General features: G+C 44.0%; 1 protein-coding gene across 1 annotated transcript; it reads right to left on the reverse strand.

Annotated features, from left to right (window-relative positions):
- Positions 1-80,436: 80,436 nt before the first annotated feature.
- On the reverse strand, positions 80,437-211,136 carry KCNK10 (potassium two pore domain channel subfamily K member 10). Its single transcript, XM_044230936.1, has 7 exons — positions 210,971-211,136; positions 155,043-155,377; positions 134,366-134,483; positions 122,379-122,539; positions 92,863-93,049; positions 88,360-88,502; positions 80,437-86,212 (listed from the first exon to the last, which is right to left on the reverse strand). Exons 1-7 carry the CDS (start codon positions 211,020-211,022, stop codon positions 85,592-85,594), a joined length of 1,617 nt encoding a protein of 538 aa, XP_044086871.1. The 5' UTR covers positions 211,023-211,136; the 3' UTR covers positions 80,437-85,591.
- Positions 211,137-254,683: the final 43,547 nt, after the last annotated feature.

A 254,683-nucleotide genomic window follows, 5' to 3' on the forward strand; every position in this document is an offset into this window, starting at 1 on the left:
ACCTTAAGGAATTGTCTTTAGTTTCCTTTCTGAGGACAGCATCTTCTTATTTAACCTAAATGAAAGTGTGTTCTATTAGATTGCGATCAACCTGTAAATCCAACAACAGATTTATTCTGAGCAAAAGAAGTCTAGGGTAGTGTGCAAGAAAGTCTACTGCCTTCCCATGCATACCAACCTTGATGTCACAGCCTTCACATCAGGGATCATGAAGGGGTACGCCAATTCATACTAGAAAAAAGATAACAAGCACCCTGAGGGAGACCAGGACAACCCACTCCAAAGAAAGGAAAAGCATGTCTAATGCTTGGGGCAATCTGCTGTGTGTGGTGGTGTCCTCTCTTCCAACTTGCCTATCAATTCTTCAATAATCTCTACAGTGCACGCAGAAGCAGTTTAATGAATGAGTTCAGGGAGGATACCAGTTTTATTTTCTTCCTTCCACTGCTTCCAGCATGTTCTGATGGGTCTCCTTTCTCCACCTTTTGATGACATCCCAGGCAGAAACTGTAATCTTCCAATCTCTCTAGTTTCATGAATAATCTCTCAGCTGTAAAGGCTCATTTTCAGATACTATAAAGTTCCATCCAGCAAAACAGAACCTCGTATCTCATTCTAAGCTCTGTCTCTCTCCGTTTTCCTGTCTCCCCTAACCAGCCTTTCCTAATCAGGTCTGACCTTGACTAGAGGACTTGCAGTAGAGATTGAACAAAACGTTTTCCTCTACTTCTCCCATCTTTTCTCACTCCCTAAGAGTCAGTGCATGGAAAAGGCCAATTGGAGGAAGGGGCAAATTTTGGGTTTGCTTTTTTTTCCCCCTAGATGGTCACCAATTTGTTTCTCCCTTGCCTGACACCGGGTGGCCACTTCTACATTGCCCCCATTCACATATTGGTTTTTTGTGGGACATGTATAGTGGGTTCTTCAGAATTACTGGGGAGGGGCACCTGGGTGGCTCGGTGGGTTAAGGCCTCTGCCTTTGGCTCAGGTCATGATCCCAGGGTCCTGGGATTGAGCCTTGCATCAGGCTCCCTGCTCATCAGGGAGCCTGCTACCTCCTCTCTCTCTGCCTGCCTCTGTGGCTACTTGTGATCTCTGTCTGTCAAATAAATAAATAAAATCTAAAAAAAAAAATTACTGGGGAAACACTGTACTGCTCAGTTTTTAGAAAGGATAATGTGCTCTCTGGTTCTCTTTGGACAATCCTTAACTCCTGCTTCCTACGAAACTTCCCACAACTGAGTCCCCTTTTCATCACCTGACCTCTTGGGAGGATTTTTTCTAGATGATTGTCATCAACTACATGTTTGTATGTAATATGTATTACATATGTTGAAACCCTAGCCATCCCACTCCATAGTAGGAATAGTGCCCTTATAAGAAGAGACAGGAGGGGCGCCTGGGTGGCTCAGTGGTTTAAAGCCTCTGCCTTATCATATGGTTTCACTTATTTGTGGAGCATAACAAATAGCATGGAGGACATGGGGAGTTAGGGAGGAGAAGGGATTTGGGGGAAATTGGAAGGGGAGGTGAATCATGAGAGACTATGGACTCTGAAAAACAATCTGAGGGGTTTGAAGTGGCGGGAGGGTGGAAGGTTGGGGTACCAGGTGGTGGGTATTATAGAGGGCACGGATTGCATGGAGCACTGGGTGTGGTGCAAAAATAATGATACTGTTATGCTGAAAATAAATAAATGAAAATAAAATAAAGCCTCTGCCTTCAGCTCAGGTCATGATCTCAGGGTCCTGGGATCGAGGCCCACATCAGGCTTTCTGCTCAGTAGGGAGCCTGCTTCCCCCTCTCTCTCTATCTGCCTCTCTGCCTACTTGTGATTTCTGTCTGTCAAATAAATAAATAAATAATCTTTAAAAAAAAAAAAAAAAAAAGAAGAGACAGGAGGTGCAATTCCGCCTCAGTTAAAGACATTTGAGAATCAATGCAACAGGCCCCTCCCCCAAAAGATCAACAAGAACATCCAGCCAAGACCAAGTTCACTGATCAATGAGAACTGCAAAGCTTCAGAACTACAGGAATACAGCACATAAAATTCATGTTTTTTTTCCCCATGATTCTTTAGTCTTCCAAAGTTCTGTACCCCAATGTTTATAGCAGCAATGGCCATGGTTGGCAAACTATGGAAAGAACCAAGATGCCCTTCAACAGACAAATGGATAAAGAAAATGTGGTCCATATACACTATGGAGTATTATGCTTCCATCAGAAAGGATGAATATCCAACTTTTGTAGCAACATGGACGGGACTGGAAGAGATTATGCTGAGTGAAATAAGTCAAGCAGAGAGAGTCAATAATCATATGGTTTCCCTTATTTGTGGAGCATAACAAATAGCATGGAGGACATTGGGAGTTAGAGAGGAGAAGGGAGTTGGGGGAAATTGGAAGGGGAGGTGAATCATGAGAGACTATGGACTCTGAAAAACAATCTGAGGGGTTTGAAGTGGTGGGGGGATGGGAGGTTGGGGTACCAGGTGGTGTGTATTATAGAGGGCACAGATTGCATGGAGCACTGGGTGTGGTGCAAAAATAATGAATACTGTTATGCTGAAAATAAATAAATTAATTAAAAATTTTTTTTAATTTTATTTTTTCTTATCTTATTTTTTCAAATCTTTCCTCTTTCCTATTTTAATACTTTTTAATTATTTTATCTTATCAATACCTCTTTTAAAAAATTATTTTTGTTAACATGTAATGTATTATTTACCCCAGGGGTACAGGTCTGTGGTTATCAATACCTTTTTTAAAAATCTTTTTTAATTTTCATTGTTATAGTCACATTCTATCCCTTCATTGGATTTAGCCTTATTCTTTGTATACATATAGGTTTTTCTTTCTTCAAAATTTTGGGATACAGTTTCTTCAGCTCAAAATATACCCTAAATCTAGTGGATGGCTTTGTTCTAGTCTCCAGCCTGATCACATTCTTTCCTTTCTTTTTTTCTTTTTTCAACCAACTTCTTACCTTACCAATTCCTTTTTAGAATCTCTTTTAATTTTCACCTTTACAGTCATATTCCATCCCTTCATTGTGTTTACCCTTATTTGTGTGTGTGTATATGTATGTGTATATATATATGTTTCTTATCATATTTACCCTTGTTTGTGTGTGTGTGTGTGTGTGTGTAATATATATATATATATATATATATATATATATATATATATTCTTTCTTTCTTTAAAATTTTGGGAGGCAGTTTCTTCCAACAGACCAAAATACATCCAAAGTCAAGTGTGTTGTTCTGTCCTATTGACCAGTTTAATATATATATATATATAGATAGATAGATATAGATATCTAACAAGAAAATCTAACAATTTTAAATATCTATGCCTCTAACATGGGAGAAGCCAATTATATAAACCAATTAATCACAAAATCAAAGAAACACATTGACAATAATAGTAGGGGACTTTACACTCCCCTCTCTGAAATGGACAGATCATCTAAGCAAAAGGTCAACATGGAAATAAAGTCTATAAATGACACACTGAACCAGATGGACATCACAGATATATTCAGAACATTCCATCCCAAAGCAACAGAATACACATTCTTCTCTGGTGCACATGGAACATTCTCCAGAATAGATCACATCCTGGGTCACAAATCAGGTCTCAATGGGTACCAAGAGATTGGGAGCATTCCCTGCATATTTTCAGACCACAATGCTTTGAAACTAGAACTCAACCACAAGAGAAAAGGTGGAAAGAACTCAAATACATGGAGGCTAAAGAGCATCCTACTAAAGAATGAATGGGTCAACCAGAAAACTAAAGAACAATTAAAAATATCCATGGAAACAAATGAAAATGAAAACACGACTATTCAAAATCTTTGGGACACAGCAAAGCAGTCCTCAGAAGAAAGTATATAGCAATACAAGCCTTTCTCAAGAAACAAGAGCAGTCTCAAGTACACAACCTAACCCTACACCTAGAGGAGCTGGAGAAAGAACAGCAAAGAAAGCCTAACCCCAGCAGTAGAAGAGAAATAATAAAGATGAGAGCAGAAATCAATGAAATAGAAACCAAAGAATGGTAAAACAAATCAAAAAACTAAGAGCTGGTTCTTTGAAAGAATTTATAAGGTTGATAAACCCCTGGCAAGAATTATCAAAAAGAAAAGAGAAAGGAATTAATAAAATCATGAATGGAAGAGGAGACATCAAAACCAACACCAAAGAAATGCGAACAATTATAAGAACATATTATGAGCAGCTATACACCACAAATTTGACAATCTGGAAGAAATGGATGCATTCCTGGAGACATATAAACTACCAAAACTGAACCAGGAAGAAATAGAAAACCTGAACAGACCCATAACCAGTAAGGAGATCGAAGCAGTCATCAAAAATCACCCAACATACAAGAGCCCAAGGCCAGATGGCTTCCCAGGGCAATTCTAACAAACATTTAAAGAAGAATTAATACCTACTCTCCTGAAACTGTTTCATAAAGTAGAAATGGAAGGAAAACTTCCAAACTCATTTTATGAGGCCAGCATTACCTTGATCCCAAAACTAGACAAAGACCCCATCAAAAAGGAGAATTACAGACTGATGAACACGGATGCAAAAATTTTCACCAAAATACTAGCCAATAGGATCCAACAGTACATTAAAAGGATTATTCACCATGACCAAGTGGGATTTATTACTGGGATGCAAATTTGGTTCAACATCCACAAATCAATCAAATCAATACTCTCAACAGATGCTGAAAAAGCATTTGACAAAGTACAGCATGTTTTCTTGATCAAGACTCTTCACTGTTTGGGAATAGAGGTACATACCTCAATATCATAAAAGCCATATCTGAAAAACACACAGCAAATATCATCCTCAATGGGGGAAAACTGAGAGGTTCCCCCTAAGGTCAGGAACATGGCAGGGCTGTCCATTATCGCCACTACTATTCAACATAGTAGTAGAAATCCTTACCTCAGCAATCAGACAACAAAAAGAAACAAAAGGCATCTGAATTGGCAAAGAAGAAGTCAAACTCTCACTCTTTGCAGATGATATGATACTTTATGTGGAAAACCCAAAAGACTCTAAAACTGCTAGAACTCACACAGGAATTCAGTAAAGTGTCAGGGTATAAAATCAATGCACAGAAATCAGTTGCATTTCTATAAACCAACAGCAAGACAGAAGAAAGAGAAATTAAGGAGTTGATCCCATTTACAACTGCACCCAAAACCATAAGATACTTAACAGTAAACCTAACCAAAGAGACAAAGAATCTGTACTCCAAAAACTATAAAGTACTCATGAAAGAAATTGAGGGAGACACAAAGAAATGGAAAAAAACATTCATGTTCATGGATTGGAAGAACAAATATTGTGAAAATGTCTATGCTACCTAAAGCAGTTACAGATGCAATCCCTATCAAAATGCCATCAATGTTTTTTCCAAAAAAATGGAACAAATAACCCTAAAATTTATATGGAACCAAAAAAGACCCCGAGTAGCCAGAGGAATGTTGAAAAAAAAAGAAAAAAAAAACCAGTAGCATCACAATTCCAGCTCTATTCAATTCAAGCTCTATTACAAAGCTATAATCATCAAGACAGTATGGTACTGGCACAAAAACAGACACATAGATCAATGGAACGGAATAGAGAGCCCAGAAATGGAGCCTCAACTCTATGGTCAACTAATCTTCAAGAAAGAAGGAAGGAATGTTCAATGGGAAAAAGACAGTCTCTCCAACAAATGGTTTTGGGGAAATTAGACAGCCACAAGCAGAAGAATGAAACTGGACCATTTCCTTACACCACACACAAAAATAGACTCTAAATAAATGAAATACCTCAATGTGAGACAGGAATCCATCAAAATCCTTGAGGAGAACACAGGCAGCAACCTCTTCAACCTCAGCTACAGCAACTTCTTTCTGGAAATATCACCAAGGCAATGGAGGCAAAGGAAAAAATGAACTATTGGGACTTCATCAAGATCAAAATCTTTTGCACAGCAAAGGAAACAGTCAACAAAACCAAAAGACAACCAACAGAATGGAAGAAGATATTGGCAAGTGACATATCAGATAAAGAGCTAGTATCTAAAATCTATAAAGAACTTGTCAAATTCAACACCCAAAGAACAAATAATCCAATCAAGAAATGAACAGAAGACATGAACAGACATTTCTCCAAAGAAGATACCCAAATGGCCAACAGACACGTGAAAAAGTGCTCAACATCACTTGGCATTAGGGAAATACAAATCAAAATGACAGTAAGATACCACCTTATACCAGTCAGAATGGCTAAAATTAACAAATCAGGAAACAACAGATGTTGGTGAGGATGAGGAGAAAGGGGAACCCTCTTACACAGTTGGTGGGAATGCAAGCTGGTGTAGCCACTCTGGAAAACAGTATGGAGGTTCCTCAAAAAGTTGAAAATAGAGCTACCCTATGACCCAGCAATCACACAATTGGTTATTTACCCTAAAGATACGAATGTAGTGATCCAAAGGGACACATGCACCTGAATGTTTATAGTAGCAATGTCCACAATAGCCAAACTATGGAAAGAATCTAGATGTCCATCAACAGATGAATGAATAAAGATGTGGGGGGTGTGTGCGCGCACATGCACGCGCGCACGCGCGCACGCACACACGCGTGCACGCACACACACAGGAATACTATGCAGCCACCAAAAATGAAATTTTACCATTTGCAATGACATGGATGGAACTAGAGGGTATTATGCTAAGCAAAATAAGTCAATCAGAGAAAGACAATTATCATATTACCTCTCTTATATGAGGAATTTGAGAGGCAGGGTTGGGGGTTATGGGGGTAGGGAGAGAAAAAATTAAATAAGATGGGACCTGGGAGGGAGACAAACAATCCATAAGAGACTCTTAATCTCAGGAAACAAACTGAGTGTTGCTGGGGGGGTGAGGGGAGGGATAGGGTGGCTGAGTTATGGACATTGGGGAGGGTATGTACTATGGTGAGTGCTGTGAATTGTGTAAGACTGATGATTCACAGACCTGTACCCCTGAAGCAAATAGTACATTATACACTAATTTAAGAAAAATTACACTGGGGATGCTAGGGTGGCTCTGTCAGTTAAGCATCCAATTTTTATCTCAGCTCAGGTCTTGGTCTCAAATTCCTCAATTCAAGCCCTGTGTTGGATCCTACTTAAAATGAATAAATAAATAAATGAATTTTTTTTAAAAAAGGAAACTTTGGAGTGTTGGGTATGGTATCAAGTACTGGAGGTATGTAAGTGAACAGAACCCAAAGGTTGTAGGAGGAGGATAGGTTTCAGTGGCAAAATATCATCCAGGCACCTAAAGGGTAAAGGAAATCCCTATTGCCCTCTTTCCTAAATGGATTCATAATTGCATTCATTGGGAGCAGATCACAATATCAATAAACTAGTGTATATAATTAACTGACTTGCTATTTAATTTTCATGGGCAACTTTGTAGTTTTTCCACTAAATCATGAATAATACCTGTTTGAAGACTAATTGCCCCCCTACCTGCTATTCACAGGAAGATGTGCACTCATGGAGAAGGTTCAATTACTCCCTCTTGCTTCCCAGAACCAGTCAGGAAAAGGCGCTGAGTATCATACATTATGGCCTTTGCACTGTGACTAATTTATCAGAGTGTCTTAAGAACTCGTGTAAATGGTTATCTCTGAAGATGCATCAAATTGAAGGGGAATAATGAATAACATCCTGGAATTAAAACTCCATTGATTAATCAGTGAGCATTCCCTTTTGCCCATCTTCAATCACTGTGACTCATACTACCCATTTCCTACACACAATGACTACTTTCCATTTGCTTATGCAAGAAAAATTTTTAATTTAAATTCAATTAGCCAACATATAGTACATCATTAGTTTCAGATGTAGAGGTCAATACTTCATCAGTTGATATAACACCCAGTTCTCATCACATCATATGGCCTCCTTAATGTCCTTCACCCAGTTATCCCATCCCCCTATCCCTCTCCCCTCCAGCAACCCTCAGTTTGTCTCCTAGAGTAAGGATCTCTTATGGTTTGCCTCCCTTTCTGATGACTTCCCATTCAGTTTTCCCTCTATTACCCTATGATCCTCTGCACTGTTTCTTATATTCCTCACATGAGTGAGACCACTTGATAATCATCTTTCTCTGATTGACTTATTTCACTCAGCACAATACCCTCCAGTTCCACCCACATCGACGTAAATGGTATGTATTCATCTTTTCTGGTGGCTGAGTAATATTCCATATATATATATACATCATATATACATCTTCTTTATCCATTTATCTGTTGAAGGACTTCTCCGCTCCTTCAATAGTTTGGCTATTGTGGACATTGCTGCTATAAATATTGGGATGCATGTGCCTCTTCAGTATGGAGATTCCTCAAGAAGTTGAAAATATTTTGTTTTTTGTTTGTGGGTTTGTTTTTGTTGTTGTTGTTGCTGTTTCCCTTTTCTTTTTTTCTTTTCTTTTTTTTTTTTTTTTTTTTTTGGCTTGGTATGTTCCTATTAAAATCCTACTAGATGCTAGGAACTTTGTTCAGACGATGTCTTATAATAACTGTAGAAAATAGATAGTGTTATCTCCATTTGAAAGGTGAATAAATGAGGCTCAGAGACTTTAAATTATTTGCCTACACTCATGCAATTAGCAAGCTGATTCAGACAGAATTTCGAGTTTTGTCTCCCAAAACCAGAGTCTAGACTCTTCCCCTACATCATCTCCTTAAAAAGATTAAAGAAAAAAATGAAAATTTTCTAAAAAGCCCCAAGATAGAGAATATATTCATGAATTTTCTCTTAGTGGTGTTATGCCAAAATGAGAATATCCACAGCTTTCAATCCTGCTACATTTATGAGTTTCCAAAACCAGTGAATCTCAGAGCGAGTCTGTGTATCATCTGGTCTGACAAATCCTTCCTAGACGCTCTTCTCCTCATTCAGGTCCTCCAGTCCCTGCTCATCCAGGGCCAGAGATGAGAACTCATAGACTCAAAACCCTCCAATCATGTAACACTGAGAACAAAATCCATTCTGCCCTTGGGACGCCTGGGTGGCTCAGTTGGTTGGACGACTGCCTTCGGCTCAGGGCGTGATCCTGGAGTTCCGGGATCGAGTCCCACATCAGGCTCCCAGCTCCATGGGGAGTCTGCTTCTCCCTCTGACCTTCTCCTCGCTCATGCTCTCTCTCACTGTCTCTCTCTCTCAAATAAATAAATAAAATCTTTAAAAAAAAAAAAAATCCATTCTGCCCTAACCCACCATGTTAGAAGTTTACTGCTGATCTGGAAGTGTGCTGGGAGCTGAGCTGACACAATAAAACTTCAGCATGCTGGGCAATTTTGCAACTGCTCTGTATTTTACTCACGTTTAGATAAATACTTGTGAATGAAGAACAGAGCAGATTCAAAGGCTTGCATCACCTGAAATGCAAGCAGGTCCAAAAGAGGAAAACCTAACCTCTAACTCTGATGTTGGGAGCATGTTATGAAATTTTCAACTCCTTGTAGAGCCCAGCTCGTCTGACATGAACTCTAGCTTTGCATTATTATGAACATCTAAAATGTAGCAAGTTTATTTTTAATTTTCTTATCAAAGAGGATATTCTCCAGCCATTCTAAATAAACCCAAAATAGTACTGTTGCAAATATAAATGCAGTATGTTTTAGGGCACATAGGCGGTTCAGTCAGTTGAGGGTCTGGCTCTTGATTTCAGCTCAGGTCATGGTCTCAGGATTGGCAGATCAATCCCTGCGTCAGGCTCCAAGCTCATTGGGAAATCTGCCTGAGATTCTTTTCCTTTCCCTCTCCCTCTGCCCCTCTCCCAACTCATGTACGCTCTCTCTCTCTCTCTCTCTCTCTCTCAAATAAATAAATTTTATAAAAACATAAATAAATAAAGTATGTTTCATGCTACTGCATCTAAACTAGGAGTAACCAATGGACCCTGTAATAATATATGAAATTCTGTGTGTGTTTGTGTGTGTGAGAGAGAGAACACAACACACACAACGAACACTACCCACCCCTATTCCACCACTTTCTCTAGGATTGTAGTAGTATGTTTATTTGTCTGCCACCCTGCATAGACGGTAGACTCTGTGAGGGCAAAGTTCACTTCTGCCTTATTGACCTGGGTTTACCCCCATGGTCCAGTGTGGTATCTAGCACCCACATGATACTTAGTAAATATTGGCTTTAAAACATCGCAAATTAATGAAAGGGCTCTCTGACTCCTTTTTATGGAAACTGCATGAATCACTGGAGCCAAATGGGAAGACCAGACATGTTCACCAGATATTTTCACCATGAGTCCATTCATTCATCCACTGCAATTATTTCCTGAGCTTTTACTGAGAGCTAGCACCATGCGAAGCCCAGCGACTCAATGCAAGCAGGACTGCCCAGTCTCATGGGGTCTTCAGTCCAGTGTCAGAGACATACATTAAATCAATAATCAATATCACAGCTATTAGAAACTGTGATCAATGAAATGCAGGAAACATGCAGGAGACCTAACTTAATGACGGGGCCTTAGAAAGGCATCTTGGGAAGAATGGTGTTTAGCTAAGAGCTGAGGGATGAATGGTAGTTAATTAGGAAGGACTCTGTCAAGCTCTGCACTTAAAGTTTCTGTGTTACCTGAAGGGTAGGGCTCCTGGGAGACTTCCCAAAGTGTATGTACCTTCTGTGGTACCTTGTCTCCAAAGATGGCGCCATCAAATCCTTCTTTCTTTGTAACCACACACCACTCCATTCTATTGAATTTGAGTTGGCCTTTAACTGCTTTGACTAGTAAAATGTGGCAGAAGTGATGCTATGCCAGGGATGTCTCCTTTTTTTTTTTTTTTTTTGGAGCCCTGAGTGGCCACGGAGAAAATCCAAGCTGCTCAGTTGGGGAGGGAGGCACCAGACCGGTGAGTGAGGTAGCCATCCTGGACATCCAGCCCATTTGAGACTTCAGATGACGGCAGCCCCAGCAGCATTTTAACTGGACTGCATGAGAGATGCCAAGCAAGAATTGCCAGGCTGAGCCCTGTCAACTTACAGAACCAGAGCAGATAATAATAAGTTACTTTAAACCAATTAGTTTTGGAGTAGTTGATTACACAGTGATAGGTAATCAGAATGCCTTCCAATGACATATTAAGACTCAACTGGGGGCTTGGTCTAAGAGGCCTCGTTTCCATCAGCTGACTGCGTCTCCCAAAAACATGCATTCAGATGTTTTTATCTGGGAAAGCAGGGAAGAAGTTTGTTCCTCCCATGGATCCAACGCTGACCTGCCCACATGTCAAGTTTCCTTTGCTCTGGGCTGGAAAGGAGTTGCCTAGAATCCCTTCAAGACTTGGCAATACCCCAGATCTTGGTCCTGAGTCTCAATGAGAAACTCTACCAGTTTCTCCCTGTTAGCACGCTTCTATTGTTTCCAAATCCTTCATAAGAGTCCAGCTCCAAGGGAAACAAGCATGGCGTTTCTCTTTTCACAATGGGTGATTTCCTTGTCAATGTCATCTCTTGCTTTTCAGGATCCGGGGTCTGCTGAAGGAGACCCACTTTCTCTTGTTATCACGTCCTTCAGATGATTGGAGGGTGGGAGTGAGGAAAAGGAGAAGAGGAATCATGCCTTGAAATCGGTACGAGTGTTTTTGTTTGCGCATCTTGCATTATTAATATTCCTGCTTTGCATAATTAGCTACCTTCTCCAGCTTACAACCTGCAGTGTTTATGCCTCCTTTTGAAAGCTCACCCATTAGCAAAGCAGTCTGGTTCCCCGAAGGCTGAGTGCAGGTGGTTCTGAACGATGCTGGATGCCAGTTGCTCAGAAAAGCAGGCGACATGAGCTTTAATTGATGCTAAAAATACATTCGCTAGAAGAATCAGACTCCTTCAGTCTGTCTGCAGTGGATAAAAGCATCTATGGATCCAGCAGTCTTAGGAAGGCTCAGCAGAACAAAGGAGAGGTGAACAAATGTGAACAAAAGAATTTTATTCATGGGGAAAGAAAGACAGCTAACATAGGACAATATTACTTCTCTTTATTCAAATAATTGGCAGTTCATTTTACTTACACAATGACTACTGCTCCAGAATATGATTTCAAACTCAACAAAGCAGTACAATTTAAGTTCCGTCATGCCTTGTCGTCCAGCTTCGGGCAGCCTAGAAAAAAGGCATTCAATATTCTTTATGGAATCATGCGCTGTTAAAGCTGGAGGAGAGCTCAGAGCTCATATATCAAAATATGTGATATACTATTATATGTCATTTATATTACATTGTTATATGTATATTTCAGTGGTCTGAGTTAATATTTTTCCATCAGCTACTAATTCACTACTCAAGAAACAGTTATCCATGAAGGAAAAAAATAATTCACTTTGACTTGTCAGAAATGAGTCAAGATTGAAAGAGTACACACATGTGGGGGGGGAGGTGTCAAAGTAATTCTCTCTAGTCTGCTAAGCAGAGCACTGCCCTAGCATCCAGCAGAACCTGGAAATCCAGGTCAAATAATGCTCTCAGCAAATATTAATTTAGTGCTTATAGTGCTTATAGGATATTAATCTCAGTATTAGCTATACTTAATTTATGTAATCCTTAAAAATCCCTACCAGGTCAACATTATGATCATTCCCAGTTGATACCTAGAAAAAACGAGATACAGAAGTTACAAAAGTCAGGATGCCTGGGTAGCTCACTCAGTGAAGCATCCAACCCTCGATTTCGGTTCAGGTCACAATCTCAGGGTCATGAAATCAAGCCCCATATCAGGCTCTGTGCTGAACATGGAGCCAGCTTAAGATTCTCTCTCTCTCTCCCTTTCCCTTTGCTCCTCCACCTCCTTTCTCTGGCTGAAAGAAGGAGAGGGAGAGGGGTAGGAGGAGAGGGAGGGAGAAGAAGTAGTTACAGAAGTCACCTATGGTCACACTGTAGCAACCAGAGTCAATGTTTGGACCCCGAGAATCTGGTGCAAAAGTCCGCGTGCTTCATCAGTATACTATACCGCCTCTCGGTTCAAATTTGAATGTTTTCATATTTACCCGTGATCGGGCCTATATCACCCTAGAACAAGTTATTACCTCATTTTTAGTGTGCAGAGAACTTTCACGTGCATTCTTCCATGTGATCTTTGGGTCAGATTTGCAAAGTAAGGGTAGCATAAGTTATTACCTCACAGATGAAGGAACTCAAAAGCCATTTTCTCTAACTCCCTTATATGTCTGGTAAGAAAAGTAAGCTGAATATATATAAAAAATGTTTACAAATAAATATTGAAGTAATGCAAACAATATGATAGAAAAACAAATAAAGACATGAAGAGTGTTGACAGAGGAGTGAACACACAGCTAGTGGCCATGTGAAGGACACTGAACGTTATTAGGTAGAGGGAAATGCATATGAAGGCCAGGATGGGTCACCAATTTCCATGCCTTTCATGGGCAAAAATGTAAAAAAATCCATCTATGACAACTACTGGGAATGAATAGAGCCATAAGAGTGATCAAATGTTGCTGATGGAAATGTGAGTTTGGAAAAGCTGACATTATCTACTAAAGTTGAACAGCCACATCTCATGACCCAGATATTCCGCTGCTACATATATCTATAAAAAACATTCTGTGAAAAACATTCTCATCAATGTTGTTCACAGTAGCAAAGAATCTAAAAACAACCAAATGCCCATTAACAAGAGAGCAAATGAATATATTATGGGGAAAAAAAAAAATCATTTCATGGAGTATTATATAGCAGTTAAAAGTAAAAGGATTATAAAAACACATTCGGACACATACCAATGAATCTTAGCTTTATAATAATAAGTGACAAATAAAGCAAGTCTCAAAAGGTAAATAAACCTACAGAAAAAGGAAAGCAAGGACGGACAGATTTTAGAGAGAGAGAGAGCCAGCTGCATGGGATATTGGAAGGATTCTGTATAGATAGTATGGTAGGCAGAATCCTAAAATGACTCCCAATGACCCATACCCTTAGATAATCCACTCCCTTTAAGTGGGAGTGGGACCTGTAACTTGCTTCTAATCAACACAACAGGGCAAAGGTGATGGCCTCTCACAGCTGTGATCAAGTTTTGTTATAGGGCAAAAGTGAAGAGGTTTCGGAGATATAATTAAAATCCCTAACAGTTGACTTTAAGTAAGCAAAAGAGGTAGCATCCTGGGTGGGTACCTAATCACGTGAGTCCATTAAGAGGACATCGGGGTCAGAGGCTCAAAGCAGCAAAGAATCTTTCTCTCCATGGTCAGCTTTGAAGAAGCAAGTTTCCATGAATTCTAGAGACTCAAGGAAACTGATTCAGCCAACAATCTTGACAACCGCTTGACAGGCTTCCAGATGAGATACCAATTTGTCTATGGTCTAAGACCCGAACAGAAGAATGAGATAAGTTAGACCCAGATTCCTGCCCCACACCATCTGTGACACAATATATGGATGTTGTTTTAAGCTGCTAAGTTTATGGTAATTATTTATGCAGCAATCGAAAACAAAGGTAGATAAAGATGCCAAAATCTTAGCTTTTGTTTTAAAATATTGTCCACTGGTAGTGATGAAATTACTAGTAAGTAATTAAAGTTCATTCAGTCTTCTTTTGATGAGATGTAGGCAAAAAGAGCAAAAGTTAAACATTCCATTTATGTGTTTGGCTTCCATAAGCTAAAGACTAACAAAGCTAACAAGGATAGGATGTCCAGATTCCCTGCTGGGCGTGTCTCCTGTTCAAAGAAGCTGAATGCAGAACTTTATGGCAAAAGGTCCTTGAAGGAGTGGCATAGCCTGCAGCACTCTAGGTGATCTGGGGAAGGGGACCTGGACAGACCACCCAAAGACAGTGACAGACGTAAATACCTTGCCTAAGTGGGCATTCAGTATTGGAGGGTAACTGGCTGATCCCATGAATCCTTTTTATGGAGAAGGCAGTACTGTTACTGGATTACAGGGTAGGCAGAAATATGTGCACATAAAGAAGGCAAAAGGCAGAAGCCACAGGTAGTAGAGGACTTGTATAAGAAGATGTCATGTGGCACAAAGAAGGTGAGTAGATACAGCTAGTAGTTGAGTGTCGTGGTCAGGCAGAAACAAGAGAAATAGTGATGGAGAGTAACTGAGGCACCATAACATTAGGACAATAGTCTAAGAGGGATGGTCCTATCCTGCCGAAGGGATAACCAGACAGGACATCTCAGGGGACCACTAAGACATTCTTTATTTTTCTGACCTCCCCGTCTATCCTAAGAACAAACATCCCTTACTTGAGATAACATAAGAGTGTCTCTGCTCCCGTCCCTCAGAAGAAACCACCTAATTAGTGTAATGGTGCCTGAGCTCTAGAGTTAAGACTGCCTGGGTCAGCTTCCAAGCTCCATCGCTTCCAAACAATGTGACCTGGAGCAAGTTAGCTAACTTCTCTGTGCCTCTATTTCCTCATCTGTGAAGTGGGGATATTATTTATATCTAAGATTGTTATGAAGATTAAATAAATTAATAGTTGTAAAGTGGTTAGAGTACTTGGCACGTGGCAAGAGGTTGTTGAATATAGTTGTCTGTTGAATGAATAAACTTGTCAGGGCGGGGGGCACTCTTCTTCCCAACTCCCTAACACTCCCTCCCATGTGGAGGGACATCAATTGGTGTAACACTCTGAGCTGCTCCTCACCTCTCAATCACCCTTTCCTGACCTAGCACCCAAGGAGATGGGAGTGACTTATCTGATTGAAGAGTGCATCAGTTCATTAAATCACAAGAATTTCAAAATAAGAGTGGTTTAAACAAGATAAAGGTCCTCTCTCCTCCATACATAAAGTATGAGTTAAGTAGACCAGGGCTACTATAATGTGTCTCCAGAGCCCCCAGCTCCATCTAGTTTGTATGCTGTCCTCAAAATTGTTTCCATTTCATGGTCCAAATGGACACTCCAGTTTCTTAGTCTTGGAAGAAGGGATGAGGAAAACTGGGGAGAGAAGCTCAGATAATCACTCCCTAGAAATTGAGCACACTTCCTCTTACCCCACCCTGCATCCCCTTGAACTAGGTCACACCTAGTCACACCTAGCTGTATGGAAGATTGGGGAAGATAGTCTTTATTCTGAGGAGCCACTATACCCACCTAAAAAGTGGGGGTTATATTACTGTAGAGGAAGGGAAGATATTTAGCTGATAATTAGCAGTCTCTGCCATAGTCAGTTTGTAAGGAACAACTGAGAATGCTTTATTTATACCCTTGCTGGGAAAAGGCTCATCCTAATCTAGCAGGGCTGGGTCCCTATATGCTGATTTCAAGCATCAGTATTAGATAGTTGCCTTGGCCACCAGTAGAAGCCATTTTCCCCAATATCATCTTGGACACCACAAAAGTGATATATTTATTTCCACCTGCTAAACAAGTTTGTCTTTCTTTCATTGTTTCAGAACCCAAGCAGGGAAGTGGGGAGATAATATTACAGACCTTTCAAGATTCCTGATATAACACAAGAAAAGACATATACGGAATTTGTCAACACACACAGGAGTTGTGTAGAATTCCCTACACTGTGGGCTCATGTCACAGAGAGAATCCGGGGTATATTTGTAGCTACATTTCAATTGCAATACTCCCAGATCCAAATTTATTTGGTGGTTAAATATATCCGGATGTACTCTTTTAAACAGCTCCAGTAAAAGCAATGCCAAGTCACATCCTCCATTCTGAGGAGACTTGATAACTGAGTGGGATCTAGGGCTTTACTTTAATGTTAATCCTTTGGCAGAGTCGGCTTTTTTGGATCTAAACTATTCTCTACCATGGACTGTTTTAACATTTAGAAAGTGTCCATTTTTAGCAAAATCACAGCTGTGTGAATGTAGCATATTGGTGTGGAGGAGGGTTACATTTCAACTTGTTATATTAGAAAAGTAAGAAAATCACTGACTTTTAGATCTGGAAAGAAACTTGGGGATCAGTGAGACAACCCCTCTTATTATGGATGAGAAAACCGAAGCCAAGAGAGGGAAAGGGGAATATCCCTTGTCACTCACATTAATCAATTATGGAATTAGAGAGGAGTCCAGTAGCTGCCAGACCAACATAATTTCCAGCATACTATAACACGCAAAATCCTATCTACTTTCTTCCCTCCAGCCAAGAAAATTAAAAAGGAAATGAAGTGGGTTACTTAAATTCTCTATGCCTTTCCCATCTGTAAAATGAACATAACAATGCCTACCTCATAGGACTTTTATAAAGATTAAATTAGATAACTATGCTGATCCTCTAACACAAAGTAGGTGTATCTCAGAGTAATGACTTGATAGTAGCTTCTATTAAAAGAAGACCTCATATAGAAGGTTAAAAGAGCTATGCAAGGATTAATGTAATGTAATCATTCTGTCACTTGTTCATTCATTCAATCAAGAGTAAACATGCAGTTATTGAACTGCTCTGTGGCAAGCATTGTGCTGAGTTCTAAGGATATAAGGCGAATCTGATAATTCTAAAAGGGTAGAAGAGGTAATAGAGGACTACATAAGATAGTAAGGGCAAAAACTTAACAGTACAGTATGAGATGTAAGAAGTGACCAACTAATTGTCTTTGTTAAGGGTGTAAGAGGGAAGGTTAATAAAGGCTCCCTGAAAGAAGTGACCTCCAAGAATGGTTTTCAAAGTCAACTAGAAATTTGTCAGATGGAAGAACATCCCTAAAAGAAATTGCATGTGCAAAGGCCCCGAGGCATGAAATGTCATGTTAATCATGGAAAAATAACAGTATTCAGAGTTGTTAGAGAATAAGGTACTTATTAGAGGATAAGTTGTTAGAGAATAAGGAAATAGAAGATAAGGTAGACAGGAACCAGCATGTGAAGACTATTCAGTCCGTGTTGGGAGCTAAGAGTTCGGCTATAGGCAGTAAGGAACTTGTTGAATATTTTTTGAAGAGAGAAATGGATGTCCAGATTGCCTTTGGTTTGAGTAGAGGAAAAGGAGCAAGCTGGTGAGGCAGAAGGCAGGGAAGCCAGTTAAGAGATGAGGACAAAACTGCAAGCTGTCCACCAATATCCTCTCCCTTCTTACATAAAGATTAAATTTTTACCTGGAGGTAGGCTGCCCAGAATGAAGATGACATGTCCCATCTTTTTATTTCAGTGAAGGAAGGCCATGTGGCTAATCTTGTCCAACGGGATGTGAGTATAATTTACAGGTGGAGCCTCTGTGTCCTGCCTCAAAGGAGATATGCCCTCTCATTTCCCATCTCTCTTTCTTCTTGCTGAATTCAGTCTCGAGGATGAGCCATCTTGAGCTGTGTAGATGACAATGGTATTTAAAGACGGTAGAGCAGTGAAATGGAAGGCATTAGAGTCCCTGCAGAGGAAGAGGCCCCGCCCAGCCTGGATTGTTATATGACAGAGAAAAACACTTCTGTCTTATGTGTTAAGCCACTGTGACTTCGGTCTAGATGGAAGGAAATGACCAAAGGCAGGAGCAGAGGAATGGAACAGAAATAACAGATGTGAGAAAAGTTGCGGGACTCATTCCCAGGATGTAGGAGACCAGAGAGGAAGTGTCAACTGTGCCCCTACGTGCTTCTGCTTGAAAGCTAGGTGGATGATGAAGTCATCAAAGAAAGAGAACAGAGGAGAAATTTAATTATTTCTAAAGATGTGGAAGTTTGCTGGAAAAGATCTCAATTTTCAGTTCATATGTTCATCTATTCTAACATCTTTTACTAAACTTGTATAAGAAATTGTATATGGAACAAAGGATTTTTCTTAAGTTGTCGATTGGCAGTAAAGTTGGGTTTTTTTTTTTAAGATGAACATGTCATCAACAGATGAATCAATAAAGAAGATGTGATATACATATATATACTTATACATATGTAGATATGTATGTATATAATGGAATATTATTCAGCCTTAAAAAAGAATGAAATCTTGCAGATGTAGAGTGGATAATGTGAAACAAAATAAGCCAGTCAGAGAAAGACAAATACTATGATTTCACGCATATGTGGAATTTAAGAAACAAAACAAAGGAAAAAAGAGAGAGAGGAGAAAAACCAAGAAACAGACCCCTAACTCTGGAGAACCAACTGGTCACCAGAGGGAAGGTGGGTGGGGGCGTGGGTGAAACAGGCGATGGGGACGAAGAGTGCACTTAGCACACCGAGCACTGAGTCATGTGTAGAATTGTTGAATCACTCTAGTGTGACCCAAAACTAATGTAACACTGTATGTTAACTATGCTGGAATTAAAATATTTTTAATGTAAGAAGATAGACATCTTAGCTGTAAAGACTATAGAAGAACTCTCCAGACTATGCACAGGAGTGGTGGACCCTTCATGACTTGAGCTGTTCACGGATTACCTGGAAGGGCAGCTGGGTGGGGCAGTCACTTAAGCATCTGACTCTTGGTTGCCGCTCGGGTCCTGATCTCAAAGTCACGAGATTGAGTCCAAGTCCCGCTCCACAGTCAACACAGAGTCTGCTTAACCTCCACTCTCCCTCTCTCTCTGCCCCTCTGCCTGCACCTGCTCTCTCTCTCTCTCTCAAATAAATAAATCTTAAAAAAGGAAAAAAAAAAAAAAAGGTTATCTATGCCCTGGCTTGGTGCAGCTTCAGCTTTGCACAGACAGTTGCCTGAAAAAGGAAGGTGTGTGAGAGGCACACTTTTTGCTTTAAGATTTCATAAAAGCTCGTGTGTTTGTAATGAGGTGGTGGGCGTAAGAGAACATCCCTGAAGTGAGGATAATTCCACAGAGCCGTTCATTTGGTTCAGAATCCTGAGGAAGTCCATTTTAAATTAAATTGTCAGGACAAAAAGGTGTGTGTATGTGTGTGTGTGTGCGTGCGTGCACGTGCGCACACACATTCTATACATTTAAAAACAGGGCCCTGTTTAAATAATCTCTGCACATTTTCACAGCAGACTTTCTTTTTTTGCACTGTTTATCCCTCCTACACAGGCAGTTTAAATAATCACTCCACATGATAGTCCAGACTTCCTGGGTAGAACAGTTTTTCTCATATTGATTAAAAATTCAAAGTCTATCTATAAATCAGGAAAGTCACTTAACATTCATGTTAACATCCATAAACGTTAGGCTGTCTCAAACATATCCGAGAAAAGGTTTCTTTAACATGAAATATACAGGAAGGAAGATCAATAAACGTATTAATTCTGTGTGTCTTAATGGGTCATTGAGACTGTGCTCATTGCTCTGGTCTGTGCCCCCTCAGAGTGCTCTATTACTGGTCAAATGAAGGTACTGCTCAGCTTAGTCAGAAGGGAGAGCATCAGTTTAACCACATTCGGTGTAGCTCATCAGGTTATTTCCTGAACACTTACTATGTGCCAGATCCTGTCTTAGGCCAATGGGGATCTAGATGTTTATAAGGGCCAGTGGGACTCTGACACAGATGCAAGCAAAGAACTCAGAGGGCCTGGAGGGAGAGATGAATTCCTTAAGGTTGGGATCCAAACATACTTCTTAAAGATTCCTACATTTGAGCTGGGCTGTAGAAAGGAGGAAAGGCTGGACACTAGAACTGCCAAAAAGGCAGAACTGACATTCCAGACAGAAGGAACTAGTTTCTGCAGGTGTTGAAAGAAGAATGCAAGAGCCCCATGAAAGTGGCTGTGGGCTGTGCTGGAGGTGTGTTTATGGACTGAGTTGTGCCCCCCTCCAACATTCCTATGCTGAAGTTCTAACCCACAATACCTTGGAATGTGACAGTACCTGGGGATAGGGCCTTTATAGAGCTAATGAGGTTAAAGGAGGTCATTAAGGAGGCCCCCTAATCCTATATGACTGGTCTCCTTATAAAAAGAGGAGGTTAGAGGGGGGCCTGGGTGGCTCAGTGGGTTAAAGGCTCAGCAGAGAGCCTGCTTCCTCCTCTCTCTCTGACTACTTGTGATCTCTCTGTCTCTGTCAAATAAATAAATAAAATCTTTAAAAAAAAAAAAAAAAGAGGAGGTTAGGAGCGCCTGAATGAGCATCCAACTCTTGGTTTCGACTCACGTTGTAATCTCAAGATTGTAAATTCAAGCTGAACATGAAGCCTGTTTAAGATTCTCTCTCTCCGTGGGCCCCTGAGGAGGGCATTTTCATCTTCCTGGACCCCAGGAACTGCAGTGGACTGAACCCGGCGGTTCGATCCCTGCCTACACCTGAGCCTGACAGAGCAAAGGGAATGGAGCTGAATGGTCTGATAAAGAAGGTAGGATTCTTAAATGGCTCAAGGCAACATTTGGGAAGTACTGGCAATGGTTTTTATGATTTGGAAGATAAAAACTAGGAGTTCTAGTCTTGATTTTTATGTAGAGCTTATCCGATTCGTTCTTTATAACCATTTTCAGAATGGCCTGGGTGATCATTTCAAGACGTAAGTCGACATCCAGTGAAACCATTCGAGAACCAGTATCCTGCAAGGAGGAAGAAAACATTCATCGCCTTCTAGAAGCTTACTATCTGGTTGGGGATAACGCGACAAAATATTTTTTAAAAATTGAAAAGGGGGACACCTGGGTGGCTCAGTCGGTTAAGCATCTGCCTTCAGCTTGAGTCATGATATCAGGGTCCTAAGATTGAGCCCCACGTTGAGCTCCCTGTTCAGTGGGGGGTCTGCTTCTCTCCCTCCCCCCGCTCTTGCTGCACTCCCTCTCATTCACTGTCAACTTCTCTCAAATAAATAAAATCTTTAAAAAAAATAGAAAGGAAAAATACAGGAATATACTTAAAGTAGGCTTCAGGTTATTTTTTTAAACAACCTAGTAAGAGCTAGAGTGAAAATCCTTTGTAAATTCTGATGCACTCTAACAGGTTAAGGAGTTTTCATTACTGTTCACCAAAGAATAAATACTGAACTTCTTCTGTGGGTCAGGCACCGTTTTGTGGTTATTCATAACAAAAGGATGCAAATGAGCCTGGAGGAGTTCAAACTGAGTCAGTGGTCCCCTGGGAGACCCATAATAGAGGAGCTATCCCAAAGCCTTGGTGCTCTCCCAACACTGCAGCAGACATTTTTGTCTGAGCACTCTCTCCTGCCTCCGGAGCTTCAGGCCTGGGGCTGGAACCCCAACGCCACCATCTATGGTTATTTGACTCACTAAAATCACAAAAAGGTCATTGATAATAGTATACCTCCAAGAGTTCCTTAAAAACTCCATGGTAGTATGGGTAGAGTATCTGGACCACAGTCAGGGCACTATAAATGGAAACTTTTATTATTCTTATCTCTGTTGGTTTCCTAGGGCTGCCATAACAACATACTAAAAATCAGGTAGCTTAAAACAGTAATTTATTGGTCATGGTTCTGGAGGCTTCCAAGTCCAAGCAGGGCTGGTTCCTTCGGCGGGCTATGACAGAATCTGTTCCCGGCTGGTCCCAGCTTCCATTGATGTCCAGCCCCTCCTCGACACTCCCTGCCTGGCTTGTATCTGCATCACTCTGTCACTCTGGTCTCTGCCACCTGGACGTCTCCCCGTGTCTCTGTGTCCTACATGGACACGCGCCCTCTGTGTCTCTCTCCTCTTCTTATCAAGACACCAGTCCTATTGCATTAAGGGTCCACCCTACTCCACTATGATCTCAAATCTTAACTAATTAAATCTGCAATAACCCTATTTCCAAATAAAGTCACATTCTGAGGTGCTGGGAGTTAGGACTTGAGCATATCTTTGGGGGGGGGGGGGAGTGAGGGAGTTTGAATTCAGCTTCTCATCCTGCTCTATCACAAAGCAGCCAAGTGACCTTGAACGAGGCACTGCCTCTGATCCTTAGTATCTCCATTTATAAATAGAGGTGATAATAATAATACTGACCTTATAGATTGCCCTGAGAATCAGGACAATGAGTGAGATTGCTTCATGAACTATCGAGCATTATATAATTTAAGTTAATCATAAGCATTCCTCTGGTATTACAGTCTTTGGACGCCTGTTCTACCCTGAGCTGTCTGCTTCTGCAGTGCCTGTGAGCCATTGAAGCACCATAGTTCCTTGCTTGCCTTCCCCAGTCCCAAATAGGACATGTTATTAATCATTAACTCTAAGTGAACTAAATTATGCCTGTGAGTGATTGGACTATGAATCGAGTTACCTGACAATTTCCATGCAAGTCACAGGGCTAGCCTAATGCAACGTGACAGCTCTTTCCTGTAGCACATTCTCAAAATTCAATTATTCTGAGTAAGAAAACATTGACTGGGAGGCCTCGCTCAGATTGCACAAGGCCTGTTCAGCATCCATATGGAGAGATTAGGCTTTGGGAGTGAGGACCCGGAGAGCAGCCAGCCCTCCTGTCAATCACCTTTCTCGGGCTCCAAATGGAATAGAACTGATGGGGTGCCTGGTCCTGTCACCTTCTGCAGAATTAGGGACTGTACTAGCCCAGGAATCATGAAATCCACTATTAGTCATAAACTGGAGGAGATAGTCTGTATTTTGACTCCATAAAAACAATTTAAAAGGAAATTGGCCTTTGATACTTACAGACCAGCCCCTCAAAATAGCCTTCACTCAGGTTCCTCATTCTACTGGTATTTATTTATCGCACATTGCCAGTGCCCTTTCAGTGAAACAAAAGAAACAAAGCAGAGAGCCTGGGCGTTTGGTTTATTCTCATTTGGTTCTGGCACCGGAAAATGTGACTTTCCTTTTCTCTATATCCATGTGACGCTTCTTACTATAAACTATTACGCCCCCACCAGTGCCCCCAAATGACCCCACTGCACCACAGTGAACATTTAGTGCCGTAAGGGGTAAGTCTGGAGTTCTGGAATGGCAGTGATCCCAATGAGGAAAACAGGGGAAGGTGATTTCACAGGCACTAGCAAGACACCAGGTCAAGTCCGCATTGACAAGGCTGGACAATACACCCCAGCTCGCCCTTCCCCAGAGAAGAAAGCCCAGGACAGCTGCAGTCACCACAGGTGGTGCAGCTGAAGAGCCACCACCACAGGCATTTCAACTCACATAAGGTATTGACTCAAGGTTGGAGCAAAACATCACCAGATGTTCACATGAACTAATGGAATATGACTCAGCCACCAGAAAGGATGAAATCTTACCATTTACTACGATGCAGGTAGAGCTCGAGGGTATTATGTTGAGCGAAGTAAGTCAATCAGAGAAAGACAATTATCATATGGTTTCGTTCATATGTAGAATATAAGAAACAGTACAGAAGATCATAGGCGGGGGGGACCTGAATGGGAAGTCATCAGAGAAGGAGACAAACTCTGAGAGACTCTTAAGCATGGAGGAAAAAGCTGAGGATTGCTGAAGGTAGTTGGGTGATGGGCATTAAGGAGGGCGCAGGATATGATGAACACTGGGTGTTATATGCAACTGAATTATTGAACACTACATCTGAAACTAATGAAGTATGTTGGCTACTTGAATGTAAGTCAAGTATATAGGTTGGCTAATTGAAATTAAACTTAAAAAAAATGTTCGAGTGAACTATTCCTTACAGATGGTCCTGAAGCCAGTGGGGAAGAGCACAGTGCTAGATGGAATCTCAACAACATGGACACTTGAGATGAATGAAGGTCATGATTGCCACCCACCCCTAGCAGAATAACCATAGATATGGGCTGTGGTAGGCAGAATCCTAAAGAGAACACACACACACACACACACACACACACACTAGCATCTCTTGATTACTCATTCAAACACTAATATAGATCCTACCTTGAAGGCATTTTACAGGCGTAATGAAAACCTTGAGTACCAAGTCAGTGGACCTTAAGAGAGAAACTCATCGAGTCCTGTGAACCCTTGACAAGCAGAGTTTCTCCCCAGCTGGTAACATAAGAAGTATTCCATCAAGCATCACTGCTGGCCTGAAAATGCAGGGTCCACACAACAAGGGAAGCAGGAGCTTCCAGAAGTGGCAAGCAGCACTCTGCTGGAAGCCGCAAAACGAAGAGGGACCTCAGTTCTGCAACCGGAAGACACTGGATTCTGCTAATGACTGGAATGAACTTGAGAGAGCATCTGCACTCCAGGTGAGACCACAGCCAACCACCACCGGCCTTTCGGCTACAGCCCAGCCATCCATGCTAGAATTCTGACCAACGGGACTATGAGCTGATAAATGAATGGCTGCTTGTCCTATCAGCTCTAATGACACCTGTCGCACTATAGAGATCACCACTTTAAAGGGTACAATTCAGTTTTCAGTATCCACTGAGATGGACAACCATAAGGCTATCTCATTCCAGAATATTTTTATCACCCCAAAAAGAAATTCTGTACCCATGAGCAGGTCCTCACCATGCTTTCAGTCCCTGGAAACCACTAATGTACTTTGTTTCCATGAATTTGCCGATTCTGGATATTTTGTTAATGGAATCATACAGTATGTGAGCTTTTGTATTTGGTTGCATTTGGTTGCTAAAAAACATTTAGCATGGTTTTTCCTAGGCTTTATCCGTGGTAGCCTATACCAGGATTTTACTCCTTTAGTGGCTGAGTAATATTCCATTGTATGAGTGTATCACATTCTGTTTATCCATTCATCAATTAATGGACATTTGAATTTTTCCCACTTTTCACTTGTTAATAATTTTGCTATTCTTATTTGTGCACAAGTTTTCTATGGGCATGGGTTTTCATTTCTCTTAGGGTATATACCTAGACGGGAATTGCTGGATCAAAGAGAACTCTATGTGTAACATTTTGAGGCACTACCAAAATTTCTGAAGTGGCTGCAACATTTTACTGTCCTGTCAGCAATGTGGGAGGGTTCCAGATCACCTACGTCCTTGTCGACACTTATTACTGTCTTTTTCATTATAGCTATCCTCGTGGGTGTAACGTAGAATCTCCTTTGGTTTTGATGTGCATTTCACTAATGACTAAAGATGCATCTCTTCCTGGGCTTTTGGCCACTGCTGTAGCTTCTTTAAAGGAATGTTTTATTCAAATACTTTGGGGTGTGTGTGTGTGTGTATGTGTGTGTGTGTGTGTGTGTGTGTGTTTTCAGGAAGGTGCTGTACAGGTCACATAGCGACAGTTCTCTGGCGAGGAAACGCTCTTGGAAACCTCTAAACTTTCTCAGCCCCCTCAAGCGGAGGAGAGGCTGCTGGTATTCCCAGTTACAACAGGTGCAAGACTGTTGGGTTTTAAAGCTTCCGTGGAACTTGGGAATGGAGAGAGGTAAGGCACATTAAAACGCCTGAAGTTCACTGCTCATGCCGAGATTCAGCTGGTATTCTTGAATTAATTCTCCTCAGATCATTGCAATCTTTTGGTTAATTTTACAGAGTTCTGAAAAAGTTAATTCTGGCAGGTTTTTTTTGCCAATGCCCCCATTGTTTATATGGAGGACAAGATTTTCAGAGGCGCTTATTCTGCCATTTCCAAAATACCTCCCTGCTGGGTCTCACTTTAAAGATCTAAGTTTGTGGTAGTTTGTGTAGTGATAGAAAACTTATCCATGAGACAAGGGTGAGGACGTGACTGGACTACAGAGCTAAGGTCCGAGCTCCCACTATGGCAAGAATATTGTGACTCTCTGGGGTGGCCTCTGATTTACCTCCTTTGTGGTTTCTCCTTTAGATCTTTTTTCTTGCCCCTCCAGCAGATCCTTCACTCCGATCCAGGAAGAGAAAACCCTAGGCAAACATCTTTTTCATGTTCTAGGAATATCCTTCCAGATGCTTGCTTTCAAATTGGCAAGCCGTGGCTTTGTTTATTCATTCAGCAAACATGTATTGTGCAACGGCCAGGCTACCAGCTGTCCCACTTTGCCTAGGACGTTCCATTTTCTAGCACTGACAATGCTTCAATCCAGAAAATAACTCAGTACCTGGAAAACCGAAATGGTTTTAAACCCTACAATTCCCCAGGCCTATGGTCTCGGGCAGGCAGGGGTCAGGAAGCTTTTTCCCTAAAGGGGTATATAGAAAGACTTGAGGCTCTGCCGTCCAGATGGCCTCTCCTGCAACTATTCAACTTGGTGTTTGTAACACAGAAACGGCCGTGGACAGTGTGTGAACAAAAAGACATGGTTATATTTTGATAAACTTTATTTTAAAAATAGACAGCCATACAAGAAAATACACATATGGTCAATACACACACTAAAAAAAAAAAAAAAAAAAAAAAAAAAAACTTGCTCAACATCATCACCCATCAGGGAAATTTTAAAAAATCAAATACATCAAAGCCACAATGAAGTATCACTTCCCACTCACCAGGATGGCTACCATCCAAAAGACAGACAGTCCCAAGTGCTGACAAGGGTGCGGGCGAAATCGGGACTTCCCCTATTTTAACTGGTAGATTAAAGGAACCAGTTGGGGAAATAGTTTGATAGGTTCCTCAAGATGTTAAGCTTAAAGTTACCATTTGACTCCGCAATGCCACTCCAGGGGTCTAGTCAAGAGAAATGAAAACCTACATCCGCAGAAAGCTTGTGCCCCAGTGTTAACAACAGCCCAGGAGTGGAACGGCCAAGCCAGACACTGGGTCTCCTTCTCACTCCTGTGCAGATGAGTGCTCAGCCAAAAACACAAATGTCTTCTCCGCAGCTCTCTGGAGCTTTGTTTCCTTCCCTCCTGCCCCGGTTCCTGCCATACTGGCACTCCCAAATTCCCGTCCCTGTCTCCGTCTCTCGGAGAGCCTGTCCGGCCGTGTCTGGGCTCCTCCTTCCTGCGCCGCCATCCGGAAACTGAATCCAGGCAGTCAGCTGTGATGGTTGGGCTCACTGCTTTCCCTTCCGTCAGAGACCACAGGCCGGTGCGGCCCACCACCCAGGGTCAGGCATCATTAAATCATAGACTTTAGCTACTATTTCTTAGCTGCTTGAGGTGGGAGGGTAAATTCAATCTGTTCTCCCAACCCGACTGGAAGTGGGACTTCAGTCTTGCCTGCTTTTGAACTTTCTAGAAATGGATCCAGACTGATTGCGTTCCTTTGTCTCTGGCTTCTTTTGTTCAGCATTGGGTCTGTAAGAACCGGCTGTGTTGTTTCAAGCAGCTTTCGTTCCTTCATTTTCATTGCTGGTTTGTATTTACATATATTTATTGATCTCTTGCCATGTGTGCCAGGAACTGTGCCAGGCTCTAAGGAGACAAGTTTGATCAAGATAAATATAGTTCCCACTCCCAGGAAGTGTAAAAGCGAGTGCAGGATTCAACAAACTACAGCTCATGGGCAAACCCAGCCTGCTGCTTGTTTTTTAAATTAAATTTTATTGGGCACAATCATATCCACTCATTTATGCATTATCTGTGGCTGCTTTCATGCTACCATGGCAGAGTGGAGTAGTGACAGAAACCACACGCTAGTCCACAAAGCCAAAGATGATTACGACTGGTTCTTTCTAGAAAAAGAAAATTGCTAATCCTTTGTCTAGTGGAGAAAGCTAGTAACTTCTTACTGTAACACAGTACAAACGTGGATGCCAATATCACAGAGAATAAATGACCTACTTGAACGTAACCAGACTTGTCCAGTGGCATGCTGGTAAGCATTTAACAACTGGGAACTCAAAAAAAAAAAAAAAGAGAGAGGGACATATATGATACATTGTACCTTTATTATAAATTATAAAGAGTACATATACCACATTTTACAAATAATAAAATGTATAATTTTTTTTCAGCATTACATGGCTCTGTGACTACACTAAAAACATACTGGTTGTCTGCGGCTAGGTTGGAGGGAGTGGAAAATAACTGTTAATACATATGGGATTGCTTCTGGAAGCATTAAAAATGTTCTAAAATTAAATCCTGGTGATGGTTGCACAGCTCAGTCCTAAAAACACACCAGAACGGAAGAGCTTTATTCAGGCCATCTACTTAGTGTCTCTGGGGGCTCAGTCTAGTCTGGATGTTTCACGTAAATGAAGTCCAACAACGTATGGTCTTTGGGGACCAACAGTAGTCTCTCTTGTCAATTACCTATGAGCAACTGGTTCTCACAGAGTGCTTTCCTTGGTTTGGATGAACTTTTATACTCAAGAGACAGCCAATGGTTGCAGTCAATGATGGACTGTCATTCCATCATGGTCATGGTATTTCCATTTCTATTCAAGAGTAGAGAGAGAAACAACAAGGACATATGTCAGAACTTCCTTCATCAATGATCGTATCAATGATACGAGCTCGTATCAATGATACGAGCAACTCAGGTGCAGAACGGTGTGATGTACTACATTATTCAATCATACAGTTTTTGAATAGTGAAGTCACGTCGCCTCAGTATTCTATGCCTTGCACTATGTAAGAACCAAAATCTTTTTGATTATTAGCATTTTCCTCATTACTTTTTAAGTCTAGACCCAAGATCGGCAAACTTCTCCTTAAAAGGACACACAGCAAACATTTTAAGCTTATGGGCTATGGCCACTTTCTCTTGCCTCTGCTCAATTCCCGCCCTCATCACCCGAAAGGGGCCACAGACAATAGGTAAATAAAATGGGTGGATCTGTATTCCACTAAGACCCAATTTACATAAACAGATTGAAGGCCCGCAGGCCATGTCTGGGTCTAGACAACCAAGAGTATAAATAAAAGACCTGATTTATGCCGTGTGCCAATCCCACCAGAATTTCAAGCTGCCAATAAGACATCAGCAAATGCGAAGTTAGGAGGACAAACACAGTGGAAGGGTTGCGTGGTGTTCTATAACAAAAAGAGAAAGATTAACAAAATACTGACCGCATAGTACTTAAGACAGGAGCTTTGAGGACTATATAAAGCATTCTAATATTCCATCTTCCTGATCACTAATGCTCTTTGCTCTGGCCATTTTCTCTAAAGATAAGTTATAAGGGAGAGGATAATTTCATATTTCTTCCTCACACTGATAAATGTTTTGGTTGTAGGATACCAATTAACATTCTAAGTGACTGACGATATTGTGTTTTCTTACAAAATGAGGACTCTTGAATAGAATAGCCTACATAGATTTCAAAGATGCAAGGAAAGTAGCTTCTAGGAAACATGTGAACAAACCTCCCTCCAGCAACTGATCCCTTTTTCCCATCTAAAGGGAATGATGACTTCATGACAACCAAGCACAGGTATTTCTCTAATTAACTTACCTCAGGTCACACTGAAATTCAGCAACAACCAAAAATAATAAGACCGAGTATCCTCAATAATTCAACAACATGGTTGATTTAAAAATTTTTAATCTAACATACTGAGATACAACATAGGATGATAATGTGGATATACCATTACTTGTCTAGAATTCCTTAGTTATTAGCCAGAATTTGGTGAGTACTCACAAGATGTTGGACACTCCACTAAATAACGTGAAGGATACAGACACTCCCTCCTTCCCCTCCATTCCCGCTTCTAACACTCTCATCCAAGCCCATGGCCATATCAGGATGACTGCATTTAATACCACCTCTTACGCCCTTCAGCTCACCCAGCACCCTATCAGGTCGATATCCCTAAAATATAGCTTCTGTGATACCACTTTCATGTTAAAAAAGCATAAACTCCTTAGCCTGGCATTCAAATTCCTCAACGACGGAGCATCTTTTCCACCTTGTCTCCCCCTACACACATTTTTCCTCCAACCCTTCTTAGCCCCATAAATATATCTTTGCAATTGGGACCACCACACTTTTGCACTTGCTGTTCTCCCTGCGTGGAATATTCTGTAACAGAGAACCCCTGTCCTCCTAATTCAAAGCTTGAGTCAGGGCTTCTCATCTTATCCACCGCCCCCCCCCCCCCAATCCATAAGGATCTTTCTAGCTTTTGACTTCCTTACACTTGATCTTAACTCCAATCTGTTCTCCACGTGGTGGAATTAGTGTGAACTATCAATGCGACCAACTCTATTAGAAAGGGCTCTATGAGAAAGCCAATTTAAGCAAGATTTGACCTCCTCCCCCCAAAAAAATATCTTTATTGAAAGAATAGTAAGGTAACTTACATTACTAAAGGACTGAACAATCAAATGACCAAGGACAAAGGTGCAGCTGAAATTTGAGAGGAATTGGAGCAAAGCACTTCTTGGACTCCCACAGTCTCTTGCCTCTGTTTCTCATGGGTAGACTTCGTTTCTTCTCAAAGTGGATGACTTCTTGCACATGTCAGTAAGTAGGGCACCCTACAGTTGCTGAATATCCCGTTTAGTAATGTCTTTTTCCCTCAGACTACAAAGCTTATTTTTTAGACTCCTGTTAGAAGGATACTAGGGAAGGATTCAAACTGGCTTGGCAGAGGCCAAGTACCCATTCCTGAATCACTCAGTCGTAGTTAAGGGGCAGTGTTATTTAGTATATTTGTGGCTCCTGACTCTCATACATCCAGGGCTATTCCTAGAGTAAGAGGAATATTTATGAATAAGACAATAATCCTGAAAGTTGTCTTATTCACTCCACACCTTGATCTCCCAGTGTTAAGTGCTATGGGTAGGCTCGTACATCCGCACACATGTGGACCTGAGTGCCATAGTTTTAAATGAGGACAGAATTCTCACTGAAGTAACCACAGACATGTGGTCTGGAAGTGAGGTAGTTAGCAGGATGCCCCCTCTGTGCCCCAGGACCATTACTTGTGATGTCCTTTGTCAGCACCTTCAGGCCTAGCACTCTGCAGTAAGGGTTTTAGATCCCTAAAAGCATAGCCACTACTGCAGCCCCTGTTCCCTGGGTTTCTGAAACCCAGTAGTGAGCCAAACTGGGGTTATGGCTATCTGTAGCTCCATACTATTCAGAGCGACTGGATATGCTCTGCTTTAACTCCAGATCCACTCTCTAAGCTGCTCTGTGCCTTGCAAAGCCACTGTGGGTAGACCACGTGAAAGGGTTGACTTTCCCTCTAGCTTCTAGTTGAGTAGAGCTACTAGGGAGCCCCAGCAGACCACCAGATAGAGGAAGAAGAGTAGTCAGAGCATTTATCCCCCCAGCTTCCTCCCTGTGGGTTGCCATGGACTGACTGTGTCTATTGACTGAAGATCATTGTTGTTCTCTGTCCGCATAACCTCTCTTGTCTCCAGGTTCCCTTAACCTCTCATAATTCTGTTCTCTACTTCCCAATTCTTGTCTTGGGTCATGACATGTAATAAAGCTAGAATACTCTAAGTAGTTTTGGCAATTCAGCTCAAGCCAGTAGGAGAATCAAAGACTCTGAGAATAATTTGTTGGAATTATGAAAGGGGGAGTTTCACATTGTCAATATCCAAGGGCTGCTTGCCCCACTTCTCCACCCAAAGGATCTGAAGATTTTACCCCTTGCTCCTTACCCATTCACTTTCACACCATTTCATTCTCTTCCAGAGGAGAATCTGGCAGAACTGAGTGACTTAGGACTACCTTCTGGGATCCTGAGATAGGATCCTGGGACCATGGGAATAAACAGAGGACTGTTGGCTAGGACAGAAGCAGGGGTCCAGGACAAGGGATAGTTTCCCATTATACTGCAAAAGGATTGAAGATAAGAGCCTGCTCACCAGACCCAGGACATAGGACATGGAACAATGGAGGAGCCTGGAATGCACTGGGTAAAATAGGAACCGCTCAAAAATCCTCCCTCCCACCATGGACCAAGAATGGACTCAAGAATGAGACTCAAACCTGCAGTAAAAAATTCCTGATTATTCCTCTGGAATCTGTGATATGTGTAGCCTGCTTGGAGCTAATGTTTTTGAATACTGTAATGTCTCACTCCTCCCTTTCCTTTTGAAGAAACTAGTCCTCTGTTAAATTACACAGAGTCTAGGGTCAAGGGAGTCATTTCCCAGAGCCATAGCCACTGATCTTCTAGACAGGCAGCCTCTCCACGACCACCCTGCCCAGTCACCTGAATCACTAAAATAAATAAATAGACAAATGGATAGATGGATAGATAGATAGACAGACAGACAGACAAAAGGGTTTTCAAAAACTAATCCAAAATAAATGCCATTAGAGTACAAAAATAAGATAGTGAGATTGAAACGCAATCACATTTTTCTGTGAAAGAATAACTTCCCCAGAGAGAATACAATAGAAAATTAATAAGCAAACAGGCCAGCTGTTGGCATGGCACTCTCTTGAAAGCTAGGAAGATATATATTCATTTGCTTTTGCTGCAGTGACAAATGACCACCAGTTTAGCGTTCTAAAGCAACAGAAATCTGTGATGTCCCAGTTCTATAGGTAGGATTGGCTCACCTGGTTCCTCTCTCCCTGGGTCTCAAGGCCAAAGCCAAAGTGCTGGCCAGCTTCAGAAATTCTGTGGAGGCTCTCAGAAAAAATGTGCTTCCAGACTCAATCAGGTTTTTGGCAGAATTCAGTTATTTTTGGTTGCAGGACTGAGGTCCCTGTATTATTGGTGGCTGTCAGCCAGACATTGGTTCTCAGTTCCTAGAGCCCTTATTATGGTTCTTTTCATCTTTAAAGCCAACAACAGTAGCATGCTTCTCTTGCTTCAAATCCCTCTGCCTTCTTTGGTCACATTCTTTTGCTCCAGCTGGAGAAAGTGGACTGCTTTTAAAGGCTTGTGTGATTAAATCAGCCCCACCTGAATAATCCAGAGTAATCTCCCCATTGTAAGGTCTGTAACCTTAAATCTGCAAAGTCCCTTTTGCCATGTAATGTAACATATTCACAGTGTCTAGGGATTAGAGTGTGGACATCTTTGGGGTTCTTTCTCCCTACTAAAGAGACCCTGAAGGTGGGTCATGACTAAGTGGAGGGAAGGAAGCAGTGTAGACCAAGACTGATGCCACTTTCACATGGGAATTTTTTTTTTTTAGCTCTCTTATTTATAGTCCAACATACTGGGAAATTGCTATGAAAATAAATGTTAATTTCAGTATATTTTTCTGATTATATCTATTAATATGTGTTGTACATAGAATATCTATACATTTAAAACCTTGGAGTTGCGTATTTACCTCATTCAATTTATGAAAACTCTCTGCCACATAACCTAGTTAGCAAAGCCAGTCCTCCTTATCAAGTTACTCAATCAAATCACACTTGCTATTAGGGAAAAAAAAAAAACCTCTCTGACTCAATTTTTTATCCAAATAAATGCATTAATTGTATAATTAATCTGCTGAAAATAATTGTATAAATAATCTGCTGAAAAAGACACAAATCACAATGGTAAGTTTACACGACTGTAAGATAAACTACTAAAAGTTGTCAGGATTAAAATTACTTGGATCTACTATCATTAATTTATGGATTTTTATAAGTTATAAAATCAAGCATAAATCTCTTTGCTGCTTTTCATTATTTAACTTGTAACAGTCCAAAATTTAATGTATAGTTAAAAATAAGTTGTTTTTCTTTTTTCTGAAGGGAGCCTAGAAGAAAAAGGAAGTGGGTAGGCATGCGTATCCTAAATACAGATGTTAGGCATTCTGGAGAATGTCATGAAGGGAATTCCCTTGACAAATTTCCACCTATGTTCTCAGGCAAGCTATCTTGAAGACCACAGACCAGAAAGGTTCACCAACCAAATTAAAATACTTGAATCAACACAATTAAAAAAAAAAAACTTGAATTACAGAGGTTATTTCATCCACTTGGTACAGAAGCAGAAGAAAGTGATGGGGTAAGCTAACACACTTAGCAAAGGGTAAAAACAGATGAACTTCTCATCAGGCATCTTAGCCGTAGACACAACACATTGGGGGCCCACAAAACTGTTTTAATTTCTTATAAAATCAGAAGAAGAAAAAAAGATAATCCAGCCTGGATTATTTAGTCTTTCTTTCAATGCAGTAGTAAAATACAAGTTTTTCTATTTCTTGTTAGAGAAAAGGGCCCAGGAAGAAAGACTCAAGTTCCCAGGGCCCAGGACAGACATCCTGCAGCCCAGGATGGGAAGACAACACTACCTAAATCTTGGGTCACACAATATTCATATCTTGTCTTTCCTACATCGATATTACCCACTGATGGTGGGCTGATGAGACAAGAGTTGAGTTTGAACAGAGGGCTTAGACAGAAAGCACCTGAAGCCAATATAAATACCAGCTTCACCCAAGAGACTCATGCCTGGCCATAGCCACAGCCTGGCAGTTATCCAGCTCCATATCTCTGGGTTTTGATGAGTTTCTTAGGCAGAGCCCATGTGGGGCCAGAATAGGACCATACTGGAGCGTCCAGTGGCTGACCAATTTCAAGATGCCCAGAAATGGCCTCTTCAATTTGTAACTTGGGTCTTTCCCTATCTTTGTATCTGTAAGTAACATTCATTTGTTCAATTACACATTCCATCTACCCCATTTTCAACACGTCTTACAGATTATGTACTAGTGTATTTAACACACTAATTCTGCCTGTGCCTCACAAATTATTTGTTTGCCCATTATCGATCCCAAACATGTCCAATCAATTTTGCCCAAATCCTGCAAGCTACTAAGATTCCTTATTATGCTTTACACTCCTTTTTTGAGTTTTATCCACCCCATTTGTTGTCTAGTCTTTAATAGAAAGACTGAATAATCTCAAATAATATAGAAAGTATATTATAGGAAAGATTAAATAAGAATAATGTATGAGATTAAGAAATGACACCATTAATTCATTAGACACTGTGATCAAGCATGATTCATGTAAAGAGAGAGAAAGTTCTATTCCACAAAAGACCACGGGACTCATCAACTTCTCACCATGCTTCCATCATCACGTTTCTACTTTATACCAGGAGGTGGACAAAATGAAACATTTTATAAGGTGAGAGAAGACAAGCATGTTAAGATTGCAATGCAAGTTTTAAAAAGTAAATACAAAAAATTTATCCAAGGTAACCTGAAAAATTTGATAGCTCCTGAAAATAGTTCAGTTACATTTTTAAAATTAACCATCCCTAATCTCATCTACTTGGGCCACTCGTAGGTGCTTTTCTTTCCAGCTAATGACTTATCTCGGGGATAAGCACTGAAAACAGCTGAAAAGGATCACTTGTGTTCAATCTGTTGGGGGAAGGGCACCAAGGGAGAGCGCCATTTTTAGCTTTTATTATTTCTTATCCGTATTCTTTTTGCTTTATCTTCAACAAATTCTCAAGAGCTATGCATTTCTTGGTAACAGGGATGAAAGAGTAAGTAATTAAATGAAAGTCAGGTTCATTACCTACAGTTAATATATTACTTCCAATTTCAGAGTACAACCGTAGGGGACCAAATATCCCCATTTCCAAACCCACACCCCATCTTGAACAGAAACTTGCACAAGACATAAGAGGAGAGGAAGTTTGGCGGGTGATCCTTGATTTCATCAATTAAAAGACTCTTCCTCCAAGTCAGTATTTCAAATTGCTCTGGACAAAATTGGGGGCAGGGGCTATAACCCAAAGCGATGGGTCACACTAAGAATTGGAAAAGGTAAAGTGTTTATCCGTCTTAAATGAAGCGGAAGATGGGCTGTGGAAAGGAGAAAATGGAATAGAACAGCTCTCTAATGTCAGGAAAGAGATGCCCAGGGGTCTGAGTCCTCCAATTTGAAGGCACTGGTGTGTACCATACAATGCAATTGGTAATTGTCTATGACTACTATCATTATAAAATACCTTAATCTTATGCTCTTTTCTTTTCTTTTCTTTTTAGATTTCACCCATTTATTTGAGAGAAGGAGAGAGAGAGAAAGAGCACAGAGGGTGAGAGGGAGAAGCAGATTCCAGGCTGAGCAGAGAGCCCAATGCAGAACTCCATCCCAGGACCCTGGATTCATGACCTAGGCTGAAGGCAGAGACGCTTAACCGACTGAGCTATGCAGGCACCCTAATATGATGCCATTTTAAGAATTCTAAGAATCCCTTTCTATATTTAGTCCAGCCCCCACCATGCTTCCCATGTTGTAGGGGCTCAGTGATACGTATTTATCCAATGCAGGCAGCATTTGCCAACAACCTGTTATATGTCAAATGCTGGGGTGACAAGTCGATGAGTATTCACTATCACTCTGTGACAGGCACTGTACTAGACACTGGAGATAAACAATGAACAAAACAGTCTTTGAGAAGTTCATTAGCATTGGCTGCATGCCTTTCTAGACAAACTTCCCTGGTCCTCTTCATCTAAAAAGCCCTGATTCTGGTCTCACTTTTATCCTGTATGTCTATGAATCGAGGAGAGGTAAATGTGAAGCCACTCCGAGCTCATGGGCCACCCAAAAAGAGGGGCTGGGCCACCTTTGGCCCTTGGACCATTACTGGTTGACCGCTGACTTAATAAAAGTAGGAAGAGAAAGAAAACTGGGGGATAAACTTTCCACGGCAGAGATCCTTTGTAGGTGCTGATACGCTATGACTAGTTTGGCCGCATTGTTTGAAGACCAAGGAGAGAATAACAGTCCTGACATTATTTCTGAAAGGGTTGTTTTGAATCCATTCCTTCCGTATGAAAACACACATATCTCTGAATAACGCACTGTTACGGCTGCATCTTTATTTGGGGAGGGGGGTTAGGCTTTATCTACTGGCTTCCCGATATGAAAAATAAGTCTCCTCCTTCCTTTCCCTTCGCTCACCAATAGCCTACACATTGTCCATCCCCATCCCCTTTTGTTCAATGCAGTCATGTCACTGCCTATAAAATCATGCCTCTATGTGCTACTTTATAAGTGATGCCTGTAACGAAACTTAACTTCTTTTTTTCTCTTCGGAAACACAAATTTTGCCTTTTCTTGCAGTGAATTATTGTTCCCACCTCTTTAGTTTCTGTGTTCTCACGAGTGATGCAAACTCCAGTTGTCCTCAGAGTCCTAAGTCCCCTGGATAACACTCACGCCACATAATCCAGCAGTTCCATCTGACGGGGAAGCTGCTCTTGTAGCCTCGGTACCTGCTGCAGCTAGATGGGCAGCCTGTCAGGGTTGGTGCGCGCCAAGCACCCTGCCTTTCTCACAGGCTTTGCTGCCCTGTTGTGGCTCCTGGGGCCAGGGCTACAATGTCTCAGAGGAACAGGTGCTGACAAACGCAAACCTGGAGCTCTCAGAGCTTTTCCCAATGTGCGCCTATTCCTGTGTTTGCTCCGTGGGCTCCCATAGCCCCAGGGTTGTGGCTGTGGCCACGTGCACTTGCACCCACATTCTTCAACTGTGCGTCTAAAACACATGCCTCCCAAGTCGCCCACGAAGGGAAATAGGGAGCTGGGGGAATGTATATGGTATATTGTTTAGGGCCGGACCTGGAAAAGGTTTACACTAGCTGTGCTCGCCTCCCAGTGGCCAGAACTCCAGCCACAGGACCCCGACTCCCCACCCCATTTCCCCCTCCCCACTTCCCTTCCTCCCACCTATGACCATGAGGGGCATTAAGGGCAGGTCGTCTGTCTGTGTTCCAGGAAGAAGAAACACGGTGGGAAATATCCAGACTTACTACTTCAGCCCCGTCTGCCCATCTGATCACGAAACCATTTTATTGTTCTTCTAATATGTAGACGAAAGACAACAAAGCAATGATCATCGGTTCTGACCCTCTTGGTCTGGCAATTATGAAATAAAAACAAAAATCACTGGTTGCATAAACACCAAAGTAAAAGGGTCGTTTGGAGACAAAAAGTACCCCAAAAGTTGAAGAACAGCAGACCGCAGACTATCACTACTCTGAAACAATTCGGAAATCCCTCTGGGCACCGGAGGGCACAACCCTTGGGAGTAGGGCCACTTCCTGGATTTGGGCCCTGATTCTGCCTCTGGAAGAAACTCCTTTGGCTATTCTCTGAGGCACTTTTCTCTGCTTTCTGAAAGACTCTCATTTTTATTTTCCTTGGTCCCATCAGACCAGAGTGCTGGCAAGCATGTCCCTTCCAGAGGAAAGTATACAGAGTCTCTGAAGCCTCTTTTCCAGGTGTGGAGGTTGGGCTGCTGGGATTGTTTCAGTTTTCAACCTTTTTGAGATTTAGCAGGGGTGGGGGCAGGGTTTGTTTTTTTTTTTTTTTTAAAGATTTTATTTATTAGGGGGCAGGGTTATTAATCAATTTCACGGTTTCTTTGGCAATACAGTTCCCTCAGAAGCCTAAGTTTCTGAGGTATTTGTTTTTTATCAGATTCACAGGCAACAGGTGTGCCCAAAGTTCTTCCCTAAGCATAGGTGTGCCTTCTAGATAAAGACCCCACGCATTGACTCCTCCTCCCTCCCTATTCTTCTCCCAACTCAATGACCACTACACTAAGGTGATCAGGTGTGAATGGGACCCTAACACCCAAGTCACTTTATCTGAGAAGTTTTACTGTAAATCTGTATCTCTTACCTTTTGTGCTTTATAAACAAGGCGGTGGCTTTGGGGGGCCCAAATTTCTGTATCCCCTTGTATTTCCTTTGATGTCTCCTTGCACACCAGCCATTACTTCCAAAGCTGCCTAACACCTTGCAACACCTTGCCAGATGGATCTGAGTGGCGGACTCCCACCAACACTTTGGATTCTTTGTAACCAGTTCTCCTTGAGCCTCTAGTTCCCACATGGCTACAAGTGATGGTTTTATCAAATGTTTGCCACTGCCTAACTTAGAGTCCCCATTTCTTAATTTCTAATCTTAGTTCCTTTGCTAATCACCACTGAGCCACTAAACAAATGTAAGTTCCTGTTCCATCAACACCTGCTTTCTAGGAGTATGAAGGAGAGCTCAACACTTGCTGCTACGAAGACAAACCCCAAATCTCACATTCCATTGGCCAGTATTCCATTATATGGCTTCAATATAACTGCAAGGGATGCTGGGATATGTGCTTCCTATGTGCTGGGAAGAGGAAACAGGTAGCATGATCTCTGACACAGCATGTCTTCTGATTTCCTGGGGCTTCACCCCCAGCCCCACCTTGAAAAGGGCTATACAGAGACGTAAAATTTTGAGGACCTCACACATCTGAAAATTTATTTATTCTAGCCTCGTATTCATTAATAGCATATCTGGGTGCAATATTTTTTATTGGAAATTTTGTTTTTCTTCAGAATTTCAGTAGATATCACTATATTTGTTACAGTCTTTTCTGAATGCCTATATTCAGATATTAGACCATCTGGGCTAGTTTTGTTATTTTATTTTCTCTCCTTTTTAATATTTTTGCCATTTTGCTCTACTCTCTGAAACGACTTTTCAGTGTTCTCTTCCAGACCTTTGTTTGATTTTCTTTAACATCAAGTTTTTAATTTTCAAAAACCTTTTTATATTCTTACAATACTATTTGATGGTAGCCTGGTCTTCATGCATGGGTGCTAGATCTTTCTAAAAACTTGGAAGTTCTTTTTCATGCACAACTGGCTTCCTCCAGAGTGTTTTTTTCCTATTGCTTGTATCATTACAAGTCTTCAGACTTCTGCTTGTGGTTGTTTGCCTGTTCCCATGGTCTAGGAGCTCTGAGCAGATGAGGGGGTCAAGTTGACTGTGAAGATCCAACCGTATTTTCCAGAGAAAGATCTTCCCATTTTCTGCCTGGATACCAGTGTTCCTGGACAGAATGGAGAAAGATGGCTGAAGGTAGAGGTGGAGTCTCTCGTTTCCATAGACGTGTTTTGCTTAAACCTTCATATTTTCAGTTTGTCACTGAAATATAACTGTCACAGTCATGCCTGGCTGCTCCTGGTTCACAGACCCTCAGCTTAGTTTCTTTCCTGAGTGAGGGAAGAGTGGCTACCCCACACGTCTGGAGTAAGAGAGAGAATCTAGGGGGTCTCATCACTTCTTAAACTGGCATTCAATCCTTCTTATGGGAAATACACACTTTCAGAAGTCCCTGAACTACCACCCTCCTCCAATTTCAGAACTTTTTGAGGATTTTGTAGTTAAACCAGTTCCCTTTCCCCACGGTGTCTGGTAAATCAGTTACTGCTTATCCATTTCATTTTCCAGTCTCAGAAATTTTGTTACTCTGGGTGAGTTAACTGAGCAGAGCTGCTTCCATCCCAAGGAGGCAAAGATTCTTTGAAGCAAGAGGTATGCCTGCCCAGGGTCTTTCCCACTCCCCTTTGAGATCCCACTCTTGGTATAGTGGAACCCCCCACCCCGCCCAATTCTCTTTCCAAGTAGTTCACAGGACATGCCTAAGGCCTGCCAGGGTTTCTTCCTCAGTCAGTCCAGCAGGCTGAATCCCCAGTGTACACACCGTAGACCTAAGGGGTGGTCAGGAAAGGGCTCTATGCAAGGGAGAGAATGGAGCTGGCCACGTGCCAGCATGCTTATGTCCATGCTCATGTGTGCACGTCACTGCCTCGTCCCAAAGCCAATCACGGCTTCGACAAAAGTCAAATGAATTGTTAAATGGCACCGTCTGCAGTTATCTGATGGAAATATACACATATATGTTTAATGCTGCGATATGAGGGTGTATTTGTCAAGGCAAGAAGATAAACTATAATAGTTTGTTAGCTTGATTTATAAATTTTAAATATTTAAACATACGGCATCGCCCACCCCATTCTTGCTCAGGAGATTTGCAAACAGTAGGGGTAACATGCTCCCCATATTTATAGATTTATGTCCTTAAAAGTCACATTACTGGAAGTTTCTGAAGGTGTTTCTGCAGGGAACAACATTAGACATGTGTGTCCAATCCGCCATCTTAAACAGAAAGGGTACCTGTTTCCCTCCCTACTTGAGGTGTTTCCCTGGTGCCTGATGCTCCTCCTCTCATTGGTTTTAGTTCCTCCTCTCCTTTTGGTTCTTTCTTTTTTGTGTCTTTATCAATATCACTGCTGCTCACTGAGATATGACCAAAGAAGGAGGTTCATAAGGAATATTTATTCCTGTGCTTCTGTATAAGAATTCTGCATTTTTCCCCTTATACATATTTTCCCCTCAGGTCAATTCAATTTCTTATGAAGTTTTTGAGGTCTTCTCATTTATTTTCACTGTATCTTATCATCTCACCTCATTCATCCTTGAGTCCCATACAGTGTTTAGCATAATTCCTAGCTCAGAGTAGAAACCTAATGAATATTTGTTTGGCACAGCCCTGAGTTGTAAGCTCTGAAAATCTATGTCAAAGGATGTTATTTTGAGATGTCAATGAATGCCTCCTCTTTGCTGACAGTAAATAGGTGACTCTATAACCAGACTATTTAAGGCATGATTATATTTATGTGCTTCCTGCAAAGGAGTGGTTAATTGTACTGAATGGTTGTTTCAGAACTGTGTAGGATAGTCTCAAATTATACAACAAAAAAAGCTAAAATTCTGCCTCTGCATGGATTTATGATTCCCAGCAATAAGGACCATCCAAACAAAAATTTCTGAAGTTCTCCAAACATTCACCTCCGTACGCATCCCTGCCTACCACTGCTCTGACGGAAGGGACATCGAGGCAAACTGCATACCTCAGCCGCCGGCTAGTGGGAGCAGAGAAGCTACACAGTAAAAATGAAAGGGACTGAGTTGGTTGTAGGAGCCAAAGGACCTCTAACAAGAGAAGAGAAGTCACAATCAGCAGCTAAGACTGTCCCCAAAGGGACATAACGAATCCAGGGAAGATTTCAATGAGCTTCAAATCCTCTTCGGGAAGGAGCTCCCAGAAGGCAGGACAATTGGCATTTGGAAAGTCAAAGGTGCAGTGAATCCGGGTGGTCTACTGTTTGGACTATACCAGTGAGTATCTGAGTATGTGCGAATCAGTGTCTGACCTACCAGAAGAATAAAAATATCTAAGAAAATTGTCAGCTGGCCAGGCAAGCTTCCGAGTCAGGGCAAGATTTTGATCCCAGCAAGGAGACATGGGAAGCTCATCATCAATCCATCATGAATCCAAGGTGGCATCTGTCTTCAATGGACTTGCCCTGGTTTCTTGGCCATTTGAGAGATCTCTGTTTAAAAGACCTCACTAAGGCCATGTGTTTTGACTTCCCCCTCATTCTCAGTTGCTTACAACAAAAATAACAGTCCTAACTCCCCACTTTGGAAAACAAGGGAGATGTATTAAATTGGGCCAAACAGGGGACATTTGCTATAGGAACTTTCATCATCAATTGAAGTCAAATCTAGAGACGAATTGGCCAGCTGGGCCCCTTAGAGCCAAAGCTGAGTTTTCTGCAGAATAAGAAAAAAACACATTGCTGGGGTTCCACACATTGCTGTGGTTCCTCCAAAAGCTAACTTTTTCTGCTTTGGGGATCCAGGAGCATATTTCCCAAGCTTTTCCCATGCCATCAAAAAAGTTTAACTCTACCTAAAAGCAATTTAAAATATTGTGCTAATAATGAGAAATCTGACAAGTTCCAGAAGAAAAGAATGAAATGAACAAAAGTCAGATTTTAGGGATTGGGTTTGAAATTAAGGAGAAGACCTTTTAAATTACAAGTTGGGTATTAGGAGCTGGCCTCTTCCAAAACAAAAAGGAAACAGGCACGGCTTCCAGAAAGTCTCTAACGTCCTCTGTGTAATAGCGCCCTCTGGCTTTAAATTACTTGGCAGTGTATCTGGCTTGGAGCCTCAGGTTTTGTTCAAAGTCCATGGCTGCACTGGAAAGAGAACCCAGGATCCCTCATATCTGAAACCCTGCTCATTTGTTTCTCCTGCATTTGCCTCTGTAAATAAGAAGTATGAGTCAAGCAATGCTTCGTCATCTGTGGAAGAAAGAACTGTCAAAGAATAAGTCCAGTAAGGACTTAATCAAATTATTCAATTTCAGGCTTGGGGACCTTTGCGGTGCTTTACCAGTCTCCGGAAAATACTCTCTTGAGACTGCCAGCATACACCAAAGGAAATGGTCTTCAGGTTGAGACATGGTCAACTAGAACAAGTTGTGGGAAAGGAAGAGACCCATCCAAGACCATTAGCATAAACGATTATTGATCAGTCATTCATGAAGGAAGCTGTTGAGGCTTCCTCATTTCTTGTCTGTGCTTAATTTTAAGACTCCCAACATGACTTCCAAGAAGAAAGAAAATGCTCTTGAACAAATGAAACAAACTCTTGCCTATGTTTGGGTCTTTGTGAATACAAAGTCTTTGTGCTCTGTGTGAATAGAGATAATGAAAGAGCTTCTGGATTCTTCTTGGGAGTTTTAAGTAGAAGGTGACAGAAAAATTCTGAACAACATCTTTGGCTTTTGGTTCTCCATTAGAGCTCAGTTTGATCTTTTTGATCCTTCAAAGTGAGTCCTTCCTGGAGAGAAATGAGGCTCAGCAAGAATTAAATTATTCATCGTAGTAGAAAGGAAGGAAACAATATAGGTCCATGGAGAAGAGCTAAAAACTATGTAGGGAAAAAAAATCCTACCAGAGCCCCAAGGCTCTTCTCGTGGCTTTTGAGAAGACGGGATTGTCTGAGCTGGATCTTCCCTATGATACTCTCCTTGGAAAGCATTACACTCTTGTTGCCCTCAGGTAAAATCTTGCCTACCCTTAAATAGTCAGTGCAGAGATAAACATTTTGTGCCTGAAACTACCACTATCTTGTTAGATCTTTAGAATAAAGCCAGTGTAGCTAAGAAAACTAACCAAGCTGCGTTGGTATATTGGAAATGCAGATTTTTATCAGGCTCGTACCCAGTTTGCCCAGGCATGATATCATCAGGAAAGGGTTTTGTTTTCTACCACCCATGCTTGGGGCAGATTCCATCCTTTTCAAGTCAATTTCAAGCATTAAAAAAACAGCCCTGTCTTCAGGAATTAATACATCCAGTCCAGACCATTCTAAATCAAAGCATTAACTTTGATCCAATTAAAACTTCTTTCTCCAGCTTGACTTCAGGTTTGGGAATCAGCACCTTGAATGGGGGTCATTGTCTGGCTTTCTCTCTTTTCAGTATCTCCTATTCCACCTCACTCTATCCAATGCCTGCTTCTGGTTCTCCAGGTACATGATGAATGAGAGGGAAAAGATCAAAGGAGTTTTTACTTAATTGGTTCTGTTTTCTGTACTCTCTTGGCTCTTGAAGTGCCTCTATCACATAAATACAGGCTATATTTTATGGACAACAGACAACAGTTATGGGCATGTTGGAGACCCCCTGGAGGACCAGCTTGTGATACCATCCCCTTCCCCTGGCCTAGCTCCCATGACCGCTGCCCCATCAGCTCCTGCCCTGACAGTATGCCTCTGAGGTCTCCTAACTACCACAGATAGCCTTCTTAGACAGCATTCTTTCAAGACAACTTGAGCCTGGATCCTTTTACACATTTGCCTGAACCCTTGGGGATTCATTCTTGTCCCTTAAAAACTGCAAGCATGGCCTGCTCAGCCACTGAACTTGCCCTTCTCACCGTACTACTGTGAACTGCCCAACCAACCTCTCACTTTTAGACTTCCTCAAGGGACACCTATCAACCTTTCTAGAGGACTCTGTGCTCTTGTAGGAAAGCTAATGACTTGCTGAACCCCAGCTGTCATTCAGCCAGGGAATGTGACATAGTCACCCCCCTTCTAGTAGATAACACCAAACTCTGAAATGTTCTGCTGGTTTTATGGGGCACTCTTTTGTTTGGCTAATGAATGAGAGCAATACCCTCTCCTCTCCTCTTTTCCCTTCTCTGAGGAGGAGACCCATAGCAGCTTTATTCCTACAAATTCCCTTTAAAATAGTTCACCAAGCAAATACCAATCTTCCAATTTATAAGAAAGAATTTGGATGATGGGTGCAGGTGTTGAAAGGACACATCTGGATTCTCTTTGGTAAATTCTGAATGAATTTTTTTCACCCATTGCCCCCAACATTAAGCCTGTAGCTGAAATTCCAGTACAGAGAGAAGAATCTCTTTTAATGGGCCATTGACATAGACTGTGCCTCTTGGTGAGTGAAGTCCACCCCAACCAGGCTAATCAAGTCACAAGATGAGGTGACAGGGTGAGCGGTCTGCTTCAAACCTTCACCTGCCCGTCTCTACTGGACATCTCTTTGACTTAATGCCAAGGAGTCCTTAGCACCGACCCTCTGCTCAGAGTCACATGTCAGCCCCAGCCCTATGTACTTTGACCCCTCTACAGGAAGGTAACTACCCTCTCCCCCAAGGAACACCAACCAAATTCTCAAGGGGCTTTCAGACAACTGAATCGGCCTTCAAGCCTTTACTTCCGTAAAGCACTCAAGTAACAATATTAATGAAAACTGGCTACACACATACAAAAAAATGAAAATCCTTAACCAGTAGCATATATTAGCTCATAAGCATGAAATTTCTCTTCTAACCTCAAAGAACATCATCAGAAGTAGTCAACCTAAGGCATACCAAAAACGGACCTTGATGAGTAACACCCACTTTGTTACCCCATTGTGATTTATTGAAAGGAAAACATTCATTTCATGCAAGCTCATTTTAGGGGTGGTTCCCCCTACCCCTTGTGTTGGTGTGACATCAAGGAATCGAATCTAACTAAATGTCACTCCCCGAAAGAGAAGTAGACGGTTAATCTGCTCCAGGAAAAAACAACATAGCGTATCTTAAAGCCAAACACAGATTGTTCCTAGAAATTCTATTGCATTGTCCATGAATAAACGTGATGAATCTGATAGGAAAAACCCAAACTTGCCCGTGCTTGAATTTTCTCACCCATCAGAGCTATTGAAAGTAGACTGACAGTGTAAAGCGAGTCCGACCTCTCTTTCCACGTTCCCAGCATGAACAAAAGAAGTGCACATATGAATTGTGGACGGGGGTCCATTTTAAACACTGAGACAAGTAACGGGGGCCATGAGAAGGATGTGGTGAGCAGGAGGAGGGAGGCGGCTGGGCGTGTGTCAGGGCACGCCCCTAGGTGTGATACATTCCAGTCTGAGAGATCTCTCTGGGATTGGTGCCAGAAAGGACAACGACCAGATGAGATAGCAGGACATTCAGACTGTGCCTGCTCTCCCCCGGCTCTTTTCATTGGCTCACCTGGGTATTTGCAGGCCTCACTGTTCCCAGGAGCTCTGGGACCTTGCCCTGGTCTCCCTTTCCCTGACACCCCAGCTCCCTGTGTTTCATGCATCAATGTGTTTTACACATATGAACCTTTTAAGAAAGGCTTTTAAGACACAGATTTATGTGCCCAGTTTAGGTCCAATCAATTCCCCCCTCACTATCCTATCCTCCTCCCATTGAGTGCTGTCAGAATGAGACTGTTTCCATCTGAGGGTGTCACCTCAGACCCATCCACCTCGTTTAAGATGCTATTCCTTTCCCACTTGTATCCTAAACTAAGTGGATCTGATGTTCAAAAATATTTAACAACTGGTATTTGGTACGGGCACCAACCAATCAGAACGGATTCCAACGGTAAACAATCAGCCATGAAGGGCTGGGGACACCTGCCAGAGAAGGACCCTAAAGTAAGGACAAAGAGACCTACACCTGTTTGCGGTCTAATGGCTTTTCTTCTGCTGCTAGCCCTGGTGTTCTTCAAGAGCCCCACAACTATCTACCACTAGACCTTAGCTTGACCCATCACATCATTTACGGAGGTGAAAGCCCTGTCCATGTGGGAACCAGAGGAGTCATGCCTATATTTTCTGTTTTCTGAGTTTTAGGGTTGTTGGATTTTTTGATATTTAGGTAACATCTCCCCACAAATAAACATCTCCACACCTTAAAAATGTCAACAAGTGTATTTTTCTGAAACAACGTCCCAAGAATAAGCCCTTTCCTGAACTGCTAGGAGGTTCCAAGGAAACCCATAACTCTGAGCTGAGGCTTCCTCTACATTTAGGGGGTCAGGAAGAATGACATCAGCCCTCACAAAGTGTCCTCGACCGGCCCCAGGGAGACTGTGCCAGCTGTTTTATTCCTCTCCAAATAAGACAGACTGACTGGCATCCAAGAGAGAAACCACATTAAATAAAGATTCCCAAATATAAATTCTATTTTAGCAGGCAAAGTAAGAAGTCATGATTAAGACACCAGCCATTTCCTGGAAATAAAAGCCCACCCGGAGGTGTTTGGGAGCCCAGAGTATCATCAACACCAGCTGGCAATTAATCTCCAGGGAAAGCTCTTCTTCAAGTGTCTCTGTTACAGGCTAAATATACTGTAAATATAATTATAAATATAGACGTTCCATCTATTCCTCACATTCCCTGGCGCTGCCAACATAAGACAGGGATCAGCCCAGTGGTACTTGGCATTGCAGGGTATCCGTCGAGAGAGCATACTGACCCTATTAGCTCATCGGTATCCCGCATCTGCTAAACTGGTCTGAACTCTGCATATTTAAGAAACACTCATTTCTCTTCCCTCAAAAAGAAAAAAAAAGTTCATGAATTTCTTAAATAATTTTGCTTTACTATGGAATTGAGATAGTGAACTATGTTTTAAATCCAAGCATATTTGTTGCAACTGTGGTTATAAATCTCTTTGGTTTTCACTATAATGTTTTACCACTTTTCAAGATATGGACTGAAATATTTATATATATATATATATATATATATATATATATATTCAGCAGATGTAAGCAAATAACCCGAAAGACCAAGGTCTGGCAATGGAGAGAAATTTATCCCTAGAGCTACACAGTGAAATGGCCCTTATCAGAGCCCAGGAATCTTTCTCCTTTAATTCTGCATTTTGTGGGCATCTCAGCCATGTAAGGCCAATATGGTCTGAAAGGAAAGATTTAGGGTCAATTAAAGAATAGGAGTGAAAGAACAATCATAGGACAGGAGTATTGGGTACGGTTTTGGTTTCTTTCAAAATGCCCAAGGGCATAAGTGCAGCTGGCAGGGAAACAACCATGCTGGGCAGGAAACAAGAATAAAGGCAGCCGTCGCTGGAGTCTCCAAACATGGAGAGAAATACCATTTCCTATCACTTTTGTTTGAACCAACAGGCCAAATGTTGTGAACCTGAAAATGCTCCCAACAATTGTTTGTGCCTCTGTGCTTAGAAAACATATCCATGATTTTAAAAGAAGTGCTCTGGTCTGAGTTTTAAATCTCACCCAAAAGGCAGTTATTCTGCTTAAAAGTCTCTTTCCTGGAAGTTCCTCATGTAGGCCAGGTGTACAGTATCTCCTCCTCTGGGAGAGATTTCCCTCTGGCTCGGAGACATACCACTGAGGAAGCTATCACCAGGAACACGATGTGGATCGGAGACAGATTTGGCCAAGCTGGGGTCCAGGACCCATGTCCCTGAGAGGGACATCAGTATAGAGGCAGAGCAAAGAGCGCTTAGGATTGGACACTGGGATTCAAAGGCTTAGTTCTCTTAAGGCATGGCTCTGGATCCAGGTCTCAGGCCACTGCCAGGCCATCACATGCATAAGGTACAGATAGAAAAGGACTCCCTGAATGAGGTGGGTCTGTGGGAATCTAGGTGAAAAGGCACACAGCTGTGGATCCAAAGATAGCCTCCTGGCTTCCTTCATCTCCAGGAGGCATCCTGAGCTTACATGTGCAGCTAGGGTCAGGAACATCCTGGGTTCCAATGGACAGAGGGTTTGCCCCTGGTGCAAGGTTGATTGAATGAACCCTGATGAGTCTTCCTTTTGTCGCTGCCCAACTTTGTTCTCGAGCTCTGCAACGGCAGTAAGTGTGCATCTGCACATGACTGTTTTCAGATGGCCCAACTCCCAACCAGAAAAGCTCACAGCATCATGGAACATTAGAGTAACTAATCTCTCGGCGCATCTGGGCCCGTGCCACAGCTCCCCATTTTCCCCACCACCGGCAGCTCTATCCCAGGCCAGTTACCTCGCCCTAGTCTAGCTGCAGACCAAGGCTGGCCTGAGGAAAGACATGGTTGAGTTGCTTCAGTCCTCCACTCTTGCCCTTCCAACTCCACCACCCGTCTGGCAGATCTTAGCTTTAGATTTCGTGTCCATTGAATGACAGGAGAGTGGTGCCCTTCCATGGTGGCAAGGATATAGCCCTATACCTGGGATCATTCTGGTTGCCATCTCGACCTCCAAGTGCCAGGGCTGATCCCTGAGCACCCAAACATCCCCTCTTAGGGCATCTTGTGTGTCCATTCTAATACCAGGACAATCAGTGTTCTTGCAGCCAGGGGTTCCCAAAACCAGATTTTTGTGTGCCCCACGTCATAAAATTAGGTATCTGTCTTCTACCCCGTGTTCCAAGGCTGCGTTCTGATTCCTAGATCAGCTGCTCTGATTATCCAATACCCCAACCTCCAGAACCCCAGGTCCTAACCACAGCCTAGTCAGGACTGGATGAACCAGCAGTGGGCGCCCTCTGCTGAAAGGGGGTCTTCAGTCACTTCTCCCAGCACACCCTGTTGGGCCAGATCCAGATCTAGACCCGAGACCCTCTCCTGTGGACACCTTTTCTGATTCTCCTCACCCTAGCAAGGTGAGGGCCCAAGGTTGGAGAGCCTCCACGTAGTTTGTCTCTAGGATGGTACATTCATATTCCATTATAATTCTGCTTCAACTTGAGTGCTATCTAGTAGACCTTGTAGGCAGAAAAAAATTTTTAACCACTTCTATACAATCTTAGTGCAACTACAGTGCCTGGCACAGAGAAGGAACAAAATACATGTCAAATGAAAGAACTTTGGATGGATGAATGAGAAAAATGAATGAGCTTTCTTATCAATAATAGCCAACCTGCCTGGACTTCTCAGTACACCCTGAATTTCTGTAACCTAGGTCCACCTTCATGATGAGACTTTGCTGGGCCTCCCAGGAAAGTTTGCCCACCTAGCTGGACCTCAGCTATGGGGATCTGTTGCTGGGCTTACTACACCAGAATCTATTCCATCCTACTGGTGATGTTGGTGATAAGATGTCCAGCACAACCTTAGCCCTCTGACTACTCCCTACTTCGATCATGTCTCACAGAAAGCCAATTGTCTGATGGCACTAATTCTGACATGAGACGTAGCACCCTTTGAAGTGATGGTACTGTTTTTGGAGTGGCATTGACATGTGTTTCCTTAGGTACTATTCTAATATTAATGACTCATGTTTCACAAACAATGGCATTCACAGGGTATGGAAGAGAAGAGAGGAAGAGCAAGGAAGAGCATTTTATAATTTATCCAAACAACAAGTGCCAAAAATCTTTTAAAGTTTTTAATCATTGAACACCAACAGCATAGAGAGAACTTGCATTTAACTGTGAGTGTAGACAGGCTCTGGAGTATTGTGTGTACCTTGTCCCAGTGCCTCATGAGAGTGAATAGATAAATAATCAGGGAACTGAGTTCAGGAGAACCTGTTTCACTGGGAGGAGATTTGGAAGAGTACCAGGGCCAGGGCATGGGACCCCACAATGGTGGACTTTCCAGAGCAGTCCTGATTTCAAATATTCAGTCCTGTTGTACAACCAAATAGTATTTTAACATTTTCTCACCCAAACGACATCTCCTAGACCATCTCTTACACAAAGGAGTCCCTCAGTCCTGATTCGAAGATTGAGAAAAAATGGCACCCACTGATAGCTCCCGGTAGAGATAAAGTGTTCAACTTGGACCTTTTATAAATAGATCTGCACTTTCCGGGTAAAACCCTTCACTAGATAAATCAGAGGGGAGTTTCCCGAGCTTCTCTGAGGATCCTCAAGGAGTCTAGAGACAACACTCACTCCCTGGCAGGGTTGAGAAGAGTATTAAAGCAGAAGGTTCTAGAGAGCCTCCTCACCTGCAGAAGGTGGGCAGAATATGTATGCAATGGCACAAGACTTGTCTGATGCAACAAGAAACTGGAAGAGATTCTGGGCATTGGAAAATTGCAGTCACTGACATCTCAAATGCAGCTGCCTTCTAGGGTCACAAAAAAGCCTCTTCTGATAAATTGGGATCAAATCATGTCTTTTTAGGGGGGAGAAGATCAAATTATTTCAATTATGAAGTACTAAACTCTCCAATTGGAGGTATCCACAGATTTCCTCTGTTGGTTCCCCCAGGCACCCAGGACTGTGTAGGAGGGTAAGACTCTTCCTGGTGCTACTCTTACGCACCACTCACCAAAGTTCTTGCTCTTGGCATTCTCTGGTTATCATACTGCATCTTTCCTAGTCATGAACTTGGTACATTTATCATCCTGGGTCTAAGTGTAGTATCCTTTATTTTTGGAGGTTCTCCTCTCAACTTTGTCTTAAGAGGCTGTACTCCTTCTATCCATTTTCTCAGAGTTTATCCTACAGGTAAGCTCATACCAGCCATTACTACTTAGAAATTCTCCAATCCCCTTCACCAGACAACCAGTACATCTCTAACTATAGCATCCAATAGGTATCACAGATTTGAGTAGCGGTTAAAGACATCTATCCAGCCATTATTCTCCAGCCACAGTGCAGTAGGCAGATGGCTTACATTCTGGGGGGAAAAAGAGGCTCTAGCTACATGACCCACAAAGAACAAAACCAGTTTTCCATAATGAAAAGCTCACACAGCGCACAGCATTCCTCCACCCAGAACATCCCTTCTGACATAAGCTCAGTAACATCATCATTCTTATCATTACTTTGGCATCTAGCCAATACCTTAAAGCATTTCAAAACAACCCCTGGTGTGCAAAAAAATAAAATAAAATAAAAAATTAAAGGTAAAAGACAGTGACTCTCAAGTCAGTATCCATGGGTTGGCATCAAGGGGACTATAAAAACACTGAAACTGCATGCAATGTTTTTCCTTCTTTCTGCAAAAAAACTACTTTCATCCATGCTTGTAGAGATCCATAACCCATGTGATGTTAAATTCCACTCCTGTGAGGTATATTTCAGAGTTACCCATTGGCTTTCTGTGGAAAATGGAAAATACACCATTTTCCCGTGCTCAAACTGGAAAACCACTGGCAAGTATCACTTGAAGTAACCAAGGACATAACCCCATAACCTTCCAGTTCTGTCAACTTCTTTTACAGTGGCATATGCCCCATCTATCCCTGGTAGGTACTGCTGTGCCTGACTTACCCAGTTCCTGCTCACTGCCCACACATTTTGGTGACCCTGCTTGGGGTCCCAGAGTTCATCACTGGGGAACCATCTGTCCCCATAGACATCATGGCCAGTTTGGGAACCTACTTCCACCAGGAAGGGCACAGACCAGAGGAGTTATTTCTTGGTTTCTCCCTTTTCCACATCCAGCACAAGTTTTCATCAGGGAATCCAGGAGATTTCTGTCATGATCTGCCACCAGGAGGGCACCCAAAGTGTGGGAAAGTGGTACCTACCTTGTCCCACTGGTACAACTAAATGCATGCCCTCAGCAGATGCATGTAGACCACCATTCAAACAAGGGTATCCCACTAGTGATTCATTCAGGACCACTCTTTTGCTGAGTCCTGTTAAGATCTAACTGACTATGTATTTTCCCCTTCTTCCTTTGGCTCTTGATTTCAGCCAAATCCCAGGTGAATCACCTTCTCTGACTTAATGACATACTCAGTTCTTCCTTCACAGTGCCATCTCAGCTCTGGCCCTTGTTAAGAACACTCTAACACTTGGGCCATGGAGAACATCCCCCACATTCTGGCTAAACTCTCTCACTTCCCACTTCTTACGTCCTCAGGTCTGCCCATAAAGATTTCTGGAAGAGTTATCATATTTATAAGTTTTTCAGATGCTTAAACTATTTCAGGGCAACAAAGGACATTTCAACTATCACTCCAGGTAATAAATTTGCCCATTTTGCTATTTGAAATTTCTAAATCCAAAGAAACTGAGTATTGTCTTGTAACATTATGTTGCCTTTTCCCTGATAGAAGATGAAGGACCGGCCCTCATAGAGCAGATGCTTCCTTACCATCTTGAGTAAAGCAATAACCAAGGAGGCCTTCCCCTTCCCTGTGTTCCGCACACCCAGCAAGCTGGACCTCACCCTGACAATTTCTTCTTTTTCACAAGATCTTAGTGGCTCAGGGTGGTCTGCAGGACACCTACTATGAGATATTTTCTGGACCTGCTGTTTTACTTTACAGAACAAGTTCCACCTATAGAGCAGAGGATGGGGCATCCCCTGGAGTACTGTCCCTGGTCCTGAACTGTATATTCCCTTGAGGAGCTCACAGTCTTTCCTAGCCATCCAAGAGCAGATCCATCTGGATGGGAGTTCTCTGATTAACTGGAGACTATTTTTGGTACTTGGACAGGAAAAATTACCCTTTGGTTGGGGTCCATCTCAGGGCTCACCCAATCCAGATTTCACAGACTGATGAGTTTGATCCCTACCCTGTTTCCCCAGGAAGGCAGATATCAGAAGGGGAAGGCAGCATGGGTCATGGGATCAGCTCCTTGCAGCACCCCCAACTCTGTCTGGATATGACCCTGCCACCCACCTTCCCTTCGCTTTCTAGCTCAACTCTCTTCTGTCCCCCACCGCCACTATCTCTTCAGTCGAAACCCAACTATGGATCCAGAAAGACTGGGAAGGAAAGGGGGTAATGCTTGGTAGGGAGAGGGGGGAATAGAAGAGATGACACATCCTAACTATTCCACCACTGAAAACCCTGGTCCTCTTGAGATTTTATAGAATGAAGGTGACAAGGATCTAAGTGAAACAAAACCTCAGACCTCATTATTTCTTTGCCTTGGGATCACGACAGGGCTCACCTTTCACTCAACAACAGATTCATGAACCATCTGCTTTCTTGTTTTGTCAAGGAGGCACAAAGGGAGAGAGGAATGAGTCTCTAGAATCACAGGACCTGAGGATGATGTCTAGCTGTGCAAACTGAGTCGATGAATCATAGATCTTCAGTTTGTGCTGGCGTACATGGAGGACAGCAACAACCACAGTCCCCTCCGGAACTTTTGCAAACCCCGTGGGCCTCCTGATGTATTGAAACAAATTCTAAGCAATTTATTTGAATCCAAACTTACACAAATACGAATTGATGCAGCACTCTCCAGCAGTCTGGCCTGTGCCTAAGGGCTCTAATCTTTTATGGGGGGGCGGGAAATGGAGTCCCAAAGCCAAGAGCTCCCTCAAAGACATGGAGCCCTTCCTCACCTAGAGACCACTTGAAATCCAAGCAGCCTTTGCCAGGCCCTGCTGTAAGGGCCTGTTTAGCCCGAGCAGCTCTATCCGGTTAAACAGTGATTTTGTTGTTTATGCAGTAAAACTTAAACTGACCCTGCCCGCCCCCCCCCCCCCCCGCCTTGGGAACTTACTTAAAAGTAAGTCCAGGAAACCAGTCCCAGGTAACAAAGCCCAAATACAAGTGTGGGTCAGGCCAGGTGGAGTCAGTGGGGTGCACATACTGTCTCCCTAGCTACCAAGGAGTGTGGGCCTTGCCTTTTGGGCGCCAATTCTGACCAAGGTGATAGGCTAGTTCAAATAGCTACTATGGAGTAAACTGTAATTCAATTGGCCACCCGTGTGTGACCTAGCATGACTGTGCAGATTTCTCTGTGTGTTACAATCTCATTGGCCACCTGTGTGTGGCCAGGCCCAACCACATGGCCTTTGCTCTATAAAAGTTAGTCTGTAAGGCAGGGAGGGGTCGCCCTCTCTGTAAGAAGTGGCCCCAAACAATCGGTTTGATTCTCGATGCTTGGCGTGAAATAAAGCTTTGCTTGACCTTCGTTTTGTATCCGTCTCACTCCTTTAATCATGGACCCATTATTGGGGGACCTTTCACTGCTAGTGAATGATTTTCTTTACTCTTTATAAAACTAAATACTCTTACTAAATACTAAATCTCTTTATCCCTGCAAAGCTTAGCAAACAATTAGTGAGCCCTTCTTGAATGAGAAGACTGCAAGAGAGTCTATGCACAGTGATTGACGTAGGAGTATTGTATAAGAATTGGGGCCCTTAAGGAGGCTTGGGAAAGAATAAAGAGGCGGGATGCCAATATCCTTAAAACAGTCTGTGAGCCCACCAGCAATTCATCTCTTGTATTTGTTTCTCAAGAAAGGAAACTATGTGTATGGTCCAATGAACTGATAATCAACATATGTGGGACGTTTGCCACAGAGCGGGTGGAATCTCTAACTCAGCCTTGGATTTGATTTTTGTTCTGTAGGTGGAGTTAGGTAGACAGAAACTCTGTCAGATCTGCATCACAAAAGGACAGTCGGGCTGGTTCTTGATGTTGGCCCCTCCAAGTCAATCCATGGTTGTTTTCAGGCAGGAGTTATCGCTAAGAACTGGATATTTTACTAAACAAAACCGCATCCCATTTGGACGGCAAAGTAAGTGCATCGTTTACCCTGGGGGGTTGGGGAGGGAGGTAGGAGGCCCAGACTTTCGTGTGGTAGGTTATGAAATAGTGGGAAAAGCAAAGCTAATGCAGAGGAAAGCCGGCCACAGATGCACAAGTGGGCAAGGCCACAAAGAAGAAAAGCAAAGCCCAGTCTCCACGGGCCTTCTCTTCGCTCTCCTCTGCTTAGGTAGAGTTAGTTACCACTGCTGAGGCACTGCCCACAGGGAGCACAGAGTCTCCGTCAGAAGGCATTTCAATCCACCCCAGTGGAGCGGGACTAGTGATTCAGGATCATGCAATCTGAGGCCTGAAGAAGAAAGGAAGCCTCTTGTGGGAAGGGTCTCGTAGAAAGGGAGCACTGCTACGTCTGGAAGCCCAGTTTCCTATTTGTCAAGGACCCGCCCAAGGTCATGTTGAACTGCAGTCTTGAATCTTCCCAAGTCTTCTATTGAGTAAGTAGCACACTAACCACACAGGCCCTGGTCTCCCCCGGGGCAAAGGTACTAACTTCAGCAGAAAACCTAACACGGAATTTGCAGGCTCCTCAGATATGAATGGACCTGGGAGCTGGGTGCACCCTCTTCTAGCCTTGATACCCCTCTCCCTCTCTCTATCACACCCACACTTCACATAGGGGATGGGGGGAGGAAATTTTTCTGTCTAAAACAATCAGAAGTTCTGACTGCCTCTGCCTTCTGAGGAAGTGGCTGGAGCCAACTCCCAGTAGGTGGGTTTTCTGCTGAGATATCAGCTGAATGGGCCTTTGGGATGTGAGACATGGGGCCACAGACCCCATGGATCTGTGCAGACCCCATCTAGATGGGTGCAGATTAAGTCAAACAGAGCTTACATGCTTTGTTCAATAAAGCAACCAGGACCTTGGAGTAGTCTACAGATGCCGTAGTGAGGGACCTGGGATCTTGGAAAAAATGGGGAGGTAGTGAGATTGGTAGTGAGGAAGGTAGTGAAGGGGCAAAGGGGGTCTCCTAGGGGAGAGAGATGGCTTATGAACATGTCCCCACAGCCCGGGATGGCTAATGAGTTCTGTCTCATCCTAGTGCCTGTGGTGTTAAAATCTCTCACGCTAACCCCAAGCCTTCAAGTACACAGAGAAGTAGCAGTGTTTCATTTCAGGCTGACAGTGGCAAAAAAAAAGTTAAGAAATAATGAATACTGTTTTTTCTGAAAATAAATAAATTGAAAAATAAATAAATAAATAAAATCTTAAAAAAAAAAAAAGTTAAGAGAGGCTAAGGAAAGGGAAAGAAAGACTTAGGCCAGATCAGGGAAAAGGAGAAAGGAAAGAACAAAAGAAACTCCAAGCTCACAGAAAACCTTGGGATTGCTCGGGAGGGTGCTAGACCCCGGAATGGGGGCTGCAGCCTGGCGATTTAGTCCGCCAAGGAGAGAGCCCCTGACCTGGGAATGAGTCAGGCCTGCGTTGGGAATGAGCGGACTCAGAGTCTATGGGGCCCTTCTCACCTCCACCTCACCTTGTCTGCCTGAGGGCGGCCAGGTACAGGCATGTTTACCCAGGGGCCTGCTCCAGTCCCTCCAACCCTCCAGCCCCAAGCTGACTTCCAGAACGGGCACTAACAACCCCTCACAACTCTGCTATCCCGGGGCGCCCCCTTCGGGCTCCTGGGCCTGACTCCCCAGTTCACATGGAGAATAGTCCCTCTTCCCCCTTCCTTCTGTCCTTCCACCACCCCAATAACCGATCAGAACCAGAGCAGGGAGCCCCAGGTGCCCTCTCTGTGCAGCAATCCTATTGGGTGCCAGTTGGTTATACAGACTTCGATTGATACAAACGCTCTGTCTTCCCCCAGACTTAGCAAATGGCAAAAACACAAAAGGAGACCAATTGTAAAATGTCTAACAACAATTTTTAGAGTTTGTGGGGGAAATGCAGAAACAATCAGCCATTTTTGTCGCGCTAAAGTTCCGCCCAGTATATATAACAGGCTGCCCAGTGACCACACAGACTGACTGAGGCTGAAAGTCACCTACTAAAGACAACTTTTATTACTTTTTCACAGGAAATATTATATACTGCTTGTATTTATGAAGTCTTGATACTTTTTTTGTTGTTGTTGCTGTTTACCAACCTACCCCAGCTACTATGTTCTGAATTCGTGCCCTAAGGCTGTTGTCATTTCTAAATATTCTGATCCATTTACGAACAGGATAAATCCCACGGGATTCAGGGCAGAAATAGGATCGTGTCCGGAAAGACTGAAAGCCCCATGTTGCTCTGGGTAAGACCCGGTTCTTTCTCCAGAATGCCCATTTGCTTCCCCTTCCCCCACCCCCACAATCCAGCATGCCATTTTTATTTCCTTAGGACACAGAAGAAACATGACAGTATGCAAAAAAAAAAAAAAAAAAACAAAACCAAAACCAAAACCATACTTTCTGGGGTCAGGTAGCTGGGATTTCACCACTTATCACCCGGTTTACCTAGGGCAAACCCATCTATTTTCTCCAAGCATCAGCTTCTGCATCTGTAAAATGGAAATAATTTTTCTGCCCGACAAAGTCCTTACAAGAATTAGAGCATATAGTGCATGTCTGGGGTCATGGCTGAGTGACCAACAGAGAGTGGGTGCTCAGGGAAGACAACTGCCCCTTCCCCTCTCTCCTTCCTTCCAGCTATCTAGACTGCTTCCCTTTATCCTTTGACATGAGGACCGTTTCCTAATTTGGGTGAGACAGTGGTTAGGAATCAGCTTCCCTTTTCCGTTTTCATCTCCAAAACATCACATTCAACTCCAGCCTTGGATGTCAATGTAAGTAGAGGACTCCAAGCATCCTTCTAGCAAATGGAAGGTGTGGGTATCCACCTTTCATCAGCAAAAATCTCTATAGTCCTTGGGTCCTCTGTGAGCTCTGACAGCCTCAGAACTCCCTGGGTTCAAGCCACCATAAGGCTTTTTGTCCATCTCAGCTGAGCGGGATCAGTACCTCCCTTCTCTTGGAAGGAATGTAAGTTAACCAAAATACCAAATCGTTTCTTTAATCCTTTGGCAGTAGGCAGGGTGGGGGTATAGTTGTAGACCTTTGTGCAGCCCCGGGAAATGTAAGAGGTCATGGAAATCGAGAGAGTGAAACTGCTCATGTCATCAACCAAGGAATCCTGGACTGGGTTTTTCTTAGGTGAATAGGTCACAGGCTGCCCTCAGAAAGGAAATACTCTGCACAGAGAGCTTATATAAGTCAATTCCACAAGCAACCGGCTTTTTCTTGGGCCCAGGTGGGTATAAAAATGAAACAAGCCTCCTGTCCTTGTAGGGCTCCTAGGCTTTTAGGGGAGACAAACACATAAACAGATCGTGGTAACAACAAAACTATAAGCATCGAGTAGCAGAAAACAGAGTAAGGAAAGACTTCCCAGTAGAAGAAATGTCTAAGTTCATCCTTAAAGGGGGAAAAGGAGTTTTCTAGAATCAGAAAGTTGGGCGGGTCCTTTCAGGCCCAAGGAAAACAAGTACAAAGTCCCAGCAGGTGAAAAACAGCAGTACTCATCTGGAAGGTGAAAGAAACATCTTTCCTAAGGCTGCAGCCCAGGAACCCAGAAGAGCAGCCAGAATCTGGGGGCTTGGGGCTCTAGGCAGGGGCAAGGCCACAAGCAGACTGGCAGCTGTGCCCGGGAGCTAAGGGCCTACCAGGTAGGTGACGGAGAACCACAAGGGAAAGAAGCAGCTGGAAGCATCGTTTGCCCTTTGGGCCACCGCGTGAAGAACGGGAACCCCAATGCTCACTGTGACATTCACACTTTAGGAAAGGGAAGCCCAAGAACAAATGTCCACAGTTGCTCTACCCTGTGATATGCACCCTGTGACCTTCGGAAAATAAGAAGGGCTGATTTTGCTGAATCCTCTTAACCAGAAAGAGTTTCTGGCAGGAGTGGAAGGGCAGGTCTGTGAGGGTGGGTGTCTTCCCTCTAACACCTTGAGTGAAGGGCATTCCAAATAATGTGGGTAAACTAACATCGAAACAATTCAGATGGTACCCGTATTGTCAAAGGCAGCAGGTTAACCATCTGCCTATCCTTGGGTCCAACGTGAGTCTAAAGAGTACCCCTGGGATAGCTGTCACTGTAGCTATGTGTTCAGGCAGTAGAGAGGGAGGCCTGGCGCGGCTCACCCGGAAGTGCCGGTATCAGGTGTAGCCTCGAGGGAGTCTCTGAACATCGCTAAGATCAGAAGAGTACACCAGGGAAATAGGGAGCTCTCTTCTGTTTCCAAAGTTCCATGATTCATCTGCATTTGCATGCGGGGAAAAGTAGATCTAGGGAGTGGTTCAGATTCACAGAACTAGTTATTGGGAAGCACTGTCCACTACGAAAGGGGGTGACAAAGAAGCTGGAAAGAGAGGAATCCAAGTACTCTGCCAGAGGGGAAGGTCTCCAGCAGAGGCCTGGACAGGGGGGTAGGGAGCATTTCTTAAAACGCAAACAGCCGTTTCTTGCATCTGTTGAACATGGTGCTAACAAGTTTGAGCTTGTCAACACTTGGAAGACAGAAAAGAATTTCCCTGTCCCTAAACCCAAAGGACCTCTAGGTTTCTTGCCTGGGCCTCTGGATTCTCCTCCTCCACTATCTCTAGTGAGTGCCTCTACTCTCAGCATTAATTCCTTTCTCCCTCACTCCCTTAGAGGAAGGAGGCCCTGGGATTCCATTCATCTGTAATGATCCATCCATCTTGTCCAGGCCTCTTCCCCCTGGGCCACCCTGGGAACACAAGCACAGACACAACTTGACAGGGTTGCCAAGGGGCCTTGGCCCTATGTTCCTGCTTTTGTAATGGAGCCTCTGCTAGCCAGGGTCTCCCAGTGAACTGCCCCGCCTCCCCCAAAGAAGGCAGAAATTCCTTAGGGAAGTGTGTGGTCTTATGTAGGTTTGTGTCTGGCACGACATGTAGGTATATATACTTATACCGCTGTCACTTGAAGGAAACAGAGACCTTCATGACCTATTGTTTCAGGCACTTCAATCCATTACATGGGGCAGCTACTAGGCCTAATGTCTTAGCACCAGGCACTGTTGGGAACACCAGGAAATAAATAGCATGGCCCTGTTTATTAGGTTCTTACAATTTAGCTCTGCATATTTTCCCCAGCTTATGGAAGACCCGTGGGCAAATTAGCCCTTATACAAATGGTTCCCAAAGGCACTGGCTAAAATTTAAGATGCGTGTAAAGTTATGTATTGCTCAAAGTAGCCACAAAGTCGTCTTGAGCATAGATGAAAGAGGACGGAGGGCAGGATAGGAGAAGGGGAGACGTTAGCTTTCAGCCCCGTGTTTCTGGATTATTCCTTCACTGGTTCATTATTTCAGTGTCTTGTGTATTATTCCCTCTACAGCTACCCAGATGCATCCTATGACTGCATTTTCTTTGTGATTGGAGACCACAGTTGAAGCGAAGGGTCCAAGTTTTTCTGAGGACATAAGAGAGAAGATGCAGAGATCCTAATTCATCTCATGGTCAGTCACAGCTGGTTCAGAAGGTTGAGAATCCATTCCTGTCCTTATGATGGCAATGCCATTTGTGAGGTTTTTAGGTGGCTTCTATGAAATAAAAGCTAAAGAAATACATCCTAAAGCTTTTTTGTCTTTTTTATTTAAATTAACGGGAAATCTGACTTGTATGTGGAAAAGGGTTACTGCTTTTCTTAAGTGTAGAACCAAGTATGCACAGATAAACAAATCATCAAGCAACTTATGCTAATGAAGAATGCCAGAGCGAGGGGGGAGCGAGGCAGTAAGCTTCAGGAGCCGGGAAGGCTGCATGGCTACATGGGGAAGCTGAGTCTAGGGTAAGGATGGGTGGGATTTACAAGGGGAAGAAAAAAAAGGAAGGTCCTATTGGACGAGGAAGCCTGCCAAAGATTTCTGCAGAGCCAAGGGAGCTAGGCTCCCAGACATGAACGGACCTGGGGGTTCCAAGATTATTGTAAGCAAGTACCATGAAATAGGAGCAGACAGCTCCTCCAATGGGAGGTTCCTCCAATGAGAAATGGGCAGCCACGTTCGTGTTCAGCTGGGGAGATTCATCATGTCAGCTGTGCTTCTGGAAGGGTATCTGGCACATCTTAACAGCCATAAAGGCCCAAACTTTCAGAACCACCTATAGACCGTTATCTAAAAGAAATGCAGGCAACGAGAAAGGGCAACTCATTTTTACAAACCCAGATAAGGAAGAACTAATTCTTTTTCTCCCTGGTTAGTTTGTCTTCCTACTCTGTTATCAACTGACGTAATTTAAGCTTTTGCTTATGCATCCATCAGGTACTTCAAGAAGCAGATGGAGAGCAGATGGAGGTTAGACATCTGAGAATCTTGGGAATAAGAAAACGTCTGGAGCCCCAAGTCATTTCCAAAAATGAGAGATGGAGTCAAGTGTGTGCAACTTTACATATGTAGTCATAACAAGATATAAAAACAAGAAACCAAATTGCCATTCAGGCATATGATCTCACAGTAGAAATGAATTTAGTAAAATTCAATGCTTCTAGAACTAAGAACCTTTTCTTGTTCCCTCTTTCAACTAGACCCACACTTATCGTTACCCCCGCTTCATGGAGAATCTAACTACGTAAGACGCAGCCATTAAAGTTCATAGAGAAAAGGGTATTTATTAATGTGAGAAAAGGAAATGCATTGCCAAATGCAAAAGCAGGTAAAAGGGCAGTATGGTAACATTTTTATAGAAATAAGTCAAGCAGAGAGAGTCAATTATCATATGGTTTCACTTATTTGTGGAGCATAACAAATAGCATAGAGGACAAGGGGAGATGGAGAGGAGAAGGGAGTTGAGGAAAATTGGAAGGGGAGGTGAACCATGAGAGACTATGGACTCTAAAAAACAATCTGAGGGTTTTGAAGGGGCGGGGTGTGGGAGATTGGGGGAACCAGGTGGTGGGTATTGGAGAGGGCACGGATTGCATGGAGCACTGGGTGTGGTGCAAAAACAATGAATACTGTTACGCTGAAAAGAAATTTTTAAAAAATGTTTTAAAAATGATATAGATATTAACATGCATTTATATATACTTATAGATAAATCTGGGAGGAGGAGAGGCCAAATATAAGCCAAAGATATATTAAGTTACTTTTGCATAGATGTGAATGCAAGTGGATTTTTCTTGCTTTTCTTCCCTTTAATACCACTCAAATTTTATATTGAGCATGTGTTTTTAAACAAATTAAAAAACTGTTGTTGTTTTGAAACTACGTTAAGTATGTGGGATGAGACAAGACCCACAGATTATAGTTTTGATTAGTGGAGATTCCTCCATCTTTTTCCCTTTCCTTTGTAAGCCATTTGACAACAGAAAGCGATTAAAGAAGTCCATGGCTGATTTAAACCTGTGACCAGCCTTCCGCTACTGCCAATGGGAGCAGTATCCACATCTTAATCCAGGTATATCTGCAATAATTAAACTCATCAAGCTAGAGTGGGAAGGGGAGTAATGGCCACCCAAGAAATGAACATGGATGTGTTAAAAAGAAGACAAATGATTATTCCAAATAGTCAATCCAAGGTGTTTGCATGCTTTCACATGCCCCCAGACACTTAGTCACTGACAAGGACTATCTGAGTTTATGGCCGCCAAAGTGATGTGGGTTTCATTTAGAAGATGGACCGCTTGTGTGCTCAGCTCCCGAATCATAAGTAGTTATAATCAATGCATCTCATTACACTACAGCGCAACACGGAAGAGAAAGGCTTCTTGCTGAAAGGCAGAGTGGGATTCATCCCAGATCCTTGCTTCCCCAGACCCTCAGTGGGAGACCACAGACAGATAACGTCCTGCCTGCAGCCAGAATGCCACAAAACACATTAACGGTATTTCTCTGAATAGCTTCTCTACACTGCTGTCCACAAGAATCTGCTAATGTGTAATTAATAGGAGTTATCAAAACAGGTTCCTCCTTATCCTGAAAATCCACTGGCAACTACCATTATTGGGCTGCATTTGGCATCTGTAAATCTTACAATAGAAATTAGAGCTATCATCGGCATTTTCTACTGACATGTTTTTCTTAGAATGGAGTGCCGTCCAAGTTCACAAGAGATTGGCAGCAAGATGGCAGATGGTGACACAAATTCCCATAATGCCAGTTCCTCCAAGAGGGTTTTCCTTTGTCATTCAACAGATTCCCAGTGGTCTCCATTTCTCTCCTTTCTGAGCTAAAAAAAAAAAAAAAAAATCAAAAAACAGACCAACAGGCTCTGAGGTGTTCTTACCCCGGCAGTCATAAATCAGGTAAGGTGAAAGAAGAAAACACTATTTGTACCAATGGGCTTCTCCTAACGTGCCATCTTAGGGCTTTCTAAACTAACATATATATAAACCATCTGAGGATATTTGTAAAATGCAGATCCTTAGGTCTGCGCTGGGGCCCAGGATTTGGGATTTCTAAGAAGTCCCTCCATGATGTTCACGATGTGACCAGACCATGGTCCATACTTCGGGTAGCAAGAACCTTGACTTTTCTGACCTTATCTTCTGGATCCCATTGGTTGAAAAAACACTAAAATCACTTTTGCCTGATGGGTGTTCCAAGGTCAGTGAAATTTAATGTGGTGGTAAAGAGCTCACTCCTAGTCAGGGCATATTAGGAAGGAATTCCAGGACTTTTGTGCCCTGAACATTCAGCAAAATGTGGAAGGAAAAGGAAGAAGGAGAGCACAAAGAGACAGGAAATGACATATACTGGAAGACATACCCAAGGTCCTTCCAGAAGCTGAAAGGGTGAAGATAGCTCATTACTGTATTCTTACCCTCTTGAAACCAAAAGAAAACCAAGCACCACAACAACTCCAGAAATAGAAACAGTACAAAACTGAAACAGAGCTATTGATTTTTATCTCAGATCAATTATTTTATCTCAGAATTTAAAATGTTGGGAAACAGAGGAAGGATTTTCGGTAGGAGAAAAGGAGATCATATTGCCAGTGCCTCTGTAGGTGATTGATGTTGGCTGAAGGCATTAGGGAACGAGGAACCAGGCTCTTTCTGCATTCAACACTAGAAATGACACTGTACAAAGAAGACATGAACCACAAGGTAGATTCTTCATTCCATAGGTCACAGCATTAGACTCCTTCATTCCTAATTTCCAATGTTTTATGATTACAGGACATATGCGAATTAAAGATGTCTGGGGAGGATACATTTACTATCTTCCTAGTGAAGCATCTGTACCTGCTCTTGAGTCTATCAAAGATGCTCACTCCTTTGTGATTTCCAGTTACATAAGATGGATAAAAGTGTATGTGTGTGCTCAGATATCCCTATACCGTAGCTCATCATGGATACAAGGGATCATACACCCACACTCTCAGATCACAGAGGACTCTGAGGTCCACATGACTTGTCCAATTCCCAGTAAGGGAATATTCTACCATGCCAGGAAAGGGAAGTTATTTATGGAAGAATCACAGAAGCTCCATGGTGTCTGGATTTGGATTCCGCTTGCCCCAAATTCAGAACTCATTTACAATTCCTCTGCCTTCCCAGTTTGCAGGCTTCAGGGAAAGACCAAAAGGCCAAAAGGGGAAATTTGAGCAAAAACGTTTATGTCCTTTGCAGGGACTGCTTGCAGGAAACAGCAGATCCCATGAAAGATGTGCTGAACCTGAGAATCCAGCTATGAATCACAGTCCCCATGGCAGGATGAGGGAACAAACCACACAGCAACTCTCTCTGGCAGGTAAGAAGCCAATCTCCAAAGACTGTGCTTGCAAGTGAAAGATATTCGTTGTATTGTCCCAGACAGCCATAGACAGAAGCCAAAACTTGGACTTGCCCAGCTGGGCAAGAATCTAAGAATTAAGACAAAGGAAAGTATTCTCAAATATGCAAGGTCTATAACCTCTTATGATTGTCAGGGAGACCTTTTTTGAAAAGTTAATCAGAGTTCTAAGAGGAAGAGAAGAGAGAAAGACAAAGGGACTCATCCTCAGAATCCCTAAATGCAAGGAAGGGGGGAAAGTGTTTTGGACACCCTTACCCCTCTCCCCACTATTAAAGACTTCTTGGGCAAGTGGATTTCTCCATCAAGATTCAGATGAGTGTGGTTAGGGTACTGGCTTGAACAATAAAATAAGCAAGCTCACGAAAGGTCTCCTGGAAAAGTCTGAACTCTACCCCTCCAACAGCCAGACCCTCTGTGTGGACCTTGCCAACCCTTCAAATAGCACTATCTTGGACATGTTAATATCCCAAGTTCTGGCCACCGTCTCCCACTATCCACCCAACTCTTAATTCCTCCCTGGCTTTATACCAGTTCTTCAGTCTCATTGTTCCTGTACTCCCCCCAACCTTCTTCCCTTCCAGTCAAACCCCTCTTTGGAGCTTCCCATCCTGTTCTAGAAAGACTCACAGTGACGTTCATAGTGAATCCTTCCCCACCACTCCCAGCATCCTCAGAGTCCTAGACCCTTTTCTTCCAGCCCCACCTGCCCTATTGCCAACCTTGGATCAGTCCAAACATTCTCCCCTCCTATGCTTCTACCACTGTGCTGCTGAGCACTGCTTGAAAAAGTCACCATGCAGATCTAGAGCTTCTCCTGGGACCTCAGTGTCCCATAACAACCTTTTCATATCCTACTGGAGCTATCCCAAACCTTCACCACTCTTACCAAAACCCCATCACATTCCCTAACTTCCTGCCTTCAGCAGAAGGCCTTACCTCCTACTCCACAGAAGAAAATAAGGCCCTCAAAAGGGTCAGGCAAGTTCCCTGGTGTCTATGAATGTATCCAAATATGTGTCCACCTTCACTCCATTTCCTTCAGAGAACGTAATCTATCCTTATGTTTGAGAGGCCATCCCACCACCAATGCTCTACATCCGGCCTCTCTGCCCTCTCCCTGGCCTGAGACCCTGTCTCTCCCCAGTGCTTCCTCTCTCCCTCTGTGTGCTCAACCCCTCTCATCAGGTTCCCTTTGTACAGCTTTAAAATGTGCTGCAAGGCTGCCATCCCCAGTTGTGGAAAATGCAACGTTTCTCCTGATCTTCCATCTTCTCCAACAATTGCTTTACCTTCCCTGCCAAGTTTGCCGAAGAAATGAGCTCTACTTGCCCCTTTCACTGCCTCCTTTAGCTCACTCCAACCAAGCTCCTCACTCCTCCAGCCCTGAAAAAGTTCTGGCAGAGGTTATAGGCCACCTCCTAAATGACCAGCCCAGGCTCAGAGGATACTTTTCAAACCTCACCTTACATGAATGCTTCACTTCTTCTTTCTCAAAAGTCCCTCACCCTGTTCCAGCCCCTCTCTGGCTTCTGCGATCCCACTCTTTTGTTCTCTACTCCCACCCCTGCTTTACGAACTTCTGCTTGTTTTGCCTCTTCCTTTGACATGCTGCCTTAAGGTTCTGCTCCTCTTGCTCCACGTGTTGCAGTAAAAGGCTCTTGCCAACATTCGTGGCCTTATCTCATGGATGGGTAAATGGAGCCAGAGCAACCGAGTCCTTTCCTAACCATCTCTGGGTCCAAGCTTCCTAAAGAATGCACAAGCACTTCAATTGCCTGACTGATCCTTCCTTTCCCACAACTTGCAAGTCACAAGGAGGGTATGACTAAGTCTGGGTACCTTCATATAGAAAAGGGTCTCAAGAAAGTAGAAAGGTTGAAGATGTAAGATAGGGGAGGAAAGAACGGGAAAATCAGGAAACAACAAGATTATTGAGGGCACAGATAGAAAGAAGCCCTGGCTTTGGAAATAAGCTGTGCTTCTGAGGAAGAAAACAGTATTTATTGAATGTCTTCAGGTGCCAGCAAGTATGAAGAAGTTGCATATAATAGCTCAGTTTAAGTTCACAATAGTCGTGTGAGACAGAGATTACTACCATTCCTGTTTTAAAGAAGAGGAAATACATGCCAAACAAGGTTAATTTGCCCAAGATCATAAAGCTAGTAAGTGCCAAAGTCAAGACTCAAACCTAAACCAGCTTTCTCCAAAGTCATTGTCCCTAAGGCATGAGAGAAATAGAAAAAGGATCCTGGAGAGAAGAGAAATGGCAAGGTAGAGAGAAGGGAAGATGAGGTCTGACAAGCTTCTGAATATGAAAATGAATAGGAAAAAAAATTGCAAAATCTAATAAGCTCAAAAGCTTGCTGGAATATTGCCCAATGTCTTCCCATTACCCAATGCCCCTTTCTCCATACAACCCAATAGTCACCTGGATTCATAGTATTTCCCTTCCCACTGCTGTTTTTTGTTTTTTGTTCTTTAATGAACGTGTTAAATCTCATTTGTGGCCTTTTGTTATTTTATTAAATCTTGAAGGAAATCTAAATAGGGAATGGAGATTCTTTCTGCCTCCATCTAGTGACTTTTGACTGTCTGTTTTCTTCCTACCCCTTCCCTCCCCAATCACTTACAGTGATGCGGGAATTTTGTATACCACACTGTTGCTTAAGGTCTTGGCACTCTGGGCATTCAACACTCACAACAGATACTTCCTAGGATCTTGAATTTATTTTCCTGAAGCTTAATCTTGGTCACTACCTTTCACCTTCCTCATTGACTTTTAAAAATCTTAACCATTTCTATAATTTGATTGGGCTCTTGTAGGAGAAGGTGGGAGAAGATGAAGCAAGAAATCCATATATTTATTTCCTTTGCTTTTTTTCTAAACTTACTACAATTTCCTGTCAGCCAAGAGAGCAATCTCTTTCTCTTTTGCTTAGCTTTGGAAATGGATTGTGAAAACCAGCAAGAACGACATTGGACAGCTCACGGATGGCTTGAGGGTGTGTGTGGTAGGTGTGTGTGGTAGGTGTGTGTGCACAGATTATGTGCACAGATTATGAAAGGGCATCATCTCTGAGGGAATGACCATTGAAAACCACTTCTCCTGCAAGGTTATCTTCTCCTCGGGGGATGGAAAAGTAAGGATCCAGGTACTATCTTCAAATAATATAGTGAGAAGGGAAAAGGATTCTGATGAATTAACATCCAAATCACAATGTTAGTCCAATTCCTTAAAGCCAACTTCTAAATTTAGATTCAGTTTGCTGTTCAGTAAACACCTTTGCAGTACTAAAGTAGATCAAAAAATATTAAAGAACACTAGGGTTGGTCTTCTTGTTTTTCTTTTTGCCTGATAGATGCATGCAACTAGACCTCAAGAGTTTGATGATATACCATGATCCTTGTATCCCTCCAGTCCCTGTTCAGCCACAAACTGGCTAGGAAGTCCACACTTGTGCTGGTCCTCAAAGTAGCGTTTTCCTCAAGCTTGTATTAGAGAAAGGTTTCCCTATTCCTCTTGGAAAACCTCTGGCCCCAAGTCTATGTGAAATTCATACTGAAGAATGGAGCAAACCCCATAAAAACCGTATGTAGACAGAGGTGAAATAATAGACAGTGGAAACATTGATCTTAACCTTGAGATTTAAGGTGGCTTCAGACTCACAGGGAGAGAAACCAGTGCTGCATCTCTGAAGGGAGGCAAGTGTTAAGAGGAACAGGCCAAAAGACAGTTTAACTGAATGGAACCTTCATGAAGGCAAGGTACCACCACAGTCCTCAAATCTGGGGGGAGGAGACTTTGGGCCTCAGACTTTGATTGCTTTCACATTCCAATGAACGCATGACTCTTCTTTCATAATCAGTTTTCATTTCTGTCCATCTCCCAGTTGATTATAAGTCCCTTCATTTATCTCAGTGCCCAAGCCAAGACTGGTACATAGTAAGCAGCCAGTGAATATAGGGGGAAGGGAAGGGAAGGGAAGGGAAGGGAAGGGAAGGGAAGGGAAGGAAGGGAAGGGTAGAAGGAGGGAGGGAGGAGAGGAGAGGGATAGAGGAAGGGAGGAAAGGAGAGAGAGGGAGAGAGGGAGACGGAGTGGGGGAGAGAGGGAAAAACAACTAGTAAAACCTACTTACAGTCACAAATGAAACCATTTTAAAGGAGCAGAAGACTTATCTCACATAGGCACCTGAAAGATCCAGAAAATTTGGTGGGATTTCTGTAAAATTCAGTCGACTCAACTCAATGGAGAAGAGGTTCAAAATGTCCCTAGTGGCCAAGACAAAAAGGGAAATGCTGAGGATGTGCTCTATTCTTTATTCCCTTAAGCACCAGAGCCAGAAATTAGCATAAAGCTTGGCAAACAGGTGTTCCCTAAAAACATCTTGAATGAAAGTGAAGCTCATCTCTAAGGCCCTTTCCACCTCTGACAGTATGGGACTCTGCCTTTTAGGATGTGCTGTGGCTGGCAAATCCCTACCACCCCTCATTCTTGGGCCTGGCAACATAGACAAAGATAAAATGGTAAGTTGGAGGATAGAAATAGAAAGTGAAAACTTGACCTTGAGAGGGAACCTCACTGTTCAGCCCCCCAGCTTCCTGTATTGCTAGCTTGGTTTTCTCCAAGAGAGACCATTCTGCTGATTGATAAAAGCAGACATTGTGTTGAGAGAACACTTACCTATTTGATTGATGGTCTCCACCACAAAACTCTGATCCACATTTCCCCATACTGGAGCCCTCCATAACCTCACTCTATGAAGAGGAGGGCTAGTTCCCAACTTGAGACCTATTTGTACTCTGCACTGCTTCTCTTCTCTTGTTACCAACAAAGAAGCTCAGCCTGGTTGACTTCATCCAGGGATGCTCTGTGCCTTAACTAGAAGGCACGTAGACCATAGTAGGAAGAGTTACTGATGAGTTTTTGCCTGCATTTATTAGTAATCAGTTAATAAAGAAGGAAAGGAGACGGGGGGGAGAGGGAGGGAAGGGGGACGTGGAAAGGGAAATGGGAGAATGGAGAAAGGGAGGCAGGGAGAGTGGACGGTGAGCAGGCAATGTGGAAGGGGAAGAAGGAGTGGAGGGAGGAAGGAAGGGCACGAATGCAGATACAAATGAAAAGAACCAAAAAGGATAAAAGCCTCTGTCTCAAGTCCACAGTTTAAAAAAAAAAAAAAATGTGTTGAATTCACTACTGAGAAAGAAGAAAACAGTGAATCAAAGTTCTAAAATGATTTGGTTCAAGTCTCACAGCTGCTGTTTCCTAGCTGGGTGAAGTCCCTTCAACCAGATGCTCAGATGTGTGAGTGCTTGCTTTTCCTGCCTGAAAGGACTGGAAGCACCTTCTACACCCATGGTGCTCTTCCTTCTCGTGGGTTTGTGTTCCTAGACAGAGTTGTAACCGAACATGCCTCTTGGGCCTCGCCCTTCCTCACAAACCCTCAGTGCTCCCCCACAGCCTGGAGAATAAAGTCCAAGGTCCTCAACATGGTATTTGAGGCCATCCTGGGCCTGGCTCCTCCACACCCCTATTTTGGCCTTTCTATTCTAACAGCACCCCCATGGCTCATCCCAACTCCTGCATCTCTGCGCTTTTGCTCGCCGTCCTGCTCCGCTTGGAACCGTCACCTACACCCCTCCCAAGGCCAACTGCCACACAGGCCTCTTCCTGAAGCCTTCCATGACCCCTGCCTGCTCATCCTCATGGCTAGGTGGCAGCTGGGAGACCCCTACCCTGGGCATACCTCTGTCATTACACTGGCCACATTCTGTGACATTTGTCAGTTTCGTGGAGTTCCCATGATAGTGGGGTCCTCTGGGCAGATCCACCATTGGATTCCCCACCTTTGAGCACCACGCCCAACACAAGGTAGGCCTTCGATAGATGTCTCTTGGGTGAAGGAGATGACAGAATGATCATCTTCTCTACACTTGAAACCCAGATGTCCTTTAGAAGATGGAAAATGAAATTTGAAGACACTCTTGTTTGTTAATCCCTCCCTCTGGCCCCTTGGTAGGGGCATATTTTGTGCCTTTTTCTCCTTGTGCCTTCTGTTTCTGTCTTATTCTCCTTTGTCACTTTAGTCGTCCTCCAGCTCCTGTATGCTGGAAGCCTGGCCATACCAGAAAGTGTCAACTACCAGAGATGGGCCCAAGTCAGTTGAGGGCCTCGGGAGGCAGGGTGATAACCCAGAAATCTGTTCTTAAGGACTCAGAATGTTGGGAGACAATGCTTCTGTTTCAAGAAAACCAAGGAAAGCCTGACGTACAAGTGTGGGCTCCACATCAGGAATGTTGTATTGCCTTCAGGACCCATCCCCACTTAGGTGGAGATGGGCAAGGAGCAGCTAGACGGCCATCTCTCAGGATTAATGTAGAGAGAATGTAGGCTCTGCATGGAAGGTTGGAATAAGTGATTTCAACATTCTCTAGCTCCCTATTGGTAGCTCTCCATCTTTGCATACGGTTTGCAGAAGCTGCAGTGAGTCTGACTGGGGCTGTGATTCACACCCACCGTCTCATCCCCTCCCCTTCCTTCCCAGTAGAGGTTACTGGGAAGGCTCTAGGTCCACACATGCCTTCTCCCTGTCCTTGGGAAGAGTGGGCATCCTCCTCCTCTGGGTTCTTGCAAGGTCCAGCCTATGAAAAGGAAATGAAAATTGGAGTTGCCAAGAAAGACAGTTGCCATAATGTTAATATATGTTAACTATGTTTAAGAATAAACATACCCACCCTGGGCCCAGCCAATATATATACATGTATGTGTACATACATATATACGAACATAGGTGAGCCCCCCCCCACCCCGTTACTCAAGGCAGTGTGGACAGCGGCAGGCTTGATGGCAATGTTTTTAGTGCCTTTGGTCCCAGCACCTCCCAGGACATTCTCTTGGACACACATAATTAAGCGCCAGCCCCAGGACTTTCTGGCAACTTCCACGGCCTGCCTGCCCATTCGAATATTGGCAGCAGTCCAGAGCGCTCACACAGCGCAGCAGCTGAGGAGAAATGAGGAGTACTGTGTGAAAGTGGTTTGGGGGTGGGGGGGAGGGCCAGTGCGGGGGCTCTCAGGATGATGTGAGAAACTCCAGGGGCAGGGGCTTCCCAGGCCAGTGCAGGCAGCACCCGAGAAATAGTGCTTTGGGGCGCTAACTGCAATTCTCACCCTCTGAGTGGCTGGGATTTCCCTGCAGAGTTTTGTCGCATTCAGAACAACCGGCCTAAGAGGACTCTGATAAAGAGTTTGGGAGTAAAGAGAAATGAAAATCTGGGCGCACGAAAGCGTCCGCCTAAGTGGGGCTGGCAGCGGAAGCCTGCACCCATGATGCAGGGCTCTGGGTGGGTTGTCCCATTGGCGGCAGTGTAGAGAGGAGCCTGCTGCAGTGACTGACCAGGAAGGTTTTCCTGGCCCACGTGGGCCCAGGAAATGAGGCCCTCAAGTCTGCTCTGCAGCCGGGGTAGGGGGGAAGGGGGTGTGGGGTAGGTGCCATGTGCCGCAGGGCGCTGGGATTCAAGGTCACTGCCTGTCACAGCCCGGCCTGAAGAAGGGAAGAGGCTCTGCTTGCGTCGGGAATCCCGTCCCATATCTTGCCCATTTCTGTACTACCTCCACCACCCATCTTCTCAGACCCCAGAAAGCTTATGGGATGGACCTTTTTAAAAAAAAAACAAAAACAAACAAACAAAACTGTAGACTTGTGCAGAGCAGAGAAACTGACCTTCGAAGCGCACCGATACTATTAATGTCACCCACTCCCGAATGTTCCCCACACCGGCCTTCCTGGCCTCCTAAAGCCTGAAGGAAGCGAGCTCTTTCACTTGGTTTCGAAGTGTCAAGAGGTATTTTTGAATAGAATATCCTGTAAGTTTTGAAAGGGTCCATAGGAAACACAGGAAGTGGGTAGATATCACAGCGAGGCCTACAGCCCACCCCCACCCCCCAAAAAATTCAGGAGAATCGTCTCTCAGAAGACAAGTCGCCTGGCACCTGGGAGACTAATCACCCACGTTTAAACTAACAGACTCGGCAGGCTGGAGAACCGGAAGGAGGGGGACGTGGGAGAACGACCCATCCCCCCCCCATTCTCTCTCTCCAGGAGCCACATCCGGTGAAGAGATACTATCCAGAATGAGGAGAGCAGGTGTGGCTTAGGGGAAGTTTTCCAAACATCCCTGTAAGGATGAAGCCCACCCACGATCCTCCAACCGACCCCTGTTCTTAGCTGCTTCCAAGAGGATGGGACTCAGGAAACAAGAGAGGGAGACAGAAAAAGAGGAAGGTGAAGACACTACCTTGTCTTTTCCATTGGGCCCTGGTACCTCACCTAGCTGGCCTAAAAGGTTTCCTAATAGGTAGGGAACTTTCTGACTTGCTCTAGTGATATTACTGACGTCCGTAACCTGAACTCTGACTCACCTTCTCACCTGAGCTAGATGGGGCCGTTGATACTCAGGTACAGTCGTTAAAAGGCATCACTGTTGCTTGAGCTGGCTCCTAGTGCTTGAGCTGAGACATGGGGGACAGGCGAGCTTTGGAGGAGGGTCACCACAGCAGTTGACTCCTTGTCCCCTAGCCGAGGGGGAGGAAGAGTCCCTGATCCCCGGGAGTCAGTACCCTGTCTTAAGAAACTCCTCCAAGTGACCCTGGAGAGAGATGAGGTACCCTCGCCCATCTGGAGCCCCGGTTTCCTCCTCTGTGACGTGGTCTTCATGTTCGGCTTAAGACGTTTCTAGACAGGGAAGCGCCAATGAGAAGAATGCGGGATCTGTGGCTGAGCACGTGTTTATTTCCCTTCCCGGCCCCCGTCACCCCCTGGCGCCTGGGGTATGACCTTGGGCGCGACCTTGGGTGCCTCTCTAAAGTTGTCTGTCACCTTGGGAGCCCACCCTAGCAAACAGGACTTGAGCTTTAGTCATGGTAAACAAGGGAGGCGGGCAAGCTGAAATTTTTATGGGTCTGACAGGCCAGGAACTATTGAAAGGCTCTTCGGTTTCTTTGAGAATTAGAACCCAAATAAAAGGAAAACAAATCTGAAAGGGGGAGACATACACTCTGAAGAAAAGGACTTGTCAAATTCTGAGTTGTGTATTTTTTTCCACTGAATCAATGATATTCTTCCCTATAAACAACAGCGTAGAAGAGGATAGGAATATTTAATATTAAATATTGAGTACATAATTATTTAGCTAATTAATAATAAAATCATTAACTCTGTGTGTGTGTACCCAGCACATAGCTAAGAGCTTAATATGTGGTAGCCCTGGAGTATTCTAGCCTTTTTTTTTTTTAATCTTCTTTCGTAAAAAGTCACCTCTTACTTTGTTCTAACAGCCTTTGAGACAACTTCTGGGTCTCTTGTCAGAGAAAAGTCCCAGAATCCTGAGCTGAAAGATACAGAAAATTGGGGGGGGGGGGCACCACTGCCAAGCACTGAACGTTGCTTTTGTTTAATGAGGATTCCCATCGTACACCTTCATGCTCCCTTCATCTGCGGATTTTCTACGATAAACTTCCCCCCCAGGAAGGAACATGGGACAGAACACCTGCTTGGCAAGTTCATTAGAGTGCCCAGTGTTTCTAGATGTTTCCCTCCCCTTTGACAGGTGGGAGCTGTTTGGGCCGAGGTCCGGCACCTGGCTTGTTGCTGGGGCTTGGCAACTAGTTTAGGACTGTGAAACCCTCTGCCCTGATGCTGTCTTGAGATGTTACTGAGTTGAAGCCCCATGGTCGGAGTCCAGTGCGCCCTGCACACCTTTACGGCTGCCGAGGGATGCCATGAGGCATCCTGAGCATTTGGCGGGGGCTCAGGAAACCCCGTCCTCTGTCCCAGCAACCCTTTTCTTCCTCTAGGAGAGCACAGCACAGGGGCAGCCAAAGAGATCCGGGGAGAAAACAGTCTCCCAGAGCCAGCCCATCTCTCTCCATGCACCTCTGCCCCCTTCCTCCTAGAAGGCCCTCCCGAGTCCCTTCAGCTCGGGTCCCTTCAGGGTCTTCTATGACCTCAGGCCACCTCTTCTTGCTTTAGAATGTTGCTGAGATCATTTTTCCAAAAGCTCACTCCTGCTCAGGGCTGGCCCTCCCCAAATCTAAAGGCTACCTGTAGCCTCCTGACAAGCCTCTGTGCCTCAGACAAGGTGGGGTAATCTAGGTGGGGACCCCCTTATCTCCTATACTCATCGTCCAGTAGTTTGGGCTTACCTGTCCCGACCCTGCACCAGAGACATTGAATATTGTCCCTGTGGGATCCTCGCCCGGGCAGGGAGGGAGGACTCTGCCCCCACCTGCCCATGGACGCTCGGCCGCCCTAGGCTCTGGGGAGATCATCTTGCCTTTTAGCTTCTGGAAGACATTTTTGCCTGGAACCCCTATCTTTTCTCCTCTGCCAGTTCTCATTATTCTGTCTCCATCTCCCAAGGATTCAGACTTTTGAGGAAATAAAAAAGCCGGGGAAATGCTTGGCTATTTCTGCTTCTTCCCAGTCACATCCTTGTCTTGCTTGAATTGGGGCAGGGTGGAGAGCCAGGCGTGGGCGGGTCTGGAGTCCGGTCCTGTCAGCGGCTTTGGCCATGAGTCTGATTGGATCTCTCACTTTCCCCATGAGGTTCCCCCTCTTCTGCCCCCATCCCTCCCTCTCTCCCTCAGGCAAGTAAATTCTGCTGGGCCCCACCTTCCCACGGCTGAGGGGGGAAGGGTATAAAAAGTAGTTCAGCCGAGGGGTGTTCCTAGTTTCTAGTTTTAGGAAACTACCTCCCCTCCCTTCCTCAAAAAAAAAGATTGTCCAGTCTAAGGCCTGCTCAGATAGGAATCTTCCACAAATCAGGGAGAAAACAGTCTCCTCTTCCTGCCTAAGCAACCAGATGATATAGGTCCAGACCAAGAAGAATTCTTTAGGACAGAAACAAAGTTTAGGTAGGCAAGACATGGTGAAGCTCTTTAATTTTCTGTCAGTCAACCTAATTTCCCATTCAAGGAGTGCGGGAAGGACCCTGGGGCCCCGTACCTCTCCCCCGACCCAACCCACCCATGCCCCTGGCCTTTCTGGCGGGGCTGGCCCAGAGCTTCTCTGTTGAGGCTTATCCTGCTGTCTGTCCTTTCTCTTCAGGGGACTGCCCAAAGGTCTTCCTTTTCGGGGGACCCAGACTCTGTCCTCCACCTAGGGCAATCTCCTCTGACTCAGGGAGGACGCTGTCCCACCAGGTGCTCCAAGCTGCTGTGCTTTCTGTCCACTGAAATCCTCCTGTGGGCCTTGCTGTTGAATCAAATAGGCAGGAATAGTCTTGCGATTGTATTCCTCCCTTGGGGAAAGGGAGCCAGATACCCAGGTCCTGCTTGACGGGAGACGGGAAGGAGGGAGGGAAAACAGAAAAGGCAGAGAAGCAACTGCAGAGCTCGTGTGCTTGAGTCCCGTGGCTATCAGAAGGAGTTACGATTCCTGTTGTAACGGGGGCCTGACAGAGCTTATCTTCTGTTCATCTTTTAAGTTTGGCTTAGAGTTTGTGAATGATTTGTCATCGTAACGCTTTCCCACCCTAAGAGAACATGTCCTGTAACAGAGTAATCCCAAGCGAGGATTGGTTTGTGGTATCCTCAGACTAATGGGTCTGTCTGAAATGTTAGCACAAAGAACTATGCTTGGGAGCCAGCCACGCACCTCTGCTCCTCCTCTACCTCCTTGGAGGTGCCGCCTCTTCCAGAAAACCTGCTTTGACCGCTGCGGTGCGTGCTGACACGCGCGCTCTCTGGATTCCTAGCCGCCTTGTGCTTTTGAACCAAATCACGTGCCATCCTATTATTTCTCTTCCCCTAACCCTGGGGGCCAGATTTTGAAACCCAGAACACATGGCAGCAGGCCGCCTGAGCACACGGGAGATCCGTGAGGGCTGGGACTATGGCTTTGCCAGCCCCTGACATTCTCCTAGGACCTCACACCGCGTAAGCTCCAGAAATGTTTGTAAATGGATGGATGGATAGATGGACGCAACCTGCAATCTTCACCAATTACCGTCCCGATGAGCTATTTCTCCCCTTTTTTCTCCTCAACCATAATTCAATGGAAAAAAATTGTTTTGGATTCATATTCATTCATGGAACAAGGGGACACCGTATTACTTTTCTTCCTTCTATGGAATCAGACAGCTAAAGAACAATGTTCTTTAAAGGCATAAATTAATGCTCTACATAAAATAATGAAATGTACACCTGCAAATTATGTTAGCATTGTGTGTATTTGTTTCTTAATATTTGTAATGAATGTTGATTCCAGAACAGTGACTTTCTCGAAGGCTCTTTATTACAAAACAAATTTATATCTTATGAGGTCTTACCATTGTTCTTTGCCTCAGGTATTTACAAATCACTCAAAAGAGCCATTGAAGTGCAGGCAGTTTATAGATAGCACAAATTACTCTACTGGAATATATTTTAGGGTTGTTACGTTCCAAGGGAGGAAAAAATCCTTATCTATCTTAAATGATTCCACATAATAATTAATGACCTTTAAAATTCATTTAATAAACACAACTCTTCCAAAGAGGTTATGTGAAACATATATATATATATATATATATATATATATATATATTAGCTTTATATTCTTATAACATTTTAAAATTTATTTCTAAGAACCAGCCATTTAAAAATTTGAAATATTGCCTACAGAGGTAATGGATGGATGTCGACTCATAAGTCACCACCTCAAATTCACACAGCCAGGTTTTACCCTAGCATTTCAACCCTGGAATAGTTTTGTGTTAAGGGTGTTTACACCGCTCTGGTTCCTGTGATTGATGTGAGGCCAAAGAAGTGACCAGATAAAAGTTGTCTTTGAAGTCAGTGTTGTATATCCAGAACTCTTCCAAGATACTTTCCATTTGTTTGGACTGCTACCCTGTGCCGTAGGCTCCCCTCTCACACTGAATCCATCTAACCTCCCCTCAAGTTTATCACAGCTTTGGGCTCTCTTCTTCTGTTCCTACAGTCCACAGAAGCCCTTTATTCAAACCATGGTTTTGGACTTGCTCTTTACCCAACGAATGTCTCCTGAGCGCCTACCAAGTTCTGTGCACTGTGCCAGACCCATGAAAATAACAAGGGAATGAGATGTCCCTCTAGGAGCTCTGGATATGGGGAAAATGGGACAGTTATGACAATGGAGTGAACTTTCTCACCAAGGGATCATTAGAAGGCCATCAGTTCCAGTCCTGGAGGGGCAGAGAGGCATCTAGAAAATTGATTCCCATAGCATGACAGCCTCATGAAACTGAGTGCCTGTGAGAGGCCTCTGGGATTCTTATGGCTAATTGGAGAGGAATTTGAAGGGGCTGGATCCTCACAAAGCAGGTGGGTAGGACCAGAGAAATACTGTATCTGGGTACTTTGGGCTTCTCTAAGAAACACACGTCTATTTACAAGAATTTTGGAGAATTCTTTTAAGGTTCGACAAAATGTATCATATTACCTTGCCTCCATCCTCTGAGTAACTAATACTATTCCCTTCTAAATGCTATGCCTTCGTGAAGGAATGAGAGTTTAAAAGGCGAACAATGTCTTAGTATTGTTCTGGAAATAGTTCCAACCTCACGATCCCAGGAAAGAATCATAATGACCTGCAAGGGTCACTGGACCCTATTTTGAAAACTATTAACCTTGAGTATAGTCTTAAAGTAGAGTCTAGAATGCACCTGGGTTAATAGGGAAGAAGCTCTGTGATAAAGAGAGCTGCTTTGGGCACAGGAGCCAAGAATGTCAGCACATTTGTCATATATTCGCCATATATTTGCCATCCCCACGAAGCATAATCCTTTACTTCCTAGATTCACAGTCAAACTGCATCTGTAGTAATAAGAAGGGTTTTAAAGCAAAAATTCCATCACCAAACATAAATAGAGCTCTCCTTCAGAGTAGTCACCTTTAGAGTCTAGTTATGTTCAAGAACTATCACTGCAAAATTTGGAGTTCTTCATACAAAACAGCTCAAACTTACTTTGTAAGTAAACTGGGTTTCGACCAAGATGATATCTCAGGAGTGGGATAAATGGCTTATTGTTGGCTCCAAATGACTTCTAAGTCTTGAAAAGATTAAATCTGCCTTAAAGGATGAAAATGGGCTATCAATACGTCTATTAAAATTACTCTACCAATAATTTGAGTGTCTCTGCTGTACGGAGCACAGGGCTCATGGAAATGAAAGGCCAAATTCCTGCCCTTAGGAGCTTATAATCTGTATCAAACACACAGCGGGCTCCTCCACCTGCAAGACAACGGGTTTCCACGGGCTCTGGCCTCTTGCTGATGCACTTGTATACAAGTGGGTTCTCAGCCAGGCAAGAAGCCTGTCCCCAAAAGCGAGAGTAGCTCCCCACCCGGCCACTGTGAACCATGCTTGGCCCCACAAAAGAAAGGAAAACAGGAGAGACATTGGGTCAGATCTTCCAGAAGGTCTTTGTTGCAATTTTCTGCATCATTGAAAAAAAAAAAGTTACATCGTCATCAAATAAAGACAATAGCAGCAGAGCTCACTGAAACGTTACAAGCAAATTTGCTCTTGTACTTTTCCTAAGAACATTACGAAATTCCCTCCTCCCCCCACCCCGCATTATTTTCTGTAAAATGCCTTTTTTTTTTTTTAAAGCACCATGAAATCCTACAGAGAGAAAAACAGGTAAAACACCTCCACACGTGGGTTTATCGTCGTCACTGGGGCCCCTGCCTGGGAGTCTGGGAAGGGGAAGAGGCTGGAGGCTGGCATGTGGGTTGGTTTGCATAACGCTTCTAGGCACCACTGTACCTTCTTCCTTCAACCTTGGTGCCCTGATGGCAAAGGAGAGGTTTTTCCAATCACCCTCTATAACACTAGTCTGCCGTATCAATGGAGCGGAGTCCTCTCAAGGATGGTTTTGTTTTGTTCTGTTTTTAATGCACAAGGAACTATTGGAGATTTTTCACTTAAAAAACGATAACAAGGTAGATTTCAAATCTCTTAGGCACCTGTGAAAATGATAATCGCTTTCTGTAAAATCAAAGACACTTGTTAGTTCTCCTCAGTGCCACCGTGCCAATGTCATGTGACCTAGGGACCGCCATGGGAGGAGTGAGGTTTGCATGAATGGCTGCTGGTTCATCACGCCAGGACAGCCAGGGCTTTGTTTCTAGCCACATAATCAACATGCTATTCCAAAGCTTCCATAAGTAGAAGTAACAGGATCTGCAATGCCAAAGTCACCTTTGTTTCGGAGAGTTTCCCATTTTTTTATTTTTTAAGGCCATTGCTCTCAAGCTCTTACGCTCTACCCATGAAAGCTCCCTCTGCTGACACAGCCACGGTCTTTGCACACAGTTGCATCGTAACAGAAATAATAAACCTCCACTTGAAACCTGAGCAGGATGCAGAAAGCAGAGGATGGGAAAAGCCAAGCCAGTTTTTCCTCATTTCTTTAGAGAGTCTCTGCACATTTGTGTGTTTTCCTGTGCCTTTCCCATGGTTCGGAAACCACGGTATACATTGGATGGTCTACAATCTTACCCAATCCGATGAGAATAAATCTGCCCCACCTAAATTCTGGTCACATTCTCACTAATCCCCCAAACCCAAGCACACAAATAAATAAGCAGCATGGACTCAGCCAGGAAATAACATCCTCTCAGGAGGAGGTAAGGGAGTGGTTTGCTAACGTCTAGCTCAACTAGGACTTTCAACATCGAATGGTCCCGTTAGACCCCAAAGCAGCCATTTCCAGCGTGTGTGTGTGTGTGTGTGTGTGTGTGGCAGGTATCTGTCTATATCATATGAATTCATGAAGTAATCAAAGGGAACTTTTATCACAATTGACTGCAAATAGCAACAGCTTTGAAGTTCTTTAAACAATCTTAACACCATGCAAAAAATGCCCGCGTAGCCTGAGTCCTCCAGGGGACAGGACGCTATAAGGGAGTATGGAGTGAGCCTACACAGGGCACGATTCTAATTCAGACACCAGGCTCCCAAATACATCTGGTCTCCATCAATTACCCAGAAAACAAGTCCCAAAGGGCAGGAGGCTCTTAGCCTAAAATAAGGGGGCCCATGTGTCAGTATACACAAACACGGCTAATACCGTTCTTAATGAATTTAACAAACTCGTAGACCAGGGGAGGTTTGGTCAGAGAACTGCAGAATTAAAGGGGCCTTGATGATTATCTGTGTTGAATTCCCTTGATGTCCTGACGAGGTAACAGAGAAGCACGAGGACAGAGGTGTCCACGCTCACAGGCTGGGACAGGGAAACACAGACAAAGAGTCCCAGTGGCCTCACCTATAGGCCAGGGACATCCCTACCCGCACACACATTAGGGCCCTCCCCTGACGGTGGTAAGTTTCTAGAATTCACTATTGAGTTAGGACTGGGTATGGAGCTACCATCTCCAAATGATCCCCCCACTGTCCCCAGCAAACCTCCAGATCTGTTAGGGAAGAAAAAATCAGGACCCAATTACCAGGTGAAGCAAAAGACACCACCCGCTGAAGACACGAAAGATACTGAACACATGCTCTTCCTATGTGCAAAATCAAGGCGCTGATGCCAGCTTTAGGGAGGGTGGGTTGGAGGGGCAGGGAGGCGCTGATGAGTGTTTAGAACCTGCAGCAGCTTCAGTACGTGCTATTTGCTATGTGCTGTTCGGTCCCATCTTCAAAGGGTACCACTCACACCACTTCATCACGACTCATCTCCCCCAAATCTTAGCCTGTACACACTAAGAGGAGTCCAAGCTCTTACTCCCTCTCAGCTTCTCAGACTTTGGAGGGTATGTTCTAGTTTGCCCAATACTGCCCATATTTAATGGCTCACTCTCCATAGAGGGAGGGCTCTTCTTGGATTTCATTCCCCAGGGCTTTGGGCCCCACTGTATTCAGGGAACAGGTTGTACTGGGTTTTTTCCCACTCTCAGCCGAGGGCTGTTTTTGAGCCCTCTGTACTACTGTGATTTGACCCCTTTGGGGAAGTGTCTACGCACACACCAACACCTGTTCCATTTGGTAGAATGTGCAGCTTCGTGCTTTGAATTGTTTTATTCCTGCTATAAGCGGAGTTCCTGCAAGGTAAGCAAGTAAAGTGCAAAAGAGTGCTTTCAAAGGGCATTTTTTTAACAATACAGAAAGGGCACCACAGACAGCATTCCCAAAACCCAAACCAAAATAATGTATAAGTATCTATAAGGGTAACGCTTTAGGTCATGATTACACAAAGACCTTGTACGCTCTTAGTAACAGAGATCTCCCCACCTCCGTACACCCTGCCCATGAAACTAGAAAGACACACAAACACACACATACACATACACACACATACACACAAGAGCGCATGACGTGGACATTACAGCAAAGTCAAAAGCAGACTTTGGTCCGACAGCCTTTGAAGACGTGCTCTACCACTTCTTGCTGTGTGCCGTTGGGTAAGTTACTCAGCTTCCCTGAGCCTCCGTGCCCTCACCTGTGTAATGGGTTTGCAAACACTTCCCTTGGAGTGTTGCTATGAGGTTTCAGTCAGCTAACGCCCATAAAGTGCCTAATCTAGTGCCTGGCCCATGGAAACCACTGGATAAATGACAAGGAAGCCTCTTGGCCAGATCTGTCTGTAGTGTCTAGAGTTTTTAACACACTGCTACAGAGAAGTACAGGGCGGAAACGCAAAGGCATGAGATGGATGGATAGTTTAATCAGGAAGCTTTTAACTTATCAGAGGAATAGAGAAAGTCCCAGAGATCTACCAATCAAAACACATTTTGTCAGGCTGGAAGGGCTCTCACAGTGAGAGCCAGTGCCCACACCTGTGCAAAGGTCGTTTCCGTGTCTATTAACATATGGACACAGGATGTCACCAGTAAGCCACAGCTCCAGCCCGGTGGAGGCATTAACCCAAGTCTATCTTGGACAGGAAGGGCCTCGTGAAAGCTGATTCTTATTTGGCTCCTTGCCAAAAGCAATGCCAGAACTTTAACTAGAGCCTAGAAGGTGGGGGAGGGGCCGGCGGGGCTACGTGTGCTCCAGGCGAGGGAGAGCTGTGCAGTTTTGGGAAGTGGGCGGGAAGAGGTCTGCCCTGGTACCAGTGGTCAAGGATGTGGTGGGTATCATTTTCCCCAGAAGTCCGAAGTCTCCACTAATCCTGTGGTTTTTTGCTCAATCCCCTCCGTGTGTTAGTCATGTGAACTCCCCAAGAGGTGGCGCTGAGATCGGGGAGCCCATCACCAGCAACTTTCTGGGGCTTGCCAGGTCCAAATGCTTAAGAACATGGGCCAAACTGCTAAGTCTGAACCACCAATGGTCAGCCAATTACACGAGGGGCTGAGGCACACACAAGATGGTGAGGCCTAGCACAATTTGCCCTCTCTGATTTCAAAAAATCCATTTAAAATTTTTTTAAAACCTATGACTGGCCCCTCCCCCACTCTCCTGCCCAGGGCCATTGTAACCTCACGGAACAATCGCGTTGCTATTGTTTGCGTTGAAACCATTAATCACCCTGGTGTTCCAACTTTAGTGAAGCAGCAGGTGCAAGACAAACACGTAAGGAAAAGAAGTGATGCCTTCAAAATAAGGAACACCCAAACATAAACGTGGAATGTTGTAAATACTTCTTTTAAGCATTAGTTTTAAAATGGCATTAATGGCACTTAAGCTGCAAGCAATTAAAACAATTCAATTTTCTTGTACAAGAGTTGGTTGGGGGATTCTTTCTTTTGTTTGGAGATAGCAAGATTGGACCTCGTCACTATGTCTACCTTAAGACACCCAAAGGGACAAAAAGCCCTGAGATGGAATGATGCCGTGGTCCTCCTTGGTATGTCTCAGACATGCAGGATGTCTATTTTTATAAAAATTTAGGATCAGCTAGACAGAACAGCAAGCCACTGGCATCATGCAAGGCAATTGTTTTGGTTTTTTTTCCCCCCCTCTTATCAAAACAAGTTACAACCAAAGTTCCACTAGAAAAGTGAAATGGACATTTCAAAACCAGTTTATTTTCACCACTGCACCCACTGAGGAAAATGCATGATTTTTGCCCATAACCATGCAGCGAATGAGGTTGAGTTTTCGCCAAAGCTTGCAAGTTCATTCTTCATTTGTCGAGAGACAAAATTCAATAGGCTTCTGTCCTTGGTTAAGGTGATATCCACAGTGTGATGCATTTGTGATTTTTTTTTTTCTTTTGTAATGAGGAAAGCAATTGCACCTTTTAATACGTGTGCTCTGATCTGTTTCTCACAAATTCCACATGCTCCCGGGTCCCACGGACATTCACTTGGAGCTCGGAAAGACTAGCTGTGCGCTGAGGCTGTGTATCAAAACTCAAGCTCAGAGCAACATGCCACAATGTCACCTCGAACCCTCATTACAGGTACTAGTTCAGCCCCCATCTGGTCCCCTGCTCTGTGTGTGCATATCTCTAACGGTAGGTTCAGGAAACGAGGCTCCGTGTAAAAGCCACACGTGTTCCTTTCAGAAGGCTGGTCTGAGGAATAGCTGCCCTTTCTCCACGCCAGGCCCGGGCAGCGCCGCTCAGGGGAGCACAGCACCGTCCCATACCCGCCCTTAACTTCCGTGGCCACGACCTCCTGCGTGTGCAAACACTCCCGGCGTGTCCTGCGGCCCCTGACGGAAGTGTGGTTCTGTGTTCTTTGATTCCTTTTGGCAGAGCGATCTTTCTCCGTCATTTATGGCACAGTGAAATATATTCTTCAATGCTATGTAATTTCGGACTACCGAGAAGTCTGTTTTAAGGCACGTGTCTCAGGGTGAATATAAAAAAAAACAACAAAAACAAAAACGAAAAACCACAACGCTTGGTCAAGTCCAAGGTCCTCAGCATTTAGTTTCTGTCTTCAAGTAATGCGTTGTTCTCGAGTTCCCTGTCTTTGGTGTCCGTGGGGACCATTCCGTTCTCCACGCCCGCCTGCTGCTGGATGCACTCGGTCAGCATGGCCGTGCTGGAATGGTCCGAGTTGCACATCTTCTCCGTCTCCTCCTCCTTCTTCTCTTCGTCCAGGGAGTAATTCCGGAAGGTCTTGTAGATTTTGTGAACGTCCTCAGGCAAGGTCTTTTTGAGGTCCTTGTTTTTCCTCTTGGTGAGCCTGGAGGTGGATCCGAACTTGTTGATGATGTTGTCCTCAGAGGCTCCCTGCCCGTGTTTGTTCAGCTGCTCGGAGCCCTTGAGACGCAGGTTATTGGGCCGGTTATTGATGCTCTCCTGGGATGAGGCCTTGAAGCGGCCCGTGTCCAGGGCGGCGAAGACGGAGCGCTTCTCCGGGGACAGCATGTCCAGCGAGTGGGCCCTCTGGTCCAGGCCCAGGCGCCGGCGCTCCATGCTGCGGATGGTGGCTGCCCGCTGCAGCTTGTCGTGGATCTCCACGCTGAGCCGCCGCCGCGTCTCCCGGAACTCGGCCGTCACATTGGCCTTCCACTCGGCCGCGTGGGCCTTGATTTCACCCACCTGGCCAGGAGACAGAAGAGCAACTAAGGAAGCCGTCCCCACCTTGGTCCCCCACCACTCCCAGCACCCACCGCCCTTGGAGGAGGCCGGGAGATGGGGGAGCCCAGGCCCAGATAGGGATGCTGCCTCGGCCCTAAAGACCCAACTCAAATTGGCTCCCGGCTCCTGTGGCTCGGGGAGCACACCTGCTAGAGGACCTGGCAGGAGCCTGGGATGTGGAGGTGGCGACGGATCTGGAGGATGGCATTCTGCGGGAGAGACCGCTATCTGGATGGAGTTGGCCGGGCTTGGGTTCCCGTTATGCGTCCACCCTTTTTTTTAGCTGTACGGCCTCCTTCCTCCAACAGAACTGGGGTAATCATGTCTAGCTCACAGAGTTCTTAGTGTTACATGAGACAGGGTCACGCACCCGGGCACAAAACACAGGTGCAGCCGGTCCTTGGCCCGTCTCTGTTGCTGCAATGCTTCTGTCTGGGTAGGGTGACCAACCGGTCCCAGGTAGACTGGGACTGTCCTGATTGTCGAACAGGAGCTCCTTGTCCTAGGTACCCCTGCAGTCCTGGGCAAACTGGGAGTGTTACTCACCCTGAATCTGGGCCACACTATGGCTGAGTGCTACCTGGTTTACGCTGCCTTAAGAAGACCCTCCAGGGCACCTGGGAACAAACTTCTCTAGTCCTGTTCTGCAGAAGCCCACAGACCATGCTTCCTCAGAACACAGGAGGACTGATACCTGATTTCTCGGCTCTCCTTCAGCACTTCCAACAGCACTAGTGCCATGCTTTTCTCTGCAGACGAGGAATTCACAAGTCTGCGTTTTTGCATTTAGGAAAGTCCATATTTGCACGGTTACTTTCTCTTTCACTACAGCTGACTTTCAGCCGGTCAGTTAGCCATCTGGGGAATCAGACTGAGGATGGCATTGATGGGATTGCATTGCCAGTGTTTCCGGGAGCCAGGAAAATTAACACTGGGGCCCGGCAATGAGATGGGAACATTTCCCATTCAGCAGTTTTGTCCTGGGGCTGTCTGTACAGAATGTCTGTCTGCCGAGAAGTGAGTAGGAGGCTTCACTCCTTTCAGGATCCTCCCCCTCTTTTTGTTTCTTTTTTCTTTTTAATCTCCCTTCCACTCATTAGCTCTTTTTTTTCTTCTCTTGCCCTCCTTTCCAGTTCTTTTCCTCTCTTCCTAGAAGAACTACATGGACTTTTTTTTTTTTTTTTTAAATCACAAAATCTACCTTCCCCTCTTCTCCCTTTTCTTGCCTTTGTGTAGGTTTTCACGCATATTTACCCAGGGGAGTAAAGGTTGCATGTCCTTGGACATGGGGGAAATGTGTTTCTGTAGATCTGACAACCAGGAGGGGGTGATGGTGGAAAGGGACCCCTTGTGTTGGGTTCCCCACAGCTGGTCACTGTTGGGAGGACTTCAGTCTCAGAGAATCAGGAAGGAGTCCTAGTATTCTACTGAATTTCCATATAGACCCCAAGACCTGAAGGACAGGCGCATCCTTCTCAAGCTTTTTATAGACGTTCTAAGCCTCTCCCACATGTCTGCACACCTCCCTCAACTATGATCCACCCCTGCTGACCACTGCTATTTTTTTCTTTTTCCCTTTTTCATTTTCCTAAAAAATAAGTCATTCTGGGGCACCTGGGGGTGGGAAGGGGGTGGCTCAGTTCAATGTCCCACTCTTGGTTTTGGCTCAGGTCACAGTCTCAGGGTCCTGGGATCCAGCCCTGCGTTGGGCTCCATACTCTGTGGGGAGTCTGCTTGAGATGTTCTCTCTTTCTGCCCCTCCCCCTCATGCTCACACTCTCTCTCTCTCTCTCTCTCTCTCTCCCTCTAAAAAAAAAACTTTTTTTTAAATTTAAATAATAATAAAAAAAAAAAAAAAGTCGTTGTGTACTAGTCCTTCCAGGATCCATGGGCTGGTGAGTCATCAGATGTTCTCACCTGCCAGAAAAGGATCCAGAAATAACTGCCATCCCACTGAACTTGGCTTTCAGGAAATGATTCAAAAAGAGGAAGCCATAGGGGCCCTCCATGTATTAAGAAACCCTCCAGCCCATAAAATAGAGACAGGTATTCTTGACATGAGCTCATCTGCTCTCAGAAACATTTATAGAATTTGGAAGCGGTCCTACCTCTTCTTTTGTCTTTTTGGATAGAACCCGTAGCCAATCTCCGATCATACTGAGGACAGCTGCAAAGTAGGCAAGGCCAACCAGGATCCAAAACCACACCAGGGGCTTGTACCACTCCCGGTAATTGATGCCAGCATTTCCCCCTGAAAACAAAACGTCACTTTAACCAGGGTCTAGCATTTGGTCTTTGCAGAACAAACATATTCTGGCCCACGTAGCGGAGCCGTCATCCCATCCCCAGCTGAGACTCAGCTGTTAGAGGCATTAGAAGGAAGGGAGGGCAAGGAAAAAATGCATCCCTTCCTAAAGGAGTCTGACTTTGGCTCGACTTCTCTGATTTTTGACCACTAACCGTTACACCCACAACAATGACCACTAACCAAATACCCATAATGTCTGTGGCCAACTTGGTCCAGCTCTTCTCAACCCGGGCTTGACCGTGAATGACGTCAGCTAGAGGACAAATACAGCAGGCCTAGCTGTCCAGAGTCTTTCCAAACTTCTTTAAATGCAACAAAAATAAAAGATCAGTAATCCCCAACGCCTTGGACTTCTTGGCACCACTTCCTTCCTAATACATGCATTTCCTAAGAGCGGAGTGGATGTGTGGAAGTAAAATTGGACTTAATGGCATTCTCGAGACTTTGATCCAGTGGTAGTGATTTAACGCTAACTAAGGGATGGTGTTTACATGATGCTAATCCGAAAGGTCAATTAGGCTCAATAATTAGAATCACCATGCTAGAACTAAAAGGCCAGCTAGTCCAACCCCCTCTATTTTATACATAGGGATTACAGTAGAAATCCATCAAATCAAATTGGCCAGCTGCCCGATTGCATTGACCGGCTGTCCCGCTGAAAGGTCCAGTCATTTATTGCAAATAATTAGCCTATTTATTCTAGCCCTCCTACAGGCGCTGCCAAAGGTACCCATGCAAAGCAGCCTCCAAGCCCAGCCCCCTCTCCTAAGGAAGGGAGGACGTAACCGATGTCAGCCTGGCTTTCACCGTGTGTGACACTATTGCTCACTGAGGCAGGCCCACGGTCATTTCCAAGACAACCGACAGTGGCAATGTGTGGGTAATTAGGGGGTTCGGTAATGAGTGATTACTAGTCTTTCCCACTGGGTAGTGGTTATAACCTCTTCTAGAACCACTGAATCCACACTGAGCTTTTACGGTATCAGTAATACCTCCCAAAGGCAGCTGGGCAAGCTCTGCGGCCTGTGGCTCCTCTCCGTGCAGCCCACAATGTCTCGAGGCCATTGCCATTTCTTTAAAATTGGAATTCCAAACATTACCAACGGGCTGTGTGGCCAGACCTCTTTGGTCTAGTTTAGCTGCCTTTTTTTTTTTTTTCCCCTCTTAGGTAACTCTCCCCCGCAGCTTTCTCAAGGATTCTACTGGAGTTCCTGCCGCAATAAGTGGTTTTTGTGGTTCATTCCGTCCCTGTGCTAGGACTTGGGGCGAAGAGGAAATATTTACTTAGCAAGTCACCACCACCCAACAAGGCTTGTCACTAGGGGGCGCTAGCGAACAACACAACAAACACCCTTTGGCGTCTTGAAAGACTCGTCTGGAATTCAGAGCTCTGTGTGGGCTCTCAGGGTTTCAAAAATCCTGTGATGTTAGGCTGTCCTAACGTGAGCCGGCTACAAAATAAACCATCACTTTATCCTGCATGGTGATCAATGTTCCAGTTACATTTCTAGAAGGGTTGATGCCATGTCCAATCACAGCAATCATCGGCTCTCGTTAACGTACCTTTTTAAAGGATCAGGTATCCTTCCCCATTGCCCTTAGAGTATAGCCCAAAAGGTTGTGACAAACTTCCAGCCTTTTAAGGCATGCATTCTTCAGACCAATCTACGTAAGCTCCGGAAACCCGAGCTTCCAAGGGCCTGGTCTAATTGCAGTCAGCAATGTGGAATATAAGAGATACCTGTCCATGGAGACCTCAGGACAAAAAAAAATCCGGCTCTGTAATAAGGGAATTAAAATGGGGCCAGGCCTGTGACTATGGAGGTCACGCCCTTGCTAGGTAAGTCAAGATAAGGTCAAGTACCAGTGACTACTAAGTGCTCTCAATCTATGGTGGAGAATAAGAAGAAACAATCAATTAAAATCATTGGCAGTACCCCATGAAGTACCAGAATCCTTTCTCATTTTGTCCTTGCTTCTCCCCCCAGCCCCCCCACCCAGGGAGGAGCAGCACACCAGTTGAGCAATGCTCCCTAACATGTGTGGTCTCCCTGAGTGAAGAGGTAGGGAACGTGGATGTCCTTGCTTCTCTCCCATCCATGATGAAGAGCAGGGACCCACTTCCTATGAATTCATGTGTCACAATGTTAAATAAACCACACCTGTTCTTCCCTGGGTTATCTTCAACTTTTTTTTACTTAGAACCAATGTTGCAAAATCATTTAGGTTGGCCAACTCGATTCCTCTAAGATCCAAATAAATCAATGCTAGCTTTTCTGACATTTTTAATAAAGCTGTAAATTAAGTCCCATCACATAGGCCAACCGAGAATATCCATGTGCATTAAATCTGGGGCTCATTTTATTTTTTATTTTTTCGTCCTTCAATCGATGCTGTTTTATAAAATGTAATTCGTATTATTATTTTACAGATTCATCATCACTTTTCAATTAATGTGAAGGCCTGGATTCAATCATGTTAACCAAAGCAGGTGGTAGATATTTTATATATTGACTTTAATTTGAATAGGCTATAATACTTTTTGTTTTATAATATCACAATGTATAACATTAAAATTTTAAATATTCAATTATGTTATTGTCAAATGGCACTTTCTTAGTAAAAAGCTTCCCTGCCCTTACACTGTATAATTAGATGTAAACAAATAACCTGAATTCAAATTAAAAATTTAAACTCTTTGCCAATTACTAAATAAATGCATTTTTAAAATTTTGTATCCCAAGGCTCTATTTGTGCCCCAGATTAAAAGATTAACAGGCCAAGTCAAGCAGGTGTTTAGAGAGAAGGGCTCATCACTAGCGTCCCCTAACAGTGCAGCAGATGGCCTAGGGCTGGCACAGGGCACTTTGAAGCACAACCCAGTGCAAATTATGCTGTGGGAGAACTTGAACAAGTTTGTGAAATAGTCCCAACAGTTCTCTGTGGTTCCCCTCCAGAGCCGCAGGCCTCCGCTCAAGACGGCCCCTGGGGGCTCCACATCCAAGGGGAAGGACAGCACAGGGGCTGAGCACTGGGGTGGAGTCCCAGAACCCCGGCTTTTTTAATCACTTTGACTTTGAAGTGCTCAGCCCTTAGGCAGTGAAAAGGACAGAAAAAAAAAATAAAAACTGCTATTTTTACAAACTGGACTTTAGTTTCTTTGGCCCATTTAGAACAGCTAGGAGGCCACCCTGCTGGTTATCACCATCAGGGTAAATGTGGAGACACCCATGTGCCTTTCCAAGAGCCCTGAATATCCCCTCCAGAATGTCCTGTTTTCCAGATTTCCAGATCCCTGTCCTCCTCATGAGCACCGCAGTCCAGGAAGACCCCAAGGCAGAGGTCAGGATCATGTACCAAATAAAGTCTGCGAGCTCAGCCTGCAATGTCCGGGCTGCTGCTTCACCAGGAACTAGTCAAGAACACACACACACACACACACAATGCACTTGCATCACCCAAACATTTTGAGTTTAGGACAGAGTTGCTTAATTAAAGTGTTCACGTCTCAGACTAGAAAACAATCAATTGTCTCAACCCCTAGAAATATCCCTTAGGATAGAGAAGGATGCCTCCTCCTCTTCCTGCCTTCCTACCACATTCTGGGAAAGCCATACAGGTAAGAAGCCAGATCACATTTCATTTTCAAACTCCCCGTCCCTAGCCGAAGTTGATGGTGGTTTCCTTTTGCTTCCATAAACATAGTTCGTTGTCATCTATGTTCATAATGAAGGCTCTTGTTTCTATATACACTCATGCAGAATTCGTTATAGTATTGTACTCCCTTGGGACAGTTCTCAGCTCCTGGTAGTCAACTGAGCCCTAAGTCTTATGCCAGGGCAAGATCCAGGATAATGTCTGCAGGGAACACAGCCCTCCCCTGGGCAGCCTCAGGAACCCTAACGCACAGGTCGCTGCAGGCCAAGCTTTATGCTAATGGCTTCAGAGTTTCATATTTGCCATTTGCTAATACAGCCTTTATCAATAGATTCAAGGAGCCTTAATGCAAATCAGAAGTCCAACATTCAATGAGAAATTCATTTCACTCATGCATGATTCATAGGATAAGGGCAATGAGCACTCTGGGGAGGAAGACGCTGCCTTTCATTTCTCAGCAGAATCTGCTGCTTTTTACATTACATGGAGCCATGGGCTTGAAATGAGTGCGTGCACTGCAGTAGGGACACTGAGCCGTTTTCATTTGCTTCTCCTACAACACAGTTTCTCTTGGTTTTGAAAAGCATTATCAACAGAACCTTTTCCCCACCAGAGCCCTGGTGGCCGGGATGCCCAGGGTGCTTACCTGCCACAAAATCACCAAAGCCCACCGTGGTGAGGGTGACCACGACAAAGTAAATGGACTCCAAGGCGGTCCATCCCTCAATATACTTGAAAATGACAGCAGGGATCGTCACAAATACAATGCAGCCGGCCAAGATGAACAGGATGGTGGAGATGACCCGGATCTTGGTCTGGCTCACTTGCTTTTTCTGGGAGAGCAAAGGAGAAAGACAGGCAAGTCAGCTTTATCACCCTGGGTTCAGAAGATGGAGGCACAAGAAGAATGTTTTATGTCGGTGGCTTTTCACCTTTCATCCGTCATGGGCAGTTTTGGGAGAATGTGATGAAGGCTGGGGACCCTCTCCTAGAAAAATGCACATACAGAAGTTTTCAGAGGCTCTAGGTGGTTCGCAGACCCAGCGAAGTCTGTTCGTGGGCCCCGGGTCAAGAAACCCATCATGCCTTGGATGTCATGTGTGTGGTTCCATGACTGCAGCCCAAATGCGGATTCTAACTTCTTCACTAGTACAAATGCAATGATTTCCCAAGAAGGGCTTGCTGCCAATTTTCACGTGGTGTTACTGACCCTTCTCCAGGAGGGTACAGGTTTGGAGCTCTTTCCACAGTGGTAGGGATGGACTCAGCACCTCGTTTCTCTTGTATCAAAGGGAATGTGTTGGAAAAAAAAACAAAAACACAGCTGACCTGAAACACACTAAACAGACTAATGTTCAGATGATAAGAAAACAGCCACCCCCATACGCATTTGAGACAGACTCTAGCTTCTTCACCATCCTTCCCTGCTGAAGCTGTACACTCGTGACATACTTTTCTTTTGAAACACACACATGAGCCAGCACTGCGGTGCGTTCATGCTCTGTTATCCACCAGGGACAGACAAGAGTCTGAGTCAGACCGACAGGTTACTGCTTAAATTAATAGGAGCTTCTGCAGGAGCCAGTCAAGAGGGGAAAGCCTTTAGATTGGGAATTAGACAGATGTTACCCAAAGGAATGGGGCCTGTGAAGTCCAGATGTGGACGAGGAGCATCACTGGCATTCCCCTCGAATGCACTCAGGACAACACTGGTATGGCCTCTGAGCTGAATAACCCTTATAGTCCTCTCAAAGCTCCCAGGACCAGCATGTAGATTGTCCTCAAGGAGCCGTAGCACCATAACCCGATCAAAACCATACACATCAGAGTGCATGGGTCTTTCTCCGTCACCTAGATTGATTTTCTGCAAAAATACACCACAGGTAGGGCACTGGATATAGGAAACTTTTATCATGAGCTCTGTTTTCTATTCATTGCCTTCTGGTAAATTAGAAGGCAGAGAACCTCAGAGCACAGAGAGAACTTCACATTCATATACTCAACAGAAGCCAAGAGGGGTTGAGAGACTAGCATAAAATGATTTTGCTAATTAGAGACAAAACCAAGATTATAATTCTGATGTGATTAACTCCCAGTCCAGTGCTTACTGATGGAACCAGACTTCAAGTTACTCAACAATTTCCCAGCTCACACAAAGTCGCAGAGTCCCGCTCCCACCTGCCCCCCTCCAACAAAATCAACCAGACTAACCCCCATGAAGAACAACACACCATGCTGCTTCCCTCCTGGAAAGGAAGACTGGGAATAAAAAGTTGTTTACTCTGTGATCAGTCCAGGAATTCCTAAACTTCAGTCATAAGCAGTAACACCTCTGGCTGTCTTCCCAGGACAGAGCTGGTCAAGAGAGAGCCACTTAGATCAACTGTGGAAATGCTGGTCAAGAAGATGACTAGGGTTTCCATCCTCTCCCCCTTGACTGTGGGAGAAAAGTCAGTGCAGTCTCTTTATTGGAAAGTTCTAGACATGCGGGAGGGCTGTCCGCTCTACTCCTGGCTCAGAAACCTTCAACCCCACCTGCCTGGGGTCCCAGTCCCAGGTATGTTCAACACGACAAAATGGAGGACTTAGTTCAACAAATAAGAGCAAGTACAGTGGACAGCAAGGAGCCTGCTTCCCCCGTCCCCCTGCCTGCCTCTCTGCATACTTGTGATCTCTGTCTGTCAAATAAATAAAAATTTAAAAAAAAAATGAAGAACAAGTATAGTGGAGAACATTTATTTGCAAGAATCTTAAATCAGCACTATGTATACTCCCATTCTGAGATCAATATATTCCCTAAAAATGCACAGGAAAACCTAAGGAAATACAATCCTTCTTTATGAAAAGCAGTCATGTGCTCCAACTCCCAAAAGGGCACTGAGTGTATAAAGTGGGAACAGGGAAAAATTATTTGATCCATATTTTTTCAGTCCCCTTCTCATCTCCTCGGAAAAGCCATCTGCAATATATATATATATATATATATATATATATATATATATAATTTACTGATATTGCTGAAACTGCAAATGAAAATTCCAGTTATTTTTTTTTTCATGAAAGTATCATGACAAGATGAGTCACTTGAGAGCGATGGGAATGTCTTACCCATCCCATGAATTTCCAGGCTGAATATTAGAGCAGGACCTGGTAAGGGCAGTGGAGCCCCTCTGAGAATCCAGGAACTTATCTATTACTAGCCTAGTTTTGTTTATAGACATGTATAAAAATCCAAAGCCCAAAAGGAGATTTCACCATAGATCACATTAAATGAATCTAATTGCTGGCAGGGGGAACATCATTCTCCCCCTCCTCTCTAAACTGTCCTCCTCAAATGCATAATGAAATTAAATGTTTGTGAGACACTTGTTAAGTCATAAATTAGGATGTGAACACAACTGTAATCCAAATGAGGCTGAGGTTGGCAAAGGAGGGCTTGCAAGTACATAGAGTTGGAGACATTCCTGGGCTCCCTGAGGTGGGCGGAAAGGATGGCAGCACAGGACAGGATCTGTCTGGTGGCAGGGAGGGAGCTATGTAACAAAGGAGAAATAATGGTATCTAAAATGGGTTATCTGTTGGAGAGTTTATTGGCAAGGTAAACATTTCACCACCACTCTCCTCACCGCCCGAGGCAAACCTCGGCTTCTTCTTTCAGACATCCTAGGGTGATGTTCAGTGCATGCTTGGAGAATTCAATCATGGGGGTATTTTCGGGACTTAAGAAGTCAAGTTTCGTGTGTGTGTCTGTGTGCGTGCACACGTGTGTGCACGTATGTGTATGGAAACGTGTATGCCCATACTTTGCTATAAAAGGAAGAGATGAGGACATAAAGTTTTAGCAATATATAGTATTCTGGATACCCATGTTTTTGCTGCCCTCTAGATATTAAAACAGAACAAAAACAGTTACCTTAATTGAACACATTTTCCAGATGGAACCACAAACCATCTTACACGTCATCCAGTGATCTTTGGGCTTCTTATCCCCATTAGCCCCCACAACTGTGCACTACCACTTGCAAAAGGGTGTTTAGGAATGTGGAGTCCAAGGTTAGACAGCCTGAGACACAACCCATCCCCACTGCTATATGGCTGTGTGACCTCGGGCAAGTTTCTCCACCTCTCTGTGCATCAGTTTCTTCCTTTATGATATGGACATCAAGAATCCACCTCACAGGATTGTTTGGAAGATTAAATATGTCTGTAAAAGTGTTGCACACTGCTAAGTGCTCAGGGACTGTTAATGATTATCTTTGATGTAGAACTTCAAATGTTTTCTCAGATGTGGACAGTCCCAGATTTAATATCACCCTTAGCTACTGAGGAATGCTCCCTCATGTCTGGCTTAAGATAATCTTCGTGTAGCTTCAGAAAGTTGCTGTTAGTTGTCGCTTCCTGGATACATTATCTCATATAATTACTTCACTGTTAATGAGAAAAAGGTCCTCATTCTCTCTTGGTTCTTCTGTGTTGCCTCTAGGTTGAGCTCTCAGAGTCTCAGCCCACAATCTTGAAAACTCTGCCTTTCCATTAATTTCCCCCTAGTTCTTCGTCATCCTTCCGAGATTGCCAAGAATTGTAGATAATGTTTGCAATGTCAGGAACCAGCTGGAGAGAGGCACATACCTCACTTTCCTTGCCCTCCCCTCACCTCCCCCTTCTCCCACCACGCCACCACGTACAGAAGTGTGCCGTCTTTCCAGAGAGGGGTTGCTAAGCAAAATCACACTGCTTATTTACCAGTAAGCAGAGCAGCTAGCAAAAAGCTTTGTGAGAGCCCAGATCTGAGCTAATGTGTCCTTGGGCTAACAAAACTGTTATCTAGGAAGAGATGGTTCAATACAATATTTAGGCAGGAGGGACAGGATGGTTGCGCACATCTGTCCAAATCTTGTTTTCACACTTTGTTGATTAGAATAAACGATGTGTTCTTTCCTTCTTATGCAAATAGCATTATGCAAAATGATTTCCTGCCTCCGGATTGGCACTAACTGCAGGAATTTTCTAAGAACTCAAAACCCACCTCCTGTAGAGTTCATTCTGTTGTCACGACTCTATGTGCAATTATTCCAAAGAGCAAAACAAACTTCACAAACAGAGAGCGGGAGAGCCAGCTCGAAGAGGTCTCCTCTGAGAGAGGGATATACGTGCTCACACTCCTAGAAGTGTTTACTTGTTTCAGACCTCAGAGGACTAAACCACACAGCCAAATCTCATTAAGCAAAACGCCCTCCCTGAGTTTGCTTGCTTCCAGAATCTTATTTTAGAGAATGAGTATATTTCTATTCATTTGTGGGCTGGTTCTTTATTTCGTTTTTGCTCCTCTAATGTCCCTTCTCCTTTTCACCTCTTTGTGATTTCTTAGAATTCTGAGATTAGCCATCCAGATTGTTGTGTCTGTCTAAGGAAACTGCTTCTCTGATGTGATTTTTAGTTGGGACCTTGGAGAGGTTATTTAATGATAAGGACACTGCATAAAAACCCTAGGACAGGAGCTACATGTGCAGAGCTCTGCTTTTGGTCTGGTTCGGTTTGGTTTTTGTTGAAATGCAAACACATCACCATGGTAATACAATTGAACTGAGAATAATTTCTCAAAGTGGAAAGATAATAGGAACTGCCTCACAGAAGAACTGACTTTATTTTCTGATATTAGGATGTGTGCCATACAGATTTCTTTTTAAAAGGTCCAGTTCCAACAGATAGTTTCAACGTCACAGTGAACAGCTACGTAATACTAGCAATTCTATATACCATGAGGATAGTTTGTAAACACCGTTTGCCTATAATCTCCACGGCAGAGACACTGTAAACACACATTAGTAAGAATCATGCAGCAAAATCTCCATGGAGCCTTTGGAAAACGTCCTCCTCAAAAGCTGAAGACACAACTGTATTTTGTTTCTATTCAGCTGGATAGCTGAGTTCACACACACACCAAGTTTTGTCTGAGCCACACTGCAGCATCTCACAGATTATTGGCCCATTTGGGGTTTGGTTAGTATCACCATGCAAAGTTTTGGAAAAAGCTTTTGGGTAGATACAATTAAGCCATTGACTGAGATGTCAATGTAGGTTCACCTGGGATAGAAAAAAATTTAAATCCACAAGTAATAAAAATTCTCAGCGGTTCTACTCCAGGAACACTTTCATTAAAATCTTTAAAAGTTTTCTGTTCTAGAATTCAGTGGCTTTTAGTATTCAGAGATAATACTCCATCAGAACACCAGAGTTTGTGCTCAAAATACAACCTGTTAATTCACTCAGCCCATAATTTTTAAGGGCCTTTTACGTATCAGGGGCTGTGCTGGTTACAAGGGACACAGCAGTTTTTAAAAAGAGAGCGAAGCTCCTTCCTCACATACTGGAAGGCTAGTGGGCGAGGCAGCGTGGGAACCTGTGAGTCTTTGGCTGAAAGCAGGCTTTGTGGCGCTGTCCATGGTGTCCACCCTGGTCTAACTATTGAAGGCAACCTAATGACATCCCACTGATTCAAAATATCACCTGCGAGAGAAGAAAGAAATATTCTCGTAGTTCTGGTATGTGGAATACAGAAGCATGCCAACCATCATGGATGATCTTTGGGTCTCTGGTAGCTAGGCATTCCGAAACTGGGTCCCAGGGCCTGGAACAACTCAGAGGCAATCACACCAATGCAGGAAACACCCACATGTAACCTGGGCTGAAGAATGGTCCTTCTCTTCAGCTGAGGTTTGGAAAGCAAGCCCATGGAAAGGAGAGGAGGTTGGGCACACCTCCTTATGAACCACTTCAACAGACTAACTCCTAGCAACCCCAACAGATACCCCACCTAGAGGCTCACCTATCCAAATTGTAAACTTACCTTACCTGGATTTTAGCAGCATAGGGAACAATGCGTCCACCCCAAAATGCCCTCCCACTGTCATATATAAGAGCATACAAGAGTAATACTGCAGTAACAATGCTACACACACCTGAAGTTGCCTCCCTCTTCTCTCCCCATGGCTCCCCTCCCTGCTAACAGGGTTCGAGGTCATAGTTCATTGGCCAAGCAATCTACAATAGCCAGGGAAACAAGATTCCACCCCAATGTTCTTTCTCTTGCAGGGGACTCCCCCTACTTTAACACACATGGCCTCTCTCCAGCCTTACTCTGACCCAGGAACTGAACACTCTGCCTCTTCCTCTCCCTTTCTTTTGGGAACAAGCTGACCTCTAGAAGTGGCCTCATGATTTTCTAATTCTGGGCCTGTTATTAAGAAACCTATTTTTCAAAAAAAAAAAAAAAAGAAGAAGAAGAAGAAGAAGAAGAAAGAAAGAAACCCATTTTTCCACAGATATAAACCATATTCTCCAGTGTTGAGAAAATGTAGTAATGCTAGGCTTCAGTACATCATCTCCTTTGTCTTACTTGTCAATCAGCTCATATCTTAGGTGGAAAAAAAGAGATGCTATTTATTTGGCTCCTTCAAAGACCCCCACCATCTCAATTCTCTTCTCCATAGTCCTCCTGGTACCATGGTTTTTTTTTAATGTTAGTGACAGCTCAATAATTACTTCGCCATGAAGAAGAAAAAGGTCAGACTGTGTTCAGTGGGGTAAGTTCTCCTCAATGAAAGGTGAGTTCCCTTCCTGACACTGTAGCCCCCTCCCCCCACCAAGGAGGAACACATATAATGAAAGCAAAAAGGAAGGAAATTACAATGGACCTCCTACTGAATGGCCTGTCCTAGAAGGAGATGAGGAATTGGGGAAGTCATTATGGTAGGCCAGGCCCCAGTTGAGACTCCCTGAAGGGACAGGACCTTCCACAAAGACAAGACAGGCTGAGGGAGGACCTTGGGAAGCAAGAGTCCTAATGCAGCCATGTAACACACTGAGTAAAATAAGTGGTTCACTGGGGATTATCAAGGAGACTCTGACTCCTCCTTGTCCTTCCAGACCATCTCCAAGCCATGTCCTTGTTCACAGGAACCAGCATCCAAGGGTACCCAGGAAGTGTGGGAGAAAAGACAGCCCCATACCTCCATCCTCAGCAATGAGCAGCCCAGAGAAAAGGTCCTGGTGAGCTTCTGGTGGGCTGCCCAGGATACCTGTCTACATGCCCAGGAATCAAGGTTAGTGACAAAGAAGCATGCCTTTTCTGTGACCTACTATTTATTTTGCCTGTTAGGAGATTTGGAGAAAGCCCCCAAGATCAGCCAGATTTAGATCAATACCTTAAAAACCCACATGGGTATCACTGAGTCAATACCTGGGCAAATCCCTGGGTTTTACTGGGGATGTGGCTAGCAATGCTCTCCAAGGGTCACACCACGCCTTTCCTTCTTTCTAGACAAATACTTTTTAATGAAAGCACACAGGGCTTCTCACCTTCATAAAACTATAGACAATAATGAAATAGGCATTAAGAAATTATATGGGCAAAAGACGTGGCAACTAGAAGAGAAAGAGACAATGAGAAGCAAGAAAAAAAAAGTCCACGAGAAGGATGAGCACATATGAGAAAAAGAATTTGAGTATACAAAGCAGAAATGAAGTCACAGTTTGACGGTGTAGAAGTTTCCTTGAGGTACAAGAGGGCTGCCCAGACAGGCCTGCGCTGAATTGTTTGCAAGACAGAAAGCAAACAGCGAGAAGATAGAAAGAGATACACCTGTGCTTTCTAGTTAGACTGGGACAGAGAAGTTTAAAGAAGAATGAAACACAGCTTCACAGAAAAATCACTCAGAAATTAATCCTAAACTAGGAAGACTGGCATTTGAGGCAGCTTGATAGAAACATCCAGATCAGACAAGATTCTTTAGCAGAAAATTTTCCAAGCCTGTGAATGGAGTAGAATTCTGTAACTTTTCTGTTCTTAAATTCAATAAATATTTATTGTGTACCTACTGAGCTAAAGTCACTGATGAGAAAACAGAACGGCCCTCCTCCCCGCACAGAGGCTGAGGCATACCAGCGACGCATTCTCTCAGCCTCCCCAGTGCAGACTCAAGCACGCATTCCAGGCTCCCCAACCACAGAGACCTAAGTCATACTCGGACTCAGACGCTAGTGAAACAGGGGACAGGTTTCTTCTTGGAGTATCCCCTCTATGGTTTTCTCTGTGTTTTCCTCTTTTCTCTCTCTGGTATCCTAAGGCTATCCCTAGGGAGGAGCAAAGATTCCCAGAGACATCCTTGCAGAACCACTTTCTTCTCTGCCACAGACTCATTAAGACTGGGCTAAGGTTAGGGACAGAGAGAAGGCAGGATGGCCATACAGCTTGGAGAGGAAAGAAGGGTGGAAGGGGCTGCCTCTTCTTAGGGTCTTCCAAGTGGCATCAGCAGAACCTGCTGCCTGGAGGGCCAGGGGCGGGGAGGAAGGGGTGAGAGGCACAACCCTTCTCTCACGTGGACACAACTCCCTCAAGCACCTGTGCGCAGCCCAACTCAAAGGGATCCTGGCTCCCCCTAAGTCTCCTGAACTGAGATGGAGGGACATGGACCCTAAGCAGGAGGGAGGCATGGAGTGAGAACTTTGCCCCCAATCCAGTTGGAACTGGACGGCACTAGATGAAAGCTTCCATGGGGCAGTGGCGTGACAGGCAGCAATGGACACACCATCCATAAGGAAGCAGAGACCATGTGGGTTCCATCCTGGGGCTGGTGGCCACCGTGAAGCGATCAGATCGCATTTCCAAGGGCAGTCACAAGGGTGGTTCTAGAAGCAGCATCTAGGGCCCAGAATCACGGGCTGAGATGGGGGGAGCAACAGGGCCAGCTTCTATCTGTGCCAGTGAGAGAAGGCAGTGGCTTCCTCTGGAACCAGTTCTGTGGCATGATTTGGGTCATTGTTCTTGGCTGGGTACCTCCCAAGTCTGGGTCTCCATCCAGCCCAGGGATTCAGTAGCTATCTAACACCCTTAAAAAAATTTTTTTTTCTGCTTAAATTATCCATTAGTTGGTTTCTCTTCAATCAGCTAAGCTGCCTGCCTGCAGGTGCCTCTCCTGGAGGTCAGGGTAAGCCGGTCTCCGCCTCCGGCAGGCAAATCAGGGACATGGCCTTAAGGGGTCCTCGTGACAGGCAGAAAACTCTGAACTCCAAGACCAGCCCGAACTTGAATGTGACATGATATATAAATGCTTGGGCAATCTCCCAAGATTTCTAAGTCTTCAGAGAAGTCCTGTCAGAAATGACAGTTAGTTTCAGCTGTGGTGTGGAAGGGGCTGAAAGCATTCCTGGGAAGGAGAGTTGGAGAGAGCAGGATCAGACCCTGGGCCAGCTGAGGCAGAGGGTCCAGCCCCTGCAGGAAGGGACCCGTGGCACCGCCCAGAGAGGCTGCTGGTCAGCGCGGAGACTGACAACCCAGACAAGTGAACAGGGAAGACACGGGCTGCAGCCAGGATGGGGCACACGTCAGGGACAGCCCCCGCAGGCTCCAGAGGGAAGAGAACCCTGGGAAGGGGGGCTGTGGTGGGGCCCGCTGGTTGCCAGTGCAGCTGCATTTGGGGCTAAAGATGCAAAGAGAAAAGATTCCTAAGCACAATTATCGACATGTGAACAGTAGATCTCTGGACGATGGGTCTTTACGTGATTTTATTCTCTTCTTTGTACTCTGTTTTCCAAAGTCTGTACGATGGCCATGTTGTGTTTGTCATCTTTGCAATGAAGGAAAAAGGAAAGGCTGGAAGGGAGAGGGATAAGGAGAAGAAAAGGGAGAGAGGCAACAGGGGGGACCGTGCTCCTGAATGTTGCGTGGCTCTCTTGAGAAATCACACCAAAGTCTTTGACAAGGCAGCCTGTCTTTTGCTTTGGGAAAGAGATGATGGCCATGCCCTTGAGGGAACACTGGAAGAGAGAAGGAGCCTATACTCCCCACAGGAAAGTGAAAAGAGAAGGCCTTATCTAAGCCTTCAGGATCCCAGGGACAATTTGCCAACAGTGGCGGTGGCCGCCGTGAGGACATGGCCTTGTTCCAAGGCGGTAATTGCATCCTGCCTGCTGTCCTGCCACCTCCTCATCTCACAGGACGTGGCCACCCCCTTCCTGAGCAGAAGTGCTGGGGAGCCCCACTGTTGGCAAGCAGCCACTGGCCTTCTCCGTCTTGCCTACAATTCCAGATCTTTTCGCAGCTTACTCGCTAAAGAGAATGAATCGGTTACTGGGGCTCACAGTCTCGTCTCATGCTTCTGTTCTGTCTGCTGGGATGTTCTTCCCCTTTCTACACATGTCAAACTCCTGTTGGCTCCTCAGAACACAATTTCACTTTTGCCTCTCGCAGGAAGCCCTCTCCCTTCTGGGGGGAGTGTCCCATCTCCTCCGGCTGTCTCTGGTCCCGGTGCGTTCCCCAGTCAACCGACCCGCGCGTCCCCCATTTGCTGTCCAACTACATGCTGTCTGCATGTTCAATACAATGACAGGGAGTCGTTGTATTGAACATGCAGTGTGTCTTTCTACACTTGCTGCCTCTTTGTTAGCACTCGGGGAAAGCAGGACAGCAGCTGCTGAAGGGAAGCTAACGTACGAAGGACATAAAATAAAACTGTTGAGCCACCAAGAGATATACTGTCCGGGTTTTGTCACGTCGGACGCTAGAAGGGGAACATATTACACAGAGACCCAGACGATGGACATACACACACGTCACACAGTACACATTTGCAGGATGAAACTGAATATTAATAGCACAAAACTGTCTCAGTAGGAGAGTCCAGGCTATTTGAACATGGCTATTTACACAAGGATAGAAATTATATGCATGTACTCCTGAAGTTACATAGGAGCTCCCTGGACGGCCTTTTCCCCCCCTTACAACCCCATTTAGAGTATGACACTGTAGGAGGTGACTGGAAAATCTGTGAGGTGTTTTTGGTCATCACACCGATCAGAGGGGCCCTCCTGGCCTGCGGCGGGAGGGGGTGAGAAGGTTCAGACATCCTGTCTGTGAGAGCCGGTGCCAGACCAGACAACAATCCCAAATTCTGTGTGAGTTTTGACTATCCCTCTGAGGAAACTTCATGTTTATACTTACCTGACCTGAGAACTTAATTCCCTTTCATGTATAAATATACATTCATGCACGCGTGTGCACACAATTTTTTTCCAGCATGATTTCAATATAGACTTTTATAATTTATAATTTTTTATTATTTTTTATAATTTTTATAATTTTATAAGACTATGACTCCAACCTACATTGCAAAAAGGCTGAACTTTGACTAATTGGAACCCTGCTGTGAATTGTTCTTCCTTTTGGAAAAGGACATCATGGGGGGGGACATCCCCTGTGGCATCTTCGTCACTGGGAGGACACACCTGAGCTGAGCGGTCTGGAGCGGAGGAACTCACCGCTCTGGTGGCTCCCAGAGGGTTTCATGACCAAGTGTCTGTGACTAAAGCATATTATTTTATTCTAAATGGCCTACCTTTTATCTCTCCTTCATATTGGAGCTGGAAAGTAATATTGAAACTGGCAGAATGAGAGGCGTACATCAGTTGCATTCTCCTTGAGGTTCATTTCAGTGTTGTAAATGGGCACCAAGGAACACTTGCTATAAAAGAGGGTGTTGGGTATGACAGGGTTGAGAAGCACCGGATGAAACTCAACTGTACATCGTATTCGAGGTCGACTTGAAGAGTCTGTAGAATGTCACTTATGGATATTGCCTGATGAGGCAAAAGTCCCTGGTACATAAATACCATATGCCATGCGCAATAAGCAGTGTCAGGGGACAGCTCCCCTACTGGACCACCCTGTCGTCAAAATAATGGCAATTCAGAGGTTAAGCCCAGGACATTTTTTTTTTTCCATTGACACTTATTGGCACATGATGCGACCTTTGGTTTCCAGGTCATCTTCCCTACCAAAATGTGTGACGATGCTCATTCACTCACTCATCGGGTATGGACTACGGGCTCTCCGGGTACCAGGCGCTGGGCTGGAGACTGTGCTGAGGAGCAGAGAGGACAGGGCTCCCCAGAAGCTCTCAGGCTGACGGGGACGGCAGGCATCAAACATGTAACTCCAATTCGGGAAGATGAATGTTATTCTAGGGGTGTATGAAGTGCTATGGGAATGCCAGGTGCTGACCTCATTCAAAAGTCAGAAAAAAGGGACGTCTGCATGGCTCAGTCGGATAAGCATCTGCCTTCAGCTCAGGTCATGATCCTGGGGTCCTGGGATCGTGTCCCACATCGGGCTCCTTGCCCAGCAGAAAGCCTGCCTCCTCCCTCTGCCTGCTGCTCTCCCTGTTTGTGCGCTCGCTGTCTCTCTCTCTCTTTCTCTGACAAATAAATAGTCAGAAAAACCTCCCTGAAGAGCTGACATTTACCCTCAAAGCTGGAGGGTGATGGGGACTGTCCAAAGCACCATAAATACCCCATCCCAAGATGAGATCACGGCACATTCAGTGTAGACACGGGCCTTTTGGCTTTCCCCTTCGGGAGCAGAGATATCACCCCCAAATACAGCCCTCAAGGACCTCACTCCAAGAAATCACGCTGACCGTAGCTTTTTTTTTTTTAATTTTGATACAAGCTTTTCACAAAATACGGTTAGTCAGATCACCTTTTTGTTGCTTCCCTAGTAATAAGAGAAGAATTTGAATTCAAGACATTTCTAGAAATATTATTAACACTAAAGGCATGTGATCATTTTTTTATTTTTTTTTTAATTTTTTTAAAAGGATCTTTTTTTTTAAAAGATTTTTATTTATTTATTTGACAGAGAGAGAGAGATCACAAGGAGGCAGAGAGAGAGGCAGAGAGAGAGGAAGGGAAGCAGGCTCCCTGCCTAGCAGAGAGCTCGATGTGGGGCTCGATCCCAGGACCCTGGGATCATGCCCTGAGCTGAAGGCAGAGGCTTTAACCAACTGAGCCACCCAGGTGCCCCTGGTCATTTTTTTAAAAATAGAAAAGGGATAGGAAGCCGTGTGCCCACTCTTCAGGCAGGGCGACAATCTTATCAGTCCTCAAACTGCCCCCCACAGTGGCTCCCAGAAGCAGGTGTCCATGGTTACGGGGCCATCTGGACAGGTCCTTTTCCTCCTCTTCCCTGGAGAAAAGGTTCACGAGCCTCCAAAGGAAGGTAAAAGAGAAATGTGCCTCATAGAAATACAGAACCCGAAGCAGCAGAGGCAAGAAGCAAACGGCGATGTCAGAAAAAGGACGAAAGCCAAAGAAAGTGGCCAGACCCCTGCGAGAACGCCATATGGCCTTGATAGGTCTGCGTTTTATTTTAAATGTTGATACTTGCTTTCTTGTTAGTGTTGCTGCCAACTCTGTTTCAGTACTCAGTAAAATTCATTTTTTAAAAAATCACACAGAAGCTCTCTGTACTCTATTCTTAAAATCATACATAAATTCCTATCCTTTTTTTAACTGCATGCTATATGGCCCCGTTCCTTGTTCAGACTACACGGCAAAGCGGTGTTAAATTGGAAGGGAAAGTCCTGTTGACTGATCGGAGATGCCCAACACATTTGTTTGTACCTACTCAGCAGGAAGAGGTAACCAGGCTGTTGGGGGGGGGCGGGGGTGCAGATAGGTAGGCAGCCAAATAAATAGGCTCATGTAGAAGGACTATTGATGTTTCTGTTAAATTCACTACTGCTGGGGCACCTGGGGGGCTCAGTTGGTTAAGGTTACAACTCTTGATCTCAGCTCAGGTCTTAATCTCAAGGTTGTGAGTTCAAGCCTCACACTGGGCTCCATGCTGGGTGTGGAGCCTACTTTAAAAAATAAACAAAACAAAACAAAATAATTCACTTGTGCCAAGGAACAGAAACAACTAACAGAGAGGATCTCACTCCATCTAAACAAAGCCATAGAGGCAAGCACATAGGATCTGAACAGGAGAGACAGGGTGTGGCACAGCAAGCCCCTTTTGATATTTGGGGGCCAGGTGTAAAAGAAAGTCTGGGAACATTTTGATGCTTTATTAAAAATATGAACTGGCCCTTGTGTTCAGGGTCTAGGGAAAGTACACACAAGCTGAGAAGCAATCAGCATGTAGCTAAAATAAATTCTTTTTCATTCTTTGACTTTCCTTTTACTGGAATCTACATACATGATGGGGTGTCACAGGTACGTCAGCATATACATTTACAGCCTATTAAGTGCACCCAAAGATGCAGAGCTCAGAGAGAACAGCAGGGGCACGCTCAGACCTTCTGTATTCTTTCTCTGAGTCCTGGCCGAGGCATCTTTTCTTTGTAGGACAATGTCTGATAAGGAGCTTTGTCCCAGACCCAAGCCCTCCTGCCTATCAGATTCCCTCTGTTACTGCTGCTCCCTAAACTCCTCCAGCCCATGCACCTCCAAGCCCATTCCCAAGAAGGGCAGGACTGAGGGCAGCATCAGCAAGCATCTCTTCTGCATTCAGATTTGTGGGGGTGCTGCAACGGCCTGTGCACCCTGGGTGCATGGAAAGGAGTCTGGTTCATCTCCCCTTCTCCAACCAGTTCACAATCCCAGTAAGTATTTACTGAAGTACGGATGCCTCCAAAGTGCTTAGTGTTGAGCAGGTATGGCAAGGGTACGGGAAAAGGAAAGAAAAGGCATAGAAGTTCTACATTCAAGGCCTGTATGTTTTCTTTAAAAGAGCAACCCATCATTATGCAACATAAGACAGGTGCTGCCCTGAAGGTGTGTGTGATGTCAAACACAAGCTAGAATTCACAAGTCCCTCCTCTGGGCCCCCATCACTAAATGGCACACTTGTCCTGACAGTAGCAGCATTTACTGAGCACTGACCAGGTATCAGGCAGGCTCTCAGGCATCAACTAAGTAAGAAAAGAGGGAGCTACTACCTTAACCTCATTTTTCAAATAAAGAAATGGGCGCAAAAATAGGCACATAGATCAATGGAACAGAATAAAAGACTCCGAAATAAACCCACAGTTATATGGTCAATCAATCTTCAACAAAGGAGGCAAGAATGTCCAATGGGCAAAGACAGACACTTCAGCAAATGGTGTTGAGAAAACTGCTACCTGCAAAAGAGCGATCCTGGACCACTTTCTGACACCACGCACAAAAATAAATTCAAAATGCATTAAAGACCTAAACGTGAGACCTGAAACCATAAAAGTCATAGAGGAGAACACAGGCAGTAATTTCTCTGACATCAGCTGCAGCAATATTTTTCTAGACAGGTCTCCTGAGGCACAGGAAATAAAAGCAAAATTAAACTATTGGGGCTTTATCAAAATAAAAAGCTTCTGCAGAGTGAAGACAAATAATCAACAAAGCTGACAGGAAAAAAATTGAAAATAAAAAACAAAACAAAAACCAGAAAGACAACCTATAGAATGGGAGAAGGCATTTGCAAATGACATATCTGATAAAGGGTTAGTATCCAAAATATATAAAGAACTTATAAAAATCAACACCCCAAAAAGAAATAATCTAATTTAAAAATGGGTAGAAGACACAAAGAGACATTTCTCCAAAGAAGACATCCAGAGGGCCAACAGACAGATGAAAAGATGTTCAACATCACTCATCATCAGGGAAATGCAAATCAAAACCACAGATATCACCTCACACCTGTCAGAACGGCTAAAATTAACAACATAAGAAACAATAGCTGTGGCGAGGATATGGAGAAATAGGAACCCTCATGCACTGTTGCTTGGAACGCAAACTGGTAACAGACATTATGGAAAACAGTATGGAGGGTCCTTAAAAAATTAAAAAATAGAACTACGATCAAGTAATCACATGATTGGTCGTTTACCCAAAAAATACAAAAACACTAACTAAGGGGAACATGAATCTCTATGTTTATAGCAGCATTATTTACAATAGTCAAATTATGGAAGCAGCCCAAGTGTCCATTGATGAATGGATAATGAAGATGTAATGTGTACATACACACACACACACAGATACACACACACATACACATTGGAATATTATTCAGCCATAAAAGGGAATGAAATCTTGCCAGTTGCAACAATATGGATGGAGCTAGAAGGTACAATGTTAAGCAAAATAAGTCAGAGAAAAACAAATATCATATGATTTTACTCATATGTGAAATTTAAGAAATAAAGCAAATGAGCAAAGAGAAAAAACAGACAGAGAGACAAACCAAGAATCGGACTCTTAACCATAGAGAGCAAACGGATGGTTCCTGGGGAGGGGGGCGGATGGGTGAAATAGATGATGGGGATTCAGTAGTACACCTGCCGTGATGAGCGCCAGGTGTTGCAAGGAAGGGCTGAATCCCTATATTGTATACTTGACACTAATATACTACTGTATGTTAACTATACTGGAATTTAAATTAAAAGCTTAATTTTAAAAATTAAAAAAAAATTTTTAAAGAAAAAGGGGCATAGCCCAAGGCACATGGCCGGTAAGTGGTGGATCAGGGCTTAGGCACTGAGGCAGTGGCTCTAGAGGGAGTCTACCTGGGCCCCCATCTCATCATGGACGTCAGTCTTTATATATGTCTGTTTCTTCCCGGGGAAGGAGGGTCTCCTGTGCCTCATCACATACCCCAGTGTTGAGAACCCGGAAGGCATTATTTGATAATGGCTTATCAAAGTGACCCGGGGAGAGGTAGGAAGGAGCAGCCACAATGGGAAGCTGGAGAATGAAACATTGAGAGGCAGATAAAACAGTGTCAGAGCAACAGCAAGGCCAGGTGGACACCGGACGTCCCCAGCATGCAGAGACCCCAGCTGGCCTGGCGTCAGGCCACCCTCCCTGCCAGAAGCTCTGTTGCAGGGCCGGAGCTGAGGAAGCACAACGGGGAAAAGCACAGGGACGCAGAGGGAGCAGAGGGTGGGGAGCTAGGAGGGCAGGTGCAAGAGGGAGGTGAGCCCCAAGGCACCGCCTTGCCATTATGCCTCCAGCGTGACCGGACGGCATCTGTTGGGGCAGCCAGGACATGAGGAGGAAGCAGCGATTTATCAAATGCTGTCTCTGCAGCCTTTGAAAGTGGAAGAAAAAGAAAAAAAGCAGAAAACAAGTGCTGGCGAGGATGTAGAGAAATTGGAACCTGGGTGCTTTGCTAGTGGGAATGTAAAATTGTGCAGCATTGTGCAAAACAGTCTGGCCGCTCCTCAAACTGTTAACATAGAATGACCGTATGACCCAGGAATTCCACATCTAGGTCTGGCTCCAAGGAACTGAAAACAGGGACTCAGAGAGATATTTGCACTCTTGTGCTCATAGTCCCATTATTCCCAACAGCCAAAAGGTGAAGCAACCCAAGTGTCCATTGGTGGTTGAACAGATAAACAAAAACCTGGTATATACACAGAATGCAATATCGCTGAGCCTTAAAAAGGATGGAAATTGTGACTTGTGTTACAACATGCAGGACTCCTTAAAGACATGACGCTAATGAAACAAAGCAGTCACTAAAGGACAAGTCCTGCCCAATTCCACTTATAGGAGGTCTCCAGAGTGGTCAAATTCTCAAAGACATAAAATAGAACAGCAGTTGCCAGGGGGCTGGGAGAGGGCAGAGTGAGGAGTGAGTGTCGGATGAGTACAGTGTTTCAGTGTGCAAGGATGAAAAAGTTCTGGAGGGGAGGGGTGGTGACGTTTGCACAACAATGTGAATGTCGTTAATGCCGCTGAACTGTACATTTTTAAATGGTGAAAATGGTAAATTTCCCGCAGGAAAAAAAAATATGCATAAGGAAAAACATTGAAGCAAGGTTCTAAATTATCCCACTTACTCCTGGGGTTACCTTAAATGAGAAGAGAACCTCTTTGAAACAGTGACAATGGCCAGGACAAAAATGTTAATTCCGTGGGAAAAAAACAAACAAACAACAAACAAAAAAAAACAGAACAACAAGGAAAAAGCGCTGATTTGAAAAGCCAGTTTTGCTCAGTCCCTTTGTACTCAACTTTTTTGAGTATAAGAATCCCTTTTAAACATTAGAAAGAAATTCCTCAATACCCACACAATAGAATGTTTTGTGCCCACTGATTGAATTCTTTTTTTTTTTAATTTTTTAATTTATTTTCAGTGTAACAGTATTCAATGTTTTTACACCACACCCAGTGCTCCATGCAATCCGTGCCCTCTCCAATACCCACGACCTGGTTCCCCCAACCTCCCACCCCCCGCCTCTTCAAAACCCTCAGATTGTTTTTCAGAGTCCATAGTCTCTCTCTCATGGTTGAATTCTTAATAATTCCTCCACGTATGTTCGAAAAAGGGTAGTATATATGCTAAGGTGTACTATTTATTCTGTCTACCTGCCATGTTTGAAGCACAAAAAGTAATTCTCTGATCCTTTAAAATAGCACCTCAGGCCCCTACAAACCCACTGCCCACAGGGTGAGAACTGCCCACAGGGTGAGAACCACAGTTCTGTGCTAGCAAGATCTCAGCAGTGAACTCCCAAGACACGGTGCAAAACCATTAAGTCAGAAAGGCTGTGATGCACAAATGAAGCTCTTTGCAGAAAATAAAAAGCAAAGCATTTACGCCAGAAAGACAAAGTGTGTTTCCTCTAACAGGAATGCACATGTCCTAGGCTAGACTGAACTCAGCCAGCCCTGCCTTACACAGAGCTCTCAGAACCTGGATGTCTTCTAAACAATCTCCCTTCCCTCAAGCAATGGGAAATTTATCAATGACTACTGACATGCAGTTGCTTAGAACTCACGTTCGTTGCTGCCCTGGTATAAATATGCTGATCATATACCCAGCACTGTGATGGGCAGACTCAGCTTGACAAGGGCGTTTCTCAATTTTAATTTGTTGTAAGCTACACTGGAGTGGGTTATTACTTGCTTGACTCACAGAAGTAGTATGAGGCTAAACGTGCAAAGAAAAAAAGAAAAACACTTTTTTTTAACATTGACATATGTAACCAAAAAAGAGAAAAGAGTTCTATAAAAAGGCAAAGGATTATTACTCTATTATATCAGTGCCTTCCAGCGTGACCAAACTAGCCTGTGAAAATTGGTGATGATGGGTGAATATGGGAAATCATCATCCACCTGTTAAGCTGGTTTTATGAGACTAATAAAAAAAAAATGTGAGTCCTAATAAAATTCTCGCATTAAATTCATTAACTCAAAAGTACCTGGAAGCTTTATTTTTTAAAGATTGTATTTATTTATCTGAGAGAGACAGAGAGATCACAAGCAGGGAGTAGGGGAGAGGGAGAAGCTGTCTCCCTGCTGAGCAGGGAGCCCAATGCGGGACTCGATCCCAGGACTTTAAGATCATGACCTGAGCTGAAGGCAGACACTTAACCAACTGAGCCACCCAGTGCCTGGAAGTTTTAGAAAAAGGTTACCATGTGGTAGATCTAAAGCATCACTGGACTTGCAGTGGCCCCAACATGCAGATATAAAATGTCTTAATACCCCTGAGATTCTAGAAAGTGATCATGTGTTCAATGGGCAAGTCCTAACAGATAATGAATATCCATAAAAATCTTCCCCAGACTTTCCTCCACTGGATGACCATTGAGGAAAAGCTTCTTCTACAACATCTCTTGAGTTTAGGACTGAGTTAAATCCCCACTGAGAATTAAGGTCTTGGTGTCGGTTCCCTCAAACTCCACATTCTTAAAACCATTGAAGCAGAGTGTTGAGACAACCCCATAAAACCAGGAAAAAGAGACGCTTTTGAGGGAAGACCAACAGTCTCAGATCACCAAGAGGCTTGACTTTGAGCTTTGTGTTCCTCTTATTGTCAACACTAAGTGAGTTGTATGAGTGGGCAATGAGGTAAAGAGCAGAGACTGCAGAATATCATCTGCCTGGCAACTTCTCTCTCGCAGGTGGCCCAAGACAAGGCAGCCATTGGGATAAGCCCCTCTTTTATGAGCTCACCTCTGCATTAGTCACAAACTAGACATGAGCAAAGGGGCATTTAAATCCTAGGTGAATGTCCAAGACAAGGGAACAGCAAGAAAGAGATTTTTGCTAATAATGAACCAATAGTAGGGAGATAGCACAGGTGCACAGAGAAGAATCAGAGGCTATTGTCCAACTCAAAGTATTGACAGATCATATGAGGTTGGAAAACCAAAACCTTTGGAAAGCAGAGAAAGACAAGGCCAATATTAACTTTTTCTCAACAAGCCATCTTGATCTGTCCCCAGGTCTTACAAAATCTTTCATGGAGACTCTTCTGAACCATCAGATGCCAACCCTACCTTACAAGAGAAAGAAGGAAGGAAGGAGAGTAGAAAGACTAAGTCTCTGCCTGCACACTGGGGCATGGCCACCTGCTTTGGCATCCTTGCTCTATTGCTAATGGGCTGGGTGACCTTGGGCAGGTCACAGAGCAGTCTAAGCATTCCAGCCTCATAAGATTAAGAAGATGATAATGGTCTCTCTGGAAAGGCTGTAGTGCAGATGACTTTGGGTGAAGCTCACAACCCACAGTCCAGCATACTGTAAACTCTCGAAGCAAATTAGTAACTCATCTCTAGACTTCGCTACTGAAGTGCCATAATACTCAGTCTGACATCAACTAAATCCTACTGGCCAAATGACAAATCCAAGACTCTCTACAAAGGTCCTACACATAGGAGTTCACAAGTGATTGGCCATCCCTAAGTAACAATCAGATTCCCAGAAGCTACCTGCGATTAAAGCTTACCAGAGAGAGAAAGACTTTGTTAAAGCTGCCCTAAAAATGTTTAAATGTTAAATACTATGTGGGTAGTATTTTACATAGTTATATTTTAGGCAGAGTTTGAGAGCTTTAATGTTTATAGAAAAGAGTAAAACGCATTTTAAAAGCCATTAAAGCCTACAGCGATCTCAGATGGTAACAGGAAACACCAAACAGACACCAGCAAGCTCCCAAAGATGAACCAAGAGAGATGAAGAATCACACAATCGATTGGTCCTTACGGGGTCAGCTAACATCAGTGCTGAGATGGTTTGTCTGCTAAAAAATGCCAGCCAGAACAATCACTGTATGTATATCATCAGGGTCAGGCCCCAGGCATTTTCCTTCATGGGGGAGAAATGATCTTATTCCCAGAGAATAACATTTCTAAAGCTCTCTTTAAGGACCCAGAGAGGAGAGCTCTGGGCAGGAACGGCACCAATGCTGAAGAAGCAGTTAAGACCATTGGTAGGGACCCTGGAATCAAGTGGAAGATTTAGCCAGGGGAGCTGGGCCTGCATCTTGGGACCTGTGAGGCAACTGACCCCTCACATTTCAGCAGAGCTATGGCTTAACTGGGCCAATTTTGCCCCAAAGGGACATTTATTAATGTACAGAGATGTTTTTGGTTGTCATAACTGGGGGCACTCATGGCCCCAGCATCTAGGAATGGAAGCCAGAGATGCCACCAAACATTGTACAATGCACAAGGCAGGACTCATGAAAATAATCCAGTCCCAAGTGTCGATCATGCCAAGGCTGAGCAACCTTGACTTACAGGAAGAGAGAAAAGAGGGGGTCATTCATGGATTCACAGTCTGTCATTAACAGATGTTGTTCAGTGGGGTACCCAGGTGGCTCAGTCGGTTAAGCAGCTGCCTTCCAGTCAAGTCATGATCTCAGGGGCCTGGGATCGAGTCCCACATCGGGCTCTCTGCTCGGCGGGGAGTCTACCTATCCCTCTCCATTTGCCTCTCCCCCTGCTCGTGCTCTCTCTCTCTCTCTCTTTCTCTCTCTCTCAAATAAAGAAATAAAATCTTAAAAAAAAAAACAAACAGATGTTGTGCAGTCTGGTTTATGAATGTCATTTATGGATTTGTCTCAAGTTCACATCCATGCTTATCATTAAAGCCGGACAATATCCTTAAACTAATTTAGAAGAGGCCTGCTTGATAAAGCTTTAAAAATATTTACCTTCCTTGAAATTGTTTTTAAAACGATTACCTCCCACCCCCTTCCAGTCCCTGAGGGAAAGTAAGAAAGCAATTGTTCACATTAAAACCAGGATCTTCTCTCTGATCAAAATAAACCCACACGATCCACGTAGCATGAATTCCACTGAATTATGTGTCAGGAATTTTCAATACAGTATACACCAGTGTAGGTGTGATACAGAGGCAAACAGACACATACACGTATGTGCACACACACATACACACACACTCACACTTGGGCACTCTCAGCCCACCACCTCGCCCTCCCCCCGCCCCTTTAGGCTGGTGTACATAACTAATACTGGATGAGTGTCTCCACTACTGGTAGAACCAGAAATTGTAGCTGAACCCACAGAGCTGAAAAGAATACCCAGTTTCCAAAACAAGAGCTTTTCTCTTCTTGAAATGACAGTTCTTTCGAGTTAAGCCAGTAGCCCCCAGGGGCTAGCTCAAAGAGCACTTGCAAGTAACAGAAGGCTCCTGCCATGTGTGCCCTTCAGAGTCCTTCCCTGACTCATGCCAGGCACATGGCAAGGGCCCCCAGCAGTCCTTGGCTTCCACCACCAGCCCCTGCCTGCAATCCAAAGTGATTGATTAGCCCACTAATTGAACATCTTTAGCAGATTGAGACTGTCATCACCCCATCTTAAGCATCTCACAGCCTCTAAAGTCCCCAAACAATCATGGCACTGATAAGCCTAGGGTAATGTGTTATTATTTGTCAGCTACACCAAAGCTCCTTTGGCTCCAAATAAACATTTCTGCTATAACCATGGAGGGTAAGAGGCCAAAGAAGAAAAAGGGTGTCTCTTGGTTTTAAAGGTAATATCAAAAAAGCTTGTTGTTCAGCCAGATAAAGAGAGGCAGCTGCTTCCCACCAGAGGCCAAAGTCCAGCTCGGAGCAAGAAAATGGGATCCAGTCCCAAATCTGACCAGGTTTCCTATACCATCCTATCAGGTGATACTCGGCCTGGCCCAGCAGAAGAGCCAGCCCACAGCAGGGAAAGGGAGAAGCTTCCCGCTTCCAAAATCTGCTTCAGAACCCAAGGCCAGCCTTATTTAAAATCCCAAATAATTATCTTCCTTGCTAACTGCCCAGATTTCCCTCTGGAAACCCAGGAAGAATTATTTTTACTTTATGTTCTAAAAATACTTATAAATCATCTCCATAAGTTAGCACGACATGCTCAAAAATCTTACACTCTACGTTGGTTTCCTAGCATGGATTAAATATATTTGACAGTGAATATTTTTGGCCCACCTGGAAGAGGTTAAGTCAGGATTACTGGCTCAAGTCCAGGGTATACCCCCAACTCACTATGTGGATCTAGGCACGTCATTTAACTAATCATGGGCTCTGTTTCTCAGATGTGAAATGAGCCTCACAGAGTAGTGTTCCCCAAAGAGTGACCCAAAGGCCAACTGCACCTAAATTTTAAGGATGCTTATCACCCTAGAGGGGAGTACACAGATAATCCTGGACATCACTTGTACTCACGCATTTTCTCATCCTGGAAATAACTTCCTGGAGCTCAAACACTGCATTCCAGGCCCCCTTTGTGGTTGGGTGGGGCTGAGTGATTAGTTGGAGCCAATGGGCCAAAAGACAGAAGCTCCTAAGGGCCAGGGTGCAATGCCCAGCTCTCTTCCTCAGCCTGGTGGGTTCCCAGGGTTACAACAGCTCTTGCAAGGGTGGGAGAAAGATAGGATTGTTGGATACCCCAGCATAAGTTAGTCTTCCCTGACAGATTCAAGAATCCCAAAGACCACCTGAGTTGTGACAAGGAGGGACGATAGCTTCCCTATGAGTGGTCTGTGCAGCTAGTAGTTAACTGGCACCTGACCCAGATGCTGTCATTTGTTTACCCCAACTTCTTTGCTACCAGAATTCTCATTTTGTTCCTCATAGCAAGATAGTCATCCCCAGGAGACGAAGATGATTCCTCTGTGCCAAAGGTTCTGAAACTTTAGCAGGCATCAGAATCACCCATAAAGCTTGGTAGACACAGATTGCTGGACCTCCGTTTTGGTAAGAATTTTCATTTCTAACAAGTTCCAGGAGAATACTGATGCTGATGGTCCAGGGAACCAGACTTTGAGAACCACGGGTCTCAGTCAATGGATCCCATGCTTCTCTGTCAGATACGCACTTTCTTAACTTCCCTTGTAGGTGGGAATGGTCACATGACCCAGTCCTGGTCAGTGAGACAGAGGGAAGTCTGCAGGGTAACTTCTAGGGAAGGTTTTTCTCCCATAAAAGGAGACATTTGTCTTGCCTTAAATGTGACTGAGTGAAAACATGATATTTAGTCCTGAGGCAGCCATCTTGCAAACCATGTTGAAAGGATAATATGCCAAGGACAGCAGAGCAGAAAGAGAGAACAAAACATGGGTAAACTCATGTGGAGTTGTGATTCATAACAGGAAACAAACATTTGGTCTTCCTCCCATGACTGGCACAAAGGTCCTAAAACCCTTGGAATTTCCTGTGATGACAGTGACAAAGGTGTTTTTTGTTACATCAGTGACATTTGGATCACCTAGGGATGGGGGCTGGTTGCCAGTGGAACCAACCAGAAATAGACATTTGAAACTTTCAATCCCACCCCCTGATTCTGAGGAGTGGGAAGGGTCTGAAGGTTGAATCAATCACTAATGGCCAATGATTGAATCAATCATGCCTTGGTAGTGAAGCCTCCATAAAAACCCAAAAGGAGGCAATTCTAGGAGTTTCTAGGCTGGTGAATAAGAAAGTGTCTATGTGTTACTGTGTCAGGCCTCAACTTCCACAGGGACAGAGGCTCCTTTATTCAGAGCCTCTCTACGCATGTTCTCATCTGGCTGTTGACTTATATCCTTTACAATCCTTTGAAACAAACTTGTAATCTAGTGAGTACACTGGTTTCCTGAGTTCTGTGAGCAGATTTATTGAACCCAAGGGAAGGATTGTGGGAATCTGTGATGGACAGCCATGTGGTCAGAAGCACAGGGAACAACCTGGACTCATGCCTGGCATCTGAAGTGAAGGGCCATCTTGGGACTGAGCCCTTAACCTACGGGATCTGATGTTACCTCCAGGTAGATAGAGTCAGAATTCAGTTGAACCGTAAGACAACCAGCTGGTATCAAAGAATTGCTTGGTGGTGTAGGGGGAAAAGTCTGCACATCAGAAATGGTACAACGATCCTCAACTTCTCACTGCACCAAACCGGAAACAACCTTCCTCCAGGCTTCTCGCTATGCAAGATAAGTAAGTGTTGAACTTTAACTCATGGTTAATCAGTGCTGGGGCAATGTCTATCTTCCTGAACTCATGTTCCACGTGAAAGGACCTCAGCCAGAGGAACATTCTGGTGACTCAGTCAGACAAGTGACTTACAGGTGGCCTTGGTGGAAGGGACTGAGCTCCTTCACCTAAGTGCCCTTCTTCTCCCATCTGAAACTATCTGCTACATAGAGGTATACTTTGATTTTCTCTCTATGATTTAGCAAGGTTACTGGGGCTGACCCTGCTCTCATTGACGGGGCCTGAGCTGCTGATGACTAGAAGAGATGGAATTTCTAAAATGGCCCATTAAAATAACCCACCCTAATCCCCAGGACCTCTGCTGTGATGAGCTACCATTCCCATAACTATGATATACCATATGGCATGGTTGACCTTAAGATAGGAAAATTATCCACATAAGCCTGATCAAATCACAGGAGCCTTAAAAGCAGGGCACTTTCTTAGGTTGGTGGCAGAGAGACAAAGGGAAGTCAGAGAGATACAAAACACCAGAAGAATCCCATGTTCGCTTGAAAGATGGAGGGGCCATGTGCCAAAGAATTTAGACATCTCATAGAAACTGAGAACGGGTGGCCTCCGCCTGACAGCCAGCAAGGACACAGGAATCTCAGTCCCACGACCACTGGCAACTGATTTTTGCCAAAATCTGAATGCGAGTGGAAGCAGATTCTTCCCCAGATCCAGAGCCCAACTGAGCCAACACCTTCATTTCAGTCCCATGCTCTGCTGAGCCCAGCACCCAGCCAAGCCCACCTGGACTTCTGACCTACAGCACTGTGTTATGATAAACGGGTGTTGTTTAAAGCTTCTGCACTTGTGATAATCTGTTATACATCCAGAGAAAACTAATACAGCAGGGAAGTCCTTCTGATTCAGGGTGAAGTGGTTAATAAGTCTTTAGCATCAAAACCAAAGCTATAGGACAGCTAGTAGCTCAGTCTGTTCAGGGTCTGCCTTGGGCTCAGGTTGTGATCTCCAGGTCCTGGGATGGAGCCCCATGTCGGGCTCCCTGCTCAGCAGGGAGTCTGCTTCTCCCTCTCTCTGTGTACCTCCGCTTATGTTCTCCTTCTCTCTTAAATGAATAAATAAAATCTTAAAAAAAAAAAAGCTATATCCTCCGATCAGTTTATCAGCAATAAAGCCGACTTCTTAAACTTCATCTGACTCCCCCATTTTTCAATTATTTCTGATTTCAGAAGAAAAAAAAAAAGAAGGGGAAAAAAGATTTTATTTATTCATCTGCTATAAACCCCAGTAGGTGGTATTGTATTACTCTGCAGCCAAAAGCATTCCTAAATAATGCATTAACCTCCAGCAACTCTTTAAAATGAGGCTCAGACCTGGGATAAGGGAGAAGGACCCAGATCATGTCACCTCAGAACACAGGCACCCAGAAGGCTTAATTTATATTTTATCTTTACTCCACTAAAAATCATCTCTTCCCTATAGCTGAGAGAAAACACAGCAGATGAAGAAAAAGACTTAATCCTTAAATGGATGGGGGGGGGAATGTATCTTCCCCACAGGAACTAAAAATCCACAACCTCCAATTTCAACGAAGTTTATAAAATTTTTAAAAATGTTCAGTTTTCAAGTAATCATCTAAGAGTAGCTGGCCTTTGAGATGTCATTTAAATGAATGGCAAAGCGCTCTGAGATTTTCCACCAAAACTACAGGCAGCCAGCGAAGTGCAGATGGGTTGTTTGTGTATTCAGGAAGCACGCTTCTCCTCCTCCTGGAACTCAGTCACCCCTTCCAACAGCACCCTCCTCCGATGTTCTGCAAATGCATACATCGCAGGCTGCCAATTCCATAACACACTGCGGTTTCCTTCCTAAAAGACTCCCAGGCTTTGATGGCAATGCAAGGAACTGAGTGGCATCAGCATAAAAACAAAATGCAGGGTTTTTAAGGCCCTGTCCCAGAGTCCTTCGAACCACCCATCTGAGAGGCAACTTAAAGGGAAGGAGACTTATACTCTCTACTTGTAGTTTGAAATTCATTAGGGGAAACTAGTCCCCCAATTCAGTAGCAGATGTGGTCACAATGATGGCAATCTCTTCCTTCATTTAGAATATAGTAACTAATTTTTTTTTCTAAATGGGGAATTTCAAAAGCTTTTAGTGCAATCCTTTCTTTCTACAAATAAGGAAACTTAGATCCAGAGAAGCTACATAAAAATAAAAATGCCGGGTCAGTCGTTTCTCCATTTGAATCCTGTTCTGAGTGTTCTATCCACCAGACTCCTGTCTAACTTGGAAAGCTGTGAGGCCCTGGCTAACAGGGCACCTCCGAGAAGCTCAAAACAGCTCCTGGAGATGGGTTTCGAGATGGAGACTTGCCATGTCTGGTTTAGGGAGACCTGAACATCTGAGAAGCAGAAAAGCTGAGCCTTGACGGTTTCCATGGTGACCACTGAGCCCAAGTCTATGCTCTAATGAGCCAGCTGGCCAGCCAGCACCTGGGAGCAAAGGTTGTGGGACATTCCAGGAATATCCACGCACCGCTGAGCTCCTCAGAGGAAATCAAATGGGTGGCTAGGCTGCTAGTAAGGGCTTCTTTGGGAACACATATACACAGCAGATCTGAACTCTATGTGTCTGGCCCCTCACAAGCTCTCTTCCATACATCATTCCACGCAATCATCACCAAAACCTTCTAAAGTAGATTCGAATTCTATCCTCCTCTTTCTCACCGATGAGTAAACTGAGGTCGCTCACCCAGGATCACTGAGCTCATTAAAGATAGCTCTAAGCTAGTTCTCCTACCCCATTCCTCTGCTCTCTCAAACCTGAAACCGCTCACCTGGGGAGCACCCCTGTCTTTTCCTGAAGAGAAGTCGTGTTCTTGTCTCCGAGAGAAAAACAAGTGCTGCGTTAGAACTCACCACTGATCTATCTTTACCCATCATTGCTAGATTCCAAAAAGGTCTCAAATAGTCACTTTTAAATATTAAGTCATCATCAGAAACAATTCCCTGAAGAAGGTTTGAAAGACTCGAGAACTAGGTCAATAACGAAAAAGAAAGCAGAAATGATGTTATGCCTGAGCCAAACAACTTTCCTGTGAGATCATATAGATAAGTGTTAGTTAAAGGGCATTGAGAAGCCCAAGTCAATGGCATCTTCTCCAAAAACACATCACTGAGGCCAGGAATGCCATCTTTAGTAAATAAATTCCTTGAGTTGAGTTTTTGTCCCTTGTTTAAAGGTAAGTATTCCCAGGAAGAAAAAACCCACTAAGATAATGGCAATCATCAACAGCTTAGTATAAGTTAGTACATGCTACTGCTGAGAGAGCACTCAGAAGTGAGAGGACAGAGAGGGTGAGGCCATGAAGAGACAGATACAAAGCATAACGGCAGAATCTGGAAAAGGCAGGCTTCTGGAAGAGGTCTTGGAAGCCAGGATCAGCCTAAAGATACCAGAACTAGAAATAAAAAGGAGTGAAGAGTTTCCAATAACAAAACAAATGGATTTACTTCTTTACGTTATTGCCAATACACTTAGCAACCTATCTTTCCTCTTTAAGATGGAACTAAGTACGCCTCCTATCTTCAGAAAACCTCATTTGGGACCACCTATACTTAACCCTCTTGTGTTGTGATTCCAGAAATACCACTGTAAAGAAGGAAACTGCTAAAGAGAAGGGAGTTTAGGCACAGTACTTGTGACTACCATTGGCCAAAACAGAAAATACGATTATGACATAAAACTCTTCCATTAAAAGTGACAATGAAAAGAATAAATGAAACAAGATGGGATCTGGAGGGAGACAAACCATAAGAGACTCTTAATCTCACAAAACAAACTGAGGGTTGCTGGGGGGAGAGGGGAGGGAGACGGTGGTGAGGTTATGGACATTGGGGAGGGTGTGTGCTATGAAGTGTGTAAACCTGGTGATTCACAGACCTGTACCCCTGGGGCTAATAACACATTCTATGTTAATAAAAAAATAAAAAAATATTTTTTAAAAAAATGACAATGATATGATAACACCCTAATCATTCATTCTAGATCCTGTTGGGCTAAAAAGCCAGTTGGATTGCAGAGGTGAGGGTTTAAAAAGATGTGGTACTCACTCGAAAGACCTTCTCCACTCTTGCAATGCTCTTCCCAAAGATGGTTCCAAGTTGGTCTCCAATTCCAGCCAATAAGAAACCAAAAAGCGGAATTCCAAAGATGGCATATAAAATACAAAAGATTTTGCCTCCTTCAGTGCTTGGAGCAATATTCCCATACCCTGGTGAGAAACAGTAAAAAGAGAGAGAGAAAGAGTGGTGAGGTGGCCAAGAAATGAAAGAGCTGAATCAAAGAATCCACAGATTTCTTAAAGGGTTTCTATGCAATCCCGCTGCACAAGCTTCAGGGAAAGGAGCATCATCAAAAATCTAACACTCAGGGGATGCCTGGGTGGCTCAGTCGGTTAGATGTCTGCCTTCAGCTCAGGTCATGATCCCAGGATCCTGGCATCGAGCCCTGCATCAGGCTCCCTGCTCAGCGGGAAGCCTGCTTCTCCCTCTCCCACTCCCCCTGCTTATGTTCCCTCTTTCGCTTTGTCTCTCTCTGTCAAATAAATAAAACAATTTTTAAAAAAATCTAACATTCATAACATTGTTCCATTACTTCTCTTCCTTCTCTCCCTAGAAAGAGTTTCAAGGAGATCCAGCCTTCCTGGATCTTAATGTGTTTAATTAGATTACATTTTAGGAAATTCACAGTCACCTAGAATTGCACTGCTGGTGAAAACCAGTATCTTCCATTTCAGAAACACCAAATATCTTGGACATATGTGTTCAGGGAGATGTGAGGGTCCAAGGAGGGCTCACCGTTGCCCTTTCTAGATTGGAAAAGAGCTTCTCCTTTAGTCTCTTCCCACAAGCCTTCCCTCCACTTGACAGACTGGCTGTCTTCCACATTGGGCTCTCTAGGCTGATGGGTGCTCTGCATTAGGCAGGGTATGTGGTCTAGCACAAATGCAGAAAGGACCCAGGGATCATATAGCCCCATCCTGAGAAGGCTGAAAACAGCAGAGCAGCAAAGGAAGCTCGTGCCTCTTCCCTCACTGACAGTGATGTTTAGCTCTACTTGACTCTTTTTTTCTTGACTGGGAACTCTGCTTCGTGTCTGGGTCCTGCTTCTCCTTCCACTCACTTCTTTCATCAAGGGCTATCAGGCGCTAAAGACATGTTTATTAGTGGAATGGGTGTTTGAATATAAAAGAATCTTTTTATAGCCATGTCTACAATATGTATTTCAAATACTGCTTGAAAACACCAACATCTGCATTCTTAAAAATTCTGCAATTATGTAAGTAAATTCTGTATAGTGAGCACTGGGCTTCCTCTGTGTGAATGGGGCTAAGGGAAGTAGTACTTAAGGGGAAAGGCTATGGTATTGGCATGAGTTATAGAGAGATGAGAATCTAAATTTCTCAATATTGAGTTTCATGCCAATGAATATTGCAGTATTTATGCTAACTACCATCTGGAGAGTCACCCAACAGTTCTCCCCTATTAGGGTAAGTTAGGTGGGGCCTGTTTCCAAATTCATGCGATGGGTGAGTTACTGGGTTCACGGTTGCAAGCAGCTAGGCTTGCGGCACGTTGGCCAAGGCCAATGTTGATGCTGCCCATCCTGCATCTCCTACAAGCCTCGGGAACTCGCTGCTGCCGTCTGCTTTTGGGTGGTGAGTCACCTGGCTATTTTCCTTTTCAATTTTCTTGTCAGAATCACTCAAACCTTTTATCATGAAATTATCTAAATTACAGGTTCCATTTCTCAGATGAGTGTTCAGGCAAGCCTTCCTCCTCTTGCGTTCCTTTTACTCAGCACCGTTTTCATTTAACTGTGCAAAAGAGGCTCTTGGAACTTTTTTCAGGTGCTTTCAGGAACTTGGACAAAAGCCTTTTTCTAAGTGTTGCCCAGGGAATAAATGTGCCTACACAGCTTCCCTTCACACAGGTCGATGGCGACTTGCAGAAACATCTCTGACTCTTGCTTGACTGTCTCCGAGCCGCCTGATCGCTGTCAGGGAAGGTAGGTTTTCTTCCCTCTCAATATCTCAGAAGGAAACATGCGTAGACACAGCACAGGCAAACAAACTGAAGCTTCGAGCCTGCTGAATAGGCGTCTCGTTAACCCAGACAAGAAGTGTGCACACTTCTCCCAGCTTTTGGTGAGGACCCGCCCCCCTGCCTGGGTCAGGACTGTGTTCTGGGAACTTGCTGGTAGCGTCCAAGGAGCATGACAAAGGAGAGAGAAGACAGAGGGTCCGGGTCCAATTCTACCTCACTGCACCTGGTTGTCCCCAGAGTCTCTTAACCTCCACAAACCCCGATATCAGAGGGTTCGGGGATCATGTGGAAAAATCAGTGAGTTGTAAAGTACTATATGATTGCAAAGTAGTAGTATTACTCACAGTATTATTACTACAATTGACTCCTTATTTACTCAGTGTTTCACAGACTAGAACACTATGTTAAAGTTATAACAAAGATCTTGGGTAAGGACACCAGTAAGTAAAATCCGCTAATACTCAAATAAGTCTTTTTTTTTTAAAAAGATTTTATTTATTTATTTGACAGACAGAGATCACAAGCAGGCAGAGAGGCAGGCAGAGAGAGAGGAGGAAGCAGGCTCCCTGCGGAGCAGAGAGCCCGACATGGGGCTCCATCCCAGGACTCTGGGATCATGACCTGAGCCGAAGGCAGAGGCTTTAACCCACTGAGCCACCCAGGCGCCCCTCAAATAAGTCTTTAAATATATTCAAGGCCATCACTTCATAGTGGGCATAAGGTAATTGCCATTCTTAAGTAACACTGTGTTTGTGCATTGTGTGTGTGTACATGTGTGTGTACGTGTGTGTGTGTGTGTGTCTCTTGTCTCTGAGGAACTATATGGGCAAGCTGTCCCAGGGGAACCCTCAACCCTGTTGTTCCAGACTTTTAACACTTTGAGGCTTTGCTCTGAGACAATGGGAAGGCCACATTCCTGGATATTTGGCTCAACTTTACTGAGCCTATAAGACTGCTCTGCTCCTCCACCCAGGATCCTTGGCAGAACCTTGAAGGAGGGGTGACAGTTATATAGACTGGAGACTGGACAGCTTCCTGTTCTGACACTCCCACTTCCTGACTCTCAGATCTTGAGGAGTTCCTTAAGCTTTCTGCCTCACTTTCCTCCTCTGACATGGGGCTACTGACAGCACAGCTATTAAAGATGAAAAGAGAGGCACCTGGGTGGCTCAGTCAGTTAGGCACCAACTCTTGGTTTCAGCTCAGGTCATGATCTCAGGGTCATGGGATCAAACCCCATGGCAGACACTGCACCCAGCAGGGAGTCTGCTTGGGATTCTCTCTCTTCCTCTCTTTACCCCTCCCCCTAAAAAAAATAAATAAATCTTTAAAAAAAAGATGAAATGGGTTACATGTGAAGTATAAGTTACCTGTGGAGATTAAATACATGTAAATCATGACACAAAGTAAGCACTCAGTAAGTATTAGCCATGATCATCTTGCCCAGGGTTTTCTGTAGGAAGAAATCACTTCTGAGTAATAATGTTTCCGGGAAAACTAAGCCCCAGGAGAAAACAGATGGTTGGTTCCTGTTTTCCCTCCAGAAACTGCACCATTCTCCCACAGTGCCAGGACAAGGGACAGAATGTCTGTACCACCAATGGGGCTGGCTCAGTGAGTTGGATGGTCCACCCACTGCTGCATTTGGGGTGTGGGAATCTCTCGGCACAGATAGGGGCAGCAACATCTGGGGAATGAGATGGGATGACATGGAGGCAAGAGAGGCGGCTGGCCAGAGAGAACTAGCCCAGAACAGTAGAACTGGCTTTAAGGAAAGCAAAAGAAGTCCAAACAGTGACTTTCGGTAGGAGAGAACCAACCCAGCAAGGGCTGCCTGTTAAGAATGAGAAGGACCAACGCAGGCCTTGGCTCTGTTTACCTCTAGCCAGAGAACAACTCCTGGCCCTTTTTGAAGAGGAAGCTGGTGTTTAAAGAAGGCTGCCTGAGTCGCTCTTGTGTAACACTTCCATTTGCTATTTATATGCCAAAGTCGGACCTTTGCCAAACCATGTGCCATTCAACCCTGTTATTTGGTGAAGAGTGTTCATTCGAGAACCAGAATGCCTAGGGGTGCTAACCTGGCTCTCTGGGGGTGAAATCTGTGTATCGACACTAAGAAGGGCCCCATGCTTGGTTTATTGATATTGCTGTTGCCATTTTGATCTTCTTTTTTTTTTTTAAAGATTTTTTTATTTGATAGAGAGAGAGATCACAAGTAGATAGAGAGGCAGGCAGAGAGAGAGAGAGAGATGGAAGCAGGCTCCCTGCTGAGCAGAGAGCCCGATGCGGGACTCGATCCCAGGACCCTGAGATCATGACCTGAGCCGAAGGCAGCAGCTTAACCCACTGAGCCACCCAGGCGCCCCATTTTGATCTTCTTAATCATTTTTTAACAAGGGATCACATTTTCATTTTATACTGGGCCCTACAAATTTTGTAGCTCATCCTACTGAATGTAGCTGGGCTCACCTGCTTACTAACCGTGAGATAATGGCCAAGTTACTTGACATCTTGGAGCCTCTGTTTTCTCATCAGTCATCTGAGCTAATAACAGTACCTACTGGATATGCTGAATGAGAGACTAAGTGAGATAATTATATGGATCCCAGTGCCTGGCACCTATGGGCACTCAGGAAATGTTAGTCCCAATGTCGGCTCCTTCCAAAGCCACAGGTGATCCCCCAGTTCAGGTGCTGGGTAAGTAGAAATAGCTACTCAGGTACTTTGCAGGTACAACTCTTTTTTTTTAATTTTTTTTTTAATATTTTACTTATTTATTTGACAAAGAGAGAGAGCACAAATAGGCAGAAAGGCAGGCAGAGAGAGAGGGGGAAGCAGGCTCCCTACTGAGCAGAGAGCCCAATGCAGGGCTCGATCCCAAGACCCTGAGATCATGACCTGAGCTGAAGGCAGAAGCTTAACCCACTGAGCCACCCAGGCACCCCAGCAGGTACAACTCTTAATTAAGTCTGGGCAAGTGACAATTACTAGCTACTATCTGGGACCTGAGCATGTGCTCTTTCTGATTTCAGTAGAGTCAGGTGATTCAATCCAAAAATGTCTCAAAGACGGAAATCTACTAGCATCCCATAACTGTTGATAAGAAAGCATCATTTGCCGCCCTTATGAATAGTAGCTTGTGGGAAAGCACCTGAACAAAGGAGTGAGCGTCATTCCTCTGGCTTAGAAACCCTAGTTGGTGGGAACCCACCAGCAGAGTCAACAGTCAAGAGCAGGTAGGACTTTCCCACATCAGAATTAGTTACCGAGAGAGGGGACAGGGAACAGGGCACCCTCAGCAAAGACTGGACAGAGTTTCGTCTTCCTCTGGCATTGCTCCTAGTTTGGAGAAGTGCCCGAATATATCCCTTTTTGCTACAAATTTGTAAGCCTTCTTGTACATGTAAATGTAAGAAAACTTTGTTTGAAAAGAAGTACTTTGATACCTTCAGATAAAAGAGACCTCTGATACTGAGTCGTATTACCGCTTTTCAGAAAAGACTGTTATTCCTAAGACCTCTCTATACACATTCTAAATAATGAACACATTTTTCTTATGTCTGGCAAGTGCATAACCTCATGTGGCTCATGAGAGTCTTTCTGGAAAGCAATTTGGCAAGTCTTTAAAAAGTCCATGCCCTTTGACACCGCAGTTCCTTGGGGATCCTCCCAAGGAAAGAACCAGAGATGAAGACCACACTTGACACACAAAGATTTTCACTGTGATGTTACACTCTCACTAAATAGAAGTATGTGATTATAGTGTGGGTAGTATATCCAATGGAACCCAATAAAAATTGTTTTCCAAAGAACCTTAGTAATATGGGAAAATGTTTAGAGGATTGCGTCACAAATTATATGAACTCGAGTAAGCAGGTTGATGTTTGGATACTTCACAAATAATGAAAAGACAGCTTCTCAGCTCCAGCGACTCCACCGCACAACCCTGAAGAGTGGAAAATTTCTCAAGACCTAGAAGAATCATGGGCTCTGAGCTTTCCTATAAGCCTTGCGACCATATGTGATGAGTGAATTTACCACCAAATAATTATTCTCACTATCATTGTGCTCAGGTTTTATTTAGAATTCTCTAACTGTGTGATTTTGCGAAGATCCACCACTCTAGAGTTAAAATTAAGCCAGCTAAATGGTTTTCAACTTACAGTGCTTTGTTTTTCAATGAAGAGAAAGAGAAAGTGAGAGAGAAAATAGCGCTTTTACCCATAGTGTAGAACAAGGGCCCAGTCTCTAGCAGAAAACCTAGCCATGATATTAAAGTGGGCTGGGTTTTATCTTCATCTGTTTTTTGTTTGTATGCTTGTTTCGTAGTAGTTTCCCCTTCAGCATCCACCTTCCCTTCAGGTTTGGGGGAAAGGTCTTCATCCCATGCACAGATACGACATAATGTAAGAAAACATTGGTTTTCTTACCTGCCTCCCACAACAGAAGCAACAGAGCCTCCCAGGAAGCCAGGACAAAAATGCCTTTACCCAGAGGCTCATCCAATAGATGTTTTTTCTAAGACATTAAGAGTGAGTGGCCCAAAGAAGGTGGGGGGGAGGTGTTGGGTCAGGCACAGGCCTTCGAGGCCAGAGGACACTTATGGACCCTCTGTGATCTCTGCCCCTTAAGTGTATATTACTTAGGATTTTTTCAGTCTTAGGTGATAGAAAACCCAATGCAGTCTGGCTTTAACAAAAACAGAAATCACTACCCCCAGGGAATAAGGGTTTCAACATTTATTTCTTAACACCTTGCAGGTAGCTTCAACTAAAGTTCAAAACATGTTAGCTGGACCCCATTTATCACGCTGCTGTTCTTCTGCTGCTTCTTTAATGTTATCTGAATTCTAGTCAAGAACATGACTGCCACTCCTGGGCCTATCTCCTTCCAGACTGACCTCCAGGAAGAAAGAGAGGAAATCACTTCCTCAAAAGTTTAAGCAAAAGTCCAGGAACTGAATTTCTTAGTGGCCTAATCTAGATCTCACATCCATCTCTGAACGAAGGACTGTGGGCAGACACAGGCAAAGCACTAGATTTCTTGGTCTAGAAATGGGAATTCATCCCTTTGGGCCTGGAGGCCAACCTTGTGGAGGAAGGCCACTTAGGAACTGGTGATCAGGAGACAAGAGTGTATAAGTGAATGGACACCAGGCAGCAGAAGCCAAGGACTACGAGTGATTTGCTCAAAAGTTCCAGGGCACATACACTACAAAGGGCAGCAAGTGTTACAAATCAAATGCTTCTCTTTGGGCAGATGGAACCAGCATTCCCCATAACGTGAGGTCATGTGGTCAATAAACATGGTTGTTTAATAAACCAAGCCCCTGGGACCCTAACAAGTTGACACACAAGTTGAGCATTCCAGCATAGTTATAGTGTTTTTCAGTGCATCCTACAGACCCCTGATTTAACCATTTCATAAAGCAAGAAAATTAGGATTTTCCTTTCTGTCTTCTTTTTTTTTTTTTTTTATTTATTTATTTTTTTAATATATTTTTTTTAAGATTTTATTTATTTATTTGAGAGAGAGAGAGTGTGAGAGAGAGCATGAGCGAGGAGAAGGTCAGAGAGCGAAGCAGACTCCCCATGGAGCTGGGAGCCTGATGTGGGACTCGATCCCGGGACTCCAGGATCACGCCCTGAGCCGAAGGCAGTCGTCCAACCAACTGCGCCACCCAGGCGTCCCCTTTCTGTCTTCTTTAATACACACTAATGTCTCATGGATCCAACACTGGGTACTGGATCGCATTTCCCAAAAGGTACCTCTTGAAGTGGCCCAGACTTCCTCACCTTTAATTATTTTACTATAAATCCTCCTAAAACGTATGGCACATATCCCCATCTTAGTAACACCAGGATGATGAACACAATTTAATCCGACACTGGTCTTTTCTGATCCAGGACAGTGATACTCTTGGGTGTCATTGAGTTTTATAGCACATTTTACCCTTATACCAAACGGTGCCAGGCCACTGGGAGTTATAATATTGTGGACTAAAATGATCCAGTCTGGGGGCACCTGGGTGGCTCAGTGGGTTAAAGCCTGTGCCTTCAGCTCAGGTCATGATCCCAGGGTCCTGGGATGGAGCCCCACATCAGGCTCTCTGCTCAGAGGGAAGCCTGCTTCTCCTTTTCTCTCTGCCAGCCTCTCTACCTACTTGTGATTTCTGTCAAATAAATAAATAAAAATCCTTAAAAAAAATAAGATAATAAAAAAATAAAATAAATAAAATGATCCAGTCTGGTCTGGAGTATCAAAAGGCTCCTGGGCCCCAAACCTACTAGTGCAATGCAAACCTCCAAAATTTATAATAACCAATCTTAATATATTTGTATATTTGCAAGTGTGAACATGGCATGTCATATAATTAAATTAAAAGACTTTCTAAAAAGAAATGCCGTTTCTCTTTCAACCCAAATTTTCTTATTGCATATAACTTTCTTGAATGCACCAGTGTAGAAAGAACACTTCAGGTCCTGAAGGCTAGGTCTAAAAATAGTAAAAGAGGTCTGTACCTCTAAAACAATCCTTAGCCTCTGAAACTCGCACGAGTTAGGAAGTTGATTATCGAAGATGTACATCCCAAAAGGATGGCACCCTATCCAACACCCACATAAGAAGTGGTCGTAAAGGGTAAGGGAGCGGGAAGAACCTGTTGTAGAGAGCAACAGATGAGGGACGGCCTCCCAGAGAGCATAAAGGGTGTTAATGACGAGATCCTCCCACCTCTCAACGCTATGTGTCTCTTAATTAGGGCTTTTATTGCAGTGTGATGACACTTTTGTAGAGGGACAGAAAACTCTCATTTTCAGCAGAACTGGGAGAGGAATTTTACCCATGGCTTCCCCCATATGTGTAAGGATTACCAAAAAAGTTGGACTGATGCCACATCGGGAAAAAATAAAGAGAAGAAGCACAGAGAAGGAAGAGAGAGCCCATCGGTGGAAAACCCCGAGAAGAGCCATCAAAAATCCAATTATGAAGGAGAGGGTCTCATTCTGAACTTCAAAGAGTGATCCTTGTTTGCACCAAGTGTAGAAAACAGGGCAAAGAGAGAGAGCAGCAGAAGCCCCCTTGAACTTGATCTGGTTCCAAAAAAATTAAAGAGGAAGGACTAAACAGAGAATAACATAGATGGGTCACATTTGCAGGAAACCCTCTCTCTCTTCGGCAGCAGAAAAGAGAAGAATTAGGGATGCGCTACCTGGAAGGTTACCATACCTCTCCTGGCTCTCCTCCCTCCCAGCCCAGAATCACATAGCAGATAGCTGGATTAGGAATATCCAGTTTACCAGGCATCAAGTATTTAAAAGGAAAATCTGCCCAGCATAAATATAAGACTTTTATTGCTTTTCTTTTTTAATGTGGGAGGAGCAAAAAACTTACCAATGGATGAAAGACACTCAGCAGAAAAATACAGACCCAACCAGACAAAAAGTGTGACCAACTATGAAGTAATCACCCACAAGAAAAACCACAAAGCAGAAAAGCAAGAAATCAGGAAAGAATCAGAAAGATAACAAGGGAAAATGGAATGTGAGCTAATGGAATTCAGGAAAGAAACAGGAAGGGGAAAAAGTCCCCTAATGATCACAAAAAGGAAAATAAAATTGGAAGGAACATGTGGCAAAATAGGCACTGTACAAAAACAGGAAAGGAATAGAGAAGATAAAACGAACAAAACAGAAACCACATTTTATGAGTTAAAGAGGAGTAGGACAGACACAGAAGACAAGGTAAAGAAGTGACAATATACGTATAATCAGAATCCCCAAAGAACAGAACCGAAACCACATGGCAGAGAACATGTTTAAGGATGACAAACAAGATCACTTTCCTGAAGGGGAGGAAGATGGGGGGATGGGGTAACTGGGTGATGGACGTTAAGGAGAGCACAGGATATAGTGAACACTGGGTGTTATATAAGGCTGATGAATCACTGACCTTTACCTCTGAAACTAATAATACACTATATGTTACTTAATTGAATTTAAATTTTAAAAAATAGAGAACTTAAAAAGAACACTTTGCCAAAATAAAAGGGACAAAACCTAATAGTATCATCAGATGGAAGATAAATAACCTTTTGAGTAGCCAAGGGTCAAATCATTTATAATAGGGGGAAAAATTGGGCTGGCATCAGGTGTCTCCACAGCAGCACAGATATCAGAGAAGAGTGGGTTATCACCCAAAAGATCCACAAAAAAGAAAATGTGAGCCAAGAATTTCATTTCCAACCATACTGCCGCAGGAGGGTAAGGCTGCCATTTTGAGCAAAGCAAAGTATGGTGGGGAATATTGCTTCCATGAGTCATTCTTAATGCAACTATTTGAAAATTAGTTTCAGCTGAGCAAGTGATGATGGGGAAAGCCACAGAAGGACTAGAGAGGAACACTGACAAAACATATGCGTAACTGTGACTTGAAAATAAGTGTAGGTATCAGGGTAACGGAACAGAATGTTAATCATATACCGTGACGTTATAGAATGATACAGTCAGTGAGTAATAATCAGCAGCCCAAGAGTAAAATAAGTTAAGATGCTGAGTAAGTTCACTGACTGCATTATACATAATAACTGAGAGCCAAGAGTCACCATTTGAATTGAGCAAATTATTGAAGAGAACCATAAACATATTTAATAACTGAAAAGTAAACATCAAAGGATAGTGTCAACTAAAATTGTGTGCAGAGAAGAAGAAGACATCATCGCCTAGGATAGGGACGTAACAAATACTTCTTAAAGAAGAGAAACCCTGTTATGTAGGATTATAAAGTTAACCCTCACACAAAATTCTAAAACTCCACAAGAATCAGAAAAACACACACACAGATAAAGTAAGACAAAAATCCATGCAAGAAAGAGGTAAGTATAGATCACCACAGGATGAGTTATAAAGAGCATTTATCTAGTCAAAATCATGCAAATGTTCACAGCTGATTTAATTAAACTATATTGGGAAGATAGAAGAACAGGAAGAGAACCCTTCTACAGTGGGGCAGGGAAGGAGAAAGAGTCATCCCCTCTTATCTGCAGGGGATATGTCCCAACACCCCCAGTGGAGCCTGAAACCACGGACATATATACTATGTTTTTCCCATCCATACAACCCTATGATAAAATTTAATTTATATATTAGGCAGAGGAAGAGACTAAAACAATAGCTAATAATAAAATAGAATAATTTTAACAATAGACTTTCATAAAAGTTTTGTGGATGTGGTCTCTCAAAATATCGTAAAGTATGTATTCTCCCTTCCTCTTCTTGTGACGTTGTGAGATGATAAAATGCCCACGTGATGAGATGAAATGAGCTGACTGACACCGGCATTGTGACACGGTGTGAGGTCACTACAGACCTACTGATGCAGCATCAGAAGGAAAATCATCCACTTCTGAAACACAGGTGACCCAGGGCAAATGAAACCTCAAAAAGCAAAAGCATCGATGAGGGGACCGTGGTAATTTCTCCCCTCCCACAGCTGGAGGTCAAGAAATAACCTCTAACACAGAAAAATCAGGAAGTGGCAATACAAGCATGGTAGTTAAAGACAAGGAGATGAATATCAAAATAATCAACCAAAAGAGATGAGAGCATTGCCACAGGGGAGGTGAGGATGGGCAGAGGGGCAGAGACGGCCGTTTCATTAAACTTTGTAGAACGATGGCCTTCTTTCATAGGCAACCTTAGTAAAAAGGACACATTTTTAAAAGGAATGTGAGCTCCACTGACCGGTCCATATTTTGATTTTCCACTCTGACCACTTCATCAGGTCCAGGCTCTCTAGCTCTCATTTTAAAAAATGTAATTCTTAGTCTGCTTTGACTTTTATAGAAAGCCACTACAACCCCTGCATTTCTCCGACAGTGTGTCATAAGCCTCCTGTGACCCTCAAATTGCCAGGGTTCCAGGACCAAATATTGACCAAGTGCCATTTCTCAGGCTGGCCCCCAGACAAAAAGATGTTAGCCCACAAAGGGATACCTATGGTGGTGATGACAGTCCCAGCAAAGAAAAAGGCACTTCCAAGGTCCCAGTGACTGCTGTTGTTGGAAGAGTTTCCTATTGGACTTACTCCTGCGTTGTCAGCGTCAAGGGCATGCTGCAAAGAGAGCGAGAAAGCACAAGATTCAAAATTAAAAGATTTAAGATCCAAGATTCAAGATTAAAAATTTTTAAAAAATTTTTAAAAGCTCTCAAATTCTTTCCTTGCACAAGAAACTGAAATGATCGGGCACCTGAATGGCTCAGGTGGTTGAGTGTCTGACTTGGTTTCAGCTCAGGTCACGATCTCAGGTTCCTGAGATGGAGCCCCACGCTGGGCTCCGCACTGAACGGGGAATCTGTTTGAGACTCTCTCTACATCTCCCTCCGCCCCTCGCCCATACACATACCCCTCCCCCACCACTCTCACACATGCTCTCTCTCTCTCTCTCTAATAAATAAATAAATCTTAAAAAAAAAAAAAACTGAAATGACCTATAAGGTATTGGTTATATGAACGTGGGTGCAGTCATAACATGAAATACTAAACACACACTTACTAAAACTAGAAAATTACTTTTAGGTGGGGAAAAAAATACTAGACGATATAGTATGGTGCCATTTATATAAAATTTGCAGGCACAGGATTTAGGCAATCTGGGCATGGGTTATGCAAAATACATATCACTGTGTATATAGAAAGATGTCTAGAAAGATCGTCACCCGAAATGTCATTCCTGGGAGGCAGGATTTCAGTTGCTTTTCATTCTTCCCTTTTCTGTTTTGTTAAAATGTTTTATGCTGAGTTTGTTTCAGGATGGCAGGAGGTGAGAGCCTGGGCTCTTAAATCAAGCCAGCAACGCTCTGCCCATTATTAACTTCAGAACCATGGACAAGTTATTTTAACCTCTGTAAATGCAAATGTCCTTATTTGCAAACGGGGAATAATAATGCCTTTGTCCACAAAGTTTTGAGGATTCAGTGAGAAGGTCTGTGTAATGCACTCAGCCCAGGGCCCAGCACGGAGATGGGGGTAACAAATAGTAGACAATTTTGTGACTGCCATTTAACTACCCGCCTGCCCCCAACATGCAGCTTGTGTGTGTGTGTATGTGTGCGCGCACGCATACACACACACTCCTTTTTTTTTTTTTCCCAATTTATTTATTTTCAGAAAAACAGTATTCATTATTTTTTCACCACACCCAGTGCTCCATGCAAGCTGTGCCCTCTATAATACCCACCACCTGGTACCCCAACCTCCCACCCCCCCGCCACTTCAAACCCCTCAGACTGTTTTTCAGAGTCCATAGTCTCTCATGGTTCACCTCCCCTTCCAATTTACCCAAATTCCCTACTACACTCCTTTTAAAATAAGTGACTCCTCACTGGCTGCAAGGTTTGGAATTCCATACACCTTAAATGCACATAAATTGACCACACTGAGGATCCAAGCCCATCTCACACTACTAGAAAAGCTCCAACCCAAGGCAGGTCAACTCCATGAGACATCCCCTTAAACCTCTGGACCTTTGCTTATGCCCTCCCACAATAGTACCTGTTCTGTAGAGTCCAGTCTGGCCCCCACTTCTTGCAGGAGGCTCCATGCATGTACCGCAGTCCCCACAGATACCCACTTCCCAGGGCTCATACTCCTGCACCACATATATTTAACGGGCTTTTGATCACAGGTTCCGCAGCTGAAAATCCTTGCCTAGACCCCGCATGTGCAGAATAACGTGCAAAATACATCCGCAGCCCTTCCTGGGCTGGTCTCTGCCAGCCCCTTTCAGGCCCGGGGAGAGGGTAGAATAACCTTCAAGCAAGGGAGCTGTGGTGAGGGAGTGACAGGTGGGGCCTTCAGAGGGAGGTGACAAACATATAAGCTACTTTTGGAACAACAAATAGAGCGAGTGTTCCCTGAACAAAGTTGGAATAACCCCATGTGGAGATAACAGGTCACAGTTAAATATTGAAATGTAATTCAATTTATCCTAAATAATACCCACAGAGCTTTGTTCAAACAGGCAGAGAGCTTCTGCCACAAATCAGACTAACTGAAAAAGCCAATCATCATTACCTTTCACCTTCACAAATCTGAGATATTTCAAACTTTCTAGACCAGGTATTAGCAACAGTTTCCTCTCCCCCCCCCCCTTTGCCTGTTTTTCTTTTCCTTTAGCAATGCTTTAAATATGCAAACACCATTCTGAGCTCATGGATGTTACAAAAGCAGGCCCCGGGCTAGATCTGGCAGACCCCTAGACATCTGATTGGACAATAGGGAAATAAAAATCTCTTTTGTTGAAGTGTATTGTTTCCTGGTCCTAAGAACCTGAGATGGTCCATTGGAGGCTGTTTCTAGTATAAACCCTAGCACCCCAGGATTTAAAAACCGGCCTCGCGGGATGCACAAGGGCTCTCCTAGCCCATGTTTAACAGACCTAATGGACAACTATCACTTACCCATCAGAGGCTCTGCTCTGCTTTAGAGCAAGACAGATGGCAAAATATCCATCTTCTGCTGGTAAATACTTCTGCTGGTAAAATATCCATTTTCACTGTGCTGTGTGAGTGCCATCAGACCAAATCACAGGCCTTAACTAGTGTTTACGTGCTCATTATCTGCTCGGCTGTGCCAGGCCCACCTGCAAGGAAAACCTTGGGGACAGCGCTAGGCACGCTATCGATAACCTAATATTTACAACATCTATGAAGCTGCATAGAGAGTTGGGCTTCAGTCAAGTCTCCTGTGTTGAGAAATGTACCTAAATGTCATAAGCCACACATAAAAGTACAGATTTGCAGCAGAGACAAGTGGGGATGATTATTTGTTTCATCAAAAAATCCGGAGGAACATGCCTTTTTAAGTTTCATTTTTTGAATTATGCAATTTATAAATATTTAATGTTTACATATGCAGCCCTCAAGGAAAGCATGTGTTGGTTGGAAGGGAGGGAAACTACCATTTGTTGAATTCCTGTGTGCAGACAGGGGCTTTAGAAGTCTTATTCATTTTTTTATCCTTCCTGCAACTTGTGTGTTATCCAATTTTAGCCTTTCTACAACTTGCAAGAAAGTAATATTATCCCCACATTTGAGATAGGGAACCAGGCTCAGCAAAGTTAAGTAACTTGCCCTAGGCCACACAGCAGGGAAGTGGAGCTAGAATTCAAATCCAGACTTGGCCCAAGTCATAGTTTAGACCTCTCCTCTGTGGCCTTCCTCTCTCCCCACCTCTGTGCTCATCTCCAGACAGAAATGAGAAGGAAGACCATGACTGCCCAAGAATTTATGCAGAAGGACCTCTCAAAGGATCATTTCTAATTAGACCACATGTAAAGGCAGGCACCCACCTTCCTTTGGCTGCTGCAGCTGGAAAGAGCTTAACTGTTCTCCATTTAAAATAAAATTAAAAAAATAAATAAACATGGGGAACAACTGATGTTATACCCTGAGAGGGAAGAAACAGAGAAAAGAGAGCGAAGGCCCTGAAAAACCAGGAAGACAAGGAAGTAAAGGCGAGAAAGGAGTGTCCATGGGTGCGTGGGAGCTCGGGCTCAGCGGCAGCAAAGCTAGCCACGTTGAAAGGCCGGTCCACCCGGCATCCAACTTTAACTTTGCTTAGATCTCTGATATCAATCCCTCTCTCACTTTCCCAAATCTACAGTAGAGTGGGCTACACACGCAAATACCTTCAGGAAGTGCTTTTGTGGAAATTAAATATAAAGGCTGTTTGCAGGCACGATGGGACCAAAATGGGACGGAAACAAGGAGAAAAAGAAACGCTCCAAAAAGTCATCAAGACCTTGGTGAAGCTTTGGACAATCTCCAGTCCTGGGAATGAGGTTTGATTATTTTGTCTGGATTGGGTGGGTCAGAAAGACTCCAGCAAACCACCAGAATTAAAACAAAGCGGCACACATGAGCTATACACACAGAAAGAGAACCCAGTTTAAACAGTCTAGCACTTGGAATTTAACTCAGAATATTTCTGATGGGGTTCAGAGTTCCAACTTTATTAATTTTTTAAGTATTTTCTAATCATTTTAATTGTTTGAACTCAAGTAATACATATTAAAATTAAATGTGCTTGCTCTCATGTTTTTTTTCTCTGCGTTCAGGCTGCACAAGTGAAGACAAGCCGGCCCATTAGAAATGTCTGAGCACAAAGATAATGAAATGATGCATCTGAGCTGTGTACTACTTCACTTAAAAGATCAGTTATAGGGGAGAGATGTGACCAACAGCAGCATCATGTTGGGCCACAATCTCAGACCCAATGAGCATCACGTGTACACTTAGAAGCTCAACCAGTATCAAGTTCGGAGAGCTCTTATGAGGACCCAAAAAGAAATTATACTCAATATGATGTGAGAGCTTCAGGGAAAGGATACTCTGGATAAGAGGGCATTACTTTAAAATTTAATTCCATTCACTCTTTAATTTCCTGTTTAGCCTCTGAGTTGGAATTTCCAGCACCCACCCAACTACCCAGTAAACAGCTCATGAGTGAATGTTCAGATCATTAATAAGTGAATGAACAAACTAAAGTAATAAATTTAGGCCATGCAATTTACTTCTTTGTAAAAGCAGAGAAACGTAATAAGAAAGTAGACCCACAAAAGAAATATAATGATTGTTCAAAAGAAGAAGAAGGAGGAGGAGGAGGAGGAGGAGGAGGAAGAGGAGGAGGAGGTGGGGAGCTAACATGAATGGGGCAAGAACTAAAAGACTAGAGTGGTGGCTGCCCAGCGGCTGGGTGGTGGGTGAAATGGGCGATGTGGGTCAAAGGGGACAAACTTTCCCTTATAAGAAGAGTAAGTTCTGAAGACCCAATATATAGCATTGTGATCACAGCTAGTGATACTGCATTATACCCTTGAAAGTTGCTAAGAGAGCAGATCTTAAGTACTCTCACCACAAAAAAAAAAAGAAATGGTAATTATGTAACATGATGAAACTATAATGTAATTCCATGGTAGTAATCACCTTGCAATATACAAATGTAGCAAACCACCATACCGTACACCTTAAGCTAACACATTATATATCAATCATAGCTCAATAAAACTGGAGAACAACTAGATAAAAGAGTCTGTCCCTCTCCCCCATCTTCCCACCACCACCCCCAGGCGTTAAGACCACCCAAAAGGTATAAAAAGAAACTGCAGCCCCTCTGAAAGTGAGGTGGGTCTGAACCCCCCCCCACCGGGTACCCCCACCAACTCCCCCCTCCCACCCCGGTGCTGTAATCCCATTAGACAATGCCAGGCCGTCCAAATCACTGTTGCAGATGGCGCAAGATACCATCATGAGTGTTAGCACGACAGTGGGATGAATGATGACCCACGGGGGACCACTAACTGTCTGTGGCTTTCCTCCGATGATCTGTGTACTCGGTGAGATAATCTGTTTTTCTGTTGCCTTATGTGGCACCAGAAAGAAAAACAAAAAAGGGTGCAACAAGCATCACTCTCCGTGTCTGAGACTGGCTGATGGATACGGCCGATCTGTGTCATATGCCTGGACACCAGTAGCCAGAGCGATCGTCTGACCCACAGTCCAACCCAGGACACTTGCCCAGTAAAGAAGGGTTCTGTGAAGGGCCATGCTGGAACCACAAGACAGGGGGAGCTCAGGACATAGGGTCATTTTACTAATAGCTTATACCAAAAGGACAAAAGGACAAAAGGAAAGGACCTCATATGAGAACCCAAAGCTGGTTCTGTGCCTACCACATTCTTAGTCCTGAGAGGGCACAGTCAGCAAAGGGGTCTACGAAGTAGCTATTTAGCCAGAGGTCAAGGCAGGATGAGGGAGTGGGTATAAAAAGTGACTTCATAAATGTATTAAAAGAGAGCACACTTTCAGCCATTAATGGACAGAAGGCAAGCCACAAACCCTGTGAGACAGAGAAAGGCAATTGGCAGAACACATTCATTACCACTCGGAAATGCCCCTAATGATTCAAAACCCCTGTAACAGGACAGGACATCTTTCCACCTCCTTCCACGTCTGTGGCAGAAGGGCCTCAGGTAAGAACTGGAAGTAGGATATTAACTTGTTCACCATGGTTTCTTTTTATTTCTCTTGCTCCAGAAGCATTTCTCACATAAATATTTCACAGCGGTGGGAGCGAATATTCTGCTGTTAGGAGAGGGGCAAGTTTATGTCCAAGTGTGAGACGACATCACAATATTTCCAACAGTGGGAGGGCATCTGAGAGGAAATCTGGAGCCACCCCCCAGCAAGGCACATCTGTGGCAGATTGCAAGAGGTCTACGCCTCGGTCCAGAGGTGGAGAGGACTACCCACATCAACACTTACTCTTGCAACAGAGAGAGTCTGCGGTAAAGTGGGAAATGTTCAGCCTGAGCACGTTACTCAGCTTCTTTGAGTCTCTGTTTCTTCATCTATAACATGAGGAAACCTTTCCCTGCAGGGTTGTTGTCAGGACTTTTTTTTCAGTGGATATAAACGTTTGAGCTGTCTGCCTTGTCATTTTGTATATAATAATATTAATAATAACGGGAATCCTTTCCGAGCACTTATAGTGCACAGAGGAACTCAGTTAACCCTCATGATGATGCTGTGAGACAGACATCACTACCACCCACTGGGGCACTTGAGATTGAGACTAATCAATTCCCCTGACCACAGTCCCTTAACTCATGCATGGCACAGCCGGCAAGCAAATGCTATTAGAATTGTCAACAGGAAGATCGCCTTCCTAAATGCTGGAAAGACAGCCTCTCTCCATCCTCGCTTCTCCCCATCCCAGACCATCACAGCCCAGCTCCCTGCCTTGCAGAGAGCAAGTGGGCTCTCACCCAGGCTGGGCCCCCTACAGCCGTACCCTCTCTGCATCTCGCACAAAGAAGTGTTCGCAGAAACCAGGCCAGGCCATAAAAACAAAAAGAAAGAGGCACCTTCCGTGCCTTGGTGAATATTATGACAGTGTGTATTTTCCTGCTATCCTAACTGTATCCAGTTATATGTGCAAGTATTAGCCCTTCCTGGGGTACCTGACAGCAGGCTTTCATCAAAACGTTATAGCCTGGTTTTAAATCTAAAGTGAAGGCACCTGTAGAACAGACAAGACAAGTAGAGAATCTGTTTAGAGAATAAAAGAACAAAACCCAAGGTAGGCTAGACTGTGCACTTCCAGAACCTATGATCTTAGACAAGTGACTTTCCTTGCTACCACCAGTTAATTTTCGGTGGGGGTAAATGGGCTAAAACTCATTTCACTGTGTGCCTGGGTGGCTAAGTCAATTGAGTCAGCGACTCTTGATGTCAGCTGAAGTCATGATCTCAGGGTCTTGAGATGAAGCCCCGCATCAGGCTCCATGCTCCTTGGGGAGTCTGCTTCAGGTTCTCTCTCCCTCTGCCCTTCCCCTCCCATCCCTGACCCCCACTGGTGTGCTCGAGGGTGCTCTCTCTCTCAAGTAAATAAATAAATAATCATTAAAAAAAGATTTGGTCTAAAGAAAAAAAATTATTAGCACCTGGGTATACACTAATGACTAATCTATCTAAATATTGTCCGTGGGATCAAGCCATATTTGGGGGAGCTCTTTTACTTTCCAAGTTGTGCCTCACAATATAGAATTAATTTTCTCTCTCTCTTTGACTACATAAGGGAAAGTGTAAACCATGAGGAAAGCATCAAGTCCATAAGGAACTGGGGTATCATATATGCTCTGATGAGAACAATAAACTTTCTGATTAACTGTCACTTTTTCATCTCCATTTGGACTCATCCTCTACGGATTCAGGAACAAATTTACCAAAAGTTGCTGAAAAGTCACCGTGGTCCTAGGGTCCTTGATGTACACTCCTCATAATCCCAAATTAATACTTCATTTCCTGTGCCCCCTCAAAGATTGTGTCAGCCCCTCTAACCTCTAATGAGCGCACTCTGATCTGGGGGCAGAAGGAAGCAGAGACAATCCCAGAGACTTTGAAGAGAGCTCTAGAATACTCATAAAAATAATCCTAATAGCCAGCATTTGCAATATGCCTTCCTCTCTTACTCAACCCTCCACAAAAACCCACTGTCAAGTGTCACATTACTACTCCCGTTTTATAAACGAGACAACAGAAAACAGAAGTAGCTTGTCCACAGTCGTAGACGTTAGTAAGCGGCAGAGCTGGGACTGGTTGAATGTACACCCCTCCAACCCTGCCCCAGACAGGCTCTCTCTTCAGACAGCTCTCTGTCTGGCGTGCAAACATTGTGCTAAAGCTCATCCGTTACGGCCCCCTCTTCCCCATGAAATAGGACAATAGAGAGAAGTAAGAATTTGTGGTCTGGCCCTCGTTTTTCAAAGAATGAAAGGTTTAAGTCCTCACTCCATAAAGTTAACCTACATTGTCAAGCTCTCCTCCATCCCTTCTGTCCACAGAAAAGGAAAAGAATTTTCCTCGTTCTCAAAAGAGACTAAGAACTTACTTTTAACCACAGAACCAAAGGATAACCATAACCATAACTCTGGTTTCAACAGAATATGTTGACCCAGCCTCAACACTGTATGTGAGGACACAAAGCCACGTCCCTCTAGAGCACAACCAACAGCCAACCATTACTCTGCAGTGAATGATGGTCCTTTTGGAGGTCCCACAGGTTGAGTCTGAGATTCCTGCTCTGTGAATAAGGCCCTGAGTGTTTGCTTCTGTTCTAGCACCAGCCATAATGGACTCCAACCAACTCCTCAAGCCAAGTCAGTCTCCTTGTTCATAAGTAGAGCGCTGTGGTTAAAAAGCACAGACTCTGGGGCAAGACTCTTCATCTCCAGATCCCAGCTCTAACTCCCAGTTGAGCTTGGGAAAAGTCATTTAACATCTCCCTTCAGTTTCTTACCCCGACTTCGAAGCACCACTATAAACATTAAATGATAAAATATTTAAGCACCTGGCCAGAGCAAACACCATGCAAATGTTAGCTGGTGACCAAATTAATACAAGACTGGAAGATTCTGGAGGATAGGGGAAGGCATCTTGCTTCCTTTGTTATTGTTTTCTAATCACTAGCGCCAAGCATAGCACCTGGTACGTGACAGGAATTCAGTTAATATTAATAAATTTATTAAATTCAATTAATATCTAAATGAATAAATTTGGTTGTAATTAATGAAGATAATTATATGAGCCACACACTGTCAAAATCTCATTAAGTAAGATTTCCGCTTCACTTTAAACGAGAATCAAATACATGCCCACTTGTATAGAAATGTGGACACCATACACTCATTTCTGGGTTTTTGTTTTATTTTTATGGGAGTTTTTTTGGGGTGCAGAACACAATCCTCATTTGCAAATTCATTTCTCCAATGGCATGCCAATTGCCATTAGCTTTTTAATTTCTGGCTTAAAAGCTTTAGAACTTCACTGGACAGTGATGGAATCACAGCCTCAAGGATAAGAACAATAATAGTAATGAAGAGGAGGCCTGTAGAGACAGGCCGGGGGCTGCAGGCCCGATCTTGCATGCACCGAACAATCTTCCGCATGACCACTTCGCTGGAGAAAGGGCAGCGCCTCTGACTTCAGGGCACCAGCTGGGAGGGGTCACTTCTCTTCATCGGAGCTGTGTCCTTGGGCACAAAGGACCCAACCCTGCACTCAACAGAGGTCACCTGCTGCCTCAGCTGTGGCCTGAACTTCTTGCACAAAAGGCTGCTTGGAAGAAGGGATGCCCCAGGGTGGGGAAGAAGACTTAACTGGCTCTGCATGCTGACTCCCAGTAAGGATGGCCACAGACTGCTGAATCTGGGCTCAGGTGCCGTGCTTCCCTTAAACCACTGCATTCCTGGGGCGCCTGGGTGGCTCAGTCGGTTAAGCGTGTGCCTTTTGCTCAGGTCATGATCGCTGGGTCCTGGGACCAAGCCCCGCATCCGGCTCCTTGCTCGGCAAGAAGCCTGCTTCTCCCTCTCCCTCTGCCTGTCACTCTGATACTTGTGACACCTCTCTCTCTCGCTGTCAAATACATTTAAAAAAATCTTTTTAAAAAATCATTGCATCCCTAAATATGTAAAGCTTTGGAGGTTAGGGACACCACGGGAATCTGCTCATGTAGAAAAAAGGCAGAAAGATGATTTGAGAGAAGTACCTTGGCAACCAGACTAAAAAGAAAGGACTTCTATTGCCCAGAAACAAAATAATTTTCTGCTTTGCTTCTGCGAAGATTCTGAATAAAGGACTCTTGGTCTCCAAAACAGATGTAAAAAGCTCTATTCATTCATTCCTCAAATATCAATCATCTTCTATGGGCTGGCTGCTGTGCCAGGCATGAGACACAGACTCAACCTGGAAGACCTCACAGTTGTGGGAAGGAGAAGATGAGAAAAACGATGTTCCCTCCACAGGTCTATCAAGGGCCGAGGCACACGTGAGTGCTGGGTGCTGCGGGGCCAAGCAGGGTACCGCCCATCATGGAGGGTACACAAAGGCTTCCCCTAGCACCGGAGTTTAGGCACCTCTAAAGGTAAATCAGTTCTAAAATCCAGAGCCCCAGACTGAGCAGAGTCCCATCATTGGCATTCCATAAATGTGTAGTTATTAAATGAATGAATGGTTTAAAATCAGCTCCTGACAACCACTGCTAAACTCTAGGTTTATGTAAGGGACCAAAATGGCCATGTACGGATGGATCAGATCACACTACTCTGCTACCTGAAATAGCCATGAATCCCTGCATGGTGTTAACCCCCAGGCTAATCTCTACCAAGTTCCCTTTGCTAACTCACCTCCAGTCATATATGCTCCTCTTCTCTCAAGTCCTCAGACATCCTGGACCTCCTCCCACCACGGGGTCTTGGCACTCAGCTCCCCCGCCTAGAATCCCCATCCGTCTCTCTCAGTTCTCCTGCTCATGTGCCCAATGGCCCCTTATCCTCTGCAGTGTTCACCTCAGTTTTATTTATACTGATTCATGTGATTACATGCACAAGGTTTGTCTCCCTTACTACGTATCAGTAGGGTAAGCATAAAATTTATCTTTCAAACCAGGACATTTTTGAGAGAGAAAGGGATGTTACTAATAAGTATTCCAGAACCATGAAAACTGGGATGATTGGTCATCCTAGCTAGAAGCTCCAGGGACTATATGTCCCCACTTTTATTCAAAATTGTGTCCCCAGGACTTAGCACTGAAGTTGGCACACAGCAGGAAATCAGTAAATTTGTTGAATTAATGAATGAGTGAGTGAATGAATGAGGGAGTAATTGATTAAGGGATTTGGGGCTTGGCAGAATAAGGGAATGGTAGATGTCACGGCCTTGGGGAATGTTCATGGCTCATGCAGATTAACCAACATCTGCTGCTCCTGGAGAGGAGACTTTGAGAGCTCCTGATCTGTGGTCCTCCCATATCTGCAGAATAGCAGCTTGGGTCACCAAGACAGCATTCAATGTCCACACCCAGGACACAACACAGTAGCCAGTCCTCTCACACAACTGCTTGTATCTTAAATGAAATTGTGTCCCACCAAAGCATGGTGGGGTCAGGCCCAAGGAGCAGAGCCAGGGAAATGTGTCAGTATACCAGAGGACTGATCAAGTATCTAAGACTCTAATTACTTTCTATCAAATCCTTATGATTTCCTTTGATCATAAAAGGAAAACCAATGGCAAAGGTCCTGTTGACCAACATAAAAAGACATGAACCTGTCAAGGAAGGGGAGCTATATAGTAGGATGAGAAGGGACACCCACACCCAAAGGTTCATACTTCCAGGAAATTCCAGACCTAGCCCATGCCAGCAGATGAAAGCTTCAGTTTTTCTTCAGGTAAAGAGACTACCATGAAGAGAAAGTGCCCATTTTTTAGGTCAAGAGGGTTCTGTGAAGTTATGGAACTTGCCAAAGCAAGGTCTGAATGAAGTACACCAGGAAAAAAGTCAACTTTCCAGACAGTGAGGTAGCCTGCTCATGCTAGGGGGCCTACACCAGCTGCCCCCAGGGGCAGCCTCCGGTGAGAGAGGAATCCTTGTTGCCTGCACTACAATGGAAATACCCATGTCCTCCCTGGTGAGCACCTCCCCCAACACTACACCCACTCCCATGAATCACCCCTCCCTTCCACATGGCTATTACCTGGAGAAAAGACAGTCATGTGACCCCATGAGCTACACTGGAGACATTCAGAGCCTTACAACATTTAAGCATTCGCAGCTTGAAAAACAACTCTTACTTAACATCATCCACCTGGACTGGGGCATGGGTCCCTCCCCCCATCAGTCAAGGAGGCCACCTCATGGTTTTATGCTTTGAGGATCACAGAAGATGAACGTGTTACTGCTTTCTCCAAGACTAGCTATGGCAGAAGTTTCTAAGACAATTGTATTGGGGGCAGGAAGTAAGCATTTGAGGCAAGTCAGAGCAGTGAGGATCAAGAGGTTCTTGGGATTGGGTGGCCATTAAATCAAGTTCAAGGAAATAAAGTCTCCTGAATGTCAGCTAGATGCCAGGCTGTAGTGTTCTGTGTGGGTTTCGTCCTTCCCTCCTCCTCCTGTTCTGAATGAGAAGGACTGTCCCACCCGTTCCTAGGAGGAGAAGTCTTAGGTTCAGTGGGGTCAGGGACCCAGTCTACCTAACTTTCATATCCATGCTCCTTCCTCTCCTGGACACCCCCTTCTTGAAATCCAATGGTCCACATAAACCTGCTACAATACCAAGTAAGACAGCCCATGCCTCCTTAAAAATCTCTCCTTCTCCCTCCAGGCTTTTCCTTGGAGTAAAAGCTTTCAGAAAAGGCCCACATGTACTATAGGGGATACTCTCCATTAGCACAAGTAAGAAGAATAGCACAATGTTTAGACCTATGGGCCCCGGAGTCAGGTGTCCCAAGGCTCAAATCCCCGTTCAACCACGTACTGACTGTTACTTACTTTGGACAAGCTACTTCTTGGAATTAATTTTCTCATCCACAAAATGGCATGATGGCAATGGAACCTACCTGTCGGCTCACTGCAAGGGTTAAATGAGGTCAGACGCGGAAGCACTTAGAACAGTGCCTAGGGGAAAGTGAATGACCAAAAAGCAGGAGCCGTGTTTCATGACTAGGACAGCTCTGCAGGAAATCTCTCTGTTACAGTCATCTGCAGACTCCCTCGGGTCGCCTCGGGGGCAAGAGTCCAGAAATGGATGGCTGTTCTGTGTCCGCTCTGGGTAGAACGGCTGAGCCCCGGCTCTGGTTAAGTGGCTTGCTCCAGGGCATCAAACTAGAAGATCCACAAACCTCAGTCGGGGATAAACTCAGCCAGGCCCTCAGTCAGAGGACACAGGCCCTTTCACTCAGTTACACCTTAGAATGCTGGCCATTCTGTCGTTCCGCTGACCTGCGCTTTGGGGGCTGCCTGAGTCTTCTGGGTCCCTGAGGTTCTCCGAGTGTTTCTCAAACCACATGAGGAACAATGTGGGCAGAAGGCTGGGGCAGGGGGCTGGTGCAGACAGCAATCAGCAGAGCTGGCATCAGTTTCCATTTAATATATATGAGGCTCAGCATCCCCACCAAAGCTTGGGATAAAGATGCTGATCTAGGTAGCCATGGTAAGCCCTCTAAATGGGATAGGAAACTGCTATGTTGCCTCAAGCCACAAAGACACAGTCCCATTGGTGTTAGCAGCCCAGGCCTGCACTTGCCAAGCAACTTCTATAAAGGTGACTTCACACTTTAACAGTAGAAGCAAATTGAGAAAATTTGTTAATTAGAAAATTAAAATTGAAGCCCCAAAGGGCATTTAGGACCTTTCTTCTCTGTCCCCTTAACAGGCCCCCAGGATGGATATACCTTAGGGGCTTTCTGGTTTCTTTTTTTCATTCTTCCCTAACAAATAAATAATAGCAATCACAACAGCAAAAGTAACTGAACTTTTTGCCCACAATTCAGACCGCCCTAACAGGTGGACAGGAATACCACCATCTCCAGTCGACAGATGGGAAGCTGAGGCCTGGGGTGAATATTCCCCAAGTCACCCAGCTGAGAAGTGGGAACGAGATTTAACACAAGAGGGGAAAGTGCTGAGCTTGGGTGCTCATCGCCAGCTACACTGCCCACAGGGCTCTGCTTGAACAAGGAGAGGTGTGGAGCCCTGAGCTCTCCAGAAATCTCTGCTGGGTGGGAATAAATCATTTGCAAGTTTTCTTTGTCTGACTCTCTTCCATGTGGCCCCTTCTCTGTGTCTCAGCCTCTCTCACCGATGTTCTAATATTCTTCTAATGGGTCTTCCTTCCTTCAGTGTCTTCTTCTGCTAACCCAAAGTCCCCACTGCTAAAAAAGAATTCTTATTCCAAAAAATAATTTTCATCATGTCACTGCCTTTCTTAAACTTTGCAGTGACTTCCCACTTCCCAGGGCATAAAGCCCAACTCCTCGGCAAGGCTCTGAGGGCAGCTCCCAAATCCAGCCCCACTCGCCTCTCCAGCCTCCCATCTACCACCTCTCCCCGCTGCTGGGACCTGAGAGCTCCCCACAGCTCTAGCCACACTGACCATCTGAAGCTCCCTCAATGGGCCACACACACCCCTGGGATGCCCTTTACCCAGAGCCGGCAGAATGAACCTCCTCCCATAGACCATGTTTCTGTTTGAATATGTGGTGGTTAAAAGCCTAGGATCTGTGGTCAGATTGCCCAGGAATAAATCCTAGAACTTCTGCTTACTAAATGGGCAACACTGAGCATGTGACTTTGCTGCCTGCTGTCTCAGTTTCCTCATCTTTAAATGGGCACAAAAGACCATCATTCTAGAATAGTTGTAAGGACTAAAAGAGATAAATAGTCACAGAAACCTCCCTAAAGAACCTAGATGTCCATCAACAGATGAATGGATAAAGAAGATGTGGTATATATACACAATGGAATACTATGCAGCCATCAAAAGAAATGAAATCTTGCCATTTGCAACGACGTGGATAGAACTAGAGGGTATCATGCTTAGCGAAATAAGTCAATCGGAGAAAGACAACTATCATATGATCTCCCTGATATGAGAAAGTGGAGATGCAACATGGGGGGTTTAGGGGGTAGGAGAAGAATAAATGAAACAAGATGGGATTGGGAGGGAGACAAACCATAAGTGACTCTTAATCTCACAAAACAAACTGAGGGTTGCTGAGGGGAGGGGGGTTGCGAGAAGAGGGGTGGGGTTATGGACATGGGGGAGGGTATGTGGTATGGTTAGTGCTATGAAGTGTGTAAACCTGGCGATTCACAGACCTGTACCCCTGGGGATAAAAATATATTATATGTTTATAAAAAATAAAATAAATAAATACATTTAAAAAAAATAAATATATGTAATTTATTGATTGTCAATTATAGCTCAATAAAAGTATAAATAATTACTATGAGAATCAAAAAAATGAAATACAGTTGTTATTAAAATTAAATTATATATGTTTGTAATTAAGTGAATCATACTGGGAAAAAAGTAATAAATGAGCATAATCACTTAAAAAAAAAAAGAAACCTCCCTGACCTCCATTTGCCTTGCTGGGGCCTGCATTTTTTATGTACTTCAAATAGCTCCACTCTGGTCATCATCAAAAAGACAAGAGGCAGCCACTGCGGGTGGGGATATGGAGAAGAGAGAAGACTTGTGCCCTGCTGGTGGGAATACAAACTGGTACAGCCACTGAGGAAAACAGTATGGAAGAGCCTTAAAAAGTTAAAAATAGAATGGCCATATGAGCCAGCAATTCCACTTCTGGGAATATGTCCAAAAAAATCAAAAACACTAACTTGAAAAAATATACACACCCTCACGCTCGTAGTAGCATTATTTACAATAGACAAGACCCAGAAACAACCCAAGTGCCCATCAGCAGAGGGGTGGGTAGAGAAGCTGTAATACATAGACATAGTGGAGTATGAACGGACCGTGATGGCATGAGGCTAAGTAAAATAAGACAGAAAAAGACAAACACTTTCGGATCTCCCTTGTATGTGGAAATCTAAAAAATAAAATAAAATAACTTTCAAAAAAACCACAAGAAACAAACAAGCAAAAAAAAAAAAAAAAAAAAAAACCCAACAACAAAACTCATAGAAAAAGAGATCAAAAGCCAAAAGTGGAAGTAGGGAGAATCAGAAGAAGGTGGTCAAAAGGCACCAGCTTCAGGTTGTTAAGACACGTAAGTTCTAGGGATGTAAAACACAGCCTGATGACTATAGCTAACACCGCTGTGTGATACACAGTTCAAGTGTTAAGAAGAGTCAGTCTTGGGGCGCCTGGGTGGCTCAGTGGGTTAAGCCGCTGCCTTCGGCTCAGGTCATGATCTCAGGGTCCTGGGATCGAGTCCCGCATCGGGCTCTCTGCTCAGCAGGGAGCCTGCTTCCCTCTCTCTCTCTCTGCCTGCCTCTCCATCTACTTGTGATTTCTCTCTGTCAAATAAATAAATAAGATCTTTAAAAAAAAAAAAAAAAAAAAGAAGAGTCAGTCTTGAGGGTTCTCACCACAAGGAGAAATGTTGTTGTTGGTTTTTTTTGCTTTTTGCTTTTGTTCTTTATTGTATCTATACTCGGTGATGGATGCCAAGCAAACAGTGGTATTCATTTCACAGTATATGTTCAAACCTTTCTTCTGTACACCTTAAGCCTTTACAATGATGTATGTCAATTATACCACCATAACACTGGGGGGAAGCTCCATTGCAGTAAATTCCCACTATTGGTTTATGTGCCTCTTCTCTGAGTTTCTTGACCTCAGCACTGTTGACTTTAGACTGGATTAATTCCTTGCTCTGCTGGGGGCTGTCCCGCGCACTGAGGACGTTCAGCAGCCTCCCTGGTCTCTACTCACCACATCCCTTTAGCAACCCCTCCAGTCACGACAACCAAAAATGTCTCCAGATGTTGTCAGATGCCCCCTGGGGGGCGAAACCCCTCCAACGTCCAGGGGACGTAGGGAACTGTTGAATGGCTATACTGTACACCTGAACAGATAAAACACTGTATGTTAAGTAACTGGGATTTAAATAAACAGTTAAAAAGAAAAAAAAAAAAAGAACCACTGTCTGAAACTCAGCTCCCAGAACAATACTAGAAGCAGCTGCAGCAGAAAGAACAATCTTTTTTTTTTTTTAGCTCTCACCACCTACCAAACATTGTTCAAAGCCCTTCTCATGAATTACAGAATTTAATCCTCTCAACACCCCAAGGATGAAGGATTTTAGGCACGTTTTATTGATAATGAAGTTGGATCACAGAGAGGTTAGTAACTTGTTCATGGTGTATTTTATTCTCTTTTCTATCCCCAGCACCTCGCATGTGAGCTGATAACACAGGAACACAATAGGAACTTCCAGAATGTATGTATGAATTCCTCAATGAGATAGTTCCCTCCATAACAGCAGTCAGGTTCAGGACGTTGACCCATCGGTCTCCTCCGGAGTCCCATGGCACCCCACACCAGTGGTTTTTTTGTTGTTGTTGTTTTGTTTTTTTAATTTTTATTTATTTATTTGACAGACAGAGGTCACAAGTAGGCAGAGAGGCAGGCAGAGAGAGAGGAAGGGAAGCAGACTCCCCGCTGAGCAGAGAGCCCAATGCGGGGCTCGATCCCAGGACCCTGAGATCATGACCTGAGCCGAAGGCAGAGGCTTTAACCCACTGAGCCACCCAGGTGCCCCACACCAGTGGTTTAATTCTTTTGGAAGACCATTCCCCCAGATATGGCCATTTTCAGCTATAGCATTTCATGGGAGTTAAGCGGTTCTGGGTACTCTGTTTTTGTTATTAATAACAACATGAATTACACCTTCTAGCTTACCTTATGAGGAGTTCACTCAATCCAGCCAAGGATCCTGACATTACCAGATAAATACCATCAATATCATTTTTTTTTACCTCTCAGTCACTCCTTCCAGACTTCGGTGAAGTACAATAATACTATGTTTCCAGTTTGGAACATAACATGCTGAAAACCCTTCCAAGAAGTGTCTTGTGAGCACTATATACAATGCTGCTCAGACACAGAAAGTGAGAGAATGCTCCCCCTTGTCCATAAGTGTGGACATTTTCATCCTAGGAAGGAATCAATGAACAGAAAGGCAAACCATGATCAACTTGTTCTTGATTAACACAGACTCAGCATTTAAATCTGCTTAACCTGTGTTATGAAAAAGACTAAAAAAACCCACGTACAAATCCTTACATCACAGTGGCAGGAGATCTTAAAGTATCCCAAGCCCAAGGCTCACACTCAGTGGGTGTGGGGAGAAGACAGAGAGATGCTTTTTGTTAGGAAGCAGGGAACTCCAATGTTTCTTGACTTTTAAAATTCTGGCAAGCGTTAAACACAAAGCAAATGTTTAAGAGAGAGCTGATTTTATGATAAAGCAAGACCACTTGAAGACCTTATAGACTCATTGTGGGAGGAAGGGCAAGGTCAAACAGACCTCACTTTGATTCCCAGCTCGGCCACGTTGGGGGTTGGGAAGTTACTCTGCTATTTTAGAATCGCCTTCCTCACCTATAAAATGGGTGTAATAGTGCCAACTTAGAGGGTTGCTGGAATGATTAAATGAGATAATGAGTGTAAGGTATCTGGCTTGTAGCACGTGTCTAATACAGGGTAGCTTTTTAAAATTATTACAGAAATGATCTTAAAGATGCATGTTGTCCACATGCATACACACACTCCTACACAAACACACCCTCATTTCCCAGAGCAACTCGTGAGACCAAAGCAGGGGACAAATTTTAATGGCAGCACTAGAATTAGAATCTCTACATGCTCCCTTCCTGTCCCTTCTGGCCTCTGAGTTCTTTCATGAAGAAGAGAGCCAAAGAATGGAAATACATAAACAAATAAACCAGTGCATGAGTAATCTCAGATATCTCGTGGTATCACCAATGTTACACATTTAGTTTGATATCTCAATCCAAAGTGATTTCTCTGTCGGGCAATAATTAGATACAAAGCAATGCATAGGCTACACATAGATACAAAGATAATATGACATAATCTTTTCCTCAAGACCTCACTGTTTAAGAAAGGAAAAATCCAAGCATGAATCTAGATTCAATTTGGACCACTTTTTAGGTTATTTTATGTATTGCAACTAAATAGAAAGGATCTCACTGCAGATCACAACAACATGTATGACTCCATTCTTATTTAAAAGTATTCCAGAATGGTTTCCCTCATTTTCTATGACATTCTTAAATCTGACACAGATTGGTACAATACCCCTCATCACAAATTTGATACCATTTTCTCATGAAAAGAGGGAGAAAAAGACAAAAAGCTATCTAAGAAAGAATAATGGAAATACTGCCCTTAGATTTTTGCATTTAAAATTTTCTTTTTAGTCAAAACTATAGGATCATAGATATGAGATCATATTTATTCCCGGGGGTGGGGAAATGTATATTTCTAATTATTTATAAGAGTCAAGTCAGATTATCAAAATTTCTTTAAAGGAATAAAATTGCTATAAACGTTCCAGATCATAAGGAGCTCCAAAAATCCCATACCCTATCAATGTACTTTGAAATAATTATACAAATAACCAGGTCAGTCTTGCAATCCTGCAATATTCTGGATTGTAGTAGCCGTTAGAATTTAATGCACATAGCCCCAGACCGGAAGGAGTCACAGGAGCCTTCTTTCTCATCCTTCTGCCTTGCAAACTTTCCAGAGTCCCTGGAAAAATGTGATCCTCCCTTGCCTCCATATATGTCACCACCTTCTACCAGGACCTACACTTCCTGGTTCAGGTGCATGTGCAGGACAGGAACTCAAACCTCAGTCTCCAAGGCAGCCATCCTCCATCTACTGAACAATGAAGCCGCCCAACTGGGCTCCCAACCACTCCCCTTCCTCCCTCTGGGACAAGGCTCTCTGCCCTTCCCAGGCTTCTGGAGCCTCCTGTTTTATCTGCTCCCATCACACCACCCAAGATGACTCTGTCTCCCATGTGACCCTCCCAACCACCCCACCCCCACTTTCATTGCCCTGCTTCTCTAGATGGTAGCCCAAAGGTCTCTGCCTCTATCTGTTTATGGATATTTTTTCTTAATATCCAAGGTCTGCGAGGACCTCAGTCAGTGCCTGATGCAATATGTTCAAACCAGCAATCCTGATTATTACTACTACTGCTTTTTTTGTTATTTCGTCCCCATAAACCCACCAAAACAACTCTGCTGAGTACCAACAGACTCCCATCCCCCTCCCCCACCCTCCACCCCCCCCCCATGATCTTTACTCATTCTCGGTGGGAGGGTGGGCACATTAATACATCCCTGCTTGTTTAAAATTCCTTCTTTGGCTTCTAAAGCACTCTCTTAGCCCAGCATCCTACACCAACTTCCAAACCAGGAAGCTAATCAGCACACAGAGGTGGCCTTGGATTTGAAAATCCAAAGCCCTTTTGCCCACTGCTGCCTCCAGCCACCTCATCCAAAAGCAGGTGATGCAAAACCCAGCCTGCTCCTAACATTGCCGCATGGAGGCTGCTGCACGCCTGGCCCCCTTCCCCCACAGAATTGCATGTCTCACTCTCTGGCTCCTTTGAGGTCCCAGCTCAAATGTCACCTCCCCGGAGAGACCCTCCCTAATCCACCACGACCATCAGGAACATCTCAACCGGAAGCAAACTCAGTGAGCAAAACCGCAGTGACAAAACCGCAGCTGTCCCTTCAGCTGTGGCTGCCTCGCTCCCCACTCACCTGGATCAGCGTCTCCAGCTCCTGGGGGCTCACGCAGATATGATCCCGCAGGAATTCCGCCTTCTCCAAGGCAATGGTGTTCTTCTGGCTGCTCTCGAAGGGCTGCTCCAAGGCCCGGAAGACCAGACCGCCGGTGACAAGGTAGACCACCACAACCACGAAGATCGCGACGACGGTTTTCCACTTCATGACGGTCTGCAGGCCCCCCTGGGAGGCGCCTTCCATCCTGGCTACCACCGTGGCTCGGGAGGAGATGGAGAGGCGCGGGGTGGCGTAGGGCCCGTTAGTGGCACCCTTGGGCTGGCCCACGGGGGGCGCTGCTGCCGGAACGGCCACTGAGAAACAGGGCAGGGGACAGAAGAAGAGAGAGTTTGTTGATAAATACAAGACACAGGACTTGTCAGAAACAAAGCACAGATGTCTTTCTCAAGCCAGCTTTCAAACGGGAGGTTGAAAACCTGGTTCACCAGGCTGGGCAGCGAGGGAATCTGATCAGCGGTGAGGTGCCTGTTTGAGTTCTTGGAAAAGGAGCCCCAGGAGTTCGGGGGTTTCAAAAAAGGAGTAGTAATTGAGTTCAACTTTCTTACATTTCTCTGTAAGGGCCCAATTTTGAAAGCCAAGTCTCCGTGGTTTATAATTCATCTCTTCTCTCAAGCTTCCTCGGATAAACAATGTGTAAGATGCAGGACAGACCATCATATTTGAAAAACAGACACACAGAGGGAATAAATAGGAGACGGATGCCCAGCTACTCTGTCCACCCACTGAGGACAGAGGACACCAAGAGCAAAGAGGAGATGAACGTCTAGCAAGTCTCAGAGTCCCTTTCATCCAGTCCTGATCACAAAACAAAGGGAAGAAGAGCAAGCTTGCTATCAGGCAGACGAGTCAATAATCAGACACAGTAAAGAAAGTGTGGGCTTCAGGGGTGCCTGGGTGGCTCAGTGGGTTAAAGCCTCTGCCTTCGGCTCAGGTCATGATCCCAGGGTCCTGGAACAGAGTCCCGCATCGGGCTCTCTGCTCAGTTGGGAGCCTGCTTCCTCCACTCTCTCTTCCTGCCTCTCTGCCTACTTGTGATCTCTCGTCTGTCGAATAAATAAATAAAAAATCTTTAAAAGAAAGTTTGGGTTTCAGAAGATGACCAAAGTGAAAAAACAAAAAAAAACAAACAAACAGGGGACTGGATAGAGGGAAATAAGCAATAAGTGATGATGCATGTCAAGTAACTTGGTTTCCTAGAAAAATATAAAAATAATAAAATAAATTCTAAGCACATTTCTCAACAGAAAATGCAATGACTTTAGTGACCGAATTTTGTGTCTATTTTCCTCCAGTAAGAAGCCTTTGGAAAAGAAATTTCCCCTCGGTTTGAGAACACATCGAATTCTCAAAGGTCCCTGGTCACTAGAAGGGCAATCTCATTACCTTGGAAATAAATCTGTGAAGCTGGAGGCTTTTCTAGAATGGCAGGAAGAGCAGGGTCGTGTTGCACACACGACGCTATCATGCACTTTGGAGATCTGTCTTGTGCAGCAGTGAATAGCAACACGTTCGATTTTGCTCTGCCTTTATTACACAAACGCTTATTATGGCCTCTGTCATAGAGCAGCCTGGCTGTTGTGTAAATAAGATATTAGGGGATGGTATTAGGTAATTACCTAAGTGGAGCAAACAGTCCCACTCCAGAGAGCGGACTGCTCGCTCTCTGCCTTCGAAAACTTAAGACAAACAAAAGCACGGAATGTCACTCCCTCCCTGTGCAGAGCACCAATGACCCTGAGGACACCCAGCCAGAAGGGTGGCCACCTCAAGGAATCCAGGTTTGCAAATACCTGCCTTTCCTCCTGCAGCCTTAAAATCACTTTTCTCTTTGAAAACCAAGCAGAACATCAACCTTTAATTGGACGTGATTCTCGCAAATAAAATCATAAAATGTTAGATTTCCTTCTGACTCACTGAATGCAAAACCGTCTGGAATCTCTCACTGAAAGATTTAAGAGTCTGAATAAGCACCATGGGCATCATATTCTTGCTAGTTCTTCCCCGCAAAACACGACTTTCGGGTTCCTGCTAACCTTTGTTGATACTGAACTATGTCTTGTCTAGGTTTCTTTCAACGTTGCCCCCACATTTCCCACTCATAACCCTCCCTGCTGCCTCTCAGTCCCCTGGGCCTCTCACCCTTCCCAGGATAACCAACCTCATGCGGGGGGGGCCCCAATCCAGCAGCCTCCTAAGTGACCTCCCCTGCCTCCACACGGACCCATCTTTGACAAAGCTGGGGTTAAATACTACTTCTGGAAGCACCTCCCCCCCTTTCCCCATCCCCTCTGTGGTGGGTAGAATAATGGCTCCTGAAGAGGTTCACATCCTAATCCCTGGGCCCTCTGCCTACATCACCTTAAATCACAAAAGAACTTTGCAAATGTGATTAAGTTAAGGATCGAGAGATAAGGAATTATCCCAGATTACCAGTGCCGCGGGCCCAATGTAATCACAAAAGAGAGGCAGGAGGGTCAGAGAAAGAAAACATGTAAGAAAAGAAGCAGGGGTGACAAGCCAAGGGATGAAATCAGCTCCTAGAAACCAGAAAAGACAAGGAACAGACTCTCCCCTAGAGGCTCCAGAAGGATCTAGCCCTGCCGACACCTTAATTTTGGCCCAATGAGACAGATTTGGAACTTCTGACCTCCAAAATCACAAAATAATAAATAGGCATTGCGTTAAGCTACTAAGATGATGGCAATCTGTTACAGCAGCAATTGGAAACTCATACGCCCCTCTAGGTTAGGTCTCTGACCTCTGCTAGGTTAGGTCTCTCTGGTCCACACTCACTGAGCTGTTTACTTGTCATTGGACTTAGAGCTTCAGGAGGGCAGGACCCAGGTCTACCCTCTCAGCTCTGTACCCAGTATCTTGTACGGTGCCTGGCACACAATACACTGATTGAATGAGGAATAAAAGGAGGAGACCTTGGCACATCGAAACCACACATACAATGTGGGGGAGGGGTGCTCAGTGGGAAAGAGCCAGGCACTCCCACGGCCCTCCACAGCAGGTGCCCCAACATAGCAATGCTCTGGTCATGCCTCCACAGTCCATGGATGTTCCTTTGGGCAGGAACCCCCTCCCCACCTTCACTTGCCTGGGAGACTCCCACCCTCCTCAGTCTCAGCTCAAAGCCACCTCCCGCGTGAAGTCATCCTGGACTCTCCAGGCAGACTCGGCATGCCTATCTCCCCACAAGCCGGGAAATCCCTAGGATTTCCAGGGATTCTGAAAGCTTGTCATTTGATTGTTGGATCTCCATTTCTTGGCACAGCGCCTGGCATAGAGCAAATGTTTGTTTTCTGTTGTTGTTGTTGTTGTTGTTGTTAACTCCTTCAGACTCTAAACAAAAGGCCCACCCGAAACCCCACCACCCTCAGCGACGAGCATTTACTTAATGCCAAGTCAGCAGGAGGCGCCAAGTTCTGGTGAGTCTAAGTCAGAGTCCCTCCCGGCTTCAGGGGTTTGATAACCTACTTAGGGAACATCCTTCACAGTGTCAGGTGACGAGACATTAGGAGGAAGCCCAGTGACAGCCTTGAGGTCAGCTGCCACTGGGCCTCCTTCACTGATTTGCATCACAGATGTTTCCGGGACTTCTAGCACTCCTGAGGCTGAGCAGAATTGGGCCTGACAAAGGTCTTTCTCAGACCAATTCCTGATGCCAGTTTGCTAAGAGGCTGTCCCCAGGAGCAGAGTCTGAATAGAATCCACCAATCCCAAGTTTCCAAAGCACCAGGAGAGTTTCAGTCCCGAAGCCATCCGTGTCTAGTTGACTACTTACTTTCTCTGTTTCTTTATCTGCTGAAGGTGGATAGTAAGGACTCCACTGGAAAGCTGCAAGGCACATGCATGGTCATAGCCACCGCGTATCCCCGCTTTGCAGATAAAGAAACTGAGACGTGGAGAGAGTACGTGGCTAACCAGAAGTCAAGGGGACAGAAAGCAGGGGAGTCGGGATTAAAATGAAAATAATCTGACTTCAAAGTCAGTTCTCTTCTGGAGCGTAGGCACAGAAGAATAGGAAACAAAGACATTCCCCTGGTGGAAAGGGCCCTTTTATCTGAAATGTATCAATAATAGATGGGGCATGGGACGCCTGGGTGGCGCAGTTGGTTAAACGACTGCCTCCGGCTCAGGGCGTGATCCTGGAGTCCCGGGATCGAGTCCCACATCGGGCTCCCAGCTCCATGGGGAGTCTGCTTCGCTCTCTGACCTTCTCCTCGCTCATGCTCTCTCTCACTGTCTCTCTCTCTCAAATAAATAAAAAATAAATAATAATAATAATAGATGGGGCATCGAAAATAATGACCTATCATTCCTCATGACTCCCCCGGAAAAGTATCTGGCAGCAAACGCACTGCCAAGAAGTGATGAGAAGGGAAAGGTGGGGAGGGCATATCCCTGCAGTTAATTTTCATTTTAAAATATTTCCTCACAAATGCTTGCCCATTCCACTTTCACCTAAACTCAGGTAGATACGGGAGCACGCGTGGAAATCTGCTTCTTTGTGGTTGAGGAGGTTTGAGGTAGTTTTGAATTTTTCAGGCTTTCCCGTGCCCTGTACTTCCTTCCCATTCTTGCACTCAGCCAACAAACACTGGAGTCAGCCGGGTGCCATACTTGGCGCTGGGGACACGGAAAGGAATAGGACCCATCCCAGCCTTCAGAGTCTGTGGGAGAGTCAACGAGGATCTTACACAAGCACGAACCTAGTGCATCATCACGAGACTTTGTGTGGAGAGCACTTGTCATTATCTGTCCCCCTTGCCAGATGAGGCTTGAAGGCCCGGGACAGCGGCATCCTCGGACCCATGGTCAGACACCCAACCCCAAGTGCCTCCACTGCTCCACGCCACTTGAAACAAATGACATCCCCCGGACTCAGGGTTTCTTGGGAACATGAAAGGCTGCCACCTCAGAGATGCCGCTGTCCCACAGCAACGTGACTCTGCCTATTGACCCAGGCTAAGTACAACGGATTGCAACACACTGACGAGAAGCAGAGAACTCCTGCCCTCCCCCCAACCCTCCCAGGCCTGGCATGGGTCCAGGGCCACCTGCACTGGCAGCTCGGAGTCCAGAGAGCTCCAGCGGAACGCTGAACCCAGAATCCCCAGTACGTGGACTTGAGGCAAGTGCAGAGGGTGTGTCGGGAAGAAGGAGGAACGCTGAGGAGCCTCACAGCAGCCGGTTTCACCATGACCGTCCTCTGAGAAGAACAGAGAGAATATGCGAGGTCCTTCTGATGCCACATATGCCAAGAGCCAGACCTTGTTCTTTCAGTTTCCGTCCGACAGCCCTACCTTAAGGGGGCTCAGACTCGTCCTGATAAGAACACAGAGACAGTCTACACACACTAAGTGAGCAAGCCATGCATGTCCCCAGAAGGCCACCGCAGAAAAGATTTTTGCCTTTGGGTTCAGGGATTTCTCTCACCTGGCCCTCTTAAAACGCCAGGCTTTGCATCCAGGTAGAAGAGACCAAAGCATTGGGAAATTTCTGGGACCCTTTAGAGACAGGGAACCAAGATGAGAGGAAACCAGACTAAAGGGAGCTGGGAATGTGCTGCCACCTTGACTCTCATCTGTCCCCTCCTCTCCCTTTAGGGCAGACCCTATCTTCTCTCACCAGAATCGCTTCCAAAGCCTCGTGTCCTGCCTCCTCGAATCCATCCTCCACATCGCAGCCAGGTGGCGCTCTTCCAGGGGTGACTCTGAACTCGGCCACCTGACACCTGTGCTCCTCTGAAGGCACCTTAGTGATTTGTTAAAGCACAGGCTCCTTCCAGGATCTGGTGCCTGCCTGTCTCCCCAGCCTCACCTGCTGCCACGCCCCCACACACAACCTTTGACCCTGCCAAACCAAGCAGTACCCTGACCCTTGCATGCTGAGCCACCTCCTGATGTGGCCCTTAGGGCTGTCTTGCTTCCCAGATACCTTTCTTCTCCCCACTCTTTATCTGGCCCACAATACCTCCTACTCACTTCATGAGTCACTTCATGTGTCACCACCTCCAGGAAGTCTTCCCTGACTGCCCACCCCCCAATATAATCAGATGTCCTTCCTCTATGTTCTCCTTATGTCTCATTGTGGTGCCTAGCACAGTGCCTACAACGGAGTTGCTCCTACTTATAACTTACTCCATTCCTGAATTCATTCATGCATCCATCCATAAATTTACCAGCATTTATGATATCAATTTTACACACTTCCCCAACAGAAAATCTGAATGCAGAATTCACTGTATCTGGTACTATGAGTAGCCCCAGTACTGTAGTACTTTTTTCCCCAGACAGACATTCAGAGCCAAGGGGTTAAAGTTCTCAGACATTGAAACAGTCTAAGGAGAGCTCCTCGTAATTTGTTCAATTCCTAGGGAAGACGAGAAAGAGCCCAGGACCAGGGCTCCTCCTTGTCCATGCTGAGCTGGTCAGAACAGCCTTGTCCTTTTCCATGGCCCTGCTCCTCTTCCAAGATCTGGGGCTCCCTGCTTTGTGGTTTTCCCAACAGGCCCCAGACTCCACCATGCTGGCGCAATGGACCCCTCTGTCGTGACTGTGTGGTCAACTTCTGAAGGCACAAAGCTATGGCTGGGGCTCTGTTGTCTAGTTCCAAAATGCTTCCTGAATAATATTTTGTCTCTTATTTTTTTCTTTAAGATTTTTATTTATTTATTTGACAGAGATCACAAGTAGGCAGAGGCAGGCAGGCAGAGAGAGAGGAGGAAGCAGGCTCCCCGCTGAGCAGAGAGTCCAATGAGGGGCTCCATCCCAGGACCCTGAGATCATGACCTGAGCCAAAGGCAGAGGCTTAACCCACTGAGCCACTGAGGCACCCCCATACTTTGTATCTTACTCCAAGTTTTTTCCTCCATAATTTAAATTAACTAGAGCATTTTAAAAAAAAAAGAAAGAGGTTTTTCCCCTTACCTTCTGGATTAAAAATAATATAAGCAGCTGTAGTTCCCAAAATATCTCCTTTACCCTGGGGCCAAGTGTTTTAAATCCCATTGTCAGGACCTATTCCTTCCAGAAAGAGGTTTGCCTTTCCCAGGTGTTTTGTCAAAAGCAGTTACCTCTCCTCACTGGGCTCCAGGAAGGAGGACCTTTCCCAAGAAGCCTGGAGCCAGGGGATCCTTATAAAACTCTAATCCTGCTCCTGCTTAGAACCCCACAATTATTTCCACACCATTTACATGGCCTCCAGTGCCCCATGTGCTCAGGGCCCTCTTCCTTCCCCAGCCCTGCCCCCACCCACATGCTGCCCTCTGACCCCGGCAAACTTCCTTGGGTAGATCACAAGCGGTTGTACCAATTGAACCAATTGGTTTTACAGACCCACAGTAGAAAACAAAACTGAAAAACGCATGTTAATCCATTTGGCAGAAAGATCCTATGACTTAAGTCTCTAAGCCAGTACACTGCCTGATTCCCTAACCTAAAGAAATCTGTTCACTGCATCCCACCCAATGATGCTGACAGAAGCAGCTAGAGATACTTTGAAAATTCCCATATTTATCAGAGCATAAAATACAGAGGTGATCAGGACACTAATGTTTTCCAGTGATGAAGAGGGAGGGGCATTTAGAAACTTGATGTGCCATTTATTCACTTATTCAACAAATACATGCCAACTCTGTGCCAAGAGTAATAGCGAACTCCATGCTCCGTGTCCAGGCTGCCAAACCACCATCTGCCAGGAAGCTCAAGGGACCAATTCTTTTGAGAAGCCCAGGGCCAGTGAAACCAGTGGATGTAAGCTTCCCCCTAGCTTTGATTCTCCGATGTAGCTTTAATCCCTCTTCTACTCTTTGCTTCCTCTGCTCTGATCCAACCTTCCCTTCCCATCCCAAACCTTTCCAAAGACATCTCAGGTCCACCAGACTAAAGACCTCTCCAACTTTCTCAGCATCTTGAGGGAACCTTCCTCCATCTTCTTCAGTGACACCTGGGCTTCCCCTGAGGACACTGTCCTCTGAGTGTGGCATTCAGGTAGAGGTTGTTCAGTCTCCCTCATCCACAATGTCAGGGCCAACCTGTCCCAGAAAAATAACAGCCCATACCCTCATGTCCAAATCCCTGTTCCTTTGAGATCCAAATCCTCTGATTCCTCCACTTTTTCCTCTCCTCATGGCTTTCAGTGGTAGAGCTGCCTTCTCTCCTTGATGCCCTAAAGCTTTCGTCCAGGTCCTGTTTTCCTCCCGAGATATTTCAGTTGTTTCACAGACAATCCATCCAATACCCAAACTCCCATTTCCTTGATTTCATCACCACTACCATCATCTCCAATCCACTTCAACCAGTGACTCAGGCCGGTTCCCCAGAAGCAGATCCCGAGGTGAAGATTGGTGTGGAAACAATTTATTTGGGAAATGCTTCACCAGGAGAAGCCCCTAAAGGAGTGGGGAAGCAGGGCTGGGAAGGATAGGAAGCCAAGTAAGCATGGGTTCCAGCTGAAGTCCTGTCCCCTGAGCCCACGGGAGCTCTGCAGTATAAATGCCTTCTCCAAGTTTGTCCCAACTCTCTTAGTCAGTCACTGGCTATAGAAACCCCTGGAGGGACATAAATGCTCAGGAGCGTCCTGGTAAGAGATGTCAGTAGACCAAGGAAAATCTTCTCAAAAGGGATTCTTTGTAGGGACAAGCTACAGGGGGAGAAGTGCATAGACTCTGGAGGAGGGGTACACAGGGTCAGGAAGAATGTTCTGGAAGGCTGGAGAAGCACCAGTGGTTTCCACTACAGCTGCCTCCTCCTATGGCCACATCCCGAATGCCATCATCACAAGAAATGACCCTGCCTCAGTAATCCACTTCAGACCTGAGCTCCCTATCCACCCAGCTCTCTCCCCGTGACTACCCCTATAACACATCCTGCCCCCACTTCTCACTCTCTCATGCCCCCCCACTCTGTTTTCTTCCCTCCCCACCCAGCTTAGATTCCAAGTTCAACACTTCACTCTCCAGCTCACAGACTCCACTCCCCCTCTTTCTGTCCTTTCCTGGAGCCACTGGAGACACCCCCTTCTATGTTTTTCTTTCTCTCTGCTCAGAGACCTCACCCAGGCTGCTAGATGCTGCTGGGAATCCAAACAGCCTTGGGGATCGCTGATGCTCCAAACCTACACTTTCCTTCTTCAGCTCGGGGCCACACAGCCAGCTGCCCTATCTCCCTGCTCAGAAACACTCATCCAGACAGACATCATGGAGATATTAAGGTGTATCTGACTATACACGACCTGAAATTGTACATGGGGATCCGTCTGCAAAACAGCTGTCTACTTTATGAGAGGATTTGCTGGGGAAAGCACTGAAACGGCAAGCTGCGTGTTCGACTAAAAGGGGCTGTGGTTTATATGTGTATATCTTTAAGAACAAACCATTTATGTAGGATGATCTGTACCCTCATTGTACCCTTGTGCTGGGGTCACCGAGATGGAGTCTCAATGCCCCAGTACGCTGGGCCCCTGGGATAGCCGCCCAGAGCTCCTGGCTTGCTTCATAACCACTAAAACCTCTTATATTTAAAAAAAAAAAAAAAAAACTTGGATGAAAAAGAAATTTTAGATGGCTCTTCCTTCGCTGTGCCTACTAAGTCACAAAAATGAATGCAATCCATCAACGGCGGAAAACGGTTTCTACAAAACACCCTACAAAATGGCTTTGCCTTTCAGCATCACCCTCTGGATAATTTTCCCCCTTAGAGTGGCTCCTTTAATGCAGTCTCAGAGCTGCTGACATCAGCAACATTTCTGTGATTCGCTGCAAATGCAGCCATCAGAGGCTGGGAGTGAGTGCGGGAGGGAGGAAAGGGGAAACCTGAAAGGGGAAAGAATACCCACATTGTTTCTCATGAGGCTGGGGAGACAGTGATGTAGTAAATACCCATCCGTTTCTCTGGAGCCTGAGAAGTGTTTCCAAATACTATTAATAGCTCTAATTGGTGAAGTCTTCAAGGAGTCAACAGACTTACTGGAAAATTGGGTGAACAGATCTAAAAAAGACAGAGAAGGGAATCTTTGATAAACCAGCACTTCTAGATTTGGGGAACCAAATGGGACCCGATGAAGCAAGAGTCATTGCTGGTAGGGAGTCCTAGGGCTGAACCAGCCTCCAGGGGAGTTTCCCAACCAACCATGAGCTGCTGAATGTAGGCTGGCCCTTCTCATCAGACCAACATCTCCCTCCACTGCCCTATTATCTGCAGTCCTTTCTCATGAGTAATCCCTCCTGCTAGAGAGTAAATTCCTCTAGATGCCCCCTTGCTCTGGGACCCTTACCTTCTAAATCTCCCAGAGTCCCAATCCCAGTGCACAGCATATAATAAGAGCTCAATTAATATTCAAGGCATGGATTCAACAGATCCTGGTCTAGTATCTAACATGCCTTAGGAACCAATGCACACGCAGGTGATAAAGCAGGACCCTGGTGTCCAGGAACTCACCAGCTAAAAAGGTGGGTGAATTGGTGAAGCAATCTTCCCCCACCATTCCTGTAATTCAGAAAGGGCCCGGTGATGAAGGATCTAGAAAAGGCATCCGAAATCTCAGAGGGCAAACAGATCCCTTCCTGGGCCTGAGGAAATCGTCCAAGCTATTATGCTGGTCCTGAACCTGCTCCCCAAGAAACAGTTCATAAAACAAGGGAGTACAGAAAGAAGTGTGCTCTGGCATCATTTTCCAAAATTTACTTCCTCTTCCATGTTACTTCTGATGGATCCTCAGACCCTCAGCTGTTACCCAGATGAACCCATGTGATGGGTTATCAGCAATTAAGCCATCCTCTAAAACATATTTCCAGTCAAGGAACTGCCCAGTTATAAGAACCATAGGACCTGGCTCAGAAACGTACAACCAAAACACAAATTAGCGAATATTGGCACATTGTAGGATTCAATAAAAGTGTAAAATAAAAGTGTCCCATTCTGCCTGCCATGTAAACAAATGTTAATGAGGGATGCAACAGTCCTTGTAAATAGCAAAGCTCAGGGGAAAAAAAGCACAAGAAAAAAAAAATATTTCCATAGATAGCTAAACCTATCTTTCAGGTTCTCAGCTTTTAACCAAGGAATATAATCCTCATAGAAAATCCTAGCTGATATTTAATGCGTCAAACGCTTTGGATTCAACCTGTACTTAATTGCTTGAAAGTTGCCTCTAAAGAGGTCATTTGAAATACAGTCTTGTGGTTATGACTCCTCCACTTCATAGAAAGGAAAAAGAAAAAGGGCCTGGAAATTGTTATAACCAATTAAAATAGCAAATGACACAACCCAGCTACCTTGGAATTTGTGGGCATTTCCAAGAGTTCCCTGCCATTTAAAGATTTTTAATGGCCCCTCAGATGCCAGTGGCATTTAAGCTGCTACAACTGGGAGGTGCTGAATTCAGCAAAGCCATTTGCTCCAGAGTCGCAGGGCAAAATTAGGTATGTCATGGAGTTAGCACTCGGTTCCTGAAGCACAGCCAAAAGGGCCATACCACTTAACTCACTGGAAACTTCCACATGAAGTCCATCTCCTGACATTCTCTAAGTGGTTCACAGGTATTAGGGTGAGGTCTTTCCATTCATGGATCTCCATGGGCTAATGGTCCCTGCAACGCACAATGCAGCTTCTATCATTCCATGAGTGCCTACTGTGTGCTCGGTACTCTATGAGGTGCCCTAAGGCAACTTAATAGGAGCATTAGCTATCACCAGAAAAAAAGGGTCCCTCAAGGTTGGCATTTCTTACTGGTCCTGTGACTCAACCCAGAAGCAGACCTTCTACTTAAAGGTGGCTTCTACTTGACAGTCTAGCTAGGGTAGGTGAGTGTGCTAAAATTTATACCACATGAAATTAATCATTTTAACCATTTTAAAGTATATAAAACTCAGTGTGCACTGAAAGACTCAGCAAAAAAAAAATGCAGGAGAGGAAGTTTAATTTGTATTTCAGATTTTCATAAATTAGGATAAGTAGATCTCGTACAATATTTGGGATATACTTATACTTTAAAAAAAAACTTTTTTTCTGAAATTCGCATTTAACTGGGTGTCCTGCATTTTATCTGGTAATCCCATATCAGAGGGACAGAAGGAAAACAACCATCAACCACCCAACACAACCAGCCAAAAATGTAGGTTAAGAACGACACTGGGTGATACAATCATAAAACCATATAAAAACAACCAGGCTTGAACCTCTGGCACCCTATCACAACTGCCCTTCCCAGGACCCCCACCACCTCCACCTTCCAGAACCAATGCCCACCAACATGGCCGCACCTGACTTGGCCTCCCATAGCATTCTGCATGTTCCCCGCTGAACAGGGAGACTGATGTGGAGCCTGATGTGAGCTCCACGCGGGGCTCAATCCCAGGACCCTGAGATCATGACCTGAGCTGAAGGCAGATGCTTAACTGACTGAGCTCCTCAGGCACCCCAGGCCTTACTCCTTCTTAAAATGCTCCCACTTCTGGCTTCTTGACACCACATTCCCAAGATTTTCCTCCATTCTCTCTGGTTTGGTCTTGTGGGTTTGGTTTGGTTCGGTTTGGTTTTTGAGAGAAAGAAAGCACGCACAAGTGAGCAGGGAAGGAGCAGAGAGAGAGGGAAAGAGAGAGAATCTCAAGGAGGCTCCATGCTCGATGAGGAGCCTGACACAGGGCTCGATCTCCAAACACTGAGATCATGACCCGCACTGAAATCAAGAGTCAGATGCTTCACCAATTGACTGAACCACCCAGGCGCCCTCCCTGGTTAAGTCTTTTAAAATCCACTCTACAGATTCCTCTTCCTAAAAGTTTGTAAACATTGGACTTTTGTGGGGCTCATCCCTGTGCCCTTTCTTCTCTGCATTCTCCCCATGACTCATCTATTTCAGGGCCAAGGTTTTAAAGTCCACCCATTTGCTGATGACTCTCAGATCTTTATGCCCAGGGAAGCAGAGGACGGGAGCCAGCAGGAGGCAACTCAGGGATCAGTGTGCAAAAGCCAGAGGAACAGAAGTCACGCTGCATCCCAGGTGACAAGACAAGTCAACACTGGAGGTGGCCAGACCCCCCTGCTGCAGAGAACGAGGGAGCTCTGCTGGCTACTTGGGTTAAAGGGATACTAATACCTGGGTCACCCTGGCATCGCCATAACATCTAGGCCACTTACAAGAGTAATAAGAACCAAGCATTTAATGATGACAATCTCAAAGTCATCCTCATGAACTACACAGAGGGCAGTGTAGCCACCACCTGAATGGCCAACCTTCCTCTGTGTGGATACCAAGAAAGCATGGGCTTCGTTTGCCATGCTCAATCCCAAGGTCTGAGCCTTGGTGCACTAACTGGAAAACCCTTCACCATAATATTGACTAGCAATGGGCACTGGTGGGAGCTGGGATCAGAAAAGAGAAAGAAACATTTGGAAGGACCGGATCCCCTGGGAAAACTGTCCTCAACTGTCAGGGGAGGGGAGACAGTTTCTTCTAAGGATAAATTTCAACTCCAGAAAACACATCTCTGACTATCAGCTTCATACATGCAAATACCAATGGTTCAGTTTCACTGGCAGACCGCAATTGTGTCTCACACTTCCTATGTCCAAATTGTATTTGATCGCCAACCAGCCAAAAAAGAAGCCTCCTCTCCCAGGACTGGTATCAACATCCACCCAGTTTGCTCAAGACAAATGGCCAGATTGTCAGAGGCAACCTCAAGTCAGCCTCCCTGTGGCTCCCTCCCTCCTAGAGTTCTGTCATTTCTACTTGCAAACAGACTTAGAAGGAGGCCTGGCCATCCTTCTCCCTACCCCACCGTTGGCCCAGGCCCCTCTCTGCAAGACTCTGGCCATAGCTCCTCACAGGTCCCATCACCCCATGCTCCCCACCCCACCCCCCCAACCCCCCCAAGGAATCTCTGACCAGAAGTCAGAAAACATTTTCAAATATAAATCCTACCACCTCCCTTCCTCAAACCTTTCTGTGCTCCCACTGTTACCTCTAGGATAAAACGCAGGCCCCCTGCTCTGACCCCCAAGGCTTCACAGCAGACCCCCCCACTTCTCCGGTTTTGTCTCCCCACCCCTACCCTCCCCATGCCCTGCATCGCAGCCTTCCCTCACTTCACCCAGGGTCTTCTTCCCCCCCCCCCCAGTCTCCCCATGGCTGACTCCCACCCACCCTTTGCCACTTTGATTAAATGTTACCACCTCACAGAGGTCTTTCCTGATCACCCTAAATTGCCCCTCTCCTTTTGTCTCTACCTTTGCACATTACATTATTTGCAGTTACATTATTTGCTGCTTCTTCCCCAGCAACCTGCCCCTCTAGAATACCAACTCCAAAGGCAGAGACTTTGCTCATATGGTGCACTCTTGTAGACTCAGTGCCTAGCACAGCTCCTGGCACATAGTAGGCATTTGATAAATACTTTGAATGAATACATAAAGCCAAGGAAGAGGTTTATGGTGTAATAAGTACAAGTTATTCCACAAATCAATAATATAATTTTTTAACCTAAAGGGGGTCCTAAATATCAGCTAGTCATCTAAAACCCTCAGCTAGAGGATAGAAGCAACTTACCCAAGGCAAGTGGTGACCCCAGGATACAGGCCTGGTGTCTGTCTAACTCTAAAACCCATCAAGACACCTTGCTGCCTTCATGCTCTGTTACAAGAAATTCTCTGAAGGAGCAGGTTGAACCATGATCCTGTATTCATTTGAAAATTTAACCTAAAGTTCTCAATTGGGTACTAATAAATCCTTCCATAATCCCAAATCACAATCTTTGGTGTTCGGGACTGACCTTCACCCAATGAGCACAGAGATCAAAAGCTGAAGCATGGGAGACACCTGATTTTCATGTATACCCCAAAATAAATCAGCAAGGAGCCACCCTTCCATCTCTGACATGAAGGTGAACTACATCTTTCCCCAGCATCTTCCATTTAAGTCCACCAATTCTTTTTTTATTCCTAGACTCTCACCAGAAATGCCCTCACCTGAAAGCAGTGAAGGTACAGAAAGGCACTACTTTGGAAATGACAGCATAATGTATCTTCTTATTCTTACTGCCTTGAAGCCTGCCATCTAGTCCTCCCATACTTACAAATCAACAGAGACTGAAATCCATGACCTCCTGACAGGACTGCCAATTGCACAACGTCCAAGAGATCCATTCACAATTGTACAATACACAACCTGAACAACTGTACATGGTGGCCCTACCTCTTAAGGCCTGCTTCATCTCTGTCAAGTTTGTGATGGCTTGACAATCTGGACATGAGCTAAAAAAAATGTTCTTGTGCCAGAAAATTCAAGTTTCCTTTCATCACAAGTGAACAATTGCTGGATACATCTATCAAATTCTGCAGTCTGCTAAAGAAGAGGATGATATAATACTTTCAGGTTATTTTTTAAAGCACTTTCCATCATTAAAAAAATTGATATGAAAAAGTAAACAGAAAACATCCAAAGATCACGGTATGATCACTCTCTGGGACGTACTTACATACTAAATAAATCAGTCAGGATAACCCATAAGATCTAAATCAAACCAAAAGTCTTAAAAATGGAATAAACCCTCTCTCCCTCTTCTATGACTTTTAGTTTTATGGATTTGTGCTTACATAGGCACTTTAAAGGTTATATTCTACAGCAGATGGTAATGCAGATCTTGTCGGCAGAAAAGACTTTATCTAGTGACTGAGATCTTGAGCCTGAAATTAGGTTAATGACAGTGGTACAACTCATGGGCCAAATTTGTAAGCTACAAATAGCCAACAAGGATATAGAATAGACCAGAGGTGTTCAAACTTTTCAAATAAAACCTTTCCATTTCAAGGAAAGATTTTGTTCTAAAATCTTGAATTTCAAGTAGAAATTCAATTGAACGGAATAAGATTCAAAATTTAAGTGGAAATTATTGCTATAGAGGTAAGACTCCAGTTGAAGGAAGGAGTCAGTCAGGTAAACCTAACAGACATAAGATCTGAATCAAACTAAACTTCCTTCAAATGAAAGGGTTTTGTTCTGGAAGTTTGAATTTTGAGTGGAAATTCAACTGAACTGAATAAAATTCAAACTTTAAGTGAAAATTCGACAGATACAGACACAGATGTAAAATTTCATTTGAAGGGAGGATTTCATTCTAAAAGTCTGAATTCCTCTGATCTAGTCCACACTGCTCTTGGATATTGGATACTGGATTCAGTAGTACAAACATTAAATATGAAATACGTATTAATATTATCATACAGTATATTGCATTATATATAATACAATGTATGATATAATACAATATAATATCATCTCAAAGCATGCTGTATGGCTGCAATTTAGAGGAGGGCCCCAAAGTCCTATGACCTTTGCCTCCTTCTCAATCTCTACACTCCCAGGTCTATGGGCAGCAAAGAGGGAGCAGAGGGCCTCGAGGGAGGGCCATGTCCCAGGATGCCCCTGCCCTCTGTCTCAGCCATCAGGTTACCTGGCCAGGGGCTCAGTCTGCTGGGCTGCTTGAGGGGTCCCTCTGAGTTCTGGCTGTACCCCAACTTCCATAGGCAGAAGAGCTCCAGAACCCGATGAGGATGTTGATGAAGATGGTACAGCAAGAGGATTGAGGGGAGCTGCTGGGGCGGGCATGTCTCCCCATACTTAACTGCATGGGTGACAGGGGAAGGAAGTACTCTGGGGGCATCTGGATCACTGAAAAAAAAAAAAGTCCAAGATCCCCTTGGCACCCAGAAGATTCATGGAGCATGGATGGAAACCATGAATCTGGAACAAAGAACACCAAAAGGAATATTCAGAACTTGGGTTCTAGTCCCAGCTTTGTATTAACTTGCCCTGTCACCTTCATTATGCACTGTGGGAGCAGACCTAAGCATCAGTACCAACTTGTGTCACTTAACTTACTACTCCGTTACTCTCTCTCATCTATAAAATGGCAACAGTAATCTGCCTCGGGGAATTACACTGCAAATGCAATGGTATCAGACCCATAAGGTGATTACTATATTGAATGGCTGCAGTGAATATTTAACAATCACTAGTTATGATAATAATTAATTCATTAGATAAGGTCTATAGGATGGGAAATGTGTTCCTGAATGTTGAATACAATGCTAATTGAAACATTTGCATTAAATTCTCTTTGTGTCTTGTTTTGACAAGTTTTATTGAGACTACCATTAGGGACTGTCACTGGCTTTCTTCTTCTCCAGACACTGGTTAATTGAAAACCAAATGTATTCATCTTCACCTTTTGGCTTGTAGGCTCCTTACAGCATCTCAATTTGCCCCCACAGCAATTAGCTCAGGGTCCTACACAGAGTCAGTATTCCATCAGGGTTTCTTAAATGAATGAGAGCGTACCAGTTCTGAATTCCAATACAACAAAAGCCAAGAGAAGTCAGGTGCTTTAATAAATAAAACAGACCCTCACTTCAGAGCGCATCCAAAATTCGGAAGTGCACTGCATCCTTCCAGCCAATTGGCCTTATAATTGGCCTCCTGGTTAAGCGTCAAGACAGACTGCATTCTAACCAAAACTAGCCACAACATCTCCCATCCTGCATGCTCTCCTCACCATGAGGCTGGGATATTCCTCCCACAAGACAGAATCTCTATGCTCCCTCTCCTTGTATCTGGACAGGTTTCTGACTAAGGCAAAAGTGGAATTGTCTGACCTCCAAAGTTTCCATAAAAGATCACACTGCTTCTTCCTGGTTCTCTTGGGACACTGACTCTTAGAACCCAGCTGCCATGCTATGAGGAAGCCCTAACTGGGCCATACGGAGAGGCCACATGGCATGGGCCTGTGTGGGTGCTCTAGCCAACGGCCAAGCCAAGATCCCCACGGAGAGTCAGCCATAACTGCAGTCCCATGAGCAAGGAGGACTCCAGTTCATTCCAGTCCCCTTCAGCTCCCCACTCACCATCAATATTCATAGACTTCAAGTGTCTCCACGGGAGGCGTCCCAGACATTCAGACATCGTGTAGCAGAGATAAGCCATCACTAATGAGTCCTCCCTGAGTTCCTAAATCATAGAATCTGAGTTTAACAAGATTTGTTATACTCTTGGTTAGTTGGTTGGTTGGTTGGTGTGGTTTGTTATATAGCCATTGGAACAGAAACAGATTTTAATATATATTACAGTAAAGAATTGCTCATAAAATGGAATTATGGCAGAACCAGGATCAGAACCCAAACATCCTATATACTGACTAATCAGCAAGTCAAAACATCATTCTAAAACATTACTCTTATTATAACATATTCTTCCATCAGATGAAGTGCACCATACAGAGTAAATATAATAGTAACATTAAGATCACTATAATTTATCAAGTGCTTATTATGTACCAAGACTACTCCAGGTGCTTTATCTGTATTAACTCACCCAAACATCAAAATAACTCTATGAACTAGATACTAGTATTACCCCATTTTACAGATGAGCAAACAAAACACAGGACTAAATTAACTTGCCCAAGAACACACCCCTAGTAAGCGGCAGGGCTGGGGTTTGAATCTAGCAATCTGGTTCCAGGATGGGTAATCCCATGCGGTGCACTAGGGATGCTTCCCAAGCCTTATACCCCGTGAAATATACTATATGCAAAGCAGCTAGCATGGTGCTTGGCACACAGTACACACTCCATGAATATTGTTTCCTTCCTTCCCCAACATTGACATAATTTAGATCGGCACATTTTCTAAAGCAAAAATGATATCCTTCTAAGCCAAATGTACACCTCCCACATTTTGCCTCACTGCTTGTTCATCTAACTGATGATTTCTACATTTTCATCCCCAGCCATGACCTTTTCCCAGAACTTGTGGATTTAACGGTCTACCTAATTCCTCCACTCAAATGTCCAATTAGCCTCTTAAATTTAACACGAACATGATTTTTTTAAAAACCTTGTTTTCACCCATACACATACCCTGAGACTGCCTCTTCCCCAGATCCCGCATTTCAGTGAGTAGCGCTACCTTTAACACACCCAGAAGTTCAGCCCCAAAGTCCAGAGTCAGTAGTGGTTCAGCTCTGCCCTGGCCACATCCGTCAAACCGGCAGCCATCCACCAGCTCTTCCGAGTGGATCCTGATTTTCATCACTTCTCCCACCCTCCCGCACACAGCTCCCTCTCCCCTGTCCAAGCATCTCAACACAACGGTGTCCTACCCAGCCCGTCCTTTCACCACACGGCAACCAGCATGACTTCTCTCTAAAACCCAAAGTTAGCTCCACCACTCCCTGGCTTAAATGCCTCCAGAGGGTCATCATTACCCGCCCAAAGAATATCCAAACTCCTTCTCTTGGTTCTCCATGTTTTGGCCACTACCTACTGATGCCTCCACCTCGGTTCCCCATCAACACCCTCCAAGAGCCACGCCCAGATTTTCTGAGTTAGTTCCCACCTCTGGGACTTTGCATTTGCTGTTCCCTCTGACTGGAACAATCTTTTTTTTTTTTTTTTTTTAAGATTTTATTCACTTACTTGACAGACAGAGATCACAAGTAAGCAGAGAGGCAGGCAGAGAGAGAGGAAGGGAAGCAGGCTCCCTGCTGAGCAGAGAGCCCGACGCGAGGCTCGATCCCAGGACCCTAATATCATGACCTGAGCCGAAGGCAGAGGCTTTAACCCACTGAGACTCCCAGGTGCCCCCCCTTTTCTTTTACTTTTTAAGATTTTATTTATTTATTTGAGAGAGAGAGCAGAGAGAGAGAGCACAAGCAGGGGGAAGAGAGAGAGAGAGCACAGGAGGGAAGGGCCAGGCTGAGGGAGAAGCAGACTCCCTGCAGAGCAGGGAGCTGGCTCCTGGGCTCAATTCCAGGATCCTGGGATCATGACCTGAGCCAAAGGCAGGGATTTAACTGACTGAGCCACCCAGATGTCCAACAGCTGGAACATTCTTGCCCAGATCCTTGCAAAGTAGCTTCTTGTCAATGCTCAGGGTTCTGCTTCATGTCACCCCCCCAGAAAGGCTTCCCTGATGACAGGCCAGTCCCCCAGCAGTCACTCTGCAGCCCACTGCTGGTCTTTGTTTCCTTCACAGCTGAAACTGTATCACCAGCTGAAACTGTCTTCTGTATTTATTCGCTTGTTTACTATGTGTCATTCCCACCAGAATCTAAACATTTAGCGTTGTCTGATCTACTGCATTTTGTTCCTTGCTTCATCTCAGCACTTAAATGTGTGCTCTACATCACAGAGGCTCAATAAATATCCCTTGGCTAAAATGAAGGAATCCTTTTACTGGACCTTAAATCCCTGGCAGTCTGGAACCAGTAATTGTTCATCTTTGTATTGCAAGTTCTAAACCCAGTGTCTATCCCAATATCTGTCTATAGATACTGAAAGAAAGAAGCAGGGCGGGGGAAGGAAAAAGAAGGGGAGGGAGAAAGAGGGACAGAAAGACAGGAAGGGAAGTTGGAAACACAGCCACAGCACACCATTGAATTGTTCCGATTTGTGGATTCTAGAGATATAGTCTTACCAATATTCAAAAACTGAATCCCACATCAGAGTGATTTAATCTGTTGTCATTACTGGAAAATAATCACTTAAAATCAAGACTGTTTAAAATAGTCAGAATGTGTGGATGCTCTTACTTTATCTGCCATAATTTCACAAACAGTTTTCTATGGGCCAACCAGTCTGCTAGAAACATCTGTGAACGTGTCTAAAATGTAACATCTCCTAAGCTCAGGGGATGCAGGTAAGGGGGTAGAAAAAGAGAAGTTGTCCCAGGAGGAAACAGAAAGGTAGAAATGCAAACCCTGCTCCAAAAAGCCTGTGCCTCCGGCAGGAAAGAAGCCAAGAAACATTTACATCTATACTGACTCTGCTCAGAGCAGAGGAAGGTTCAACACTTTCTTGCACACTTCAGCCCATCCTAGACTCTGGATAGAGCCCCTGGAAACTTCTCCCTCCTCTCCCTGTCCTACATGGCCTGGGTGAGCTGCTGCTGCTTATTCCATAACCCAGGAGTCTCATCAGAACACCACACAGTCTGGGGACCAACCTTCCCCCTAACTTTGCCCTTCACATAAAAGTTCCAGCCCCATGGAAGGGAATTCTGGCCAAGATCAAGAATAATGTGGCCTTTAATATTCAAATGCTTCCCTCAAATTCACGTGAATGTACCTTCTTTTTGCCCTTTAAAATCACCAGGTGGATTCTATATTAACCCCTGAAGAGGAACTTCACCGGGCTCTGCTCTTCATACACTGTGTTAGCTTGAAGCAGGTTCCCGTTAGCACAATGATAAACGGTCTTGGGAAGGATCAGTTCAGTGGGAGGATGAACAAGTGCTGTTTGATTCTCTTGAAGACAACCGACATAGAAGTCAAGGCCATGATGTAGTTTTAGACCATGATCAGGATGGGAGAGAGAGATATGGCATTGGCCTCCCCTGAGAGCTCTGCCCACTGGCTCAGAACAGGAGCTACCTGTCAACCTTTTTTAGGAAGAGAGCCACAGGTTATACCCATGTAACCAACCCTCCAAGGACAGCATATGATTTTTTTAAGATTTCGGTGAGGAATTGCTCAGGAATTACTTGTCCTTCCAAGGACAGCATTGAATTCAATAATTAACTGTAGGAGCTGAGAATCAGACACACCTCAGCTCATGTAGCTAGCAATGTGACTTTTAGAGGAAGTACTTAAGCTTGCTAAGGTCCAGTGTTCTTATCTTCAAAATGGGAATAAAACCTTTCCTTCATGCTACGATGGTGCTTAAGTAAGATGATTCGCCTAAAGTGCCCAGCATAATACCTCGCATACAGTAAATAGTAAATGTCAACTGCCACAATTATCATTACTGTGATCTTATCATTTATCTATTTTGGTGTAACCCTTGTATCTTATCCACTTTTTACACCCAGTGCAAAGCAAAGGGTCCAGCATACTGTGGATACTTAAAAGATAATTTTTATATCTTCAATATTTATTTATTTATTATTTATTTGAGTGAGAGAACATGGGAGGGAAAGGCAGAGGGAGAAGGAGAGAGAGAGAGTCTGAAGCAGACTCCTATGCTGGGCACCAAGCCCCCATGGGAACAAACTCATGACCGTGAGACCACGACCAGAGCCAAGAGTCCAACGCTTAACTGACTGTGCCACCCAGGCACCCCTTAAAAGGCGATTTTTGAAAGAATCAGTGCAGTAGGCAGAATGATGTTTCCCCCAAAGACTGTCCATGCCCTAATCCTTGGAACTTGTGAAAATATTACCTTATGTGACAAACGGACTTAGCAGATGTGAGTAAGTGCAGAATGTTGACATGGTGAGATTATTCTAGATTATCTGAATGGTCCCAATGTAATCACAGGGATCCTTATAGGAGGCAGACAGGGAAGCCAGAGGCAGAGAAGGGGATGTGAGGATGGAAGCAAAGGTCAGGGTGCTGCAGCCGTGAACCACAGAACATGGGCAGCCTCCAGAAGCTGGAAAGGGCCAGGAGAGGATTCTCCCCTAAAACCTCCAGAGGAATGCTGCCTTGCTTATACCCTGATTTTAGCCCCATGAAGCCAATTCTGAAGTCTGACCTACAGAACCATACAGTAATAACTTTGATTGTTTTAAGCTCCATCCAGTTCAAGGGAATCTGTGACAGCAGCAACAGAAAGCCTCCACAATCAGTGTCCCAGACGCTTGCTCAGTGCCAGGTGCTCTGTACCTTTCAAACAGGCTAACATTAAGGCTCACAATAGGCCAGCATGGAAGTTCCACTATTGCCCCAATTTTATAGACGGAGAAACAGAAGCAATAGAACTGACCCACACTGTGTGCAAAGAAGAAAATCTTTACAGAAAAAACCTTAATAAAAATTCTTACTGATTTTCCTGCAAGGAACAAAGCCCAAAGCTACAGGGCCACAAGAAAATGACAAAATTTTTTCTGCAGATGGTTCAGGTGCTATTTTCAGAACCAGAAGCAGATCTTTTCATTCACGGAAAAAAAGGCACCCACCAAGCAAGTTGGTGCAAAAGCTTCTAGGTCAGTGTCGGGGACCCAGGAGGAAATGTACACTGAAAATGAATCCTTTATCTCGGCTGGACAGGTGGTCATCTGCTGCAGAAATGGGCAGCGCCAGATTATTTCATTCCCACATGACTTGCACAGACTGTTGTTTTCACCAAAAAGTCATGAAAAAGCCAAACGCTGCAGAACGGTAAAAAGTGGGAAACTCTCCTTGGCAGGGACACCATAGCTAGCTTTCCCCGGCACAGTGATTCTCCAGCTACACCCTGGAGCCAAGCGTTGAGCACCTGCCCCATTCCCCACCTCATCCATCATGCGACGCCATATCTGTCTGCTTTCTACTTTGGACTTTCCTGCGAACTCTTCTTTGAGGAAACAGCTTCTCTGCCACAATGTCACATGAAGCGGACTTTTCCTGTTATCCCAGGATTTAAACTGAGACCCCAGAGCTGAAAACTGAGCATTTATTTATGCAGAAATTGCTAAACTAAGGTCAGACTGGCTCAGAAAGCACCTGCTGCTTCCAGCCCATGTAAGAGAATTGACTGGAGAAAAGGCATTTCTCAGAAAAACAAAAACAGAACAACAACAACAACAACAACAACAACAACAAATACAGCATTGGGGAGCACGGTGGCAAAAAAGAAAAAAAAGAGGAAAAAAAGCTGCAAGGAAACTGCTCAGAGAGATCAGAGTGGTTGGCAGAAGAGGGACGCAGCATCTTGGCCCCCCAGCTGCGCGCTTTCTGAATTGCAAACTTCATAGATCTGCCTTGCACTGTTTGGGAAAAGAGTGTGAGAGATTTATGAGAACTCCAGTCTGCTCTATTAATTGCATCATTCCAGAGTCCATGCAGATGGTGCCCCCTGGAAGTGTGCAATGAACACAACCCTGGGAAAATCAGACACAGGTTCCCACAGTTTGGAGTATAATGGCTGGTTGAACACAGAGGACAGCAGTGGAGTGGCCTACTCCTCCCAAGCTTGGCAGCACCAAGACGCATAATGATTTCTCATGGGCCAAATGGAGACAGAGGTGTGGCGAGGCGATAGCTAGCTTAGAGCCTTCATGAAAAGGCCTTCCCGCAAGAAGTCAGTCTATTGAGCAAAAAAGGCCCAGAGTGTGTGCAAGCAGAGCCTGAGGGGGCTTCAGAAGGGACCAGCCAGGGAGGGCACCACTCATGCAGTGGGAAAGTATAGAGATCTTTGCGGTGCGGGGCGGGGGGTGGGGGTAGTGCCAAGAACTTACAAAATCTCCTGAATGCCTATAAGGCTAGAGAGGACCATGAAGGACGGCAGCTCAAGTGGAACATTCTGGCCTTCTCTTCATCCCTCTCCCTGCCACCTGACTCTGGAGGAGCCAGAAGTTGCAAAGCAAGCAGGGAAGGAGTTTGGATCCGGAGAGAAAGAGAACAAACAATCCCCCCCACCCCCAGCCTTTCCACTTCTGGACTGTGGTGTCTCAGGCCCAGCCTGACCTACAGGGAAAGGAGAACTTTGAAGTAGACCGGAGGTTGGTATGCGGGTTTATATTAAACTGAACTTTAGAATACTTGAAATTAATTATTTCTATTTTTGTTTTTATTTTACTTGAAAAATGCCTGGAAAAGCTGTAGGGTATTTCTGGGATATGATCCAGGGTTGGCCTACCAAACAAATGTGAAAGTCTCATTTGTGACTCACATTGAAGAGAAATAAAGCCATATTCTGTTTGCATCCCTCCCCCGAAAAAAGTCGGGACCATTTAATAAACCAATTACTCGACATTACCCCCCTCCAAGAAAAGGAAAGAAAGAAAGAAAAAAAAAATGCTTCCAGCATCCCCATGTCCACTGTCCAAACCACCCCAATTCCTTGGTGCTTCAGGAACCTCCCAAACAGTATCCCTGCTTCCATTCTCATCCCTCCCCTCTCCCTGCCCCGCGCACTCTCTCACCCCCAGCCCTGTTGGGGCAACAGCTGTGTACAGAGACACCCATCGGACCGGATCTCTGCCCTCAAGGGAAGGGGTGCCTTCACTAGCCTTCCCTCCGAGGTTCCCGGAGTGAAGCACGTGACTCAAGTGAAGCCAGTCCCCCCATTGGCTCCCCAACTCCCACTCTGATTGGCTGGAGGATGAGTAACCGACCTTAGACCAGCCAATGAGGACCAAGAGAATTTAACTGTGAGACTCTCACCGGAGCCCTGAAGAATGCAGCTTTTTCTCTGTCCTGAAGGATGTGAGTCTGGAACAATAAAGCCCTGGGGCCCCTGGCAGCCATCCTAGAATCACCGGGCAGGAGAGCAACGCCGAGTAGGTGAATGAAAAAATACCCAATCCTGGAGGCATCATCAGAGCCCTAGATGGAGCTCTGCTTGGACTGCCGAGTTGGGAGAATCAAAACGCCCCTTTCGGGCTGGAGCCCAGCTGAGCCAGGTGTTCTGTCATCTGCCGCCGAAGCCGTCCCAACCTGCACATCAGCCGACCCAGCCACTGTGTTTATGCCCATTAGGCTCATGTCTCACTCAGCCCAGACTTACAAATGGCCTCAAAGGGCTACGTGGCAGAGGCCCGAAGAGGTTCCGCTTGGTCTTCAGAACACCAATTCCGGCAGCGTCATTGCCGTTTGGTTCAATTCCTGACCTGAACACGTACGAGCTTCCTCTTTCCCCGCCTAAATTTCACATGCAACTTCAAGGAAACTGCCCCAGCCTTCCCCTGTGGGTGTCTTAGCTATGTTCTACCTTTAGAAAACATTGAATTCAAGTACAATCCCCACTGATACCCTGAAGTAGGCCATACATTTCTCACTCTGCTTTCATTAATACTCTAACTCGGAATACTCTAATTCTCTTCAATGTATTTCTCATATGTGCTTCTTCGTCTGTTTGTTCTTATATTAGAAACTCCAAAAAGACAGGGAACAAGTCCCTTAGCAGGACACCTCACACAAGGCAAAGAGTAGTTAGGAGCTTAATAAATGCTTACTGTTGACAAAGAAAGGTTGTGTGACATGCATCATTAGAAAGATAACTGTTCTCACCATTTAGAGGAGATACTTCCTCCAAATTAATAAAAATCTACTTAGTTCATTTAACCTATGAGAAAAAAAATCAGAAAGGTTTATGTGATCAACTTAGAACTCTTCCTAGTTCCCACATCTGAATAGCTAGCTTTGGTGTTTGAAAGCTTGGACCCTTAGAATATGTAACATTCTTCTGGTCTTTTCGATAGCTCTAAGCAAACTTACCTAGTGATTCTAAATAATGAAGCAAACATTTCCCATTTCCTTGAGATATACACGGGGTCAAAATCTAAAAGGAATCCATTGAAAGCAGAACATCCCCCACAGATATTAGTCACATAATTAAAATTATTCATCAGCTCCCAGCTACAGACTGTGAGCTCACCCCTACAACAAGCGGCTCTTGGGATCATGAGCTTTATTAAAATACCCATTACTGATTTCTGGAATCTCAGCTATAACAGCACTTCTGTTCTGCGGGAGGTCCGATTAGAGTAAAGTAAGAAATTCTTGAACCTCAGCACTTAAACCATCCGGCTGTCGGGTACTTCCCTGGGTCTGGAGGGCATCTTCCTCCTCCCAATCTTGTGCAGTCCATGTACCTGGGCTACAGCGCACCGGGACGTGACTTAAAATGTTGGTGGAATTCTGCTTACTGGCCCTAATTTTGGATTCTGATGCTACTGCATGTAATTGTCCATGTACTGCTCTGACTCTGTTGGCTTCTGGGACCTCTGATGATTAGACACAAAGTCCCTGCCCATTGTGAGAATGTGGATGTCCTGCAGGATGTTGAAAATGGAGTAGACTTTGATGAGCCATGGACCCAAGCTGAATCCTGCTTCTGTCACTTAACTAATTGTATGATGCCAGGCAAGTTATTCACCTTCTCTGAGCCCCAGGTTCACACATAAAACAAGGGTGATAATGATGATCCATGAATACTTATCTTGCAGGGTTGCTTTTTTTTTTTTTTTTTAGTGACTTACTTGACTCAAAACCACTATAAGGTATCACCTCACACTGTTAGAATGCCTGTTACCAAAAAGACAGCAGATTACAAATGCTATTGAGGCTGTGGAGAGAAGGGAACTCTTGTGCACAGTTGGTGGGAGTGTAAATTGGTGCAGCCACCTTGGAAAACAGTCTGGATATTCCTCAAGAAAGTAAAAATGGAACTACTATATGACCCAGCTGGTGTGTATCTCCAAAAGAAATGAAATCACTATCTTGAACAGATATCTGTACTCTCATGTTCATTGCAGCGTTATTCACAATAGCCATGGTATGGAAACAATCCATGTGCCCATCAATGGATAAATGGATAAGGAAAATGTGGTCTATAGATATACAAGTATATAGATACAGATACGTGATACAATTCAGCCTTTAAAAAGAAGCATATTCTGCCATTTGCAACAACGTGTATGTAACTGGAAAGGATTATGCTAAGTGAAATAAGCCAGACAGAGTAAGAGAAATAGTGCATGGTATCACTTATCTGTGCAATCTTTTTTTTTAAACGTCAGACTCAAAACAGAATGGTAGTTGTTGGAGGAAAGGTTGGAGGACATAGGCAGACACTAGCAAAAGGCTTTAAGATAAATTAGATCTGAGGATCTAACGGACAACATGGTGATTGCAGTCGATCGTATTATATTGCCCAGTTGAAATTTACTAAGAAAGTAGAACTTAAGTGTTCTTACAAAAAAAAAAAATACATGTGAGATGATGGATGTTGCAATTAACTCAGGAGTGGAAATCTTTTCACAATAAATGCGAATGTCAAATCACCAGGTTATACACTTTAAATATATTTACGATTTAAATATATTCCTATTTTATTTGTCAGTTATGATTAACAAAGTTCAATAAAGCTGGAAAATGGTGTTTTTGAAATGGGCAGTAGTAAGGCACTCAATAAATGGATGGCCCCTTCATTGTAACTTCGTTGCTCACTTTATCACCAGGTCCTCACTCTGATGCAACTCTCCCGTCTCCCATGCTACAGCCCTGCTGCCATTCATTTCTCATTCCTCCTACTCCGCTCTGCTGTCTGGCAGTCATACTGCCTGAATTTATGTGCAGACCAGAGAGGGAGGGAAGATGCAGAGACGTGAGGCTTTAGAGAATTTCTGTCCCCCCTACTGTGACTGCCTATAAAGCCTGACCGCGTTGGCTCTCAGTCTGCCTTCTGACTAACTCTTCTCCTACTCTGGACATCTGGGCATCCAAGATCTGGCATCCTTGGACCAACCTCTGTGCCTAAAACTAGAGGCTTAACACTGGTACTGAACCCAATATGGGTCAAAGCATGGTACCAGTAATTGTATTGTGCACATATTTCCTATAAAGTACAATCCATCATCAGTTACAAAATGCATCACTATTTTACGTACTCTCAGAAAATTAATATTGCCAACTGAACAGCTACGTATCGCTGGTAGTAAGACACATTTTGATCAGACATGTTATGGGGACAGTACATCTTACAATTAATGTAGTACAATACCACATTTCCCTTGCGTAAACAGCTAAAAGTACATGTTTCTTATCCTTATTTACAAGAGTCCCGCACAGAGCCTGGCAGACAGGAAAGAAATATTTGTTAAAGAAAGTAATATACACATGAATGGAGGTATTCCCTTGTGGCCACATTATAACAACGTTCTGCCATTTAAAAAGAAAATTTGATGCAAGAGGAAAATCATGCTAAAATTTAAATATATCATTTCACCAAACCTTCCACTTAAATTCATTTAAAAGAATAAACTCCGCTCTGAACATTTTGTACATGTGTTGCCTCCTTAGCAAAATGGAAACCCAGATACAGTAATAGATTCCAAAAGTTTAGTGTCTACCTGATAGCCAGTCTTCAGGTAGACATTACCTTTAAGTGTGTAGTATCTGGGACCAGAAATTGCAAGGTGTTGCTTCAGAAACATCTGAAAGCATCCTCAGGGCACACTTTAGTGTGACTGCCTTGGCGTCTTTGATAACTGGGAACATGGATGCACCTAACAGAGCCTTCTCCTTTCTACTGTACCCCTAAATTGGCTACAGATATGCTGGAACTCAACAATCCCTATGTGGTGATAGGGATGCAGACGAGTGAGTCACAGTCTCCAAAGAAGTTCCCATTAGAAGAATTCACCTCCACTTCCTGCCCAGAGCAGCTCCAATTAAAAATTGCAATTAAAAATCAGTGCATTTCACCTCAGATACTACAGAGTTAGGCATTATATAAAACAGATAGATAAAAGAACAAGAACTACATGAACAGAGACGAAATGAAAATAGATAGATCTTGGAAATTCATAAATGTAGACGGTGCTCCAGGAAAATGTGGGGGCACAGGTGCCACCGGCAACAGAGGACCATCTTTCTCTTTGCTCTGAAGCGGCAAGCCCCATTTCAGACCCTCCTCTTTTTAAGTTTTTGTTTGCGCTTTGCTGTAAAGTATTCACATGAGATTCCTCTCTGTGTAGAAGCCAAACTGCATCCACAGCTACTGGATGTCAAGTCCATGTCAAGTGGAAAACGAGGAGTCAGAATAGAAGAATCCTGTTATGCAAGCATCCCTCCATAGAGGGACATTGCAGGGGAAAGGACTCTAGATAAAAACAAGACACTCAAATGACTTTTCACAGTATACTGTAGGCCAATTTCCTAGGACATGGTATCCTTGCACAAGTCAAGAGCAATAATGTCCATTTTCAGTGCCACCTAAATGCCCCTCGAGCATGCAAGCCCACATGGAAATTATATAGCTAATTATCTTTGTGTATACTTAGAGACAAAATAAAAGAAATTAACAGAGCCAGGACTGCTTCTGTTCTTTCCCAACAAAAAATTACTTGTAAGATGCCTCCTCACCCTCAGCCACATATACTAGAACTACAATCTTTAACTTATTTCCCCTATATGCAATCAACATTCCCCAGTATTCCATACCTCCTGGAGGACACCCCTCTCCTCCTTGTAATTTAAGAGAGAGGACTGACTCCACTGCACTGGTGGCTGGTCGCCGTCCCACACCTCTGCACTGATCCTCTGTTCAGATCTTTCTTCATCACTCCCTCATTGGTCCCTCTAGCCGAGACCTCTGTCATGTGACCATTCAGAATCTCGTTATTTGTCACCCAGATTACCCTGATGGTCCCCAGCTTGTTGTTCTTCCTTTTCCTCATCCCCTGGATGTGGACTCATACCCATTAGTGGTTTCATAAAGTGCAACACATCTTATGTCATAGTCGTCAAGGTCTCCTGATTGCCTACAGAAATAAATCCACACTCAGCCCAGACTCTAGGGTGCCCACAAGACCCCAGCCTTCTTTTCCACCTTCATCTCCCCACATCCCCATAGAACAACTGAAGACTTGCTCTTCTTCCAAACAAGAGCTTCTGTTTCCCTCTTTGGTGCCTTGTGGATGCCCTTCCCTCTGCTGGACACTCTCCATCCCTGCCTTTTACATCATTTCATCCTTCAAAGTCCATCTGAAATGCCAGGTCTTCCAGAAAGCCTTCCACTGTCCCCAGAGCTAGCTATGAACTCATCCTCTCTCCTAAACCCTGAGCATGCACTCACTGCATCTCTCTCTCGAGGTCCTCATCCCATTCTGCTCCCCACCCTCCCACCAACCCCAACCACTTCACCCTTCATTTTCTGCTATATCCCTCACTGCAACACTGTACACTCCTTCATGTCTGCAAAAGCATCATGGAGTCTACGGCAAGAACTTACTGAACTGAACTAGAATTAAGGAGGGCTTACCAGCCCAATACCATAGATGAAGTTTACTCCACTGCCCAGGACAGAGCTGCTGTTCAATGACATAATGAGAGCTGCTCCAACCGCTGGAACTGGCTTCATCTAGCCTACATCTCACCTTCTTACTGGTATGCCATTCTCCGGCTGCCTCGCTGCAAATCCATGAAGAGCAAAGACTGCATGCACTTCCTATTTTCATCTCCTCTGGCACAGCGGTTTGCACGTGGTAAATATCTAATGAATGCAGCCGAACCCATTTACTCAATTCATCACGTCACAACCAGAAAGCTGTAACAGAGCTCTGAGTGTTCCCAAGAGTGCAGTACAGGACCCATTGGTGGTACACAAGGTGGCATTAGGTGACATGTAGATGAAACATTTTTTAATGGCCATGGGTTTATTTTAATGAGCATTAGGCAAAACAGAAGTAGTGCAGAATACCTAGGATTTCATACATACCATTGCTTAGGGTAAGGATAAATTTATTTCAGTTTTTAAAATAAGGGGTCAATTTAAAGAAAAATAGGAACTAAACAATGGTAGATATTGCTTAAGGCAAAGCTAAATTTAAGTTTTTAAAAGTTAAATCAACTTTAAAAAAGCAAATTAAGTAAATAGTGTTATGGGTATATTTAAATATGGCCACAAATATTTTAAAGTGAAGGTGACGTAGGAAAGGCTGAAGTTTAGAAACCTTGCCCTAACTAGTATTTCCAGTTTGAATCTGGTATGCTCCCAAAAGCCCAACACCTAGTGCAAGATTTATCCTTTTATAAACCTCTCTTCATGTCACATCAGGTCTGGGAAACCCCAAGAGCTCCCCACAACCAGCCACATCTCACTTCTTCCACGGACGATTCTTATTTCTCTAATCCTCTTTCCAAGCCCTCCTCTGATTCCTGGGCAGGAAGACTCCACCCGCTCTGCCCCTTGGGCAAATCATGCAAATGGGCACAGCTTGCCTATGCCTAGACCATTCTCCCTGCTCTTTCCTTCCACCAGTCCAGGCACATTCCTGCCCCTGAATAATGGACGTTCAAAACCATCCACTCCTTCCATTTCTTATTCCAATCCATCTTACATGCACATTCTTCATCCACACCATTAACAGGTTTTACCTACGACCTTGCTTTCACCCACAGGCATGTTTCAGCACCCTGATCAGAATGTGAACTCAGCAAGAACTCAGCAAGGGCAGAGACTCCATCCCTGATGTTGTGTGAAGTCTCCATCAGCCTGCAAGTGTGCTGAGCACGTGTCTCATAATGGAATAAACCAAAACCCACACATCCAGAAGGCATCTAATACCGGGTGCTCTACAGCATGTCAAACATGAGCTCGGTTCCAGATCGTTCACCCACAGCAAGTGGGGGTCTTACTGCACTCATCTCAAAGACCAAGCTTTAACACTTTTCCTGCATAATGAACCTGGACTTATCATTAGGATCTATTATCTATTTATCAGGGTCTATTAATAAAAAAAAAATCGGGGCACCCAGGTGGCTCAGCCATTAAGTGTCTGCCTTCAGCTCAGGTCATCATTCCAGGGTCCTGGAATGGAGCCCTGCATTGGGCTCCCTGCTCGGTAGGGGAGCCTGCTTCTCCCTCTCCCATTCCCCCTGCTTCTGTTCCCTCTCTCACTGTGTCTCTTTCTATCAAATAAATAAATAAAATATTTTTTTAAAATATCAATGAATCTGGGTTCAACGCTAACACTTTTACAGAACTCATTTATCCCGGGTCACTTGGGTGGCTCAGTTGGTCAGGCATCAAACTCTTGATCTAAGCTCAGGTCTTGATCTCAGGGTCATGAGTTCAAGCCCTGCAATGGGCTCCACACTGCGTATGGAGCCCACTTTACAAAAAAAAAAAACGGCAAAAAACTCATCTTCAAAAGATTTGATGGAATACAAAATTCAGGTGATTTCAAAATAAATAAGAAATCACCTATCTTACATTATACTTCTCTTTCTCAACCTGTTAAGAGGTAATTCAGTATTTCAGTCATCACCTGAGGAAATATAGTCCAGTTGTTCATAAACATGGACTTTGGTTCTACTCAGACCTGGGTTAGACACTCAGCTGTACCATACGCCAGCTCCAGGACCTTGATGAAATCCATTTATTCACACAGTAAACATTAATTGGAAGCTGTGGTGTGCCAGGCACTACCCCTGAGCTCCCTAAGCCTCGATGTTCTCCTGTGTAAAATGGGAATGATGACTTTCCCTGACAACAGACACTGCCAGGATTAAATAAGATAATGTATGCAAAATGTCTGCCCCCCTGCCAGCTCAGTGTTAACGAATAGTAACAACACACATTAGTTAGGACGGTCCTTACCACACCCTCATTGTCGTGATCGTCTCCAGTCTTTGTAGATGATTTAACATCGCCAGTGAGGGTCCCCTTCTTAAAACTCTCTCCTCCCTTGACTTCATGGAAATGTCACCTTAGTGTTTTCAATTTATTAATTTAGTTTTAGCTTACTAAATTAATAGACAGAAAACATTCTCGCCGAGTGACAGGCATGATTCAGACAACGACGACAGAGTGCTGACAGAGGGTGACCTGTGCAAGTGGGTGGACAGAAAAGCATCTCTGAGGAGTTGACATTTGGACGGAGGTGTCAGAGGTGAGGAGGAACAAGTCACATGAAGATCTGATGGGAGAGAATTTCAGGAGAAATAAAGGTCCTACAGAGGCCCGGGGACATAGAAGGGACTGGTTTATTCAAGGAACAGAAATAAGCCTAGGGGCGCCTGGGTGACTCAGTTGGTCAAGGATCTGACTTTGGCTCAGGTCATGATCTCAGGGCCTAGAATTGAGCCACTCACTGGACTCCCCACTTGGAGGGGCGTCTGCTCCTCCCTCTACCCCTCCCCCTGCTTGCATGTGCGTGGGCTCTCTCTCTCTTTCTTTTTTCTCTCTCGAATAAATAAAATCTAAAAGAAAGAAAGGAACAAAGAAAGAAAGAGGGGCGCCTGGGTGGCTCAGAGGGTTAAAGCCTCTGCCTTTGGCTCAGGTCATGATCTCAGGGTCCTAGGATCGAGCCCCACATCGGGCTCTCTGCTCAGCGGGGAGCCTGCTTCCCTCACCCCCCACCTGCCTCTCTGCCTACCTGTGATCTCTATCTGTCAAATAAATAAAATCTTTAAAAAAAAAAAGAAATGAATTTTGTTTGGGCAGGTGGGAGCATTCAGCTAAATTGGGGCGATTAGTTTAAAAAAAAAAGAAAGAAAGAAAGAAAGAAACCTAGGATAGACTAGACTATAGATGAGGTTTGGAGAGGAAGTAAGCAACAGCCTTCGCACGGGGTTTTGCAAGCGAGCATCAGAAGTCGGAGTTCATGCCAAGGGAACGGGGCACCATTCAGGAATTGTAAGTGTGGGTATGATAGGATCTGATTTACACATTTAAAGATCATTTTGGTTGCCCTGTGGGGAATGGATTATGGATAACACGAGGGAAAGCAATTAAAAGGCCATGTCAGCCCTCCAGCTAAGAAGATACATCGGACTAGAGTGGCAGGAACACATCCGGGTATGTTTTAGAGGTCACAGTCAGCGTGACTTCTTGATGAATGGATGTGAAATGTTAAGGGGCAGAAAAGAAAGGACTCACCCATGTATCATGCCTAGATTTTTGTTTCAGCCACTATATCCATCCATGGTAGTTTCATTTATTGAGAAGAGGAAATCTTGGGGAGGAGTAGGTTTAAAATGGGAGTCCACAGTCCTATTTCAATCGTTGGAGCTGGAGTGGGCCATTAGACAGGTCAAGTCAAGGGGGCAGGTGGATGTGCAAATTTGGAGACACACACTTGGGAGGTACTAGGGCTGCTGACATCACCTAGGGAGAACCACAGACAGAGACCAGAGATACAAGTCCAAGTGCTTGGGCTTGCGGCCATTTGGAAGGAGAGCACCAGAGAAGGAGCCAACAGGAGTGTGAGGTGTGTGACAATCGAAGAAAAACCCCCCAGGAAATAATGTCACAGAGCAAGCGATAGAAGTGAAATGCTTTAAGAAGGAAGAAGCAGTCAACTGTTTGAAAGGCCGCAGGGTGTCAAGGAAGATGCTGCCGGTGCTACCTGGGGCCTTTAGCCGCTCTCCCCACCTTGCTAACACACCCAGTTTCATGCATATGTTGGTTAAATGGCAACATGTTTAAAGAATGTGGGTCCCAGTCACAAGTTCAGGGAGTAATTCTTAATTAGTCCAAGCCAATAATGATAATACCATTCCCTTTTAACACTGATTTGTTTAAGGGTTGTTGTAGGATGTATGCTGTAGGGCTCCTGCAGGGGTGGGGAAGTCCTCCCTGGTGAAGAGAGAAACATAATGAAAAGCCCCGTTCACTTCCCTCCCTGTGTTTAGATGACATAACGCTTGCTGGAGCTTCTGCAGCCCTCTTCCCACCATGCAGAGAGCATTTGCCAACGTGAGGAAAGGGGGCACGGCGGAAAGCTGCACAAACCTGGGTCCTCGATGGCATTCCAAAACAGTTAAGCCAACAATGGTACCCCCTGTTCAGTGAGAAAATAACTCGCTTAACAATAAACATCCTTGCTGTCTAAGCGTCTTTGAATGGGACACTTGGTCACATACGGCTAAAGCATCCTAACGGATACTTAAGATACAAGAACAGAAAGGGGAGAAAATGGTCACTGGTGACCCCAGTCAGAGCAGCCCCTGTGAAGAGGTGGTGGCTTAAAAAGGAGATGAGGTTGGGAAAGTGGAGACCACGACTCCAGACAACTCTTCCCAGACATTTGGCTGTGAAGGGCGTAAAGGAATTAGCTGGTGGTCACAGGGGATGTGGAACGAGGGGATGCTGGAAGATACTGAAATGCGTTCACACACGAGTGGGAAGATTCAAGTAGAGGGGAAGGGGGGAATGGTTTGGCTGAAGGGAGGAGGCCAAAAGAGCATAAGTGGCGGGGTCCCCGGCTTCCATGGATGGAGCAGATGCACGAATCCATAGGAAAAAAGGCGGGGCAGGGGGTCCAGATGTAGGCAGTCTGTCAGAGCTGGGGTAGGGAGGAACTGAGGTTGTTCTGACCAATAACTTCCTTTTTTCTGGGTGCTGTAGGAAACATTCAAAATGTCTCTCAAGGCCGATCTGAAACTACCCCCCCACTGAGAATTCCATCCTGAGTTACTCTCAAATCCTTCCTCTATATTCCCACAGAACTGTCTCTCTCTTCTGGAGTATGTACTGGTCTAGTGTTACAGCTTTAATCGCCCATGCCACCAGAACGGAAACTTCTTAAGGGCAAGGAACATCTGGGACACCTGGGTGGCACAGTCGGTTAAGCATCCGACTCGGTTTTGGTCAGGTCGTGATCACAGGGTCCTGGGATCGAGCCCCACATTGGGCTCCACAGTCCACTTGAGATTCTCTCTTTCTCTCTCTGCTCCTTCCGCTGTCTCTCTCTTTAAGATAAATAAATAAAATCTTTTTTTAAAAGGCGGGGGGTGCAAAGAACATCTAATGGACATCTCAGAACCCATCACTGAGCCGGGCACACATGTCTAATAAACATACTGAATTGAAATAAAGACTTCACGTGCGAAGTGAAAAAGACAATAGACCCTTATTCACAGATTCCACAGATGCAAATTCTCCTACTCGCTAAAATTCACTTGTAACCCAGAAACAATACTCACAGGACTTTCGCAGTCACTTTTGGACACGTGCAGAGCAGCAAAACATTTCAGTCATCCAACACACACGCTCCCAGCTGCGGTCGAACAAAGCCACGCTCTGCCTTCCTGTTGTGGCTCTGGTACTGTAAGCAAGTGTCCTTCTCGTGGTCTATTCAGTGCCATGTTTTTCACATATTTTTGCTTTTTGCTGGTCATTTCATTGTTTAAAATAGCACTCAAGCATACTGCTCAAGTGCTTTCTAGTGCCCCTAAGTGCCCGGTTGTGATTGCCTTATGGAGAAAATATGTGCGCCAGGTAAGCCTCCAGCAGGAACAAGCTACAGTGTGGTTGCCGCGAGGTCGGTGTTAATGAATCGACAATATTTGTTAAATGAAATGGCCTTAAACAGAAACACACATAAAACGAGGATATGTAACGATCAGTGGGTGAAAATGTGGTGCCCAGAGGCTCTCAGGAACCTAACCCTGTCTGTCCCCTAGAAGCAACGGTTCCGTGTTGACGGACTCAGTATTCACAGAGACTTTATAGAACATAACCTCTGCAAATAATAAGAATCAACTGTACTCCATTTTGCCCTCTTCCAAGGAGGAGAGTTACGGAAACAGAATGGTTTGATGAGGCTGAGATGAGTCTCATCAAGCCTTAACCTCTCTTTTTTTCATGCTTTATGGATTACTCATCAGCACCAGGATTCGTGCTAAAGATGTCTTGAAGAAAAAGCTGCTGATTAGCTGTAAATTGTATCCCCTGAGAGCCACTAGCCTGCCTGGGGGAGGGCGGGGCATCTTGGGACACTGTGCCCTATCCTGTCAAAGCTAGTGGGGTGTGGAATAAAGCAGAAAAGCAAGGGAAGGGTGAAGCTTTACCATATGTCTTAACATGGTTTCGCCCAGAAGCAGATCCTAAGATAAGGACTTTAGCACAGTAGTTGTTTAGGAGGTGAAGAAAGCACTGGCAGGAGGGGTGGAAAAGAGAAAGGAGATTGGAAGACGGCCAAGAAAACCAATAAAAGGTATAATATCAGACTAGTTTCCACAGTGGGAAGAATGGGATTTTTCCCATTGGAGAAAGTAAGACCCCATAGAAAACATATTCCTGAGTTCTACCACCCAAGGCTGAGGGAACTGAGGTATTTATACACCATCTCTCATCAGTCATTGGTTGAGGGGTGCTCTTGGGGTGTGCTAATTTCCCTGTACTTTCCGCCTTCCACAGAAGCAGCAAAGGAGGCAATGTCAGGAAAATGGGAGAAGATGCAAGAAATGGCAGTCGAAAGTTTGTTTGAACTGGAGGAGGAAGAGTACTGGGACAAGGATGGGCCCTGGCACAGCTGCTACATCATGCAAGGCTGACACTGAGGTTCTCGCATAAACTGAGCCCAGGAATGGGCCACTTCTGTGAAAATTCTACAAAACAAACACGTAACCATTGCCTAAGTCCTGGGGTCTGCATGTACTTTCAGCTAATTAACTGATTCATAAACCAATTCCCAATAGTTTTAAGTCAAAATAAGGTTTAATGATGTTTCTAAAGGAACCGAGAGGTAGTATATAAAGTTATCTTCCCTCTTCGGTAGAAGCAAGATGGAAAGCTGATTTGCATTTTTAATGATCAAACAGGGCCTTTTCCCTAAAATAGCATGTGAGAAAACAGCAGGACAAAAGCAGGGGTTTTTTTTTGGAAAATCTAGGAAATCTAGCACTTCATAGGATATGCTGACTCACCATCATTGGCTAGGTAGGCCCCCAGTGAACACACAGTAAAGACACACATGCTGCCTAAAAGCCAGCTGGTGCTGGGTCTTCCCTTCCACAAGGACCAATGCCACCATCTCCAATGCTGTCACAGCAACTTAGGAATGCACACTCGTATCTCAGGAGAATTCCTGGGACAGGGAGAGGGGAGCCAGGTCACACCTTGGAGTGGTCAATTATAATGTACTATTAAAAAGAGGGCAAGAAAGACAATTTTTCTATCACCTTGGGTGAGTGGATTGCTGGGCTTTGAACAAAGAAAGTATATTTCTCTTTTCATCTTGATTTCTACAGCTTTTGTAGTTCATACCACAACCCTTGAGAAATGGACAAAAGAACTAGACATCATCAAGATAAAAAGCTTTTCCATAGCAAAGGAAACAGTCAACAAAACTAAAAGGCAAGGTAGGGAATGGGAGAAGATATTTGCAAATGTCTTATCAGATAAAGGGCTAGTATCCAAAATCTTTAAAGAACTTATCAAACTCAACACCCAAAAACAAAAACTCCTGTCAAGAAACAGGCAGAAGAACAGACGTTTCTCAAAAAAAGACATCCAAATGGCCAACAGACATATGAAAAAATGCTCAACTTTACTAGGCATCAGGGAAATACAAATCAAAACCACAATGAGATACCACCTCACACCGGTCAGAATGGTTAAAATTAACAATTCAGGAAACAACAGATGCTGGCGAGGATGCAGAGAAAGGGGAACCCTCCTACACTGTTGGTGGGAATGCAAACTGGTGCAGCCACTCTTGAAAATAGTCTGAAGATTTCTCAAAAAGTTAAAAATAGAACTACCCTACAACCCAGGAAATACACTACTATGTAATTATCCAAAAGATACAAACATAGTGATTCAAAGGGACACATGCACCCCAATGATCATAGCAGCAATGTCTACAATAGCCGAACTATGGAAAGAGTCCAGATTTTCATCAACAGATGTGGATAAAGAAGATGAGGTATATTTATACAATGGAATATTACTCAGCCATCAAAAGGAATGAAAACTTGCCATCTGTAACAACATGGATGGAACTAGAGGGTATTATTCTCAAAACAAAATAAGCCAGTCAGAGAAAGACAAATACCATATGATTTCACTCATATCTAGAATTTAAGAAACAATGATGAGCACAGGGGAAAGGAAGGAAAAATAAAATAAGATGAAAATAAAGGAGGCAAACCATAAAAGAGTCTAAACTCTGAGAAACAAACTGAAGGTTTCGTGGGGGGGGGGTTGGGGGAAAGGATAATTGGGTGATGGGCATTAAGGAGGGCACTGGATGTAATGAGCACTGGGCATCATATGAAATTGATGAATCACTAAATTCCACCCCTGAAACTAATAGTACAGTATATGTTAACTAAATTGAATGAAAACAACGAATTTAAAAAAAAAAAAAAAGACCTAGACCAGCCAACATAAGTCACAGAAGCCATCTGTGGGTATGCAGCCATGAAACCAGATCCTCCTCCAGGAGATAGAGGGAGAAGAATATTAGAGTCCAGGGAGCAGGGACTCCCTTAACCAGAAGGAAGAGGGGCCATGTCTGAGACCCATAGCTCATACCTAGCGGGACACACTGCCCGACCTGGCCGTGGCGCTCAGCCTAACACAGAGGCCCAATTGGAAGCCAGCAAATAGCTGTGGCACCAACACAGCTGGGGTGCAAGCGGCAGCTCGAGCATTTTCAACTGCGGGGGCGGCCATGAGCAATTCCATCCATGCTCTCCGCGTTGGTCTCCTCATCTGCCCAATGGTGCTGACGCTACCTGTCTCAGATGGTCGTCCATTTCTTCATCCAGAAGTAGCTACGGATGCTACAAAAGGAGAGTACCTTGAGAACGTTATGCTAAGTGAAAGAACCCAGTCAAAAAAGCCACATGTTGTATGATTCCATTTATATGTATGTCCAAAATAGACATATCCATGGAGACAGAAAGTAGACTGTGGTTGCCTAGGACTGGGAGAAAATGGTGAGGGATAGGGAGGGACTGCTAATGGGTACGAGGTTTCCTTTTGGAGTCATGAAATCTTCCCAGATCAGATGGTGGTAATAGTAGCACAGCTCTGTGAATATAGTAAAAAAAAAAAAAAAAAAAATACATTTTAGATGGGTAAAATTTGTGATGTAAATTATTTCTCCATAAAGCTGTTATCTTAAAAAAAAAAAAAAAACAATTAGATCTGGAGCCCTCACTATATGCAGATTCTTTGGAAGCCACAAGCATCCAGGTCATGAGGCTACACATTAGGACACTGCCTCGGAAGAACAAGCAAAGGGACTCAGGCTGGTATGAAGAATAATGCATCTCATGTGTGTTAAACACCGAGTACCACGCCTGATGCAGAGAAAACCTTTGGTAAATGCGAGCGACCAGTACCATTGTCATCATCACTGATGAGTCTCCTGTGTGCCAGGCACTGCATTCTGTTCTTTGTGCCTACTGTCTCATAAAAGTCCCACAGCCCCTAGGGGGTGGGTGTCATCATCATTTCTGGATCTCTGATGGGGAAACTTGGACACAGAGAGAGAGGTCAGCGCCAGAGACCAGCAGCTTGCACGGCAGAGCTGGGAGACAATCGTGGTTGCTTACACAGCTTCCCATCACACACCCCTCATCTCCAGAAGCAGCAGGACCCTGGGTACCCTCATCAGCACTCAGTACCAATGGGCAGGGTTCCCTCGATCACCAGACCCAGTTCAAAACAGAACAGAGACTTCTGGAAGCCATTAACAGGACGGCTCATACAGGTCTATCCCAGCCATTCAGCTGAGAACCGGCATGGTGCTGTGGCCTCACGGCAACCCTGTCTCAGACTCCAGGTGAGATTTCTGCAGCCCCCGGGGATCCCAGTGGACACCCAGCCAGTCCAACCGGCTGCTGCCTCCTGAAGCTTCCATGACCCAGGCTGGCGTCCTTGACTGTCTGTTGGCCTCAGTCTGCCCCAGCCTCCCAGATGCAGCAAAGAGACTGCCAGGCTCTAACCAGCAGACGCCCCAATTTCCCCCTATTCAGACGATATGTAAATTTAGACACTTTGGAAATCATGTGTAGCAAGAAGTTCCCATCTGCCAGAGAGAGAGACTGAGAAAGACAGAGTATTTAAGTGCCTAACATTTCGGCCTCTTGCAATTCCTCGGAGATAATTTACACATCATCGTTATGGGGCAGACTCACACTCTCCTCACTTCCCAGTGATATATGCACAGTCCTAGTGGACAAAGATTCTCATAGAAGTTCAGGGGAACCTGGGTGGCTCAGTCGGGTGGGTGTCTGACTCTTGATTTTGGCTCAGGTCTGGTCTCCAGGTTGTGGGACCGAGCCCCGCATTGGGAGTCTGATGAGAAGGAAGTCTGCTTGAGATTCTTCTCTCTCTGCCCCTCTCCCCTCTACCTGTCTTTCTCTCTCTCTCTCTAAAATAAAAAAAAATAAATCTTAATTAAAAAAAGAAAGTTCAGTACAAACAAGGCAGCTCTGAGGCCTTCTACAACATCGCTGGACTCTCTAACAGAATGTTGCTGCCTTCAGCAGGATCAACTCTCATTCCCTACAAACTTATCAAACTAAACATTTTTCACAGAGCCATGTAACACCAGAATGGCCCCATTTCCACCCTTATTACAAGACTGCTTAAACTCCTTCATGGGTCAAATGTGCATCTGAAAAAGATTTCTACAATGCAGAGGAAGGTGACCTAAGTGTCTACAAGAACAGCTGAGAGGTCTGGCCAGGTGGTACATTTCAGGAGGGCAAGAATTTGTGTTGTTCGATCCTGCACCCCAGGCCTGGAACAGTGCTGAGCACAAAGAAGACATGCAACATTCACTGAATCAATGAACGGATGTCTTCCCTAGGGGGCTGAATATACACTCACATCCATACTAACAAAATTTAGTATGGAACCTCAGAACTAATATGCTCTAGGCTCTACAGAGCTATAGCTCCTCATTAATTCTTCCCAGAGGAAGGGAAAGTGTTTCATAAAACAGGCCCCACCACCTGTTGGCTTTACCGTAAGAGGCAATGTTGAATAATGGAGGTTAGCAGATACAGAGGCAAAGATGAGCTTTGTTCTCTCTGCTGTCTGGTCAAAGGCAAGTCACTTCACCTCTCTAGACTCCAATGTTTTCGCTTACATGTCTCGAAATTCCCTTCCAATTTCTGAAGCGAATTTCATGTGAACCGGATAACATTTACATGAGGGAAAATTTGCCTTCAGTGTCTTTTTCCTGTTCTCTGGGTACATTCTGCCCTCTGCCCCTGTGACACCTTCATTCCCCCCACCCCCATCACACGGCCTTCGCTTCCAGGGTCCTCCAGGTGTTCCCTCTGGGGCTCCTTCCCAAGGTCAGTCTTCCCTCCTCCTGAATTTTCCCTCCCCCGGCAATATGTTTGGGTCCTGCGTTCCATTCCCTCTGGGCCCAGCTCTCTCTTAAAAACCTGATTAACTTGGCTGCACCAGTGGGTAACTGAGAGTTCATATGTTATCCCGAAGAAAGACATTTGCATTTTAACAAGATACGTTCTGGAGATGATGACGTGTTAATCCACCTTTCGATCAGCACTTTGATCGCGGTATATCACGATACTTGATCATGCACCTGGCTCAGCAGCTTGACTGCGACTTTTCTGGGTATAAAGCCTCAGGTCTTATCCTTCTGTGTCTGGTGCCTAGCCCCATTTCTGCGGGCATTCAGTCAATAAATACTTATGGACAATCACCCGGTGAAGGAAAGGCTGCTGAGGAAGAGTTAGTGGACAGAGTTCAGACAATCTGATCGTCACAGGAAGGACGGAGGAGGCTCAGCAACAGACAAGGACTAAGAGGGCTTCTCAGATCCCACCTCCTGGGGCTGTCCGCTGCGCCTGCCTTTAGAACGGAGTCTGAATGCAGACATTACTGCCTGACAGCAGGCATTCATGCTCCTATAGAATCTGTGTTCTCACCCTGCCAGAGAAAGGGACCCGCACATCATAGCGTCTCATTAATTCGGGCTTTTGGGAGGCCTTTGCAGCTGAGGCCACAGAGACTCAGGGGTTCCCATTATAGTCAAAGGAGAAATACCCCCAATGTCACAATGCCTCTCAACGCTCCAGACACAAAGTGACAGTGGGGATGGAGGGGATGCTGGCAATTTTTCTCAGGCCCATTATGCTGGACTGATAGCCAAATCCTTCTGAAAAGCATCTGAAATACAAAATACAGGCACTCCATAGGTTTTGGTTTATTAATTCACTGACTTCAGATATGTAAATTATGACAGAATCAAAGGCCATGTAACAAAGCCAGGGAGAAGATTATTATAATGAATGAAAACTGAAAATGCAGTGGCTTGGCTTTAAGATACACCTCCCGTTTGCAACCAGGAGTTTGGAATGGGTTATCATAAAACAAAGATGCCAAGAAAAGCTTTTTTCCTGCCTGGATGTTTTTCAAACATTCCTACAGTTCTCACAAGGACACCCAAAGTCCCCCAGGTGAGTCAGGCACCCAGCACCATGCCTGGCCCATAGGAAGCATCCTCCATAAACATTTGCTGAATCAACCCTTTAATTAATGAGTGACTGAAATAATCTTTAAAATGCAAATCAGGTGATGTCACCCTCCTATTTCAAACCATTCAGTGCTTTTGCCTTATTCTAAGAAAGCAACAAAAGTCCCTCATGTGACCGACTATGCACCCTACAGACCGTGGCCTGCACCTGCCGCCCCACCCCCTGCTGCCACGCCCACCTCACTCTCCGGCCAGCACCAAACTCTGGGTCTCCTGAGGCTCCCCTCCCTGTGCCTCGCTGGCTTTTTCGATTCTTTCAGAACACATCCAAATACTCCCGAGATTTCCACCAAATGAACTGCCGGAGCGTTATTTGAAACAGAGTACCACGAGCCACCATCCTTCTGCCCAGTTATAATCACACCTACTAGACGACTTATGAGCACTTGTTCATAGTAAAAGTGGAAATGCTGAGGAAGTGATGTGCATGGGGCTTCAACTGCTTCAAAATTAACCAGTTATGGGTCCAGGAAGTGCCAACCGGGCTTCAGAAAATAGAAGAATCAGTCAGAAGTGAAAATCACTCTGAAAATCTGTCTCTTTGCAGGGGTAAGTAGAGGCGGGGGGGGGCATTCCTGGATGAAGGAATAGAGGGGGAAATAACAGGACCAGAAGGTGAGTACAATGGCATATCTGTATCCAGAGAAATTTCCAGGCTGTGGTTACTATGGTTACAGACGCCATGAGAGTTGGCTCCAGAATGTGATTGGGGGAGGGGCCCTCAGGCAGCCTCCTTCAACCCCCTCTCCTGGTCCGAGGGCCTCTTTGCCATTTTGTGAAGGAAGTGACATATTCAACAAAGCCAGTACTGGCGCTCAAAAGAAACTGTCTTTACTCTCCTCTCACTCAGGACACAGAAGCCCCCAAACTTTCCTCACAATGTAAAATGCCTCAGGAAGAAGCCAGGCATGCCGTGTCTGAAAACATGAGAACCTCTAAGGCATCGGATGCATCCTTCCTGGAAATTGTTTTCTCTTCAAGAATGTACAGGAAAAGCAACAAGGTAGTCCCAAAAAAGTCTACTAAAAATATGACAGAGAGCGCTAACGGGCCTCCACTGGTGGCTTTTCCCAGGTGCTGGCTGGGCCCCTCATCCCCCAGCATGCCACCCCGCCATGCTGGCTACGTCCTGACTTCTGTTTCAGTCACACCATACAGAACAAGGGCTGCTGCAGAAACACACCACACACCCCACCCATTCCTTGACATTTCTGCTGCTCAGCCTGAAGGACGTCCCGTTCTTCTGGCTTTATCCAAGGAGGGTGGGTTTTCAGGCACTGGATCTATAAAAGAAGGGGGTTGTCACGGAAGGGGAATCTGGAAAAGAAGTGGGCCCATGAGCTATCACATAGTCTCCGATATCAGAAGAAACTGGGTTTATTGAACGGTCATTTCTTGGGGAATGTTCTACAGATGTACACATAGCATGGTGCCTGCCCAAGGCAGGCTCAGCGCATGCTCTTTGTATTTGAATCATCTGCTTGGGATGGTAGGTGTACTGGGGTCTATTACAAGACCATACTATTTTATATAAACCATCATCATACTCGCTGTCTTTCTGAAATACCATTTTGAGGAGTGGGTAGGAGGAGGGGCAAATGGAGGTCCGTGGATCATTGTTCTGTGGTAAGTGAGAAATGCAGAGCTAAACAAAATCAAGCAGGTTTCTGTACTACCAGATTACCAGAGGAAGCATACAGGTAAAGGTGAGAGCTCTGACTTTAACAGGCAGACCCAGCACAAGCCGTAGAACTACAACAGAACTCTGTGCAGGCTACTCCAACTCTGTAGGACTTGGCCCCCTCATTCAGAAAACAGGAACAAATCATTTCGTCTGCTTGGTTTCTCTTTTTTTGGACTATAAGGAGGATTTTATGAGCTAATAGCTATAAAGCACTTAGCAGAATACATGAAACTTAGTATATATATTCAATAAATAAGAAGGTAAATGCTTATGGTGATTTTAAAATATGTCCTCACATTCTTTGGTATTCCTCCCTTCCAAAGTGAGCTTAATCACCCCAAGTATGAATTAAACTTAGTACTTCACATCTAAAGAAAAGACTGTGGTTGTAGGAATAATATGTGATTTCTGAGGTTGGGTCATGAAAGACCTCATTGGTTCTGCCCTGTTCTCTCTCAAATGGCTTGCTCTGGAGGAAGCCAGCCACCATGCTGGAAGGATATTCAAAAGACCTTGGAGAGGGTGACATTGGCAGGAAATGAGGCCTCTCCCCCAAACCAGCAGCAGTTTGCAAGTCCCATGAGCCCATCATCTCACAAGTAGATCCCCCAGCCCCAGTCAAGCCATCAGATGACAGCAGCCCCCAGCTGACATCTGACCACAAACACTGAGGGACTCCTGAGCCAGACCACTCCGCTAAGCTGTTACCAAATTCCTAATCTACAAAAACTATGAGATAATAAATATTTGTCATTGGTTTAAGCCACCAAGTGTTAAAGTCTTTCTTACACAGCAATACCCACTCTCCAGGAAAGAATGAGAGAGCACACATATCATTCTGTACACCAACCATGAAACCATTTTTTTCCCCTCAGAGCATCGGAAGAGATTAATTTATATCTTAAGGAACACACTTCAGGAAATGCTGTCTAGAACTTAACAGTTTATAAAGCTTGTTCACATTTATTAACTCATTTAATCATCTCAGCAACTGTGAAGCAGGTGCTGACTGTGATCTTTATTTTACCCAGGAGAAAACCTAGGCTCAAGAAGGTTAAATGACTTGTCCAATTTATTGTCTACTGATAAAACTGGTAGAACAAGAACTCTATTGGTAGAATAATACTCAAGTATTATGACTCTAAACTATGTATTTTCCTCTGATCTTTTCTCTCGTTTGACCCAAACAATCTAGGTTTTTTAACTGACAGTTGAATAGAGTCCCAGCAAGGGGCGGTGTGCAAAAGGCCACCCTCCCAGATGATTCGGAAAATGAAACAGATGCTTCTCAAGCGACGGGAACTGGAGTCTTCTGTGACTTCCCAGAATGGAGACCCCTTCAAATGTAATAAGAACATGATGCAGGTACCACTCGTGGAGCTTTTGCAATGCTCCAAGATGCTTCTGAAAGTCAGCATATGTCACTGTATTGGATCCACATAGCAAATCAAGGAAGTACAGGCTGGGGAGTCTGGGTGGCACAGTTGGTTAAGCGGCCACTGTTGAATTTGGCTCAGGTCATGATCTCAGGGTCCTGGGATGGAGACCCGTGTTGGGCTCTGTGCTCAGGGGGGAGTCTGCTTAATGATTCTTTCTCTCTCTCCCTCTCCCTCTGCTCCATCCCCTGCTCACACACACACACTCTCTCTCTCTCTCTCAAATAAATAAATAAATCTTTAAAAGGAGGGCGGGGTGCGGGGAGAAGACCAGCTAATATCTCCATCTTATAGATGAGACTGTCACAGAGAAATGAAGCTACTTGCCAAAAATCAGCCACTAGTAAGTGATACAGCTCAAATTGGAACCCAGGTGACCTAAGAATATCAAGGCATGGAAATAACTGAGCCATCAACAGCCCAACTCTCTCCTTTACCATCAGAGTGGGAGACCCAGCACTAGAACCCAGATCCTTCCACTTTAAGGTCCTATGCTGTGGAGAGGGTGGCATAAAGTCCCGAAGCTAAGTTAAATGAATATAACATACATTTACTTCTACCACGTTTTAAGAATCTATATACTGAACCAGAGCTACCATAACTACTTCCCCTATGGCCTCAAACTCCAACACAAGAAATGAATGCCTTTAGCCTAAGGCAACGGTCTCAACCAGTAGAATCTGGGGGCTGACCCAGGTTGGTTCATGGTTAAAATGGGTAACGACAAATGACCCCAAATTTGCAGACAGAAAAAATAATTTAAGGAATAGAATCCTTTCACCTCTAAACTTTTTCTCTCATCAGTTTTTCTTAAACATTTGGATACTGCTTTCTCGTCTCATAAGATAAAAGTAAGTAAATATTAGGGGCGCCTGGGTGGCTCAGTGGGTTAAAGCCTCTGCCTTCGGCTCAGGTCATGATCTCGGGGTCTTGGGATCGAGCCCTGCGTCGGGCTCTCTGCTCCACTGGGCGCCTCCTTCCCCCTCTCTCTCTGCCTGCTTCTCTGTATACTTGTGATCCCTGTCTGTCAAATAAATAAATAAAATCTTAAAAAAAAAGTAAGTAAATTGTCAGATATCACACCCAATATCAAGCATCTATATTCAGACTGTCAGGCTCATATTCATTAAATTCAATAAGTTATGCTATTTGCCTTCATCCTGCTAAACCTAATTGATATTTGGGGGGCCTACAGACATGCTTACACATAAGAAACTCATTTTCCAAGTATTACATTGTTTAAGAAATACAAATAGAGGGGCACCTGGGTGGCTCAGTCAGTTGAGCGTCTGACTCTTGATCTCAGCTCAGATCATGATCTCGAAGTCCTGGGATCATGCCCCCCTCGGATTCCATGCTGGATGTGGAGCCAGCTTGAGATTTTCTCTCTTCTGCTCCCTCTGCCCCTCCCTCTGTTTGCTCACTCTCTTCCTCTCCATAAGAAAATAAAGAAATCTTAAAAAAAAAAAAAAAAAGAATACTAATAGCATTTGGGGCCATTCTGCAAAGGCCACCATGACTTCCAGATGCCTAACACTTGAGTAAACCTACACTCTCTTCGAGCATCCCTTTTTAAACTGAAAACATTACCACCACCCCTACGTTGGGTAGATGATTCTTTTAAAAAATGAGGATCCTTTGCACAAGAGATAGTGATTGAGATGAGAACTGTAGGAAGACGGGGAGAAAAGGATGAAGGAAGGAAGGAATAAGGAAGGGAGATAGGAATGAGGGAGGTAAAGTTTCCTATGATGATGTGAGTTATGTACTGCAGCAGTTAACTCTCCAAATCCTATGTTTTGTCACCATTCTACTCTGCTTCAAAGTCCCTTCCATGGCAGGGGGAAGTCATGGAACCAAAAATCAGTGGCAGTATAATAAACAAAGTCCCCTGAAATCCTACCTAACTATCTACCTACCCTCCAGGCTACCTCTTACACCTATCTCTCCACCTCCTACTCTGGGAATGGAAGAGAAAGAGATAATAACTCCCCCCCACCAACAACCCTGGTGTTCACCACCACCACCTCCCCAACCCTAAATGGAGGATTCGAAAGTCAGGTTTCACTTTGAATTAATAGTACTCAGTCCCAGACAGTTATGAAGGGAGAAAAAAAAAAGAAAGTATCAAACTCCGTGGGCAAACCACAAATAAATGTTCACGAAATTAAATAGGAGGTTTTTGTTTCTCCATTCTGGGTAACAGGCATGAGCCTGACCTAGAGCAGCAAGCAATAAGGTCTCCACAGAGAATACCACCAGGACCAGAACCCAAAAGCGGTTGGCCCGCTGACCACCACGAAAACATTGGCCTGATGGGTGTAACATGCCCCATTTTGGTAGACTCCATAACCAAGCCATGCAGAGCAGAGCCCCTAACAGACTCTATCTCTGTCTGCATCATCTGGTAAGTGCCCTTTTGAACAGAATCGGAGTACAGCACCAGATTCTCCCTTTAATTCACCTTTATGCTTCAGCCAAGGAAGCTATCCAAACTGAAACCCCCTAACTGGCTATCAGTAAAATGGCTTTATTCTGTCTCATTAACCTCTTCTAATTCTCTATGGACTAAAAGTAAAAAGAATCCACTATCTCAATAACCCTTCTCTTGCCAACAGTGGGCCCCTAGTTCTGTGCCTACAGTAGATAACCTCTGCACCATATCTCAGTTGTGGTGGAAGTGTCCCAATTTCCTGCAAAGTACACATTGTCTCCTTAGAATTCTCCTGATTTATGATGCTAATATAGAGCCTGTTGTGGACTGAATTGTGTCCCCTGCAAAATTCATATGTTGAAACCTTAAATGCGAGCATGACAGTATTGAAGATAGAGCCCTAAGGGGGTAATTAAGGTTAAATGAGGTTATGAGGGTGGGGCTCTAATTCAATAACAGTGGTAACCCTTGTAAGAAGGGGAAGCCACCAGAGTGTTCTCTCTCTCCTCTTGTGAGGGCACAGCCAGAAGGTGGCCATCTGCAACCCAAGGGAAGAGCTCTCATCGCACATCGGCCCTGCTGGCATCTTGATCTTGGACTTCCAGTCTCCAGGACTGTAAGAAAATAAATTTCCATTGTATAAGCCACTCAGTCTAAGGTATTTTGTTATGAAAACCAGAGCGGATGCATACAGAGCCAAAACACAGATGTTCTGGAAACGGTGAAATAGCAAAATCAACCTGCCCATCTTAATTCTACCTAGCAATTGCTGGCATTGGCAAGAGGATGATGAACCTCCCTCAGACACTGCTAGAAAACAACCCTGAGCCAAATCTTGGCCCAGATGATCTTTGGAACCGTCTTTCCTTTTTACTTTCTAGGATAATTGTGGTGATTTGGGCATATTATTAATCGCATGTGGAATGCTGATCTCCTGAAAGTTGGACATTAAATCAAAAATAGATGATTTTCTTTCCAGAAAAATCTAAGCTATACAAATGTGAGTTTGGAAACACGTTAATAAAGATAGCGCTCCGTGACCTTGCAAGTTGAACATGGCTCACATTCACAAGATGCTGAAATCTCTTTTCAGCCAGGAGAGCAGAAGTGACATTCAAGGGTCTTCAACTGAACTCACGAGATAAAGGGCCAGCCAGCGCATGATCTGCCAAAAACAGCCATTGTCTCAGGACTCACCCAACAACTGAGAGTCTTCTTCCTCTAAATCTCTCAGAGAAACTTCTGAATACACTTTTGGATAAGAAGCAATGAGAGCGTATGAGAGAAACAAAGACCTTGGAAGGGTGGAGAGCTTGTGGGAAATGATCCTGGACATATGCATCAAAAGGACTGGGTTCGCCCCAGCGTTACCTGTTTGCACCCTTGGGCCCCCAAATAACTCATTTCCTCTTTCTATTCCCATCAGTAAATCTAAGACTCCAATATCAACAAAAGTAGGGTTCTTTAAAGAACAAATGAGATAATTTGTAGAAAGTGTTCTGTACACTGAAAGGTGCTAGACACACACAATATAGGTCTCTCTGGAATTTTGCATTAAAGTATGCACTGAAAATGCAGCTTTAAAAAAACACAAAAAACAACTCCAGCTCTGAAGCTTTGCTTCTTCCTTAAGTAGATTTACATACCTAAAAAGAGCTACGTATCCATAGCTAATATGAGCCAAATTACTAATTGGACACCAACCATATCTTTGTTGGTCTAGGTCACCTCCATGCCCCAGCTCCTACCTCACCACCCCCCGCCCCTCTTCCCCCTGGCATTATCACTCCTGGTGAAAGGCAGAGCAGAAGGAAAATTCTGTTGGAGACTTCGGGGAGATGGGAGCTCGCAAGATGTGGGAATACCACGTCCTTTCCGATACCCTGTTATTCAGGGATATCCTTCCTTTCTCCTCAGTTGTATTTGCCCTTTGTAGCTTGGAGGAGTCCTGGAATTTCCTTCATGGGTGAAGACTTAGAGATCCTCTCCATTCTAACCCTCCACCCATCCACCCATTCAGCAAAAGTTACTGAATGCCTACTACGTGCCAGGCACTTCGTGGGAGCACTGAGGATCTAATAGTCAACGAGACGGGAAAAGTGCCCATTCGTGAAGCTCATAGGCTAGCGAGGAAGGCTGGCCTCAACTGAGACACATGAGTAAGATGCTTTCAGATGATGACAAGTACCAGGAAGACAACTGAGCAGGTGACATAATAGAAAATGACAGGCCTGGAGAAGGAACAAAAGGAGAGGTCTTCAGATGGGACAAGGAAGCGCTTGCTAAAAAGGTGACATCTGAGCTGAGAGTCAAAGGTGGAAAAGAGCCAGCCATGTGAACACGCAATATAAGCAGTGGAAAGGACAAGCTCCTGAGACAGGAAACAAGTTTGATCTACTTGAGGAACAAAAGGAAGACGAACGGCCCAAAGGTCAAATCAAGAAAGAGGGTTGGAGACACAGGGTTGGAGAAGCCATGTCAATGGCCCCTTTGCACACCGGAGGAGGGTAAAACCCAGGGGTTAAATGAGCTGCCCAAAGTCACACAGTTAATGATTGCTATGGTTCATTCTAGAAACTGTTTTCCCCTCATATCCAGAATTTTCTATACCATATTGATATGCTTGCCTTGAGGTGTGGGGTTATTGTTTGATGATCTTACTGATTTTTAAAAGCCCTCGAGTGGGGCACCACTGGGCGGTGGCTCAGTGGATTAAGTCTCTGCCTTTGGCTCAGGTCATGGTCTCAGGGTCCTGGGATCGAGCCCCACACAGGGCTCTCTGCTCAACAGGAGCCTGTTTCCCCTTCTCTCTCTCTCTGCCTGCCTCTCTGCCTACTTGTGATTTCTGTCTGTCAAATAAATAAATAAAATCTTTAAAAAAAAATAAAAAAAATAAATAAAAGCCCTCAAGAGGGGCACTTGGGTGGCTCAGGTGGTTGAGCATTTGACTTGACTTTGGCTCAGGTCATGACCTTGGGATCAGGGGATTGAGCCCCACATTGGGCTCCACGCTTAGCACAGAGTCTACTTGTCCCTCTCCCTCTCCTCCTCCTCCATCTCTCTCTCTCTCTTTTTCTCTCTCTCTCTCAAATAAATAAAATCCTTAAAATCCCTTAAGATACCCAAAAGCAGCAAACCAATCTCAGTTTTCAGCAAAAAATCATCCACAAGTGATCCCAATGATGTAAAATGCTCATGAAAGCCAAGACTTAGTGGCAGCCTACTTTTCCCTACGTCCTATGCAAGCAGTTACTCTCTTTGCTGTAGGCTCAGCTTTACAAATACAGAGGAAGGCCACAGCTCACCAGAGAATGATCATTTTACATTTAGGTCTTATTTTTCCACCGAAACCTCTTGACAGTGCTTTGCTTAATTCACACAAGTGCAATCAAAACCAATCTGCTCTCAATCCACCTTCATTCTGAGCTATTAAATTGTCAGGTAATGGGACTGTGAGCAAAACATCATAATTACAACTTCCTTCCACGATCTGTGAGCACCTCCACCTGAAGGTTCAAGTCTGTTAACATCAAATCCTACAGTCCATAGAACCATCCCTCCCTTGTCTATTAGAATGCCAGGTTCTCCTTCATCTCTGCTCTGCTAAACATACTTGGTCTGTGTAAAACCAAACCTCCAAAGAATTCTGCCCAGTGGCCAGTGACTGGCCCACGAGCGGTAGAGACAGAGATGCTGTTTGGCCAGATGGGTTAATGAAGAAAGGAATGAGTAGAAAAGGCATTCTTCTTCCTCTTCTTCCTTCTCCTCTTTCAATCTCCCTTCCTCTGCACCCCCTCCAACTCCTCTTTTTTCTTTTCTTTCTCCTTACAATGAGTTTCCCCAGTCCCTGAGCTCTGGGAGCCTCACCAGGCAAGACCCAGAGGTCTCAATAATTTAAGAGATAGACTTAAGAGATAGACTCAAAGAATATATAAGGACCCCTGCTCTAGTCCAACTCCACCATCGACTAGCTATGTGACCCCGGGTAATATATTTTTTAATATATGTAAAGCACTTCACAATGCCTGACACATAGTGCTACAAGGCAGGAGATATGCTACTTCCACCCCTGACCCTCCTCCTGCCTCCACCCCCTGGCTAGGAAAGACTGCCGTCACCCCCACCTACAAGAACAATTGTGCCCGAAGTCAGAGCATCTTACTGGAAGGCAGCTCAGTGGTATCCTGATGCCTGTCAAGAGGGGACAAAGCACTGACTTCATTGAATAAGTATTATGAGAATAACTCTATGATATAATCTGCATAAAACACCTGGCATGCAATGATTTCTCATTAAATGTCGGTATTTTTATCAGAATCTTTTCATTTTTAGCATCATCAGTTGTGACTGGAGATGCCACTTGTGTATGTCTTCACTGTGTCAGGCTGTAAAATGTTGGATTCGTCTGTGTTTACCTCTGTGATATAAATATATACAATGATGATCATATAGAAATGTATTCTCAAAGCCAAGGCAAGCTTCACAGCCCTCCATCCTGACCAGATTTCCTTCAAGATCCCAACATGACATTTTAGACAACTGCCCACTTGACACATGTCTCAGATGGCTCAGGACAACCCCCTTCTACAAGTCCCGGACTGAATTCATGAGCTTTCCCACAAGACTGGTCCTGCCCTAGCTGCCTTCCCAGTCATTACATGTCCACACTCTATTCACATAAAACCTGTTGATTTTCTGTCATCCATAGCTCCCTACCCAATCCACTTCTCCACCTCACAGCTAACACCCTGGTCCATGTCACCATGCTATCTGGTCCCTCACATCCACAAGAGTCACACAGCATTTGTTTTGAAACTGAGTTCAGATCACGTCTCTCCTCGGCTTTCCGCGGCCTAGGATAAAGGCAACACTCACAGCCCCCACCTTACCTACAACAACACAAGGCTCTGGGGTCTGACCCTATGGCTCCACCAGCCACACCTCAAAACACACACTCTCTTGCTCTCTGCTCTAGCCAGGGAAACTGCCTTTCAGTTTCTTAAATACACATGTTCCCTCTGCCTCAGGGCCTTTGCACTTGTTGTTTCCTCTTCCTATCAGTTCACCTCCTCAGCAGCCAATTAATCACTACATCTCTTCCAGGTCTCAGTACAAGTGTCTGACTACTTCCCTGACTACCCACCCTCCCTGATCCTTGTCAGTATCTTCTATCACTTTCTTAACACCCTGATGCTCTCCTTCATGAAACATATGTAAACATGTAATTATGCCCCATTCTATGCATTGATTGATTTAGGTCTGTCTCCTTCACCACAAACTTAAAGAAGGCTTTGTCTATACTATTCTAACTATATCTCCAGGGACAGCATTTGGTAAGTAGTAGGTATTCAATGAATACATTTTACATGAATTTAAAAAATTAATATAAAATAAAATAAAATAAAAAGCCAAGACACACTTTCCAGAGATCAACAGCAACACTGGATTGGGTTTGTGTTGCAGTAAGGTGTGACAGCTTCAGTGTTGAAATAGGCAACACGCCTTCCCTCATTCTATAATGGCCGTTTATAAGACATTTACTCAACAAATAAGTGTGTTTCCTCTTTTCTGGTCTGGAGAAAAGAATGAATGCACTTGTAAAAAAAAAATGTAAATGTACCTACTACACACATCAGATAAACAGATTTTAACCCAATACACACAGAGGTGTTGCCCGGCGGGACCCAGCTTCAGAGGAGCTGAAGAATTCTTGTCAAAACTGGACACTTGGTTTCAACTTGTTCTGCTCCCACACCAATCACTCCGGAGGGGTCTTAACATCTGTATGCTAATCACAGACACGGTGGTCAACGCTAGGCACACACAAATCTGTCTTAGTCGCTCTCTTTTGCGCGGAGGAAACACTGTCCAACATCCATCAGAGCTTGTAAACCACACTACTGTTCAGGCAGACACACTGTTGCCCCCTCCCCAGCCCTTGCCAGCCCCACCCTTCTCCCAAACCCTTCCGCCCTCCCACTTCTACTCCGATCTGAGCCAAACTAGCTGCCTGGTTTGGTAATAAGATTGAGGGAAGACTTCAAAGGCCCCCTGGGCTCCATTATTCCACATGCCCTCTGAGAAGGGCCACCTCCAGGGACCATTGCCGCAGATCTGAGCCCCACTTGCTGCCAGGAAACCTTTCCCACTGAGGACACCCTGGGCAGGCGGCGCAGCTCCAGATCCAAGGGGAGGCACCCCACCCATCTGCCAGAGAGACAAAGATCACCAGAAACAAAGGACACAGACACACACACACACACACACACTCGCACACAGAAAGTCAAAAGCAAATACCGACACTTGGTGTGATTTCAAGCCAAACAGCCGGCTTGTTGTATCTTTAAATAGGTTTTTGAAACAATCCAGGAGGGACAATGATTATGTGGTAATGACAGGCACTATCTGGGTTTGGAACCCACGCTGCCTCCGCCCTCCTCCCACCCGCGCTGCGGTTCCCAGGCGCATTTTCCAGCCTCAGGACACACGCCGCCAGGAGCAAGAGTGCTTCCACTCACGGAAGCGCGCGCGCGCAGGAGATGGAGGCAGGGCGAGGGCCGCCAAAAGTAGGAAATACCAACCTTTAGGATCCCAGTTCACCTGTTTTCTTGGAGTCTCGATTGGAAATTTCATTGCTCCGTTGCCCAGAGGGGAGGAAATGAAAAGAATCAAAATAATAATAAAGTCCTCAAGCTTTACACGCCTCGGTACAGCAGTCCAACAAAACAATTTCCAAGGATGGGGGAGCCTCGGACTGGCTCGTGGAGGAACCCCAGAGAAATATAAGTGGGAAAGACTGGCTAAAAGGAGAGGCTGGAAACGGCTTAGGTGTTGGCAACGGTTGAGGGGAGGCCAGCTGCAGCCCCCTGGGTGGAAGGAAAAGTAAGACTGGCGAGGAGTGGATGGAGAGGGAGGCTCGGGAAGATAAAAGAGCCAAGCTGCTTCCCAAACGCGGTGGCGGCAGGTGGGGGGCTGAGCAGCCGGAGGGCCGGCGCGAGGGAGAAACCCACTGCAGTGTCACTCCAGCCCCCGAAGGCGTGTGCGCACACACTCCCGCACACACACACTCGCCCGGGCGCGCGCTCAGGCGGGCACGTCAGCCTCTCTCGGCCGCGCACAGCGCACACGCCCCACCCCGGCCGCGGCTCCTCGCCCCCGGGCGACGCCCCCCACTCCCCACCCCCCGAAAGCCATTGGACGCGGGAGTGGCGCGGCACCCGGGGAGCGCGCGGCGAGAGGGACCCTCCCCGCAGCGCGCCGCAGACGCCGCGCCACGGCGGGAGAGCGCGCGGCGGGTGGAGGCGCGGGGCCACGGAGGCGCGCGGGGCTCGGGGCGTCCGGCCGGGAACCGCGACCTGCAGTGGACTCGCCGGCGGGGCGGCGGGGGCGGCGCGCGGCGGCGGGCGCGGCGGGGCGGGGAGCCGGCGCCGGGCGCGCCGCTACTTACTGGCTCGGCCGGCCGGCGGGCGGGCAGGCGTGGAGGCGGCCGCGGCGCGCTCGGCGGAGTTGCAGCCGGAGACACGCTTGGCTGCCTGGAAGGCGCTGCAGGAGGCGGAGGAAGAGCCTCGGCGGCCCCGCCGCAGACCTCGGCCTCGGGGATGACCTCTTGTCACAGTCCCACCCTGGGCATACACACACACACACCCTTCTTTTCTCACTTCATTTTTCCACTCCAGCCCCCTCCCGCGCCGGGTTCTCCCGCCTGCGCCCCGAACCCGCGTCCCCAGCGCACTCGGAGAAGGCCGGTGCCAGCCATGAGCCTTTTGTTCTGGGACCGCTCCGCGTTGGCCGCGCTTTCCCCGCCCGGGGAAGCTCGCTCCCCAGGCGCAGCCCGGTCCCTTCCCCAGCTACCTGCCGCCGGGCTGGGGCCGCTGCTCGGAGGCCCTGGAGGCGGATGGAGAGAGACACGCCACGGGCCCAGAGGAAAGTGGAGTTGCCAAGACCTAGCGGCCCCGGGAGCCCGGGGGCCCTGCAAGGGCAAATGCGAAGGGACCGCACACATGTTCCCGGAAAGAAGCTGAACCTGGCGCCTTTCCCCTACCCCCACGGAGGCCTCGATCTCCAGAAGATCCAGGTGGTGCTGAGATGCTCTTGAATGGGCCACTCGAAGTACTGATATGAAAGATGCTTACAAATTACTTCAGCTCCTAGTAACAAAGACTTGCACATAGTAGATGTTCAAGAAATACTTGCTAAATGAAAGCATAAGCTGCATGAAGCAGTGTTGGACAGAAAGTAGTTTAAATTACTGTCCGTTCACTGTCCACTTGACGTATATCTTGAACCCCCTTCCCCATGCCATCACTGTGCCAGGTGCTGGTGGTACAGCAAGGAACAACATAGATATGGACCTTGCTTTCATGGCTCTTACTGTCTAGTGCTCAGGAGGTCCGGCTAGATTTCTCTCTGCCCTTACTTATGAAAGAGTAAGTGACTACCTGGCTTATCGCCCAGCCTGCCCGCTGTGGCCCTAAAACCCTACACTGGCAGTTGCGCTCTGGGTGCATGCCACTCTAGGGCACCTCCAGGCTTCTGGGAGCCCTGGTACAGCGGCATCTTTCTTATCATCCTCCCCTCACCGTCACATCCAGGCTTCTGAGTCCCAGAGCAAGAGCTACAAGAGGTCCACTGTCATCTGCAAGAAGGGTTGCTAAGTGCTTTGTCACTAACCCTGCAGGCTGCTGGGACCAGAGCACTGAAGTCTCTGCAGACCCCAGTCAGGCACACCTGGTACCAATCTGATGGCGCTGCTCTGGACTCCCTCAGCCCTGCAGACACAGATTCCCAAGACACCTGACAGCCACCTTCTCTGGGACTCCACTTCCACACTTGGTTTCCCTCTACTAGAAGGCTGAGAGGACGGATGAGACATGGAAATGAGACAAACAAGGAATTTCTGCTTCTCCAGCCATGCCCTCAGAGACACTCGTACGTGTCAATTCTGCCCCCCCCCAACCCAAAGGGAACTGTTTTTAAGCTCCTGAGACAGTCTTCAGAGCCTCACTGTGCCCTCTCCTCAACTGCTCACAGGCAGGAGGGCTCCACCCCATCACTGCAATGCAATGTTTTTACTTGCATCTGAGTCAGAGAGAGGTGCCCCCTAGGAAAGATACCCTCTCTCCCAAAGCCTCTGAGGTCAGGGGAGCAAGACTGGCCCCTCACAGCCTCATACTTCTCACCATTTATCTTCTCTATGTCACACTGAAGAAGCTCTCACCGGCCTCATTTTACAGATGAGAAGATCAAAGCTCAGAGAGGTAAAGGAACACACCCAAGGTCACAACATAGAGAGTCAAACCCAGCTCATCTGGTCCCTGGGTCCCTGAAACTTGACCCTGAAACTGTCAGGTGGGTTCTTTGGGGTCATGATGGTCTAAATACTGTATTATCTAGGAATCCACCCCTTCCTCCTTTGCTGAATGAATTGGGCTACCCTGGTGCCCTGAGGCCTCCCTCAGGGAATTAGTTCACTATCAGAGGTAAATTCCCATGGCACAAAATGTAGCCTTTGGGTACATCATTCAGTCAATCAGCAAACATGTATTGAGCAGGTCTTGCGGATGAGATGATTGTAGGTTTTCGTCAGAAGTTACACTGGGCCCGTGGAGAACCTTCCCCCAGAAAAGCATCAGCAGGATGGTTTTAGGAAGTCTTGGGATGGACCAACTAGGATGAGGGAGCGGCATCAGGGGTCTGGAATGCCTGATGTGCGTTGAGGACTTGCCCTAATCAAAGCCCTTAGGATCCTCTGCTAAATCACTTGCCCCACCCCCAGCCCTAACCTCTAGGGCTTTCTCTTTCCTCCACTTCCATTCTCTCTTCTCAGTATGTGGACAACACGAGTGGGGAGGGATCCACCAAAAATTAAGTAAGTCATTTCTGCACCCCCTCCGCTAACGCGCCTGAAATCAAGTCCCAACTCCTAAACTGCGTATGTGGAATGGACTGCGGGGGATGGGGTTATAAAAGGAGAGCCCCCCCCACAAACGCCCCAAGAAAAACAACTTGGCACATTAACCCTTTGTGTTACTGCAATCCCACTCCACCGTCGTCAGTTCTTCCCCTTCGTTATTACGCACTAGATTCCACTTACCCCAAGAAGGAGGAAAGAAGTGGACTGTGTTGAGAAAAAACATCCAAAAAAGATGCCGCGCCAAGCGGTTCTCTCTCCCTCTGTGCGGCCGCAAGTTCCATGGCTATTGCTGCGGGCGGGTTAAGTCTGGTGGATAGAGACCGCCTCGGGTTCCTGCGGCAGGAAAACAAAGCATCGTGGCGCAAAGTCAGCCCGCACTGAGGGTGCCCCGCCAGCAGCCCCGGGCCGGCAGCAGCCGCGTCCTGGGCGCATTCGGTGGCAGAGGGCGCCGGTCCTTGCCGGGGAAGCTTTGCAGTGGGGCGCCCCGGGTCTCCGCAGCTCAGAACCTGCACTAGTCGCCGCACCGCTTTAAGATCGCCGTGTGGCCCAGCGCCGGGAGGGCTAGGGGAAGCCGGAAAACCCCAGTCACTTCCCGAGAGGAAGTTTTCCGCGAGTTAGTGGGTCCCCTCCCCCTTCCCCACGCCGCAGTCCGGGACGAGTGTGAGAGCGAGGGGTGCTGCCTGCCGCGCCAGGAGTCGATCTCTCCGAGTGGCTGGCAAAGAACAGCTCAGCCAGAGAGGGGAACCCGGAGTCCGGCGTGAGGCCGGAGAACGTCCTGGACCCAGAATAGCAGGGAGTGATGAAGCAGCTTGGGGAATCCTGCTTGGTGCTGGTTCGGCAAACAGAGGCGGGAGGATGAGACTCTGCTTTGAATTCAGGAATACCGGAATGAATTCATTAACCTGCTTTGAATTTTTCCCTTTGGTTTCATCATTTCTCCCTGAAGTCCAGAAGAAATCCTCGCCTTCCAAGAGTTTCCCCACCTCCAAGACACCTCCAGGCCCTCTCCTCCAAAGAACCGCAGAGAGGGGTCCCTGTCCTTCTGTGAGATATCCCCACACACGCACCCCCTGTGGACCCACTCTGTGATAAAACTGATGAGCTTATGCCTTCAAGTTAACTTGAATTTCTTCTCCCAGAAACGTTTTCCCCAGCGAAGTTTCCACTTTGTTCTCAGCATTTAATCACTTCTCCCTTTGGCTTCATGTCCCAACCAGCATCTGCAAAACACACCCTTAAATATATGTTGCTCTAATCCCGGGTTCTGCTTTTGGCTTGGAAAAGCCAGAGACACATCAGTAGCTAAAGGGCAGAGGGTGTCATATGTCACACTACTCAATAGCAAACTCTGTGTGCTGAACCCTGAAGATTTATTTTGGTGACTCAAGCCTCTGGTTACCCATGAATGAAGACAACATTTATGACCTCCAAAGAAATTGTGCTTACCGTGTTTGCACACGTTAATTAATTGTGATGAACGTGTTTCATAGGAAGGAACTGCATTCCTCTTCCCTTGTAAGTTTCTCTATGTTAAATTTCAGTCCTTAAGAAAATAGTATTCAAGGGACGCCTGGGTGGCTCAGTTGGTTGAGCAGCTGCCTTCGGCTCGGGTCATGATCCCGGCGTCCTGGGATCGAGTCCCGCGTCGGGCTCCTTGCTCGGCGGGGAGCCTGCTTCTCCCTCTGCCTCTGCCTGCCTCTCTGTCTGCCTGTGCTCGCTCTCTCTCTGACAAATAAATAAATAAAATCTTAAAAAAAAAAAAAAAGAAAAGAAAATAGTATTCAAGCCCCCATAAGGCACTGCACCCAACATCTTACCAAATATATGCAAAGCTGTAATCCTGCTTCTTATAGGACACGTTTTAGGGTGATTCCCTCTGATTTACCACCAAAACATAATCCCAGGGTTGTTGTTGTTTTTTTTTCTTTTAAGAGATGGAGCTGAATTTTATTGGCTTTCCCCTGAACTTTTTTATTTTTAAAGCTTTCAAACACAAAGAAAAGTTATAGTTGTTTGGTTAATAACCAGGATGCAAATATTGCATTTCTTTCTTATTTTTATGTAGTGTATTTTATTCTAGAAAAGTGTCTTCATTTTTTTATGACAGTGACTTTTTCAAGAATCCGAATTCATGGGGCGCCTGGGTGGCTCAGTGGGTTAGGCCGCTGCCTTCAGCTCAGGTCATGATCTCAGGGTCCTGGGGTCGAGTCCCGCATCGGGCTCTCTGCTCAGCAGGGAGCCTGCTTCCCTTCCTCTCTCTCTCTGCCTGCCTCTCCATCTACTTGTGATTTATCTCTGTCAAATAAATAAATAAAATCTTTAAAAAAAAAAAAAAGAATCCGAATTCATTTGCTTTCTCATAATGTTTAATGTCATGATGTAGCTAAAGATCATTTGAGCCAAAGAGAAGAAAATGATTTCCTGATCACAGAAGATCATTAAAAGAACTCAACACTTTCTATAAATTCAGTGTCCATAGGCAATTGTATCCATGCTCACTCAAGTTTCTCCCCAGACTTAGTCCTAGCCTTAGTCAAATAACTTATTTTTGTTTCGTATCCCCCAAAAGGCCATCCTTTTGGGGTTGAATGAGCACTTTCCCATTTGCACATCAATTGGACAAGTGCATATGGTTATTTTATTAAATTTCAAAATAAGAATTCACCCAGGCTACACACCATTATACCTGAACTCAGATTTTCATATCATTGTGGAAGATTTTTTTTTTTTAAGATTTTATTTATTTACTTGACAGAGAGAGATCACAAGTAGGCAGAGAGGCAGGCAGAGAGAGAGAGAGGAGGAAGCAGGCTCCCTGTCTAGCAGAGAGTCCGATGCGGGACTCGATCCCAGGACCCTGAGATCATGACCTGAGCCAAAGGCAGCAGCTTAACCCACTGAGCCACCCAGGCGCCCTCATTGTGGAAGGTTTTAACTCGAACAAAAATTTTAAGGCTTGTAGAAGTCATGCATGGTTTCAATAACCTATTTATTTATGGGTGAGTCTTATTCCTGAAGTCTCTCTGCTTGCAAAGACTGAAATTCCTTTAGAGGGACCTACTCTCTCGGCATATTGACAGGTGCTTCTCTCAAGCAGCCAATGAAAGTCCTGGGAAAGCCTGGCCAATAGAAAAGCTTTTGCTCACTATGGGGTGGGACAGAGTCTCAGCATCCAATGGGAATGTTTGAAATATATTCATTTAATTTTTGCTGCTTTAAAGCAAATATTTGTCTGGTCGAAAATGATTATAACAAATGTAGTGGTAGAACTTTCCTCTCCTACCATTAAGCCATCTAAATGTTTGCTGAATCATAGAATGATATTTGGAAGATGTCATCTCAAGGTACTTCCTGGTTCGGTTTTCCACCTCTGCAAAGGGTTCCAATTTATATGACCATTCAAGAATACTGAGTGCAAGAGACTCTAGGAAACAAGCTGAGGTTTGCTGGAGGGAAATGGGGAGGAGGGGGGATTGGGTGATGGGCATTAAAGAGGGCACATGATGTGATGAGCCCTGGGTGTGATATACAACTGAGGAATCACTAAATTCTACCCCTGGAATTAACAATACAGTATATGTTAACTAAATTGAATTTAAATAAATAATTTTTTAAAATACTAAATACAAAAAAAAAAGTAAACACATCTAGTGAAAGAGATTATAAATCCTGTATTGATGGGCTTTTTCGAAATTTAAGAAACTTTGCTAAGCTCAATTTTTTTTTATTTTTTTACTTCTGGTCTAAATCTTTTCCTTCCTTAAATTTTTCAATACTTACATATGGCGATGAAGAGCAGCAATACCATGACCTATTAAGGATTAAATTGTCCAACATCTTCTTCGTGTCAGGTAACTTTTTCTACACTTTTGTCAATAGGTACAAGAATTTGGCCTATCCATACTTTTCTTAAAAGCATCTCTTTCAGGGGAGCCTGGGTGTCTCAGTGGGTTGGGCCTCTGCCTTCGACTCAGATCATGATCCCAGGGTCCTGGGATCCAGTGGCATCCGGCTCTCTGCTCAGTGGGGAGCCTGCTTCCCCCCTGTCTCTCTGCCTGCCTCTCTGCCTACTTGTGATCTCTGTCAAATAAATAAATAAAAATCTTTTTTAAAAAAAAAAAGGCATCTCTTTCAGGCACCTGGGTGGTTCAATCAGTTAAGCATCTGCCTTTGGCTCAGGTCATGATCCCAAGGCCCTGGGATTGAGTCCCACATCAGGCTTCTTGCTCAGCGGGGAGCCTGCTTCTCCCTTTGCCTGCTGCTCCCCTGCTTGTGCTTTCTCTCTCTGTCTCAGACAAATAAATAAATAAAATCTTTTTTTTAAATAAAGATAAGCAATAAGTACAGAGTATTTGACAAACTTACACGTATTTTAGCCAGCCATCCTCTTCAGAAGGAAGTGCAACCAAGCAGGTGAATTGTGCCAAGCTTCACTCAGTTTCTTCATCTGCAAAATGGGGTACTAAATATCTGGCTACTTGTACCTCCAGGGTTGCCTAAGGAAACAATGGTGCTTTGTGAAAGTGCTTTGTAAACTGTGCCTAAGGAGACAATAGTGCTTTGTGAAAGTGCTTTGTAAACTGTGCAGATTTAAGAGATCATTCTTATTACTTAATCCTGATGGATTAGGATTTCTTTCTTACTCTTCCAGGCACATAGCAAGCACTTTTTAAGAATACCCCCATTTATTTCTCATAACAATCCTGTAAGATGGGTATTATTATCATCATGATTTCATTTAAAACAATGCCTGACATATATTAGGCACCTAAATATTTATTAAGGGAAAAATTGGAGCTTGGAGAGGCTGATGGGTTGTCTAAATAAACATGGCTAGTTACGGATGAAAGTAGAAATCAAACCAGGCCCCCACTCATCTCTAGATTAAAATACCATTCCTTACCCAGAGCTAATTGCATAAAGTTATCTTGATCTATGGAGTAGTCAGTTTCATGGAAAACTGCAACCTAAACCATCTGTACCCTTTTCCTGTTACATTGGCATCTCCCCACCTTCTGGGGTTCCTTATATTCTTCCTCCTGGCAAAGTGAATATGAATCTTAGACCATCAGGCATTATCAAACAAATAAAAGAAGTATTAAGGAAGAGGTGAGCAGGAAAAGCAGTGCGAAAGCCTGCTATGGTCCCAAAAGTCACACCAAATCAAACCAAATGTGCCACCATCTTAAAGTAGGTAGTCAGAGAAGCCGTCTTGGTGGAATTACTTTGACTTTTCCAGGTCTTACTTACTTCTGCACAACCGCATTATGTTGTTAGGCCTGCTCTGCTCTTCCAGTGGTCGATTAATAATGCTGATTATAGAAAGAGGATCTCCTTCCAGTTTACGTAATACTTCTATATTTAGATTCTGATACTGTGTTTTAAAAATAGTTATACAATGTTACTGATACATATTGAAATATGGATGCACTCAGACTTGCAAAATAATTACTGAAATGCACCACTCTTCATCAGGAATCAAAGTTAAGCTGACGACTGTGATTTCTAGGAGTCTTATTATGTTTTATATTTATATTTATATTCCATATCTTATGGAAGATAATTCTTTTTCATTTCTTTTCAAACATGGAGCACTATTTTTTTAAATATTTTATTTATTTATTTGACAGAGAGAGATCAAAAGTAGGCAGAGAGGCAGGCAGAGAGAGAGGAGGAAGCAGGCTCCCTGCCAGGCAGAGAGCCCGATGCGGGGCTCCATCCGGGGCTCGACATGGGGCACTGTTTTTCAAGAAGTTTCCAAAGAGCCATATCCTTGGGTTCCAAAAGTTGTAAGTGACCATAACCTTCAGTTAGAAAGAACCCAACATTTTTAGAAAACCACCATCAATTATTACCCCATCATCCACTGCATCCTACTAAAATTTTGGCTCATCAGAACCCACCAAATTAAATCTGCCCTCAGCAACATCTTGGAAGGGTCAAATACTATATTTACTAGGGTATAAACAAGGTCACTGCAAGTTTAGATGGCCACTGCTGTTCTATATGATAATATTAACAATGTTCCTCCTAGCCTATATGGCAATTAGAGAATGGCACTCCCTCCAGTGGAAAAAGCACCATGGCCCTGGCTTGATTTGTAGACAGTGTCTTTGTTCAAACCAGAAGACACTCATTGGGGATGGAGGGTAGGGTATCAGGAAACACAGCAGCATGTCCTACACTTGGAATGGACTTTAGTTCTCATTCATCCCCTCAGCTTGGTGCAAGGCAGAAACTTCATAACTATATGCTCTGGCCCCTTATATAAGATATACAAATGGATACATTCAGCAAGAGTACATGATGGGTTCCAATTATTCAAGGTCAGATTTCTGAAAAACCAATATTTAGTACTTTATACCATACATGAATTCAAAATGGTTTTAAAAGAATTTATTTATTTATTTTGAGAGAGAGAGCACCCGAGCATGTGAGTGACCGAGAACAAGCAGGGAGAGAAGCGGAGTGTAGAGCCCGACTCTGGGCTTGATCTCACAATCTACCTGAGCCAAAATCAAGAGTTGGATACTTAACTGACTGAGCCACCCAGGTGCCCCCAAATTAATTTTAAAATAATCTATCATTATTATTTATTATCTTATTATTATGTTTGTCATTTCTGGACATGTTTAGGTTCTCTGGTTTTCATTATTTTTCTCAGTTAGTAGAAGATCAAATTATCATAACTCTGTAACATCCTAGCCATGTTCTTTCATGAATTCCAAAACATTAAGCTCAAACTTAATATGGTATGATGCCTCCACTGATTCTGAGCCATGCATGATGGAAACAAATTTAATTCTAAAATATTAATATCAAATATAATTTAATTCTAAAGTATCACCTTCTGCCTCTGACCAGCTGGATAATTTGCTATTGTATTAGAAAAACTACTGAGAGAATCTGAAACTTACAGAGATGTTTTGCTTTCTTCTACTTTATCCCTAGGAGAAAGCGTCACCTCCTATATTCTGTCTTTGATGCTGAGACTTTTACTGGTAAGGCAGGCACACTGGATATAAAACATTTTTTTCTGGCAAGTATAATTTTAAAAGCTGACATCAGAGAGCTCATTTATTAAATGTTGTATTCAAAAAGGGTAACTGGGGTTTAGAATACTTATCCATTTTTCTGCCCTCTCTCCATGCAAAGCTAAAGATCCTTAAAATGTTTATATTGGCAGTGACCCCTAGTCCATCAAACAGAGATGTAGTTGCTTTAGAAATTCTGAGCTTTAAAAAAAAATTTTTTTAAGAAAGAAAGAAAAAAAAAGAAAGAAAGAAACTCTGAGCTTACTCAGTGAGAAAACTAAACCATAAAAGGTAATCATTAGTAGAAGCAACTTCAGAGATCAGGTAGTGAGGGCATTCCAGACTTTCCTGGTAACCAAAAGCAGATTCCACGGTCTGGAGATCCTGTTTCAATAGATCTAAGAAGGCTGTCTTCGGATTTACTTCAACAAAAGCCCCAGGTGATTCTTTCATGCAAAGTCTGGGAAACTCCCTGCACTAGAGCCAGTGAAGTCTTGAGAGGTAAGGTGATTTTCCCAACGTCAAACCGTTGGTCCATGACAGAGTCAGGACTGGAAGAGAAATAATCCCAAGAGGCCTCAAGTCTTCATAAAATGGAATAATGTGTTTGAGAGACATTTTCAACCACGGTAGAGGTTGTGGCTGGTGGGGGGGCGGGGGGAACCAGAGGTACATAATCAGAAATTTAAGTTATCTGAATCTCCTTGCTTCAGATGCATTCTGGTTAATTGAGCATTTATGACACTCTTGTCCTTTATTTCCTGTATACATTCCTCCAACCTTTTCTCTGATTTGAACCATATACCTGCATATGGTTTGGGGGCCTTTCTACAGTGACCTTAGACCTATCATCACATCTGTCTTCTTCATTGTCATCCTTAAAACTTTTATCAAACCAGACATGTCTTCCCTGACTCACACTGCAAAATTATTTCCCATACCATTCACTCTATCATCCTTCCATTTTATTGCCCATTTCTGCCTCTAACTTTAGTGCCTGCTTGTTCATATGAATGTTACACTTTTTGCAAAGAGAAAGCTGTCAGAGTGGGAAGACCACCATGACAAATATTGGAACTACTTATTCCTAGTCCCAGCTCTTCCACTGATAAGCTGTGTGACTTTAAGCAAGTCACTTAGCCTTTCTGAGATATTGTTCAATGAAAGGATTAAACCCTGAGATTCTGAGTCATCTCCCTCTGTGCCTGTCCCTTCACTTTAAGGGAGAAAGGAGCTATCTTTTCTCATTTATTTTTCTCTTTGCACTGCGCCTATTTTTGTAAAGCTACATAGAGTGCTCACTCATTCAATAAATGCTGACACTTCCTTCCTTGAGCTGGTTTGACTTTCCTCCTCCCATCACAGATGGTGTATGAGCCACATATCTGATCACAGCTGACCTTTGTGTTTGGTAAGGACTGGATTTTTTAAAAATAGTACAAACTGTATGTCTTTCCACTGCCACCATTCCTTTTCATGAAATGGCACATTCTGTTCCTTGGCTCTCCATATTTTCTGTGAGAACAAAACATTATTTCCACCTGTCCCTCTTATCTTACAGGTTCTTTTTAATTTTAAGTATAGCACTCTTGAATTTTGAGTTTACTGTACCATTTATTTATATTCCTGATGACCTGGTCTGCTCACCTCTTTCTTTAAAATTTCCATTTGTAATTAGGTCTCTATTCTGCTGTGACTTGGTCATGTTCGTTTATGTTTGAAGCTACTTGGTCTCACAATCAGAACATAAGCATGTTTATTTGTTTTGCTTTGTTTTTTAAGTATTTCTTAAAATATATGGCACTCTCCCACATGTAAAATTTCTCTATTCAGTGAACTGATCCACATTCAAATGTACTAACCTTAGAAAAACATACGTGAAAGAAGACATAAAGAAATAGGACATGAAAGAAAGTCACTTGGAGTTCAAAATAACACACAAGATTGCAGAATAAAAATATGCGGGACTTCAGGACCTTGGACAGTTAAATGTATTCCGGCTGTGATCTCTGCCTTCATAGCATAAGCAAGCTTGTGGTACATTTGAAAATCTACAGCATCATATCAGACACAGGACCTTGAAATACCATGAATGATTTTTTTAATCTGACATATGTTACAATAAGAAAATAAAGACTTACCTAACAAAAACAATAAAACCCAGACTATACGCTCAGACACAGAAGCATGAACAGTTCAAAGGCATTGATGGAATGCTAATGCCAGGGCATGGTGATGGGGTCTCTACAAAGCAGTGCTGAGGGGCTTCCATGACTCTCCCTTAGATAGTTTGCTATTTCTTTTTAGAATGTAAGCAGACACTTTTAATTACACAATTTATGAAGAGCTACAGGAGAGCAGTATCAGAAACGAAAAACTTCAACCTCACGACCATCCAAGAAATGCAAATTGAAACAATAATGTGTGGCATTTCATCTCTCAGATTGGCAGAGATCACAAAAATCTCCTGGGATGTAAGGAAATGAGCGTGTTCATGCACTGCTGGTGAGAATGCAAACTGGTACCAGTCTTTGTTTGGGTGATGTAGAAGTATGGATCAAAAGCCTAAATAGTGATACAGCTATACATGTAATAAGATGAAAACAGATTTTCAATTCATTGTTAAGTAGAAAAAAACAGGTGACTAAGTTATAAAAATATATACTTATGATATTTAAACATATATTCTGAAAGGATATAACCCAAAATGTCATTATCTTGGAGAGTAAGATGGGGTGGGAGTGAGAACATTTACATTTTGTTTACATGTTTTCTAATGTATCAGTTTTCCATATAGATTACTGTTTCTGTTTATAAAACAACAATTTGGGAGCCTCAGTGGTGCAGTCGGTTGAGCATCTGACTCAGTTTGGCTCAGGTAGTCATCTCAGTCAGGGCGGTGAGATCAAACTCCATGTCGGCTCTGCACTCAGCACAGAATCTACTTGGGATTCTCTCTCCCTCTCCCTCTGCCCCTTTTACTCATGCACTCTCTTTCTCTCTCTCTAAAATAAAAAATAAATCTCTTTTAAAAAGTGAATTTCTAAAACAATAATTTACCCAATTGTCAACAGGATTCTAGGGGTAAAGCCTGCCTGGTTTCCCCTTTTAGAAACTACATTTGGTCAGATTGGATTTGGCATATTTAAGGGAAGTCAGCAGGGTGGAGAGTCGTGAGTAAGAAAGCGAATGTCCCAAAATAAGTGTAGACAAAGAGCTGTGGTCTGAATTATTCCCAGCTTTGAAGCTATGGTGCAGAATTTGAGTTTTATTCTGGAAGCAATGGACCGCTATTTCAGGTACTGAGCAGGGAAGGAGCAATGATTAGATCTATGAAGTTTTTGTTTCATTTGTTTTTAACTACTCTGGCTTCTTCAGGAAGAATGGAATGAAGTAAGACAAGATTAAAAGCCAGGAAGATCAGTAAGAAGAGCATAGTAAAGGCTATACTTTCAGGGATTATTTCTATAATAAGAAGACCATTGCAGAATATAGCAGATGCAAGTATAGACATTGAAATTGAAAAAATGAAATAGATTTTATTTAAATTTTGGAAGTACAAGTCACAGACTTGCCTATGTGGTAAGGTACACAGGAAGAAATCAGGGATACCTCACATATTTGGAATTAGGGATAACTCTGATGGTTATTTTTTAAGTGATCTCTACATCCAACCTGGGGCTCAAACTTAAAACACCAAGTCACATACTCTACTGACTGAGCCAGCCTGGGGCCTTCTGAAACTTATCCTTTAATATCAAATTTAGAAAAACTAAACCACTCTTTTTGGTTATTAGTTTTCAAATCTTCTTATTGAAATCTGTTATTGTAGGGGGTTGAAAGTTGACCACGAAAAAGGTAAGTCCATGTCCTAATCTTAGTAATTTGTGAATATTATCTTATTTGGGGAAAGGGTGTTTGCAGATACAATTAAATACCATATTATTTCACTCCTATGTAGAATTTAAGAAACAAAGCAAACGAACAAAGGGGGGAGTGGAAAGAAAGAGAGAGGCAAATCAAGAAACAGACACTTAACTATAAAGAACAAACCAGTGGTTAGGGGGAGGGGCGATGAGTGGAATAGGTGACGGGAATTAAGGAGTGGACTTCTTGTGATGAACACCAGGTGTTGTATGGAGCTGTTGAGTCACTATATTGCACACATGAAACTAATATTACACTGTATGTTAGCTAACTGAAATTTAAATAAAAACCTTAATAATTAATTAAGGATCACCCAAGATTATTCGAGGCCCTAAATCTAATGACCAGCGTCCTCATAAGAGTGAGACAGGAGCACCTGGGTGACTCAGTCCTTAAGTGTCTGCCTTCAGCTCAGGTCATGATCCCGGGGTCCTGGGATGGAGCCCTGCATCCAGCTCCCTGCTCAGTGGGAAGCCTGCTTCTCCCTCTACCACTCTCCCTGCTTTTGTTCCCTCTTTCGCTGTGCCTCTCTCTGTCAAATAAATAAATAAAATCTTAAAAAAAAGAAAAAAGAGTGAGACAGAGATTACAGACAGAAGAGAAGACAGTGTGACCATGGAGCCAGGAGCTGGAGTGAGGCAATTCCAAGTCAAGCAATGTCAGTACCACTAGAAGCTGGAAGACACAAAACTGGATTCTCCCCCTAGTGCCCCTGGAGGGAGCACAGCCATGCCGAATTCAGACCAGGGGTTCAAAATATTATTTCAACTCCATTTCTCTTTATACCTTAGCTTTGCTCCTTCTGGTCTGGCTCTGATTTCAACAGAATATCTCCTTAAGTTTGCAAGATGGTCACAGCAGCTCCACTTCACATCCTCCTGGAGTCAAGTCCAGCAGGGAAGAGGCTTCCTTTTCCCTCTGTTGTCCCAGAACTGATCTCATTATATGCCATTGGCTCTAATGAGTCACACAGACATCCTGGAACCAATGACTGTGCTCTGAGGAATGTGGTACACATTTGGCCAGGTCTGAGTCAGTGGCACCTGCTCTCTGCAGAAGCTGGTTGTAGAGACAACACAAAAGGACCAACTATGATCAGGGTAGCTCTCCAAAAAGATACGGGGTGCTATTACCAAAAGGATACTGGACAGCCAAAAACGGCAAATGTCCTTCTAAATATATGATGATTTCGAGACTATTTTGACTAATGTAAGAAACACTGGTAGGTTGCAAAATTGAAACCCAAACCAGAATTTTTAATCTTTTTCTGAACTTCATCATAGATATTTCCCAAAATGAGATGTCGTGGTCTATTTTAACAAAGTCAAAGCAAGATCGTTAGCCCTTCATATTTCAGGGGGAAGGGTTGTCTTTCTTATCTCCATATTCAACTTTAAGCAATGAATCAAACAATATGAAAAAGCTAAAAAAAATAGATCAGGAATCTAAAATGTCGTTAAATAATAATGATGCATTTTGTGGTAGCTGTTTGCATGCAGTACTTTCAATTCTGGAATAAGGTTACTTTTTCCGCCTAAGTGTCATTAGAAGCTTTTCAGCCCTGAATATACAGTGATCCAAGATGCATATAGAAGATAGATGCATATTTTGCATAAACAGAATGACTGAAAACACAAAAAACATATCTAGCTCAAACAGAAACACTTAAAATCATATCATACATAAGAAAATTAAGAAATTATCCAGTCTATATAAAGAACACTTACAAATCAATAAGAAAAAGATAGCCAACAGAAATTTGGGCAAAAACCCTGAACAGACATGCTTCACAAAAGGAGCTATCCAAATAACGAATACATGTAGGAAAAGGTGCTCAACTTTCTTTGTCAACAAGGAAATGTAAATTTAAAGCATAATGGGAAAACATTACCCACCCACTAGAAAATAGCAAATGTTGGAAATTACATATGTCAACCATGATTCTCATCCTTCACTGTTGAGGGTGTAAATTGATACAACAATTTGGGAAACTGGCAGAAGCTATTCATGTGGACATGTGCTTATACTTTGCCAGTAAATTCACTCCTAAAAATATACCCAAAGACATGACCAAGGAGGTTCATTAGGAGCCCAATTCATAGCAGTCAAATGCCAAAAGCTACCAAAGGCCCATCAACAGTGGAACGGATCAATAAATTGTATTATAGTTGCATCACTGGGTACTGGGTAGCTGAATGAACAGACAACACGGATTAGTCTTACAAACATAAGATTAAATATAAGAAACCAGCCACAAAAGAATACACACGGTAGCACTCCACTTATATAAAAATTAAGAACAGACTAAATTAATCTGTGCTATTAGAAGACAAGACACCAGGGAGCCTGGGTGGCTCAGTGGGTTAAGCCGCTGCCTTCGGCTTAGGTCATGGTCCCAGGGTCCTGGGATCGAGTCCCGCATCGGGCTCTCTGCTCTTCAGGCAGCCTGCTTCCTCCTCTCTCTCTGCCTGCTTCTCTGCCTACTTGTGATCTCTGTCAAATAAATAAATAAAATATTTTTTAAAAAAAAAGAAGAAGAAAAAGACGCCGACAAGACACCAGGTAAGCTCAGGAGGACAGTGACCTGAAGAGTTGGAGGTTTTGGAATATTGTTTCTTTTTTTTTTTTTTAAAGATTTTATTTATTTATTTGACAGAGAGAGATTACAAGTAGGCAGAGAGGCAGGCAGAGAGAGAAGGAGGAGGAAGCAGGCTCCCTGCCGAGCAGAGAGCCCGATGCAGGACTCGATCCCAGGACCCTGAGATCATGACCTGAGCCGAAGGCAGCGGCTTAACCCACTGAGCCACCCAGGCGGAATATTGTTTCTTGAATGTGGCTGCTAGCTACATGAGTGTGTTACGTTTGTAAAAATTCTGCTGAAACGTACCTACATTTCTCTGAACATATATTATACTCTAAAGGTTAAAAATAGAAAAGGAAGGAATCAGTTAAATCTCCAGCCTATCTTTCTTTCCGTTACCAGTTCCCTTGCCATTCTGTAAAGTTGCTTTTGTGTTAAAATACTTGCTCTGTTTTAACATGTGGTGGGTGGTGGATGTGATTTCTCTATAAATAGTTTGTAGAGAAACTATTTATAACCACTATAAGAGTTATAAATGTTGGGAAGTACCACATAAATGTTAGTTTTAAGTATCTGGGGATGTACACAATATTTTGTTCCCATAAAGATCACACTATTAAGTGCTAGTACTTTTACTCGCCTTTATTTTTTCTGTGCTGCAGCGCACCCAGAAGCATCCATGATTTCCAGCTGCAGATGACACCACACTTGGTTCTATGCAGATCACAGATATTAGGGACGTGAAATCAAGGAAAGAGTCAGAGAATGCCTTCACGGTTGATCCTGTTGAATCTTGTTTGAGATAATGAAGAAAATCTGAGATTTGTTGTCTTCTTCATTTTATTGCTACTTCCCATCAGTTGTCCTGTATCTTGTACACACAGAATAATTAATGGTCAGGTTTTCAACAAAATCTTCATTTCTCCAGGCGCCTGCATGACTCAGTTGGTTAAGCTTCGAACTCTCAATGTCGGCTCAAGTCATGATCTCAGAATCCATAAGATTAAGTCCCATGTTGGGCTCAGGACTTAGTGTGGAGCCTGCCTCAGAACACTCTCCCTAAGGCTCCCTCTTCCCCTCCCCCCCAACTCACTCTATCTCTCTCTTTCCCAAATAAATAAAACCTTTAAGAAAAATCTTCATTTCCCTAGCTTTCTGCACATGAACCCACATGTCATTGATCCAACCAGAGCTCTTCTCACTGTTACAACTTCTTCTGTAAATAAAAGCAGAAGAGTTCTGCATAAGTAAAGGTAGAGGCTGAATTAACATTGACAATGAACAAGTGATCCTTATAAGCAACACTCTGTTATTCAAGATAATGGAGTTTGTGGGCTATCTAACACCATAAAAAATCAAAAAGAAGATTAAAATGTTTTAATTGTGAAATGATAAGCTAATGGGTAGACATTTGGAAACAGACAAAAAAAGGGCTGCATCAAGCAATAAATCATTTTACTGTGAAGTCTCATTAACAAATAGGCAGCAGAGGAGGATTCACATTAGTATCCCTCGAGGTCAAATACTAGGAAAATCAGTCCACAATTTTTTTTTCTTAAGCTCCACACCCCAAGTGGGGCTCCAGGTGAGGAGATCAAATATTGGGTCAAATATTAGGAAAATCAAGGCAATAGGCCTTTTTTTCTTAAGCTCTACACTCAAAGTGGGGCTTGAGCTTATGATCCTGAGATTAAGAGTGTCATGCTCTACAGACTGACCCAGCCAGGAACCCCAAGGCAACAGTTTTTCTAACTCATAATTTTGAAAATAATAACTACTATCTTTTGGAAGTTGCTCTACTTAATTTTTGTTGGTATAATATGGGGACTTATTCTTAGAATACTATTTTTTGAGATTGCTTATAAGTTTAGAGTGACTTCTAAAACTGAATGAGACCTGAAATGTTACCTAACCCAATGGTCCTCAAATCGTGCCCCTGAGGAGCCCTGGGGCATCCTACTTGATATGTCAAGGATACCCAGGAATTGGTTGGTAAGGACCAGGAGAGAAATATTCAGGACTCTCCCAATCCTGGGCCAGCTTTAACAAGTAGAACTCTACATTTTCTGTTTCCATAACAGGCTTCCACATTTTTTGGTTTTTTGGTTTTTTTTTTTTAATATTTTATTTATTTATTTGACAGAGAGAGAGAGAGATCACAAGTAGGCAGAGCAGCAGGCAGAGGCGGGGGCGGGGGGAAGCAAGCTCCCTGCTAAGCAGAGATCCTGATGCAGGGCTCAATCCCAGGACCCTGAGATCATGTCCTGAGCCAAAGGCAGAGGCTTAACCTACTGCGCCACCAAGGGGCCCCTGTTTTGTTTTCTTTTCTTTTCTTTATTAACATATAATGTATTATTTGCTTCAGGGATACAGGTCTGCGAATCATCAGGCTTATACATTTCACAGCACTCACCATAGCACAACAGCCTTCCCCATGTCCATAACCCAGCCACCCTCTCCCTACCTCCCCATCCCCCAGCAACCCTCAGTTTGTTTCATGAGATTAAGAGTCTCTTATAGTTTCTCTTCCTCCTGATCCCATCTTATTTCACTTTTTCCCTTCTTACCTGCCACAACCCCCTACTCTGCCTCTCAAATTCCTCATATCAGAGAGGTCATATAATAATTCTCTCTCTCTGATTGACTTATTTCGCTCAGCATAATACCCTTTAGTTCCATTCACGTAGTTGCAAATGGCAAGATTTCGTTTCTCTTGATGGCTGCATAGTATTCCATTGTGTGTATATATATGCATCTTCTTTATCTGTTCATCTGTTGATGGACATCTAGGTTCTTTCCATAGTTGGGCTATTGTGGACATTGCTGCTATAAACATTTGGGTGCATGTGCCCCTTCGGATCACTACATTTGTATCTTCAGGGTAAACACCCAGTAGTGTGATTGCTGGGTCATAGGGAAGCTCTATTTTCAACTTTTTGAGGAACATCCATACTGTCTTGTTTTGATTTTAAGATTTGTTTAGTTATTAGAGAGATTGGGGAGCAAGCAGGGAGAGGGACAGAGTGGAGAGAGAATCCTGAAGCAGACTCCCTGCTGAGCACTGAATCCTACTAGGGGTTCAGATTCCAGGACCCTGAGATCATGACCTGAGTTGAAATCAAGAGTCAGCTACCCAACCCACTGAGCCATCCAGGCATTACTGGGCTTTATTTGAAGAAAGCATTCAACTATTCACAAATAAGAAATAGGACTGTCTGGGTGGCTTAGTTAAATGTCTGCCTTCGGCTCAGGTCGTGATCCCAGACTCCTGGGATCAAGCCCTGTGTGAGGCTCCCTGCTCGGGGGGAGTGTGCTTCTTCCTCTGCCCATCACCCTCCTTGTGTTCTCTCTCTTTCTCAAATAAATAAATTTTTTAAAAGAAAAATATCTTTTAAAATATTTTTTAAAAATTTTAAAAATAAAAATAAGAAATAAGAAAGTTTTTAAAATAGACAACTCAAATATCCTGAAAACTGAAGATTTTACAAAAAGGAAAAGGAGACCCAAGCAGATTAAGCAATTTGCCCCAGATCCCAGAGCCCGTCAGGGGCAGGACAGGAGCTGGCCTTTTGTTTTCTAATTCTGGTTTAAACGGATTTTCCAAATCACCAAGGGTCCATCACAGAGCTTCCACGGTTTCCAAAAAAGAGGGGTTGGAAATCTTAAGTGGAAATAGCATATGCTTATTTATCCAGCCTTTACAAATTTTTCTATTTTCAGAGTTAAAGTTGGAGAGGCCATCTGCATTTTTTAAATAATGCATAGCATGCCACATGAAATAATACAAACAACAGAAACAAGGATGAGAGTCCACTGTTTACTCCAAAGTGCTATTTGAAAATGGAAAAAGAAATTAGCTGCTAAAAATGTTACTTTGGTTATAATCTGGAATCCTTCAACAGCGTAAAGCTGCCATGGGAACTGACTAGCTGATTTTTAAGCTTAAAACAGGCCTTTTACATATACATATACTTACACATGTAAATCAGGGTGTTTTTTTTTTAATATCAGGAAGTTTGTTCAAAAATGCTATATAATTAGATGCCAGCTTTCTCCATGTCATGCCAGCTGTATTTTCTAAAGAGAAGACACTGCAATTAATTTTTTATCCAATTTGGTAGCTAAGGGGTTAATTAAAGAGAAGGCCCCCTCTATTTTTAGCTGTTACTATAGCCAGACTCCCATTCAGCTAAAAACAGCCATGCCTTCTGCACCATTTTTAACCCTGCAAAGCTGAGACTCATGCCTATCCAGATTAAGGATAAGCTTAAATAGCCCATCCTCAGCCAAAACCATGGCAACCAGTACACAGCACACATCCTACATCTTGCCGGTCTTGCCCGGTAGTCCTTAACATTCTTTCATCACAAGACAGGAAATCTGTTTTGTTTGGTTGTCATTTAAGGACAGATTTACACTATAGAATGGCTAACCTTTTGCTTCTACTTAGGAAAGAAATGGATTCATGATGCTCTAAGCTTTACAATTAGGGAAAGACAGGAATAATTTTCATTATTTGTTTATGTGTTTCTATCTCCATCTCCTTATTTCAGAAAGAGATCTGTGGTAACTCCCAAAAACCTCCAAAAGGGAAGATGGCAAAAGTGAGAAAAATCTCTGGGCTGTGGGCTTTCTATACTTAGGACCGTGCGCACAACTGGTTCGGAGGTGAGGTTAAGTAATAAAAGTAAAATTGGATTTCTGCGCAGTGATACTACCCAAGTAGCAGGCACCCAAGGGTCAAATATGGAGGGATCCTTCTTTTTCTAATTTGCTTAAAATTGAAAATAGCTTTCTGATTTTCTTCTGATAATGTCAGCACATGCTCAAGCAGACAATGAACTCATTTGAGAAGGACATTAAGAAGGAAGTAAAAATTGCCCCAGGTCACCCAGAAGCAACAGTTACAATCATGGTGACCATCCTCCCAACATCTCTCTGTGCACAGTAACGCATGCTTTAGTAAATGTGTATAAATGCAGCCATACCCTGCATTATGTTCTGTGACCTGCTTTTCCCCCATTCAACTCATTGTGAAAATCTTTCCTTACCAATTAATATAGAATGGTTTTACACTCTACTACATAGAGGTTCCATAATTTATTTAATTAACAGGCTATTTAGGAATATTAAGAGTGTTTCCAGCATCTCGCTATTGTGAACAACACTAGGATGAAGATCCTTTTACAAACATATCTTTGTTTAATTGGTCAATTACCTCCACAGGATAAATTCCTAAATGTGAGATTGCTAACTCAAAGGGGATATATATTTAAATCTTTGGTCCGTATCGTCTGCACAACTCCCGGGAAAAATTAGCTAATGTAGATACGTGCATGTTAGAAATGTGCATAGTTTCTCCACATGCTTACCAATATCTGGTATTTCATTCTTTTATATCTTTTTTTGTCAAGTAGACAAGTTGTCATTATGTTTTGATGGTAGTAAGCCTTCCCCCATCAATTCATAACTCCAAGGAAAAGAGCAATATAATTAAATGCAATGAAATAGTTGAACTACCTGATTTTGAAAGGTTCTTTCCAGTTTTAACATTCTATAATTCTTGTGGTGCAACTGCTGGATTGTAGGGCATTTCTATTTTTAACTTTTTGAGGAACCTCCATATTGTTTTCCACAGTGGCTGTACAGTTTGCAATCCCATCAACAGCAAAAGAGGGTTCCCCTTTCTCTGCATCCTGGCCAGCACCTGTTGTTTCCTGTGTTGCTAATTTAAACCATTCTGACTGGTGTGAGGTGATATCTTATTATAGCTTTGATTTGTATTTCCTTGATGATGAGTGATGATGAGCATCTTTTCATGTGTCTGTTGGCCATCTGTAGGTCCTCTTTGGAATTCAAAGGGACACATTCACCCCGATGTTTACAGTAACATTATCAACAATAACCAAACTATGGAACTAACCCACGTATTCATGGATGGAAGAATGGCTAAAGAAGACGTAGAATTTATATGCAATAGAATATTATTTCACCATAAAAAGAATGAGATCTTGCCATTCGCAATGATGTGGATGGAACTAGAGAGTATTGTGCTAGGCAAAATAACTCAGTCAGCAAAAGACAAATGCCATAGGATTTCAGTCATATCTGGAATTTAAGAAATGAAACAAACGATCATAGGGGAAAAAAGAGAGAGGAAAACCAAGACACACTGTACATATTAACTAACTGGAATTAAACTAAAAGGCTTAAAATAATACATACATACCTATGACAATTAAAATTTTTAAAAAGATTATTATCATCATTAGCATTATTGCTATCAGTCACTAAACATTGGTAACTCATGTTTTCCATGGTTCAGTGTTGATTTAAAATAACACTTCTTCCATATACACTATGGAGTATTATGCCTCCATCAGAAAGGACGAATATACAACTTTTGTAGCAACATGGACGGGACTGGAAGAGATTATGCTGAGTGAAATCAGTCAAGCAGAGAGAGTCAATTATCATATGGTTTCACTCATTTGTGGAGCATAATCAATAGCATGGAGGACAAGGGGCGTTAGAGAGTAGTAGGGAATTTGGGTAAATTGGAAGGGGAGGTGAACCATGAGAGACTATGGACTCTGAAAAACAGTCTGAGGGGTTTGAAGTGGCGGGGGGGTGGGAGGTTGGGGTACCAGGTGGTGGGTATTATAGAGGGCACAGCTTGCATGGAGCACTGGGTGTGGTGAAAAAATAATGAATACTGTTTTTCTGAAAATAAATAAATTGGGAAAAAAAAATAAGAAAAAAAAATAACACTTCTCAACTACTACTATTCTAGCTTAGCTACTGAGTTCTGAGAGCTGGCATATTGTATGAGCAAAAGCTCGGGGCCCGGAAGTTACTGGATTCTGATTGGTTGTGGTCAGCAAGTCAACGCCTGCATCAACAGGTCCAAAAGCTGCTGTTGATGTGCGTTCACAGTATCTAGGATCCAGACTCCACATAACCACTCTTGCAAAGAACTCATATAATGCGTGTTTTATATTTCACATAGCTTTTTAACTGGGTTTGTGTAAATATAGGACAAGCTGCAATTCAACACTTCCTGTAGATGAAATACCTTTGAAAAAACAGCTGGAAAGAATGTACATCTACATTAGAAAATTCCTGTAAACCTCACCTTGAATGTAAAGCTGGGTTACATGTATGGAATGACTAAGTATTTCAGGTGCTTTGGGTTAAGCTAAGAAAGTATTTTTTTTTCTTATATTCAAACAATACATCTTTATTATCAAATGGCACCACTACAACTTTACAGTGATTTTTTTTTACTTTTTTTTTTTAAAGATTTTATTTGTTTATTTGACAGACAGAGATCACAAGTAGACAGAGAGGCAGGCAGAGAGAGAGAGAGAGGGAAGCAGGCTCCCCGCTGAGCAGAGAGCCCGATGCGGGGCTCGATCCCAGGACCCTGAGATCACAACCCGAGCCGAAGGCAGCGGCTCAACCCACTGAGCCACCCAGGCGCCCTTTACTTTTTTTTTTAAGTGGACTCCATACCCAGCATGGAGCCCACCATGGGACTTGAATTCACGACTAAGATCAAGACCTGAGCTGAGATCAGAAGTCAGACTCCTAACCTACTGAGATACCCAGGTGCCCCTACATTTAATTTCATGACTTTATTATTAGACTACTGAAGTAGTGTTCTAACTACTCTTCTTGCCTCTGCATTTTTAAAATACCTCCAATGCTGGGACGCCTGGGTGGCTCAGTTGGTTAAGCAGCTGCCTTCGGCTCAGGTCATGATCCCAGCGTCCTGGGATCGAGTCCCACATTGGGCTCCTTGCTCGGCAGGGAGCCTGCTTCTCTCTCTGCCTCTGCCTGCCTCTCTGGCTACTTGTGCTCGCTCTCGCTCCTCTCTCTCTGACAAATAAATAAATAAAATCTTAAAAAAAAAAAAAAAAAAAAAAAATAAAATACCTCCAATGCCACTACCAACAGAAATGAGAGAAGTAATAATAAAAATTGTTAATAATTACTGAGTGTTTGCAATGTGCCAGACACTTTTCTAAGTATTTCATAAAGATAATCCAAATTATTCTATACAGTAGCCTTATATGGCAGGTAATATTCATATACCACTTTATAGCAAAAGGGATTGAGGCAAAGAGAGATAAAGTGATTTGTCCAAATCATCTATTTGGTAGATGAATGAGTATCCAGTTCACTGCAAGAAAAGAATTCTCTTCCTAAAATACAGCAAGAAAATGTTTATTTTGATCAATGTCTTTGGTTTTTCCAGGCTCTTGGATGGGACAAGTCTCCACTGTGGCCTTCCTCCCTCTAAGACTAGCTTCTCTGTAGGGACAAACAATGGCCCTGAGCAAGGACATTGGGGCCTACGATGACAGCCCATTCTCAGGAAGAAGAGTGGGTCTATTATATTTGCTGCCATAGAATCATGCTCTTCCTTCTGACGTGCCATCTTTCCCTTTGTTTTCAAACAAATGTGTTATTGCCCAACAACAAAGGGCCTGACAAGATGCCACAGACCTCATAGTATTGAGCTACATAAAAGTAGGAGATGATGAATGTTAAGTGCATTCTGGCTTGATTTGATTTAAAGAGATCACTTCCAAGAAACACTTGGAATCGGTACTTGAGGAATTAGAAACGGGCCCTGACAGCTGGGGTTTATTGGAACAAGGGCAGCTTTGTTCTCTTTTATGTCCATTTGTTCCCCTGCACTTGTTGTCAGTAGCTGCTCCCGCACAGGGCAAAGCAGAAGATGACACTACAGAGCACAGCAAAGAAGTGGGAGATTTTGTCCCACTAATGCTGAGGAGGAGGGACTGGCTGTCACGAGTCTATTTTTAGTAGTTGCTGCCACGGTGCTGAGTACTGAGTCCAGTCTGTCCCTACAGATGACTTCATGTTTGGGTATCAACAAGCATGTGTACAACCAAACCCATAACCTCTTTCTCTTGTGCACATAACTAGACTCTACTTCTCAACCTCCCTGGAGAACAGAGCTAATGGAATGAATGCACGCAGAAGCGATGTGGGCCACTTCTGCATCTGACCCATTAAGATATCCATGGGTAGTTCTCCTCTTTCTTCCCTCATCTGCCAGCTGGATGTCCATGCCCAGCTAACCATGAAATCGTGTTTGAAGAATGGAGGAGCCTCCACCACCAGATCCTTGAATGACTGTGTGACGCTAAGTTTGCCAATACCAATACTCCTGATAATTGGAATTTACAAAAAGAATATATAAACATCTATAGTATCAGGCTCCTAAAATGTGGGTGGGGAGTTGGGGGAGGATAGTTCCAGCAGTTAGTCCACCCTGACCAATAGAGAGTGCTAAGAGCCCAGGGAAAGAATGGATGGTGGTCATTCTGAATGTGCTACTTCTGGCTGCTTTTCTGATCACCTTGCCCTTGACCTCCCCCTCCACTTACTCCCTTACAATTGACCCTGAGCTGGGGAATGATGAAGGAAAACACAGAGTCATTACACCCAAGCTCGTAGGTATGACTTCGGAAAAGACGCTGTGAAGATAGGGAAGAAATCATTTTTCTAGGTGCTGAGAATACAAAGGTGTCAAACTTCACCTCTACCTTGGAATTAAAACAAAACAAAAAAGATACAATCCTATCCTTCAACAAGCTTGCAAACTGTTTAGAAAACATGATTTAAAAGATAGCTGGGAGGCACTTGGGTGACAGAATCAGGTAAGTGTCCGACCCTTGGTTCAGCTCAGGTTGTGATCTTAGAGCTGTGAGGGATTGAGCCCCACCTCAGTTCTGTGCTCAGCATGGAATCTGCTTGAGATCTTTCTCCCTCTCCCTCTGCCCACCCCCTGTGCATGCACGCTCTCTCTCACTTGCTCTATCTCTTAAAGTAAATAAATCTTTTTTCAAGATTTTTTAAAAAGATTTTCTTTATTTATTTGTCAGAGAGAGAGAGAGCACAAGCAGGCAAAGTGGCAGGTAGAGGCAGAGAGAGAAGCAGGCTCCGCCCTGAGCAAGGAGCCCAATGCGGGACTCTATTCTAGGACCCTGGGATCATGACCTGAGCCGAAGGCAGTGGCTTAACTGATTGAGCCACCCAGTTGTCCCAATAAATCTCTAAAAAAAAAAAAATGTTAGTTGGTAAAAATAAAATTTTTTTTAAAAATTGCTGGGTAATGAAAGAAAACATGCTTTACCATTAGACCAGAAACACTAGATGTGGAACTTAATAAATTTATGTAAAGTCACTTAATCACTCTATGCCTCTGTATCTTCATCTTTGAACTAAGATAATACCTACTAAACAGAGTTAAGCTTTTTATTTGGAAATAATTTTTCAGCTTGGAGAAGGGATGCAAGAATTCCCATCTACCTTTTTCCGAACTTCCCCTAATGTCAACAATTTGCATAACTATCATATAATTTTCAAAACTAGGAAATAAACATTGGTACAGAACAAATAGCTGAATGACAGGCTTTATTAGAATTTCTCCAGTTTTTTTTTTTTTTTCCCCACTAACGTCCTTTCTCTGTTTCAGGATCCAATTCCCAGATCCACGTGCAGATGCTTCCATGTAATCATCAGTGTCCTCAGCTTCCTTTAAGATATAGTTTCCTTGTTTTCCTTGGGGTTCCTGACCTCCCCAGTTTGGAAGAGTACCGGTCACACATTTTGTAGAACCTCTCTCAATTTAAGTTTGCCTAGGGTTTCCCCCTGACTAGACTGAGGTTATAGATTCAAGGGGAAAATATCATAGAGGCAAATTGCGTCTTTTCGGGAAGTAGAAGGCATTGACATAACTTATTACTGACATAATCTCTTGGTTATTTACTACTTACGACTGGTGAGCTGTTGGTTAAGGTGGCATCTGAAAGATTTCCCCACAGTAAAATCACTATTTTCCGCATTCAACAGAAGTGAGTTGCCCTTATACATTCTTTGGTAAGGTGTATATTCAGAACTTTTGCCCATCTAAAAAAATCAGGTTGTCTTCTTATTGCTTAGTTTTAAGAATTCTTTGGACATTCTGTGTATAAAAACATTATCAGATATGTTATTTGAAAATAATTTTTCTGGGGCACCTGGGTGGCTCAGTGGGTTGAGGCCTCTGCCTTCACCTCAGGTCATGATCTCAGGGTCCTGGGATTGAGCCCCACATCGGGCTCTCTGCTTAGCAGGAAGCCTGCTTCCCCCTCTCTCCCCACCTGCCTCTCTGCCTACTTGTGATCTCTGTTTGTCAGATAAATAAAAAAAATCTTAAAAAAAAAAAAGGAAAGAAAATATTTTTTCCAAGTCCATGGCTTATCTTTGCCTTTTCCTAAGAATATCTCTTACAGACCAAATGTTTTTAATTTTAATAAATTGTAATTCATCAATATTTTTCCTTTTATGGACCATACTTTTAGTATCATGCTCTGTCAAACCCCACAGCAGGCAAGTTTCCTCCTATGTTTTCTTCTCGAGGTTCTATAGCTTCTGGTTTTGCACTTAGGTCTATAATTCATTTTGAATTAATTTTTGTAAAAGGTCTGATATAAATGTCTAGGTTAATTTTTTTACAGAGGGACGTTCAGTTGTTCCACCACCATTTGTTGAAAGGACGATTCTTTCTACATTGAATTGTCTTTGCAGCTTTATAAAAAAATGCAGCGATTGTATTTGGATGAGTCTATTTCTGGACTCTCTGCTGTTGTGTTTATCTGTTCTAAATTTCACCAACACCACTTTGGCTTGATTATAGGAGCTTAACAGCAAGTTGTGAAATGAGGTAATGAGGTTTCCAACTTTGTTTTTATTTTATAAAGCTCTTTTAGCTATTCTAGTTCCTTCACTTTTTCATATAAATTTCAGAATCAGCTTGTTGAGATCAGAAAAGAGGCATATAGTTAGATCTTATTTCCTAACAATTCTGATAATCTGTCTTTTAATTAGTGTATAGATCACTCACATGTAAAATGGGTTAAAATCTACCTTCTGGGGCACCTGGATGGTTCAGTTGGTTAAGCCTCCAACTTTTGGTGTCAGCTCGGGTTGTGATCTCAGGGTCCTGGGACAGAGCCCCACATCGGGCTCCATGCTCAAATCTGCTTGAGATTCTCTCTCTTCTCCCTCCACCCCTCCTGCTCATACTCTCTCTCTAAAATAAATCTTAAATAAAAATAAAAATTTTTAAAAATTAGATCTACCTTCTTAATAGCTATTATTTATTTGTTCCATCATTTGCCTCTTTTTTCATTTTCTCTGTCTACTATCAGGTTCACTGAGTATTTCTTAGAATTCCATTTATATTTATAGAATATTTTATAGAATCACTTCTATAGATATTATTTACTTCAGTTTTTTTTAAGTGTTTAGTAGAGGGGCACCTGGCATCTGACCCTTGATCTCAGGATTGTGAGTTAAAGCTCCACATTGGGCACAGAACCTACTTAAAAAATAAATAAATGGAATGAAATGTTTGGTGGATGCCCTAGGTTTACAATACGCATCTTTAGTTAGTGAGAGTCTACTTGCAAATGTCTTAAACCCCTTTACTTGTTGTATAAAGAACTTCTAAAGGTATATCCCCAGTATATTCTCTGCTACACCTGAGAATCACTAAGGAGATGTGGAAAAATACAGCAATCCCAAGCTTAACCGAAAAAAATGTTTTTAAAGTAGGATCCATGCCCACCGTGGAACCCAACACAGGGTTGGTTCAAGATCTGAGCCAAGATCAAGAGTTGGACACTCAACGAACTAAGCCACTCAGGCACACCCCCCAGCCCCAAAAATGAATTTAATCAGAATCTGGGGTGGGAGATTGAGGGTGGACTGCAAGGCAAAAATTCCCAGAGATTCTTAGTAAGCAGCCAGGTTGGACCACCCATCCCCAAAGATCATGTGTTACCACCCAGTGCTTATATGTGATGTATAGCCTGGGAAGGTGTTTGATTACATCTGTCATTGAGAAGGCAAAGTACGTGAGCAGTGCTTACACTTGGTAGCAGTACCAGTGACTGAGCACCTATTATCCTCATACATTTATGTCCACTGCCCATCCCCTGCAGGCTTTTGTGATTTCTGGTTTAGACTGTAACCATTAGAAGACACTGAATTATGGTGCAAGGAATGTGTAAAAGCATGTTTAATGGAAATGGGTAAAAGAAATCAATTTCTTATAGGTGTGATATACCATGCCTCCCTCCAATCCATCAAGGAAGGACCAGGCAGACTAATTTATGTCCTCACCCTGAAACTCTTCAATTTTTATAGACGGTAGTGTCAACAATCTGAGAGTCTGGACGTGATTTAAAACCGTGAATAATTTTCCAAGAACAAAATATCAGTGAAATCACTAGCACTAAATCTGTCATTTCCCATAAGCAGCTTGATAGCATGGGTCCTAAAATAATTCTGAAGTTTAGAGGTTTGGCCTTTGTCAGAACAGTAGGAAAAGGCTATCTTTAAAAACACCCAGTTTTTCATAGAAGAAGGACTAGAAGCAACATTTATTGAATTCCGACTCTTATTTTAAAGGTTAGGAAACTAAGGGGCATCCAGGTGGCTCAGCTGGTTAAGCACTGACTCTTGATTTCAGCTCAGGTCATGATCTCAAGGGTGGTGAGATCGAGCCCTTAGTCAGGCTCCCGCTCAGCAGGGAATTTGCTTAAGATTCTCTCCTTCTGTCCCTCCCCTTGCTTGTAAGTATGCATTCTCTCTCTCTCAAATAAATAAATAAATAAAACCTTAAAAAAAAAAGAGTTAGGAAAGAAGCTTATAAAAGTGCTTTGTTCAGGTTCACACACCTAGTCAAGACCACACAGTCCAAAGATTCTTTTTGTTTTTTAAGATTTTATTTATTTATTTGACAGAGAGAGATCACAAGCAGGCAGAGAGGCAGGCAGAGAGAGAAGGAGGAGGAAGCAGGCTCCCTGTTGAGCAGAGAGCCCGATGCGGGGCTCAATCCCAGGATCCTAAGATCATGACCTGAGCCGAAGGCAGAGGCTTAACCCACTGAGCCACCCAGGTGCCCCAAGTCCAAAGATTCTGATCTCATTAAGTCTTCATTCTATAATGCTTCCATGTTCTCATAAACTAAGCCTTCAGATTGTTAGAAGAGTTACTCTGGATAACTCCAGGAGTAGAGAATATGTGGGGAAATTCTATATAAAATTTGAATATCGGGGGTTTGGGGGGGTGTTTTTTTAGTTTAATTTTATTTTTGCAGTGTTCCAAGATTCATGGTTTATGCACCACACCCAGTACTCCATGCAATACGTGCCCTCCTTAATACACCCCACCAGGCTTACCTAACCCCCCATGCCCCTCTGCTCCAAAACCCTCAATTTGTTTCTCAGAGTCCACAGTATCTTATGGTTCATCTCTCCCTCCAATTTTCTCCCAATTCACTTTGCCTTTCCTTCTGCTAATGTCCTCCATGTTATTCCTTGTGCTCTACAAGGAAGTGAAATCATATGATAATTGACTCTCTCTGCTTGACTTATTTCACTCAGCATAATCTCCTCCAGTCACGTCTATGTTGATACAGAATTTGGGTATTCATCCTTTCTGATGGAGGCATAGTTAAAATTTGAAGATAGGTTAGATTTGTTTCAAGTCAGTTCCCAAATTGCTCTGATTAGAAATTATTAAAATACCCATATGTAAAGGTAAAGATACTGTTATATTTTTATTCTGACCATTCTATTGCAAGTGGTCAATAAAGTTACTTTTAGGAGGGTCCATTTCCATAGTGTAGTTTGAAGACAATAAAAATTCTAGCTATGATTGGTTAAGATCATGTATAACACTGAGTAATAGAAAAACCCAAAAGTTAAGTTTTCTCTTTTATGAAAGTCTGACAAAGGATTGGTGTCTCTACCAGGTCTATTCCAGGATCCATATAAATGCAGTAATTCCAGAGACTCATGCTCCTTCTAGCTTGTTACTATACTGAACATGGCCTTCATTCTTAGGACCAGTTCCTGGGCCAAGATGGCTGCTCCAGGTTCTGCCATTACATCCACATTCCAGCCAATACAAAGAGAGAAAGGGAAAAAGAAGGGCATACTTCCGTCTTTATGGACATATTCCTAGTATTACATACATCTCTTCTATCTTACACATTAACAAGAATGTTGTCACACATGAATGCTTCTTGTAAAGGAGAATGAGAAATGTTTTGATTCCCAATAACTCAACCAAAAATGGGGAGTGCAATTATTTTTTTAAGGGAAAAGAGACATTGAGAGCAAGTAGTAGTCTCTATCATAGCTTGTGAGAAAATCTTTTGTTTATTATATACAAATGATACAGATGAAAACAAACATTCTCAGCTATCTGGAAAGCAAGATTTTTTTTTTTTAATGACCAAGTTAGTGGTTAATAGTGATGTTCCTTTTTGGAACAGGATGATGGTCAGTGTTTAGTGGGATTTTTTCTCCTGGGCTCCCTACATTGTAATCAAGACCCAAAATCAGAACAAAAAGAGATGGACAATTGCACTGTTATTTCTGAGAAATGCTGGTCTTGGACATAGTCACTGGGAGAAACAGTATTTCAGCAAAAAGCATTCTATCCACTGTATTAGTTTCCCAGGGTTGCTATAACCAATTCTGGTAGTTTAAAACAACAAACATTTATTCTCTGAGAACTCAGGAGGCCTGAAGTCTGAGATCAGTATCACTGGACCAAAATCAAAATGTCAACAGGGTCTCTCTCTCCCTCTGGTGGTTCCATAGGACAATCTATTCTTTGCCTCTTCTGGCTTATGGTGGCTGCTGACGATCACTTGGCTTATGACCACATACTCCAGTCTCTGCTTCTATAGTCACATCATCTTCTCTTCCTTCTGTGTGACCTCCTTCTAATTCCTTCTTATGAGGAGGACACTTGTGGTTGTATTCAGGGCCCACCCAGATAAGCCAGGATCACTGTCCCTTCTCAAGATCCTTCATTTAACCACCTCTACAGAGACCCCCTTTTCCTTATAAAATAACATTTCTAGGATCCAGGTATTGGGATCTGATATCTTTGGGTGGCCGTCGTTCAGCATACTACAGCCACCAATAAGAAAATGTGAAGATGACTGGGAAAAATGAAGTCATCACCTTTTGGTGGAGGGCATTTCTTAAAAGGAGAAGTCATCTCCTGCCTCTCTTCTTTGTCATGGGGAAGAGGAGAGCTGCTTCCCCTCCTGGAAAGCAAGGGAGGAAGATGCCAAGAGAAACATTCATTGGTGGATTCATAGGTGTCTATGAAAAGGGGAATTCTCCTTCCACTCCCTGGTTACATACATGTCTATGTTAGCCAGTGGTTTTTCTCACCTGCACCTGTGATCCAGGCAGAAGGGAATGAATTAAGGAGACAATACAACGTAGAGGGTAGTCAGACAGAGAGGGGCCACTCCCCTTCCCTGCACCACTCCATGGTTCTAGGTCCCCAAAAACGCCGAAAACAATTTCCCATATACCTGCAAGTCTATAAGTCTGGGGTCTACAGTATGGTTGGGGATTGCAGTTGCCAGACAGGCTGGTCCATTAAAGCTGTGGGGAGCAAAGCAGCCAGTGGGGTTCATTTGGAGTCAAATATTGCAACATATTACCAACATCTGGGGAAGCTGCTTGGCACTGAGACACCATCAGAAGGGCATTCCTCCAGACTGAGTTCATACTAAAGAGGTAGAACAACATCAACCACCCATGGAGAGATATGGGAAGACATCAAATCCAATAAGGAGCTTGTCTATTTTATTCCTTCTTCCTCTCCACCTTAGCAACAGAGGAGCCAGGACAAGGAGGTAGGGAGGGGGAAATGTGTGAAACCTGATCCCAGGCACCTCCAATACCATCCAGCAGAACCCACTAGTCTGGCCAGTGCTACAAGTGGGGAAGAGAAGAGCTCCAGATCTTACAAAAGATTACATTTTAAGATAAACAGAACTGAATCTTAAAAACAACTGAAGGTGCTTTTAATTTGTGGAAAATGACAAGAAAACTAAAGAATCAGGCTAAGGTGTCCTTAAGAGCCCCTCTGACCCTGTGAGATGGAACTTCATTAGAGCACAGGTGGAAACAGGGATCTGGAAATATAAAAGCTCTATGTTAACAAATAACATGGAGGACATGGGGAGATGGAGAGGAGAAGGGAGTTGAGGGAGTTTGGAAGGGGAGGTGAACCCTGAGAGACTATGGACTCTGAAAAACAACCTGAGGGTTTTGAAGGGGTGGGCGGTGGGAGGTTGGGGGAACCAGGTGGTGGGTGTTAGGGAGGGCACAGATTGCATGGAGCACTGGGTGTGGTGCAAAAACAATAAATACTGTTATGCTGAAAATAAATAAATAATTTTTTTTAATTGTTGAAAAAAATGCTCTATGTTTTTAGCCTCACTTGAAACTAAAACTTTCTTTAAAACCATTTTGTTTTTTAATCAAAATCACATCGGAGCACCAGCCTCTGCAAATCTGAGTGTGGCCTTGTCTACCTAGTCCCTTACCTGTGCCATCTCCACACCCCACCGACCAACCTGTGGAAGCAGAGATACTGTTGTACTAAGCTGATGTTTTCCAAATTTCAGTCTTTTAAGTGTCATCCACATGAAGTTTGCCGTATTGTGATATCAGTAAACATTATTGTTCCCTTTACAGCTTTCTTTTGAATTTACTCACTTTTTAAATTAAACATTTTTAAAAGAAAAACTATGCCTCGATTATAATTGGAAGAATGGTAGTAATTGCCATAAATAAGCACCACAAAGAGAAGAAAAAGGATACCCTCAAATATTATGGCCTGAGACTGAGTTTCGGCTTCTGTTTAAAGAGGAAAATTAGCGAAGGTGAATTTCCCAATGCCATAGGAGGATCACAATGAGACCTCTTGTAATTAAGAGTGAGAGAATTGCAAAGGGAATAACTTTCTCACAGGCTAATCAGAAATTATGCAACACTGTGACTGAGTCAAAAGGTATGAAATGCCAAAATTTCAAATGAGAGGAAGTTATTCCAGAATATAAAGATACCGTCAGGGTCGCCTAGGTGGCTCAGTTGGTTGGGCATCTGCCTTTCGGCTCAGGTCATGATCTCAGGGTCCTGGGATGGAGCCCTGTGTCAGGCTCCCTGCTCCACAGGGATCTGCTTCTCCCTCTCCCTCTGTCCCACCCCTGCTCATGCTCTCTCTCTCTCTCTCTGAAATAAATAAATTAAATCTTTTTTTAAAAAAATACCATCAGTACACACCTGCCTCCACCATTTCACTAGCAGATTTTACCACTACTTGGGAATTCACACTGAAGATGAGGTGTTAAAAGACGTCCTAGAATTTTAGAGCATGAAACACTATAAATGTGCCCATTAGGACTCTTTCCTTGCACGTGAGAGCACAGAATTTATTGTTCCTATAACTGGTAGGTCTCGATCAAATACTTCCACCAGAGCTGTACTGGGGGACTCTCCCCTCTCCTTCCCTCCATTGTCCTCCCCCTCCCATCCTCCCTTTCACTCTCTTTCAACCTCTCCCCCTCTCTCCCTCTGTTTCTGTTTCCCCTTATCTGTTGTATATGTGCTTTCCACAGAGAACAAGATAGCTGTCAGCAGCACAGACCTCTACCTCCCAGCTCAGCAAACCCAGCAGAAAGAGTCAATGTTAATAGCTCTAGAAGCCAGGTCCCAAAGTGGATGCCGATAGAGTGAGATGCTGACTAGGTTTCCGTGCCCATCTTTGAATCAATCCCCATAGCCAGATGGCTGGACACATTCTGGCCAAGCCAGAGTCACCGTTCCCCTTCCTGTGATAAAGGAGGGGCAGGAGAAGAGAAGGGACAGGGAAGGAGGAAGATGGAGAATATCACCCAAAGGACAAGGGATGTGTTTCCCACAGGAGGACAAGGGAGAGAATGCTGGGCAGACAAAAAATAACAGGTATTCACAACAGACGCCTTCTCTGTGCCAGTGTAAGCAATTCGAAAAGAACTTAAGAAGTTACTTAATGATACTAACATTTAAAAATACAAAGGGTAGGGGCGCCTGGGTGGCTCAGTGGGTTAAGCTTCTGCCTTCGGCTCAGGTCATGATCTCAGGGTCCTGGGATCGAGCCCCGCATTGGGCTTTCTGCTTGGCGGGAAGCCTGCTTCTCCCTCTCTCTCTCTCTCTGCCTGCCTCTCTGCCTACTTGTGATCTCTCTCTGTCAAATAAATAAATAAAATCTTTAAAAAAAAATTTAAAAATAAATAAATAAAAATACAAAGGGTAAATGTGTGTTGAATGGTTACTGTCTCCGGGGAAGTGGACCCTGTCAATGCCCCTTCTTCACCTGCTGATCCCAACTTTAATGCTGAGCCCCTGCACCTTACTGCCTAGAGGTTTCTCTGAACACTGCAGCCCACTTTACCTGCCCATTGGGAATTAACCACCTGCCCCTGGCAGTTCTTAGACACGGTCTGATGGCAGGTGGTGGATAAATACCCAAGCTTCCCATCCTCAGGTAGGGGAACTCCACTGTGTTTTGTTTCCCAGAGTTCTGTGCAGACACTGAGGTTCAGTTGTGCATGAATTGATGGAACACTTTACAGCCTCCTTCCCTTCTCTGTCTCACTTATGTACTCCCTACTGATGTTTACTAGGATGACCTCCTAAATAAACAACTTGTACTTGAATCTCTGTCCCAAAGTCTGCTTCTGGGGAGCCCACACTCTGGCAGCCGGGCAGGAATTTGGTAAGCTATTTATTCATATTACCTCTGAGCATTCCCACAACAATCACATAGACACAATTATTATGCTGTGATATCTGCAGTCAAATGCTATACCCCTGAGCTATACTCCCTATACTATGATATCTTACCCTCAAAGAAAGGGGGTCCTTGGTTGAAGTCAGACAGGAAATAGCAAAGCCAGGATTCAAAAGTAAGTAGAGTTCAACAGACACTTGATGGCTATCCCATGTTATTTGTCCAGCTTCCAGGATTACTATAAATGATCCAGAGAAAATATGTTTGTATCCTGTAGATTCCAAAAGGAAAATGGGATGGGGCGCCTGGGTGGCTCAGTCGGTTGGGTGTCTGCCTTCGGCACAGGTCATGATCCCTGGGTCCTGGAATTGAATCCCACATTGGGCTCCCTGCTCAGCAGGAAGTCTGCCTCTTCCCCTCCCTTTGCCCCTCCCATCCCTGGTGTGCAAACGTTCTCTCTCCCTCAAATGAATAAAATATTTTAAAATAAATAAATAAAATTAAATAAGTAAGTAAAAGGGAAATGTGAGCTGAAGGGTCACTGGCCTTACACAGAGTAGGTGCTCATCAATTACTTGGAATAACTTCTTAATAAATTAATGGTTGAAATAACAGGTGACAGTTTTTAGTTTGAAGGATGTTATTAATGTGTTCTTTTCTGCCATCCTTGAAAAAGAAGCTGCCCCTTCTCAGAAATAATTCTCCAGTATAAAATGTTCCTAAACTCAATGTCAGTGATAGTCTCTCTGGATTATGGCAAAGTAATTATCTTCAGGGTGGGAGAAAAAACAGTCTCAACTGAGCTCTATTTCATTTTGAGAGAATAATATATGTTGGTCTTTTAGGGAAAAAATATGACTTTAAAATATACATACATTTATCTCAGGCAGCTGAGACACAGGTTTGCCCAAGAAAAAAGGATATGAGAAAAGTCTCATTTACCCTTTCCATTTTATTCGTCCATGATTGCACATGAAAATAATTTTTTCATTATTTTAGGTAGCATGTGCATAAAAGTGCAAACAGGCATAATGAAATGTCACTGAGATAATTGTCTAGCTGTTTCCTGACTTAGTGGAATAAGCATTAAATCAAGAGTCATAAGCTGAGTTGTGGGAGCTAATTATTTATCTTCTCTGTGCTTCAGTAGTCTTTTCTGCTAGATGAGGGCTTTGGTTTAGGGAACACTGGCATCCTTCTATCCCCCAAATTTTCTGACGTGCAAGGAGAAATATTTGTTCACCGCCAACCTTATTTAAAAAGTAAATTAAAGGACACCTGGGTGGCTCAGTGGGTTAAAGCCACTGCCTTTGGCTCAGGTCATGATCCCAGCGTCCTGGGATTGAGCCCCACATCGGGCTCTCTGCTCAGCAGGGAACCTGCCTCCTTTCCTCTCTCTCTGCCTGCCTCTCTGCCTACTTGTGATCTCTCTGTCAAATAAATACATAAAATCTTAAAAAAAATAAAAAGTAAATTAAGGAGGCTTGGAAAATCACTCACTCTACCTTACTTGTCTGTTTATCGTACACAAGCATCTGCTCCACATGTTATAAATGAAACAGAAGAAGTCCTTCTATGCCCAGAGCACAATAAAAGTTTCTAGATTGTGTCCTCATTGTGGGAAATGCCTCCTGAATTTACTTGTTGACTCACAATGTTTTTCTTTAATCTGAGGTTACCCATGGGTATATACGTCAGTGGACACTTAATGTTACATGACAAGAAGGTATTTTCACAACACATTTTCATACTGTTGGTCAATTTAGATTTTGTTTAAAAAATATGAAACACAATGAGCTCTGAATAATTGTTTGCAGGCAAGGAAACGGAAAGACTCAAGGTCAGAGAAACCTCCTATCTGAGCCAAATCAAATCAGAAATTGAGCATATTTGAGGGGGTCAGGAAACCCCCCACTCTTATTGTCTAAGCCTACTTGTTCAAATACCCTAAGGAAATAATTAATAAAGTAGAAATCTGCATCTGAGTTTCCAATGGTGCTCTCCAAACACTAGGTTATCACGACAAACCAAATGGCCCTCTCTCTTCAGTGCTGTCCGCAAAGGCGACAACCATCTTCTACTGGCATCAGGCCGCCAGTGTAGCCCAAGTTCATTAAAAAGGGGACCACCCCAAAGTTCATCCGGGACCAGTCAGAGCGATATGTCAAAATTAAGCGCAACTGGCGGAAATCCAGAGGCACTGACAGTAGGGTTCGTAGAAGATTTAAGGACCAGATCTCGATGCCCAGGCTTAGTTACAGGAGCAACAAGGAAACAAAGCACATGCTACCCAGGGGCTTCTGGAAGTTCCTCGTCCACAACATCAAGGAGCTTGAGGAGTGGGTGGATGTGCAACAAATCTCACCGTGCAGAGATGGCTCACAACGTCTCCTCCAAGAATCCCAAGAACAGCCTGTGTGGCCATCACAGGGTCGCCAGCCCCATTGCCAGGTTGCACAGCGAAGAAAACGAATGACAGCTTGTGTGCATGTTGTATTTGTGTTAATAAAACCATAAAACTAAAAGAAAAAAAAAGTGGCATTGTCTATATTGGAGCACTTTTGATTTACAAAAGAGCAATTTTTTGTCATTCACCCTAATAATTTAAAGTGTCTGAGGGGGTGCTCGCTTTGGCAGCACATATACTAAAGTGTTTGAGGAGTGTATTGAAGACAGATATCCTAAAAGACAAAGCACAAAAGGGTGCCTGGAGAGCAGATTTAATCCCTAAGGAAAACTGGATAAGGCATCACTAAAAGATGGTTTTCACTGGTGGCTTCTAAAACCCAGTTGCTGCTGTTGTTGTTATTGTTGTTTTAACTGGTTTATGCGTGGCAGTTTGTGAATCATAGATGCACTTAGAAGAGCTTCACTGCAATGTCCCAGAAATCTACTAATTGTTAAAACTCCAAACTCTGCTTTGATTTTTTTTAATTTTATTAACATACAATGTATTTTTTTTCCGGGGTACAGGTCTGTGATTCATCAGTCTTACACAATTCAAAGTACTCACCATAGCACACACCCTCCCCAATGTCCATCACCCAGACACCCCAACCCTCCCGATCCCTCCCTTCCAGCAGCCCTCAGTTTGTTTCCTGAGATTAAGACTCTGTTATGGTTTGTCTCCCTCCTAATCCCATCTTGTTTCATTTTCCCCTCTTTCCCCCCCATGACCCCCCATCCTGCCTCTCAAATTCCTCATATCAGAAAGATCATATGTTAATTTTCTTTCCCTGATTGACTTATTTCTTTTAGCATAATACCCTCTCGTTCTATCCACGTTGTTGTGAAACAAATATTACCAGGATAGACTAACGACTTAGTTACGCTTTTTTGTTTTGCTTTGTTTTTTAGTGGTGAAGTCACCTGTAAACAGGGAACACATTAGGTGGAGATTATCCAACCTTTAGGCTGAGCATTGCCCCTGATGTATTGTGGCAACTGATTGGCAGTGGAAGAACAGATAAAATGCTCTTCCTAAGCTATGGGGACAGGTTACCTAGTAACCACAGAATGATTAAATTCTGTTCACAGAGACTTGTTCTCTTAATTGGACGAAAAGATTTAAAGAACACAGCTGGAGAGAAACTGGAGCCACGGAGGACTGTGACAGGCGTCAGTGGGCCTCATGTTGGCAGTTCTAGCAGCCTTCACTTAAGGGCCACAGTATGGGATTGAATCCTTTGTTAGTAATAAGAAGCATCGAGGCTGCCTACAGACCATAAATCTGTGCTCCCCTCACCTATAGGAAAAATGAAGATAAGGTATGCAGTGGAGCACATTAAGTGCAGTGCACATTAAGTGCAAACTGAGTGACCATTTCCTGTGTACAATATTGTGTTTGTGCTCCGATATCAAAGTTCTATTCTTTACTAGAACGCAGAATGGCCATTTGGGGTCAGTATATCCTGTTACCACTCCCTTTTGTCTGTTAGGCACAGGAAATTATGGTCATTCCGTTCTCCCCAGCTTTGACAATAAAAGTAAGAAAAACCAAGTTCTAGGTTGACAATGATTTTTTTTTCCTTTGGTCCATTAAGGACCTTTAGGTAACACAGTCATTTTTTTCTTGTGCTCAAAAAAGAACTCAGCATGCATGTCACTAACTATAACTGGAAAAGCTCTACCTGAGAGTCACTTTCAAAAATGTCTTTCAGGGGACACCTAGGTAGCTCAGTTGGTTGAGTACCCGACTCTTGCTTTTGGCTCAGGTCATGGTCTCAGGGTTGTGAGATCGAGCCTCATATTGGGCTCCATACTAGGCATGAAACCTGCTTAAGATTCTCTCTCTTCCTCTAACCATCCCTACCTCATGCATGCGCTCTCTCTCTCTCGCTCCCTCCAAAAAAAAAAAAAAAAAAAAGTGTCTTTCAGTTAGACCTTACTCCTTGAGTAAGATTTATAAGTTAATACTGCCTCAGTTGGGCTGCTCTCCTAACAGGGAAGCAGCTTAAAATTTTCTTAAAGCCCCCTCTAGTGACAAAAAACAAATTAATCCGTTAATAACATGCTAATATTTCCAAGCTGCAAGTTCTGTTCTCTCTTTTAGTATTAGATGAATCAATAGTTACAGTATTTTGATTGGAGAATGATTAAGAGATTGTCAATAACTCATGATCTCAAACACTCTTTAGTCACCAAAACCTAAGGGACTTTGGTTTGAAACTGAAGTCAACACAAAGTGCACACACATCTTGTAATTCTACTTCTTTTACTCTGCCCTGTTATCTATTTCTTTAAAAAATTTTCCTAAATATTTGTTTTTGTGCTTCAGGGACTTTAGGGATTACAATATGTTCATCAGAACCCAAAGAATGGAAAAAGATTATCTTGGACTTTTACATCTTGTTGCTTTTATTACGTTTATTGGATAAATTTCACTGTGGTGTTAAGCATATCCTAACAGACAAACATGAGTTCCAGGAATCCTCTGAATTATGAAACTAAGGGTTATTTATAAATATACAGATTAAATGTATAAATGATAATATAATATGATTTTTAAATGTAAAGTAAAATGCAATAAATAAACTATATAGCATATGTATTAGACTATATATTATGGTATGTGTGACATACAGTTTATTTTATTCAGATCTCTAGTTCCAAAGGGTTTAACCCACTGAGCCACCCAGGCGCCCTATCTAGTTCCAAAGGGTTTAGAGCTCCTCCTATAAAATATAGGTTTAACTGAGCCATTTTAAAAAAAAGCCACCTATTAAAGGGATTTAGAGCTAAATAGAAAAATACACTACGAATGATTATTGCAACTGAGCATAAATCTTAGTTTCAAGCTTCCTGTCAGCTAAGACAAAAAGGGAAACCCAATAATAAAAGTAAGCATGCCAATTAATTAGGGAAGAAAAAGATTTTCCTTCTAAAGTATATAAATTTCTAGATATCGATAAAAAATATACCTTTGGGGGTGCCTGGGTGGCTCAGTGGGTTAAAGCCTCTGCCTTCAGCTCAGGTCATGATCCCAGGGTCCTGGGATCGAGCCCCACGGTGGGCTCTCTGCTCAGCAGGGAGCCTGCTTCCTCCTCGCTCTCTGCCTGTCTCTCTGCCTACTTGTGATCTCTGTCAAATAAATAAATAAAATCTTTTAAAAAATATACCTTTGTAATAACTTCTTAATATTAAATTCATATTTAAATATACAATAAAAAGCTTTTAAGAATGCCAAGATTCCAAGTCTATTGCACCTGGTAGTGATGGTAGTGATCCCCCCACCACTGGAAGGATGTTTCTGGGAACTGACTCTACCATAAGCCCATACTGGCTGCATGGATCTGTCTATGATCACAATTGCCTCCTGGGAATGGCAACCAGAAATGACCCAAGCTTTCTTCTTTATACACACCGACTGAAAGTCAAGGACAAATTGAACTGAACTTATGATAATGTTTGCTGCTAAAATTGGAGAGAAAAAGTAAATTCTTGAAAGAATTGGAACAAAATCCTTAAATAATGAAATGAGATGGCTTCAGTTGAAGTTGGATACCAAGTAATGTTGTCTCCAGAACATTCTCCTAGTCTTGGAGACTCTTTCCTATTTCAAAGCATTATCTACTTTTCACCCTAAGTTTTACTTTCATCAGAGGAGCTGGCATCACCAGGGTGAACCAAATCACTGTTACCTCTCCCAGGGGTGTTTGCCTGTTAAGCTTTTGCTGTAATTCAATTTAACAAATGTTTACAGGAGGCCTATTATGTGCAAGGTATTTACCAGATGCTAGTAGTGGAATAAAAGGCTTCATGTTCTTAGATAGGGATTTCAAGCATCGGTGAATAGGTAGGCAAGTGAGTTTCGTTCTCTGGGCAACATCTGACTCTGCCCCTGTATCCTTCTAAATGACCTTTGTTGTTGGGGCCACAGAGCCATCACACATACTGACACATTCCTTAAATTTTTAGTCTAATTTTCTCCTTTCCCTGGTTTTAGAGAACCAGGAGTTCAGGTGTTACTGAATTTCTGGCTTATTCCCCTTCCCTTGCTATGACAAGGGAAGGGGAATAACTCCCTTATGTCTGGATTTTTCCTTAGAAAAGAGAAAAACTATTATTTCTTGAAAACCTAGTTTTATTTTCCAGGCAGAGTATATATTAATCCTTGCAAGTGTTAGTAGCATCATTTACATTTTAGAAAACAAGGACCTGAGGCTTGGAGAGGTTTCCAAACAAGGACCCAAGCTGACAAGTGGCAGAAAAGTTCCATATACCTGACTCCAAAGCCAGTATTTTTTCCATCACACCAGCCGTTCTCAAAGGAAGTGCAATTTTGCCCCCCCCCCGGGAAATTTGGCAATATCTGGTGACATTTTTGTCACAACCAGAGGTGGAAAGCGTGGGTTACTACTGTCCTCTGGTGAGTTGAGGCCACGGATGCTGCTAAACGTCCTACCATGTACAGGGCACCTCCCACAACAAAGAATTATGCACCCAGCCCCAAATGTCAGTGGTGCCCCTGGTGAAAAGCGAGCGGTACATTACAGAATGCTCCCTGCCCTATTGTGATCTTATTTCCAAGAATCCAAAGGTAGGTCTGCTTCAAAATTAAAGTGTAGAAAGTCACAGAACGCCTCGTTCATATTACAATTCTGTTCAGCGTAAAGAAAAACAGATTGGAGCCTTAAAATGAAAACACTGGCTGTGGGGA

This window comes from Neovison vison, chromosome 13 (assembly GCF_020171115.1).
Source record: "Neovison vison isolate M4711 chromosome 13, ASM_NN_V1, whole genome shotgun sequence".
Lineage (NCBI taxonomy): Eukaryota > Metazoa > Chordata > Mammalia > Carnivora > Mustelidae > Neogale > Neogale vison.

What these genes read in the sequence shown, in the direction of transcription:
- KCNK10 (XM_044230936.1), bottom strand. Translation starts at nt 211,022, where the DNA reads ATGAAATTTCCAATCGAGACTCCAAGAAAACAGGTGAACTGGGATCCT. An exon ending in AGCTGGAGACGCTGATCCAG is followed by an intron (nt 134,484 to 155,042) that starts GTGAGTGGGGAG and finishes CTCTCTTTGCAG; the next exon opens with CATGCCCTTGACGCTGACAA. An exon ending in CTTTGGTGATTTTGTGGCAG is followed by an intron (nt 88,503 to 92,862) that starts GTAAGCACCCTG and finishes TTTTGTTTTCAG; the next exon opens with GGGGAAATGCTGGCATCAAT.